The 288,358-nt window shown below is 39.6% G+C and overlaps 6 protein-coding genes across 19 annotated transcripts; 2 read left to right on the forward strand and 4 right to left on the reverse strand.

The window, feature by feature from the left end:
- Positions 1-392: 392 nt before the first annotated feature.
- Positions 393-15,511, reverse strand: bcl2l11 (BCL2 like 11). The gene is made up of 4 exons (XM_086093438.1): positions 15,268-15,511; positions 13,524-13,960; positions 10,993-11,114; positions 393-3,798 (listed from the first exon to the last, which is right to left on the reverse strand). The coding sequence occupies exons 1-4, from the start codon at positions 15,273-15,275 to the stop codon at positions 3,637-3,639; spliced, it is 729 nt and encodes a 242-aa protein (XP_085949564.1). The 5' UTR covers positions 15,276-15,511; the 3' UTR covers positions 393-3,636.
- An 11,577-nt stretch (positions 15,512-27,088) lies between these two features.
- On the forward strand, positions 27,089-49,121 carry arhgef33 (Rho guanine nucleotide exchange factor (GEF) 33). 2 transcript variants are annotated; one of them, XM_086093436.1, is made up of 18 exons: positions 27,089-27,351; positions 30,238-30,420; positions 35,189-35,238; positions 36,898-37,062; positions 38,381-38,493; positions 39,023-39,162; positions 39,222-39,317; positions 39,385-39,511; positions 39,803-39,935; positions 40,693-40,800; positions 41,080-41,172; positions 42,361-42,509; positions 42,580-42,660; positions 44,632-44,813; positions 46,463-46,890; positions 46,959-47,129; positions 48,406-48,527; positions 48,603-49,121. In XM_086093436.1, exons 2-18 carry the CDS (start codon positions 30,360-30,362, stop codon positions 48,682-48,684), a joined length of 2,301 nt encoding a protein of 766 aa, XP_085949562.1. In that variant the 5' UTR covers positions 27,089-27,351; positions 30,238-30,359; the 3' UTR covers positions 48,685-49,121. The 2 variants fall into 2 exon arrangements, with proteins under 2 accessions (XP_085949562.1, XP_085949563.1); XM_086093437.1 differs by having other exon boundaries at positions 39,026-39,162.
- Positions 49,122-49,413: 292 nt separating this feature from the next.
- LOC147164165 (mitogen-activated protein kinase kinase kinase kinase 3-like) lies at positions 49,414-91,070 on the reverse strand. Of its 7 annotated transcripts, XM_086093434.1 has the most exons (35): positions 90,826-91,070; positions 78,651-78,708; positions 78,454-78,544; positions 77,594-77,658; positions 77,456-77,511; positions 77,327-77,374; positions 74,874-74,916; positions 74,680-74,752; positions 74,390-74,521; positions 73,967-74,029; positions 73,806-73,887; positions 72,906-73,022; positions 72,227-72,301; positions 70,919-70,997; positions 70,777-70,835; positions 67,780-67,842; positions 65,234-65,286; positions 64,955-64,993; positions 64,070-64,144; positions 62,354-62,405; positions 60,515-60,884; positions 59,334-59,440; positions 59,149-59,190; positions 58,977-59,061; positions 56,970-57,049; positions 56,791-56,851; positions 56,595-56,712; positions 56,325-56,383; positions 56,083-56,186; positions 55,798-55,975; positions 55,049-55,117; positions 54,881-54,973; positions 54,749-54,819; positions 54,613-54,668; positions 49,414-52,088 (listed from the first exon to the last, which is right to left on the reverse strand). In XM_086093434.1, exons 1-35 carry the CDS (start codon positions 90,922-90,924, stop codon positions 52,001-52,003), a joined length of 3,003 nt encoding a protein of 1,000 aa, XP_085949560.1. In that variant the 5' UTR covers positions 90,925-91,070; the 3' UTR covers positions 49,414-52,000. The 7 variants fall into 7 exon arrangements, with proteins under 7 accessions (XP_085949560.1, XP_085949559.1, XP_085949555.1 ...); XM_086093433.1 differs by lacking the exon at positions 72,227-72,301 and having other exon boundaries at positions 60,692-60,884; XM_086093429.1 differs by lacking the exon at positions 72,227-72,301.
- A 1,859-nt stretch (positions 91,071-92,929) lies between these two features.
- thumpd2 (THUMP domain containing 2) lies at positions 92,930-98,073 on the reverse strand. 2 transcript variants are annotated; one of them, XM_086093179.1, is made up of 11 exons: positions 97,874-98,073; positions 96,339-96,477; positions 96,005-96,265; positions 95,383-95,489; positions 94,836-94,913; positions 94,688-94,740; positions 94,514-94,601; positions 94,267-94,338; positions 94,047-94,161; positions 93,859-93,979; positions 92,930-93,792 (listed from the first exon to the last, which is right to left on the reverse strand). In XM_086093179.1, exons 1-11 carry the CDS (start codon positions 97,982-97,984, stop codon positions 93,510-93,512), a joined length of 1,428 nt encoding a protein of 475 aa, XP_085949305.1. In that variant the 5' UTR covers positions 97,985-98,073; the 3' UTR covers positions 92,930-93,509. The 2 variants fall into 2 exon arrangements, with proteins under 2 accessions (XP_085949305.1, XP_085949304.1); XM_086093178.1 differs by having other exon boundaries at positions 93,859-94,003.
- A 4,159-nt stretch (positions 98,074-102,232) lies between these two features.
- Positions 102,233-128,592, forward strand: LOC147164167 (uncharacterized). 5 transcript variants are annotated; one of them, XM_086093731.1, is made up of 8 exons: positions 102,233-102,353; positions 105,387-105,596; positions 106,612-106,797; positions 106,866-107,032; positions 108,007-108,156; positions 110,200-110,363; positions 111,571-111,835; positions 112,425-113,842. In XM_086093731.1, exons 1-8 carry the CDS (start codon positions 102,336-102,338, stop codon positions 112,474-112,476), a joined length of 1,212 nt encoding a protein of 403 aa, XP_085949857.1. In that variant the 5' UTR covers positions 102,233-102,335; the 3' UTR covers positions 112,477-113,842. The 5 variants fall into 5 exon arrangements, with proteins under 5 accessions (XP_085949857.1, XP_085949854.1, XP_085949853.1 ...); XM_086093728.1 differs by having other exon boundaries at positions 111,571-111,779; XM_086093727.1 differs by lacking the exons at positions 102,233-102,353; positions 112,425-113,842 and adding exons at positions 103,219-103,387; positions 126,901-128,592.
- A 389-nt stretch (positions 128,593-128,981) lies between these two features.
- slc8a1b (solute carrier family 8 member 1b) lies at positions 128,982-243,315 on the reverse strand. Of its 2 annotated transcripts, none has more exons than XM_086093823.1 (11): positions 242,970-243,315; positions 231,002-231,895; positions 226,768-226,932; positions 224,155-224,945; positions 154,283-154,395; positions 149,406-149,566; positions 147,540-147,639; positions 143,517-143,702; positions 143,344-143,433; positions 135,738-135,841; positions 128,982-134,680 (listed from the first exon to the last, which is right to left on the reverse strand). In XM_086093823.1, exons 1-11 carry the CDS (start codon positions 243,219-243,221, stop codon positions 134,408-134,410), a joined length of 3,129 nt encoding a protein of 1,042 aa, XP_085949949.1. In that variant the 5' UTR covers positions 243,222-243,315; the 3' UTR covers positions 128,982-134,407. The 2 variants fall into 2 exon arrangements, with proteins under 2 accessions (XP_085949949.1, XP_085949950.1); XM_086093824.1 differs by lacking the exon at positions 154,283-154,395 and adding an exon at positions 154,559-154,665.
- Between the last annotated feature and the right edge of the window lie 45,043 nt (positions 243,316-288,358).

Consider the following 288,358-nt stretch of genomic DNA (forward strand, 5'->3'; position numbering starts at 1 on the left):
AAGCGCTTGGAATCAGGCGAGCCTTGGCCACATTATGCACAGTTGAAACATTAACACTGCTTGAATGAAAGAAAATAAAACTGTACCGTCACTTAAGTAATAATTACATTCATTCAATATACATTAAATACATGTATTGAAAATATTAAATGAAAATCATACTCCAGTAAATGTTCAAAACATATTTCAAAGACATTAAAGAACATCTAAAAGCATTTGAGTTTTTTTGTGGAAATATATTGAATATTATTGGGGGGACTAGTGCAAAGACAATTTAGTATGGATCGGATCGGTATCGAATCGGTAATGAAAAAAGTGGATCAAAGCATCCCTAATTAGTGTGTTAACCAACAAGAGCTTATCATATCAATAAGTCACGCTGAAGGTTTCATGTAGAAAGATGAAAAAAAACTTTATTTACAAAAGGCAATTTGACAAAACAATTACAATAACTTCAGTGTGTCATAACAGTATAAACATACAAAATAAAATAAGACGCATGCTGCTGCTACAGTCGCACTGGGTCATTCAGAGTCACTCGCTCACTTAGTTCCCCTTGTTATTTGCAGTCCCATTTAAGAGATGTCTCAAATCTCCCAATACAGTCATTCACGCTGAACGCAACACAAAATACAAAAAGACTCCAGCTGTGTTGGTTTGCAAATTGCGCAAAACCCTAAATGTCACACACAAGACGGCTCATTTGTCGCTGTGCTTTTTGCTCCCTGCTGTAGGCCTAAGCTTCGTTCGTTAGTTGTACGTGAGGTCTTACGTTTTCACAGGGCACCACATGCCGTCACATTCTGGAAAGAGTGAAGTGTATGTGGTGTTTGCTAGTCAGCCTGGAGGTTGCATTGGAAAATGCGTACTTTTTAAAATAAAAAACAAAAATCAGTTTAACATTTGCAAGTGCATGATTGGGCAGGTGTGGTTCAGGAAGGGGCATAACAATGACTTAATTCATTATTAAGAATTCTGTGGATTGTTAGCTTGTAACTTGGAATTGTTGAGCAAAACTGTATTTTATATGAATTATGATTGAAAGTACAACAGTAACATTTCTCACGGAACAGCTCATGACAACGGACCTTGGAGGTGTGCTTCGGGAAGAGGCATAACAATCACTCTATTGATCGTTCTGTCGTTTGGGAGTAACTTGGAAGTATTGCACAAAAAATGGCCTTTGCATAAATTACAATACATTTCTTATGAAATATTGCATGACTACCGACTGAGGAGGTGTGGCTTAGGATGGGGCGTAACAATCTCTTAATTGATCATTAAAACAATCGCTTAAATGATTGCCAAGAATCTTTTTTTCTTTTTTTGCTTGTAAGTTCAAAGAGTTCCCGATAAATAAGTCATAACATTTCTCGTTTTAATTAGTTTTAATGTCTTCTCATAAATGAAACATTACTCTGGACAAACAAGTTGTGGCTTAGAGAGGGGCATAACAATCACTTAATTGAGCATTGTAAATTCTGTTGATTGTTCACTGGTAACGTGCATGGGTTACACTAAAAATGTCTTTTAGTACAAACTTCAAATACATCGGAACATTTCTCATGGAATAACGCATAACTGTTGACAGAGGTGTGGCTCAGGGTGGGCATAGCAATCGCTTAATTGATCATTAAGAATTTTTTCAATTGTTTGCTCTTAAATTACCTAATAAAAGTTTGGATCGCTGCTTTGAATTTGTACTTTGAATTTGAAAAACGGGAAACAAAGCATTGTGAATGTGAAGAAGTGTTTCACAAGTTTAGTTAATTTCTTATGTACAGGTACATGAAATGTATAATCTTGTCCTCTTTCCTTCCAGCGAATGTTTCTACTCGACCCTGCTTAACCCGACGTCGGCCCAAGTCACAACATCGTGAATAACGTCACTAAGTTCAGGGACGGTGGTGAAAGTCAAGTAAGCTGCGATGCAATGCGTGTTGACACAACTGTGCAAACATTCCCCACGTACGCCGCACAAACACGCTCAGATGAGTTGTAAAAACTCGCGTGGGAGGGACAGCAACCGTTAGGAAACCATGACTAAGCATTATTATCCCTAATTATCAGAAATATTATTTACTACTTGAAATTATTTGAGTAACAAAAATAAGTTGGGTTTTATATTCTGCAATGACAACTTTAGCTTGAATTGGCATGCACAGAACGAGAGCGGCAGGTGTATTTCAGATGGCACTAAGTTGGAAAGTTGTTCCTGTGAGTATTGTTGCTGCTCCGTGTGTGTAAAGTAGCAGTTGTTCGAAGATTTATAATTATTGGAGCATCTATGCTAATTTCATTTAGCTTGTCTATGGCGTTTTGCATTATGCTAGCTTTCTTTTTGTTATGGCGAATAATTCTTTTTTTTTTTTAGGTTTCAGTAACTTGAACTTGGAGTGACAGCAAAAAACAATTATGTTCAAGTTGTGTTTTAATAGATTTAAATGTCTTTAAAGCATGTGGAAGGGGTTAAACTATAAACGTGCTTTTTTTACAAGGTCTCGAAATTCACTGACCAATTCCAGTAATGTATTTGTAGCATACTAGCAAGTGTGTTAGCTAACCATTCATTTCCTGCTCAGAAATCTCTCTGTCTGTCTTTTGTGTTTGAAAGATCGGCGGGCAAGCACAGACTTGTGAATCACTGCGCTAATAAACGGATGCAGACGGATACCTGACAGATGATGATGATGATGATACTGGACGTCCACAGGCTGAAACCAAGAACCGAGAAGAAAAGTGATTACTTAGTAAGCAGTCTAGGATCAAAACGTGACAAAAAGTGGTCGATTAATTTGGTTCTAGTAGTTACACCAACAATGGCGTCTCTTAGAGATGATCACGTTTTGCATAGGGGATAAGATTTGTATTTGTAGGTTCGTATTTACACGCTAAGGAAAACCTTGTTTGTTCCAACATTGTAAGATTTACTTTCTTTTTTTTTAATTAAGAGGTTCCAGGGAGTGGACCAACTCAGTTGGCATGTTAAAGGGTTACATTTTCGAACTCAGGACACCCCCAGGAATTAAGTTTGGAAATGGCTGTTGTGTAAAAGGTTTGTAAAAGTCTGCCCTAGAAGTTCGTTAAAACACCAATAATGTGTATTTGGTTGGCACATAAATACAGATTATCATGTGGATTAGAAATGTCATATTTGGCAAAGTAAGAGGAGGTGCAACGTATTCAAACATGGGTATAAAAAACAAAGGAGAAACGTAGTCGAAACCGCGGCTTTTGAGCTGTGACAAGGAGTTTTCAAGATCCCTTTCATCTTGGGAATTCATGGACCCACACATCATTTAACAACCCTGCAGAGTTGACTCAGTTACCTTTCTGTACAACAACAACATCTTAAAACAAGTAAACGTAAAGGAATTAGCAGGAGAATGTACAAGGCACGCTTGAATTTCCAAAGGTGTCATCTTCCGGGGGCGGGGCTGGGGGCTTGTTTGCATTCTGGATGGGAGTGCAAATTCCCAACTCTTTGGTTTCACGGCAAAGGCTCAGAGATAAGGGGAAAAAGTGGAAATACGGACGTTTTTAGAGTTCCTTAAAGTATCCAATTCCTGAAATAAGAAGAAGACTTGTCGGATGCTACGTCTGCTGGGTTTACTTATTTCCTCCCCCGTCCATGAGCTAACCCTTAGGGTGGTCCGGCTGGCCGTTGGAGTCTCCACCTAAGTACCATACGATCATGAAGAGTAGGACGCCTGCGCAGATCAGGAAGGCGGGTTCCTGGTGGTTGTGCAGCACCGGCAGCTGGTTCTGTCGGGCGGCTGGCCCTCTGCGTGCCACTCCCTGGTTAAACACAAGATAATAATGTCACAATAGAGAATGAAACTTTTGTACAAATTTCATGTGCATAAGAAAAGCTGAAGCTAAGATGAAGGGCTGGAATTAAACGGACTTGTTGAAATGTAGCGTGTGAGATTTGGAATTTAATTGTGAAAATCTGGGAATATGAATTGTTCCTAAAATGTCCTGAATGAGCTGAGATTTTTTAAGTAAAGATCGGCAACTTTTGTTAAATGTGGAATGGTTGGAATTCTGGGAAAAGTGGGAATTTCGGAATACGCATAGTAGCTCCAATATCCTGAATTTTGAGAATATGTTGAAGTTGGTTTGGCTCAGTGGAAGGAGTCGAATGACCAAAAATGGTGGTAGGCTATAATTATAAAAATAAAGTTTTTTTGGTTAAATAAATAAATAAAAATAATGTGTGAATGCTCTTTACCCATCAATCACACAATAAATCCCAGACTCATTGCTATAAATAAAAACACAGAAAACTAAAGGATACAAATATAGAAAGACCCAATTAGCAGATCTTGAAATAGCGCCTCATGATGATGTCCCTCCCTGGAGGATACTTGTGTTAAATGTTAGGAATTCAATTTACCTTGGAGATGGTTGCTATGTACCACCAAATTACTAATTTTACTAATTTTTCAACAGATGCTTCTTTGTTTTATGACAGAAGAGATGACTTGTTGCTTGTTTGTGTAGATTTTGCCCCACAATCAACATGCTAATCTTAGCCTCCTAGACAACAGGTGTTGATAAATGCAACATTTGTTGCATTTGTTGTTGACAAAATAGGCAGTCCCCCGCTATTCAGAATTTTTTATTTAGATCAAAATTGTTGTTAGAAATCTAATTAATTATACATAACAGCGACTGCTGCGTAATTGTTTCTGCTGGTGACTGATGATTTTCGCAAGAAGCTCCTTGCTAATCTTAGCTTCCTTGTTAGCTAAATTACTCGGCTGACTAGGCAGCTTTTCAAATTTTAGGTTAGAATTGGTGCTAGAAAGCAAGTTAATTATAGATTGTGGAGATTACAGCATTATTATTGTTTCTGCTGGCACCATGCTAATCTTGGCTTCTTAGATAACAGGTGTTGTTTGTTAGCTACATTAGCTGTGTCACAATCTAGGCCATTTGTTGTTAGGTTACAAGTGCTGATTTAAAAACAAAAAGCGAGTTAATCATGACACGGTGCTGATTACAACACAATTCTTATTGTTTCTGCTGGCAAAAAGTGACTTGCTAATGTTAGCTTCCTAGCTTCCTTGTAAGCTGTGTGGAAAGCGAGTTCATCATATATTGTGCAATTGTTGATTCTGTGCAGACGCTACTTGCTAATCTTAGCTTTCCAGCTAAGCTGGAGTTGATGACTATAGTAGTTTGAGGAAAATATGCTGTTATTTTTTTAATGTTCGGTTAAACTTGGAATGGCTCATGTAAATGTGGCCAATTTAGCATGTTGCTAAACTGATGATGGGTTCCAATGGAAGCGGCAACTCAACCTGCTCCACTATGTTTACATCTACAGGAAACAGGCAGGTAAGTATAGTTGTCAACATCCTTTTTTTTTTTAAGACTCCAGGTGTCATGTCCTACATAGAATATTACAAGCCTCACTCTCTACTTTGTGGGTATCCAAATCATCCCTCGTCAAACTCCAATCTCCAACAAAAAAACAAAAAAAAAGTGGGGCACTGTTCTTAGGTTTTTGGACATTTGTAAGTTAGCAATTCAACACTGTCCAATGAAAAGCAATGGACATTTGTAAGTTAGCAATTCAACACTGTCCAATGAAAAGCAAGTATATTACAATTTTGTCTGTTTTGTTTTTGTGTTTTCTATTTATGTAATAAATATCAAATAACTTTTTTTATTCAAATATTTGTAAGATCGCTGTTCAAAGAAAAGCATTTATCTCCAAAATTGGTGAGTTAATTTTTTAATTAAAAAAAAAAAAAGCTGTTTAAAAAGACTTTTTATTTTTAAGGTAGTAAATCATCCCTGTCCAAAAAAAGAGTGCATGGAGAAATTTTGTATTTTGTATTCCTGCCTTAAAAGATCTCACATTTTGAGACATTACATAATCATGATTTAATAGTTTGTAACAATATCACAATGCAACATTGTGTTTCTATTCCACTAAATCTTTCATTAGATATTAAAACATCTATATCATCAACAGAATGTGGAAAACCGAGCCACATTCTTTCGCCTGTACACACCACACATCTCCCACTCAGCTTCCATAACACGCTTGGCACTGGCTGTGACCATAGCAGGTGTTTTGGTTTCGCCTGATTTTCTTTCTTCTCTTCATCCCTTCAGTCAACAACCTCACGATTTGGCCCACATCCACATGGCCATTCATTCCTCACTCCTGCATCGGCAGAAGGGAAATCCTCTCTCTAAAACCACCAGCAGGAGTCGAGAAAGGTGGGTCAAGAGTCACGCAGACCTGGGAAGGTACAGGCCAAACAGGCAAGTCTCGCAGTTCATTACATTCTCAGATTTATTAATAACTAAATCAATTGGACAAAAAATATTTCCATTGGACGAGGATTTTATTAACCAACTGACTGCCACATGTATTGTGTTCCAGTCAAGTTAGCTTTTGTCGCAATATTCAAGTTCTGCCTCCTTAGCTCACTTAAATACATGTTTTAAGATGAACACCTTGCAGTCTGTCTGAAACGTATTATTTACTGGCGTAGGAAATTGGAGTTTATTTGCATTGGCAGGAGCACGTCCTGTCTTGGCCTCACGCCTTTTGGGTAAAGCCAGGCCCGGATGGATTGTAAAATACCAGCAAGAGCCGGAGTGGCACTAGATCGAGCCATAGAGGGGGGATATCCAAAGCTGGGTTAGAAAATTAAGCCATAGCCCACACAGTGCGATAATGCCAGGACAGGAAACAGGTGAGGGGGAAAGACTGGTTTTCCCGGTTATGAATCATATCGTCTTGTAATTCTTCATGTGACCTGAGTTGCACACATACAGGCCAGACCAAGAGGCTTTTCCAGCTTTTCCTGTACACCATCCCTGTGACCTGACTGCAAATATGTGACACCCAAGAGACCAGTCAGTCGTTTCAGGATGTCGAGATAAGAAGTGAGGATTGAGACGGCAACAATTAACCGGTATTAAAAGAGTCACGAAATATACAAATCTGTTTAAATAAAAGTTGTCTTGACTGGTCTGGTGATATTGTGGACCACCAAAGTAAGACATTATAAAAACCTGGGAGTAACATAAGTGCTGCAGAATTTATCTTATTATTGGAATTTGATTGGATGCACAACTTTTATGGCCCATTAACCTCTACGGTATCGTAAACAACTGTTTGGCGATCCAGCCAATTTTCTATTGGATCTCTACAGATTAGACCACAACCTGTAATCATGACATCGAGCCATGTCTGTCAGTCATTCGGCAGTATTGCTGATGGCTAACATCTGTTGCTTTTATTGCACAGAGCGTGTTCACAAGCTTCAAATTGCAGAGCATTTTGTTGTGCCTTGGGGGAGGGATGCAATCAATTATTGCGCCATTGTGTCCACAGATAACTGCAGAAAACTGCAGGAATCGATAAAGCAAACATAAAGAGTGAGCTTGGTCGCCCCATTGGTGTGTAGTTTTCCCTCCCTACTACTCATAGTAAACAGTACATTCACCTCTAGAAACATTGATTCCAGCTTTATTTTTTATTACTTTCCTTTCTGTTGTTATTGATCTGTGTCTGTTTGTTAGAAACATTGCAATGAGCCGTTACAAAACAGCTCATATGATTTTGTTTTCTTGTCGCAGCTTACTATGCTGCCTCCCAAAAATAGCTCAGTGAACAGGGCTACACTTAAAAGGCGTGCGCGCGCGCACACACACACAGGAAAGAGAAACTGGCTCAGGCTTTGTTATCGTTACCCTAATAGCATAGTTGCCTTAGTCATATTTTAACCTTTTGAAAGCAAGAGAAAACACAACAAATTCTACAAACAAGAAGAGTCCAGTAGCCTCAAGTCAACCTTTGTGGATTACCATGACCTGGATGACTGAGAATCTATTTAGACATTTAAAAAATATATATTTAAACCTCAGTTTTTAGCAAGCATATTGCTTCTTTTTTTTTTGCTTCTTTTTTTTATTGATATTGTGACAGCAAGTTAAGTTATGTTATTTCATTGTCTGTCTTCTGATTTTCAGATTTGGAGCACCTTTAAAAGATTTTTTTCTTTTTTCAATAATTTTTTGGGGGGACCAAGAATGAATGGTGCGCCACATCACTTTTAACTAGTTCGTGGACAAGGACAGCAAGGAAACAGGAGTCCGAAACATTTAGAGGGGCTAGCCTAGTTAGCACGCAGGCTAGCAAAATTAGCACATCAGTATGTCTATATAAATTGGAGGTACTTTGATTTATAGGCAATTTAATGTGAATTTTACTGGTTTATTTGAGTTCTACCATGGGTAGTTTTTGTTAGAAATGTTTTAATGTTACAATTGAGAGGTGCTAGGCTAGCGAAGTTAGCACACGGGTTAGTGAAATTAGCATGTCAGTATCTTTAATGTCTCTAAATTGGAGGCATTGGTACTTTATGAGGAAATTCAAAGTGAATTTTACTGGCTGGAAAAAATGCACACAATTTTAAACACAAAATAATGGAAATAAATAAGAACATAAAGAAATAAAATAAATATAATAATATTAAAATAAAAGCATTTACATGAAGATATATATAAATCAATCATAAATCAAAAGGGGAAAAAAATGAGTACACAAAAAACACCCCCCTTTTATCTTTGACACGCCAACAACGCGCAGCCGTTGACACCCGAAGGGTGCGCAATGTTCCTCCAAGTTATTTTTGTCCGCAAGCACTCCCACTGAAAGACGACACAGTGTGTAATAGCCTCTGCTGAAGTGTGTGTGTGTGTTTTGGCAGGATAATTAGACCTTGTGCCTTTTCTCACTGAGAGCCCTTTAACCACAAAGCTGAGTAATAATGTATCTACACTGTCACGGATACCGGCCACTGACACACACACATGGACACCAGACAGCGTTTACTGATGTCTAAAACACAATGCAATAAATCCAACACACACATCGGACAGACGTGCAGATGACTCATGTGATGATGCGTTCAAGGATACTACAGTATTTTTACATGTATAGAAAGTTTGTGTTGATTTTCAATGTGCACAAATTAGCTGTAATTAGTGTACCGGTAGTCATGCAGGTGGCCAGCGAGGGGAAGCTTGGATGAGGTGTCAAATCTGTACTGTCCCATTCCCAAATTAAGGAATATTACGGCGTGACTCACAACCACCGCTTTGTGTGAGTGAGTTCAACTAGAATAAAATGATAGCTCCAGTTCCGGGGGAGTGGGGGATTTGGGGCCAGGTTTCTCTGAACTTCAGCTTTTTGAATTGGATATACCGGTACTGCAGCAAAAACTTGTCGTGTGTTTCTTCTGTCATAGATGGATGAAGTGTCATTGATGTTTTTAGATCATAATAATTGAGACAACTCAATGTGTTACTTTTGCACTGTTATCAGTGTTGTTTGTTTCCTAAAAAGAAGACAAACTACAGTACTGGTTTCCACTTTACTAAAAAGAAAATATTTATAGTAGATGATGAAGAGGAGGGGCCCCAGGAAAGATCTGTGGGGAGCACCTGAAGTGACACAAGGGATGAATTTGAAGGACTTGTGTGCGAGACGAGAACCAGTGCATTGTTTTATTTTGTTTAAAAAAATGCTTAGCTTTAAATATATATATATATACATATTTTATTTAAGCTATTATAAGTTTAATAAATTACAGTTGCTCACATTGTTGGTTTGCTAAAAAAAAAAAAAAAAGACAAACTATTGATGTTAAAATAAAAAAGTTAAATCTTTTACCTGATATTAAATTCCATTTATAAGCATTGTTTGTTATATAATGGGGCTCTCCTTGCCCACATGCAAGGGCATTACAATCCCTTAATTGCGTTTTGTGATGAAATACTCTAAAGTGACACCTGGCACGAGAACAGGGAACCAGCCTCCGCCTTCCTCTTTTTTCTCGGTCTGCCCATTGTTCTAATAAAACACGTGTGCACACTTTCGGAATAATTCTGTGCTCAAGTTCACGGGGAGGCTCATGCTATTAAGACACACACACACACATGCACACACCTTCTTCTCTTTCTAACTTCCCCAGTCATGTGAATAAGTGTTGAGTCACGGCAGCTACTTATCACGTTATCGCACTCTTCTCCAGTCTACCGCCGGTTTCCTCTGCGGCTTTTTAATCATGGACAAGCGAGGGCAGAGTTGTCAACAATCTGAACGCATCTAAATGCTGCGTTTAATCGTTAAAATCCACTTTTATGTGCATGTTTAAGGGCCGGCGGGCGCAGGCAAATGCAGTAATTGACTCACAGTAAAGAAGGGGGAGTTACTAAGCTGCGTTAATGACGGGCTTTCCGTCTCAGAAAGACTCAACACAAGGTGGCTCGCGAGCAGAGTTTTGGAACACTCTGATGAGATTAAACAGAGTCGAAGCCGCGAGGAATAGAAACGGTGATGATGCAACATGCAGAAATAATGCCAAACCAAAACGGGAGCCATGCGTAAAATACACTCGCTCTGCCTTGGATCAAATTTAAAACACGCCAAGCAGCAAGCCTTGACGAGATGATGTGTAACATTATGGTAAAATGAACTTCAGTATGAAAATATCATTTTGTAATTTTAAAGGAATTTTACATTGCTGTTTTTTCAATCGTGGCTTTGTTGTAGCCTATACTCTGTATGCATTGCTGCTCCAGTTTCAGTTAAAGTAGCAGTTGTTTCAAAGATTATTATTATCGTAATATCTATGCTAGCTTTGCATTAAGCTAGCAGACTTTCATTAGACACAATGTTATGGTTTGGTAAAACGTTTTGTTGTTTAAATATGCAGTCAAACAACGGACAAGTGAACATGTGATATTATACGATGTCACCCATTTCGTGATAGTCGCAGAATGAGAACATACAGCAAGAAATACTTTAAAATGTTTGCTTTAACAAGTTTATCTGTTTTAGGTTTCCTCTATCCCAAGTGGGCCTTGAACATTTGCAGGGCAATAAATGGGGGTTCACTGTTCTTTCAAAGGCAAATGTAAATAGACGACTTAAGGTACGTGATTCAGACTGACCCTCAGTATGTAGTCATTGTAGTCATCTCCGATGCGTCGAAGCTCCTGTCCGATCTCCACCCCCTGCATGTCCCCCACTGCGTGTCCAATCCCGGCGAGTGAGGGCCTGGTATAAGAAAGTTCTGGAAGCAAAAAACAAAACACTTCAACCTTATTGTGGTCATAAAAGCGCTCGCAAAATACAAGTATTATCGTGATAGCTCGACCAATTAGCCCCGCGCCATCCCGCCTTGACGCTGCCATTTATCAAAAGTGGAGAAGACAGATGGGGCCTGGCCAGTAATTACACGACTGGAGTGAAGCATCAGCTCAGTAAATCAAAACAAGCAGGGGAAGATCCGACTTGCTGGAAGGAAGTTGTCGCTCTTGGATGTACCAAACGGATCCTAACCCGGTCACAGATAAGCTTCGTGATCGAGACAACCCACTGCCCCATCCTGAGAATTGCTGTGGGGGGGGGGGGGGGGGGGGGGGGGGGGCGTGTGTGTGTGTGTGCACTATGAGATGGATGCTGCTGAATGAAAAAAGTGCTGAATGACCCATGTCTGCGCCTCACAAAAGACCAGCATGACTATTTTGAATGCCACACACACACACACACACACACACAAATATAAAGCATGCTAAAGCCCACAGGTCTTAATGAAGCATGTTTAGACTCCTACTATCTGTCCTGTACTGATAAAAGTGGAAGAAAACAACAGAATTGCTGAGAATTTGGCTCTAAAACTGCATAACTTTAAGAGATACAAATGCTGTATTGACAATTCTGGCTTTGTGAAAGATAAGAACTCAGCTGAGTACAAATTGCAGTCAAGACCAAACTATACTTTGTTGAGTGGTAGTAAATTCCCCAATTTGGAGAATAGCAGCAAGTTTTGGACTCACATTGCTGTGGTAGTCATAACGATGTCATCAACGCTAAATACAAAAAGCAGCTCCTGATAGGTCTATATTTTCTAACAGAAGTTAAGTAAACCCTGTAGGTGGCAGCATTGTGTATTCCTATTCCTCTAACTACCTAACCAAATTATTGGCAGACAGACAGAAATCTAACACAATGTTTCCCATTATCCCGTATGTTTCCCATCCTGCGAGGCCAAATTAGGTCACCAAAATATTAGATTTGAGGACAAAATAGGACTCTAGGCAGCGTGAACTCATTGTTTTTTATGTGCTAGAACAAACAGGGGAGGGGATTAACGCTGCCCGTTACTGCCCGCTTTGTCCCACGACGCGGCCCGTTTGTTACCAAAACAAGCATCAGAACATTGTGGTGGCTAAAAGTGGGAGACAAATCAAAGTAGCACTTATTTAATGAAAAAGGAGCGCTTTGGTGTCCCGTGGCTGGAGGTGATGATGTTTTTGAGTCAAAAATAAAAGGCACGTAGTGGAAAGAAAGCTAATAATTTGATGCTGAAAGCGCCTTTTGTATTAGATTACAGACGGGGCATCATAATATGAAATTTTGTTCTGGGAAAAATACATGCCCTATTTTATAAAAGATGGCAGAGAGCTCATGTTGGTTAAAAATTATAAAGCAGACAGAGTGACTTAACCCCATGTAATACAGTTCCGTTCACAATAACAGACATTTTCTCTGTAGGTATTGTTAAACATCACAGAAAGAATCTATTTAGCCATGTTTACAATTACACCAACGTCTACAGTCAACGAACTGTTTTTTAAAATCTGATTTCTGCCTAGCAACAAGTGACCAAGAAAAATAATCCAACTAATTCTGTTCGATTCCAAATCACAAGTTTTCGGGAAAAACTATGTAGACTGTGTGGATTTCTTGGTCACTCTCCCTGTCCGTTTTTTTTTTAAACAAACTTTGTATTGAGTGCAATCAAGAGATTCTGCCTATAGCATCAAGTGATTGTGCAAACATGCCAGGAAATATAACCTAACCAGTCCAAGTTTTAGAACTAGCGAGAATTTTAATCGCACTTGTAAATTTTACAACCAAACTGCTTTTTTATTTGACTTTGAGTGAACTCTGCTTAGCAACAAGTGTCCGACAAACCAGAAAAATAATCTGAACAATTAGGTGCCTCTGCACTATAGCTAAAACTTTATTTAAAAGTGTGTCAAATAAACCACATGGACTACTTGATGTTGTTTTGTTGGACTGTTGCGTCATGATACTTCTTGTTTTATTTTTCCCTTTACTGTAGGTCCGTCTGCTTCTTGTCAACTTTCCCTGTCCTTTGTTGGAAGTGAGTTGATGATTTAACATCTTTAACCGAGAGAGAGATAGAGGAATCCATTGTGACTCATACATTGTAGTTTCATGTTTTAGTTAAATATCACCGCATGCACCAGCTGCTTTTGCACGAGTTAATACAGTATCACTATGAGATGCACGACGAGCTATTTCCAGTGGCCAAATGCAGACTGGTGACCTTCAATGTGTGTCATTCTTTCAAAGCTGCAGCTGCACTCGCACGAGAGATTGTTTACACACCAAAGTCTACTCACGTGACCACACTCGCTTTTCGTGTCCGTGCGTGTGCATGTGTGCTCACCGCGCAGCAAGCGCCTTCTCCCGTAACGCGCCAACTCGGGGACGCGCACCAGGGCGTGTTGCAGGACCTGAGCCGCGGGGCTGGGCGTCTGCGTAGAGGCGGAGGCGTGCGGCGAAAGCGGTGAGCCTGGAAGAGAGTCGCCCTCCCCGGATAAGTATCCGCTGGACGAGCGTCGGTACGGGAAATGGAAGATGGTTCTGGTTTCGAATACGGCGCGGGGCTCCGGGGAGAGGAGGGGGGAGAAGCTGCTCCGGCGTCGGGACGGCGAGCGCGGCGCGCCCGCTGCGGGTGCGCCTCCTCCGGCGGCTGCTAGTTCGCCGCCTCCCTCGGTGTCCAGTCGGCAGACGCCGGAGCCTTGCTGCTCTCTGCGCCTCTTGTTTAGCTCCGGCCGCGGACGTCCTTCGCTCGCTTCTGTGGTCACTGCGGTCCCATGAGCTCTGCGGGGGTGAACGCAACGGCACCGTCAACCTGAACCATTCGACTGCGTCTTTTCCTTTTCCCGCGGCGGCGTGTCTTTTTCGCATCGAATCGGATTATTTTACCGCCGAACGGAAACGGGCGCATTACTATAGTCGCGCTCCACCTCGTCCGAACCCGCGCCGGTGAAAAGTTTTAATAGGATTTTTTTTTTCTGTGTCAAAAGGAAGCAAACTTTAAAACTGCGTCACACGCCAACATGGTCAAGGAAAAAAAGTCGCTTTTATTATAGCAGCCACTTTGTTATCTTATATCTTGTAGGCTTATTGTCACATTGTAACATGTCGACTCTTTTGGTGAATTATTTTCACGTAAAAAGTAAATGATATATTGATATATTATCGGATACGTGTGTGTGTGTGTGGGGGGGGGGGGGGCATCTCTTCCTGTTTGTCCAGACTGAAGCGACTTCCTCGGTGCGCAGCCACAATGACTCTCCCGGGTGCCGACACATTATTCAACAGCCGTTAATTTTTTTATTTTATTTTTTATTTCATTCGAGTTATTTTTGGACTTTCCGCAAAATACAGCCAACATGGCGCAATAATAACAATGTGGAAACATGACATTAACATTGATTTAGTCACTTTTCATATTTTGATTGGTTCTGCATGACTTTATTACTATTATACCGTGCACGCGAGGCATGCGCGCCCTCAGCAGGCAAATGCGCGCATTGGCATCGTCTCCTCCTCCTCCGGTTTATGCACCGAACACCAGCGTCAACCTGTTAGCTCCCTCGGAGTTTTTTTTTTTTTATAAGTTATTATTATTAGTCCGAAAAACATGCAGGTGAACCAGTCTGCGCTGATCTATGATATCACACCACGAAAGAAAAAAACGAGGGCGGGGCGGGGGGGGGGGCGCAAACCCCGTGAACTCTAGGAGATGAGGCCCTTGCACTGTTAAAAACATCAACTTTTGAGGGGGTTTTTTTTTGTTTAAATATGGCGCTTTTCATTTCGTGAAGAACTTGAACGCACCATTTAGGGACGCTGTTTCAGCTAGCGGATACAAATAATAATAATAAAACAAATTAAGGACTTTTTTTAGAGGAGTATATTAAAAATACGCCTTATATGGATTCATTTGAAATATATAAAGGGCCTGATTGAGCAATTATGTTTGTAAATGTGCTGTCTCGCCTCGACGCGGCGTGACAGTTGACTCGCGCCGGTAAGCCCCGAGGCAATCGTGACTTTGTAAAAGTTACAAAAGTCAATAATTATGAGAAAATAAGCACCGTTCGGACCCGGGTCAAACTCACCTGTGCATGTCAATGGTGACACATGACGACCGCCTCAGCGAACACGATTTAAAATAATGTGTTTAAGTGAATAACATGAATAACGACAAAGAGTCCGAGTGAAATAGTTCCCGGGGGAAAGTCCAAATAAATCCTCGTAGTTGTGCTGAACAATCCGCGTTGAGGAATGTGTGAGAGGAGGTAAACAAAGTCCAGCCGAGTGTCTTTTGTGTGAGGTTTCCTTCCTGTGTTGTGCTTGGTCCCCACTGGCCTGCAGTCTCCTCTCCAGTGTGTGCACCGGCTTTTATCCAACCTGGTGGGTGGGCGGGGCCTGAGTCTGACTCCCATAGGCGCTACTCTGTTGCCCCCTAATGGTCAAATGTAGTAAGACAGCTCGAGGAGCTTTGTTCCTTTTTCAGTTTCACTTTTTTTCTTAAAAAAAAGTAAGTAAACGACACATTGCATTAGTGCGTTTATTAAAAAAATATTCTTGGTAATAAAATGGGACTTATGGTGCATCAAAAAATAACGTAGGTTGTTATTTTATAGGAAAATACATCATTTATGTATTGCTCACATTTCTTTTATTTATTTTTCAAATAATTAAAATTGTGTAGTTAGAATCTTCCTGCCATTGCTGATGGTCCGGATTCGAATCAGGCCTTGCATGTCTATTGCAATAATTCTCAATGACCTTTAAACAATACAACTGAGACTTTAGTTGATCAAATGGGGAAGAAAGTCGTCAATATTTTTTTTAGTCACGTCACTATTGACTCTGCTGACAATGTTGATTCACATGACTCACAAACTCATTTTATGTTCAACTTAAGTTTGTCTCTCAAAAGCCACCATGCTCCAATGTGGAACCCAGAGCTGTTAGTTAGCCTGAAATATATGTATTTATTTATGTGTTTTTTCGACAGGCACACATGCGACTTCAGCTCAGTGAGCATCTTAAGATGTAACCAATATTAGACCATATTAGGTAATAGCTTGCTGAGCTCATCAGAAAGTTTGGCTTTGTGTGTAAAAAGCTGGAAACTTTGTCAATATTAGCATGGAGTAAGCTGAAACAACGCTTGATTGGGTTCAGTTCATGTGAAGAGACTCACCTCACAGGCACACGTCCATCACACACAAAAGTGCAATTAAGTCTTAATGAAGTCTAAGGGTTCATTTTATTGTATTGTTACCATAATAAAAAAATTGCCTAAATCATTTGTAACATACTGTCGCAATATCAATAAAAAAATAAAATAATAATAATAATAATGAATTGGATTTATATAGCACTTTTCTAGACACTCAAAGACACTTTACAACGGAATGGATACATTATTCATGCAATCACACATTCACACTGTGCTGGCGGTAAGCTACTTTAGTAGCCAAAGCTGCCCTGGGGCAAGCTGACGGAAGCGTGGCTGCCAGTGTGCTCCTACCACCAGCAAGCATTCGCACCTTCCAAAAACCAGTGTGAGTACAATAACAATAACAATAACAATAACAATAACAACAATAATAATAATAATAATTTGTTGATTATTGTGGGTGATCCAGGTCCTGGTAATTGTCAAAGTTTGAATCATGGCAACTGGATTCATCTTGTTAATTTAATTTGTTGTGTTTTAAACAAATCTTCCAAAAATGCCTTTGGTGATTATGCTATTAAGCTAATGAAATGTTACTTAAAATGCCGCCTGTACCGTTAATGAAGGTTTTTGTGATGAGCCCTTTGAATGGGTTTAACAATAGAAACACATTGTAAGTTGGCAAACGCACACAAACATGTACACGTATACACACACGCACAAAGTGCAGACAGACAAAAGGCTGACAGTATCAATACAATTTACATGTGATCAATACTGATTAATTCCTCAGTGTGGGAACCTTTCTCTGTAACGTTTCTAGTTCTCTTTGTATGTGTTCAAATATTTCATACAGGGACTTCTGGTGAATTTACTTGGGAATATACTTTAATCAACAATCAATCATTCAAAAGTCTATATTGTGTGCTGTGTCTCATGTAAATCTTTGCTTGTCATTGTAGGTTTTATTATTGAATTTTTTTTGGTGCACTCACACACATATATGGTCTCACAGGCGGGAAGCAAACTCACGCCAACCTGCACCGAAGGCAAGTGACGGTAACCACTCTACCACCCGGAGCCCTTTCTTGTCATTGTAGTCCTTGGGCCAAAGCCCAAAATATGACGTAACGGTACCACCAGGGTGGGTTTTGGCTCATGGTCAAGACACTTATCCGTGCTTGATAATATTTTGTTTGGTATAATTTTAAAGGGCACATTCTAAGCTTTAATTTAAGACCATTTGTGAAGATCTTTATCAAATATATAGGTAATTGGAGCTATTCAAACTTTCAAAAACACAATTTTTTTCACATTTTCCACCTAAACTATACCCTTTATTTAAGCGCCGTGGCATCAAGGAACATGATAGACAGAAAATACAACAGCTGAAATATTCACCAGAGTCCAAGGATTAAGAAAATGTGTAACTTATTTTTATGGCATTGTTGGACATGATTACAGACCTTAAAATGAGAAGGAGCCTTTTGACTAAAAACGAGGCTTGACTCCATGCAGGCTATTGGGGTGAAAACTATACCCATTATTTATGCCCTGTGGCATCAAGGTACATTAAATACAAAAAAGATTGAAAAAAAACAGAATACTCACAGGATTACAAGGATTCAGGAAATGTGTACTAATGTCATTCAACGTCATTGTTAAACATGATTTCAGGCCTAAAATAAGAAGAATTTTGACAGAACTCTGAGTCTTTTGACTTTCTTTTGTGGCTCCCAACCTTACACCCAACAGAGGAATGACCATTTGAAGAAGCCCTGTGAAGCATCAACAACTTTTAACTTGACATCTGTCCAGCAACATTCAAATACAAGGGAGAGTCCCTATCCAGCCTGTTTTCCCTGTTTCCCTTTTCAAACACACCTGAATGAAATGATCAATTTGTCATCAAGCTTTTCAAAGCCTCAATACAATCCTGTTGATCTCATTCACTGCCATAAATTCATAAAATAAAACAAAGATTGTTAAAAATCAGGGGCGACAGGCAATTACAATTTTCAATTGTAATTAATCGCATGACTTCACTAGTTAACTCACGATTAATCTGTTCAAATGAACAATAAAAAAATCTAGGTTTTCATACTCTTGTTAACAAAAGTGGGAAAAAATGTTAAACTAATATAAATAATTCAAATTAATTTTTGACGTTTATAGTCGTCAATGGCAGTGAATGAATAAAAAAATACATATATTATTAAAAATTTGGGGCAACAGGCAATTATATTTTTTAATTGTAATTAATCGCATGACTTCACTAGTTAACTCACGATTAATCACAAATTGTATATCTATTCTAGATGTACAATTTAAAAAATCTAGGTTTTCATACTCTTGTTAATAAAAGCGGAAAAAAATGTTAAACTAATAGAAATAGTTCAAATGAATTTTTGACGTTTATAGTCGTCAATGGCAGTGAATGAGTTATTAGATTCAGGTGTGTTGGAGTAGGGAGACATCGGGAAAAAAAGGCTGGATAGGGGCTCTCATGGACTTGACTTGGTACTAGAGAACCCCATCATGGAACTGTTCCGGGTCTCCCTGCACTCCCTCCCTCCGTACTTCCGTATGCATGGTACTTCATCTATCTGGATTTTATACCTCTCTATGAGAGAAAATGTTGGGTTCGATATGAGCTTCCAGAGAAGGCATTTGGAAGCTACAGCTATCATATATCCCCTTGGTGTTTTGCTTTTGTCAAGCTAAACTGTGCTCGGTGCCTATCCTGCCCTAATTCTATGCCTAGATGTTGTAACTGCCTGCAGAACACACTGAAGTACTTTCCTAACGAGCCTTGTTGCATGCTTGTATCACTCAAAGTACTGTTTATCAGAAATAGAACCAAAGTCTCTGAATCATTTAGTGTTACTGTTGCTGAATGACATGCATGCGTTCACGAGCAGCCATTCTGTAAGGCCAGCCAGGCTCGACTTTGAGTCCCCCGCAGATGCTTCTCACTCTATCTCTAAGGGAGAGTCCCAAAGCACAGGCAGGCTTAATATAGCTTTTCATCCATCCATCCATCCATTTTCTAAACAATTTATCATGTCAATTTATTTTGGTAAAATAGTCAGTCTTATAAATAAATATATGAAAAATTATCTCATCGAACATTAATCCTCCCAAAAATTTGAGGAATTATTATTTTTATTTTTTTATAAAGTAAAGTTTTTCTTTTAAATTTAAAAGTAATTTAAAAAAAAAGGTTTTAGTAAAGTTTTTTTTAAAGTGCTATAAAAATACAATACTAGGAAAAAATAGAAACACATTTTGAAAGAAAAATACTTTTTTTAATACAATTAATGCAACAACAATATGGTAAAATGCAGTGATTTTTATAAAAGAAAATTATTATATATTGAACTTTTTCTGAGAAAAAATAAAGAATTTTTTTTAAGTACATAGAAAATCTAGATTTTTTCAAATGGAATTATGAAATGTAAATTATTTAATGCAATGCAAATAATAATGCACTAAAGCAAATTTAAAAAAAATCTTGGAAAAAAAACCAACACATTTTTACAAATTCAACTTTCTAATACAATGAATTAAAAAATACACTTCACAATATTCCCCCGCACAATTAAGATCTTACAATGTTTTCTTGATGAATTCAAAATAAATAAATAAATAAAACACTCAGAAAAAATAATTTTGTTGGGAATTTTCTTTTTTTTAATGTAACTAATAATAAAATGTAAGATGTAATATTTGGCTTAGTCTTAAATATAAAACGTTCTCACTACGTTGCAAGTAATTTCCCAAAAAACAATTGGGTTTGAAAAATGTTTTTGGGGGAGAATAACATCAGATATTTTTCAATAATGCGTACCCTATGGAGAGTTCATCTGTACATTTTGTATGCTAAACTAGCACAGTAGCACTACTACACTACACTACACGTGTTGTAACATTCTCAACAGTAGAAGTGTTTAACGTGTAAACTTACTGTTACGGTGAACTTGCGCAACCTCTGTGTCAAATAAGGCTAATTAAGGACATATATGTGTGTGTGTGTGCGCGAGCAAAAGCATTTAAGAGCTAATAGTAAAAGCAACCCGCCACTAATGGAACCTCAATTGGTTCCCAAGCAGTCATCCATGGCCCCCACTCTTTCGTCACCCCTTACTGGACAATAGCAGCCACCTGGACTAATAGTGTGTGTGCACATGTGTGCTTGGTAATATTGACTGGCTGCAACTGGAGAGGTCGGGACACAATAGCGCTGTAACTCTGAAGACTTAAGACCATGCTGTGAGAGGTCGCAGCTATGTGACACACACACACACATCCTTAATGAGCCCTTTTACGTGGAGGTTGCGCAAGTTCACCATAAAAGTGTTAACGCAAAACTTAAATGTATTTACATATGAGCTGAACACCACTGGGCAAATTTACAACAATCTTTTTTTGTACCGTATTGTGTAAAAATGTAATGTTGGATGTGTGCCTTTAAGGGGTGTGGCTTAGGGAGTGTCATCATGAGCTAAAGCGGGTTGGTGTGAGAGTCTTGCCATGAGTTGTGGCCTACAGCAGAATGGTTGACCTCAGACTGGGGTGAGGGTTTATTTTTCCAACAGTTGAATGTTTCTAAGCACACAGGCGAGATATGGAAGGTGTGGTTTCAGGTCCTTGAGTGGCTCGGCCACAGACCAGAAACGACAGGTCAAAGCTGAAAATATCCTTATCTAACCTCTTTTGCAGTACCTGCAAATGTGGCTGTTCAAAATAGAGTCGATTCACTATTAACAACATCGAAAGTGCCTCTAATTCTTTCAAAATAAAGTTGTGATATTCTAGTATGCTTTCCCTGACATGTTTTGCTTTCTGGCAAAAGACTGAAGGTTTTGTAGAAACACTGACTGGAATTTGGAACTGTTCACAATACCCTTTAGATACAGCTTCTGTCTCAGCACCCTCCCACATAGATGAAGATGGGAGATCTATCTATCTATCTATCACAAAAATGTCAAGAAAAGCCGACAAGAACATCATAAATTGATTTGGAGTTCTTTAGAGGCACTTAAAAAGGTGGCTGGCAGTTGTGTGTGAGTTCCAATTGGTTAACTAACACTACTCTTCTTTATTTTTTTTAATTCTCATGTCTTTTCTTTAGTTTCAACTTACACGTAAAGCATTTACTGCTTTACTGTGTGTCTAGCTGTGTGTTTGCACATGTGTTCTCCGCTTGTTGACAAGATTTGCGGTGGTGTGCCAGTACAGTTGCTCTCACTTGGCTGTGATTAAACAGCAGCGGCAGAGTACTGATACCACACACACAATTGTACACACCAAAGACCAACAACTCATTATAGCACTTTAAACCAAACAAAAATCCCGAAAAGCTTGTTTTTAACTTCCTCACTAACCATTTTAATTAATATTTTGTAAATGTTCTTTTTTTCCTCTCTTGTAAAAAAAACACCTTTAAAATAATAGTAATAAAAAAGTAAAAAATAAACATAACAATGCATTTATTACAGTTTTTCTCTAAAAGTTTGGCACATTTCTTGAAACTGAGATGACATTTTTAAAATACCATGGGTAAATCCCGAAACTACCTTACAATTGGTTTCAACTGAATGCCATTTCTCATTGCTTACATCAAATTGCCAACGTCTTAGTACGTCTCAATTGCATCAGGGGATCTGTGCAAATTGTTGTGTACATTTAGCCTACAGTTAGCACAATGTGCCCACATTTAGCACATTTTCCAAATGGATAGATCTTGCTGATCAAAGTGGATTAGTTGTTTTTCAGTCTAATTAATGGCTGTCCTCTCCAAAACATGTCAGCAGGATTTCAGTGTGTAAGTCATAATATGCAAAATCATCTGTTCAATTGTCAAAATTAGTCAAGCATACCACAGGGGATCAGTGTAGAGTACGATTGAGACATTCACGCCATTTTTCCTCCCTGCATTGCAAGGTAAAATTTCCACTGCGACGTGGATGAAAACCTTTGGCCAAACAGAGCGTATGGACGGCCAAGAGGGGGTAGGTGACGATAGTGAGTCAGTAAATTCTGTAGAGTAAATTTGACTCTATTTTGATTAATTTGACTCTATTTTGAGTGGGACCAAATTGACTCAGTTTAATAAACTGCTCTTGTAAAATAATTTTTTCCCCTCAGTTTTATATATAATTGTATTTTGTTAGCGGCACCTCTGCTGTTGTGACAAAACATCTAATGATTTGGACTTGTGGTGCTCACAGAATGCCAAAGGGACGATGCATTTTGGGGGCACTGTCTACTTGTATGACATAGAAATTTGATTTTGACACATAGGTGAGCTGTTTTGGGAGAGATATGACCTTTTACAGATGATCCAAGGAGTTGTGCAAAATCATCCAAGTTATTTTTGGCAAAATAACTAAGTAAATGCAGATGAGCCAAAGCAATTGAGAAGGATCTTTGCAGTTGTAACAGTACCAACTCTTTGTTTGGAAAAGGAACTTGGAGTGAAGCATGTGTGAGCAGTTTTGGGATAGATATGTGCTTTTGCTAATGAACTGGTTGTGCACAAATGTAAGTCTGTTTGGTCAAATAAGCTTGCAGTTTTGAAAATGTCATCTCAGTTTCAAGAAATGTGCCAAACCTATGGAGAAAAACTGTAAAAAACAAAACAAAACTGATGTTTGCACAAAACAACACAGCTGTTTGTGTGTAGTGAAATGTCACAGCACAAACAAAAAAAAGTCTCAAGCATGCGCTCAGATTGAAATGACAAAGCCTGCTGACATTTTTTCACCAATTTGACATTTACTTTCAACTGTGTGTGCGCGTGTGTGCTGGGGTGTGTGCGTGTGCGTGTGTGTGTGCGTGTGTTGCACATTCACACACGCACATGCAGCAGGGTGATATTTTGGTACAGCAGGATGCAGAGATTCAGATAAAAGAGGCAAAAGGGGGAGGCAGGTGCAGACGGTGTTTCCCCACTCCAAGATCCACATAACGTGACAACAGAAATCATACATGTACAAACGTATACAATGTTTACTCCACATACATGATGGGAAAAGTTGCATAATAATATTTAATCACACTGACACCCAAGTATGTTTGGCAAGCATTTTATGGTAGAAAAATATTGTATAAAAAGCATAAACATCCATAATTTGATAAAATGTAAATAATTAAACAGTGTGTGTGCATCATAATTTTTCTGCCTTATCCAACAGAGGGACTATGCTGTAATATAATTTTTAAAAATTGCAGAGCATAAAGAATTTATGCCTGTGGTTTATGTTCTGATTGCATGTGTTGCTATCGTTTATGTTCAAATGTTAGTTGTTTAAAAGCTGATAATTACTGCAACATTGATGCTAGTTTCCTTAGCCTGTCTGCATCGTGTGTTAGCATTAAGCTAGCGAACGTCCCAAAAACAAAGTTTTGTGGTTTGGCTTAACACACAAAGTGTAGCATTCTCTGTTTTATGTTTAGTTTCTCACTCAACTTCAACTGTGAGTGGCAATAAACAGCTTGAAGCTGCATTTTTCTTTTAAGAATATGTACTGTATATATTATAAAAACATTTAATTACAGTAATTACAGTGTTTATAAGCATCTATTGCTCCATGTGCAATCTGAGAACCGGATTTGTTTACATGAGAAAAAAAAGTTGATAAACAAAAATCATTAAATTCACATCTCTGTAGATTAAAATTTACATATAAAGAAAAAATTCCAATGTTTGTGTTCATCATTGGGGTCATTTGAGCCATGCTTTGTCTGGTCCCTCACCTAGGACCTGTTTGCCATGGGTGGCCCTACCAGGGGCATGAAGCCCCGGACAACATAGCTCCTAGGCTCATTGGGACACGCAAACCCCTCCACCACGATAAGGTGATGACTCACGGAGGGTATCCCCCTCTGGAGCTAGGCCTGGAGGTGGGGCTCAAAGGCGAGCGTCTGGTGGGGCCCGGCCGGGCACACCCCGAAAAGGCAACGTGGGTCCTCCTTCCCATGGGCTCACCACCAGTGGAAGGAGCCAAAGGGGTCGGGTGCGCAGTGAGTTGGGTGGCAGCCAAAGGCGGGGGCCTTGGCGGTCCAATCCCCGGCTACTGAAGCTAGCTCTGGGGACATGGAATGTCACCTCTCTGACAGGGAAGGAGCCCGAGCTGGTGTGCGAGGCTGAGAAGTTCCGACTAGATATTGTCGGACTCGCCTCCACACATGGCTTGGGTACTGGTACCAATCCTCTCGAGAGGGGCTGGACCCTCTTCCACTCTGGTGTTGCCCACGGTGAGAGGCGCAGAGCAGGTGTGGGCATACTCATTGCCCCCCTGCTAGGTGCCTGTACGTTGGGGTTTACCCCGGTGAATGAGAGGGTAGCCTCCCTCCGCCTTGGGGACGGGTCCTGACTGTTGTTTGTGCTTATGCACCGAACAGCAGATCAGAGTACCCACCCTTTCTGGAGTCCTTGGAGGGTGTGCTGGAGAGCGCTCCCACTGGGGACTCCCTCGTTCTGCTGGGGGACTTCAACGCTCACGTGGGTAATGACAGTGAGACCTGGAGGGGCGTGATTGGAACAGCCCCCCGATCAAAACCAGAGCGGTGTTTTGTTATTGGACTTGCCACGGACTGACCATAACGAACACCATGTTTAAGCACAAGGGTGTCCATATGTGCACTTGGCACCAGGACACCCTAGGCCGCATTTCAATGATCGACTTTGTAGTCGTGTCATCGGATTTGCGGCCGTATGTGTTGGACACTCGGGTTAAGAGAGGGGCGGAACTGATCATCACCTGGTGGTGTGTTGGCTCCGATGGCGGGGTAAGATGCTGGTCCGACCAGGCAGACCCAAACGTATTGTGAGGGTCTGCTGGGAAAGTCTGTCAGAATCCCCTGTCAGAAAGAGTTTCAACACACACCTCCGGCAGAACTTCTCCCTTGTCCCAGGGGAGGCGGGGGACATTGAGTCCGAGTGGACCATGTTCCGCGCTTCCATTGTTGAGGCGGCCAATCGGAGCTGTGGCCGTAAGGTGGTTGGTGCCTGTTGTGGCGGCAATCCTCGAACCCGCTGGTGGACACCAGCGGTAAGGGATGCCGTCAAGCTGAAGAAGGAGTCCTTTTGGGCCTTTTTGGCCTGTGGGACTCCGGAGGCTGCTGACAGTTACCGGCTGGCCAAACGGAATGCGGCTTCGGCGGTCGCTGAGGCAAAAACTCGGACATGGGAGGAGTTCGGTGAGGCCATGGAAAACGACTTCCGGACGGCTTCGAGGAAATTCTGGTCCACCATCCGGCGTCTCAGGAGAGGAAAGCAGTGCACCATTAACACTGTGTATAGTGGAGATGGGGTGCTGTTGACCTTGACTCAGGACGTCGTGAATCGGTGGGGAGAATACTTCGAAGACCTCCTCAATTCCACCGACACGCCTTCCTTTGAGGAAGCAGGGTCTGGGGACTCTGAGGTGGGCTCCCCTATCTCTGGGGTCGAAGTCACTGAGGTGGTTGGAAAACTTCTCGGTGGCAGGGCCTCGGGGGTGGATGAGATCCGCCCGGAGTTCCTAAAGGCTCTGGATGTTGTGGGGCTGTTGTGGTTGACACGTCTCTTTAACATCGCGTGGACATCAGGGACAGTGCCTCTGGATTGGCACACCGGGGTGGCGGTTCCCCTTTTTAAAAAGGGGGACCGGAGGGTGTGTTCCAACTTTAGAGGGATCACATTCCTCAGCCTCCCAGGTAAGGTCTATTCAGGGGTGCTCGAGAGGAGGGTCCGTCTGGAAGTCGAATCTCGGATTCAGGAGGAGCAGTGTGGTTTTCGTCACGGCCGTGGAACAGTGGACCAGCTCTACACCCTCAGCAGGGTCCTCGAGGGTGCGTGGGAGTTCGCCCAACCAGTCCACATGTGCTTTGTGGACTTGGAGAAGGCGTTTGAACGTGTCCCTCGGGGAGTCCTGTGGGTGGTGCTTCGGGAGTATGGGGTACCGAGCCCCCTGATACGGGCTATTCGGTCCCTGTACGACCGATGTCAGAGTTTGTTCCGCATTGCCGGCAGTAAGTCAAATTTGTTTCCTGTGAGGGTTGGACTCCGCCAAGGTTGCCCTTTGTCACCGATTCTGTTCATAACTTTTATGGACAGAATTTCTAGGCGTAGCCGAAGCGTTGAGGGGGTCCGGTTTGGTGGCCTCAACATTGCATCTCTGCTTTTTGCAGATGATGTGGGGCTATTGGCTTCTTCAAGCCGTGATCTCCAGCTCTCACTGGAGCGGTTCGCAGCTGAGTGTGATCCAGTTGGGATGAGGATCAGCACCTCCAAATCCGAGACCATGGTCCTCAGTCGGAAAAGGGTGGAGTGCCCTCTGCGGGTCGGGGATGAGATCCTGCCCCAAGTGGAGGAGTTCAAGTATCTTGGGGTCTTATACACGAGTGAGGGTAGGTTAGAGCGGGAGATCGACAGGCGGATCGGTGCAGCGTCTGCAGTGATGCGGACGCTGTATCGGTCCGTTGTGGTGAAGAAGGAGCGGAGCCAAAAGGCAAAGCTCTCGATTTACCGGTTGATCTACGTTCCTGCCCTCACCTATGGTCACGAGCTGTGGGTCGAGACCGAAAGAACAAGATCCCGGATACAAGCGGCCGAAATGAGTTTCCTCCGCAGGGTAGCTCTCCCTTAGAGATAGGGTGAGAAGGTCGGTCATCCGGGAGTGACTCAGCATCGAGCCGCTATTCCTCCGCGTTGAGAGGAACCAGTTGAGGTGGCTCGGGCATCTGGTTCGGATGCCTCCTGGACGCCTCCCTTGGGAGGTGTTCCGGGCATGTCCTACCGGCGGGAGGCCCCGGGGACGACCCAGGACACGCTGGAGAGACTACGTCTCTCGGCTGGCCTGGGAACGCCTTGAGATCCCGTCGGAGGAGCTGGCTGAAGTGGCTGGGGAGAGGGAAGTCAGGGCTTCCCTGCTAAAGCTGCTGCCCCCGCGAACCGACCCCAGATAAGCGGAATTGAAGACAGAAAAGAACGGAAAAAATTCCATCACCCAAACATAAAAAGGTAAATTAAAAAAACGGAAGGTTGATGCCTAATGGAATGCATACAGTAAACGCACACCATTTTTACAAGGGGCGGCAAAAGCAAAGTTCTCTACATCAACGTATCCGAAGAAGCTCACAGGGGGCAAAACACACAAATGCATGATGTCAAACGAACACAAAATATACCACAGTATACTCTAATATTTCTAAAGTGTTTAATGTTATGTTAAGTTATGGGAACATTACATATATTCACTAGATTAATTTTGTGTAATCTTACCAACAATATTTATGTGTGTGCGTGTGTTGTTGTTGTGCAGGGGTGTGAGGGAAGACTGGAAAGGTTACGGTCTGAAGGGTGTGAAAGGTCGTGTGGTTTTGACATATTTCATATTCTAGACGTGGAGAAAAGAAATTTGGCGGTTTGCTTGTCAGCCACAAAACAAAAGACGCAGAAAATATGTAATTGTGCCACTACAAAGATAACAATGCACATTAGGATTCACAGTATGTTACTTTTTTTGTCTTAGTAACAAAAAATGACATGCACATTATAAAATTTTAATTATTTGTGCTAATTTTCAGGTCTTTTTTCACATGTTTTGATGTGCATCTCCTTCCACATAATTCATCCAATTCACCTCATTCCGATTTCAACATATTCCTAAAATGTACGTCATGGGAGCTTGTATTTTTCTCAACCCAAATATGAATCGTATTCCTAAAATTAAAAATTTTACACTCAAGTTTCCTGCATAGATTTTTTTTTTGTCATTCATTCCAATGGCACAGTCAACATTACACAGTTACATCGTTCCAATTTGAAATTTAAATCATTCAACATATTCAATTCAGCTTGGGAATGATTTTTAATTTGCCAAAAATCCCATTGACCAAAAAATTTAACATTTTTACTATTACAATACATGCAAAAAATTCCCTATTTTTCCAAATAAAATCAAATAAATCTTTATTCATTTTTAATGGCACATTCAACAGATTCATGTTATTCCTATTAAAAATTCAAAAAGTTCCACTCATTCAATTCACATTGATTTTCAACATACCAAAAAAATTCCGTGCCCCACAAAAAATACACAGATACACACAATAAAAAAATAAAAAAATCAGGATCATTTTACACCATTCTATATATTTTAATATCATTGCATATTTTCCAATATAATTCCACATTTATATATCTTTTCATTCAGTAAAGCCTTAAAAAGACAAATTGTCCAACATTCCCACACATATGTCCATACCAAATATTTATTAATTATACGCATTTTTCTGTCTAAACTGCATTCATATCCTGCACAAAAGGCAAAATGTCAATGCAATAATAAAAATTGTCCTGTAGTGTAACATCGTGCACAGGAAGCTGCATGCCAACATGCCTTTCCTCCCATCATATGTTTGCCATGCCACAGGTGTTCATGTGCGTGTTTATTTAATGTGATCACGCACACACATGCCACACATGTACAGACTGTTTGCACCTGTGTAGCAAAGGATGCAGATGCGGTGTGGAGCAAACACACAGTGCAAATGTGAGAGGGTGGTGGTAGTGTGACCTCATCATATAGCGCCAGTGGAAGATAACATGCAAACACATTTCACGCTTCGTTTTTTTTTTTTTTTTTTCCCGACATACGTGGGGATGCCAACAGTAGAGGAAACACTCAGCCTTCCTCCTACACACATACACAGCGTGGAAAGATGTATTACACAATGGTGACCATCAGAAGTCCTCACATATTCAAATAAGGAGGAAAGAAAAAGGATGGAATAAAGGGACGAAAAGGAAGGAAGGAAAGAAGAAGGGAACAAGGCCAAGTGGGTTCTATTTCGTCCTTCACGACCGCCAGATGGCGGTGCTCCAAGCACTGAATGTTCCCTTCGCGCATGCGCAGATAACATTCAGTGCTTGGAGCACCGCCATCTGGTGGTTGTCCGGGACTCATAGAACCGTAGTTACGGTCGTAACTTTCGTTTTAAGGAAATAAATGGGAGGACAGAGGGAGGAATGAAGAAAAGGAGCATACAATGATGACACGAGGGGGAGAGAAGATAGAAGGAAGCAAAATGGAAGGAAGAAGTGAAAAGAAGTCTTCTGTGTTTACTTCCTGCTTATGTAATGTCAGCATGTCAGCATGTTTGAATGCAACACACGCACATAAACATGTACATAATCACAATATTTCAGTTTATCCTTCTTCTTTTTTTTGTTTTACTTGTACAGAAGTAGTTGAATTATTACTTCTACTTTCACTAGAATTTTTTTTTCTGCAAGTATTAGTGATCTGTATATCCTTTAGACAGCTAAATAAATAAAACAAATAACAACAAAATCAATGGTTTCTAAACTGTAAGTCTCCACCAAATGGTTCAGATGTCATTTACACAACATGAAATAGTGACAACAGTGGTGACTTGCGATACAAGGCTTGTAATTAAAATCATCTTTCCCCATTAAAATTAATGGAATTGCTAATAATCCGTCCCAGCCTCCCAAAACACCAACACATTTTTTTTGTAATAACACCACCAACACACGATGACACTTTCCATTATGTGTTAGCATTAAGTTAGCTGACAAACTGTGAGTGGCAATAAACAGTTTGAAGATGCTTTAAAAAAAAAAAAAAAAAAAAGAAGAGATTAAAACAAATAGAAACAAAAACCATGACAAAAATTTAAATATTTCCTTTAAAAATAAACAAACAAAACATTTCTAATGTGTTATGCTGATTGATGGAGCAAAAGTGTCACCTCTGAGCAGCAAACTTTGGCGATTTGGTGTACAGTGTGAGGCTGTGACGTCTGTCTGCACGGCCTCAACTCAAACAAGGACCCGTTTGTGTGCACAAGACAAATCACAGGACTCGCATGCTGTTTGCAGGGGAGGGACATGAATGCAGGCCCACCACTTAATCATCATCATCATCTTCTTCATGTTCTTCTCGTTCTTCACAAGAAGTGTCAACACGAGCATCCATTGGACGCCACCACAAGGATTAAAACATGGAGGACAGTCCACGAAGAGCTCAGGATCACACGGAAGATGTGTCGCCACACATAAAATGTAAGAAATAACTATTTTGAGGCAAGTCATTTTGAAAAGGGGGAAAAGAGGAGTTGAATCTGCAGTAAGGTATATCACAATACAGTCTTTGATTGAGATGTAGAATATGGACCTTGAGACAAAAAGTGCATTTGTAAAACTGTCAGGTGCATGTTATGATAAAAAAAAGCATTTAAAAAATAATTATAACAAGCTGAAATAATCAATTAATCAAGGCACGTCACAATATTATTGTTCATTTTTCAGTTTAGTAAACACAATTGTTGTGCTTAAAATATGAAATAAAATTGCCCAAAAGCATGCAACAAAAGTGTGAGGACAGGTCTCAGAGAGTGACGTGCAGTGAGGACCACTGATAATAATAATAATAATAACAAATTATCGTTATTAAAATTACTATTATAATTACATTAATTAATTATTTCCTTAATAATAATAACAATAATTTTAATAACGATAATTTGTTATTATTATTATTATTATTATTATTATTATTATACAGTGTTCTTGTGTTTTCCGCTGGGTTTAGATTCCAATAAAAGGAAATCCGCAGAGTAGTTAGCTTTATGTTTTAAATTTATTCTAAATGTTGTAAGGTTCTAAAACCCCTCTCCACACAGTTTACACCCTTTTCTCATTGAGGCATTTACATTTTCTCACATTTCTCTCTTGTTTAAACATTCTCAATGCTCAAACCATCATAAATTTTATAAAAGAAGTAGTAGATTACTGTAAAAAAAAAAGCATGCAAATTTGTACAAAAAAAATCTGCGTGAACCGCGTTATAGTGAGGGAACACTGTATACAGAACTTGTACGTACATGTATAAAAATAAATTTTTGTTATTATTGTTATAATAATAATAATAATAATAATAATAATAAATTACAATAATAATAATAATAAATTACAATAATAATAATAATAACAATTAGTTATTAGTTTTTCTTATTATTATTATTATATACAGAACCTGTATGCGTACTTCACTTCTTCCCCATGCATTCGAACAGGAAATATGCACATTCACCTATTTTCATGATGAAATCAGTGAAAATTTTTCGATTTAAAAGAAAATCGTAAGGCATGGACTATAGAACTAAAATGGAACATAATTTAATGTAATCATGAGTTATCATGGAGGTGAAGGGACAACAGAAAGCAGCACTGCCTCATTTGTTTAACCTGACTGCAAGTCCCTTATCTCAGAATCAGTGCTCATTAATACAAGTTCAGTGAAAGCGTTTAAATGCTAAATGATACCAAGTAGATCACCATGCAACACAGAAGTGAAGCACTTCTCACAAACAGTGCTGATATAACTAAATACAAATTCACAAGAAAGCCAAATTTTTAAGCATTTATCAATCATTCCCAAATAGACTGTCATGCAACACAGTTGTGAAGTAGAGCTCAGAATGTATATAACAAAAATCTAAGTTCCTAGGAAAGCAAAACTTTCCCAAATAGGCAGCTGAGACAAGGAAATTCACAGGAATGCAGCAATTCGCAGGAAAATAGCACATTTAAAAATTTAAACGGTAAATGTACGAAAATACTCTATACCATACAACACAGATGTAAACCACTGCCCAGAAACAGTGTTTTAACAACTAAACACAAGTTCAAACATTCTCTGAAAAGTATTTCATTATCTTTAAATAATGATTTTTTTTCAAGAAAAAGGCCATCCTAATAGTATTTAGTTGATATGATCTCATATTTTTTTGATGTTTAATAATTTAATGGAAATCGCAGGGTTCCCAATGAACAATTTCCTAACATGAAACTGCAAATTGTCTGTTGTTCAAAAAGTCAAATTTTGACTTAAGTGATGGTGATATAATGAAAAGTCAAATGTTCTGCTTTTTGTGCCTTTCGTTTAATGGCATTGTACTTTAGACTAGTCCACCTCGCATTTTACAACATGAATAAATTATATATTGTACACAAATTGCTTTTATTACTTAGAAGGTGAGGGAATAGGGTTTAATCTATCCATTACTCTTTGACAATCGTCTCTCTTTCTCTTCCATGGTGTATATTTCAGTGATACTGTAAATTGCTGGAATGTTTTGTTTTCTAGTGTAATCACTCCTTGGCACCCTTTTAGCAACAGTGTGTCCCTTCTTGTGCGTCTGTTCACATGACAGCAAAGTTACATTTCTGTGCCTTCAGTCCAGGCTCGTGTGTTTATTGTCAATGCTGAGCGTGTATTTCACACAGCGCCGCTCACCTTTGACATTCAAGGGACAAAGCGAGGCTGTTGTGAGGATAATGTCACGTTGCATGTCGCAAAACACATTAATTGTGCACAAATGGCACTTTCCCGACTCATGAATATGTATGAATGACGCATGAAGAAGAATGACGTGTACTTCCAAGTATGCATCTATTATTTTTATGAGAGTGAACCCCCCCAACATCCAACCCCACCCCATGTTCGCAGATCGGCCAATTTCACAGATATTTTTTTAGACCATTCGCTCTGAAAAAAAATTTGGGTCAAAAATAACCCAAATTGGTACAAAAAGGGACCGACCCAACTTTTTTGTGGTATTTAATTAACCCAAAAAGTGGGGTCAAACAAAAAACCCACAAACATCCCGCCCAAAATGGGTTGCTTTGAGGGTTGATAATTTAATTAGACCCAAGCTGTTGGGTTAAATAGCTCAAAAAGTTGGTTTGAATCATTTTTGACACAATTCAATTAGGTTATTCAATTAACTAAAAAGTTGAGCCAAATGAATATCGCACAAACAACCTAAAAAAAATTGGGTCGCTTCGTGGGTTATCAATTAAATTTGGCCCAGCTTTTTTGCATTTAATAACCCGAAAAGCTGGGTCAGCTCATTTTTGACCCAATTCAATTGGATTATTTAATCAACCCAAAAAGTTAATAATAATAATTTCACCCAACTTTTTACAAAACTATTAACCCAATTATAATAACCCGTTTTGGGGTTGTTTTGTCGGTTATTCGTTTGCCCCAATTTTTTGGGTTAAATAACTAAAAAAGACCCAATTTGGGTTATTTTTGACCCAACTGTTTTTAGAGTGTATCCTCCGATTTTCACTCTGATCAGACCAAAGCCATGTCTAATACAGTTGTAATGTGTTTTTTAATAATGAAAATAGCATTCTATCATAAAAAAATCTATTGCTTAAGGGGTTATAACAACTACATCAATGCTTTCCTTAGCCTGTCTATGACATTTTGCATTGAGTTTAGCATCAAGCTAGCTAGTTACAGAATAAACTTTTTTTTTTTGAAGAATTGTTCACCATCTGCCAAAATTCAGCTTGTTGTGAAGTTGAGTGGAGTACAGTGCCTCTGCCACGAGGCACCATTTCATTAAAATATTATAGTTTGGCGCCCTCTGGTGGAATCTTTGTGTCAATCACCCATGTTGAACTGAAGGGAAGAGCCTCATCTAGTCAAGCCATAGCATTGTCTAATAGAAACAAATGTGCTTTACTGCTATTTTGTGGCTACTACAAAATTCAATCAAAATACAAAAACGTTTGTAAAGTATTTGCTATTGACCTTTTGCACGTGACGTCACAGCCCTCTTGGGAACGCCCCCTACGGGACACTGGACGGCAAAAGAGCCATTTGCCTGTAATGTAACCATTGAATCTCGTACAGCGTAAAGCCCTTTATCTAATCGATTATCTTATAAAATGGTCATATCTTTCTTTGCGGTCGGTTGTACAGACAGACAAAAGAGTAAACTAAATGTTGCTTTTTATCGCATACCTACTAATGAAGACAAAAGACGTTGATTGATACCAGCAATCAAAAGAAAAGACTGGCAGCTCACAAAGTATTCACAGATTTGCAGCGATCATTTTTTGCGAGGTTAGTAAATAAATGTTGTAATTAGTAGACAAATGTTTATACATTTTACTAGTAAGCGTACACTCTAACAAAGATTGTAACAGAGGTGTCGAATTGCGTGTTTCAAATCACATTAACGAGCCAGATAGTTAGCGTCCACTCCAACTGCACGAACACACAGCTTAGTTTTAAAATGCACTTTCTTCAAATCTATTAAGTGCATTTGACTGTTTAATAATGGGGGATTTCGTCTTTGTGCTTGGAGTTTTTCACTCTGGAGCCGGAGTCATATTCATGAAAATACCGCATAGCTTGCCACTACGATAGTCATTAGTTTCATGCTAGTAAGCGTAGTCACATAACATCATCACAGCGTTTCATTATAGAATGGACTATTTAAAAATAAGTCAGTTAGCATGATAAGCAAGTTTTACCTTTGCATTACAAGGTATATTGTCCCCCGGTGTGAGCGTAGCATCTCGTCCCAGAGACTCAGCCAGCGACAAGCTTTTGAATCAGCCCCGGTGTAAGGAGAAGAGACGGCATTGACTACATAATGTTATAGGTGGTGCACTGCGGCAAAGTTGGCAATTTGTGTTACTTGATAAAAACAGCAGGCAACAGAAGGTAAGGGGCTGTTTTCAAACTAGCGATCTCCAACTTAAATAAATATTGCGCCCTTTGAGTCCCGACTTTGACTGACAGGCGAACTTTGGTTGAAGTAATAGATTCCATGGCTCTATGGGCAATAATAACTTTTAATTTGTAAAATAACAGTCGCTTAGTCGCTCAGGGTCACGTTCACTTCCATTCAACAATAATTTCCTTCCGCCGTCCATCATAGAGCAGTCACGCGATCACGTGATGTCGTGCAAATGGTCAATAGTGAGTGGCTTCGGAACTGTTTAATGTGTTTTATCTATCCAGATAAAGAAGAAGACAAAAGTGTGCAGGATGCTAACATGGAGGTAGCTCAGGTAAGAGTCTCTGAATTATGCTGCTAACTGTTTACATTAATTTTATGTTAAAAAGCTTGATATAATCAACTCACAACTAGAATTCTATTAAAATACACCAGTTTAGCATGAAACTTAATTAAGCAATCAGTGGGTGGACTTCAGTCCTGAGTTTCCGTCTCAATCTTAAAGGGGAAGTCAATCTTAAATATTTATTGGCTACAATATGTTATATGTGACCTCGCTAATCTAAACATGACATTGTGATTCATATTAATTTGTGGAATATAAGTTATGAAGAAAAAGCCAGACGTTTTTATCCATCTCAGGGAGCAGACATTTTTCCACTTGCTGTCAACTGAAGATTACATCACAGTTGCTCAGAGCTGAGGCAATGACCAATCACAGCTCACCTGTTTTCTGAAGCTGAGCTATGATTGGTTGTTACTTGCGCCCTGAGCAACTGTGATGTCATCTTCAGTCCACAGCAAGTGGCAAAATGGCTGCCTTTTGATATTGCAATATTAACCAGAATACCATATTTACATTGTTTAGACTAGTGGGGCTGCTTAGAACATCCTTTTGTCAAAGTTTTTTTTTTAGGTTGACTTCCCCTTTAAAGGCCCTCAGTACGAAAACAGTTTTAATGCAGCAGTCTGATGTAAAACTACAATAATAAACACACTGTTGAGAGTGCCAGTCAAAACTAAGCAGGAATTTGAATGTCCTAATGTTCAGACAACATAAAGTTCAATACACGTGTTCGGTTTCTTGCCTGGGTCACGTTGACTTTTCTCTTTGCTCGCTCTTTCTGTCCACCATCTTTTCATCTCTGTGTGGGTCATGTGAGAGGCATCAGGCGGGAGGCATGTGTTCTTTCTTTTCTTTTTTTCACCCAAAGCTATCAGTTTGATGTCTGGTGCACCTGAAAGCTCAAACATTAGTTGTGTGTTCATGCTATACAGTAGTTACAATGCATGATGCATCAATAATTGTCTTGCAAATTTGACACACCACAGAAAGGAGTGTTGTTAACAATCTTGCCAAACACAAATGATTCAAATAATTGTCAAGAATATAAATGAAGCATGAAAATGGTGTTGGGGGGAGGAGGGGGGGGGGGCACCTTTATCTCAACGCTTTGAAACACTGTGTGCATGCCGAAAACAAAATAAAATAAATCCATTTAAAGCCTCTGGTAGCTGGAATATATCCCACCAGGTCATCTCGGAGCTGTACCATTCCGCGACAATGAGGCACTCTAAAGAGGCCATGCCAGTGCAAAGCACTTGTCATACACAGGCTGTCATGTCAGATGATAAACATTTTTTTTTGTGTTTTACCTTGCCGTTTCACCTTTTCTCTGTAAAACACTCACAGCTAACAAGGTTCTCTAAACGCTAGTATAAATTCCGGTCTACATGTGGCTGTCAAGTCAGACTTTAAAAATATATAAATAAATCAATTAAATAAACTCCCCTTCCTCACTATTCTGTCATTCACTACGTGATGTGCGCACACTCAAGGGCAACAATGAGGCACTCTAAAGTAGCCACGCCAGCTTACTATATGAAGGCCAAGATATATAGTGGGGGAGAGCCAGATTCCAAAGTGCTTCACGTGGCATCCACTAACCAACTATAAAAAGTGTAACCAATCAATGACATTTTAACCACACAGCTGCAGGGTCTGGTGGCGGAGCTACGTGAGGGGCTCCACGTCTCCCTGGCGGAGCTGTGCGAGCTGCGCCAGAAGGACCTACGGCTGGAGGAGAGTCTGCAGGCCCACCAGACCGACGTGGATGATAAGATTATGGGCCTCAAGAACTTGCTCAACACTTTCAAGGTGCTGGAAACATTATGAAGCGACCACCCCTGACCCAATACACACACACATGAATGTATTCCTGAATGATGGTGGTGGAAAGCATCAGCAGCCTATAATGAGGAACATCTGACTGAATGGAGGCAGCATAGTAATGTAATATATTAGACAGAAAGACAGCTATTTTAGACATTAAAATACAGAACCTCGACTCTCCCTGACTAACAGTGCCTACCTACTTGTATATCTCTTTTTAACCAATTAATCTACCTACTTATCCCTAACTTTAGTCTACTTTCTGACCGACTTGCCTACCTACAAAGCTCTTTTTATTGTCTACCTGTCTACTCTACACAACTCCTCTACCTTCCTACTTACCTATACCAACTTTCCTACCTGCCTACCGAGCACCAACTCCTATCTATCATTCCACTTACCAATCAACCAACAACCTAACTAGCTCCTACTTACCTCATCCTGATTTCTGTCTACCTCCCTCCCTCCCAACACACCAACCAACCTTGCCCTAACTTTAGTTTACCTTCTACGGGGGCGGCGTGGTTCAGTGGTCGAGCGGTCATATCGCAAACCAGTATGGAGGACCAAAACTGCCAAAATTAAAAATGAATAAATGACTAGATAAATAACTAAATGACTAAAAGTGAAAATAAAAACGGATATAAAAAATATAATTAAAAGATCAAATCCAAAAAGTGAATAAACATGGAAATAAAAACAAACAAGATTAAAAAATAAAAATCATAATAAATACATAAAAATAATTAAATATCAACCAATAAGTAAAAACGCTCTGCTCTCACATTTATTTATTTCATGTTGCAGACGCTCTGCCAGGACGAAATGTTATTCAAATGAGGGGGTGGTCCTGAGCGTGTCTAGGGTTGTACTCCACCGTTGCAAACTGCCTTTCATTGGTCGAGTGAGCGGGTTGGCGGCTTGCATGGAAAGCTCCAGCAATGGACTTGTCCACAATCTTGTCCACTGTCACCACAACTTGCAACTTGAGTTGCTCGACAAGTCAACAAGTCATAAACCAGAAGTTGTGGGTTCGATCCCATGCCATTGTGACCACGTCGAAGTATCTTTGAGCAAGAGACTGAACCCCCAGTTGCTCCTGATGCTGCAACACCAGTAGGTGAATGAGTAGTCGAATGTTAAGTGCTTTCAGGGCCATGTAAGGTGGAAAAGCGCTATATAAATCAAGTACCAGTACGATTTACAATACATATTGTACTAGCTCTAAACCTGTTCAACCTCTACCTACAGTACACACCTCAAGCTCCATAACCCAAAACGATCTACCTGTTTCCATTTGCAGGAGGAGCTGAGCGCTTCCTTCTTCCACATCCAGGATGTGTCCAACAGACAACAGGAGCTGATCAAGCAGCTAGAACAGTTGCAGCCAGAGACCCCCATCACCGTCCCACACAGGTAGCCCTAAAATTGTAATGCTCATTAACTCATTCAGACTCGAAGACAAGGGAATATGTTTTTTAATACTTTGTCCTTCACTACCAAAAATGTATTTATACATTTCTTTTTAAATGTTTTTTTCATGCTAGAGCTTCTGACATGAAGAGGTGGCTTAAAGCAATGGTAGTTATTACAAAAAACGACCAGTAGAGTATAAGAGATCAGCCAGGGCTATGTTGCAACAAGCTCTTTTTGACAGTGTTTTCACCAGGAATGTGAATATTGATGAAACTTAGCTGTATTCTAATGCTGATGACTGCAAAAACGGAAACATATATATATTTTTTTAATTCCTGATGGAAGAAGAGACTCTAATCTTTATTTTGGTAAGTTACATGTTTTTATAGCAATAGAACACAATATTCTGTGGGCTTTGCAAAATCAGTCAAAATCCAGTATAACAGAGAAGGGGGTTGCTTCAGTGAAAATGGCTGGGAGTGAATAAGTTAATACTATGAGACACACATATTTCTGATTGGTCCAAAAGCAGGAAGGGCTCCAAGTCGGATGTTCTGAGCGCATCTGAGGATGAGCGCATCTGTGCACCCGGCCAATCAGAGCTCAGCATCATCCAGCGCTACTTTGGCGAGTCGCCGCAGTCGCAGAGGAGCGTCACGTCGACGCAGAGTGAGCAACTAAATTGTGCTTAACTTTAACAAAATGAAAACAAATGAAATGTGTTGTAGCATCCACCTCGGAGCAGCAGTCCAGAAGTCCGGCGTTGGGGGACAGCAGGAATGGTAGAGAGGACACGCAAACGCCCGACAGCCTCAATGAAAACAGTAAGAAAACTCAACTACACTTCCATTAGGTAAACACAAGGATAATGATGGACCCTTATTTTTGCAGGTTTGCGACAGAAGGCCGCCTTGGAGCTGCTGGAGTCCGAGAGGATCTACGTGTCCCACTTGTCTCTGCTGCTGAAGGCCAACATCTCCTTCAACGGCTCGGAAGCGCTCGTTGCAAAGGACAAACGGTGAAAAGACGACTTAATTATCAGTTCGCACACCTCCGTGTGCACCCGTGATCTAAATTCAACGTTTACAGCGATTGGAAGGCAGGAAATGGACAAATCTAATAACATACTGTAGCTTGCTAATGTAATTGCTCTTAAACCTCCATGCACATGTTTACAAAAAGCACAATAGAGGCTTTTTTTGTGCTAATGATTGCATCGGTTTGCATCGCTTTTTACAAAAGCTGATCACGTGTGCGCAACCAAAATCCCCTAACTTGATGATGTCGTGCCTTCCCTGGGCGGCAACAGTCCATTTCCCAGCTCTCTGAGGTTCCTGATCCAGCAGCACCTGGACCTGCTGCACACCCTGCAGGAGCGTGTCCTCAGGTGTCAGTGGCAAGGCATCATGGGAGATATCTTCATGAGGCTCACCAGCAAAGAGGTAGTGTCACGGCTAATTGGAATGTGGGCACAAATTAACACTACACTGGCCTTTTTATTTTTGGGCCTAATCTGTTATTTATTTAATTCTTTCAATTACAGAATACTTAAGTACGGTCAGTAATATATATAAAATTACTGTACATAAAACAATCGAATAAATAAATGTTCTTACATAATTTTGGGGGTGCTGAAAATTAATCTGACCTTAGTTTTTTCTCTAAACTGTAGTTTTCTTTTCTTTTAGTTTTTTTTGTCAAACTATGACAATCTAATAATATTAACAATTCTATGCAAAAAAACTGAAAAGTTAAACTGGTATTGGGTGAAAATATATATATTTTTAATCTGTACAATACCACTAATAAGAACATCAAATGCGCCAATTGCATGTGAAGAAAAACATACAGCAAACAAAACAAAACTGGTGGCAGATTTGAAATCAGAGAGCAAAAATGGTCTAGAATAAGTTAAAATAAAAACTCATGCAACAGAAAAAATAAAATAAAAAATGTTGGCCAGTAATCATCATGAGCAACATTACCAAATGGATGTGAATGCGAGGAGGTCAAAATTCAGCCATCACATCTTCTCCATTTCTAATCAATCACAATTCCTGACCAGCAAAAAATAAAGAAATACATTCCAGCACAGTCATGAAACAATCCCCCTCGTTGTCCCCAAAACAACTCGCTGGCCCACTTGCCAACACTGTACACTGCGTACGTGACTTGAATGTGAACTGTTTCCCTCCCCAGAGTGACTTCCTGGACTTGTACGTGTCCTACCTGAAGGAGCTGCCCGATTGCCTGGCTGTGGTCAGCATGATGGCCTCCAATGCCGTCAAATCTTCCGCCTTCCTGGAGGTAAAACACACTCAGGCCCTGAATGGTAAAATCAATGGACAAGTCTTGGGACATACTTCCTATCATGGTTGAGCTACACACCACAGAATCCTTATTTCTTTCCTAATTTTCACATTTTAAAGGAAAACAAAACAGGCTTACTCAAATGTATCTATCCAATTATTTTCACATTTTTGTTGCTCAAGAGTTGGTGACAGTATGTCCGTATGTCCTCTCTATATATATTTCTGATTGGTCAACCTGAACCATTTGCTGTGATTGGTTGTCTCCTTCTCCAAGAGTGACATCATGGGTGATGATTCCAAACCCTCCCTGCACATGTTGCTCCTCCAACCGGTGCAGAGGATTCCGGAATATTTGCAGCTGCTGCAGGTGACACACAGAACAGACAAAAACACACTTGTCACCTCTTTTCCATTCATTTTTTAATTATCTCATTAATTCCATCCAGCCACATTCTGTAGTATTTGACCTTGTTTGGGTGGAGAGTGAACTAGAGCCTATCCCAGCTAACTTTGGGTGGAAGGCTGGGTAGTTGTTACACTCTGGATTGGTCCTGGGCTCCAGGTGGCTTGTTTGTGTGAGTGAGTGAGTGCAAAAAACAAAAAAAACTATTAGTTTAGGATTAGTCCTAACTTTTTCAATTTATTTATTGTAAATAATATACATTTAAATTACATTCACACATTTTATTTGATCAAATAATTTCTTCATTAGAAATAACAAAAAAAAGAATAGTTTAATAAAATAAATTATTTTATTTGACCCTTTTAATTTTTCCAAATATAATTGGTTCACTTATGAATCAATTGTAAAAAATAAATACAATTAAAAATTAAAAATGCCAATTAAATTATGCATACATTGTCATATATTTAATTGGTTAAAATAAATAATTCAATTAATTACAAAAAATAATTTTTTTTAAATAAGAATTAACATTTTATTAAAAACATTTTACTCACACAGGACGGATGGCATTGGACATTTTAATTTATTTTATTTATTAATTGATTAGTATAACTTAAGTAAAACTATATACTTTAAATATTTGGTTAATTAAATCAATTGTAAAAAGTACATTTAAATGTATTACTTTATTAAAAGAAAGCATTTTATAAAAGACAATATTTGTACATTTTATTTAACAATTGCTGATTATAATTTGAGTAATTATAAAACAAAATCAAAAATTAGAATGAAATATTTTAGCATTAAAATTCTGCCCAAATTTGTTCAATTTCACCCTCCCCCACCCCCCCAAAAAACTGATACCATTGCTTATTGCTTATGTTATTATTTTTTATATTGTATATAAATTATTAGACAATCTAAAATGTGAAAGTTTCAAAAGCTTAAAAATTTGTTCAATTAAAAATAAATCCTTAAAAATAATAGTTTTGGAGATTCCGCCTGACAGCAATTGTTTACATGAACAAATTACATTTTTATCTAATTTTCTTTATTATTTTTGTCAATTGCTTAGAAGAGACTAGTTAGCTTAGCATGATTGGAAACAGACACAGGTGGTTCGCTTCTGTGTCATGCGTTTGTGTTTAGGCCTTGCTGAGGCAGACAGAGGCCTCACACCCAGACTACTATCTGCTGCTGGTGTGCATCCAGCAGTTCCACTGCTTCTCCAGTCAGCAGCACCTCCTCCTCCATCGCAGCCAGGAGCTCCTGATGCACCACCGCCAGGAGGTCAAGAGGTCAGCACAAATATACAACTACTAAGCGTAACGTAAGGAAATATAGACGTATGTGCGTGTCTCCTATCAGCCGGTCATCCATGAAGCAGCTTCTGAGGACCATGGAAGGTGGTCTTCAAGGATCGCCTTACCCTCACAGCAGCACCGTTTTGTAAGTGCAGCGACAATATTTCCGTTTCAGGCCACTAGATGGCAAGAAAAGATTTATCAAGTTAGCTTAGCGTAGCCAGTAATGAAACGATTGTAGAAAAGGAAGACAAAGACTAGTCCTGACTTAAAGGTCCCATTGTATGAAAATGCACTTTAGTGGGGTTTTCTATCAATAATATGCATCCCCGGCTTGTCTACAATACAACCAGGTATGAAAAAAGTCCATCCGTGACTTCTTTAGCTTTCTCCTCCTTTCTAAAATGTGTGCTTCAAACGGGCAGATTAAATTTCCGTGACTTAGTGACGTCAAAAAGACACGTAAGAGCACTCGACCCAGCCCCCTCGGGTTAGCAGCACCACCTCTGGTAAAGGTTTGTCACGCCCACTGAAATTTGAAAAGCTGGCTGCGTCTTTCTTTTTCTCTCCCTGCTCACAAATGCTCTGTGGAGAGGGGAAACATTGATCAGGAAAAAGTGGTTGCTTCCTTCGTTCCAAGTCTTTGAGAAGACAGTGGATTACTTTTATGTTTAAAGGACGTGTACCGATATCATTTCTCAAAGGACTGTTTTGTTAGTGAAAGCCTGTTCAGAGCTGGATTAGCAACACGTTTAAACATAATGAATTGGTCCCAACAGTGTGACACGACTGCAAACGGGAAAGATGTAAGTTTAACATTTTTGATTTAGCTTTCCTTCCTATCCTTTCTAATAAGAGATGTTCACCTTCTACCATATTACTAGTCTATTTTTAGTGCCTAAAGTGGGAGCTACATTTGTCGTGTGGAAGTTGTTTGGGTACAAGAAGTCAGATATAATAAAGCAGCCGGTGGTTAGATAATATGATGCGGTTGCGTATTGTTTTGTCAAGATACAATCCACGGTGGTTAATTTGACGTGACTGGCAACTTGCCACCAAGTTGACATGACTTTGTGATGCTAACTGGCCGCTAAGTGGTCTCGACGAGACGGCTTGCACGTTGCGACCGCGCAGTGGCCTAAATGTGCACATTTGTGTTATTCATAACCGCTTGTAAATGTCTACAAGCATTCACGGCAAATGTGAGACATTCACGGCAAAATAACATTCGCGGGAGATTTGCCCGTTACGGCAAAATAACCATTGCCTAAACAATCACAAACTAACACTACAACATAGTCTCTGTAGTAACGTTATGCTGCTATTTATTTTGGTAAAACGTTATGCCACTTTTCTACATATTAAAATAGTTGTCAAATGTGTAAAAGACGTGTCTGTATTTTTCTTTTCTTCTGCTCCCATGGCTAGTCGTTTCCATTCACAACATTAGCACGTGGCTACCATGACTGAAATCACTGCCCCTTCGAGAGAGAAGTGAAGTGAAGCCTAGTGCAGCTATTTACATAAAAGTGACACACCCCTAAAACAGGCTGTTTTGAACAGAGCGTTTTTTTGGCTGATTTAGGGACAGCAAAAACATTAGATCCAAAGTCAATTTTGACAAATTCATGTCACAAACATATCTTTTACACATTTGAGAACTGTTTTAGCATATTGAAAAGTTGAATAATATGAGACCTTTAAAGTCAAGTCGAAGACTTAGTAAGTAGTAATGCTAATCAAAACTAGCAGGGAGGGGACAAAATACATTTTCGTTAGTTTTGGCTTTTTAAGTATTTTGGATTGTCATTTTTACATTTTAGTTTTGGTTACTTTGTTAGCTTTTGTTAACTACAGTAACAAAGGTTTTCTATAAATGATATATTTACCTTTCGTCCAACAGCAGCAGCCATAATGAAAACAAAATATTAGCAATTTTGGGTCCAAACCATCATATCATCGTCCTGTTAAGTTAAGCTAGTTCTCATAGCATACAAATGAAGTCCACTAACTTGTTTAGTCACGTGACGTTCCACATGAAGCATTTTTTTTTATATTCTATGGGAAAAACAAATGCAAAGGTTCTTCTTCTTTGGGGGCCATTTAACGTGGACAGTGAGCACACTAAACTGGCCAAACACAGCAAGCAACGTCTCCTGGAGCAGATACAGTCCAGCCATCGCTTCCACGAGCGGGATCGCATGCAGGAGCCTGAATCCAACTGCTACGATCCCGAGTGGCCGCCTCAGCTGCATTACTACAACCCCGACGTGGACTCGCGCAAACACAAACCCACAGGTAAAATTCACACTTCGCAAGGTTTTTGTGCTATTTTTTATTTATTTATTTATTATAGTTTTTGAGCATGTGACCGAGGAAACTTTTATTCTATGGGTAAGTTCTATTAATCCTGTTGATTTCTATTGTGCAAGGTAGAAGTTATAAACTCTTTGACTGCCAAGCATTTTCAGAAAAGAGGATGTGTGGGTGCCAGCTGATTTAAGCATTTTGACTGATCTTTCAAGGTCCACAGAAAGATTGAACTCTCATCTTTCATCAGAAAAAAAAAGTTTGTTTCTACCTTATTCCGTTCTTCAGTAATCAACAATAGAAAATAGGTTAGTTTCATCCAAATGCTCTGTTTTGGACCAAAATACGGAGAAATCAAGCTTTTAGTGAAACGATATTATTTCATGCACTCTAGTGCATTTGACACCTTTTTTTTCCACGAATGATGCCACAAACATCTAAACAGTGCTTTGCTTCTGTAAAACACAACCACCAACAATGAAAAAGTGTTTTTTGATAGCAAAATACGTATATTTACATTCAACAGTGTAACAATTTGACAAAACAATTTGGCAAACTATTTACAAATGTGTGCAACTGTGGTACTATTTACAATTGTGTGGATGTTTCAACTACAGTTTTTCTTTTTGTGAGGTATATTGTGTAAAACTCCCCTGCGTGCAAGGGGACGCAGCAGGATTTGCAGCACAGATTAGCAGTAGCAGGTATATACTGCAGTGTGTGTTTGGCCATGTTGTCATCAAGTCTACTCTCAGGATCATGATACGGTGACCTGGTGTTACGTCTGGCTTCCTCATGCCCTTCGGTTCCTATACCGGGTGGTAAGAGATGTTCTGATCCATCTTATCCACTCCATTCATGGTGGCATCGTAGTCCAGAACCAGTGTCTTCTCCGTGATCAGACTGTACCCACTCCTCCGATGAATATGCATTGGACTCGGGGTACTCTTCATCGTCCGATTGAACGTCCGCCTGTGCAGAAGTGCTCGTTTTCCGCCGTTTTCGGCTTTACGACGCGATCGAAGCCGCCGCGTCAACGCTTCCAACTTCGGCGTCAACCTCGGAGTCACCATCATCATCATCATCATCATCATCATCATCATCATCATCAATGTGCTCTTTAGCATTGGTCAATGCTTTTCGTCTTTGAAAAAAATGCTCAAGCGTGAGCTGCTTGCAACCGGTCGCCATTTTCGCTTCTTCAGCCATTCTCCCCTCAACACTCTAGCTCCGCCTCACGTCTTCTACTGACGCCTACCCGATCTTGTCCAAAGAGTCATCGCTGCCATCTTGTGCCCAAAAATAGGCATTATACTAACTCAACCTGCTTGATACTTTCAGCACAGCTTGCCAAGGCTTTCCTCCACCCATTTAAAAAAGACAAAAGAAAAAAACATAGTGAACGTCTTTTAACGTCTTTGGCAGCACTCATTTGGATTTTACTAAACGTTATTAAACGTTTTTGGCGGTCAAAGAGTTAAGGACCAAAAATTTATTTTTTACATATTTTTTTATTTTCAATGTGCGAGGTGGTGAAAAATTGATTAGCTAGCATCGAACTTGAACTAACTTGTTAACTTAACCCTGTTATTTATTTTTACAAATTTGAATTACTTGACCAACCTTTTGGCTTCCAGGTCTAGGCAGCATCCCTGAAACCGAAGCATCCGAGCGCCCCGGTCAACATCATCTACCTTCCAGACCCTCGGAGTTCCGCCAGGTCCAGCCGGGTTCAGCTCTGGCCGACGCCTTAGGGGAGTTCCTTCTTCCTCCGGACCCGCCCGGGATGGAGTGTCTCTACGAGGAGGAAAGAAGTTCCCTCCATGACGCGTCCGCGTTCGACGGCTACTCCTCGGCCTCGTCCGACTCCTCCATCAACATCGCCTTTGTCAAGTGTCCCAAAGCTCCCGTGACTCCATCGCGCCACGCGCCGACAAGCCGGGATATCTTTGGCAACGGTTACAACAAACTTCCCAACCGAGGGTGCATCTCCCCGGACGAGGCTGTGCTGATGCGCCACGCTCACCAACGCCCCCTTCAACCCAGCCAGCGCAAAAAAAGCAAGGTGAGCTCATCTCGTACTAAAGTTGTAGGATTCTAGGCAGATCATTGACTTGTTTGCTGCCTTTGCAGTCGCTGAACGGCCTGCAGATGGACAGCACGGTGATGGACGGTGGCCATGCCAAGCTAGAGCGGCAGGGCAGCAGAGGGTGCGCCACGCCGTCTCGCAAGATCCACAGCTCGCCGGGGAGCAGGAAGGACGGCGAGAAGCCGACTGACGACCTTCACGGGCTGCTCGGCATGGTGGGTCAATGCACAGACGGGGGCATGATAAATCGCCACAAAATCATTTTGTTGACATCATGAGTTTTACGTTTCAATAAGGCTTTGTTGTGTCATTTGTATGTCTTAATGCAATGTTACTGTAATGGATTGTATGAAAGGCGGCAGCAGCATAAATTGAAATTCATTTGGAAGAGTGCAAAGTCTCAGATTGATTTGGAATTTAAAAATAATTAGCTTGTTGTACATGTTGTACAAAGCTACTTTGCCCCTACCTGTTAATTTAGTTTGCCGCCTAAATGGGTTGCGGTACTCCTCGAGGTCCGGAGTCCTGCAAGTTTGAGATGTTTCCGCCTACCAACACACCTGATACTTAAGATCAGGATTGTTGTCAGGCGTGCTGATGAGCTAATTATTATTATGAAATCGATCCATGTATTTATTTTTTTTAAACCCTCCCTAGCAAAAAAAAAAAAAGTGCATAGATAAAAAAAGAAAAGAAAGAGCGCTTGAGGACAAACCCATTTAGTCTATTCCAAACGTCATTTCCCATGAACCACAAAGAGTATGCTAGTTAACAAACTGAAAATCTCAGAAACGGCAGGATTTTCTTGCCCACATTTTTTTCTCTCCACGGAATCTCTACTTTTCCTTACTTGAGTCATGGTGGAACTATTCCACTGCTCTACAGTAACAATGTTCAAAATGTCCGTGGGAAAGCAGCGTGACCTGCAAAAATAACCTTCATGTCAGTTATGTTTAACTCATTCACTCCCAGCCATTTTCACTGAAGCAACCTCCTTCGCTCCCGGATGTTTTATGGGATTTTGATTGATTTTGGCCCACAGAACATTATGTTCTATTGCTATAAAAACATGGAACCTACCTAAAGAAAGATTAGTCTCTCCTTTTATCAGGAAAAAAAAGTATATTTGTATCCGTTTCCATTTTGCAGCAATTAGCATTAGAATATAGCTAAGTTTCATCATTCACAAATTGTTGCAAACACTGGCGAAAAGAGCTTTTTGCTTTTTACATGGCTCTGGTTGATCTCTTATATTCTACTCGTTGTTTTTTGTAATAACTACCATTGCTTTGAGCGACCTATTCAGGTCAGAGGCTGCATCAAAGCCTTCTGTATGCTCTAGCACAAACAAAAACAAAAAAACATTAAAAAAGTATAAATGTTTTTGGAACCATGGCACTATTTAAAATAGAAAGTTTTTGGGAGCAAATTAGTTAATTGAGACAAGAAAGTAAACACACTCCCCCCTCTTTGCACTCGCCCCTCTGTCAGGACACCGCCTTGCAGTCATGGGGGGCGGAGGAGAACCACCACCACACGCCCTTCAGCGAAAGGAACCGCAAGCAGGACAAGGGAGGCTTTAGGAGCTCCTTCAAGAAACTCTTCAAGAAGAAGTAAGAAGAGTGATGCTGTATGTTTTAGTCTAATAAAAAGTAGGGCGTTCAATTATTAAGCCAGCTTTCTAACAGGGGCGGCGACGACAAGAAGGAGAAGGCGGCAGAGAAAGGTCAAGAAAATCAACAAGCGGACGTCAGAGGCACTGCAGTGTGATCACACACATGCAGTTGTAGCTACACACAAGTAAAGCATAAAGCACAATCTTATACACAATATGCTTTGAATAACCACCACATCTAAATAAAACCGAACAGGTGGTAGAACTACGCTCGGTAGGGATAGGCACAGAGCCCTGCCGCAAATAATGTAAATTTGCATGCAATTGACACTGTCTGCGAAGTAGGATGATTGCAACAAGATGGTGACAAAGAACTTTAGTTTTTTTCCCCCAGCAACCAGCTAAGTTTTAAACAGAAGGTACAGACAGGTAACGCTAACTTGCCAAAGTGTCCATTTTTTTACAACCATTAGGAGGATTCACAAATGTAAATGCTTTAGCTTCTATCTGGACATATTATTATCATACTGTAAACATTTCTATGGTTGAAATGATCTGTTTGAAGTTCCAAATAAACTGATGTTAAGTGTAATTTTATTACAAACAAATGCAACATATTTCCTCACTTGGCACATAGTGAATTATTGTTTCAGTATAAACTAACAATGGCCCAAACAATAAGGATTTTTTTAGTCTGATGCTACCAATATTTGGCAGAAAAAAATATATATATATATATAATCACTAAAATAAATAACTTTTTGGTCCCTTTATGCCTACTGATGTAATGTGTAAAAAAAAAAAGAAAGAAGAAGCTTATATCAGACAAAACCTGTTGAGCCCTAAAACGAACCAACAAAATGACCAGTTGAAACATCGAGGAGTCACATCCTTCTTTTTTTAATGTGTTAACCTCTCATCCTCATAAATCTTGTTACACTGCTCAAAACAAAATATAGGCAATTGTACAGTATGTAAAACAAACCCAATTTTATTTTACACTATATACATGTCATAACGTGCACATTGCATCGTGAAAAACAAACGCGTGTGACGTAAATATAAACAAAAGCGTCAGAACAGAAAAGAGTCAGACATATGTGTGTTTGTGTCAGTGTTCACATTAAATATTCTGGGTGGTAAAATAACAAACATTTTTTTTTGTAACAGGAGATGAATTAAACACATTTCGGTGGAATGTCTCAATCACGCTGTCAAATGCGACGTTACAAATCCACAACGTCGTAAGGCAGACTGAATTTAAATTGACACGAGTCAAATCCGCATTTTAACATCCACGTTGAATTGAATATAAGGGGAAAAAAATATGTTAAAAAAACAAAAACCTAGTCGACATGCAAGAGGAGTGACATTTGTGGGGTCTTGATTCAGTTTTGAACAATATAATTCAGTTCTCTTCTGGTAGACATTTCACAGCTTAATTAAAAGAAAAATAACAGAAAAAAAGCTTGTATACTACTTTTTTGGAACGCCGCATTTCCTCAAATAATGGCCTCCCTTCTCAGTGCCCGTTTAATCGCAAGGTGAAAGTGGCTAATATTACTGTTACTGGCTGTGGCATCTATACAGCTGACGTCTGTAAATGATGTTTCAGTGGCTGACTGAGGCACATTATATATCACTATACTGTAATACATATTTTATTTAAGTAAACCGTTATAGGGAAAAATGTTGCAAAATATATAATAATATACAATTATTATAAATTGTGTAATTTGCTCCCCTATTGACTCCTAGTACTCTCTGCAGTTGAGTAAATAAATGCTCTTGGCCACTATAAGAGGAAATACACAATTTATTATACTGTTAAATAGTTTCATAAAATTGTTTATTTTGGAACTTCTATTTATTTATATGTAAGATTAAAATTTGTTTGAAGCAAAATTTGGGTACTTTAATTGAAATAAAATTATTGAACAAATGAGGAAATACAAATATGTAAAATTAAAAAAATTAAATATATATATATATTTTTTATATTTGACTATTCTTTGAGATAACTGGATTTATCATTAGTGTCATTTAAATCTGTGGAAAGGAGTGCTCTACTACAAAGGTTTTCTAAAAATAAAAAAACTGACATGGTGGGAAATGCCAAATTGCTTATAGGAGAAACTCTTCAAAAAGCCTCTAATGTAGAAACTAGTCTGAAAACTTCACGTTGATATTGGTTACTAGTTTAAATTATGACTTATCTTGCAATTCCGAATCAATTTTGAGGACTTTATTACGAACGGAAACTCTACGTGAGAACACTTAACTTTAGCTTCAATTAGCCAACAATAGCATAGCTCAGTGTCAATGGTGTCAATGTTAATGGGAACCTTGGTCTCAAGCTGGCGTTGCCAATGAGACATTTTAAAGAGACAAAGAAAGAGAACCCAGCGACTAAAGTTCAACGTGATCACTGAAGGAAGATTTTAACATAAACCAAAAGCGCCTTTTAGTTTAGCATTATATTTGACACATATATGATCAAAACTTCAGTCGTTTTTCACTGAGAAAACTCTTTTGACGTTTGTGTTGCTTGCTAAGGAAAAGATGTGTGTGTACACACATTTCTAACACACACACACACACGCACACACACACTCGCGCAAATGACATCATATATCTTTCACAAACACCTTTTTCTCTGTGCAAATGTTTAACACCAGTGGTTCAAATAAAAAAAAAAAAAAACATAAAAAGCCGTACGATCAGAACTGCATAAAAAAAAAAATATTTAAAATAAAAAAGTGTGCAGAAAGTCATCATATTGTGTCTGCATTTCTAGAAAGGCGAGCACGAGCAGACTTTGCGAGTTAGTTCCCGCTTCCTTGTCACATATATCAGAACCAGGAAGTGAGTCGCCACTCCCCCTCGTCTGTCCGTCTTTCCGCCATCTGACTGTTTGTTTGTTTGTGCCGAGCAACTACGCACACGCCTAACTACACACGAGCAGTTTTAGTGTTCATATCTTTCCAAAAATACTACATTTATATGTACATCAATTAAATAGACATCAGTTAAGCACTTATGTGGCTGTTGTTGCTAAGCGGAGGCGGCCCAAAGCCTTCTCATTTTTTTTTTTTTTTTACACACAAAAAACAGGAGGGTCGTCGTCCTGCTGGCGGATTAACATCATGCCACAATAAATAAAAGTGAGGGGGAGGGGTTAAGATAAGGGGGCGGGGTCTCTGTGCAAGATGGCCACAGTAGTAGCACAATGTGTACGACTAAGTAGTACAAGTGGTGTGGAGGTCCGACCTCGTGAGAGGGCATGGGCATCATGAGCACGATTTTTTCTTACATAGTCATCTGCCCTTGAACGCACCATGGGGCCTCTCTGACACTGTCAAAGGGGGATGTGGGAGTGTTGCAGGGGTGAGGGGGGAGCGGCGGCGCACTCTCCTTTGCTAGTTGCTTGGCTCTTAATGCGGGGTGTTAGCATGTGTGTGAGTGTATGTGTCAGTAGCTGTTTTCGTGGCCCGCCAGGATGTAAAGGTTGCTGTGGGCCGTCGGGTTGTCGGTCGGCCGACTCTCCAGCACCACCACCCTTAAAATCATAAATACACACACAAGCATTATCATGTATTATTAATATGAAGCAAGGATTTACCTAAAAAAAAACATGTTGAGGGAGCCCTGTGACCACAAAGGACAACATATAACCGCAATAATAAGACTATTATAGATATAGTCGAACTTGCCTCCACGCACAGATTTGGGTTCTGGTACCAATCCTCTCAAGAGGGGTTGGACTCTCTTCCATTCTGGAGTTGCCCACGGTGAGAGGCGCAAAGCAGGTGTGAGCATACTTATGCCCCCCGGCTAGGCGCCTGTACATTGGGGTTTACCCTGGTGGACGAGAGGGTAGCCTCTCTCCACCTTCGGGTGGGGGGACGGGTCCTGACTGTTGTTTGTGCTTATGCACCGAACAGCAGCTCAGAGTACCCTTTACTCCCTCGTTCTGCTGGGGGACTTCAACGCTCACATGGGCAATGACAGTGAGACCAGGAGGGGCATGATTGGGTGGAACGCCCCCCCCTGACCAGAACCAGAGCGGTGTTTTGTTATTGGACCTCTGTGCTCGCCACCGACTGTCCATAATGAACACCATGTTCAAACAGGAGCGGTTCGCAGCCAAGTGTGAAGTGGTTGGGATGAAGATTAGCACGTCCAAATCCGAGACCATGGTCCTCAGTCGGAAAAGGGTGGAGTGCCCTCTCAGGGTTGGGGATAATATCCTGCCCCAAGTAGAGGAGTTTAAGTATCTTGGGGTCTTCTTCACGAGTGATGGTAGGTTGGAGCGGGAGATCGACAGGCGGATCGGTGCAGCGTGTATCAGTTCGTCGTGGTGAAGAAAGAGCTGAGTCGAAAGGCAAAGCTCTCGATTTACATTCCTACCCTCACATATGGTCACGAGCAAGATCCCGAATACAAGTGGCCAAAATGAGTTTCCTCCGCAGTGTGTCTGGACTCTCCCTTAGAGATAGGGTAAGAAGCTCGGTCATCCGGGAGGGACTCAGTGTCGAGCCACTATTCCTCCGCGTTGAGAGGAACCAGTTGAGGTGGCTTGGGCATCTGGTTCGGTTGCCTCTTGGACGCCTCCCTGGAGAGGTGTTGCGGGCATGTCCCACCGGCGAGAGGCCCAAGGACGACCTAGGACACGCTGGAGAGACTATGTCTCTCAGCTGGCCTGGGAACGCCTTGGGATCCCGTCGGAGGAGCTGGTTGAAGTGGCTGGGGAGAGGGAAGTCTGGGCTTCTCTGCTAAAGCTGCTGCCCAAGCGACCCTACCCCGTTTAGCGGTAGATGATGGATAGATGGAAGAAAACTATTAGGACATGTCCAACCCAGGCCAAATTTTATCTCAACAACACTAAATGAAAAAAATAAATAATAATCTGTCCACATTTGCAATTATACAAAGGCAGGTGGTATGATAACCACAAATGGAGGCCCTTTAAGCCATTTAGAAGCAGGGCCCTGGTGGTCATTTTGCTATCAATTGAAAATGACATCACAGGTCTGCTCTGGTCATAGGTAACAACCAATCACAGCTCATCTTGCGACTGTCACATGACCAAACTCAGAAAACAGGTGAGCCATAATTGGTCGTTACTTGAGCCCTGAACAACTGTGATTTTCAGTCAACAGCAAGTGGCAAAAAGGCCGCAAAGATGGCAAAATTATTATTATTATTTTTTTTTTTAACACATTTTTATTTATTATTATTAAGAATAACATGTTTAGACTAGTGGGGGTGCATATAACATGTTATTGGTAAGACAATTATGGGGTTGACTTCCCCTTTAAGTGTGTGGCAGTTTTATGCTTGAGTGTTAAGCTAAAAATAAGTAAAGCAACAGACAAAAGTAATTATTAAAACAATATTTAAAAATAAAAACCTAAATTAATTTCAAAGGAAAAAAACAACTGTATTTGGCCTGATAAAAATGCAAAAAATTTACATGCAGGCTGTAAAGTTCAAACAAAAGCAGCCGTTGGGACTGTAAGACCATTTTAGCCAATCAGAAAGTTGAAGAGTATAGAAATACTTGACTAACAAAACAACATAAAACATTTTAAATAAATAAAAGAATAATAAAATAAATGGCAGTTCCTGACATAGATACAAATTTAGAAAAAGGAGATGTGAATTATTTGTTCTCCCCCCCAATGAAATGTTTTGAAAAATGCCTGTGTTTGCATGGACATGGCCTAATTGCTTTGATTTTCCAAAGATAAGATGATGTCATCAAACAATGACACTAATATAGAAGTGTGCCGACACCAAAATAAAACTGGATGCTGATCTCCTCAAAATATCTGTAAAAATCAACGTCTTGATGATCTATTATACTTTGGTGTCTTCACCCCCAAAAACGCCCACTTCCTCTCAAACAGTCCAAAAAGTTCAATGAACAGCTCACGTCACCAGTGATACCTCGGCAGAGTGACACCTCTGTCATGTGGATCTCTGTGGTCGTCTCGTCTTTTTGTGAGAAGGCATCAGAAAATGGTAACGCCCAACTGTGTGTGTAGTGTACGTGTGTAAGCGCTCATGTGTGTGCTAACCTGTCTGATCCCAGTAGTCTGAAGATTCGCGTACTGTCCGAAATCTCCTGCGTGATCTGAGGAATTGCACAACGTTTCAAGAAGTGACATACAAAAATATGATAGTGTGGGTTCTGCCACAAGAAACGTGTCTCACCTCGTTGGTCTTGAAACTCCGCCCCTGCATGCCATGCCTCCAGAAGGCCAGCACGCTATCCTGGAGACAAACTGGGAAGAAAAAACAACAATGGCAGTGGTACCTTTGATATAGGGAGCTATGCTTTCCTACCTGTGGACTCGATCTGGAAGTTGAAGGTGAGCTCGGCCGACAACTTCCTGCTGGATTTCAGTCGGCCCTGGAGGTTGACGATCTTGATACACCCTGATGAAGACAAACGAGAAATGAGAAGACTTTGTTGGTTCTGGAGGTGTTCCAGGAGACCTCCAGGTGACTCACGGTCGAGGCAGACGAGGATAGTGTCCCTCTCCAGTTGCGTGACGTGGATCACGCACGTCTGAGGCGTGTCTGCCGAGACAAAGAACACATTTGGAGAATACCGAGCAAAATCACACAAAATCAATAACTGATTCATCTTCAACGAGATTTTTAAAAGTGTGCAACAGAGCCTAATTTAAACATTCACCAGTATATGCGTTGAGCACATTTTTGCCATCCAAATACATTTCTCTACTATTTTATGCTTTAAGTGGAAGTCAACCGTAAACATTTCTTGACAATAATATGTGACCTCACTTGTCTAAACATAACATTCTGATTAATATTACATTTGTGGAATATGAGTTATGAAGCAAAATCCAGCCGTTTTTATTCATCTCAGGGGGCGGCCATTTTGCCACTTGATGTCAACAAAAGATGACATCAATTGTTGCTCAGGGCTCAGGCAACGACCAATCAGAGCTTACCTGTTTTCTAAAGCTTCGCTGTGATTGGATGTTATCTGAGACCTTAGCAACATTGATGTCATCTACAGTCGACAGCCAGGGGCAAAATGGCTGCCCCTCTGAGACGGATAAAAACGGCTGGACTTTGCTGCTTAACTCGTATTCCACAAATGTAATATTAATCAGAATGTCATGTTTAGACGAGTGAGACGACATAGAACATATTATTGTCAAGAATTTTTTGGGGGGTTGACTCCCCCTTTAACAGAGGTAAATTCTAGCGGTGATTGTGTGCGTTCTCACCCGTCTCCGTGAACCAGGAGGAGGTAGCGTTGGGGTTTGGGTTGACTGTGCCGAAGCGGACCACTTGGTTGAGCTCGCTCCCTTTACTGACAGCCACGCAGATGAGAGGGTATGTCTGTTCTGGGACCACCAACATCTCAAACACCTCCAGCGGGCACGGCAGAGGGAAGTCGATGGTCTGTTTTGCACGCCCCCCCCAAAAAAACAAAAAACAAAACAATGAGTTTTAATTAACAGAACAGATAATTGTGATGAAAAAAAAGATGAGAAAATTGACAGAGTGACCTTGATGAGCATGAACTTCTGCATTGATTCCACCCACTCCAGCAGCATTACATGGGACTGGAAGGCCCCACAGAGGTACTTGTGGCCTGTATACGGGTTGCGCACTGCACACAAAACAGCAATATTAAGATACATGTCGCACTATGCTACAAATAACAACATTGCACTTTTAAAATATTCATTGTCCTATTCATTCACAACATTATACATGTTAGAGACTTCAGGGTAATCAAAAGACTTACCCACGCAACACTTTTGGCACCCTTTAGTGTCTGGAATTTTAGTGGAAACAGCAAACTTCCTGAAAAAAATAAAATAAATAAAAGATAAAGAAAAAAGAAAATACAATACTGTAGATACAACTCAAAAAGGGACTGATTTCATTGTAGTATTTTTTAAAATTATTATTTATTGCGGTAGAGAGGTTGATCCCAATTTAACAACCAGTCAAAAAACAGACCAGTTAGTTTATGTCTTTAATTATTGGCATATATAATATATGGACCCTTTACCTGGGTATCATCTTATCAGGAAGCTTGTGTGTAGGAATGGCTACTGGTAACTTCTGCAGTTGTCTGGCCTGGTCGAAGAGTCCCGGCAGACCGTGAGAGTACAGCTGGGAAGCTTTGCCTGCAAATGCAAAAAGTACCATTAAAATTGTTATTTACAGCAAGTCAACTGCCGCATGACAAATGCGAAATGACTTACCGGATACTGACAGAAGATTATTGTTCATGACGTACAACCACGTGCACCGGCGAGGGAAGAGCTACAAAAGACACAAAAGGATGCAGCATGTTGTTATCAGAAATACATCTTGTGATTCCACATGAGTGTATTTACCACACAAATAAACACACTGCACTAATAGGAAGTGTATGACTCACCTGTTCCATTGTGGTCTCATGCAGCTCATTAAGGTTCAGTGTGTAAATTCCCTCTTCTGCGCCAAATATCAAATACTGATCTAAAACACCACACAACAACACAAGCTGTGTATTGGACAAACATAACAGCATTATTTGTCTGTTAGGCTTGGCTGAAGATCCGTGACTGTCAAGCCACAGCTGAACTATACTATCTGGAACACGATAATGGCAAAGTAAAAAAGGTAAGCAGAGCTGCAAGGAGTTTTGTTGGATATTGATTGGTCAGTAAAGTTGTCGACGCGGTGACGCCGGCCAGATATTTTTGTTTATTGCAACAAGCATAGTGTATGAAATGCTAGTTCCACAAATAAAAATACTTTTGAGATATATGAGCAATCCATTTTTGTCCCACACTCGGCTCCACTTTTAAAAGTTGAAGCCACTATCCTCGTCGGAGTAGATTTTTTTTCTTCCTTCTACTCCTTTTGAAGATGTAATGTGTGCAAAATGATGTCATTTATTTCCACTTTTTGGTTCATCTATTATTATTGTTATGATGTTAAACCCATCACAACATTTTCATTTTCTTCATGTGACCAAAAGCATTTGAGATATAACATCCATGCTAAGTTATCAATAAAGCACTTATCACAGGCCACATCAAATGGCAAATGATCTTTTAATTGACATAAAATTATTAAATCAAATTTCTCACTGTGGTAATATGAACTCATTTAAGCAAGAAAATACCACAAAGAACAATAAAATAACCAATCTTTGGCTGATGCCTCAGAAGGTGGGTTGTAAGCTTAATGTGATATTCAAAGTTGAGGCTGATGTCATCTGTGGAGAGGTCAAACTTCCTAAAGTTTTAAAGGGTTCAAATCTCAAACGATGGCCTTGTCTACTGCTGGAATCGACTTTCCACTTATATTTTACAGTTCCTGAAAATTTCAGGTTAATATATTTTTTCCTAAGGTACTGGTTGCTATGGACATTTGAAAGATGCAAGTACCAAAAGTTTAAACCCTTGTTTTGGTTTTTAAAACCTAGTTTTCTCAAAACTCAAATTTTGAGGTATGTCCATACAGGTGCTTATCAAAAAATTTGAATATCCTCAAAAAGTTGAATAATTTCCGCAATTCCATTCAAAAAGTCAAACTTTCATAGATTATAGATTCAGAGCTCACAACTGAAGTGATTTTAAGTATTTATTTATGTTTACATTATTTGGGCTTCCATCTCATAAAACCCATGAAAACAAACAACCCATGTCCAAAAAATTAAAATAATATGAAGAAATCCCCATGCATACTTCCAAGTGTTTTGCATGGGGTAAAAAGATGGATGAATGGATGGTATTTTCAAAACAGTATGTCAATCTTCAATAGTTGTATTCCCTTTCCCTTAACCACTGCCTCGATGCGCTGTGGCATTGCCTGGGGGGGCTTGGAAGCCCAGGATTTCTTGATGCTGGCTGTCAGCTCTTTGTTTTTGGGTCTGGTGGCCCTCCTTTTCCTCTTGATAGTACTGTATTACAAGAGGAAAACAAGGTCCACAATACAGTACTATCAAGAGGAAAATGAGGGCCACCTGACCCAAAAACAAAGAGCTGACAGCAAGCATAAAAAAAGCCTGGGCCTCCAGGCAATGCCACGGCACATGAAAGCAGTGATTAAGGTAAAGGGAATGCAACCAACTAATGAGAAGATTGACATATCGTTTTGTAAATAAACCCCCCCCCCATGCAAAAGGAATCTATAATCTATGAAAGTTCAACTTTTTGAATGGAATTATGGAAATCATTCAACTTTTTGAGGATATTCTATTTTTTTTTTACGAGCACCTGTATATCATTTTAAAGGGAATTAAGTGTAGAATTTGAATATATGAATATCTCAATTTAGATTTATTTTTTTGGCACAAGGGCCCTTTTGCCGGTCACATATTTTTCATTTATATTTATATAAAGCCATCAATCAAAAAAATACAAAATCTCTCCTTTAGGTCCTATGTTTCTGTTACCTCTGGTGTCTGGGTTGATCCAGGAAGTGGCACAATGGATCTTGAGAGGGCAGCCGTTGAACACCTTGGAGAAACACGCACCCATCTGCAAACACAGGCGGAGGAGAAGTGATTAAAAACGAATAATCTTAAAGATGAATTATTTTTAAAAAAAGTTCAAGGAGACACTTACATGGACTTTGGGTGTCGGTGGGAGCCCGTTGCTACTTGGCATCTACATAGATCGACACACAAACACACAAAATGGTTAACATACAGTTTTAAAACAAAAATAAAGATTATATTTTCTTATTAGGTAATTTTTTATGCTCTAAATATTCTGAGACTCGTAGTGGTCAGCCTAGTTTGACAAATTACCGGAACATCTTTCTTGTCCTTCCGTATGGGAACACTAGGGGGCATAGTGGACTGTTGTCTGTCTGCAGGACTGCTGCGCTCGCCGTTGTGTGAGTTCAGGCCATTCCCTGCAGATATACAACGCACTGAAGGTCAGTTTGGGTGAAGCTGAAGGAGATCATGTATCATTGGACTCACGGGACTGACGACAGAGCGCGAAAATTGACTACAAGGCGGGTGAGGGACGGTGGCAGGGAGGGAAGAGGGGAGCAGGCTAGCATGATAAATGTAGCCATGAATTCATCTTTACAGTTCTCTCCTCTTCCTTCATCCTCATTGGAAGGGCTAGTATGCTGCTGTTAAATGATTGACAGTACTCAGCATCCAATCAGGTGGTTAACAATTAGTGTCAGGACATAGATAGCAAAAAGCTGATGGGTAAAAATAACTAAAAACATGAGCTGTGTTCAGAATCATTCCGCAATCTTGAATCGTTATATTTCAAATGAAAAACAGCTTTGGAAGACCATTCAGGTGAATTATTTATTTTTCACCTTTGTACAATTATGATGTACCAGATCAATGCCAACATGTGGGTTTTCCATATTAAATATTGTACAAATAAATATATTTTAAGCTAAAATTGATAGTAATAAAGCACTTCTCACTGTGTTGTGACTTGTTGTGGCTTTTTCTGTGCTGGCATCATGGTTGATTTTCTTGTTTATACATTTTCACTGCTTTAAAACTCATGGAATACACTAAGGCTGCTATGAATGGGATAATTTATATTCATTTACTAGAGATGGGAATTGATAAAACATTTTTTTTTAGCATTTCTGATTCCAAAATCAATATTGCTTATCAAATCGATTACTCACCTTATTGATTCTTATTCGGTGAGGGAATACAATAATAGGTTTATTTGCTTAAATTTGGATATCTTCAACTAAGCATATCGATAAGTGGAATCATCCACAAAGCAAACAATTCCTAGGAATCAAATTTCAGGGTTTCTTTTTGAGAACTGGTTTTCATGTCCATCCCTACTCACTAATATAGTGGATAGGGAGTGATTCCGAACATAGCCCAGGAGACGTTAAAAGTGTTGATATTAATGGACTCATGGGACAGATAAATAAGTAGGAGAGGACAACTGGAGGGGCGGGGCAAAAGGATGCTATCAAGCTACTGGCTCTTACTCTCGTCCTCATTCTCTTTTTCCTGCTCCACTTTCACCTCCTTCAGCACCTCCCACGCCTCCTCCAGCTCCTCCTCTGTGTGAGGCGTGTGGAGCCATTCCCAGAAATGCCTAAAGCTCCCATCATCCTCCGGGGCAGACGTGTCCGCGTCCGAGCGCTCGCTCGCGGTCTCGTTACCTAGGCTGCTGCGGCGGTGAGGCGGCAGCCTCGGGGGCGGCGGCCGCGGGGGCACGTTGGTGGCGGACTTGGCCGGGCTGGGCGTCTGCGGGACCGGACAGCGCTTGATGGTCCCGCCTCCGCAGCCGTCGTCGTACCCGCTGTGCGACTGGCTGTCGTCCTGTTTGGGCTGCGGCGAGCTGATGGACTTGGGCTGGGCGAGACAAAGAGTCATATTTTTGTTCCAGGCAGACAAGAACAAATTGGTGCCTTGACGACTTTTTGCTTTGAATTGTGAGCACAATTTTGAAATAATTAATAGCAAAGTGGCAGTGTGCTCAACTTAACTTACTTGACAACAAGCAGCAGTTTGGTAGATGGTAAATAATTCTTTAAAAAAAGTGGTTTCAAACTGTTTGTTGCCACTACTAGTTCAAGTTTATTGGGAAATATAAAACTAAGAATTATATGATGACATAACTGATGAAAGTCCACTAGCTTAACGCTGTAAAGAATATTGCCCGTCACCCTCAATTTTTCCATTTTATGTGCCTTTTTAAACATTTCCCCCTGTGGAATGTGTGTGCGTGTTTTAACTCTGTGTTTTCAGTTCAAAAGGACTCTTTGAGTTTCCCTCCAGCAGGTACTGGACTTCGTTTTATAACCCCCAGGAAACGCATATCACAGCTCCGACAGACCTGAAATCCTGTCTGATAAGCAGTCCCCAGACCCTCTTTTATGGTCTGGCCTATCCACAGGAATTAGCCATGTGTTTTTTTGGGGGGAAACAATGCCCCTTGGAAGTTGTATGGTACACAACAGTGCCCTCCAACGGTCACTATCGGTTATCCTCAAGAATCCTGCCGCTCCTAATTAATCTGAAGTCTACATAATTTGGGACATACACGGACTCTATGTACTTGACTGACATCAAGGAGCTCCTGTTGTTTATCTTTGTACACAAACTGTATGTCTATCTCAAACTAATGATGTGTGTAATGTCTGTAGCCACCTAAATTGAGCTAATTAGTAAGCTTAGCGGATTCAATAACTTTATGATCGCGGTAATTTTTGAAATGTGTTCAGAATGATAAATGAAGCATCTGGCTTGTCAATTCTGATCCAAAAAATTATCAAATACTATCCCAAAAGCTTGGTCTCAGTCGACCAAGTCTGCTTCATGCGCACGGAAGGGGCGTGACTCAGTCTTCTCTTATGAAAGCAAAGAACTCCTTGATTAATTAAAGTAGCAACTTCAGATTATGAATACTTGATAATAGGATTTTTATCGTTTATTCTGCTCCTACAAACAAGCAAAGTTAACATGGTGCCCCAGAGGTTGCTGAGGAAATTACAACTCCCTTCAGTACCGTCTAAATTTCTCATAAGCCATTACGGCAACCTAAATAATCGCTACAACGCTAACCTTAGACAGGCTAACGAAACTAGCATCTGAATGTCAGTTATAACCCTTTAAGCAATGAATATTAACGCAAACAACATTTAGACATAACACTCACAAGCACATATTCTTTATCCTCTGTGAAGAATGACAAATATTATGGCATATATCTGTTGAATTCTTCACATTTTATTCATGTCATTACTTATTTTCCCTATATTAATGGCTTTAGAGGTCCCACTGTAACAAAGAGACACTTTCACCAGAGGTCTGACACCTACCTTGGGCGGAAGCGGGGGTGGGACCTTTGGTCTCAGGATAGTGTTCATCTTACTATACAGTGAGAAAATGGAGAGAGAGTGACTGACTTTGCATGGCAAGACAGCTCAGAATAGTGAATCACATTTTTAGTAGGCATTACTACGACAGTTGCAACACCTTAACTGCCGTAGTTTGCATCTACAAATGCAACAATACTATTTTATGTTGACTACTCAAAAATCAATTAAAGGGGACATATTATTAACAATTGGGTCTTTAATTGCTTAGTATACAAATAGCCAAGTCTCTGGAGTGCATTCCCACCCACCAAGTGTTAAATTACACAACCATGTACATTTGGCAGCTACTTATTTTTTAGATAGACTAGGAAAAGTTTTACCATTTTCAAGCACATTACACAAAAGCAATATTATGTGGAAGCAAAAGGTTAAGCAAAGCTGTAGTGTTAGTGGAGATCAGCAATAGCTTCTGAGCAGCATATTAATTGTTTATCAAAGTTATCACTATGGGGGGGGGTAAGAGAGTATTTGTGTTTGGTGATTTGTCTGCTTCAAAGGGCAAAGTGCTGCCTTCTTCAGGGAAAATACAAACAATTCTTGCTATGCTCGTCTTTATGAGGGCTTGCTTCTTCTTCTTTTTTTTCATTCTATGCATTTTGACCAAAAATGTCAGACAGGAAATGCTTAAAATGTTGAAAGCATTGCTAAAATATGTCTCCTTTAATGATTATTTGACACGGCTAAACCACGGTGTCTAGGCTACACACAAAAAGCACGCAAATCAAGCAATCTGGTGTGAAGTCTCTGGGAACTGTAGTGCCAACAATGAGGTTTTTACATAGAGAGGCGCTAGCGAGTCAATTGGAAGGGGCCGTTATGTCTCCATCAACACTACAATGACAGAGATTTGACACCATTCTGCTTCATAAGAGTGCAAATGTATTACAACTAGCTTGTTAATGAGAGATCCAGAACTGATATGAACACGCAAATGAAAATGGACAGCAGCTGGATAATGAATAAAATACAGAAATGAGCACGAGGCACATGATTGAACCTGTAAACAAAGTGCCTTGCCCATGCACCCAACATGTCAATCTCACTTTCTGTCCATGAAATGGTTATTATCCAGCTAAATAAAGCAAAGCGCAGAAAACTTAACCCTTTCCACCTTTGCTTTTACACAGTAAGGGAAGAAACCGCATGTCAATGAATACTGGAAAAAGATGCAGCGAGCAGCATTGGCATGTAAGCAAACACAAACAAGGAAGCACAGAGATGGCAAAGGGTGCTAGAGGTGGACAAAGAAGCATCAACAATCACCAAAGCTACACTCAGACCCTAAACTGGAATCCAGTCTTTAGTGTTATTATGAGCATCCTGTTAGGGCTGTAAGTGTAATGTTAAATTTTTGTTGTTGTTTTAAAGCAGCAAAAACATGCTAAAATACTGGCTTCCAGGTGAGTTTTAGGGTTATGGCAATTAATAGTTGAGATGAAAAGCTGTCAAGATGCAGACGCACACACAAACACAGGTGGCAAAAGGGGCATGATGGTGCGGTGAGCAGCATAGAAATGCGTGGATGAAACTGTAGTGCAAACAGGAAGCCTTCCTCCTCCTTCTTCCGCTCCTCATCTTCGTTTTGATGCGGGCAAGGGAGGGAAACGAGGACGGAGAGGCCTCCCGTTCTAGGACTGCATGGGAGGGGAAACTTACTGAGTGTGAGTTTCATCATCATCTGCACCATCATCATCCTCATCCTCATCATCCCCTAAGTGTGCCACATGGCCCCTGGGAGCGGAGGTGGAGATAGGAGGGGGCGGGAGGGGAGATTTCGGGGATTTGAGGTAGGAAAGATGAGGGGAGGAAGGATGCAAGCAAAAGGTGGTATAGGAGATGACAGCAGGAGGAGGAGGAGGAGGAGGAGGAGGAGGAGGTGGAAGATGAGGAAGAAAGGTAAGGGGTGGAGGAATTAGAGCTGTGTGAATCTTTATCCACAAATAAACCGCTAACCCTTCAAACAACTTCCTACAAACAGAAAAATAAAGACAATGAAGCCAAATTTCCTGTACTATACAGTTAAAAAGATGGGAAATGTGAGTCTAAAAAAAACTTGAGTTCCACTCATCAGGAAATTTGATTTCCTTCTTGCGTAGCGTATACATGTGAAATCACCAGATTATCAACATAAATGGTACACTCATAACTACAAACAGAATCAAGAATGAATGTGTAGCAACAGATTGCCGCGTAGAAAACAAAGCAAAAAGAATCCCTGCAGATTTGAGAGTCTTTGAATAAAAACTACAACCATGTGCGCGGAGTGTCAGTATCAGTTTGTGCAAGCCATGCTATGCAGAAAAGCGGCTCCTAAGCGCAAAATTTCAACTCCCTGATATTAAAGCGCCAAGCGAAAACCCAGCAGAGGGCAAAACCCCAACAGACCGGAAACAGCAAGGAGTCGTTAGTGGTGCGGGATCAGACCCGATTAATCGCGGGTTAACGGTGATTGGCTGATGTGGTGGTTAGAACGCCAATAAAAATCGAAAGGTGCCGAGTCAGGACGCACGCGAGAGTGAAGGAGGAGGAGGTCGGACTCACCTCTGCTGCAGCTCCTCCTCGACCGATTTGAGAAGACTCCTGTTTTGAGAAGAACAAGTGGAGAGGACGTTATTATTAACAGGGAGCAGGCAGGAAAGTAAATAAAGATAATTTAATGTGCTCTATCTTGGCCTGACAGTTACCCGTCCTGTTCTGACAGAGCAAATATGAAAGTGGCTTCTATTTGCAATTATATGACTCAAAGATGATACAATTAGGAACACTAAAAGGGAAGAATTATGCGCAAAGGCAATGAAAGACAAAGTGAAGAGGACTTACTTGTTCCCTCCGAGCAGACAAGGCGAATCGTGACTATACTCCAACTGCAAGTCCTAAAAAAAGACACAATTGCATCACTATTGGGACATCATATACAAATGGCTGGCAATGCACTTGAATTCACAATGAAATTATGACTAATAAGACTGAAGCACTGTTGTCGAATGACAGCGGAGCTTCAACTATGGCAGCAAAGTGTTTCAAAAGTACAAGTTCATGACCTTTTCAGGCACATGGTGTATTTGTCTTCTGCTTGTGTTCACATTGTGGCCTTACAAGCGCAGCTGTAATGAGGCTAATCACAAAAAAGGACAGTTGAAAATGTGCTAATAAAGTGAATATCTGCTTTTCTGCTTTTTCCAAGTGTTAATGGTATCAGGTGGCTAGCAAGTTAATTGTAATTTCTGCCATCTAATAAAATAGCATTTAATTATTCTTTCTGCCACTATACGTCTCAGGCATCAGCAGTTAAACAAAGACTCATAATTTGCCATAAATAAATAATTTCTGGTGAAATTGGATAGTTTCCCCAAGCACAGTGGTTAGGCATTACTGACTTTAAGGGGGAGTTTACAATTCTCGCCCCCCCGAAAAAAAATTAATACATAAATAAATAACTTTGTTATTTTCTAAAACTGTCTGTATAAACCTAACTGTAGTGCGTAATTAAAATGTTAAAAAAATATATATATATACAAATATATCTCTCACTGGCCCCATTTTGTACCTCAAATTAGATTTTTAAGGGGGAAAAAAGACAATCAATCAAAGCAGAACGTGTGTAAATCCTCTGCCATGTACTGGGGGAGATACCCGCTCATTTGCTTTCTTGGGCTTCAGGAGCTTTGCTAAAATTATTGCAGATTATCCACCGAAGCAACAAAAAAGCTAAAAGAAGGAATTGAATGGAACTTGTGACAAAACAGGAATGGAAATGGAAGCTGCCTTTAAGTGGTGGAGGGGCCACAGGCAGCTGTAAATATTCAGAAATTAGCAACTTTTCTGCTCAACAGGTAAACACCTTTTTGATAGTGTTATCATTACACCATTACAAATACGTTATGCTACCAATAAAACAGCAATGGCTTGTTTACAGTTCACATTACATTAAGTGCATGTCTCATTAGAAGTATATGATAGGAGTGGGTTTGCTCAGAGACTTGATTAGTTAATTGAAGCTACAGTCAAATCTTACTAGCAGTTTTAAAAGTATCCACTTTTAAATCATGACAACACCACAAGCTTCAATCCAGGAGTAAAAAAAAAAAGAACAGCGTGTAGGATGACTACTGACATCTAGTGGTCATGTTGCAATTAAGAAACCCCAATGTGACCTCGCTTGTTTATAACCGTATGAAATTTGCCCAAAGCCGGCCAGCCACACCAAAATTGTTGTGACTCCCTATGGTAAGCCATCAACATCAACATCAACATCAACATCAACCACTTCTTCAGAAAACATGTTTGGAATTTCTGTGCAGTCAAGCATGATTGACGCACCACAAGGATGCAAAGAAAACAAAACAACCAAAAACAACTCCGCGGCAGGCGGATTGCAGTGGTGGTAGCCAAAAAGCTTTGTAACTTTGCACCACTCTCGTTGATGGCGTCCACATCTTTCCGCCATCGCGATCCCAACGGGAGGAATTTCCTCTCGCTCTAGCATGTTATCCACAGTGACAGAAAAACAAACGTAATTATAAGATGTCTGCCCTCATCATTGTCTTCTGCACGCCCTAATGTGGTCATCATGGCCGCCGCTGCGGCCTGTTTGGCGCCACCCAAGCCGCTAAACCATTTTGCATTCCTGTGTGAATTCTACACGCTAAACCTTTCATACCCCAACCCCCCCAACGTAACTAGGCCGTCCAATGCATAGGATCGACCTGAACTTGATGAGTTTGTCTACCAAAAACCACCAAGTAAGGCCACAATGTGTAAGCAGCCATGTGTCAGGGCGGGGAGAAAAATACATCTTCAAAGGAAAAAGTAGCATAGTAAAATCAGAAAGGGTGAAAAAACGCATAAGAGAAGCGTAGAAGCGACAATGGTTTTCTTCATCTACCATACGTGAAAGGTTAGATCACCACAAACAAAGCAGAAGTGTACAAAAAATAGAGAGAGACATTTTGCAAAGAGGAAAATTCTATTTTTCCCCCTCAGTGTGCCTTGGAGCAAGGCACTGGATTTCAAGTAAATCACATACATGTAAACCATCTTTTCAGCAATTGTTCTGTTTGAGTGCTTTCACGTGATTGTACAAACTTCTGAAGGAAGAAAAAAAAAAGGATGACAGCAACAGTTAATGAGGCTGGAAACAAAGAGCAGTTTACAGATGAGCAGAAGTGCAACAGGACACCAATCACCCGAAATGAACACACAAAAAGAAAGAGGCGGAGATTAGGAACGGCGGAGAAACACGGAAGAAAGAGAGGAAGAGGTTAGTGATGATCAAAACAATGAAAATAAATAACAAAAAAAGAAAGGGGTTGGAGGAGGGGATGGGTGGAGCGATAGAAAAGAAGAGAGACGAGAGAGAGTACTACCAGATTAGATCTCGCGGTATAGTAGAGCTCCTCAACACAGTCCAGATAGGGCTCAGAATCACACTGGTCAGCAAGACAAAGCGAGAGAGACCTCAAGTTAATACATCAACCTTGGACGATGGAGGGAAAGGGGGGGGGGGGGGGGTTGTGGCATTGATGCAAAACAGAAGATGATGTATGGGGACCGAAGGGGAAACAAAATGGATGAAGGCCAAATTGGGTTCTGGAGAGAGGATACAATCGTGAGGGGACAGAGATGAATCCAGGAATTACCTGCTGCAGATTAATTTGAAACAAACACATACCATATTTCCTATATAGTGGCATTTATTTACTCAACGGCAGAGGAACAGGAATCATTTAGGCCTAAATGGTAAATTAGGATTATTAAATTATTTGAATGAATAATTTCCTAATATCTTCCCACAAATACATAAGGCTACATAAAGCAGTTCAACATCAGATTTTTGTAATCGACGCTAAGGTGGGAACAGTCAACGTCGAATAACCGATGACATCATTTATATTATTTCACTTGTCAATTTGATATCCGTCCCACTGTTGGCCTCTAAATACTAGGGCTGTTTAAAAAAAATATATATATTAAAAAATAAAATAATCAATCTTGAATCGATTTTCCTTTTTGAGCCCAATATCGAATCATAAAACCATTAATCGATTATTTAAATATCTCTTTTTTCCCATAAATTGTTAAGAAAATAGAATTTTAAAGGACGTTTTTTGTATCTTACTGTTTTCTTACTGTTCATGTGAATTTAAAAGTATTTTCTTACATTTATGGAAGACAATTCAGAATATTTTTAGTTTATATTAACAGTTATTGAATTAGAAATATGAAAATATCTAAAATATAATATGCAAATATAATTACAATATAAAAATCGAATCCTTGCGATGTCAATATTTGTGCAACACTTAAGTGATTATAACACGTGTTACTTTCATTAATAAACTAAATCATTTGACCAGTTACTGCATCAGCCAAATTTATTTTATTGTTAAAAATGTAATATTTTTGGAGTTTTTATCATGGCCTGGACAGTTTGGATTGAACTGAAGTGAATGGAACCGGAAACATCGAATTGAACTGACATTAGAATTGATACCCAGTCCTACCAAATACAAGATCAGTCTCATCACCATACGCATCTAGGTATGCTTTCTTCCATCCCCAGTTACAGTCATCCCACTCCCTGACCTGCTCACAAGTAGGGTTGCAAAATTCCTTGAATTTTGTTTAAAAAAAATTATTAATTAATTAAAGGTTGGCCCTCAAAAAGGAACTTTTGCATTCATAAATCATGTTTCCAAATAATCAAAATCCTGTACATACTGGCACTATAAATATTTATATATATATATATATATATATATATAAATATATATATAAATATAAATATATATATATAAATATATATATATATAAATATAAATATATATATATATAAATATAAATATATATATATATATATATATATATATAAATATAAATATATATATATATATATATATAAATATAAATATATATATATATATATATAAATATAAATATATATATATATATATATATATATATATAAATATATATATATATAAATATAAATATATATATATATATATATATATAAATATATATATATATATATATATATAAATATATAAATATATATATATATATATATATATATATATATATAAATATATATATATATATATATAAATATATATATATATATAAATATATATATATATATATATATAAATATATATATATATATATAAATATATATATATATATATATATATAAATATATATATATATATATATATATATATATATATATATAAATATATATATATATATATAAATATATATATATATATATATATAAATATATATAAATATATATATATATATATATATAAATATATATATATATATATATATATAAATATAAATATATATAAATATATATATATATAAATATATATATATATATATATAAATATATATATATATATATATTGTAGATTACAATACAACATGCCAGACATCATCTTCTGTAAACATCAGCTTTACAGATACCACGTCTGCTGTGGTAATGATGTCTTGTAAAACACATGCTGATATCAGTTCTAACAAAAAGTATTACAACCAACTAACAACACCACCTGTTAAAAAGAAGGCGTCAATTTGAGCAGAGCACCAAGATTTGAGGAAATATGGTACAGGCTACCTTCAAGAAACTTGAAAATATCTCCAGTCATGTTTCCATGCAATCCTTAAGGTAAAAGTGGCGTGTAGAGAAATCCTCCGGAGGGTCAGCTATGATTTCAATAAGGCAATGTTTAATTAATGACAAAAATGCTACACATTGACGCTGTAGTCATGAGTATCACATGGGTGAGCAACAGCTAAGATGGAGGACCATAATGAATTAACTGGATGAGATGGTGAGATGGTACACAGTAATTGTTACAATAATGACCTTCAGTGGTTATTTCAAACTGATTTAAAAACAAAAACACACACGTGTCCTTTGAATGTGTGAAAAAAAAAATCTACAAGACCAGAAGTGAGGACAGGAGGTGGCAGTGATGGTGCATGATACCAGGACCAGCCGTTCGTCCGATTTCAAATTCTCCTTCTACAAAATCTATCGCTAAACATTTGCACCCCTACCACCAATAATGTGTTTAAAAAGTTCACAAAACCAATTTCACGCCTATCGTCAAATAGCCCAGACTTCCTCCAAGGCACATTTTGGAACCACTGTCTGTCCTTTCAATCCCAAACAACACCAGAACTACTCCACGATTATCACTACCTGTAGGTAAAACTACACCTTCTTTAAGCTGGTAAAAATCTGTACACGCTTATTAAATAGGAGCCAACAGTTCTTTTGGGCTCAGACTGGCCATTCTTGTGCAGTGAAGTGGCATAATTGTAGATATCGAAACACTTTGTAAACTCACCGGTTCGTGATGGGGCTCAGTCTCCTTCCTCAGCGGTGGGTCAAACTTCACCTGACCGACTGGGAAATAACAATAGATGATGGTGGTCAACATTGAAACATTATCATTATGTATACGCTCATTAACTTGTGCACAAACTCACAGTTGATCTCAGAGAGCGTTTTTCCTTCTCGGGTGCTTCTGCTGGTGGAGCGAATTCGATGAGGGACGGACACCGGAGACTGTGAGACACACACACGAAAAAGGGACGCACACAGTCAAATAAAGCACCGCGGCGGTTTTGCAGGCCACTCGAGAAGATTACACAAGGTGAAAAACAAAACATAATCTGTTTGCTATTTCCTCTGGGAGGCGGGTTTGATGACACAGCAAAAACAGCCAGCTGCACGCAGCAACAAGGTCAACAGAATCAAATCAAACAAATGCTCCCACCACTTCAGAAGGTTCACATCTACTGACACAGCAAGATGAAGTGCAGGACGTTAAAGGCGCTAGATAACTTAAATATCTTGCAATCAATGATTTGTATAAACCATGTGGAGATGTCAAAACATTTAACATTAGACCTAAAATAATCTTGTTGTCGTTTAACTTTGGAAAGAAAAGCAAAAGGCATCAATCACGCAGTTCCTTCATGACAACACAGCAAATTCACACCATGCGTTCGAAAAACATAAATTAACTAGTGTTGTTCCGATACCAATACTGGTATCGGCAGAGGCCAATGGCAGGACAGCTTTTTCATTTTGAGAAAAAAAAACCCCTTAGGTATCGGTATGGCATTGGCATCGGCCGATACTGCAAAGTTGGGTATCGGAATCGGTATCGGGGGCCAAAAAACGGTATCGGAACAACACTAAAATTAACATTCCCCAAACAAAATGACTGCAGAATGAGGTGTCCAAAAATCTCAAGAGTACTTCTCATGCACTTCACTCTAAAATTGCCTTAATCTAAAGCATATTTCCTCAAGCAATGTGCTGTACTAGGCACCATGTCCCAATTAATTAGATAGAAATCGGTGTTACCTACACAAAAAAAAAAAAAAATGTTGTTGTAACAGAGCACAAATCTGGTCTGTAAAGCTGAAGCTCTACTATATAAAATAATGTGTTTGTATTAAAATACACACAGGTGCATCTCAAATTCGAATATCATAAAAATGTATTTCAGTAATTACCTCATTATATACTGTAGATTCATTAAACATACACCCTTTTCAACAATATTGTAATTCATCGAAAGGATTATTTGTGAAACCTGTGTTAAGTAAATAAATACCACCAGCCACTATATGAAGAAATACGCTATTACGAGCCAACTAGCTGTAGGCATCGGTATGGATTTCATGATTTCTACGACAACATCAATGGCACATACACTTCAATCCAAGTCACACGCTTTGTTAAGACAAAACATCACTGCAGACACCGCAGCATCGAGGTGGTACCTTCCGACGGACGGGAAAGCGGTGCGCGCGCCGAGCGCCAGGGCTTACGGCTAGGAAGTGACCCCTGTACTTAAACTGTGGAGGAGGAGGGAGAGGAGGGTAGAGGATGGTGGGAAGGCAGACAAGAACAGAAGAGAGAAGACGAGAGGAAAGGGAAGAAGGAGAGGAGGAAGCGCTGCAAGATGGAGACGGAGAAAAGAGGAGAACATTTATAAGGCAGTGCAATGGAGGAGGAGGAGGAATGTGGGAAGTTAAGGCTGCTGGGAGAAATTGTTGACGTGGGGAATTTGACAAATGGAAAACAGATGAGACACAATTTGGGGAGGAAGGAAAAGAGGCAACATCCAGTAAAAAGGTCATTACTGCCGCCATGTTGTCATGAATGAATAGGGCTGCAAAGGGTTGTAAAATTTTCTGTAAACATCTGCTAAACTTCCATGAGAAGTAAAACGAGAATTGTGGAAATATTACATTTTATCATAGAAGACAAAAATATTAAAAAATATATATAAAATATAATCATAAATGGATGACTAGATTGACTACAAGATTTAAATATTTTATTGAACCAAACCATTTCCATTTTCCATGGAAAGCACCCCCCCAAAAAAAACCAAGATGTAATTTAATTTAATTGCTGCAACCTTAGGGATAAATAAAATAGAAGGTCTAAGATTACCTCCGGTTCGGGGTCGTCGTCATCAAAGTCGTTGTAGTTGTTGTGGTCTGGGTTTTTGGCTCGGTCCAACAGCTCTTTAGCCAGTGTCCTGCTCAGGGGCTGAGACACGAACGGGTGCTGCAAAGGCAGGAAGTGAGGCTTTCAAAATTGTTGGCTTTTACCAGAACATAAACAGCAAATGAAATTTTTAGAGCCACTTAATCTGCTGTCTGAACAAACATGTGGATGTTGGCTATCTACCATTAGAACAGAAATTCCTCAGTACAGTAATTTCTGGACTACAAGGTGCACCTAACTATAAGCCGCGCTAGCTAAATTTGGGGAATACTCGAGTTTGTTACACATATCAGCCGCACCCGACTGTAAGCCGCGGGTGTTTTAATGTTACCACACTGGATTCCTGCTACTTTCTTTTCCATAATGAGGACACAAATTCTTCCCTACTGTTTTTGGGCTCACTTGGTTTGTTTTGCTCTGCCTGACGCTCTTGCGCTTCCTTTATAGTGCCCCCAATTGTGATCTGATGGATAAGCCGTATCTTTTGATTAGCTGAGGGTCGAATGCAAGTGAAAAAAGTAGCGGTTTATAGTCCAGAAATTACTGTAATCGGAGTCAAGTGAAAACCATATTTTGAGATACATTCTCATTAAAGCATTGACGGTGAGTGTGGAGGCATATATACAAAACGCCATTGTCAGATGCTTTGTTGCTAATCCACAGGTAACATAGGGAAATAAATTGCACGTTCAATGAATGGATGCGACAGCCCACGCACGGTGATGAAACGTGTAACAGAGCAGCAAGTGGGGGCAGTTTAATGGATAGATTCTATCATTTGCTTTCCATTCATTCATGTAAAAATATAACACAGAAAATAGTGTGCATCTTTGACTTTCTCACCTGTAGCAGTTTCTCGGCTGTGGGCCTCTTCTTTGGGTTCTTGGTTAGGGCTACTTTTACAAAATGGTGAAAGTTGTCCGTCCTGTGGTCCGAAATATGGTTCAGATTATAAACCACAAATCTTGTTGTGCCATTTAGTGGATTTAGGAATTTTGCCTTACCACTTCATCTTGTCTTTCAATTTAGGTGGCTGGAAATTACTCTTAGTCATTAAGAAAAGAGCCCTGCGCAGGGAGAAGAAATGAAGATGAGAAAGGATCTTGTGTAATTCATGGCATTGTAAACATTTATCAGCATTCTATATTCCAGATTTAAAGGCATGAGTATGGCTTTCACTTCCGCAGCTACTACTTGTGGAAGAGGGAACCCATAACAACAGAAAAACTAAGGATTTTATGCCACTTGTGGCGGTCGCACTTCCTCACCAAGAATTAGCCACTTTTGGCAGCTCACAAAAAGTCGGAAGGTACCCAACAAATTATAAGCATTTAAAAAGTACTTTGCATAAGCTGTTCCCTTTAAAATTTATTAAAATTTGTGTCAGTTTGGTATAACGATCAACATCCACTAGACTGCTCACTTACCTCATGGGATGCAGCTCAAACATGGGTGGCTGCAGCTCGGCCAGCTCTATTGCGGTAATGCCCACGGCCCAGATATCACACAGCTGGTTGTAGCCTCCTTTCCTCTCTACTGCTGCCACCTCTGGAGCCATCCTGTTGCAAAGGAGAGAGAAACACATGCTCCTATTCTTTAAGCTTTTTAAAAAAAGGGCTGTATCTTCAAGTAATCAATCAAATTCTTTCATCCTGCTGTCCGAGAGGATAGATTGCCGCAGTTTCACATGCAGCAAAAATCGGCTTCAATAACTCACCAGTAAGGTGTTCCAATGAATGACTTCCTCTTGGCCAGAGTTGCTGTGATCTGCGCTGATACACCAAAGTCAGCTGTTAAGAAAAAAATGAACAGCGGATGAGATGAAGATGAGGTGGAGTGAAAACAATACAGAAATAACCAGATCTCAAGGGAAGGAAAAAGAACAAACGGAGAACGGTTGGTTCGTCTCACCTAGTTTGACGTAGCCGTTGTCTGTCAAGAGGATGTTGGCGCCCTGTTGGAGACGAACATGTTTCACGCATCAGGACACATTACAACACAGCGCATGTCGACTCAAATTAAACACAGCACGGTCTGTATGCCTAGCTTGAATTTTGACTTGGTTCGGCTGCTTTTGTGCATTACACACACAGAACTACACGAGAGTGCAGTCAGTTTGTTTACAGGCATTACAAAACTATTGCAATAATCATTTGAAAACAACATTTTTGCATCGCCTCTGTGGTTTACTGCGACAGCAATTAATTCACAAGAAGAAAGGAAGCCTGTTTGGGGGGAGGGTGGGGTGGTAGGGTGTCAAGGAAATCCATCCATGCTAAATCAGTTTCAAGAAGTCATTATTATACAACATACGGATGGAAGGAAAATGTATTTAAAAAGTGGCAGTACAAATATAGAACTTCTCTTTTAGACTGGGACATGATGTATGTAGTCACCCTAAAAGCCAAGACACACCAATCCGACGTTGGGAGTCGGACAGCGTTGAGCCGACAGCATGTGCCGTCTGATCAGTGTATAAATTACTGTCGTAAAGTTGGATTAAGTTGGAATACGTCGGGGGGGCGTTTTTTCAGCAAATTCGACATGTTGAATCGGCGTCGGGAAATTTGACCACTGTGATTAGCTGTTAGCTAACGAATCAGCGCACGGGGCAAGAAGAGGAAGGGACGAACGCGGATAAACAGTACTGATGGAAAGCCTGGACCATTTTTTCCTCCCGCTCATTTTGCGCATCGTCACCCTGCTGTATCCTCCGCATTTGAACGTACAATGTCTGTCTGGACAATAGATGACTACGTCTCTTTGGTTCAAGAGAGACCAGCATTTTATGATATTACCGTTAAAGGGTATGCCGACAAAAGGTATAAAAGCCAAACTATTAGCATTTATGGTTGGTGTATGGTTTTATTGAACATATAAACGTAAAGAAAACACAAAACACATTACAAGTATAAAATATAAGTTGAAGTCAAAAAGAAAAACAAAAATAGGAAGAAAGAAAAAAGTTTATATGTTCAAAAGGGGTAGGGGGAAGTTAAAAACGTATCTATTCATTTTATGTTGATACAATGATAAGGTTAATGTATTTCAACAAAAGATAATGTATAAACCTAGTCATATATACAAGTACACTTTAACATACGCACATTTGCCAGCAATATATGTACATAAAATTTATAAGCATATACCATAATACATTTATGAATTATATCCTCATACTCACATATACGATTTTCATTACACTCATACCGATACATCCAAGGAAATTACAGCATATATACAATTTTAACAGCTCATGTCTGATTTAAGTATTTTTTAAACTTTGCTTTTAAACAATTTTTAAAATTGTTTAAAAGCAAACTATGGCATGACATGGGGACACGACTGAATATAGCAGGTAAGATTTACTTTTACACTTGAGAAGTATAGCGACCGTTTGTAATTACTAAATATAATAATTTTTTCACGTTAGCTGGCTAACGACATGGTTATAACAATACCCCCAAAACACGCTCGGTTTCCAATTGCCTTTAGGAATAATGACTACCGCCGCCAATGGTATGGAGGGGAATTACTTCTTGCGCATGCGCTGAAGGTATGTAATAGTCGGGGTCGGTGCAGTGTGTATTTACGTCATTTTTCTACGCGACGTGCCGACGTCTGGGTCACATTTGGCCGACGTCGGATTGGTGTATCTAGGCCTTGAAAGAAAAGTTGCAATAGGCAGTAACTAGGAGATGGCTGCAATCTGATCCTCCAACACAGACCGATTGGATAAGTATTATGAACACGATTGAAAGTATGGAGCGAATCACCTCTTTAAACCAAAACATTTTAAAATTTCTTCTGTTTTGGGAAAAATGGATTGTTTATAAATTTAAAAAAAGTGACTCTTGAACCATTGCTGTATAAAAAGACATGTAATTACTGTATTTTATTTTTCTGTAATGTGAAATTGATGACCAAATGTATGTTTGTTGTTTTGTTATACTTGAAAGTTACCCTAAAAAAAGTTTTTGTTTTTTAAAGTAGCAAATGAGTGTGAAGACTATCTTCAAGAAGCAAATTAGTGTACCTGTTTAATCAAGCATTCTTTATATATGTATTTATACAATAACAATCATTTTGAGGACCATTTTTGTACAAGTGGGCAAATGTGGAGTGTTGAAATACTAAATAGAATGTTAACGCATGTATGAGCCGTAAAGAGTTGTAAAGTGGACTCCCCAAACTAGTTTGGGCTCATTTCCTTTACTTGTTGGGACTTCACTTTATTAAAACATCATTGTTGACTCTCTAAGTCCAAAGATGAATGCATATGATATGCATAAATAGAAGCAAACCAACACAACATTCAGTTAAATTATCACATTTAAAAAATTGGTTGTTTCCCCAAAACTCACCTTGATGTCTCTGTGCATTTTGCTTTTATTGTGAAGGTAGTATAAACCCTGCAAATAGACAATCACCCAACAGCTGTTATAGCTATGAAAAACACAACAATGATCAAAGTATATGCAGCATACACTTACCTGTAGAGTCTCCCGAGACATGTAGGCTATTTGAGACTCTAACAAAGGCCCGGTTACTGAAAAAAGAAAAGAGCGAAAGGTCAGAAAGTAGAGGACCAGACGTTACTAACACGTAAACAATCAGAATGTGTGTGTCACCATGATAGATGTCCTGTAGAGAACCTCCTCCGCAGTACTCCATGCTGATCCATAACTTGTCTCGCCTGCTCACTCACACACACACACACACACACACACTTTAGGTACACCTGCATAATGTAACTAACAAGAGCTGAATTACAAATTCCACCCTTGCCAATATGCGCCCCTGTCCCCTCCCAATGGACAAAACTTGTTTTTTCTCATGCATTCCAATAACAAGCAAATGAACATGAGGCAAGTTGTGGAACCTAGCAGTGAAGATTATGCCTTACATTACATAATCCCTTCAGGTACTTCACACACAAAAATGGCATGCATAATTAAACAACTAAACAGAGTGCCAACATTTTTACAAATGCATTTTATAAAATATTGCTAATGTTGTTTTTTCCAGTTTAGTAACTTTTTCTGGGTAAACATGTACATACTGTACAAACAACCCTTCACACACACACACATTTACACCTATGGAAACGATCGAGTCTTCCATGAACTTATTTAGCAACTTTATGGAAAGTGGGAGGAAGTAATAGTAAGGGAAAACCCAGATTCAAACATGAATCTCCTGACTGTGACGGAAGCAGACGTCCTAAACCAACCTGCCAAACTTACTATTCCATTCATCCATTTTCTTTACTGCTTGTCCTCTTTATAATCAAGGGTGAGCTAGTGCCTATCCCAGCTGACTATAGGCATAAGACGGGGAGCACTCAGGACTGGTCTCCAGTCAGTGAAACCCAGGACTTTGAAGTGCCACTAGCAGTGTTTTAGCAGTGGTGTACAACTACGTTACGTTCCGCAAGCTCATTATCCATAACCACACACAAACGTCAGTAAAACATGCAAAGTTTTCTTACCGGAGATAGCTGCCAAAGTAGGCCACGATATTGGAGTGTTTACAATCCTTCATCATCAGAATCTCCTGCTGGACCACGGCAAAGTCCTCCCCTGGAGAGAACACAGTGACATCACATTGACTGACAGATTGGAAACACAGTAGGCTGATGAAGGGATAAAGGGAGATGGCCAGAAATTATGGAGGGAAGGTGCTCACCTGGCTCCAGTTTGATGACTTTGATAGCCGCCAGCTCTCCTGTGTTTACATTTCGAGCCTGTGGAATGCAGAAGAAGGGAGGTTAGCAATCAAAAGGCTCTAAAACATACAGAGTACGAAACGCATGGTAGACAGCCAAAAAGTATCCCACTGTGCAACCACCAATTGTTTATGATACTGTATGTATGAAGTGAGTCTTTTACATGACATTGACTCAACATAGAATGTATGGACAGGAAATTAAGCTGTATTCCCCAAAACCGGGAATTATTTGGTAAACAATATTAGCAGAACAGCAAGGAGGCAGATTTTCTATAAATAGTGAGACGTGTTTACATCTGGCCACAGTGCTCGTGAAGGAAAGAGGAGTTCCTCTGTGAAACAAGACAAGAATAAAAGATTATCCGAGGAGAGGAAATGTGAATCACCCACTTCACTCGGGGCAGAAGCACAGCCGCATAAGAATGCGTGAAAGTGAATGGGTTTAATAGCAGTGTGGGTTTTTCCCCCGTTACATAATAAATGAGGGCCTTTGGATTGGAAAGCAGCATTGATAAGAGTGGCCATATATAACCCATGGAATATAATTATTAGGGGTGTGCCCAAAAAATAAATAAATCGATTGTCATAAGAATCGCGATTCTCATTTAGTGTGATTCAGAATCGATTTTTAATGTCCCAAAATCGATTTTATTTAAATTATTTTATAGCGTCTTCCCTTTGTTTGTGTGTGACTTTATTGGGAGCGCTGTTCATGTTGTACCCGATTTGGCCACTTAGGGGCAGTGTGGTTCCACGCGGTCTGATACACTGTTAAGTTGTAGCCACAGAGAGTAGAAGGAAAAAGTCACGATCAAGTTATTCCAATAAAATATGTTATTTTTGCAGCGTGGAGACGTTTTTTTGAGTGATAAAAGTGCCGCGAGTAGCGCACTAATTAGCATTAGTGAGTCAGACTGGAGTAGATCATTACGATTCCTTGAACATCTATAAATTTAAGCAAAAATCATTGTCAATCAAAAATCGATTTTGAATCGAATCACACACCCAAAAAAATCGGAATCGAATCGTGAGACATTCAAAGATTCCCACCCCTAATAATTATTCTTACGATATACAGTATTTTTCCGGTACTTTTCACACTCTTTCTCAAGCGTCCCTAACAAGCCGCTGCTCACACTGCGGGGTCAAAACAGAGTACGACTTCTGGTACCAATGAGAATTAGAGGCAGAGCTACTAGGCCCGAAACTAACAATTCAAAATCAATTTCCAGTAGCTTGCGTATTCTTACATGAGGCACATGCAGCAGATACTTCGCCAAAGACAAATAAGTAATTTCATTTTACTTAATTGACGGGCAGACACTCCAACTACATATTTTGACTTCAAAGTAGGGCTGGGCAATATATAGGAAAAATATCGATTACAATATTGACCAATGCATATTGCAAAGACGTGCAATAAGTTTCAAATGGAATTGTATGCTTTTGACCAGTCAGAGGCAAACTTAAATATGCATCACCATCCTCATTTGAATAACATTTCATGACGCATTTCATGACGCATTTCATGCTGACAACTGCAGCATGAAATAAATAAATATGAGAGCAGAGCGCTGTTATTTATTGACAATTTTATTCTATTTAGATATTTATTTTAGTATTTATTTCAACATTTATTTTTAATCTTTTTTATTTATTTTTTTACTTTTATTTATTTATTTATTTATTTATTTTGCATTCTTGGTCTTCCATATGTTACCTCATGTCAGTGATGGTGGACAACACATTGCATTTTATCTTCCTTCTTATGTGTAAAATACTCCCAAACTTAGAACATTCTCCATTCTCCCCGACTCCTTCCTCAGGTCTCACGACCATCGCATCATGTTATTTCTACACAAAGTAGAACATATGTCTGTGTATAAAAAAAGATACCTGTGAATATTTTGCTTCCCCCTAATTATATAATCAAATTATTCAAGTTATTTGATTAATCGTTGCAGCCCTAGCCTCAATTACAATCTCCAATTTTCTCCAAAAGATCCTCCGCAAGCGTGGGAAACAAATTAGACACACCTGACTTAGCCCAAAACAGTACACTTTAAAGTTAGCGTGATAACACTTCGACCTTGAAGACAAGACACCAACATCCAACATTGCAGCGCTGTACAGTTCTGAAAACACACACCCTCATCGGAACTGCAGCCTCCCTGCATATTTAGTCAACAGATTGTAAACAACAGACCGTGACATTTCACACAGTGATCCGCTCACTTGATTATTAGAGTGAAACCTTCTAATAAAAGTGACCTAAGGCGGCAACAATACGAGGACACACTTTTGAATAAACCACTCGAAATGTCAACACGAGGATATTTTTCCGACACTAGCGCACCGCAACCGCGATGACAAAAAACACTTGTAGTTTAGTCTAGCAGGAATGCGAGGAGCTGTGCCTTCTATTGAGGCCACAAGTGGAGAACAGGGGAATGATTGACAGTACACAATACAACAACGCAGCACAAAACCACGTAACAAAGCCGTGGCAGGAGGGAGGCGACACAAAGAGACATCCAGAGGCGAGAAAGGAGACACACAGCACAGCAGTGTGTTCGTTCGGTCTGCCGACGGACGAGAGTGATGACTCATAAGTGCTCAGTGGCACCGCTAAAGGCAACAACACACACTTGAATGAGTTCAATTGATTGTTTGCATGCTTGATAAAAATCACTTTTACTGTTACAAGCAACTATAAATGAAAAATATGATGCCATTTTAGTTTGAGTTCACTCTCTCCAACACTTGGAATGCCGTTATTATGGCCCAACCGATTAATCGGGTGCCGATTATAATCGACCGATTATTGCCCTTCAAACATCTGCCAAAATCGGCCAAATGGCCGATTATTTTCCCCTTAAAACTTTATCATCGAGGAAAAATGAAATTTCAGACGCTGTGAAAGTACCCTGAATGCACCATTTTGCTTACGTAGCATTAGCAACTAGCAAGTGTGTAGCATATGTTATTCTGGTTAATCTGTTGTCCCTAAGCGTCCTTTAAAAGGAACCCCAACTGTCATGACAAGTTTGCTCTATAAAACTATGAGATTCATTTTTCAAAAATACTTTCCAGTTTAATACATTTGTAGAAATATGTTGTTGTTTTTTGTCTTAACACACATTTCCACATTATATTTTTCCAGCCCAATTATGTACTATACAGTTCAGCAGTTGTAAACAAGTAAGAATGGTTTTATTATTGTCACATAAATCTATACAATAACTTCATGAGAGTTGTTGATAAGGTCATACGATGGATTTGTCATTCAAAGCAGAGTAAATCTGAATAGCAAAAGTTAGGAATGGGGCGGGGGGATACTTTTATGCATTATATATTAATTTTTTTTAAATAATCAGCTGATTAATCGGTAATCTGTATTTTTTTCTGCCAAAAATCGGTATCAGCATAGGTCTAAAAAAATGCATATCGGTCAGGGCCAAAGCGTTATAAAGTTGAGTATTTTGAAACACAGTCTCTCATTCAAATAATCACACACGCAGGAACAATGGCGGTCTGACAATACAGGATTCTTAAATCTCTTGGTATTGTATGTGAATTCCAAATCATTGAATAGTATCCTTCCTAAATTGTCGACCCTTATTCCAGGAAAATAAATGGAAATCTATCTACCAACAATTACAGGGAAGAGATGCCTTTAAAGTTGCACAACGCACCCAAGACATCTGCTCAGTTAGCTTCAAAACTCTGCGAACTCAAGTCAAGTCAAGATTATTTATATAGCCCTTAATCACACAAGTGTCTCAAAGGGCTTTACAGGCCCACAGTTGACAAATATCAACGACATCCCCTAATCGAACCACAAGCGTGCAAGAAAAAACAAACAAAAAAACAACAACTGACAAAAAATGAGAAACCTTGAGAAGGGACCGCAAATGTGGTAATCCCCCTTCTAGGATGATCACGCTGCAATGGATGCCGAATGGGCAAAAATTTACATAGTTTGGGATACTAAACATGATTAACTAGAATAGTGCGAAAGTCCATTGAAGAAATTGAAGCACAGCAAGAAGACGTCAGGGAAGTGGGTCCTCATCCAAATCTAGCCTGGTTGGTCGGAGCAGCTATCTCCATGGCGGCAACTTCAAGGTGATGGTCCGGATCGCATCCCGGTCAACCAGCACAGAACCCGTAGTGCAGCATCCAAATCGGTCATTAACACCTAACTCTCTCTCTCCTAACTCCTCTTACAATGAAACCGAGGTTTCCGTGATTAAAGCCAAATTTTACCAAAAATCAGCAATATTTTCCCTAGAAAAGAATGTAACTGCAATTAATCTGTTCCAGATTCCCAAAAATATTAACAAAAAAAGTACATTTCAGAGTTAATATAAATTAGAAAAAAAATTGAAATAAATGACTATTAAAAAGAATGAACACTGTTGCCTTTCTTTAAGACTCCTGATAGTGTATAAAACATACTGTTCTGAGGAAATTAGAAGGAGGAGATGTTGCTTGGAAGAAGAACCCACCATTTTCGTACTTTGCCATGAGTTCTGGTATGACTGGCTGGTATGGACCATTTACAACGACATGGAAAGCAAGCAGATTTACAAAAACAGGAACAAACTTTTGGCTTTTCACTTGTTATCAAAGTATAGTAAGACGTGAGAGTTTTATTGTTAAAAAAGTTAAATTATTAACATTTTACTGAAACAATTATTGTACAGTTAAAGAAAAAATGTGTGTGTGTGTGTGTGTGGGTGGGTCATATATCAAAGAAAACCCCAGAAGTTACCCAATTTTGGATTTAGCATGTAGCTTTTGAGCTCTTTCATTTGAATAGGCCTGAAGAAGCTTTCAGTCAAATTCAAGCAACAAGATTTTTGCACTTGTATGACAGTTCAACATGTTAACATGTTACTAAACACAGTGCCTATGAGGAGAAATAGGAAAACAAAACAAAAATGACTTTTCCCATGTAGCATTCAGTGTGCAGCTTGTGGAGCCTTCTACTTGCATAGCGCTAGAGCAACTTTGCTCACACCCGTCATTAGCACCTTGGCCACAGTGCGCGCATGTAAAATAGTCGGCACAGTTTTGTACCCGTGTGGCATTTCGCCCTCTTGAGAATAAGACCAAATGCCCACTTGGCATTTTGCAGGTGAATGCAGTCAGATTTATGCTCGTGGTCAATGTAGTGTGAGATTATCCCACAGCATGAGAATGGTCAAGTGAGGTGAACTAATTTACATAAGGTTAAAGTTCATGATGAGGTCAACCACAAGCAGGTCAAAGAAAATGCCGGATCATACACTAAATGAACAAATGCTCAATTCAAATTAGTAAGATTGATTTGATTTATGAACAAATTGAGTTATGAGTAGAGTCTCGGAATGAAAAATGTGTAAATCACAGTCGCACTGCAAGCCTTCTGCCAGGCCGTCTTCCTCTGTTGGCGCGGTGCTAAACAATAGGACATGAGGGCCCTCGCACACACATAAACACTTACGCATACACATAAAAGAAGCCAGGGTTGTTGCATTCCTGCACCACGGTCGTCCAGATGTCTCACTAACACATAACAAGGCCTTGTGAGAGGAGATTGCTACTATAAGCACATTATAACTGCTACCTGCTTCAGCCTCGCATTAAATCCAGCCGGACGTACACACACACTACAGTTGAATGATTTGAAAAATAATCTAATTGCGATGTGATTGCGATTTAATAAGCAATTATTTTTTTCAAGGTCACATCTATTTTTTTTCTTAACACGGGCAAAAATTTAATATGTATTACAATAAACAATATTAGCTTTGTGATACATGAATGGTTGGTCTTATAGGTTAGGCTTAGGCTAAATAAAGGCAAATGAAACTTTTTTTATTATTTTCTTGAGTAAGAGTCTTTGAGAACTTTACAAAATTGCTCGAAACAAGTATGGCGTAAACAGTCAGACACAAGGTCAAATTACAACATAATGCAAGCAATGCTGTGGCTTTATCACTTTAACTTGGGGCTGGGAGATATGGCCAAAAAATAAAATGTTGATTTTCTTCAGTCATTCAGGACGATTACGATTTTAATCCAATAAACCTAACATACAATTAATTAAAGGTTTAATTGATTCAAGGATCATTCCTGTGCAAAAATATTCAGACAACAATAATGTATCCTGATTCTAAATTAGTTTTAACAAACCTAACATTCATAGTTTGTGCTTAATTGCCACAATTAAGTTGTTGGTTTATTAGTGTAAACATTTTGTAAACCACCTATCCAGCATTTTGCCACTTGTGGAAAATTACAACTCACAATAACATCTGGATGTAACAGAATATAAGAACAACAGCTTTTATTAATCCAGAAGACAAAATTCGATTTCACGATTTAGCAAATTTTCAACAATTTGATTTAATGTGTAGCCTTGCTTCAACATTTCATGATATGCAAATGTAGACAGTGGACTGCATTTACGCACTTTTTTTTGCCTTGAGATTTTTACCAAAATATTGTATGTATCGTTTGTGTAATCATATTTGGTATCTAACTAAATAAACAACCAACAGACCTACCAATCGCAAAAAAAATACAAATTGAATTATGTTTTTGACCAAGGCACAAACATTTCCTCAGTAACCAGCCAAGCTCTCACAAAAATCAACCTATTAGCTGTTGGATAGCTTGAATGCATTGTTAGCATAACTCACACTGTGCTGTGGTTAAAGGCGACAGCTGTCGTGGAAAATGGGAACTGACTGAGACTTAAACTCCCATCTTTCAACGCTATGGCCTATTATGCTCTGATCTTTGACTCATACGTATTCTAACACTGCAAATAAGCGCGTCAAATAACTTTTCAGGTGGCGTGTGTGCTGGTCATGAACCCAGTGTCTGATTGTCTACTGACTGTCTACTTCCTCAATCCAAAGCTACACTCATCGTCACCTTGCGAAAACAGGAACATCATCCTATTCTAACATCGGACTCAGCGTCACATCTTGTCTGATGATAAATACTTGAGAGGCGCAGCTATTTTGGCCTAGCCATCAGGTACACGAGTATTGATGAAGGATTGTGAGCAGCAAAGCAAGAGTGTCATTAGTTAGTCGATTGTGTTACGAATCAAGCACAACAAACCAGTCAGATCGGAACAACCTCAGCATGCAGTCTGCAGAGCTGATTGCAGGAATTCCTAGAAATACAAAGACGTCCGTCCCCTTTTTCTAAATTGACTGGAAAGCAGAACATACTCACATTCAAGAGGTGGAGCTTGTGAACTTATTGCTACTTTTTGAGGTAATACTAAGGATGCTCCAATCCCATACGTGGATAGGGTATTGGCCATGATATTGGGAAAAAAATGGATCTGGTATCTGTCAAAATGGTCCCGATCCACACCCCGATCCACAGAGGCTTATCTCCAGGGCGCGCGCACGTTCACGTCTCCAATGACGAGGTGAAACAGGGAATGGTTAGGTAATAGGGGTGTGAATTGCCTAACACCTGGCGATTCGATTCGTATCACGATTCATAGGTCACGGTTCGATACCGATTAATCCCGATACGAATCTATAACTTGATTATTGTGATTTTTTTTTTTTTTTACTCAAGTTTATAAAATACTAATCAGTAAACTTGTACATGTACACTGTAAGATTTGTATGAAAATGTATTTATTTATCTGAAAATTCAGGCTTATAACTGAGCCACTGCATTTAACAAACAGGTTGCAGTCTGTTTCATGTTTGAACAGCACTGAAATAAAATATTAAGGCTTAATGTTCCATTGATATAACATTCTTCCATGCTTAATGCGTGAATCCTAACCCAAAGTAAGACGTTTTGTTGAATATTCCCATAAAAAATGTATTTTTAAAAATCGATTCGGCATATCGAATCGATTGGAGAACTGCACGCTGTAATATCGCGATATATTGCCAAATCTATTTTTTTCTAACACCCCTATTAGGTAATATATCACCGCCGGCCAAGCGGGGACCTCCGCTCTTTCTCTTGCGAAGGTCCACCGCCGCACGAACGGGGCCTGCCTCGCAGCTTCCGCGAGCGACGAGCCGGCAGGCTCCGTGGAAGGAGGGCCGTGTGGGAAGCAGCAACAGAGTTTGCCGAGGCAGGCGAGACAAAGAATAATGTAATTATTTATGCCTGTTGTAATGGTATTTTGTATATTAAGGTGGCATTTGCGGATAATCTATTTTCTTAAACTGGAGAGAAAAAAAAGCATGTAGTCCAGTGTTTCCCACACCATGTTAATACATGGGCGGGCCACCCAAGTAAATTGGCCACCACCCAAGAAGTTTTCCAGAAAATTTATTTAAAATATATTTAAAAAGAAAAAAAAAACGTGTCGCGACAGGATATATATACTGCATGTAACGTTAGTTCGCCGTCACTCACTTGTAGATCGTGAGGCTAGAGGAGACGTAGTAACAGGACTGAGACCCATCTCCCGTCCAACCCGCCTCGCATCCCCACCGCCGGAGTCCACCCACCCAAATAGATTTTAAATCTGTGGAAAAACACTGAAGCCTATCAATATTTCATTGTGTGCAGACATGAAGACATGTAGACAGAAGCAAGTGGCGCAGGAGAGCCTTTGGCCACATCGAACTCATTCTGTAAACAGAAGCGCTTGGAACCAGCCCTGGCCACATTATGCACAGTTGAACTTGAAACCTTAACACTGCCTAAATGTAAGAAAAATAAAAGTGTACTTAGGTAACCGCCACTAAAGTAATGATTACATTCATTCAATATATGTATTAAAAATAATTATAAAAATATTTATTAAAGAACATCTAAAAGCATTTGAGTTTTGGGGGAAATATATTAATTGCAAAGACAATTTAGTATGGATCTAAATCGGCGTCGGCAGATACTAAACCCAAGGTATCGGTATCGAATCGGTAAAGAAAAAAGTGAATCGGAGCATCCCTAGGTAATACTGCAAAATTCAAAAGCCAGAAAGATTGTACAATGTTGAAAATTGAGGAAAAAAATTGCTGCACAAGTATTTGCTCAGGTTAAAAGTGGTTGGTATGGCAATGACATGATCAATGCAAGGTGCAAGCTACACAAGGCGCTAACAAAACAGCCACTTTGTTAGGACTTAACAGCCCCAGATATGAGGGAAAAGATCACCCGGTATCACCATGCCTCCAGGAATGAGACACAAATTCCAAGCGTCTGAGAACAAAATGCTAATTCTCACTCAGCATATACGTAATTGAGTGCCTCCGTTGCACAAATTAGAGACGATCTTGTGTCAGGAGGCTTGTCTTGCTCTTTCGGCACTGGTGCTCCTCTGGTGCAATGCAACAAACAGGAGCAGAAGAAAACACAGCAGTCGGCTTCACACGTTGCTTCCTGCTCAAACATTCCGATCCGTGTCGCAGATTTTTACACAATGGTGGAGCCAAATATAGGCATCAATAGCCAGAAACCCGCCTACTGCTTACACAGACGTCCTAGTGATGCAGAGGGATTTTGCGTTTGAACTTCATACAAGTGTCAACGGGCTCACCTGTTTCCTGGGTTTGGTCATATGACATTTGCAAGGCGAGCCCGTGCGCATTGTGACGGCAATTCCAGTAGACAGCAGATGGCAGTACAGGACAAATGGCAACCCCTTACATGGATAAGAACGGGTGGATTTTTCAGCCTAATTAGAATACTGTGTATAAACTAGTGGGGGCACATAGAGCATATTTTTGCAAAGAAAGTTTTTCACTTGAATAGTGAACGCCCAAAGACAACAATTAATAATTGTTTAGACAGTAACTGCGTTCAATACGTATGATGAACTATTGCACGATAACAGGTCCAGTGGGGAGAATAACAAGTTTGCCAGAGCCCGAGTGGCTGCAACAAGCCAAGATAAAGTGCCTAAAATTAGAAACACACATGATCTACTCCAACAGGGGAGGCATGCAAGATGCGAAGCAATAAAGAAAGTTGCAAAAATTAACAAACTAAAATGCTATCCTACAAAAAGCCCTAGAAATCTTGTGGTGGCACAGTGTCGACCACAACAAAAGCGTCCTGGAAGTGCACCAAACGTCATCAAACAGTATGAGTGTTTAATGTTTCACAGAGCTGAACTGTGCCAACTTTGTAGTTAAATGGCTAGCGGAATGTAATTTTAAAACAAACAATTGCATACCTGACAGCTGACACTTTATTAGGAATGCCTTCGCAATCCAAATTGTGTATTATTGTGGCTGGAGGCATGCACAACTAACTGCACTGTGTGACAACTAGAGCTCTTCCTACTATTTTGTCATAAACAATGCTCAACATACAAAAATAAATATGACTGCAGTGGTGCCTTGAGATACGAGTGACCTGATTTACAAGTTTTTCAAGATACAAGCCGTTATTCGGATGATTTTCTGCTTGATTTGCAAGTGTAAAAAAAAATAACAACTCATATGTATATGTATATATATATTAGAGCTGTCAAACGATAATATTTTTTAATCAGATTAATCACATCTTAGAATTTTGATTAATCACGATTAATCGCTTAACAAAAAAGGCTTTTTTATCAACATTTTTTCTCGCCAAATTTGAAGAGCACCAGGTTATGTGTTAATTCTTTTGACATTCAATGTTATGAGGACATCTTCATTTTTGTTCCACTGCACACGCTCATCCTCCTCTTTTTCTAATCAGTAAATTACTTGCATAATTTAAAATGGAAAAAAAATAACCCCAATATTTTGACATGAACAAATATTCTAAATGTGATATATATAGAACGTGTCACGACCAGATATACCGCATGTAGCATTAGTTCGCCGTCACTCAATTGTAAATCATGAGGTTAGAGGAGACGCAAGTAGCATGGGTAACTTTTTGAGCATCTCACAGTCATATATTAATCTTCTGCAAGGAGCTGACATAAGCTGGGAGGACCTGAAATGTCCACGTACAGAGGCCAAGGTGACCAAATCTGTTTAATTATTTTTTTAAATTATGTCAGTACTGTATGTTTTTATGAAGTACAATATTTATAAAGTGCTATTTTTTCCTCATTAAAAAAACACTTAACAAAATGTGTTGCTGTGTTCCGTAGGGGAGGCTAAAACAGATTAATGACATTTGCATTCATTTAAACTGGGAAAGCTGATTTGAGATTCGAGTTATCTATTTAAATTGTAGAGGCGAACCATGTAAGAGGACTAACCAAATGAAAAATTTGTAAGGCATTCTTCAATTATTCTCAAATATTGTGCATGATAACACTTTGTCAACAATAGCAATTGCAGCATAACAACTCCGAAAGTTGACATTATTTAATTTGATTTATGTGTCATGACATAATCAAAACCATCATATCCCGGGGTCTGCGTCCACAGGCACAGTAGGGCCTTGACTGATTGTTGACAACAAAGATAACGGACACAAATCACAATAATTGAAACCGCCGACCTATTAATGGAGTCGTTTACTTCTGTAATAACCCTAATAGAATAATTTTGCGGTGCTACAAGCTGAAAGCGAGTAGATGTTGGTAATGTTGTTGTTATCATAGCTTAGTGTTGAGTTAGCTTCTTGGGGGCTCGCGACACCTGGACGGTCCAACTAACGTTATTTTACCGGCAGTTGTGCTAAAAGGTGAACCGGCTGGTGCATCCCAGTGAATATTTGAGGAACTAAATGAACGCTCGCTGTGATTTTGTGACAACGTTTCCCCCTACGAAGCAACCGGGTTAGCATCGCGATGCTAAAACAAATCGATTGAATCCATTTTCGGACAGCTCGCTTTGCACATATCCGATATCCTCTGCTGTTTTCGTCAGACGCATTTTAACAAATCCAAGCTTTAGAATAGTTGCAGAAGCTGAAATTCCAATGAAAATTAGTGAATTTAATAAGATAGCGTGTGACAACCACATCTAGGCTCTAAAGCAGCGGGGCTAGCATTAGCTCAATTTGACGCACTTTTTAACGGCCCGCAGCTTCAAGTAGTAACAGTGACCATGTTTGGCCTTCACAAATGAGTGACGTGATTGCTAAAAACACAATGTTATTCACTTTAAAAGAAGCGCCCAACACATATGGCTGTCCGATTATGGAACCCAGGTTTTACAGTGCTTCTTCACCCACTCTCGCTGCAGCTTTTTACCTTGTACACATCTCCGTAGGTGCCGCTTCCTATCCTCTGGATCAGCTCGAAATCCTCCTGCGGATTGCGACGGGACAGGTCGACGCTGGCGTTCATCATGGCCAAGTGCCGCTCAGGGCGCCGGACGACGCGCGCGGTTGACGAACACCGACGATGTTATGTGCGAATGGGGATAATTGTCAGAGAGAGAAAAAAACATACGGCGTCAGAAAATAGCAGCCCGAGCCCACTCCTGCTCCAACATGGCGGCCACTGCGCAAGGAGCATGCGCAGTAGACATGACCTCCTCTCACAGTCATCAACACATACAAAATTCAACATTTTAATCTATGCAACAAAAATATAAGATTATGTACAACAAAACTGCATTTCTAACAATTTTACACTAAATTCTCATTCCTTTATTTCCTCCATAAATAGAGTGCTTCTTTGATTCATGTAAGTATATTTTATTCATGTAGCACTTTTCACATACCTAAAATTCTGCCGTATGTAGAAAATACAGAATCACAGCATTTCATAATCACTTCGCACAATCTCCCACATCAGTGATTCTCTGTGGTACATGGGCTAAGGCATCCTCCAGTGGTACACAAATAAATCACTGCCAAAGTACAGTTCTGTCGTATTTAACTTTTAAGTTCAACTCAATTTGTTTTACAGCATTTACTGTATCTAGGTTTTTATTTAACGTGTGTAATACACTTTTATCAAAAAAATGAATAAATAAAGATTTCTATTTTCATACATTTAAAGGGAAACTCAAGTAAAAAAAAATAATCTTTACAATAATATGTTCTGTGCACCACCACTAATCTAAACGCGACATTCTTGTTAATATTCCGTTTGTGGAATATGAATTAGGCAACAATCCACCTGTCTATCCATCTCAGACGGCAGTCATTTTGCCATTTGCTGTTGCCTGAAAATGTCATCACAGTACCTAAAGGCTCAGGTAACGACCAAATCACAGCTCACCTGTTTTCTGGGTATGGTCAAGTGACATTTTACAAGCTGAGCCAAAATGACTGACTTCCTGTTTCCATTTTTAACATTGCAAAGTTAATTTTGGGAGACCCCTAAAATGCAGGAATAAACAAAAAATCTGCAAGTTTTCATTCATGTTGGGCTGACTAAATTGTCATCGACATAATTGGGTGGATGAGAGGCGTAATCAAAGATGCTGCTGTACTCAGTTGTTTGTGTGTGCTGGCATCAAAAATCACAAGTGATTGGCTTAAGAAGAAGTGAATGGAAGGCTGTAAGTAAGTAAGCCCAGTGTGGCCGTGTTTGGCCCTTTTACAGTTTAACTAGGCTAAGCGGGGCTGAACGCTGGCAGATGGCAGCATTGTGATTCAGCTGATGGGGGTCAGTGTGTGAGCACTGCAGCGCAACAAAAGTCCACTCTTGAAAGTGGCGCGGTCCCTGAATAAAATGGCCCGTGGTTTCTTTTAGGTCAGTGCCCCATATACTGTACTAGGAAGGAAGTTACCCAATCAAATGCACACTGCATGTACATGACAATTGCTAGCTACAGGAGAACACAAACATGATCCAGATTTACAAAGATGCAAAATAGTACATTTCCAGTAATATTTGAAAATGTGTAAAGTTTGGAATGTAGTGGCTCCTAGAAAGTGACCTAGTATGTCCATCATAACAGGACAAAATCGTAAGGGATTTGTATTTTTTATATACATGGTGGACCATGTTTTGGACTTAAACGTACATTTAAAATGCAGACAGTAAAGTGATTAGTGAATTGGGGATGAGGTGAATGATTGAAACTCAGCGAATGCATTGGGAACCATTCACTCTTTTCCTGCTGCCTAATCACAATGTAGGGATTTTTATATATAGTGGACTATATATAACAGTCAAATGACAAATAGATTTCAAACAATCTTCAGGCACGGTGTCATCATCGTTGTCACATAATCAAATAACAGTTTTCACTGTGTTAAATACTATAGAGGTGGGTGGAGTAGGCAAAATGTTTTACACAAGAGTGCTGTTTAGAATATGAATTCAAGTCATCCTCCAAATAATGACAAGAATAAGTACCAAGTGAAAAAAAACGAGATTCAAGTAATGAGTAACTGTATAGTAACTTCTGAGTTTTTTTGTTTTTTTTTAATCATAGCATAATGCCAAATACACAAAAAATAAAATACAAAATGTCCAACAAAAAGTCAAATACTGCCCAAAAATGACACTTTTAAATAAAACTAAATACATCTTAAAATTAATTGGATGGGAAAGAACTTCCATGCGGAGTTCTTGTAGGCTGAAATATTAACATTTTTAGGCAGACACAGATAACAGCACATGATCCTGTGGTTCTTTTTTCATAGTCCAGCCATCCATTTTCAAGAGTGGGCTGGCCTATCTGTAAGGCCAATATATATTTCTGCCATGTTTCATATAAAAGAGTCACTTCAAAATATTTCCTTCTGTGTGGAGCAGCGAAGCAAAGACCATTTGTGGTCATGTGACTGGCTGACACTATTTGATTGGTCACATGGAGTGAAACATCACTAATAGATGCATTTAAACAGAGTCACGTCTGGCTCGATTTTCAGTCATCCAGGTCATGGTACCGGGTAATCTGAAAAGGTTAAATCAAGGCAACTGCTTTTGTCTATTTAATATAACTCTAGCAGAAAATGCCGAACACTGATAAATTAAACATGTGTTTTTATATATTTATGTAGAAGTCCATCTATGGTGCCTAAGCTGAGTCTCAGAGTGGTCTGGTGCTTTAGAGAGGAGAGAGGGGGGCATGGCTTGGTCATTAGCCCCATTGAAGGCTCATTTCTCTGGGTAGGAATTGATGTGACATCCTGGGCTCCTTGCTGGTTTGCATATTCTTGTGTTCCCGTTTGAGGCTGCGTGAGGATTTTTTTCAAGATACACGACAGCTGAGGACTGAGGAGGAGCACCAAGCTTCCACCAACACAGAGGACTCTGCAAACACAGCACGGTTAAATTGCAGGTTTTGTTACCAATCAGCCGGTCTCAGGTTCAACAGACCTCTCCATCTCGGCGAGGATGAGCGGCAGACTGGCGGCCATGTCGGTTTTGGTGCCAAACTTCCTGCCGAATGGAAGGTCACAGACCACCGCATCCACGCTCTCACTTGGTAGAGGCATATCTGACAGAGGACGCCGTTGGAATTCTTTGAGAATCACATTGCTGATAATTTTGACCAGATAACTTACTAGTAGAAGAAGCTTTTAGGAGGTGCATCCTGTCTCCCAGCTTTGCAAATTCAACATTCTCACTGGCCTTGTGCAGCTGTCTGTCATCAACATCCAAACCCAGGAAACAAGCAAGCTGAAATTCCAATTCAGAGAGAAAACACATACCGGTACATATTATTATATTCTTTTAATTACAACTGTATACCATGTATGTTTTAATAAAGTGATAATTAGTGACCTTGTGTTCCTGTGCTGCCTCTATTAAGATGGTTCCCACGCCGCACATTGGATCGAGAACAAGGAAACCTGACTGGGAAACATAGCACACACCATGATGAAATAACATTTATAATAAAGTAAAAATAAAGTATAATACCAAATAACATATTTAAAAATCATCATTCATTCAAATAAATACAAAATAAGTGAATGTTTAATTAAATACTAAAGTAGCACAATGCCAGGCTGTAATAATACCTAAATACCTGAATTTGAGCCAGATCAGCCATAGCCCAGGACACTGTGGACCTCAGTCCTGTCGTTTTGATGTAGCACCGATTAGCAAGCGGTAACCTGAAGGAAACAAACAACACTTAAAATCTAAACATTCATCAATGCATTCAAGGTCTCTTTTTGGTGTCAATTCAGCGAGTGCTAACCTGGTGAGCGGTATCCCAAGTAGGTAATGGTCATCCCTCAAGTACACGGTAATCTGCGAGTCAAAAATAGGCAGCTCTAACCATTATACAAATAAATACAACACAACTGGAATAATGATAATTATTTAAAAAAAATAAACTTGTTTACCTCAATCTGTGGGTTCCTCAAATCAACCTTCCAGCCCAACTTCTCACTCAGACTGGCTCCCAACACTTTACTCACCTCCTTTTGATATAAAAAAGCAGGAAATATGATACAAAATTAATAATTTAATACATTTACATAACTTGTTATAATATTTGAATAAATTCCTTAGTAGGAGTTTGCCAAAGTAAAAGCTCCGTGTTTCACCAAAAATGTCTTCTTTAAACCAAAATGGCCAACTTCCATTTTCGTTCCACCTGTTATTATAGACATGACATGTCCAACTAAATTCATGTGACTTAATGAAAACGGTGTTGTGGGTATTTTTTTTTCTTCTTACTTTCCAAAACATAAATTTTCACCTGGACACACACTTGTAACTTAGAATTGGTTTGCTTTCGTGAGGTCCCTTTAGATTCACAATGAGGTTTTAGCTCTGGGACTCTGGCAGGGCCATTCCAAAATCTGTCTGCTAGTGAGGCCATCCTATGGCATTTGTACAGTGATTATATTAATGTTTTTGACTTGGAAAAAAATGACATGACCATACCAGAATGCTAAGGTGGCGGGACAGTGACCCAGAACACTTGCAGCTGATCCGGAAGGAAAGTGGGACAGAAGAATGCTGGTTAGCCTGTCGTGGTGTTTTATCTTGGTCTGAATATAAAAGTAAAAATAAAATGAAATGAAAATGTCAGACTCTAACATGCTACAAGGCCTTTTTTATACTAACTAAAAAAAAGAGATACACTTTTGATGTATCGGTACATATAATACAAATAAATAAATACTTTTTTTTTTATTGACATTTTTACAGGACAATTTGACCCACAGTATAAAATCGAACTAAACTAACTAATAGTAAAATAATAATAATAATAAATTTAAGGTAAAACTTTCTTTTTACATAAAAAAAAAGAAAAAAGATATTGACAGGTCAAATTGACCCGTAACATGACAGTAAGGTTAATTATATATATAATATTTAATTTTTTTTAACTGACATGGTATATTAAATATTAGATATTGTCCTAGCTGTGAAACAAGGGCAAAATTAGGGAAGAAATGTCAAAAATGTTGATGGCTCAACACACACAGGGTCACACTGACCCGTGCACATTTTTGGACTACCCAAGAAACAGGAAGGTTACCAAATCATTCTGCATAATTACCATGTTTTTCCGCAGTAAAGTCATCTCCCGTGTTGACATACTCATCTCCACAGTCCAACTTTCTCCTTTTCTTCATAATTTGGAAATCACTTCCAATTTCTTCCCCACAAGCCTCCTCTTCAACCTTCCTCTGGTCTTCACCCTCCCTCTCCTTCTCCTTGTCTGCTACCACCCCCTGCAGGCGCCTCCATGTCATTTCAGCGCTAGTCCACTGTTGCAGGTCACCAATCAGAGTGGACCTCAGCACAGAAGCAACTTTGCCTGTGAACACAGAGTATAGAAAACTATCAAATCAAGCATTATCAAGCGTGCAATTTTAATTTGTGGTGGCTACCTGGGTTGGCGTGAGCAGGCAGCTTGAGAGGTGAGTCTCGCTTCATCAACAAGAAGAGTCTTTCAACGGACTTCAGCTGTTTCACTCGGTTGATATGCACGGAGGAGCTGAACAACACTTTACCCTGCAACTGCTCAATCTGCAAAACAATGATGAGTGGGACAACGATAAAGCAGTCATAATAAAAATATTTTTTCATAATCCATCCATTTTCTTAACCACTTGTCCTCACAAGGGTTGCGGGGGCGCTGGAGCCTATCCCAGCTGGCTTCGAGGGTTAGGGTTACGTTTTTTCATAATTTACTACAAAATGAAAATGCAATACAGAATGTAATTATGATTTTGTTTCTTTCCTTATTTATGCTATATTAAAAATAATATATTTTTTTAATCGTTTACAAATTAAGAAAAATAAACTTTTAGCATAGGAGTCGCGCCACTTTTTTTGGTTGCTTTTTTTTTATCAATTCAAACTCCAACATCCAAATCAAACTGAGCACACAAACCCGAACGGTGCTGTCAAACAAGACATAAGAAAAAGAAAACACACAAAACAAAGCAAAACAAAGCAAAACAAATCAAAGCAAAAACAAACAAAAAAACAAAAGGTCTAATCAGACATTTTTCAAGTTATTAAATACCGACAAGGCTTGCTTCATCTTAACCCTCCTCAATGTCCTTCCAACCCCTTCAATTTCCTTACAATAAATCTAAAACAAAGGTCGACATTTATTAAATCTACATCTGTGAATAAACTGTTTTGCCATTATTATCAAAGTATTGAGCATAATTTCCCTTTTTCTGTCTTATATTACAATCCCAAACTATACTTGATATATATTCTTGAAATCCAGTGTTAGTGAATCATTGTCTCCGAAATCAAGCGCTGAAATGCTTCCCAAAATATCTTTGTGTACACACATTCAAAAAACAAATGTTCCAAAGTCTCTATATCACAGCCAGAAAAGGCACAGCATAAAATCCCCACAAGGATAAACATAATTTATCACCTTGAAATGTGTTTCTTTAGCCTTCGATATGGGTAGACTGAGTAAGGTTCTAATTCTAACACTAATTTCTTCAGCATATTCTTAAAAAAAAAAAAAAAAAATCATTTTATAGGCAATAAAAATATTTTGGATGTAAGGTCACCACGTAAAATGATTAGTACATTTTTTAAATCTATAAAATTAACCTCGTCAATAAAGAGTGATGGGATCGTAGGTGTTCTTAGGTCATAAAGTAACATTCCTTTCACTATGTTTACCATAGCTTGTGGTATAGCGTGTATTACCCCTGAATATTGTTGTTTCGTACATCTTAAATCACATTTTGTGACAAAATCCTCAAATCTAAGAAATCCTCTTCTTATATCCATTAAGTGCAAGATTGACCAAATACCTTTCTCTACCCAATAATGATCAAACAAAGATTTTATTTTCACTAGAACACATCTATTATTCCAGATAGGAACAGAATGTGGAGTAAAGTTATGATTATAAATCAGTTTCCAATACAAAGGAGTCGCCACTCACGTCGTGAGCCGCCAGTTTCCGCGTCACCTCGTTGATCACAAACTGGTCCATCCCGTAACCGGCCGTGCAAAAGTAGCGAATTAGACTCGCTTCGTTGCTTATGTTGACCATTGTGCTCACTGTAAAGTCTTATTTAAAAACAAAACAAAACGATAAAAGGCAGGCAAAAGTTCGGCCATGATACACCGACATGTTATGGATTATTTATATCGGAAGCGGAAATATGTCATCAAGATGCACTACATTTTATGCTCCAGCAGGAGTCTCTTTTGGACAACACGAAGAATTTCCATGTTATATATATATATATATATAAAGTACTGTACAGTATGAATGTCTCCAATTTTCTCTTTCATTTCTTATTTACATTACTTTATTCATCAGCTTTCAAACTAACCTTTACCCACTAAGAGACTGACTTTTTTTTTGGCGCCTTGACTTATAAGTAGCCTATAATTCGTTCTGTGTGCACTTTCTATACTTTTATTGCATTTGTTATAGCTTTCGCGTAATGTGTTTGACGTATGTTAATATGTTGTTTAAATGAAATATAGTATTGGTTTAAAAACAACGCACCACATATTCTTGCTCTTTCATTGATTGGTCTGACAATGTGCCTCAACGAGAAATTATGAAAAACATTGGATAGATTTTGTTCAGAGATAAATTCATTTTTGTATTGGTTCAATAAAGTGTGAGCACTCATAAACACACAGACACACACAAGCCTCAACCTAATTTCAAGCCATTTCACTGTAGTGACTTGACTAAAAGGGGCTGATGCACAGGCACACTCATGAATGTGGCCTTTTTAAATGGCATTTCCTCTTTAGGCCTCGCTTTAGGACTAAAGTGACCCAGGGGACAGTTAAAAATGTCAAGGGATCTAAATGGCAGGTCAGATCGCCCTGCTTTCACCCATTTTAAATTATGTTGTATTATATTATAATCTGGATGGATGATGTTGAACTCAGTTTTGAGGCTCTTGTAACAAATCACAGCTCTGGCCTACTTTGACGTCCTCCCACATATCAAAAACATGCATGTAAGGTTAACTGAAAACACAAAATTCTCCCAAAAATGTCCTTAATCTGATTAAAAATGTAAGCGTTTGACAGCTATATATATATATATATATATATATATATATATATATATATATATATATATATATATATATATATATATATATTAGAGCTGTCAAACAATTACATTTTTAAATCAGATTAATCACATCTTAGAATTTTGATTAATCACGATTAATCGCTTAACAAAAAAGGCTTTTTTATCAAAAAACTTTCCCGCCAAATTTGAAGAGCACCAGGTTATGTGTTAATTCTTTTGACATTTAATGTTATGAGGACGTCTTCATTTTTGATCCACTGCACACGCTCATTTAATTACTTGCATAATTTAAATTTAAAAATAACCCCAATATTTTGACATGAACAAATATTCTAAATGTGATACGCAAATATTTATTAAATGCTTTACTTTAATGCATGTAATTATGTTTATTGCTCAAACACAAGCTGTGCTATCTTAAACGTAGCCATCCGCTGTCACGCTAAAGGATAATTTATGGTCAAAATTAATAGTGCGATTAATCTGCGTTAATTCATGATTAATGCAAATTTTTTTGTGATTAATTAATTTGTTAACGCTTTAACTTTGACAGCACTATTATATATATATATATATATATATATATATATATATATATATATATATAAATTATGAATATTACATTATAAGACTCAGCCTTACCTGACCCTGAAGCAATGGGGCAGATTGCTGGGTCACCACCACTTCAGATTGGATGCTTGTTTGGCGTAATGAAATGTATCGACGTGCCTCAAAACAACATCATACGTTGTATTAAACAATTGATTAAAAATCAATACAAGCGTGTGGGTCACTGAGTTTAGAAAATGTCAGTGGAGTTTTTACAGTTCTTGATGACTCATTATATAATAGATTTTTTTCCCCTTTCTTTTTTGGCCATGAGAAAAAAAAAACCATCTGACTGCAAATTCTCAGCACTGTATTATTAAATTAGAAAAAGGCATCAAATGCTTAGTGTATGCTTTTGGTTTTGTGGTATTATTTATAACCCTTTAAGTAACAGCTTTTTGAAAACAAAGATAATATAACAATACTCAAAGGCATACTGTATATTCTTTACCTTTGTGATGACCGACCAATATTACTACGGCTTCCTAAGAAGTGACCGTTACATATATTTGTACGTCTGTATTATACTGCCCCCAAATGACCATGGTGAGTTATTTTTTTTGCTCACGCCATCTATTGTGGGCAGAGCATGGCGTCAAAATGTGATCAGTATTTTTGATGGCTTGGAAAGATTAAAAAAAAAAAGCACCAGTTTCACCTGTCAACATAACATTGGGTGGACATAACAGTACGCATGAAAAAGTCTCAATGACCCATGGCTAAAATTAAAGAGGAGGTCAGCCATTTTAAAGAAACCATTTTGGGAAAATTTCAGAGATTGTATTGCGACAACTCTTGGTGGGAAATTTGCTGAAATGGGCCCCAATGAACTCTGTGCATGCACCATTTTCGCATTTGGGGTATAATAGCGTGCTAACTTTTTGTCGCTACACTAACATATAGCGATAATAAAATATCTTACTAAATTAAAATGTACTCATAATTTTGCACTGTTACTCCATACATTATTTTCTGTTAACCCTGGCACGGATGAAGCAAGTTTAGCGCTAAGAAATAAGTCAATTATGTCAGCCAGTGACACGGCATCCATTTTGTGTGTCCACTTAGCAGCAGCGGGGCTAATTATGCCAAATGGCAGCGGCAGAAAAGCAGAATTGATATTGGCGTTCTGCACGGGCACGTCACATATCACAGTCCGCTGAAAGCTGTTGCGTGGGCAACGTCACAAAGAAAAGCTGAGCAGTAAGAGAGTCATTCATCTTGTTTTAAATGTACATGCAGAAAGGCTTTCAGGGTCGTTATAATCACCATCCATCTCACAGGCGCACATGACAAGTTTTAAGACCCTTAATGTGACTCTGAAAGGCAGCAAAATTATAATGCAACCTGCCAAGTTTCCATAATTTCACACGAGATGGATATGAGGGCCATTTTTTAATCGAATTGCTTGATTTCACAAAGGAAAATTGTTCTATTTTTCTTGCTATACATCGAAAAGTTGAGACATGATTTCAAACTGATGAAATTAACACTGTTATGTATGTTTCTCAGGAACTGCAAAAATGTTACTCAAAAGTGTCATAGACACAAAAAAAATCCTAATAAACATTTTTTTTTCCTGCTGGGTTACAGGGTTTCTTCTATATCTCTATATTGGAGCTTCTGAGAAGTGACACATCTTTGTGTGTATGTGTTTGGCCGTGTTTCGTCTGCTGCATACACCAAATGCAGAGATCTGCACACTAATTGACAAGTTTATTAGGTGTAATGTATGAAGTGCTACCTGCTTGCGTAAAAATTCATGCAATTCATTGTCTGTCTGGCTTTGAGACCAATTTAGATTTTTCTTTAAAGCTACTGAACGTAGAATATTCCATTTCAAATCGCTACTGCCACCTGCTGACGAAAAATGAAACTGCACATACCGTTCTTCACATACACACCACGCACATTACGTCACATCCGCAGACAGGGCGCGGGAAATTCTAACCCGAACCCAGTCTGAAAACTATTGGCCAGAGGAACAGCTAAGGTGTTAATCTACTAATTAGAAGGCATTTCAGTCATAAATGGTCAAATAAAAAGCTTATTGTAAATATATGTATTTTTGGGGAAAAACTTCCATATTGCAACTTTAATCAAGAAGACCTCAATTGTTTACAATCAGTGTCTGTGTTTGTGTGTGGGAAAAAAATATGAAACTCACAAGGACCATTTAAGACAATTTAAGAGGTCGGTTTGAGGCTAAAACCTTGTTTTCTCGTCTTAATCTTTTCCCAAATGTTCCGACTTGGCTCACCTCATGAGCAAGAATTGGGATTAACGTGTCTGGCCTCCACTTTATCATTTTCCTTCTGCACAATCTTACTTTCCCTTTTCTCCCTTTTCTCCCTCATGGTATTTTTATTAGCTTCCTCACAAAGGGCTCCTTTCATCTTCAAATGCAAAATAGACCTTTGCAGAAAAGGAAGGTGGAGTCTTGAGTATATGAATGAGTGCATCTATTTGGTGAGAGATGACTGCACATGTATGTGTGTAAGACATAAGATCTTTGAAATTTTCATCACTCCTAGAGGAGTGTGAATTGGGTCAGTAGTGAGTCAGCAACAGCACACACACAAAAACACACCTCAATACTCGCAAGTGAATGAAGGAGAAGCATTGTTCGAAAGCTGTGCATGACGACATGGAGAAGGAGTGGAAACATATCTTTGCCCAAAAAGAATAATTTGCGCCTGTTGGCTGGTGCCAGGTATATAATTTGGAGATGCACTTGGAGGAAATTGTAATTATTTGCATAGTAAGTGATTTTAATCAATGTTGTGACACGAGTGCCATTATTTTCTTTGCTGTCCTTGCAGAAACTATCGAATATTTGGGTCCCAATAAGTGTTTGGACTGAGAAAAGTAAAAGCCTACCTGTCTCAAAAGAGCGGCAAATTTTGTTCTTTGACGCAGTTAAGTGCTATTAAGCAAAAACAACCATATTCTTGTCAGATAAAAACTCTTCAATATTTCAGTTACAATAAGTAATTGGACTGAGAAATGTAATAGCACACCCATTTCAAAATAACTGTCCATTTTGTCCTTTGATAAGTGCAAATTAGCTAAAAAATGGAAATGCAGTTAAGTGCTATTAAGCAAAAACAACCATACTGTATTCTTGTCACAAACAAAAAAAGAAGAAAAAAATATGGAGGTAAATATGGTGCAAAAGTAACTTGTACCTGTAAAAAAAATGTTTTAGTTGTATTAAAAAAACATTTGTACCTGTAGAAAAAAGTATAAATTTGTATCTGTAAAAGTCGTTATTGGTACATGTAAAAAAAAAAAGTGTACCTGTAAAAGTCGTGATTTGTACCTGTAGAAATTACAACTTGTAGTTAAAGAAGTCGCCACTAGGAGTCACATGTGTTTTTTCTGCTGCTGTCCAATCACTTGACTTTTGCACCAAGTCTCTCGCTACAGATGGTGCAAAACTGATTCATACTTGTAGAGCTCCGTGATTTGTACTCATAGAGAAGAGGGCGGGCTCTGGAGGATTTGGGCGTGGTAAAGCTCAACCTCAATGGTTCAGCAAACGACAGTGGGTTGATCTCAAATGACGCCACGTTTCTATCATTAATATGCACAAGTCCGAAATTCCAAACAAACAGAGTAGCCACACCAGTTTACATGTCATTTTGGAAGAAGAGGACGTCTTAGGTGTGACAATTTCAACATGTTTCAATATACAAACACCGTGTGGAACAGCTTAAACGTTGGTTGACATGCAAGAGCACTCAAAGTGGGCAGAAAGAAAGAAGTTGTAGTATGAAGGTAAGATTTATTGTACAATCATAGCTCGTAATCCGGTGCTAGCTGGCTGTTGTTAATTGTCACGAAAACTGAAGACATTGAAGTCAAGATTTTCATTTAAAGATTTGAAGCCTACCTTTGGACTGTGACTTTCTGTCCTGAATGTATTTCCTTTTACCTGGGCCTACAAGCACAAATCAGTGTTTGCACCTTCTGTAGCGAGAGATTTGGTGCAAAAGTGACTGGACAGCAGCAGAAAAAACACTTGTGACTCCTAGTGGCGACTTCTTTGACTACAAGTTGTCATTTCTATAGGTACAAATCACGACTTTTACAGATACAAATTTACACTTTTTTGTACAGGTAAAAAATTTTTGTACAGGTACAAATCACAACTTTCACAGATATTTTTTTTTTACAGGTACAATTGTTTTGTTTTTTACAGATACAATTTTTTTTTACATATACATTTTTTTTTACAGGTACAAATCACGACTTTTACAGATACAAATTTATACTTTTTTTTAACAGGTACTTTTTTTTTTAATACAACTAAAACCATTTTTTTTTACAGGTACAAGTTACTTTTGCACCATATTTACCTACATAAAAAAAAATCCAATATTTTAGTTGCAATAAGTAGTTGGACTGAGAAAAGTAAACGCGTACCTGTCTCAAAAGAGCGGCACATTTTGTCCTTTGAGTACAAATTTGATTAAAACTCACGCACGCGCGCACACCCACACACGCACACCCACGCACACCCACACACGCACACCCACGCACGCACACCCACGCACACGCACACGCACACACACACACACACACACACACACACACACACACACACACACACACACACACACACACACACACACACACACACTTTATAGGTGCTATTTAGCAAATTACAAAACAAAAAAAAATCCATCATTTCAGATCTAACAAGTGTTTCCACTAAGAAAAGTAATAGCACATACGCCCGGAAAGTGCACAATTCATTCATTGATTGAGTACATATTTGTTGACAAATAGACAAGCTATTACATGCCTGTTAAGCAAAAATAGCCAATTTCCCTTTTTGAAATTGACTGTATGCAGAGGTAATGTTGCTAACCAAAAATGCCAAGAAAACACATGCATTAAGGACTTATAATAAATAGTCAGTACATTACAGATAACCATAACAATCCCCAGATACCATGCTGAAAACTGAGCAATATAATCCTGATCATCTCGCCGAAAAAAGGTTATATTTTTGTTTTGGTAAACATTTTGACTGAGGACAGTAATAACTTGCTTGTCTAAATAAGGATGCCAATTTTGCACTCGGAGTGCAAATTATTAAGAAATGGGTGTCCTATTAATTGCTGGTAACGGTAGAAAAATAAGCATAGGCTTGAAAAACACCCTGGCGGCTGTAATTCGAGCTGCAGCCGAGAGGCGTATCACTCAACCGAGCCCTTGTCCCAGATAACAAAGAACATCTCCAACACTACCTAAATTCCCACACCCCTTTGCCCCATATTTAATCTAGTAAGGGAAGACAAAAACACTACCATCAAGGCCTCTCTCTGTCCCATTCAGCTAAATAAAAAGCCCTTGGCCTATTTGTCAGTGTGTAGCTATTACTTTCAATCCCATGGTGCGGTTCTTCTGCTCCTTTAGCATAAAGAGGATTAGTTTAAATTGCATCCACTTAAAGATAGCACTTGAAGAAAAGTGTATAAAAACTACTTTACTCTTTAAAGATTTGACATCCAAAGGGGTCAGCAGGCTTTCGGGGGTCAGTGGCTTGAAAGAGCCCTCTTTCCCTGCATGCCAACAGGTCCTGCTCCACTTGGCTAGGGGGAGGTCTACATTTACAGCTCAGCAAAGTACTACTGCAGTCTTGTCTTAGAAGAAGTCTACTGCAGCAGGAAGTGGACGTGGGAAAGGAAGCAAGGAACAGACCGGCTAAAACAACACACACAAGAGCTCAAATGTGACAGTAATGCTGCATTATTTTGTGAATTGTTAGCTTAGCATCTTAGCTGCTAAAGACGTCAACATGGGCCAGCTGCTGTCATCAGAAGAGGAGCTCGCGGGGGTGAAACATGCCTATGGTAACCTTCTGTACCGGACCATGCTAGAGGGTGGAGCTGTACCAAACCTTGGAGTAGTGCACCCCCTGCTGTTAACCAATCACAACGAAGACCCTGGGGCCCGCTTCCAGGCGCAACTGCTGCAGGTTAATGCCATGTTATATCACAGCGCCATCAAAACCATGTAAATATTCCCCTGACTGTTTGTGGGCAATGATTAGACGTTTAATAACTGCTGTGAGGCAATGTTGTGACATCAATGCTGTTTATTTTTTATGTACTCACACAAACGACCAGTATTTTGTGTATTAAGAGCTTGGACCGAGACAAACAAACAAACAAACAAACAAACAAACAAAAAAACAAAAAAACAAAAAAACAAACAACAACAAAAAAACAACGACAACAAAACCCCCCAGAATATTCTTACCTTTATTTAGTGGAAATTTGATAGGCAGACATCCTACTATTTTCTGTTAAGTACAACAAATTGGTGAAGAAGGCGGGCTCTGTTCTGGGCTCCAGTCTCGAGACGGTAGAGGTGGTAGGCAACAGGAGAATGGTGACAAAGCTATCATCTATCCGGGATAATGCCTGTGCGGGACTGTTCGAGCCATGGAGAGCAACATTAGTGCTAGGCTTCTTCACCCACGTTGTAACAAGGAAAGGTAATGAAGGTCCTTCCTACCCACTGTTGTTAGACTTTACAATCAGCTGTACTCTTGGTAGACCATTGATGTGGTGTGATGTGATGTTTTAATTTCAAAATTAACAAATGTGATGATAATGCCATCTACTTGCACTACTGTGTTTCTCTGTTTGTATTTAACTATAGGCTACATAAGTATTTTTTGTGATACATATTATTTATATATGATGTGTAATGATGTGTATTGCTGCTGGTAACGCTGTGAATTTCTCCAATGTCAGGTCAAGTCACGTCATCTTTATTTACATGTGTTGTATGACCCTTTAAGCACTGGATATTTCAATAAAAACAGTCAGCCAGACAGCTAATATAACAATATTCACAGCTTACAGGCATATATTATTTATACCCTGAAAAAAAACAACGCTGCAGCTCAATAAGCAGTTGTCGCCGTCTTCTTGTTGCTTTGCATGTCAATTAATCATACCATGAACATTTTTGCCTTGTCCCAGCTGCAGAGCGACATTGACAACAGGGCCCCCTCCTATCTAAAGGATCTGATTGGACGACTGTCATCATTCTCAGACGAGCCCCATTTGGCCGGGCTGCTGGGACTGGCCGTTACCATGGTAATGGACCTGATTATCATGTTTTCGTCTGGGGCGAAAAAGAAGGCGACCGGTTCATCGTCAGGCCAGGTTAACGCTTGTTGTGATATATGATCATGGAACACTTTGTATGGAAGTAAAATGACAATCTCTATTAGAGAGTGCGGGAGCTCCAAGAAGTAATGGAGGAGTACTTGAAACGCTGCAGGATCAACCTGGCTGATAAAACCCGACTCATCCAGGACTCTATGAGAATGGAGGCACAGCTCAGCCTTGCACTGACCCAGCTGAAGATCTGCCTGGTGGGCGGAGACTGCGACTCACAGTGAGTCACAATTTATGATGGTATCACACTCTTTACGTCAGTAGAAGTACCAATGAAAAACGAAAGTAGAAGGTCTGATTCAATTCTTTCCTTCAAGTAAAAGTCAAAAAGTTAGACTCTAAAATGTAGCTACTTAACGACTCTGCAAAGTGAATTTAAATGTTTGTTTCCAATTACTTTTTAGACATGTTTGAAGATAACTGTTGCTTATGGATGGTGTTATTATAACAGAATCACTTCATGTCGGCTTCCTGGTTTCTCATTCTGCTTTCTTCTTGATTGGCTGCACTCCGTTTTATGCCAAAATCCATGACCTTGGAGTCATTAGCCAACCCGTTTCGAAAACTTTTAAATGCTCAACTCAGCTTTATTTATAAGGCATCAGTTTTTGCCATAGTACTATAATCTAATAAACATACATCAAGTCAGAAATGTTACATTATTGATTAGCGGAATGGCAGCAGATTCCCACTATACTAACTGCTATCTAGCCTTGATGCTAATGTTAGGCAAAGTGTTGCTTTGGTTAAAATAAGCCAAGCAGTCTACTCTCCTGGGTCATTAAATGAATGTGGCTCAGTTTTATTTCTGCTTTTCTTTGCTCAGTTAATTGGTGAGAGATGTTTGAATTGTGTAGTGGGAAAAATAACCAGACTACCAAACTACCTGTTTGGTGGATTAGCAACCAGTGCCACACATGTATACACTCTTGCTTTCCTGTGCCTTTCCCCGCGGTGAACATTTTTATAGCTTTATAAGACCACGACAAGTCAACAGTGCTGGCCTTTCTTCATCATAGAGAGTCATCTATGGAGGTTGAGGTTGACAAAAAGCAACAAGCCTATTTTGTCAAATAAGAAAAGTGCACTGTTTTTAAATAAGCAGTAAAAATAAAGAGTTGTCCGAAATGCAATTACTTTGATACTTCCCGCTACTGGTTCCTGTTGTACTTGTGCACTTTGGACCTTCTCCAGGTCTTTTAGGTTCTGGGCTAGCGGAGCAGCATTCCACACCCAAATGTTGATTCATCTGGCTGTCCAGGAGGGGCGGGAGGAGCCTTTGTCAGCGAGGGCCGTGCTGGAGCAATACAAGGAGGACCTGGCACAGATTGTATCCATTTACAGGTAAAACAGCCTGAGAATATCAATATATGGGCTAACCTATTGGGATATGGTAATTTAGTAACAAGTACAGATTTTCTTCATTTTTAGTGGTACAATTTATTATTTTCTGCTTATTTTTCTGTGTTTTCCACTTAATAGTACGTCTGTTTCTTTACGAATTTGCATTCAATCAAAGATAAATTGTGCCATTCTTTTGATACAGGCGTCTGATTACTTTTCTCAGTCCAAACACTTTTTAGGTCAAAGAGGTTATGGAAAAAACTGCGATGAGGACATGGCATTGCCTTGAATAATTTACTAACCTAAAAATTTGAATCAATGCCAAAAAAACAATCCATAAAAGGATCACCACCAAATTATACATTAAAATAGCATATGTTTCTTGCGAGACAATTGGCACTTACGGTAAAAGCATGTCTCGTTTTCAACAAATTTACTTTTCTAGTCCAAACACTGGGGGCTACAACAGAAACAGAAACAGAAACCAGGGCCATGTTGGAAAAAAAGCTCTTTTACTCACATTTCTAAATGGATTTGTGAATAATGATGACATTTAGCTATATTCTAATGCTAACTGCTGCAAAACGGAAACAGATAAAAGTATAAAAAATGTATCTGATGAAAGAAGAGACTCTAATCTTTCTTTTGGCAGGTTCCATGTTTTTATAGCAATAGAAAACAATATTCTGTGAGCCTTGCAATATCAGTCAAAATCCAGTAAAACAGCCGGGAGTGAAGGGGATTGTTTCAGTGAAAATGGCTGGGAGTGAATGAGTTAACAGAATGCCTATTTTCCAACAAATTTGCACAAAGGTGCAGCTCTTTGACACCCGTGCACTATTACTTTTCTCAATTTATACAATGAAAATAGTGAATGTTTTCTATGGAGAGAATAAAATACAGACCTTTATCAGAACTTAATATAGCATTTCTGTTTAGCAAAAAATGTATGCTTAATCAAAGGACAAAAAATTGCTCTTTTAAGACGGTGTGCTATTACTTTTCTCAGCTTAAACACTCATTGGTGCCAAAACAATATATATTTTTTTTAACGTGGAGACGAGAAGATCAATCATGACAGAGACCTTTAAAAGCATTTAATAGCTAGTCTGTTCGTCAATGAATTAGCACTCAAAGGATAAGATAAGAAGCAAATTTGATCCGGGTGCACTATTACTTTTCTCAGTCCTAACATTTATTGGTGTGAAAATAGTGGAAGATTTTTGTGAAGACAGGAAAATATAAAAAACTTTAACGCACTTAATAGCATGTCTGTTTCTCAACGAACTAACATGCAATCAAAGGACAAAATATGCAGCTCTTTGGAAACGGGTGTGCTATTATTTATCCAAGTCTACACACTGTGACTTGTTTAATTTTTCGACTACTCACATTGTGAAGTTTGCGTGCATATTAAAAATAAATATAGACGAATGTGTCATATTGCGAATAAATACCACATAAAAAAATAAATCACCTAAAGATGAGCCACGATTGCAAAGTGTCTGGATTGCCTTGAAGTCAGACAGGAAGCGTCTGCGTAAAAAAATAAAAGCTATTTTAAATGAGACGTCAGACAACCATTAAGCAACTCATCACTGTCATTCTCGGTTGAATAAAGACTATTATGGAAAGCTGTTTGATCATTTATTAAGATCCTCGACATCCAGCTTATGTTGTCCTGACTACTTAGACAATTCAGATCACTAGCCTTTCTAGTGATGTTTTTCAAATCCTTGTGCCACTTTTGGTTTACTAGTAAAATATCGAAGAAATTTTCCAACGGCTTTCCATAGAAAGTGTTGAGTGGTATACGGGCTCTCTCTAGTGGTACATGAAAGAATGACAGAATTAAATGTTGAACATCGCATCATGTTACATTGGCTTAAACTTTTTAAAATCCATTACAGTACATTTGTTAAGTACACATCAGCTGTATTTATCTTTCAAGTACAATACATTTTTTGAGGTGATAGTGTGGAAAAAAAGAGACCGATTGGACTGTACAATTTTTCCTGTCATGTTTCAATGTGGCTTTTGTAGGTGTTATAAGTGCAATACGGTGTGTGTGGTGAAATGTCGAGGAGGTCAGCCCGCATTGTCATGTGAGCTGCAGGACGAAGGATCCATGACGGGGCTGACGGTGAGCGACAGGGAGATGGGAAAGAGCGTCAGTGTCACTCTCGCTGCCCTGGAGGCAGAGATAGGTAACCTTTTTTTGCTCAGAACAATTAATTAGATTAATATTTATTAGCATTAATAATAATATTAATAATAGGGGTGTCAAACTTTGCTTTAATTTGAGTTAATTTAAAGTTCCTTTCATGCCACAAATATTTTTAACGGGCAATTAATAATTGCCCCTTACTTGGAAAGCCTGTACTGGGGGAATTCCAGTCACAACGCAGCAAACACATCCACCTCAAAATATAGCAGTAATAAATTCAATAACAATGCATATATTTGTGGAGACTGGGGTCAAGTTGTATTTTACAATTTTAAAAATGTGCAAAATTTTACAAGTTACTCCATGTTAAAGATTAGATAGCTCTGAGAAGAAAAATGCACTGAGCTGTCACCAACGTCGTACAAATGCAATAACGCCATCAAGTGGCAGAAAATGACCTCAACACATCAATATCACACTCGTTTTTTTGTTTACAGTTCAGTACATCCTTTTAATTTTAAACTCAATTTTATGAATTATTATGAAATTACTGTATCAATGACTAAAATATGCAGCCATTAGTGGAACATTTAATAATTTATTGTGTATTTTATTGTACATTTAGAACAGATATAAAATTTGTGATTAATCGTGAGTTAACTATTGAAGTCATGCAATTGCTTGACACCCCTAATTAATAATAGTAAGGATGGTATTTCGGAGCAAATGTGTTCTGTTGGAAAAAATAAAGTTTTAATCAAGTAATTTATAAGTTTTTGTATTAATATTTACATTGATTTTTCTTTTTTATGTTTTAGCATACATACAAGAAATACATACCGGTAATATATTTTAAATTTATATCGACACTAGAAGACTAGAATAATGGTTCTCTAACTTTCAAATAATGTACATGTCTATGTATTAATAATGAATATTTTATAATATACATATTTAATGAAAAATAAGTAAAATTGTTCATATTAATGGAAAGCAAAAACCCAAGAAAATATTAACCCACTACAACCCATCCCAAGTTACTGATGCAATACCTTTTCCAGCCTGGGGAAACTCACACTATTCACGTTCCACCAGTCTGTGGCGGAAAATTAAAACATGTTATTTTCTAGTTCACAAAAGTCCTCCACCAAACTTCACTTTCTCTGAATTTAGCTTGAACATTTTAGTCGGCAAACAAGTGGGCTCTCACAGAACTTAAACATCATTTGCTGACCTCCATGTTGCAGCGACGCTGTTTTCGCTCAACCCGGACCTGATCACCTCGGATCAGTACGCCCAGCCGTATGTGGAGCGGCTGTTTGCCGAGCATGGACCCGTGGAAGAGTTAAGGAACTACTTCGCCATGGCCAGCGACAAGCTGAGAACGCTGAGAACTGGACCACTGGGGTGTCTGATCCGGACTGCCAAAGAGATGGGACGATGTGAAAGAGAGACGGTACAAATACAGGATAAGATGGAGAAACGGGATGATGTCAATGATGAAGAGTTGAAGTTGAGTATTGTGGAGACCCAAAATATGTAAAAGAAAAAAAAAAGCTAATTTACTTTGACTTAAATTGAGAGTTTAATTTATTCCATTCAAATGATAATATAATAAACTTATAGCATATCTTAGAGTATTTTCTGTTCACATCTTTTCGTCATACATAAAACACTGTATTTATCGCCAATAGTGACATTTCCAGTATCCGAGTGAAGTCAACGTGACATCGTGTGACATTTGCAGGCAGAGCTTGCCTTAAGTGTCAGTTTGAAACACGCGAACATGGCTTCTGCTGTCAAAGCAAGTGTGTGTGTCGATTTAGCCGAGTGTGTGTCGAAGTGGAAGATGAGGAGGAAGTCACAGGATGTCAGAACGCATCCAAAGATGGCAAATGGCGGCTTGCTGTACGGTACAAGTGGGCCCTATAGCTCAGCACTCCACCAATGAGTCACACCTCACGGCTCCAATTACTGCTCCGCTAATGTCGCTTGATTGCTGTTATTACTCTCTTCTTCCTCATTTCCGTGCAGGATGGCAGATTACGACGTTCACATTGGTAAACATAGATAGATGGACGGCTGTTTCTTTTCTTCTCAGGTGGTTGTTGCGGGAGCGTCGCCGCGGCAACGAGGAAAAAGCGGCGCTCTAACTCGACAAGGGTTCGCACCACCGCCCACGGGCCTCTCAGCGGAGATCAAAGTTGTTAATGTAGGAGAGAGACATAGTAGGGGAGAGGGATAAGGAAATGGATGGATGATAAAGGCGGTAGGGAGTAGGCAATAGATTGATCGAGGAAAGAAATAGGAAGTAGAATGTAGTAGATAGATGGCTGGGAGGAGGATTTGGTAGGAAGGATCTGTGGTATTAGTGGTAAGTGATAGTGGTAGTGGTGGTAAGGTGGTACTCTCCGGTTTCATCTAGAACCGCTTCAAACAACAAAAGACGTACATATAAATGAAGAAGATTTTGTTTGCTATGATTGTTCTTTTATGTCATGTTTTTGGAAACTGGGCTGATATACTGTGAATTGACAAGAAAAGCATACTTTACCATACACTGGGGAAAAAAAGCACACTTTTAATGAACTTAAGAAACATTTATAGAATTTCCACATAATTATCAGAATCCTCTTTAGTACGAGAACATAGAATTTGTCTCCTGTAGAATGAGCCCCTCAAGTATTTCAGAACAAGCAACAATAAAACAAAAAGAACAATTAGAACGAGACACATAAGTACAGCGAGTCTTTATGTAAGGTGTTATTTTTGTATTCTCTGACCCGTGCACAGGCTGTGCCACCTTGTTGTGCAGACATTTTGCTACTCCACAGAGTTTTATAGTTCAGTGATGGCAGCACATTGTTGAGTCCTCCATTAATTCAGCTAAAGAGGTCCCAAAAACACGTTGAAGGGATTAGTCGACTTCAAACGTTAAACATCTGTGGAGTAGTGAAGTCAACCAATTGACGAATCGGCTAATCGGTTAAACTCCTCGGAGATGGATGGTCGGTAGAAGGAGAGGATAAGAAAGTAGGTGACAAATGGAAGGAGTATGCTGGAAGAGGAAGGCTATTACAGATTGAAAACGAGACACTTTGTAGGAGGTAGATTGTTGGAGGTATAGAAACTGGGTGATTGACTGAAGAAGATAGGAAATAAAAGGATATAGAAGATAGTTGGTAGGAAGGAGGTAGGAAGTATCTTGGTAGGAAGTAGGATGTAGATCAGATAGTTGGATGTAAGATATAGCAGCTACAGGATGTAAAAATTTTCAGGAGTTTTCTTGAGGAACGTGCAAGCAGAGTAACAATGACACACAAAATTCAATGGGGAAAAAATTATCACTCATTTCCACCATCACTCTAAAAGAAGTAGATGTGATTGTGCATTCTCAATTGTGGTGAAAATGTCAGCGGTGCGCGAGGTCCAAGACTTCGCTATTGATTTAGAAGCCTGCATGCTCAACTCATTTCACTTTAGCAGAATTAACTTGCAGTCACTTGGAACAGGCTCTAAAGAGACACATCAATCAGACTGAACACACGATTTGTCCAACGCTCATTGTTCCCGTCACCGACAAGTTCAAACAGTGAAAGATTAAATTCTCCTTTTATTTTCACCTCACTGCTATTTGTGTTTCACCACATGTAATCATCTAAAATGGTTGAAATGCCATAATTTATGTGCAATAGCAACACACACGCTGGATGTGGGGCAGAGTTCGGGCTCTGGTATTTGCCTGACATTTCATTCTAATCTGCTTGTGTGTGTGTATGTGTTCATGTGAGAAACAGCTGCTTTGTACATGGCACTCACGCACGCACGCACGCACGCACGCACGCACGCACGCACGCACGCACGCACACACACACACACACACACACACACACACACACACACTTTTCCTCTGTTGGATGATGTTTAAACCACGTTGGACACAGTATTTGGGTCTATAATCATGCCTAAAATACACAAATATTTGCTGGGTGCATAGATTTTGCGGCTAAATGCCAGAGGATCCTCCCTGCCTTTGTCAGTATCTATCAATCTGAGTCGGAGGACTACAGCTCGAGTTCTTGTAGTTAGTTGTCCCTCAGCTCAATTAACAGGCAAATTGCATCATCACACACTGTAAAAGCAAAGTACAAATTGAAAGAACATCAGTTCCAATCCACATCAAATTGACATGTGGAGCATCTCCCTGTAGACCGGAGGTGGTGGTGGTGCTGGTGGTGGGGGTGTTTCTATTAAAAAGTCTGCTCACAGGTCTGACACATATTGTGATTTCAGGCTTGTTCTGAAAGGAGAATAAAGATCGACTGGAGAGACGAGGAAATGTGTTGTGAGCCAGACATTCTCGTCTAGACATTAGAGTGACACATAAGGTGGTTTTGTCTTCCTCTTACCTCCACGTAGAGCAGGCGTCACAAAGTGTATGGAGAAACTGTCGTAACTGTTCGTCAGAAAGCTCCTGCAGAGAACGGAGGAAGAAACACTCAGCAGTATGTGAAGTTGTCGGTCCAGCCAGGGCATTGTTTTTATTATGTTAGCACTAGATACCCATTTTATATAGCCTGTGGCATAGCAACATTCCCTAGGGGCCCAAGCAAGAAGGGATTGGCTGCCCCGGCGGCCATTCTTAGTACTATAAATATTGTTTCAGTTTAAAATTGCACATCTGCATCTTCAGTAAACAATCATTTAAAAAAAACAAAATGCCTTACTATATATACATGGTCCTTAAAAAAACGGCTTAATATAAATGTAAAAAAAAAAAGCCTTACTATACGTGGTCGTATGATTTTGTTATTTAACACCTTACTATACATGTCCATTTAAAAAAAACGCCTTACTGCCACTGTCATAAAACCCCAAAAAACGCCCCATGGTTGTTAAAAAAACAACAACTTACTATACATGGTCGTTAAAAAAGAAAAACGCCTTCATATAAATGGTTATTTAAAAAAAATCCCGCCTTCCTATTCGTGGTCTTAAAAAAAGAAGCCTTACTATATACATGGTCTTTAAAAGATTACGCCTTAATATAAATGGTCGCCTTACTATATGTTGTCATTAAAAAAAACACCTCCTTATTAAATAAATGCCTTACTATACGTGGCCGTTTAAAAAAAAAAAACGCCTTACGATGGTCGTTTTTTTTGTTTTTGTTTTTTAACGCCTTACATGGCCATTAAAAAAAAAACACCTTACTATACACGGTCATTAAAAAAAAAGCCTTACATGGTCGTTAAAAAAGAAAAACGCCTTAACCCGTGGCCGTTATTTGTCCATTTTCTGGCTTTTTTCTGTTTTTCTGTTTTTTATCAAAGAAAAAGCATTTTAAAAAAATACACGAGGGACCTGACATTTGACCAGGATTGTTTAAAAATGTAGAAGTTCAAATTGGCGCCATGCTGTAATTTATAATTATTACCAAACAGGAGGGAGAGATTCACACAAATTGTTGTAATAATGCCAGATTTTGGCTCATTGACTCCCATTATAAATCACAGTTTTTGATATGCCGTAAACCTGATGTGTTATAATGCATTTTCCGTGATTACTGATGCAATCGCTTCTTTGACGAGTCATAAACATGAAAATAGAGGAATTTGTGTGTTGAGAGTGTTAACACAAAAATCCACTAGGTGGCGCCAAAGGCTAATAAATGAATACAAAATGCATGCATACATTTTTTTTATTGTTATGACTTATGGACTTGTTTGAGCCTCTAACTATGTCATATGAAATATTCAAATTATTATTTTATTTTATATATATATACAGCATAGTTAGTCTTGCTATTAGCATAATACTGCTATTGTTGTCCATAGGGGGCATTAAAAAAATAAAAAAAAATAAAAAATTATATATGTGTAGATAGGTCTGATGCCACTGAACATTTTGAGCGGTTGAAAGTGAAAAAAATATTCATAAATGACTAAGTTATCTCACTTCAAAGGAAATGCCTGATTTTGGCAAAATTACAAGAGTTTTGTGCTATTCATTTAAAAAAAAAAAATGCCTTAAAGGGCTCATATTATTCAATTTTTCAACATATTAAAATAGTTCTCAAATGTATAAGACATGTCTGTGATATGCATTCGTCAAAATTGACTTTGGATCTAATAATTTTGCTGTCCCTAAATCAGCCAAAAAACGCTCTGTTCAAAATAGCCTGTTTTAGGGATGCAGAAGAAAAGAAAAATACAGACATGTCTTACACATTTAAGAACTATTTGAATATGTGGAAAAGTGGCATAATGTATTACCATAAGAAAAAGTAGCATAACGTTACTACAGAGACTATGTTGTAGCGTTAGTTTGTGATTGTTTAGGCAATGGTTATATTGCCATTACCGGCAAATCTCCCGCGAACGTTATTTTGCCGTGAATGTCTCCGATTTGCCGTGAATGCTTGTAGACATTTACAAGCGGTTATAAATAAAACAAATGTGCACATTTAGGCCACTGCGCAGTCGCAACGTGCAAGCCGTCTCATTGAGACCACTTAGCGGCAAATTAATCACTGTGGATTGTATCTTGACAAAACAATACGCAACCGCTTCATATTATCCACCCACCATCTGCTTTATCATATCTGACTTGTAACCAAACAACTTCCACACGACAAATGTAGCTCCCACTTTAGGCACTAAAAATACACCAGTAATATGGTAGAAGGTGCACATCTTTTATTAGAAAGGATAGGAAGGAAGGCTAAATAAAAAATGTTAAACTTACATCTTTCGTGTCACACTTTTTCCTGATCAATGTTTCCCCTCTCCACAGCATTTGCGAGCAGGGAGAGAAAAAGAAAGGCGCAGCCAGCTTCTCGAATTTCAGTGGGCGTGACAAACCTTTACCAGAGGTGGTGCCACTAAACAGAGGGGGCTGGGTCGAGTGCACTTCCGTGTCTTTTTGACGTCACTAAGTCACGGAAGTGTAATCTGCCTGTTTAAAGCACACATTTTAGAAAGGAGGAGAAAGCTAAAGAAGTCGCGGACGGACTTTGTTCATACTTGGTTGAATTGTAGACAGGCCCGGGATGCATATTATTGATAGAAAACCCCACTAAAGTGCATTTACATACAATGGGACCTTTAATATGTACATGGTCGTTTTTTGTTGTTGTTGTTGTTTTTTAAACGCCTTACTATACGTGGTCGTAAAAACAAAAAGCCTTACTATGTACATGGTCGTTATTATTATTATTTTTTTTTAACGCCTTAACGCCATGGCCATTAAAAAAAAAACGGCCTACTATACAGAGTCATTAAAAAAACAAAAAACAAAAAACAAAAAAAAAACGCTTTACTATACATGGTCGTTTAAAAAAAAAAGCACTACCATACATGGTCGTTTGAAAAAACGTCTTACTGTACATGGTCGTTAAAAAAGAAAAATGCCTTAATATAAATGGTTGTCTAAAAAAATCCCCGCCTTACTATACGTGGTCGTTAAAAAAGAAAAATGCCTTAATATAAATGGTTGTCTAAAAAAATCCCCGCCTTACTATACGTGGTCGTTAAAAAAAACTTTACTATAGACGTGGTCTTTAAAAAAAACGTCTTACTATATGTGGTCATTAAAAAAAACTCCTTAATATAAATGGTCGTTAAAAAGAACGCCTTACTATACACGGTCATGATCCTCCCACCTCCACCTTACTATACATGGTCTTCAAAAAAAATTGCCTTACTATTTTTACTATTTTGTTTTTTTTAAGGAAAAAAACACCTGACTTGGGGAATTTGAGACCGTCATTTGTCATTGCTGCACTGCTAATGTGAAGGATATGTGTTTGCGTCAAATCTGTTGGCCTTCTGGAGGCCCCTGCTCGCTAAAGGGCCCCAAGCAATTGCCTGCCTTGCCCGTTGGCAAGCTACACCTCTGAATATAGCACAGCATCCCTTTTCCCATCACAGGCTTTGCCATGTAACAGCGTGCAACCTCACCAGCTGCTGCTGCAGCACATGCGAGGATCCCCCCCAAAAAAGGAGATTTATTTTATTTTATATATTACTCCCTTCCAGTGGCATCAGCGTGCCAGCCGGCAGAAATCAGGCAGCTGCTCCCGACGCAGGAAGCGGGATTAGATGGTGGCGGCGGCACACGATGCGCAAAGACCAAAGAGACAGGTGAAGGTCAAGCATCTGGCGAGCCACAGACGGGTTTATCTGTAATGGCTTTTTTATGACTTTTAATGTGGAGGCAAAGAAAGACTTGAAAAGTCACTGCCACACTTGGATGCAATGTCTGTTTAGGTGTCGCAAACTGGCATCTGCAGTTGAGTAGCTACTGCAGAAGTAGTTGATGGATACAGCAGGCCGTGAGACCATGCCAGTGAGTCTCACATACGTCTTTACTACAAAAGGAAGACAAGCTTTGTTAAATTTTTAGGTTTGTGAATGTGTAACTAACTGCCTTGCTTAAGCAGTTTCCATGTGTGTGCCCTTGCTGCATGGCCATGAGACAATGCTCGTATGGATTGTGTTTGGTTTGCTAATGTTAGTTTGTTTATAGAATGATGCCTTGTTTTTTTCCTAACCTATTATATCATGTATTTGAGTGAAGGTGTTTCCTTTGTGTGTGTGGTCCTCGAGGCACGGCCATAAGACCATGCCAATGTGTTTGGTTTGTGGTATGACTGACTAACATTGTTTTCAAGTCACTTCTCACTAGTTGGTTTAACTAATGAATGAAGTGTCATTTTGCAAACCGCTTATATTTACAGAGATGTATATTTGAGGGGAGGTGTTTTTTGTAGGTGAACATATATGGTACAATAAAAGTGAACTGAGACAAATCACCAGCATTTTTTGAGAATCAAAATTTTCAAGATTAAAGCTGTAACTTTACAAGAATAAATTCAGATACGAGTCAAAACACATACACAATAGTAAAAAATGTTTTTTTGCAGTATATGTGGACAAAGCTTATAAATGCCGTAGAATTGAATGTTAAACTAATATCATAGACAATATAATGGAATGTCTTACTATTAAAATACATATCAATAATGCACCTAATGTTATGATAAGTTGTGTCTATAAGACACCAGGATCTTCACTTGACATATTCAATGAAAAACTAGCAGATATGCTCAGTTACACAAATGATAAAAAAACACGAATAATATGTGGTGACTTTAATAATGATTTATTAAATTAAAACGGACATCAGGAAACTGATTTTATAAATACAATGTAAAGTAACAGTCTTTTCCATCCATCCATCCATCCATCCATTTTCTTAACCACTCACTAGGGTCGCGGGGTGCTGGAGCCTATCCCAGCTAGCTTCGGGCAGTAGGCGGGGTACACCCTGAACTGGTTGCCAGAACAGGGCACACAGAGACGAACAACCATTCACACTTACAATCACACCTAGGGACAATTTTAGAGTGTTCAATTAACCTGCCATGCATGTCTTCGGAATGTGGGAGGAAACCGGAGTACCCGGAGAAAACCCACACAGGCACAGGGAGAACATGCAAACTCCACCCAGGAAAGCCAAAGCCCGGACTCAATCTCACTTCCTCTGCACTGGGAGGCGGACGTGTTAACCAGTCAGCCACCGTCCCACCCAGTCTTTTCAGACTTTCTGTTTTTTCAGTCTTTTTTCAGTCTTTTCCCTGTAATTATAAAACCTAGCAGAATAACACTTGATACAGCCAGTCTAATTGATTATATATTTATGAATAAAATTGACCATAAAATAGAGAGTGGACTTCTTATAAATGATATAAGTGATCATCTTCCTGTAATCTTACAAAACTATTTTGATTTAAAAAAAAGCAAAGCTAACAACTCAACACAACATTCCTTAGCTGCCATTAAAGAGGACCTAGAAAATCATAACTGATCTGATGTTTATGCATATGAACACTTTGCATATAACGCTTTTCAGTCTATCGTTAGCACTTACGATACGATACGATAAACATTGTCCATTAATTAAAGTCACAGGAAGTATAAAGACCTAAATAACCCATGGATGACAAAGGGGATATAGAATGCATGTAAAAAGAAAAATAGTTTATATAATAAAAATATAAAATTGATAACTGTTGATGCTAAATATAAGACCTATAAAAATAAATTAGTAAATATTTTAAGAACAAGTAAGAAAGATTATTATCATATGCTATTGGAGCAGAATAGAAGCAACACATATGAAATATGGAAATATTAAATCATGTAATTAAAAATAATATTTAAAAAATCCAGAATATTTAAAAAAAGATAAAACTATTGCTATTGATGAAATTACAGAAATAGCTAATGAATTTATTGAGTTCTTTGTCAATGTTGGTAATGATCTACTGAAAGCAATTCCTGAGCCAAAAAATAAATATGAAGTAGATAAATATATTAAAAATAACTCCTACACTATGTTTCTTAATGCAGTAAATGAAACTGAAGTTTTAAATGTTGTAAAAACACTAAAAAATAAAAAGTCTACTGATTGTTTTAATATCGATATGACATTAGTCAAAAGCATCGTCGAACATGTTGTACAGCCATTCACATATATCTGTAATTTGTCATTTAGAGCTGGTATCTTTCCATCAAAAATGAAAACCGCTTAAGTAATTCCTATTTATAAAAACGGAGATAGACCTCTATTCACTAACTATAGACCAATATCACTTTTGCCACAGTTTTCAAAACATTTTAGAGAAACTTTTTTCACATAGACTGGACACTTTGATCAAGAAACATAAGCTCTTAAGTGAAAATCAATATGGATTTAGAGAAAAATTATCAACCTTTATGGAATTTGTAGAAGCTATAAATACAAGTATAGATAATAAAGAATTTACTATTGGGATTTTTATAGATTGAAAAAAAGCATTTGACACTATAGATCCATAGTATATTATTGAATAAATTAGAGAGATACGGCACAAGAGGCTTAGCATAAAACTGGATTAAAAATTACCTAGATAACAGATATCAGTATTTGCAGTTCAACAACATACAATCAAAACAATTGATGATCTCTCATGGCATTCCCCAAGGGTCAGTACTTGGCCCTAAGTTATTTATATCATATATAAACAATATCTGCTGTGTCTCCAAAATACCTAAAAGTGTTTTGTTTGCTGATGACACAACTTTCTATTGCTCTGGAGAAAATCTGAAAGAGCTTCTGATTACGGTGGAAAATGAATTAAAAGCATAAAAAAATTGGTTTGACACCAACAAATTATTCTCTAAATTTAAACAAAACAAGGTTTATAATTTTTGGCACGAGACAGGTCAAGCACCAAGTCACAAATAGAGTAGATTCTAATGAAATAGAAAGAGTGTAGAAAATAAATTTATTGGTGTGGTTATCGATGAAAGATTAAGCTGGAAGTCCCACATAGACAATATTAAAAGGAAAGTGTCCAAAATTATAGGGATCCTTTAACAAACAAAGGATGTTTTGAATAAGAAGTCATGTACATTATATTGCTCATTATTATTACCATATCTAACCTATTGTGTGCAAATATGGGCAAATGCTTACAAAACAAATACTTAACCTCTTTTCAAATTACAAAAAAGAAAAATAAGAATTATTAACCAATCAAAATATATAGAACCAACACATTCACTATTTATCGAATTAAACACAATGACATTTTATGATCTAATTGAGTTTAAAATTGCTCAAATAATTTACAAGGTACACAACTGTCATGTCTGGGAAGATCTGGTTTTGGTTGAGGGTCCCGATTGGTCCTGAGTGGGTTCCAGCCCTTCCGGGTTGACCAATCCGGGCCCTCAGCCACTTATGCCTGGCCCCAGGTGTGGCTAGTGTTAAGTTATTAACATTGTTTTTCAGTTTCAATTTATATTTTAGCCATTTTGGATTTAGTTATAGCTGTGTAGCTCAATGAATGGGATTGTCTATTGTATCCTTATCTGTCTCACTCTCCTGAGAAAAGAAGGGAGTGTATGTAGCCTGGTCTCGGTCGGAGACAGGCTGATTTATTATTGTTTTTCTCTAATCTGATTTATACCTATGGGAACTTGCAGAAGGGAGGAGAGAGGGATTTTCTGGTATTTACTGAGTTGTAAACAAATGTACTGTGGGCTAAGGGAGGAGACTTTTCGTATTCACCCACTTTTCAATAAATAATGATGTGCCGGAGTAGAGGACACACAATCTGAACATCCACTGTTTGAGAGAGTTCAATTGTTGTCATCAGAGGCTTCTGTTTTAATGATACCTTTGCAAAGGGACTTCTTCACCAGAATCTCACCATTCAGTTAATTGAACACGAAAAGAGTACAATACTTAATATTGTCTACTCTAACAAATGGTGATCCCCGACGCTGAATTATAACGAATGGTGACCTCCTCCGCTGAATTCTAACGGATGGTGGTATTCTGACGTAGAGCAAGCTGCGGCGTTCACGGACGGGCGGAACTTCTAGGCCTAAATAAATAAAGTACGGTAAGTGGAGACTTTTATCCACGTAGGGAGGTTCTGTCTGTTTGGGTCCGCTGCAACTGGTTTTTCGTCTTCCAAATTGTCTAAATTTTAAATGAGATCTGTGTGAACAAGTTGTAGTTTGATGTCGTTATAGAGTTGGGATAATTCCTACGATATTGAACTAAACACGTCGTGGGGTGGTGCATTTTTAAGTGACGTAAATGCAGACCGGAAGAGATAAAGCTTTTTTTACACGGGATGAAGTAGTGAATTAATTTGTTAATTTGTTTTGTTTCGTCACGCTACGAAGAATCCTTAGACCATAATATATATTGAATAAAAGGGTTACCGGATGACGTAAGAAGTCTTTCTTTTTACTAAGGATCGCGAAGATTATGGTATGCGCTCTGTTTTTTAAGCAGTTTGGCCGATTGGGGGACTAGTATCATATTTGCTCATGACTCTTGGTGAGAACGTCCATTTACACGTAATATGTTTTTTGAAAAAAATGCCTGTTTGAAATTGAACAGTATTGAGGGGTCCAGGTTGATTACAGCGATGATTGGATTTTGTATCACTGTATTTGCAATCGAGAGATTACGTGAATTTTATTTTATTATTTGGCGCTCCTACGATTGTAGTTTTGGGGTCAGGATTACCGTATGAATTCCTTTTGTTCTACGGTTTAATTCGATAGCGCGTGACAAGTTATTTTGAAAATGAGCGCCTTGCAAAAATTTTGCAATATATGGAGAACAGTTTAGCTCAGAGGGATTGGATAAACGCTGTGTATAAACGAGAGGTCACGTGATTCTTATGTGTGTCTGTTGTGTGGCCATATGTGTTAACCTATTGAACTATTATACTAAAAGTGAGACGTCACTGTATTGATAAATATTAATACTACTTGCGTAGAATAGAAACCGAAAGTAAAAAATAGCCTATAAACAAAATGGAGGCGATTTCGACCCGGATACAGAATGGTTTGTCCTGAATGCGCTTCCGTTTTATAGTCGGGACTTGTACTTGTGAGTCGCAGCCGTGCGGAAAAATAAAAACGTCGATATAAAATGAAAAAACAAACTATGGATCGATTGTATGAAAAGCTTTCGCTGGACAAAATGGTGCGTCAGACTTTTGTATTTTCTTTGTTGGTAATGATGTAGTGGCTGAATTTGATGCTAAAATGACTCCAGCATTTGTGGAGCAGTTTACGGGTGATTTGTTCGAAGTTAACCCGTTTATTGAAATCACCGTACAAAACTGCGGTTCAAATGCCATAAGATTTGTAGACAACGAATTGGTAGAATAAAACCGTTTATTATTTTCTATTGATTAAAGAGTGTGTGCGTATGTATTTGAGTGTGTGACCTAGCTTCTAAAAGGTGGGGGCTATTATTGTGATTGTGAGTGAAAAATGTGCATATGGGGATTTTGTTTGTTTTTCTTCAATATTTTTAACTGAGTTTGGTGTTGTTTTTGTGTGAGATGAGACTATTGTGATAGTGGCGTTTGTTTTATTAATGGGAATGTGGTAAAATAGGTTTTGCGATGTATAATGTTAAGATCCCCCCCCCCCCCCCCGTTTCTAGGTTAGAAGAAAAGGAGGGGGCTGTGGGTTAGAGCATAATGTGTCCTCGTAATGGGACTTTTTCTTTGTCAAAATGGTAAGAGAGGAATGATAAACAATAAAAAATAAGTAATAGTATTTGAAAGATATTGTTGAGTTTTTGTAGAAGAATATTAAATTAGTGTTTTATTTTTTATTTTATTTTTTTTAGTGACTGAGCCAATAGTCTTTACACTTTAATGATTGATGAAGGTGGTTAATTTGTTAACTTTCCTTTTCGGGACAAATGAATAAAGAATAATGATAAAATAATGGTATTTTGTTTGAGCTATGTTGAGTTGACATAATTATGCCTACATCTGTACAGCTGTGGCTAGAAGTAAGATAGTTGAATAAGAAGTTATAAATGTTTTTGAAATTGACATAATGATAATGATTTTTAATATTTGTTTTTTCTCTGAGTGTGTCATTTCAGAAACTGATGTTTGAGTTCCAAGGCAGATGAGGGTTTGATGGCCTTCACTGATTACAAACTGCGAACGGGATGCGCCCCAGTGCTGATACGTTGTATTTGCAAGTATTGCTAGTAGCTATTTTGAAGGGGTATTTAAAAAAAAAAAAAAGGCTGTTTTTTTACGAAACATTTTTGAGAAAGCAGGAAGTGAACTGTCTTGCTGTGATCCCATTTCCTCAGTCTGGCATTGTAGTGCATTGGATCGGCCGGGTGCATTCGTTGGTCGAGGTGAGCGCCTGGAAGGACCGAAAATGTGTCATCGGGCCCCCACAGACAGCGTCTGAATGGATGTGGCAGAGATCAAAGGTCAAAAGCCGCAGAGCAACAGTCTTCTCCTCCTGTGCCTAAAAAAACATGATGCTCAACTTCCACAATGCCCAGTGACTGTGTACAAGCCTCATTACAGAGATGTTTCCTCTAATCGCTGATGCCTGAACTTTGTCTGACACAGCCCCGCCCTGAACATTGACTTTTGAAAGCTGGTGGTCTGACTTGGATGCGACCCTTCAATCAGTGAAATGCTGCACGGTATATGCAAGGCATTCTTAATGTGTTGAATGGGGAACTGTGATCTATAGCAAGATATTTCTGGAAATTGAAAACGACATATGTAAATTTGAAATGAGGGATTGAGAAAATTTATTTCATTCTATAGCCTACTAAATTTTTGCCTATATTTTTGGGAGAATCAGTTTCTGAATTGGTACAATGGGAATTTTATTAATATGATATGATACGATACACTTTTATTTTCCCCGTGAGGATTATTATTATTTTTTTTTTTTGGGACTTCGTCCAGCTGCAGCTACAGTATGGAATAAATAATAGAATAAAATGAGTAGTAATAAGTAAAAGGCTAACTAAGAAGTTTTCACAGTGGTATATATTATCTAAGTATAGGTTTTATATACATAATATTGAACCATGCATCTTATCGTACTGAGTTGATGCTATTTAATAAATAATAGCGAGTTTGATGGTTAATTTTAGATTATTTTTTTTTTTTCACAGCACTGTGATTTACAAATCCCAGATATATTTTGTGTGCTGTGTTTTTTACGAGCCCCACTAATATGTAAAATAGGTGACTTTGATTAGCAGTTTGAGAATAATTTTAGTTTGCTTAAATCTAGGAGAATTAGAGTAATATGGTTACCTCTATTTTTATGGCCCCAAAGTCATCATATGTTAGTGTCTTACATTGTATCTGCTTGTGCTCATTTTTATTGTAGTGTTTTGTAGTTTTTTTGTTTACCTCATAGCCTGATTTAGAGGGTTGTGTTATTTACGGCGTCTTTTGAGTTATGAGGTCTCTATTTTATCCTCCCTTTATCTTGACGTGTTTGAAAAAATCAGTGGATCTTTGTCAAATGAGGGAGTTTATGTTTAAGAAATTAACCAATGTAGACGAATTAGTAGATTAAAAAATGAAAAGGTTTTGAAGTGATAATCCACAGTTTGAATATGAAGAAATCTACCAGAGGAAATCGAGAGCAAAGTAAGTCTGGAGCAAGCAAAGACAATAATGCATATTCGCCGGATGAAGGTAATTATATTATATTATATCTTTTATTTTAGAAAAATGTAATGTTTGGAGCCCAGTGTTTGCAAAAGAGTATAGATAATATGAATATATGTGAGTTTTTTCCAGCATGCCACGATTCGATCGGTCGTGGGATTCTGGGAAGAGAATATATGATATGCTAGTAAAATGATTCCTTTCAGGATGGTGAAAGGCAAAGTTATGCAAATTTAGAACAAATTTAGTCGAGGTAAAAAATTACCTATTATTGAACAAAACCTATTTGAAAAATAAATATTTACAAGCTCTGTCTTATATTAATGAATGAGCGAATGTCATTCAACTCAATCAAAGGCTGGGCTCTATTTTAATGTCACAAAAATAGATATTTTCCTGTTCCAACAGCACAGGACCTACGGATCTTAACCAAATAACATTTACTAATCCCAACTAACAAAAACTATCAGGGTTTTTCCTCCAAATAAAATTTATGTGAGTTTATGAGAAACTAAAAATGAAAAGTTTCTGCACTCAGGAGAACGGCCCCAGGGGGTCGGAGAGGAAATCTTGTGCAGTTCGCTGCACAGAAAGAAGGATGGAGACGACATTCCACATCTGGTCTACAAGGCTTCCGGAGACGTGCCAGGCTCAGCTATCTCATCAACTGATGATCATCAATCTTATCACCTCCGACCTGGGAGCCACGTCAGCTGACCCAGTGTTCGGTTCTGGAGCGGCCGTTTCGACATCATTCGACATCGTTTTGACATCATTCAACGGATCAAGTCAAGTGCCTTTTCCTGGGCAATCATCACGAGAATCACATTTGCAGGCAATCTATTCTGGGGTTCTGCAAAAAGCTGACAACGTCATCTTCTCATTCAACAAAGAACTTAATCACGAGATGGCTTCAAAGAACACACATTCGTCTGCCGATACATTGCGACACTTTTTAATGAACAACATTTTATGTTAAGCCTCACATATGCTATGCTTATTCCACTAAAAATCTTTTAAATGTATCAAATTGTTTTTTAATGTCATATGATTGCTAAACTACCTCCTCTCCTGCTAAAGGGATGTTTTAATGATAATTATTTCCACCACACAACCATTGAAAAAAATGTTTTAATGTGTTGAGCTCTCATGAGCTCAAATGAGGGAATGTTAAGTTATTAACATTGTTTTTCAGTTTCAATTTATATTTTAGCCGTTTTGGATTTAGTTATAGCTGTGTAGCTCAATGAATGGGATTGTTTATTGTATCCTTATCTGTCTCACTCTCCTGAGAAAAGAAGGGAGTGTATGTAGCCTGGTCTCGGTCGGAGACAGGCTGATTTATTATTGTTTTTCTCTAATCTGATTTATACCTATGGGAACTTGCAGAAGGGAGGAGAGAGGGATTTTCTGGTATTTACTGAGTTGTAAACAAATGTACTGTGGGCTAAGGGAGGAGACTTTTCGTATTCACCCACTTTTCAATAAATAATGATGTGCCGGAGTAGAGGACACACAATCTGAACATCCACTGTTTGAGAGAGTTCAATTGTTGTCATCAGAGGCTTCTGTTTTAATGATACCTTTGCAAAGGGACTTCTTCACCAGAATCTCACCATTCAGTTAATTGGTACTGTCATGTCTGGGAAGATCTGGTTTTGGTTGAGGGTCCCGATTGGTCCTGAGTGGGTTCCAGCCCTTCCGGGTTGACCAATCCGGGCCCTCAGCCACTTATGCCTGGCCCCAGGTGTGGCTAGTTACCCAATCAGTGTGAGTGTATTTAATTCCCGGGTGGTGATCAGTCAGCGTGGGATCATTGCCGCTTGTCACGGTCACCCCCGGAGTTCTGGCTGTCATTTTGATTTTGTATCTTTTCAGTTTGTTGTTTAGTTAGCATTAACCAGTACCCTGGTTAGTGTTTTCTGTAAAATAAAGCACGCCAGTTTCGCACTCCTGCTGTGGTTCTCCTGCCTCCCTGCATTTTGGGTCCTCCACTTCACACGCCGACAGACACCACGCCGCTCCGTGACCATACCGTGACAACAACAACCTACTTTGCCACAATATTCAGAAATCAGAGACAGTGACTATGATTTGAGGGGTATAAGTGTCTATAAAAAATTAAAAACACGAACAAATATTAAGCGAAGGTGTGTTACAATTATAGGTGTAAATTTGTGGAATAATTTTGAAATTAACCTGAAAAGGTGTGAATCACTGATTGTGTTTAAAAGGACGTATAAAAACAAAGTACAACAGCAATATTTAAATCAGGTAAAAGTCAGTACAAATGTAAAAAATAGAGTGCAATTAAAAATGTATGTGTAAGCCTTTGTGCTGATTTATATATCTGTAAAAATGTTTGCTTATCAACTAAATGTTGGCACATCTATGCGCGTATAAGTGCAGCTGTTTACGTGTTTGTGTTTGTTTTTCTTTTGTAAGGGGGTAGGACTCGATACGTTTTTTACTACTTCCGACTCCCTTTTGAACATGTAAGCTGTGCTTAATGATGATTATGTATGTAAAAACAACAACTTTTCTTTTAAATCTTATTTTAATAGTTGCTGGTTTATATGTTCAATAAAACAAACAAAACAAAAAATACCAAACTCCTGGTGTCTCTGAAACAGGGTATCCCAAACTTTATTTTATTGAATTTTTAATCAGAAGTACCATGGAGAGCAGTCACAGTTAGTGGCAACACACACACGCGCACGAATGCGCGCACACAAATAACTTCCCCGTTGGTCTCTGACAAATAATATTAAGAATCATTCAACAAAAAACACGTTTACACACAAAGAGGACAGAAGCCAAAACAAAGTCCCTATTTGACCAAACATAATTAAAGTAGCAAACTGCACCCTGTGAGAAAAAAGTGGATGGAGCAAAGCATGATGGGAATGACAGCAAGTTGGTGGAGTGGAGTGAACAGAAATAATGGAGGAAAAGCCAGTCTGAAATGCCACGCGTGGAATTCAAAGAAAGGTGAAAAAACAAGCAACGTCCCCCCAAAGGCAATAAACTCGACTATAAGTCTTTTATGACTGCAATGACTTTCTTTCCCTCAAATAAATATTTCTCTTAAGGGGTAGCAATGATGGCCACCTGCGCTTATTATTATTTTTAATAACATTGTACAGTATATACACAATAGAATTTCTTTCATGGCAAAATAAGCTTTCACGTTAAGTATCAGCCATCTTTCTCATTCAACAACAGCAGATATAGCCTTTTCCCACTCCATAAAAAAAAAACTGAAATGTATGAAGCAGTATTAGGAACACTTTGAAAAGAGCAAACAAATTACACAAAATTGAGAATAAAGTAGATATTTGAGAAAAAAAGGTCAGATATTTTTTGAGAAAATACCAATGCACATGTTAAAAGCTGTTTTTTCTTGTTTTTCCAACTATGTTCAAATGACCTAGGTAACTCTGCCAATCTATTTGATATAAAATGTAATATTTTCAAGATTTAAGTTTTTAAGCAATTTTAAAATAACTTTTTTTTAAATAATTTTTTTTCCCTTCACGAACATGACTTAATTTTTGAAAATATACAACTTATATCCCTTGTGTGTAATTTTTTTTTCTGTAGAGTGTGGCCCTAATACTTCTTAGTTGTAATGTGCAACTTACTCCAAAAACGATTCAAATAAAGAAAATGAAGAGAAATTCTTAATCTGTACAGCATTCAGAACATTTTATCATTGCTGTTGTTGTTTTTTTGTTTGTTTTTAATTGGGATAATGGGATACGATTCTCTATAACTCTACTATGTACACACACGTTAGCATTCATGCACTGTGTCCACAAGTAGCACGTTGACATTCCCGAAAAACATGAAGACAGATGCAGATAGTCAAACTGGTTGCTGCCTTGAGTTTTCTGGTAGTGAAAAAGACAAAAGCAATCGAGGACAGAGAAGACACCAGGACGATACACACATATATGCTCGCTGACCCACAAATCAACGAAATATGGCTGTAACTTCATTTTCCATCCCCCTCCGCTTCCTGTTTCGTAACATTTCATGCTATTGTCCTGATTCTGGTTTCTGTTCGTCCATTCGTCCATTGCTCAAGGAAGTTCACCAGGAGGTAAATGGCGTCATTTTGTAGTTGTTTTTTACATTAGGAACAAGGTGGTTGTTTACATTGTAAGCAATTTCAACAAAAGAAAGGAAAACAAACATTTTAGCAGTAGCTGTTTCTCAGAAGCCACAAAGTCAGTGCAATTTTTTTTCCTTCATTGAAAAACAAAAACAAAAAAACTGTGTCCACTTCAATTCTGTTAGCATCACTGCTATCTTGGACTAATGATACATTCGAGAACACTGGGAAACTTTAAAAGTTCCTGTGACCTTCATTTTGACACACAGAGACGACTTATCAACGGCTGTTTTATGATTATCAGCATAATGTTCTTCTTTGCCATCCTTAAAAAATAGAAAGAAAAAGCCAATCACCTTGCTATGGTTAATTATTTTAGAGTGACATCATGGACATTATTGCTGTAGCCAAATTACGTACTACATTTCATATTTCCTAACTAGTATTATTTTGTGACATTTCAAAAAACTAAAAGCCAAAGAAAAAGCACAAATCCATCACTAGACATTCAATAATTGTTTCTATGGTTAGCATGCACTCACTAAAAAACAAAGAAAAGCAAAACTAAAAAGGTGAGTGATTTAAACTCTTACGAAACAGCAGCAAATCTTGTGTGACTTCCTTTTTTCCAGCTAGCTTGTATCATTATCTCATTGTGGTTGTCAGACATGTTTTTTTGTTTTTGTTTTAACTGTAGCGCTTTCATTTGACATGACCCAAATTCCCAGTGATCTTGAATGCAGCATTATCTCCGGTAGAGTATCTGTCCAAACATATTTCAGCTTGAAGAAGTGTCATACGACAATAGCAAAATCAGCTCATTCCCCATTAAAAGACAAAGGATAGCTACCTAATTTGATGCAAACACCAATGAGTATGTGACTACAAGCTTTTCATTCCTGCGCTCAAATAAATTGGGCAAGTGTGTACATTTTCAGTAAGTCCAACCACATGAAGCTGCTACCAAAGCTAACAGTTGAAGTTACTCAAAAAGTGACAGCCTCCACTAATAAGCACAACTTTTTACAGTGTATAAACCTTCAGCTCCATGCCAGTGAACAGACAAATACATATAGAAATTTTCAACGTGGTTAGGTTCTCACAAGCTCTTAAGAAGGTGAATACATTTGTGTTTGTGTGTGTGTGTGTGTGTGTGTGTGTTTTAAGAAAATAACCCCTCGGCTAGAAAAACCCTTGTACAGTTACTTGGACAGCAAATATTCGCATAGAAATATTTCCCTTTGACAAAACAGGGGTAAACTGCCACTCGAAGGCCTTCAAGGGGAAAAAAGTCGTGCATCATGCAACAGTCGGCCGTATATTATTATCATTATCATATTATCATTATCATTATGGTGTGTGAATTCAGTCATTCAGGGAGAAGCGCACTATCCAGAGTCATGATTTTAAGATAATTACTCCAAACTCGTCCGGTCCACAGTCTTGCTCACCTCCAGTTTCACACAAGGGCAGTTTAAATTGATTTAAAATGGATTTGCCTTTTGAACTACATAAATGCAAATTAAGATATGTCAAGTAAAAAATATATTAGGCCTAGTATGAAAGTTCTGGCCAACAGTACTGATCATAAATAACTTTGAAAATTTTTGACAAATCAAACCAAAACCCAAATCGTAAGACTTTGGCATCATTAGTTTCTGCCACAAGATTGATTACAAATATTTTCATTCACCTTTTAGAGACCCTGAAAAGCAATTACAGAGATTTGTATCTAAATACACGTTTGAAGGTAATTGCTGAAAACATGCAAAGACAGAATCATATAGGACTCAGTTGTGAAGATCTAGAGTTAAACTGTTTTTCCACCATTTCAGTTTTTTGGGCATGGCTAAAACGTAAAGGCATGACTCGCCCTTTCCCCGACATGTGGCGCCAAATGTGGGGCTACCTACAATAGGTACACGTAATCAATAATATACCGAGTTGAAAGTCCTACAAAATACAAGGGCGACTTTATTGAAGTTTTTATTCCTATACAACTGTGAAACTCTACTCACTAATAAATTTAATTTCTGACGACCCAGGAAAATTACTTTTTTTGCCATAGCGTTGAAAGAGGCATGCCACAAAGAAGAAAAATAACTTACAACAGCGGTTAGACAGTAGGATTGCAATGTACGGTTAGCTATATCCAGAAAATGCATCTTCTCCTTTTATAACCCGCTGGCATGGCAACTTTAGAGTGCCTTGTTGCTGGCTGTGAGTGTGCATATGTCACACAGGGAAAGACGGAAGAGTGAGGACGGGGATAACATTTCTTTAAAGTGGCTGCCTCGTAGTTGCTGTGTGGAAGTGCCCTGCAATGACCCGGTAGGATATATTCCTGTCACCAGGAGGGTTTAAGTGGACATGTAGGCAAAAGAAAGATACTACGCAAAGTAGCATCCATTTTTCAGGACTAGTAATGGCATTTGATTGACAGCTGATCTATCCCACAATACTTGAGATTTTTTGCAACATTTTGATACCTCATTTCCTATATTTGGTAAGTTAATACAAAAAAAAATCATTAAAATTTGTCAGGGTTGTTAAGTTTTCTCAGTGGTGTGTCAGATTTACTCGACACATTTTCACTTTACAGGGATTTTTAAAGAGACATATTATGCCTTTCACCCCACAAAACAGCTCCCAGGTCTCTGAATACATTTTTTCTCAGTCAAAATACCCCAAGAATCCAGAATCACAGAACACTTTTCATCCACTTTCAACAGCTGGAAATCAGAAGGTTTTGCGAGGGCTGTCCCATCTCATGCAACATCAATTTGACATATTGTTGTCAGGTTTAACTGTGTACCGTAAAGACAAAACTACAAGCAAGGTGACAAGTTAAGGTTGAGGATTAGTGATCTTAAATGTAGATCAGCCCTTAAGGATTTGGAATGGTCCACCGATATAGTTCAAGAGTTTTGTGGGGGTGTGGTTTAAGACACAGAAAATGTGAAATGAAACTAAATGGGAGCGAGGCATCAGAAAATGAGGTTTCACTGAGGGTGGTACCTTATTTTTTTATATATTTTTTACATCTACATTGGTGGAAAACAAACATAACATTTATCTATATTTATATATTTATATATATATATATATATATATTCACTCATAATACTCTAACAGTTTTAAACGGTACGGCGGCCAGTTTGTCTGATCAGACGAGGCCTTATTAAAGGTATAAGCACGAGTTTTCATAACCGCCTTCTACAGTATAAAGCAACAGAAAAGACGTCCAGGAGAGTGCAACCGGGAAAAACATTCGCTGTGAGCCGCAAAAAAAACAACTCGCATGTAAGCGTGGCTTTATTTACATCTCGTGGATGACGACTCAGCGTTTCTACAGGCCAATGAAAAAAAAATGGATTGAATACTTAACAAAAGCATTTTCAGTCTCGCGGAAAAACAAAGAGGCGAGTTTTTGTTTATGTTGTTTGTTTTCACAGTACTTGACTACTCAGTACTTGAGTCCCTAAGCAGCAGTGATGACACACACACGCAGGCACGCAGGCACGCAGGCACGCAGGCACGCACGCACGCACGCACACACACACACACACACACTGGCTCTCCTGTGGTCGTTTTGTCAGTATCGTCCGCTCATGCATGGACTCACAAACACAACGAATCAGTCTTGGTTGCACCACTTTAAAATTCTACCAGGTGTGCGAGATCTACGGACGCCAAATTTAAGACCGTTTTTTAGTGGCTTTTGTTTTAAGTCAAGAAATGCATTCAAATAGTTCTTATGATTCCATGTCCACATTTCCTTCATTTGTGTTTTTAGATGCACTGGTGCATCCTTCACTCCTTCATCCATTCACTCGTCAGTCAATCCGCAAAAAGGGAGGGAATGATAGACTGAGCGGGCTACCTTTACTTCCCCAATAAATCCCCTCCTGGATCAGATTTCACCATCCTAGAAGCCCTGAATGTGGCAGTAGGCCTCCAGTGAGGAGAAGAGGATGTAGAGGAGCCAGAGACTGATGAACAGCATGGTGGTCAGGGCTTTGGCAGTCCGCGGCCCGCCCAGCTCGCCGCCGATCTCGGGCCGCCGCCGGTACATCAGCATGGCGACGCAGATGAAGGCAAAGATGGTGAACAGCGTGACGGAGAAGGCCAGCTTGCCAGGGTCCACGCGGAAGGTGTTGCCGTTGCTCTGGTGGTAGATGGCGGCGATGGACCATGCCACCTGTTACACAACAAAAACCATTAGAATCTAGTTCTTCAAAAAGAACAGACAGAATGGTCGTGAAACAACACCGGAGAATAGGATGGCCAAAATCGTGATTGTATTGGTTGCTCAATAAAAAAAAAAAATGCTACAGCATGGTGCGAATAAGAAACCTGGTCGACTGTAGTAAAACAGGGTTAACGCAACTAAACTTGACAGCTAGCGTACCAATACTTGAAGGGGGTCTGTTGTTCGGCAGTACGCATATATATCTCTGGCATCTCATGGTTCTTTTCAAGTTGTCCCAATCTACTGTGTTTGGTCCATTAAGGCAAGTTAGCGTGTATTGTACTTTTGTCGCATTCAAGCACAGCGGGTCCCTGTGTGGTGGTTAACGGGCCCTGCAAAATACCACATGTTGTGTCCCACATTTACACTTACACTCACTGCCTACAACTCTCCAGAAGATAAGCCATGTGTTTAATTTAGCTACAATACACACTTTGCTTTAATTGTGTCAAAGCTTACTATGTTTCTTCCGCCAATTATTTTGACATTCATCTACTTCCACATAATTCATCCGATTCACATCATTTCAATTTCAACATATTCCAAAAAATCACGCCTTGCGGGCTATTATTTTTCTCATTCCAAAAATGTATAGTTTTCCCAACGTTATTCCATATCATTCAACATCATTCCGCATGCATCCATATATTTGGATTCAGCATTTCAGCATTCATATACAATTTCTCCAGAATTTGCAAGTGTCTAAGCGGTTCAGATAATGGATGGATGGATGGATAGTTTTTAATTTTATTCCAGCATCTATATTACATTTTTGCGATATTTTAAGGGTCTCAGACACAAAAATCCATTCAGTAGTTTAGCAAAAGCTAAATAAAAACTGTCCTATCCTTACATTGTTTAACAACTCTGGCCATTGTCATTTTGTTGTAGTAGCTTGTTGCGATAATGCTAGAGTGGCTTCAATTACCAGATACAAATTCCTCGAGTGTTTTTAACATATTTGGCCAATGAAGTTGATTCTCTGTTCATCAAACAAGGTACTCACCCCAATGCCTAGGAACACATTGACAGCATTAGAGCCTGTCACGTTGCCAATGGAGGCGTCGGCATACTGATCTTGGATGGCCGCCACCTTGCTGGCAAAAGTGTCTGTGAGGGAAACACACACAAGGCATCAAGCACTAAGATTCTGATGGGAGAGTGCACATTAATGGTCAGAATATTCAGATAACTCTATACATAAAAGACACGGAAATATGTCGTAATTTGCTTATCACTAGTTTTTACCCGTATTCCTCCATGGATAAAAATAAATACAGAATATTCAGACATCATATTAAGTTATCATATGCGATACATGTAACATAGTTGCAGAGATATCATACATTATAATAAGACACACAAGTAAGGACCATCCATACAGAGCCTACCCGACTCAAATGACATGACACTTTCATTGTCCATAAAATCTACTTGAAAGCTTTTGTCACATTTATTTTGCCTGAAAATAAAATAACCAAACTGGGAAATTGACCGTTACGTCACATCACAGGCCAATCAAATTAACAAAATGTATTAGACTGAATTCATATTCAAAAAGTTGAAAATTGGTTGCAGGTGGCATTAGTGTTTCATGTTGGACATTGGTGGCAGGAATAATAAATCTTCAACATGAATGATTTTGTGGACACGTACCCATTTATTTCATTGTAAATTAAAACATGTCCACAGTCTCCACATATACATTTCATCATATTTATTATTGCTACATTGTGTTATAGTGACACCTTTGTCCAGTACAACGTTGTATGCCTTTATTTAGTTACGTTTTATATTGATTCACGTTCTCATTGGTGATACAGCTTTCCTGGAAACAAGCCAGAAATAACACCAATGATGTTACATGAACAATCTTCAGGAGTTGCTGAATAAAATACACCTGTTGTCAAAAGTCCAAGTGACAAACCGGGTATACACTGGGCTCTTGGCTCTCAAAGGGTGTGGGAGTGCCCATGCAGTGAGCTGTAGCAACATAGCTCGGTGCTAACTGCTAACCGGTCGCTTACCAATGATGTTTTAATTTAATTAATGCTTCTGGAAATCAGATTTAATACCTTTTATGTAATTTAATTACTTTCAATGCTTTTTAATGACCAGTGGAAATCCTGAAGAAAATGTCCAACTTGTTCAACAACTCTGTGAACTGTCTCAACATTTTCCCTGAGAGAAAGTTGTACTCCAAAACATCAGCAAGCAGGCAGTCACAGGTCAGCAACTCCTCTTCCTTAGTGACTCTTTCACAAATTCGCAAATGAAGGCTATTAAGGAGAGGAAGAGTGCAAAGAAGAAGTGATGCTTTTCCTTGAAACGTCAGCCAAAACGGATGATGGTGAGAAGAAAGAAAGAAAAAAAGAGGATGATGCGAGCACCCAAAGGAGTTGGAGGTGCAGAAGGGTTGAGAGGCAATGGGCCAAAGAAAAAAGGCCTGCAAAGATAAATCTCCCAACTCGCCATAAAGCTTCAAGGACCTTCTGCTCCCTCTCTCTCGTGTGTGTGCACTCGTGTGTGTATGCACACCACCTGCCTCCATTTTGAGGTGTCACTTCCTTCAAAGTCCTGTGTGTGCATCGCATCCCATCTTTTGCACCAATGTTCAGCGACGAGCGTGGTTCCCCAGCGTCATGATGCCAATCAAAACACCGCCCTTTCTCCTGAAGAGAAGCTGCCCTTAGGGAGTGACGCTTCGCTAACAACAATCTGCTAAATTTACTTCATTTCCTTCTCCCCTCAGGAGGAAGGACGATTGAAGAGAGTTTCTTCAACAAGTTCCTTCCCTCTGGGGCACGATCAACCGCAGCCCCATGAGTAAAGACTCCCAACAATACATCTTTTCAGATTTTATTCTTGAGCTTCAGAGGATTTTTGGGACGTTATGACAGTAAATTACAATACCTCAACAAGCAGCCAGATTATCAAATGCTTCAATGTGGACAGTTTCAACTTCTGCTACAGAACTCTACTGAATTGTTTGTAGCTGTGGTTCCCAATTTTTTGGGTGCCTTTAGAAGTCATACTGTATCGAAATCAAACTAATCAAAAAAAACAAAGAAGTTGGTAACACATTGAATGACATTTAAAATGTAACAGTGAAGTCTTAAGATTTTAAGATAAAAAAAATAAATATAAAATAAAATAAAATAAAAATATTGAATAATATATCGTCATTGTAGGGTGGAATCCTCGCATCTACAAAATCACTAATGGAGTCAAAGTTGGTATTATATCTTATACTAATTCACATCGCTTAAAAAAATGCTGATTTACTATGCTGTGATTAATTAAAACTGTAGCATACAGCAGCCATGCTAACTGTCTACATTAAAGTCTGAGGTCACACGTGCCCCTCGACAAGGCAAAAAGTCTTTAATACTGTCAAGTTTGAGGGTTTTTGCATTGACATTGGAAAAGGAACTTAAAAAAATTATTCAATTTCAAAAAATGAAAAGGCAAAAAAGGTGGCAAAAAAAAACAATATCAAAGTAACACAGGTATACAAAACACCGCTACAAAGCAGAGAGAAAACTTGACATGACGTGAGACACAACAACAATGAACTAACAGAGACTGAACAAACCAGGGAACTAAGGCCCCGCCCCGTCCACACGGAAGCGCCTTCATTCCTCAAAAGAATCTTGTACACACAGAAACATTTCAAGACATGCGAGTGTCCAAAAGAAGACGCTGAGGACGTTTAACGGCTGTAATGTATATACCAAGTCTGGAGTGGCGCTTTAGCGCAGCCACAGGGAGTTAACGGAAACCAAGACGACGAACCACTGATCTAAATAGCCGATAGGCCAAGACATTTTAAGCCACGAGGCCACCATATTACTCCTCCCAATAAACGGTTCTCGGCATATGATCCTATACATTTACAGTATTAAAATATAAAGACATAAAGACATATACTGTATATATATATATATATATATATAAATTAGCGATGCACGATAATGCTATTTTCAACCGATACCGATAAACCAATAATTTAGGAAGTGCCGATGTCGATAACCGATAAGTAAGTCGATAATTGTTTGCAAAATGAATTTGAATACAATTATACTTTCAAGTCCTAACATGTACAAATACATTGAAACGTGTAAAGAACCATGAATCAGCATTTTATTTATATATCTGCTTCAAAGACAACCAGTTACTCATTTTGAGTTTGCCAAAACAAAACAGTCATGTTTTAAAAATGCAACACAGAAAAGAAAGCCCACACTACCGCCTGCCATGTCGCCATGATGCATCTTCTGTGAACACAAGGTCGTGCGCATTATGACATCACAAATATGCAACACTACCAAAGGAGAGGGGAGGGGTTGAGGAGTTGGGCAAAACTTGAGCTACAGCCACAATAGATGGACCAACGTGGCATGTCTATTATTATCAGCGGATTTCTTTATTATCTGGTTTATCTGTATGACGTAAAATTGGTTGCTAATTGCCAATAATTATCGGCAGCTTTCTTTATTATCTGTTTTATCTGTTTGACGTCAAATTGGTCCATAATTGCCGATAATTATCGGCCACTGATATTATCGTGCATCCCTAATATAAATAAATAAATATATATGTGTCTATATTTACTAGCCTACGAGCTGTACATGTCTAATCTGTACATATACGGTAGTCTGCTAACGAGATGGAAGGAGTAAGATGGCCGCCCTGTCGCTTCTACGGCTTGCACGGGCGTGTATGGGCTATCGGCTATCCAGTAGTATATACAGATCAGTGAGACGAACACATGAGAAGTGACAATGGCGGGTGATTCCAGTACAACAACATCACACAAAATATTTTGCTGTAAAAGCTAAGGAGGTTGTGCAAAACGTCTACAACGTGGCTATCCGCCGTTGTTGACAGACTGGCGGTTCGCGCGCAGTCACGTGAGAAATGGAGCATACGTCATCAAACTGGAGGAGTATGCTACATATGGTGTCCACATTGGAACGTATGGAGCACGTTTTGAAATCTTTCCACTCTGGAGCCCGGTTCCAAAAGTGATCGGTTTCAAGCTCGCACACACAAACACATTAATGACACAATGAAAGACACCTGGACAATACTTGAGCGGCTGGAAGGTGCTGATTGGCTGATGAGAACGGGTGGATATGCTTTGATTACCAAATGAGCAGACAACACATGAACATGGGACACATGAAAATTGGACAAAACATGAAACAAAACAAAATGAAAGGAAATCATACATCATGACAAATATGTAAAAAAACAAAAAAACAAATTGTGGTTACATCATCCTCCTCAACTGTTTTTCAAAGGTCTTGGAGAGGCCATAGTAAATATTATTGTGTTGTGGTAGAAAAGGTTGGAAAACTATGTTAAAGAACCTGAATGGATGAGAAAATGAAAGATTGGTACCGGATGGTCTCTTGTCATATTCATGACAGGTGTTTTCATTTTAATACAGTCTTGTAGCGGAACTTGAAAGATTCCGCATTAAAGCACTTTAAGAGGAATTTACTGTAATTTGTCCAATAGCACAAATGTTGTATGTTGCTCATTTAGCTCAGATGAGGTTCATTTGTGTCATCTTGCGATCTGAAAGTGTCTGAAACTAAAAATGTTCATGAATGTCTTGAGTGGCCCAAAGCGTTTTTCCTTTTTTTTTGGCAACTTGAAAAGGTCAAAGTGAATCAACGTAATGGACTCTGCCATCCACGCTTCACTTCCAATCTACGCTGCGCTGGCTAGAAATGATTGGATATGTTGCTAAGCGTAGTATCAAGCGGCTTGAGTACATACTATTTTGTCAACACTTCCTGCTGTTTAAATGAGTTTCACTTGGCAGTGAAAACAAATTAAACTTGTGAAATGATGCATCTTAGGTGTTTACAACCATAGTTTTTACTTCCTTGCAAGCAGTTACCTGCATATTGTTTTCTTTGTGAGTGTGTTGGTGGGGGTAACTGTGATAAACGAGGTTAATCGTCACGGAAACCGCAGAGCTAGATGGGATTTATGAACTGCAAAAGCCAAATAACTGCAGGTCTGTTTTGTGGCAGCTCTGTGTGTGTGCTAATAAGGCTAAAAGGTGAGAAGGGCTGCTTGCTTTGCCTCCATTTTGTGCATCGCGCTGTACGTGTCTCTCTCATTCATCATCATGTTAATGCTTTGTAAGGCCGCCTGATCCTGACATGACAAATAGCCGCATGGTAATAACACACTGTGGTGGTGGTGGTGTGTAATCACCGCTTCACAGTTGTTTGTCCACATGTATGATGCTTGGGAAGGATTGTCTGTGTGTGTGTGTGTATTAAAACCTGTGTTAAACAGTATAGCTTGGGGGTTGTCTGTTGAAGCCAGCTTCTGTTTCCACGTTTCACATTCCGATGCAGCCTATTTCCTAAATCAGTACATTTGTGAAATTCAGGAGCCATTAATACTTTTGAGGAGGTTTGCCAATATATGGATGCGCTAACTTCTGTTTCCACAAGTTTGATTTTGATTTCCATTGTGGCCCATTGAGACATTAAAACTACTGTACTTTCCTTGATAAACTGAGAAGATATATGTTTAATATTTTCTCAAAAGCAGATTTTCTGTCACTTGGATCAATAAATCTGAAAAAATTACGTTTACTTTTAAAAGGTAATTTTTCTTATTTCTACCACAGCATATTAGCAAACTCCCTTGATTGACAAATTAGGTAAACTCATCGTCAAGTCATGACTTTTTTCAGGTCAATGTTTAACGCATTTGTTCCCCAAAACGTATAAATACGTTCTATTTTAAATGTTTTAAGTGTCCTAAATACATATTTATAAGTTTTTTATGTTTTTTTTATGCTAGCGCATACAGAAGGCTTTGATGCAGCCTCTCAACTGCAGAGAATGGTTGAGGAAATGGTAGTTATTACAAAAACGGCCAGCAGGTGGTAGCAGATCAAGAGATCAACTAGGGCCGTGTTAAAAAAAAGCTCATTTACCACAGTTCTGAACAAATTTGTGAATAATGATGAAACTTAGCTATACTCTAATACTTATTGCTGCAAAACGGAAACAGATAGAAATATATATATTTTTTTCCTGATGAAGAGCGTAAAAGAACACAATATTCTGTGGGCCTTGCAAAATCAGTCAAAATCCAGTAAAATAGCCAGGGGCGAAGGGGGTTGCTTCAGTGAAAATGGCTGGGAGTGAATGAGTTAAATAGGCACTTTTTCCCCTGTTTTAATTCTCACCACAGCCCATTCAAGGGGATAATAGGTAACGACCAATCATGGCTCACCTGTTTTCTGGGTTTGGTCAGCAAACTGAACCATGATTGGTCTTTACCGACTTCCTCAGCACAGGTGATGTAATCTTCAGTCAACAGCAATCGGGAAAAAAATTGTTTTTAAAGGTATTAATTGTATGCTAAAAATAATGAAGTTATCAAATTAATTCTGGACAAAATATTATCTTTTTACTGCTGAAAAAGGCTCGAGTCAAGTATCCCTTTAAGCCGCTTGGTTTAACTTCCATGCGTACAGTAGAGGTCTTCAGTTCTTCAAGAATCAAAGGCATGGCGCCATCTTTGTGATAAAAATTGATTCAATGTATTTATGGAACTCCAATTACGAACATATATCTCCATATTTAGTGCATCTTTGTTCCTTTCATGGTCATATAACCATTCTTCAACCCCAGCCTCCCTACTTCATCCCCCCCCGAGTGACTGATTGTTTTTAAGAGGCTGCTTTAGTAATAAATCATTTACTGCGGCGTCATTGCAGCATGGCCTTGCTTTTTTCTTCCCCCAGTCGAAAATGTGCAGAAAGGAAATGGGAGGAATAAATCTCTTGCACGAAATGGCCGCGCTGAATTGCAAATGTTATGCAATACAACACAAATCTCCTAAATGAGAGACCCTGAGGGGGTTTTGTGCTCGTAAAGGCCTCGTGAAAGGCAAAATGGGAAGAACATCCAATAGTTGGAAAAAGCGTCAACTCCCACTCTGTCGTGGGTCATCACGGATTTTTAAGCGAACATTTTTTAATGGGATTTTACAGTATAAAGGCAAGTATTAATTGTGCGCCTTTAAGTGTAGTACCACAACATATAGTGCAGTACTGAGCTCTACTGAAAAATATGTAGCATAATGAAGTACAAGAAGAAGAGGCAGAGAAGGTCCCAAAGAAGTTTCAGCAAGTCATTATCTAAGATCTATGCTAATTCACATTAGCACGTCTATAGCATTTTGCATATATGTTAGCATTATGCTAGCTGATATATTTGGGAATGTAATTATATGGTTTGCTTGAACTTAGTGGTATTTAAATGTATAATTTTAAAATATTTTTTGTTTAATGTGTCAGTTTTGTGAGTTTATTGAGACACAAGCCATTATTGGGCTAATTGACACGTTTTGCAAATAATGAATTTTTTTTCTAATTCTTGAGCTTTTCATTGCCACTCTCAGTTGAAGCTTACTTTAGGATTAAACATACTTGTAGAACACAAATAATTACCTGTGTATTTAAAACAGCTGCATAACTTTGCCATAAAATCTGCGAGTTTCATGCTAACACATAATGGGAATTGCCCCAGACAGGTTAACAAATAGCATCAGTCATTGTAGCTCACCTGGTACCGACGTTCCCAACGCAACAAAGACCACCGCTGTGACCGAGTCCTTCAGGCCCACAGTGCAGCCAAAGTGACACGCCAGGTCGCCTGTAACCACACATTCACGTGGAAGTGTAACATTTGGACACACGCTCAGTATACACACACATATACATGCCGCGGTGTCGTACCTATGACGGCGGTGAGCAGCCCGATCATGCAGATGGACACGACGAAGCACGCCCAGCCGTTCCAGTACTCGGTGGGCGGCACGAAGGCAAACAGGACCTTCCAGAAGACGGTGAGGAAGTGCATGACGTAGTCGAAGCATGACGGCAGCTTCTCCTCGCCGCACTCGTCATCATCGTCATCCTCGCCTGGACGCATGCAGAAAAGATAGAGAAAAGTTGAAGGAGACAAATATTCTATAAATACGAGGTATAATAATGTTTTCATTTGAAGAAAATAAAAAAACACAAGAAATATATGGGTAATGCAAATAATAATTTAAGGTTTAATGAGATTAAATACAATTACATCAACAGAAATAAAATCACGGAACATACTGTTACTTAACTTCCTCCACCTACACCACGTTGTTCCTTTGCTTTAGACAGCAAAATCATTGAGACTTTTATGTGGTTAAAAATAAATGTTTCCTTTTTCAAAGGGTCAGCACACGGTGGCTAATCTGCTCATTAAGTATGTATTAAACGGCCAGTAGAAGGTCAGCCCCCCCCTCTGTGTGTTAATTATAAGGGTGCGCCTGTCCACTGGGAAGCACCAAAATAGAGTGGAATATGATCTGATTGGCTAGAATTTATTAAAAAGGTTGATTTGAATGTGTGATGATCTTAATTACTGCGCACACTTCACTAAATATACTCTATTATTTTATAATGCTTTACATTTATTTTCACATGCCTTTTTAAGCGCATCTCAAACTTGTAGCAATGTTTATTTATATATATTTTTTTTTCAGCGTGTAATCCCCTGATATTATATTCAGTATCTGCTAATCTGAAATTCTGATTGTTTTCCGAGATGGCTTGGCAGCTCCAATTTAAAGCACAAACGCGAGCTGCATCTGTATGACAGCAGCCCTCTACTGCGCGTGTGTGTGTGTGTGTGTGTGTGTGCGTCTGACTTGTGCTGACATGCTCATGTTTATATTCATGTGACGCCACTCCTGTCAGCTATCCTCTAACACACAATGCGCACATACATACACAATCCCCAGATAAATACTGTAGGTACCATTAATCTGATTGTTTCTAGTAAACAAAGCAGCTATTCATCAGTAAGAGCAGTCAGTCAATCAATCATGCCGCAAAAACAACTGACATCATGCGTCAGTCATATTTGTACAAAAAAAGGAAAATTTTGGACCAACCATATATTTGGTGGCACCACTTACTGTATATGATGGGTGGCAGGGTTGAATAATACTTCTGTCCTACCGAAAGGCTCATCACCGACTGATTGGAAACCCTTCAACATCTCCTTTGTGTGAACACGTGTGACACCCACTCATTTAACTGATTGGACACCATTCATCAATCAAGTCACAGAGACGTGAATATTGTAACTATAGTGGACGTGGACAAAAGTAAATACTAAATTAACTAGACATAGTGCAATTTCTGCAGAAATTGCGTGGGAATGCTGAAAAGCTGAATGCTAAGATTTGAAAGCATGTGCTTATAAAGTAAATTGAAAGATGAATTACTAAAATGTGGTCCAAGCGGGGTTTGACCCAGGTGCTCCATGGTGGAAGGCAATTGCTCTAAACACTGAGCGACTTGTTTGAAACCATGGCTAATGGTGTATTTATTTTGAAAAGTGTCCATCTGATGCTGAAAACTATCATGCATTTAATCATTATATATATATCCTGGGAGGCGTGAATTTTTGAAGCAAGTTGAAATTTGAACGGTGTAAATCGGAAGTATTATGTGGGAGTTGTTACGCAGCAAAAAAGTGTCGAGAATAAAAATCACAATAACATACGTGGGAATGCTTCATTCCCACAATTCAACACTTGGTTGATTCATTGATTAAATGAACAAGACTGGAATCGTAGTAGCATGATATTTCGATAAATGAGAGGTCGAAGAACACATCCCTGAGGATGGGATCTTTTCTTCTCTTTCATCTACAGGTGATGGGCAGATCATCTCAATCTATTCGACTATTCCACAAAGTCTTCCATCAATTACCAAATGCAACCTCAGAGAGGAGGGCCCTGGTCCGGCCCGGCCGTGATGCCTTGGCTGAGTTCGACACACTTTAACCGTCCCGGAAAAGGTAATTAACCTCCCACATTGCACTTAAAGCAGCGAATGAGGTGCGGAATCCACAGGAGGGGAGGAACTCACAGAGTCTCAACGACAACAACCTTAAAGCCAATTGGCTTTAGGTTTGAAAGGCTTGGAGAAGCAATTAGGTGTCACTTATATGTGGATTTAAGAGAGCGGACCTCAAACAAGGACAACAATCCTTAACACGTCTCAGGCAACAGTCCAGTCCTGTAGGTGGCGGCAATTCTCACTACTGTAGCTCCATCTGTAGGATCTTGAGGGTAACTTTTGGCTCCAATACAAGCAAACCAAAATGGCGTAAAAGCGTAGAAAATACTCCTCTAAAAAATATATACAGTATATAAAGTGGTTGCCAAATGCCACACAACAGCGCCATCTGCTGGACCTGGAGTGTCACTGCATGACTTGGCTCCAATTCAAGTGGACTGTAACGTCCAAACAAACTACTTACTTGATTTGTTAACTAACTAACTAACTAAATAAATAGGTATTAAAATTTTTTATATCAGCACACGTTTTGGTGACTGAAGTGATATTTTAAAGTAAAGGGTAAAAGTAAACCATTGCGTAATGTCATACTTATTTGAATTCAATAAGACTTTATGATGTCAATTTGAAATATACGTACATCGATTTAGATTTATATATTGCTTGTTAGTAGGGCTGGCTGGGTTAAAAAAAATATCGAATCGGTTTTCCTTTTCGAGCCTGATATTGATTCATAAAACCATAAATCGATTATTAAAAAAAAAATCCTATAAATTCATAAGAAAATTGAATTTTAACGGCCACATTTTTTAGTATCTTACTGTTTTCTTGAAATGTAATGTTCACATTAATTAAAAAAAATGTCTTTACATTTATGAAATACCTGACTTAGTGCACTTGTTAGACAATTGAGTGATACTAATTATTGATATTGATATCATTGGTAGGCAATTCAGAATCTTTTTAATTTATATTTACAATTATCTAATTTGGATTATGAAAATTTTTCACCTCATTCTTGCTGATGTCAATATTTGTGTAGCACTTAAATGTTTATAACACATATTACGTATAATACCCATATTACTTTGATTAATTTATCGTTTAACCGGTGACTGCCTTTGCAAAATTTAATTTGTAATTTAATGTTTGTTGAATGTCTATCATGTCCTCGATATTTAAGAATAATTGATGACAATTGATGTTCCTTAGTTAATCAATATTGGATTGAAGTGAAGTGAACCGAATTGAATCAAAAAAATAAATAAAAATAAAAATCTAACTGAACTTGAAATCAAATAGATTGAGGAAATTAGAATCGATACACAGAAAAAAAATAATAGAAAAAATAAATAAATAAATAAAGAGCAATGATGATGACATTTCCGAATGAACAATACTGAGCTCTTTATAGAAAGAAAAAAATAAAAAAATAAATAAAAAAAGAATCGATACACAGCCCTACTTATTAGTGACTACAACAAAACAATGAGAACAAGCAACATTTGAAGCTTTTGTGTTGGGTCCGATCATATGCATGTATAGAAACACATCAATTATATGTAAATGCACCAGAAGCACCTCCAAGGCTCAATCATCATCACATTAGATGATTGCTTGGCCAGGGTTCTTTGAATTCTCTACTGGTTGCCAGGCAACAACATCCTAAGCACACTTGAGGTAGTGTCACCTATCAAAGTAGACAGATGGCCTGACCTTTACATACATGTACAAACATCAGCCTTTTTCCAAGCTGTTGCTTTCAACATTATGGAGCCCTACAAAAAGACAGTCTGTCAATCAACAGCCAATTCAAATGCACTTGACAATCATTGGTGTATTATTTAAAAAAAGAGGCAGAAAATGGGTAGGTATGAATACATATAACATCTTAGCGAGTCGTACCTGCGCTCACTGTGATGGCCTCTATGAACTGGTCTCTCCAGCTGTTAGTCCCCACCAGCAGAGCCAGATTGGTCTTCTTTATAAGTTTGTCCACTGTATTCTGATAAAGATGAAAAAAATTAATATTTTCTTCATTCTGTGGTAGGAGATTGGGTGAATGTGTGTTGATCTTTCCAAAGTGAAAGTTGGCGTATATAACAAACTCTTAAAAAAATAAAATAAATCCCTTGTGTTGTTTCCTTTGCTATAAATTGTCTCTTTTTTAAAAAATTGGAATTTGCTGTACAGTATTTCATGCGGCATTCACATTATTATCTAATCACATGTATTAATTTATTGCACACAGACTCCCAATTGTCATGACAACTTGAATTTAGACAAAGTTAATTTCTTAAAAGTTGCTCCTGAATGAATTTTCACTTCTCCTTGTCCCTTTTCTGCTATAATTGGCAGCAGATCCCCAAAGTTTCATGTGTGCCTTTTTTATTGGACTTTGGTGCAATATAATTTATGCCACAAGTCATAACAGCAAGAACACAAAAAAAAACCACCTCTGTTTGCATGTATGTGTGTGTTCCTCTGTGTGTGTGCAAAGCTCTATCTTCCCCCCTCCATGATCCATTCAACACAATTAGCAACCCGGTTCTCCCTTTAAAGTGCAAAGAAAGGAGGAGGATAACAGTCCCGTCGCTCGCTTAATTAGCACTGTGTGTGTATGTGTGTGGAAGACTACAATCTCGGTCCTTCATAAATGTTCTTCAAATGAGCCTAAATTGGAAGTAGAGATTGGAAGACACGAAAAATGCAAGAATTTTGCTTCCCTTTTTGTATTCGAGTTTGTGGCAATTCAGAAAGAAATGTAAATCAAAATAAGAGATGCAGTTCCACCCCAGTCCTGTGAGTGGCAGTAATAGATAGATGTGGGTGGTGTGATATGGTAATAGAGCGTGTGATTCATGGTGGATGTGTGGGTGCACTATTTGGCAGGTGAATAAGGTCAGCAATCATGGCTGTTATTCGTGTGTCTTTCCTGCTTTCTGTCTATCTGTCTGACAAACACACACACACACGCACACACGCACACACGCACACACACACCATGATTATGTGTACACTTGTCTAAAGAGTACGTGGGAGTAGAGCAATTATTTCCCATATACATCCTCAAGCTTTGTGACATTTTGTGTGATTGTGGAATGTGTATGTGTGTGTGTGTTGTGTATTGTCTTAAATGCAACAATCACAAAGCACTTTATGCCAGAAGCAAAAAAGTCCCTGGCATCACAAGATTGGAACAAACAACCTCATCTCACCACTTCATGGAGCGCACTGGCGTCATTGTTGCGTGTTGCCATGGCAATTGCTTTTTCTGTTAGTTTAGCACTCTTTTTTGCCAAACATATTCACATAACCCATGGGTAGGCAAATTCGGTTCTAGAGAGCCGCAGTCCTGCATGTTTTTGATGTCTCCCTCCTCGAACACAGCTGAGAGGCTCCTGCAGAACGTAATTATGAGCTGATGATTTGACACACCTGTGTTGGAGGCAGGAGACACCGAAAACATGCAGGACTGCGGCTCTCTAGGACCGAACTTGCCTATCCCTGAGTTAACCACATCATGTTCTAGGCATGGCTTCTTTTTTCTTTTTTTTTTCTTTTTTTTATATAATTGTCATAATTCCGTATTTTTAACAATGTAAAAACAAAATGTTTGTTTCCTTAAATGACAAAAAGAGGAATTTGTATAAGGTTAGCAATGCCCCTGCTTGTTATTTGGGTCATGGTGTCAATTATAGCGGCGGCTACTATTTAAGGAAGTACGGTAAATATTCCGACCGTGCTCATTGATGACTTAGTCATCCTTACCTTGAACTCGTAGGACTCCTCAATGACCACCTCCAGTTTGACGTGATCTCCCAGCATGGGTCGACCCATCTCGGCGATGCGCCTCTCCTCCTCGTCCTTCCCTGTCAGAGCCTCTTCTTCCTCTGCAATCTCCTCCTCCTTTTGCTCCTGCTGCTTCTCCTCTGCACAAACACATCGCAGTATATACAGTATATATTTTAAGTGTGGCGTCTATTTGGAGAGGGGCTACTGCGCTAATGAGCTAACATATGCTAAAAATTGAGTAATGCTGTCAATGCTAAAAATACAGTTATATTTGTGACATCGTGTTATGTCAAACGTTACGTACCAACCCCATAACAATTGCCCAAGTAACAAGTTTTAAACATTTTAATAGGATGAAAGATAATTGGCTAGTCACTAGCAAGTTAATGAGCTAGCATTCTGTGAGGACAACAAACAAAACTTTATTTGTTTTTGTTGTGTTTAACAATACACAAGTAGTAGGTAACAGGTAAAAGGTTGACAATAATGTAGTGATTAAGCTAAATAAAAACAAACAAACAAAACGTTTTAAAACATTTTAACATGATCAAAGCAAATAAAGCTAGTGGTTAGATTGTTGAGAAGTGTGAACTGTAACAATCAAGTCAAACACATTTTGAAACATTTTAAGAAGTGTAATCGTAAAGTCGCTAGCAAAGAAGTTAGAAAACTTGCTTTCTCTGAAAACAAAGAAAACTGAATCCCCAAGTTATTTTAACTTAATAATGTCTTGTCTAATTAACAACATATACAAGTAGTGAGTAACCGATTGACAATATATTATGAATTAATGCCAGTCCCCCACCCCCTCTGTTCAGTTGTTAGCATAGCAGTTAGCAAGCTAGCTTTCTGCGAGGCATCGAAAAATGAATCTTTATCTTTGATTTCACATTACATGAATATCATTTTGTTGCTTTATATCTTAAATAATACAAGAAGTGGGTAGCAACAACGTCATAATATTTCAATATATTTATTAATTCATCTAGCTAATTGTTTTTATTTGGGTAGGGGCTAATGCCTAACATTTGCTTGTGATCGAATGCCTTTACAAAAATGTTCAACATTCTCATGTAATGTGAAATGCAACAACCCTGAAACAAGTATTATAAAGTAGCACATTTACACAATGTTTTAATAGGATATTTAAAAAAAAAACAATGTTTTGCGGCTAGCATGGAAATTAGTAAGTGAGCTAAGTAGCTTCACCTGATGCTGTTTCAAATGTTCAATTAACTTAATTTAGTTGTGTTTAATGAACAAAATACAAATAGTAACCTATGTAACTGCTTGACAACAAAGTAGTAATTAAAGTCAAAGCGCTGGTGGCCATGGTGACAATCGGGCCCTCTCGGTTATGCTGCGCCACTGTCGCCGCCCGTTTAAGCTAACAACGCAGACTTAACATGTCCACAAACGCTCATAGCGACCAAATGAATGACACGAGATGGCTGCGAGAACCGCAGGAGGTGGACTATCACTTGTTTTTTTGTCTCTTGTCGTGGTGCAAGAGAATTGATGGAATTACGCCTGAATCCTGAAGAGCTGAGGATGAACTAAGATGCTGTGGAATTATTGTTGAGATGAAGAATTTGAGAATAGGAGAAAAAAAAAAGATAAATTAAAAAAATTATTAGGATAATGTGAAAGAAGTGTGTATTCTCACAATTAGAATATGCTAACATTGAGGTTATGCAACACAACATGGACACACTCACACAGACACACACAGGAGTCAAGGAAAAAGGAGGGTGAGAGGACATTGCTGTCAGACAAAATCTGTCACGTATATTCCCACTGAGATCCGCTGTGTGCATGTGTGCGAGTGAGTGTTGTGTGTGGGTCTTGACCCATGTGTTTTGGGCTGTTTCCCCCTCTCAGGGCTGTTCCTTCCTCACACGCTGCACGTTCAGCCTGCTGTGAACTCGCCTCTCGCCTCTTGCACTCCCTAGGCTTTAAAATATATATATTTTTTAATAATACAAAATAAATGTGTAATATCACGAGGCCATCTGCAAACCTCTCTCTCGCTCACACACACGTCGGATGTGTGTGACCTCACCTGCGAGTTGAGAATAAAATGAAACTAGACATTCGTGTTGAGTCAGCTTTCTTGTGAAGGCACACATTGGTTACAAAAGTCCTCAAATATCATTCACACTTGTATAATTAGATGAAGTGCATGTTCTACTTTTGATATCGGTTACACCTCCTAATTTGTACAAATGCCAGCCAAAACTCAAAACAAGACATTAGGGGTGTGCCAAAAAATCGATTCTCATAAGAATTGCGATTCTCATTTAGTACGATTCAGAATCTATTTTAAATGTCCCAAAATCGATTTTATTTAAATTATTTTATACTGTCTTGCCTTTGTCTGTGTGTGCCTTTATTTGGAGCGCTGTTCATGCTGTACCCGGTTTGGCCACTGAGGGGCAGTGTGGTTCCACGCGGTCTAATACACTGTTAAGTTGTAGCCACATTAGAGAGTAGAAGGAAAAAGTCACGATAAATTTGTTGCAATAAGTTTTTTTTCCAGCGTGGAGTCGTTCTTTTGAGTGATAAAAGTGCCGCGAGTAGCGCGCTAATTAGCATTAGCGAGTAAGACTGGAGTAGATCATTACAATTCCTTGCACATCTATAGATTGAAGCAAAAATCATTGTCAATCAAATCATTTTGAATCAAAAATCGTTCCTAATCGAAAATCGATTCTGAATTGAATCGCAGGCCCAAAAATCTAAATTGAATCGAATCGTGAGACATTCAAAGATTCCCACCTCTAATAGACATGTTATTAGTAGCTTGAATAATCAACAGCAGTTATATTGGCTCTCATTAGATGGTGAAACTACTAATGTCTAACGCAGTGCCTGATGAGAACGATGAAACGAGGGCCTCATCTGATGACTTTTCCGATGACACACAAGTACACTCGCATGCGGACATGGAGGTCATAAAAATGTGTGCAGGACCAATCAAGAGCCCAGTGGAGACATAAAACACGAGCATTAAATACCCACAAAGCACTGCAGCGCGCAAAGTGGGTATGCGTGTGTGTATCCAGGAGGTGTGCTTCATTTCCTTGCTGTGATTCTGTCAGAGCCAAAACTCAAGGTATGATCTATAAACACACGCCTGGTCAACACAAAGCAGTGATAGCACTGTTGTGCGTGTGTGTTTGTGTGTGTCATATCATATGGACTTGCTTTAATGAGTGTACACTGTCGAGTTATAGGTGGAGTAAAGACATAAAATTTCCCCTCCGGACATCAAGTGGAAAATATGTTCAATCTATCTAAGACACCAGCACTTACACATTCAATGACTATTTTGTAATTTTGGACAAAATAAATAAATAAATAAAAATCATATTTTTTTCAAGTGCTTTGATTTGGCTTTGCATGGCTGTGAAGGTGCATGGCGCCGTAAAGTCGAAACGACTTGACGTAACTCGAGGACTCCCTGTAGTTCTGCCACTGATGATTATTTATGATGTTTCACATTGCTACCTATATTTGAAATGGATTAACAGACTGGTCCCTCTAAATCATAGGTGTCAAACTCCGGTCTTCGAGGGTCGCAGCCCTGCAGGTTTTGGAGGTTTCCAATCAGCAGGATCGTTATCATGCTTATGCAGAGCTTGCTGATGAGCTGATCATATATCAGCTGTGTTGGAGAAGGGAAACATCCAAAACCTGCAGGACTCCGGCCCTCGAGGACCGGAGTTTGACACCTATGCTCTAAATTGTGGGCCAGTCTCTTGGGGTGAAAAATAATTCAAATGCACTGCATCTGCCCCAAAAGAGGCCGGCCCACTGGGCATCTTCCCTGAATGGCAGATGGCTAGTCCAGCCCTGCTACTTCCTGATATCATTACTGTCTGATGATAAAAAAAAATAAAAAAAATACCCATAGGCAACTACCTAGTTAGGGTGAATGAAGCACAGGTTTTATGGCTCTGTGTGTTTTTTTCTCTCACCCTCTATGCCCATTCCACCTGTGAACACTTTACAAATGTCACATGAGAAAGCTCTGACATTTTAAACCCTTGCAGCAGATTCACATCACATACAAGGCGCCCTGAAAGGCCCTGAGTGGCGGGAAAAAGAAGAAAAAGAAAGCCAGGAGGAGGAGGTGCAGGAAGATGAGAGGACAGGTGTGATTCCCACTCAAGCAAATCTCCGAAGGGAAGGACAGGAGGAAAAGTAGAGAATTTAAAAAAAATTAAATATATATATATATATATATATATATAAATAAAAAAAAATAAATAAATAAAAAAAAAATATATATATATATATATTTTTTTTTTTAAAGAGAGAGAAGCAAGAGAAGTGCTTAACCTCAATCAAAACGCCTGGCAAAATGAACGCCACACAGTAGAACTACTGCATATGATTTTTCCCAGCCAATCAGCAATGAAAGGTCACGCTAATCATGGAAAAGGTTACCAGTACTTCATTACAAAAAAGCATGATGAATCACAATTCGATTTTGTTAGACATTAAAACTGCTTTGCTAGTGTTTATTGCCCCCTGTGACTAATTACTGAATCTTTATGACAAAAGTGTGGTACGTATCTATTAAAGTGTATACATTTGGTCCTGATTTAGATTGAGGTGCTAGATTTGGGCCTTTGTACTTTAAATTTGATGATAAAACATACTACAGAGGTTTTTATTAACAGTATAAAGATTTTAAATTAGTTGTTGTCAAATTATATATATATATATATATATATATTATTTTTTTTTAACTAACGAGTATAAAGAGGGTGGCCAGTTGATTGAGGGTCGTGGAGCGAGTTCTCCTTGCAGCAGGGAATGGAGAAGGGGGGGGGGGGGGCTCACACCTGTCCAATCTGTCCCGTTGCCTCTCCTCCACTGGGGGGCTTGGAGTAGAATGTAGAAGGAGGACTGCTTATTGTACTCCTCTCGGTCTAAGATCATAACCGTTATGCTCTTCCTGTATGGGACACCCACACACACACATAAAAGGGGGTGGTAAATGCATGCATGGTATAAAACCAAACAACAAGACATAAATGAATGCACAAAACACACACACACAAATGAGGAGGAGATGTGGTGCACAAAGCGGCGATTCGCTCAATGAGGTTCCTGCCGACCTTTGGAGTCGTCGCTTTCCACCAGGCGAGGTTCTCCAATCTCTACGTAGAAGGTTTTGTTCTTCTCATACTCCTCGTCGTCAATTATTTTCACGTTGATGATTTTACTGAAGAAGAGGAGGTAGGATGGAAAGGAAGAAGAGAAGGGGGGAAAAGAGAAGCAAAGAGAAAAGTGAGGAAAAGGCTGGAAAATTAAGAAGAAACAGGAAGTTTTGGATTTCCCACCATACAGTTCATATCTATTTGGCAAAAGTATATTTCAGGTGTAATAAATCAACTTTGTGATGGTTTTCAAATACTAAAATAAGTTCACATTAGTTGACATTAAACATTTTGTAGTGGCACAATCGACAGAAACTAGCCAAGAATGTTTAAAATTTCAATTCATTTTAGGTCTGTTTGATTATTCACCGACCAAATTTATATTGGAATATTTACAAAATTCAGCCCTCAAAGCCGGTTCGACTGAGCAACATGAAATTTGGTAGGCATGTCTGTCAGGAGTAGCCGCACAAAAATGTCTCAAGAAGCCATATCCAAAAAGACATTGCAAGTATGCCATTTTGCCTTCAAAAGGACAATTTTGCCCACTTCTAGTTGTCCTTTAAAGACAAACTCCTACTGGAATATGTATTTAGATATCTGGTAGACATGTCTGCTGGCAAAAGACACGGGAAATTAGCTAGTTTGGTTTGAAGCAGTTCTACAACAATTTTGGCCTTTTTTGGGACATCTTTGAAAGACAAAATTGTCCGAGTAGAGTTTTTTTTTCTTTCTGATTGCTACCAAATTTGAACCATGTATACCAGAAGGATCAGGTGATCATCTTGCAAAAAACATGTTGATTGTTAAATAATACCAACAGAGTCTGTGTTTCGCCAAACATGTGAACTAATCTTGGATTAAACTTTGCCTTTTTACATATGGGAAATCACTTTTTCTCCACAAGTAATTCAGCCAAAAATATCCATAGCCATGTTGTATGAGTGTTAAAATCACTTTAATAATGTGGTCCAATAGAGAGTAGGACACATTTGTTTTGCAAGGTCACGATTCAGCCTCAGGTGGACCTTAATGAGATTAAATGGGAACCCAAGGCCACAAAACCACTCGGAACGATAATGTTCCTCAAGGCTGGTTTGTTTTTGTAACAATATTACGTCCCACCAAGTTATAATGGGATTTGTTTGGCTGAATTAGCAATGGACCGACTAGTGGTGGCACATTTTGGACAAAGGACTTCAAGATCACATGAAAAAAGTGTGCAGAAAGGATAGTTGAAGAAAGAAGAAGATGAAGAAAGCAGGAGCAACTTCATTTAAACACTCATCAGTTTTCCAATTTTCAAAAACACTCATCAAGCCCCTATTCAACTACAACAACACTGGGTCGATAAACCTCGTCGATCGAGTACTTTTCATTAAGATGTATGTGTGCTTGTTTATCTGTGTTCCTCCATCTGGACCAAAAACCCCAGATCCAAATCCACTACAAGGACAGCTTGTAATCTGGCCTGTAGGGCGACACAACATCAAAACACTCACAGATGCACACATAGTGGAAATAAGTCATTAAAAAACCCTTCTGGTTACAGCAAATGACAATGTTTCTTATCTGTGTGCTATGAAACATGCACAGATTAAATTAGAATGCACCCAAAGCGGGCACACATTGTAGATTTGTATATGTGATAGTGAAATTTAAGCATACAAAAGAGTGCATTAAAACAAGGTGTGTAGTTCAGTGTGTAGTTCACGTAACATTTTAAAGGCATTTTAATGGATTTAATCGTCATGGCGGCGGAAGACGTGTATCAGCCCTCTCATTATCTCACTACGCACACGCAGGTTGATCTATCTCCCACTTGATCCAAACAAAGCAGAGTTTAATCCTGTAAATTACTAACATACACACACAAAACAGAGGGGATTAACCTGTTAGAGGGGGTCACGCTCATTTGTAATTGTCTCATAAGAGCAGATGGAGAACAGTTCTCAACCTTCTGGACTAGAGAAGAAGCCAAACACCAACAGACTGCTGCGCTCACAGCAGTTGGAGAAATGATGGAGGGGATGATGGGTGGATGGATGGTGAACAGGTGAGAGATTAAGGAGAGTGAATGGAGCAAGGCTAGAAAAGAGAGGGATAGCAGATTTTGGAAGGATGGAGTAGATATTATGGAGGGTAGATGGATGGGTTATAATGGAGGTAGGATCGATCGTAGAAGGATGGAGGACTTACTGTAAAAGGATAGATGAGGGATAAAGGACAGTTTGTGGACAGATGGGAGAAGGGATGGCAAATGGAGTAGAGTTGAACGATAAGAACGACAGAGAAGGGGTGGAGGGAAGATGTGGAGGCAGAGATGGGAAATGGAGGACATTTTGTGAAGATATGGAGGAGCAATGGGCAACATACGTGAAGGACATTTTCTGCAATTATAGTAGAGGACAAGAGGACATTTGGAAGGTATACTGTAAAAACAGTTGGGACAAAAATAACCCAAATTGGTTCAAAAAGAGACCGACTCAACTTTGTGGGTTATTCATTGAACTCTAAAAGTACCCAAAAGTTTCTCGGTTGTTTTTTGGGTTATTCATTGAACCCAAAAAGTACGATCATATGAATACCCCCACCCAAAAAATCTATTTTTGGTGTATAAAACAATCCATTTTTAGAGTTGGTTTCTGGGTTATTTATTGGAGCAAAACATTTGGGTTATTTATTTGACCCAACTTTTGGGGAAATTTCATTATTCATTTGACCCAACTTTTGGGGTTAAATGAACAACCCATTATAACAAAGTTGTGTCAGTACCTTTTGACCCAATATGGGTTATTATGGATCAAAATGGTTTTAGAATGTCCACTCAAAAATAAAATATATTTATAAAAAGTAACCCAATTATCGGTCAAAAAGGCAATGGCTGCTACTTGGGTCCACTTGACCAAGGTTTTTGGGTTTTGTTGTACAAAAAAAATATATATATGATAATTTTGCACAAACTAAAATTAATAATATATATTTTTTATATGGGCCAAATTGACCCAACACTCTTGAAAAAGCTGGGTCAAAAATTAGACCAACCACCTACATGGGTTGATTTGACCCTAATTTCTGTGTTGTTTTATACAAAGCAACCCATTTTTTGTACACAACAACCCCCACAATTGGGTTGCTTTGATACAAATCAACCCAGAGTTGGGTCAACTTGACCCAAGTACAAGCTCAGTCAATTTGACCTTTATTTTTGTTGTTGAATTTTGATCAATTCTTTTTTTTCTTTTCTTTTTTTTGTACCCACCAATTTTAAGGATGAAGTAGCAGTTTGTTTCTTTTTGAACAGTAACTGGGTTCTTTTAGACACATTTGTTTTCAGAGTGAATAATAAGGGAGTGAGAATTGTTGTCTTTTTTTAGGTAGAGAGGTGAAGCAGAGGACATTTTGTGAAGGTTTAGAGGAAATATAGAGATGGGATGGAGGCATTCTGTAACGTGTAAAGAAGGGGTAGAAAGGGAATTGAGACCATTTAGTGAGGGTAACGGAGGAGGCATGTCGGAATGCACTTAATGAAGCATATTCAAACTATTATGCAAATTTACTACCTTAATTAATTGCCCTCTGAGTGGCTCTTTATTTTGAATCATTAGGATCCATCACAACCACACCACCTCATAGTTGTCAATACATCAACTAACTAAAATGAAACTGCACGTGTGACTCCAGTCCTGTAGATGGCTGTAATGAGAATTACAAAGTGGCTACCATTGCGCCATCTGCTGGATCTGATGGGTCACTGCCCCACTTGTCCTCAATTAAGAATACAAATCAGAATCTGAACCAAAATGAAAGTGTGTGAAATTGTCGTTTTAAATGTAGCCCTGTTAACCAAACCTCTCGTGTGGCACTAATGGCGGTAACACGTGCCGGAATCCAGTGAGGTCATGTGGAAAATGGTCCAATCGGGTCGTCGTCCATATTAGTTACACAGCAGGAAATCGATGAGGGGGTGGCGGGCTATGCTTTTTTCCCCGAATTCGAGAATGGTGACTTGTCTGTTGAAGCTGGCAGACATCGCAAATGACCACAAACACACACACACACACACACACACACACACACGCACACGCACACACACATTTCCAGACGGCCCACACGCACACATTAATCATGGCGCGAAATGCACAAAAAAAACCAAAGATGAGGCACATATTCTGTACGTGACCCACACGCTGGCTTGCGTGATGCGTTGTCATGACGACGTGATATTTGGTCACCAACAGGGGCGGCGAAGATTGTTTCCAGACTGTTGTGTGTGCGTGCGTGGAACACACTCACACTAACTTGTAGTGCTATGTGCGTATAATATTTGACAGTAGCCTACATTGTTTGCATTAAGCTGTGTCTAAGCGCCTGTATCCAATCATGTGATGATGTATACGGTGAGGATAATGTAAACAAATGACTCTCTGCTGCCGTGTATGTGCACGTGTGTGTGTCTGAAGCCATTTACACATTCATTCGATATCCTTGACATCAAGCTTAAGGTCCATGAACAAATATGCTCTTTGTCCTCACCTCGTAAGACATTTTAGCGCATTAGTAGAACAACTGACTTACAAGTAAGTTATTGTTGTTTATTTACATTACTACTGTCACTTTTGGTCTGCTAGAACACAATTAAACCTTACTAAAATCTTATTAATTAACTGCTGAACTAGTTACACTAGGCCCAACTAGTATATGGCACAAACTAGTAGACTCCTGGGGCCTCATGTATGAAGGGTGCGTACACACAAAAACGTGGCGTACGCATCTTTCCACTTTCACGTTCAGATGTATCAAGAGTGAAATGAGCGCGGGAATGTGCGGTGCTTCACGGCAACTCCTTGGCTGGCGTACGCTTTTCTTGCTTTGTAGCCGTTTGCGAGTCGTAGAGGTGATGCTGGGCAGTTGCAAGAGGTGGACTTTTTGCCAGGTGGTCGCTGTAAAAATATATGTAATATATTTCGATATCATTTTACACCACGCGAGGGGGCGGTGGATGGCTGCATCCATGTACCGAAGACGAAATCGTCGTCATGGGGGTGTACGGCGGATGACATGTGCCTAGGTTGTTGTTGGTAGCATAGGTTTTCCGATCACAAATTGATCAATGTCAAAATGATGCCCCTTAAACAAGCGCATTCAACATGCCCTCTATTTATCCGTGGCGGACATGCCACCGAATATTGTCACTGTGGGGGTAGGGCCGGTTGTGCGCCTGGTGCGCGTGTTCCAAGTTTAAACCTCCACGATCAAAATCAGATCGACACTCCTTAAACTCGTCATTCTTCCGGTATCAGCGGTGGCAGAGTGTTGTATTAAATTATTGTATTAAATTTAACTTAAAGCCTCCACGATCACAATTTGATGCCCCTACTCCAAAGGCACTTTCATCACGTAGGGTGTTATTGACTTCCGAAAACAGCCTGCCAAAAATCATAGTTTTTTGGGCCTCTACTTTGTGTACAAGTGTCTCCAGCTCACATCGTTTTTTTTCATTTGTGCCTCATGCTTTATAATGTGATTATCTTATAATGCATCGGACTTATTCCCACTCGCAAGCCCTGTTCATACGAATTTGCATATTTATGTACAGGTGTGGAAAGGGTCGGGTACTCTAACATTTCCGCATTGATTGAGATGTATGAAAGGAATGTGCTTGGATTCGTACGTACGCACAGATTTGTACATCTGGATTTTTTTATGCGTGCAACGTTTTCTGGAAATGGATGTACAACATGTTTTAGTATGAAAGCCACGCAAGTCTTAGTACATGAGGTCCCTGGACTTTACTAGCTGGACCAAAATGTTCACAAGCAGCTTTCTCTCACTAGTTAGCTACTAGTATTAGTTAGTCTACTGTTGTGCCCTTGCCATTTTACTTGAGACATCATGAAATCCTACTACTAGATACATCTATCATTTCACTAGTAGTACGAGTAACGCAGTAGTAGTTGTGCACACATCAACTAGTGTACAGTTTTGCCTAACTAGTACTTTCAATGTCCTATTAGTAGTGATGGACAAATGAAGCTTCATGAAATCTTTTAGTCCTCTAGATGGCACACTTGGTTTAAAAAAGCAGTGAAAATGTCATTGCAGTAGCCTTTATCTTTAAACCAAGAGAGCACCATCTAGAGGAGTAAAAATATTGCAAGTGCTTCTTGAAGCTTTATTTTCCCATCACTACGTATTAGTAAGCCAAAGTTGTTCTACTAGTGTGCAGAAACGACCTACTATGATGAGAAAATAATGTTTCTAGTAAGACATTATTGATCTACTAGTGCACCCTAGGCATTTCACTTAAGTGTACTAGTACATGGACCTTAAGATGAATGTCAAGTACATATGATATCCATCTTAAGGTCCATGTACTAGTAAACTCTTTGTCCTCACTTGTAGGACAACTTTGGCATACTAGTAAGACTACATGCTACTAGTGAGCACAACTGAGGAAAACTGTGCACTAGTTTAGCAACATTATAAACCTTTACTAGTTGCAGTAATATCTAGTGCTTCACTACTAGCACTAGTAATGTACATATGTCAACCAGTGCAAACTTTTGCCTCACTAGTAACTTATAGTAATACTACTAGTAAGCCAAACTTGTCCTACGAGTGAGGACAAAGTAAAGGAGTTTAACTTTGACTGTCTTACTAGGTCCCCCCTTCGACTACGGTAAAACATTTCTGCACACCAGTGGAACAACTTTGGCATACTAGTAGGAAAATTACATGTCACTAGTGGAGAAAATCTACTAGTGGACATTTTGGTGCTACTAAATGGTACTTCATTTATATCGCGCTTTTCCACCATACAAGGCCCTCAAAACTGGGGGTTCAGTATCTTGCTCAAGGATACTTCGACGTGGTCACAACGGCATGGGATCGAACCCACAACCTCAGGGTTGCGAGAAAGGCCACTCTACCACTGAGCCTCACCGCCCCACTAGTAGGGTCCAGGAACCTACTAGTGTGTGTCTACTAGTTGAGCCTCATAGCGTTACTATTGAAGAAGAATTGATTACCAGCAGGTCAAAAGTGGCACTAGTAGTGGAAAAAAGTAACTTTTAACAATTAGTTCCCTTTATTTCCTGTTGGGAATTAGAATGGATTTAGAGGTCCCACCTTAATTTGATTCCCAGTGGGTGATCCTCCCTTCTCCACACAGGATTGAAGACACACACACACACACACACACACACACACACACACACACACACACACACACACACACACACACACACACACACACACACACACACACACACACACACACACACACACACACACACACACACACACACTGCGGGGGAATTTGGGCTTGAAAAGGTGCACACGCCGGGCGTGTTTACATCCCTGACAAATGGCCTCCATCTGCCTCTTCGAAAGCAGCTGAGACATATCACTTCTCCTCCCTCACATCCCTTTTCACACATTAGCACCTTGTGGGTATTTATAGCAGTACGTGTTGTTATTGTATAGGTAGGAAGTTTTAAAAAAAAAAGCACTGTGGGTGTATTAGTGGCACTAAATGTCTAAAATTTTACTTTTTTATATATTAATTGCATTCAGTGTGGATTAATTCTATAGTATCCGTGATAATATTACTCTATGTGCATTGATGTTTAGTATGGATGTAATAACAATGTAAACCAGACATATCAATTGTGTATGCACTGCACATACAGTATATTGTTTGTAAATGAACCACATTAAGTATGTATTAATTGCAATGTGAGTGTATTAAATGCACTGGAGTTTCAAAACTTGTATGTATGAAGAATAACACCATTAAATATGTATTAACTGCATTTTAAAGCACTGTAAGTGCATAAAATATGCTGTATTGTTATTTGATGTAGACCGCATTGTGTATGAATTGTCTTGTTTACAGATTGGAGTAATGTCAACATGTGAAATTGTTTTCTTTTTGTGAAAAATGTATGCCGCACATGAATGTAAACAGTTTTCCTAGCACAGAGTCATACAGGAAGTTGTAAAGCACAATATTATTATGATTATTCTAAAATTTCACGACAAAACCCGCCCCTACATGACATATTTGGATCGGAAAAAGCAAGTTTGGGAAAACTGGGTTTTATTTTAGGTCTGAGTGTGTGTGTGTGTGTGTGCGTGCGTGCGTGTGTGTGTGTGTGTGTGTGCGTGCGTGCGTGCGTGTGCGTGCGTGCGTGTGTTCTCAGGCTGCAAGCCACTTTGTTTGCGCAGAACAGATTTGTTGTGGGTGGACTTGTGAACAAAACGAGTGTACTGTAGTGTACATGCAGGTTGTATGCACTCTTGATTGTTTGCGTCAACTATATTATGAACGTTTTTTTTTTTAACATGACTTTCATAATTTGTAAACACATGCGGTATAAACTCTGTAACTTCCACTAGCAACCAAGCTAAACTTGGCTCCTCCCCCGACAAACAAATATGTTAAGTCTCTCTGTCGAGTATCACTTCAACACTTGGTTGATATCGCTGACTACTTTCACATTAGCCATGGCTTCTGCACCATCTTGTAGCATCTTCAAGCATTATACAATGATTTTTCAGAAAATTGGTTCCAAAATCTATCTAGCTAAAACAAATATATATATAATAATAATAATTTAAAAAATTGGTTCCACAAAAAACAAAAATCGAATAAGTAAATTCACAAAGTGGTTTTACAGGCTTACAATGTCGTTAGCCGCAGAAGCTAACCACAACAACATCCTGACGGCGGTGGGCTCACACACTCACACGCACACAAAACACAATGTGGTCGTTATCGAGGCTAATAAGGAGCATGTGAGCTCACACAAACATTCACACCTGGGACATGCCGCTACAGTTGAACTTCCAAATTAATTAAGGCGCACACTTGCTACCTTACCCCTTGACGCGCCGCCGTGCTTGTCTCTTGTGTCCGCAGCTGTACAGCGGAGCTGATTTAAACATGGCAGCTGCACAACTTCACACATGACTTAATTTAGATTATTTTGAAGACAATGTGCTGTGGGAATCTTTTTGTGTTTACTGTTATGAAACTTGAAGAGATGTCTTTTTCTTGTAACAAAGAGGAGCGATATTATTAGGGATTGGCGTTATGGCCTTAAAACACAATCTCTGATTTTTTCCCCCCACAAAGGTCTGTTTTACAATTTTTATAAATTTTTCGCTTTTGCTTAGAGAAAAAGCAAATGACAATCACATTATTCAACACAAGTTTAGATTTTTTTTTTGGGGGGGGGGGGCACACACATTTCTATATTGTATTATATTTAATTTGAACCACTCACCAATAATAATAATAATAATAATTATTATAATAATAATAAAATGAAAGGTAAGTAAAACTTTGGGGATGGAACGGTTTAATTACATTTTCCATTCATTTCAATGAGAAATATTACCTTGACATATGAACATTTCAGGTTACAAACAGATTCACGGAAGCAGTTATTTTCATAACCCAAGGTTTCCATTGTATATTTTTTCCGCAACAATTCTCTCTGATTTCAGGCAATTTCAACGTTGGAGGTCCTTCAAGGTACATAAAAGCCTTTTTAGCACAGTGCTTTCCATTTTGCGCATTGTTTTCCTCAGCTCACACTCGCATTGTGATGCCTGTTAAATCGCATTTACGGGACTGGTTGTCTTTATTGGACAGCACAATGAAGAATAGATGATGAAGCCGTAAACAGATGCTCTTCATTTTGTACTTCTGTGTGTGTGTGGGGGGGGGGGGGGGGTGTCTTCAAGTCCCTCTTTGTGTTTTTGCAACAATTTTGTTCAGTTCAACTTGATAGGGAGTTTCCCCCTGATGGCTTCTCTATCTTTGTCCCTATCTGAAGTATGGCTTGCTAACCAAATAAGGCCCTTTGGAACATCCCGGGGAATCCCTTACACGCACACGCACACACACACATCGGAAACGTCAGTGGTACGCTTGTAAATCTTGATTGGAAACACAAGTGTGTGTGCGCCGTATAACATGATGATAGCGGTGTCCTTATTAGGTAACCTCACTTTTGTGTGTGGGTTTTGGTGAATGCATGTGTGTGTGTGTGTGGGGGGGGGGGGGGTAAATAGCAATTTGTCCAGATGTCGAGCACCTCTGGGTCCTCACCACAGTGCTGACGTGACATCTGGTTGTTGCGTAATTAAGTCACATAGTTAATATTTAATTGGACAACAATTTAATAGTATTTAGTATTGAGCAAGTCGAAAAAGCTTAATAGATTTTTTTTCAGGATTTTGTTGTTGTTGTTGCTTTCACTAACAACCATGACTGCACGGTATAAAAGCACAATCTGTATTTTGCTAAGAAAAATAGTAGTATGTTATGTAGTATGTTAGATAAAGTAAAGTAGTTAACATTAAATACAACATAAAGAATTAACTATTTTGTATATCACGATTTCATGTTTCGATTTTTTTTTTCTTCTCCCTATAAAGAGCTCAGTATTGTTCATTCGGAAATGTCATCATCATTGCTCTTTATTTTTTATTTATTTTATATATATATATATATATATATATATATATATACATATATATATATATATATATATTATATATATTTTTTTTGTATGTGGGTGAGAATGTGTATGTGTATGTGCGTGCGTGCGTGCGTGCATTTGTTAGCTCACCAAAAACCTATTAGAAAAAATCCCATACCGTTCACCTAAACCGAACACCGCCGTCAGGAGACCCGAGGGGACCAAAGAAAACCAAGGAAGGTGAAATCCAGCACCGACCAGACACCACCCACCGGGCCACCCATCAGAATTTTTCCCCAACCCAAGAAACATCTAAATTCCAACAAATCCCCAAAAAAATAAAAAATCAGGGAGACCTCAAGAGAGACTGAGGAAAGGAAGGAAGGACAGACGAAGCCGAGTGAGATCCACAGACACCAGCCTCCACCGATTCAATGACCTTCGATTTAATTTAATGTGAGGCACTTTCTGGTGTATGTGCCTTGGCCAGCTTGGGGCAGTACAATATATACAAACGTAAACAGCTGTTTAGTAACCCAACTTAACGCAGAGGATAAACAATAGATATGAGTGAATGTTGTTATATTGTCTGTCGAAAGATGCTAGTTTCCGTAGTACGTCTATGCATTGCATTGTGTATGTAGGATTGTGTGTTAGCATTAAGCTAGCAGACTTTTGTTTTGAAAAATTATGATTTGAATTATGATTTGGCCCCCCGCGACCCTTGTGAGGACAAGCGGTACAGAAAATGGATGGATGGATGGATAGATTATGATTTGGCTGTAGAATATTTGCTTCTGGAGTTCGCTTCATTTTTTTTCACTTTTGTGGTTGCATCACTCATACAAAAAAGTTTTGAATATTTCACAAGAAGCTCAAGTGAGCTGAGATGGTGCTTTGAGACTGTTTGTTAAGACTTTTTCCATTATAGGAGACAGTTTTCTTAATTTAATTAATCCAGTCAAGGGTGATGAGAGCAGTGCACATACACTTCCCATGTAACCCATGTTTTAATTGCAATTAGGCCAGCAAACATGCTGTAGGTGAGCGGAGGAGGAGAGCGGTGACAGATGGCAAGGGTGTGGAACAAAGTCATGTTTTAATGTTTTCATACAAGCTAACCGCTAATGAGCGTGCACCAAAACAACAAGAGGCCACGTGCTTGTGTGTGTGTGTGTGTGTGTATCTTCTTATCTAACTGGTGTTAGAACTCCAGACGTATGTAACCTGGGTACCCAACACAAAACAAATCCTTTTGCAGCTCAGTTGCACCCCTGGAAAGTTTTTCCAATCAACGTGAAATTTCGCATACATGTTTAAAAGGGTTGTGCCAAAAAAAATAGATTCTCATAAGAATTTCGATTTTCATTTAGTACGTTTCAGAATTGACATAAAATGTCCCAAAATTGTCTTTATTTAAATTATTTTATACTGTCTTGCCCTTGTTTGTGTGTGCCTTTATTGGGAGCGATGTTCATGTTGTATACGATTTGGCCACTTAGGCCCAGTGTGGTTCCGCATGTTCTAATACACTGTTACGTTGTAGCCTTATTAAAGAGTAGAAGGAAAAAGTCACTATTAAGTTATGCCAATAAAAGTTGCTTTTTTGCAGTGTAGGAAGAGCATATGCCGGTGAGTAATGTAAGATGCTACTCTGTATACATTATTGAAGCGTTTTGTATGAATAGCCGCTCTTTTAAGTGATACAAGTGCTGCGAGTAGCGCGCTAATTAGCATTAGCTAATAGACTGGAGTAGTTCATGATGATTCTTTGCACATCTGAAATCATTGTCAATCAAATCATTTTTCAATCAAAAATCGCTCTGAATCGAAAATCAATTCTGAATTGAATCGCAGACCCAAAAATCTGAATTGAATCGTGAGACCGTCAAAGACTCCCACCCCTAATGTCTACCATGGCAGGTCGCACACAAAAGTCTGAAGAACCCATGTCCAAAATTGAGCAGGAAGTAGGCCAGTTTGGCTTAAAGCAGATATTTTGGGTGAATTGCACAGCTCGTACTTTGACGAACTACTATAGGAAAGGTGGCACACTCAACAGAATTTGCTAAGTACGTTTTCAACGGGCAGGTTTCGAAGAAAGTCTAGTCAGATTGTCTGGGAAATTCTAGTGATCCGAGTTGATGTCAGCGTTGCATCACTTTGGATTTGAAATCAGCGCAGCTGAGGAGAAGATAAAGATTAGGGGATGAATTTTGGCTTGGCACGTCGATTATGATGGAGGGAAATGCCACGAAGTTGGAAGTAGGACAAGTTTTGGCACCTCACAATCGAACAGACAGTACAGTATACCGTTTGGTATGAACTAAATAAGTAATAGAAAGTATCTGCAAAAAAATACAGTTTAGGCTGAACAAGGTCACAAAAGCAACCATTTGAACCTCATTATTGAAACGTTCGGCAATCAATATGATATATGTCAACATTAAACATGCACACAAAAAACAAAAAACAAAAAACAAAGTTCTTATCTCAGGCAGACGTGGGCGAGATGATGGGGGATACAAGAGCAGCAACACGGACCAATTTGGCCTCCCTTGACGTAATCGCTCCGGAAACGCCGCGTCAAGAGATGTCGAAATTACATCAATATCAAGTGGATCGCCTAACGATCAACCAGGATGTTATGTACACCACCTCGCTCTGTCAACGACAGAGACAAGTGCCTTGAGTTGAAAGCATAAAAAAATATAAAATCTCTTGCTGAGATGAGCGATTTAAATGCATGTGCACTTTTGGCACTTGGTCAAACTTGAAGATGAAGATTATTAGACTGTAAAAGAGGCAAGACTGAGCACAAGCTGATGCATACAAGGTTTTCTGGCTTGGAAGAGCTAAACAAACAGAGATAACTCTCTTCATACACACGCATTGAGAAAACGCTCTGGCTGTGGTTTCCCTGGAGACGCAATCGAGTTACGCTGCCCGAGGCGACAGATGGAGCCTGCGGTTAGCGCGCCACAGACGGACGCGGTGCGCAATCACATCTAGGAATGGAATCCAATAGAAGAGAAGAAAGAGATAGCATTTTCCAGCAGCTATCCTAAAACAACTTTGACATGAAGATGTTGTGATAGGACCAAAGAACAATTGGTCCAAGCATTTTCTTATACATTTTGGATTGCTTGCACAGAAAGTAAGCGCATGACTTGACTTTGTTCTATCTTTACACGATTTACAGCGGCAGAGGTCGAAAGAGTACAGAAATATTCTGCTCAAGTAAAACTATATGAGATAATGGAAAGAGGAAACATAAACTCAACTTAAAATTTGTCACTTAATCAATGAATCATTTTACGAGAAAAAAAAATTACGAGATTTGTTCACAAATAGAATTGCAATTTACATGTGAAAGTCAATATTTTTACACTAAGTGGTAATGTTATGAAAACACCAATACAAAGTTGCAATTTCATGAGAATAATCATATGGTTTGATCATGTGAGAAAAAAATTGTCATACTTCTTTTTTTTAAAGGAAAATTTGGGAATATTTTTAGAATAAATTCATAATTGTTCAAGAAAAAGTTGCAATTGTTCAAGCAAAAGCAGTCTGATTCTTATGAATTAAATAAAGAAAAGTCAGAATGCCTGTGTCTGTAATTTTATGTGATAAAAGATCACAAGTTTATGAGAATACATTTGGTTGTATTTTTTGGAGGAATTAAAGTCATCATCAATCCAAAACTTAAGTTGGGTTTTTAAATGAAAATAAATAAATAAAAATAAAAATAAGTTCAAATTTTACAAGCGATAAACACACATTTTTTGCAACAACAAAAAAAGTCATACTGTACGCTTATGGGAACAAAGTGGTAATTCCCGGAGTAAGTCAGATTCTTGCAATTATGATTACGATTAGTAAACTTTTTTTAAGAGTAGAGTTGAACACTTTTGGAAAGAAATTGCATTTTTCATTAAGATAAAGTCAGATTTTTTTCTTAAAATAAACAATCGGAATGTTTAAAAAAACAAAGTAGTAATGCTACAAATAAAAAGTCACATTCTTCTAAGAAAAAGTTGGAATCTTTTGAGAATTATGTACTAATTACAAGAGAAACCACTCTGATTCTTACAAATATGATAAAAAAATTGTTTTAAGTGTGTGTGTGGGGGGTGGACTGTATTATCAGAATAAAGATGGAATCTCGGGAATAAAGTGCAGTTTTTCAAGAATAAATCAGTATATTCTTGAGAAAACAATCTGATTCTTTTAATTTTTAAACACAAAATAAAAATAAATCATAGGATTTTTATTGGAATTAAGTCAATCAAAAAACCAACAAGGCTTGAATATTATAAAAATCGATCCTCAACGCAGTCAATGCAAATGAGTCTTATGTTCAACAAACTATTGAAAAAGAAGAGAAAAAAAGTGTGCGCCTTTAAACTGCAGTTTAAGATGACTCTCAGGTTTGCGATGCTAGCAGAGGTTGCCGAGGTTAAGATGAGGTGAATTGTTCTTGAGTCAAATTTCTGCTCCGTCTCCGCGGGGCAACTTTGTCTTCAAGGTTCAACAAGGTCAGCGATGAGACGTTGATTGACTTGCATCACCTGTTCCTGTTCCTGCGTGCTACCATTCACTCATGCATGCTCAGCAGCACTTCACGCTCGACAAAAGACGAATGAAAAGTGAATTCTGGCTTGCGCTTGAGCCGCCAACGGGCCATTCTTTCCCTCGGCTGCCAGAGATAATAGATGAGCTTCTCTATTGATCAGAAATGGTCTTTCTCCTTTTATTGATCGCTCACAGGCGGGAAGAGTCTGTGCTCCATCAAATGGGGCGTCTTCAAAATGAGGTTGACGGGGATTAGCTGATTTTCATTACCAGTGAGGACTCCTTGTGCATCCACATTACTGCAGTGTGCAGGACAACCCAACCCAGAAGGAACCAGTGGATTTTCTTCCTAAAGAAATTACACACAAGAGCTGAAGACAGCGTTTTTTTTATTGAACATCACAAAGAAATTATGTTAATGTTGGATCAACTTCATGTTTTAAATGCGGCATGGAACAGATTACACATTATGTTATTGAGTGAAACCAACCAATAAAGACATTTAGCCCCTAAAAAAATTACTGTCGACTTTACATATTTTTCAAACATTAGTATTAGGCAGACACATTACGAGAATAATGTAATGCTGTAAACATTATTTTAATATCACAAAAGGAAAGCCAGAATATTTTTAAAATAATATTTGCGTAAAAGGATGAAATTGTACGAGAATATAGTCGTCAGTTGGAATATTGGTACAAATTTGTCTGAATTTTCATCTTGCGAGAATTATGCTGTAATTTCATGAAAGAAAAAAAAGGACAACTTGGCCTATATGGAATACTACAGTTTCCAATTCAATAATTAGAGAGAGACCGATATGTTTTTCTTTCAGGGCCGATACGGATGCCGATTATTAGTAGTCAAGGAGCCATTAATCGATATTTGGAGATGATATACATTTTCCGTAAAAAGTAGGTAAAAATTATTGGTATCAAAAAAAAAAAAATGCCAATCTTGACTTTGTTGTAATGTCTTAAAACATGTTTATTTAACAATTTTTCAGACTTTTCAAACTGTTCAAGGAGCTCCCAAGGTTATTAGTATGTCTTTAAAAGTTAAATGGAAACTTAAACAAGTCAATACTAGGTGAGGGACCAGACAAAGCATGGCTCAAAGGACCCCAATGATGAATATAAACTTTGGATTTTCGTTTCCCTTGCCCGGACGCGGGTCACCGGGGCCCCCCTCTGGAGCTAGCTGGAGGTGGGGCTCGAAGGCGAGCGTCTGGTGGCCGGGCCTGCACCCATGGGGCCCGGCCGGGCACAGCCCGAAAAGGCAACGTGGGTCCCCCTTCCCATGGGCTCACCACCGGTAGAAGGGGCCAAAGGGGTCGGGTGCGCAGTGAGTTGGGTGGCAGCCAAAGGCGGGGGCCTTGGCGGTCCGACCCTCGGCTACTGAAGCTAGTTCTGGGGACATGGAATGTCACCTCTCTGACAGGGAAGGAGCCCGAGCTGATGTGCGAGGCTGAGAAGTTCCGACTAGATATAGTCGGACTCACCTCCACACACGGCTTGGGTTCTGGTACCAATCCTCTCGAGAGGGGCTGGACCCTCTTCCACTCTGGAGTTGCCCACGGTGAGAGGCGCAGAGCAGGTGTGGGCATACTCATTGCCCCCCAGCTGGGCGCCTGTGCGTTGGGGTTTACCCCGGTGAACGAGAGGGTAGCCTCCCTCCGCCTACGGGTGGGGGGACGGGTCCTGACTGTTGTCTGTGCTTATGCACCGAACAACAGCTCAGAGTACCCACCCTTTCTGGAGTCCTTGGAGGGTGTGCTGGAGAGCGCTCCCCCCGGGGACTCCCTCGTTCTGCTGGGGGACTTCAACGCTCATGTGGGTAATGACAGTGAGACCTGGAGGGGCGTGATTGGGAGGAACGGCCCCCCCGATCGAAACCCGAACGGTGTTTTGTTGTTGGACTTCTGTGCTCGTCATGGACTGACCATAACGAACACCATGTTCAAGCACAAGGGTGTCCATATGTGCACTTGGCACCAGGACACCCTAGGCCGCAGTTCGATGATCGACTTTGTAGTCGTGTCATCGGATTTGCGGCCGTATGTGTTGGACACTCGGGTTAAGAGAGGGGCGGAGCTGCCAACTGATCACCACCTGGTGGTGTGTTGGCTCCGATGGCGGGGTAAGATGCTGGTCCGACCAGGCAGGCCCAAACGTATTGTGAGGGTCTGCTGGAAACGTCTGGCAGAATCCCCTGTCAGAAAGAGTTTCAACGCCCACCTCCGGCAGAGCTTCTCCGTTGTCCCGGGGGAGGCGGGGGACGTTGAGTCCGAATGGACCATGTTCCGTGCTTCCATTGTTGAAGCGGCCGATCGGAGCTGTGGCCGTGAGGTGGTTGGTGCCTGTCGGGGCGGCAATCCTCGAACCCGCTGGTGGACACCAGCGGTAAGGGATGCCGTCAAGCTGAAGAAGGAGTCCTATTGGGCCTTTTTGGCCTGTGGGACTCCGGAGGCTGCTGAAGGGGACCGGCTGGCCAAGCGGAATGCGGCTTCGGTGGTCGCTGAGGCAAAAACTCGGACATGGGAGGAGTTCGGTGAGGCCATGGAGAACGACTTCCGGACGGCTTTGAGGAAATTCTGGTCCACCATCCGTCGTCTCAGGAGAGGAAAGCAGTGCGCCGTTAACACTGTGTATAGTGGAGATGGGGTGCTGTTGACCTCGACTTGGGACGTCGTGAATCGGTGGGGAGAATACTTCGAAGACCTCCTCAATTCCACCAACACGCCTTCCTTTGAGGAAGCAGGGTCTGGGGACTCTGAGGTGGGCCCCCCTATCTCTGGGGTCGAAGTCACTGAAGTGGTTGGAAAGCTTCTCGGTGGCAGGGCCTCGGGGGTGGATGAGGTTCGCCCGGAGTTCCTAAAGGCTCTGGATGTAGTGGGGCTGTCGTGGTTGACACGTCTCTACAACATCGCGTGGACATCAGGGACAGTGCCTCTGGATTGGCACACCGGGGTGGTGGTTCCTCTTTTTAAGAAGGGGGACCGGAGGGTGTGTTCCAACTTTAGAGGGATCACACTCCTCAGCCTCCCAGGTAAGGTCTATTCGGGGGTGCTGCAGAGGAGGATCCATCGGGAAGTTGAATCTCGGATTCAGGAGGAGCAGTGTGGTTTTCGTCCCGGCCGTGGAACAGTGGACCAGCTCTACACCCTCAGCAGGATCCTTGAGGGTGCGTAGGAGTTCGCCCAACCAGTCCACATGTGCTTTGTGGACTTGGAGAAGGCGTTTGACCGTGTCCCTCGGGGAGTCCTGTGGGGGGTGCTTCGGGAGTATGGGGTACCGGGCCCCCTGATACGGGCTATTCGGTCCCTGTACGACCGATGTCAGAGTTTGGTCCGCATTGCCGGCAGTAAGTCGAATCCGTTTCCTGTGAGGGTCGGACTCCGCCAAGGTTGCCCTTTGTCACCGATTCTGTTCGTAATTTTTATGGACAGAATTTCTAGGCGCAGCCGGAGTGTCGAGGGGGTCCGGTTTGGTGGCCTCAACATTGCATCTCTGCTTTTTGCAGATGATGTGGTGCTGTTGGCTTCTTCAAGCCGTGATCTCCAGCGGTTTGCAGCCGAGTGTGAAGCGGTTGGGATGAGGATCAGCACCTCCAAATCCGAGACCATGGTCCTCAGTCGGAAAAGGGTGGAGTGCCCTCTGCGGGTCGGGGATGAGGTCCTGCCCCAAGTGGAGGAATTCAAGTATCTTAGAGGGTAGGTTAGAGCGGGAGATCGACAGACGGATCGGTGCAGCGTCTGCAGTGATGCGGACGCTGTATCGGTCCGTTGTGGTGAAGAAGGAGCTGAGCCGAAAGGCAAAGCTCTCGATTTACCGGTCGATCTACGTTCCTGCCCTCACCTATGGTCACGAGCTGTGGGTCGTGACCGAAAGAACAAGATTCCGGATACAAGCGGCCGAAATGAGTTTCCTCCGCAGGGTAGCCGGGCTCTCCCTTAGAGATAGGGTGAGAAGCTCGGTCATTCGGGAGGGACTCAGCGTCGAGCCGCTACTCCTCCACGTTGAGAGGAACCAGTTGAGGTGGCTGGGGCATCTGGTTCGGATGCCTCCTGGGCGCCTCCCTGGGGAGGTGTTCCGGGCATGTCCTACCGGCAGGAGGCCCCGGGGACGACCCAGGACACGCTGGAGAGACTACGTCTCACGGCTGGCTTGGGAACGCCTTGGGATCCCATCGGAGGAGCTGGCTGAAGTGGCTAGGGAGAGAGAAGTCTGGGCTTCCCTGCTAAAGCTGCTGCCCCCGCGACCCGACCCCGGATAAGCGGAATTGAAGACGGAACGGAACGGAACGGAATACTATAGCTCTCTATAGTTTTCTAAAGTATTTTTTTTCCAAAATTTAAAAATACTTAAAATCTTAAACTTTCCCATTTATTTGTTTTAATGTCAAACAAAAACAAATGGTTCAGACGGATCCCAGAGTCAGAATCATCTCTTGTAAAGTAAACTGAAAATTTAAATAAAGTTCCCTGAGATTGAAATGGTTTTCGATTGACCTTTTATCGACTGTCAGATTTTTTTATTTTTTAAAAAAAGGAAAATACTAATATTTGTCCCCAAAAAATCAGTCAGGCCGATTACCGGTCTGTTTCTGTCATTAACTCTTTGACCGCCAAAAAACGTTTAATAACGTTTAGTAAAATCCAAATGAGTGCCGCCAAAGACGTTAAAAGACGTTCACTATGTTTTTTTTGTTGTTTTTTTTGAAAACGGGTGGAGGAAAGCCTTGGCAAGCTGTGCTGAAAGTATCAAGCAGGTCGAGTTAGTATAATGACTATTTTTGGGCACTAGATGGCAGCGATGACTCTCTTTGGACAAGATCGGGTAGGAGTCAGTAGAAGACGTGAGGCGGAGCTAGAGTGTTGAGGGGAGAATGGCTGAGGAAGCGAAAATGGCGACCGGTTGCAAGCAGCTCACGCTTGAGCATTTTTTTCAAAGACGAAAAACATCGACCAATGCTAAAGAGCACATTGATGATGATGATGGTGACTTCGAGGTTGACGCCGAAGTTGGAAGCGTTGACGCGGCGGCTTCGATCGCGTCGTAAAGCCTCACCGGCTAGCGATGCTAACGCCGGAAAACGAGCACTTCTGCACAGGCGGACGATGAAGAGTACCCCGAGTCCAATGCATATTCATCGGAGGAGTGGGTACAGTCTGATCACGGAGAAGACACTCGTTCTGGACTACGATGCCACCATGAATGGAGTGGATAAGATGGATCAGAACATCTCTTACCACCCGGTATAGGAACTGAAGGACGTGAGGAAGCCAGACGTAACACCAGGTCACCGTATCATGATCCTGAGAGTAGACTTGATGACAACATGGCCAAACACACACTGCAGTATATACCTGCTACTCCCCGGAAAAAAAGGCCGGCAAGAAAGTGCACGCGAAGGGGCAATCGCAGTGAAACTAATCTGTGGTGCAAATCCTGCTGCGTCCCCTTGCACGCAGGGGAGTTTTACACAATATACCTCACAAAAAGAAAAACTGTGTAGTTGAAACATCCACGCAATTGTAAATAGTACCACAGTTGCACACATTTGTAAATAGTTTGCCAAATTGTTTTGTCAAATTTTTACACTGTTGAATGTAAATAAACGTATTTTGCTATCAAAAAACACTTTTTCATTGTTGGTGGTAGTGTTTTACAGAAGTAAAGCACTGTTTAGGTGTTTGTGGCATCATTCATGGAAAAAAAAAGGTGTCAAATTCACTAGAGTGCATGAAATAATATTGTTTCACAAAAAGCTTGATTTCTCCGTATTTTGGTCCAAAACAGAGCAAACTAACCTATTTTCTATTGTTGATTACTGAAAAACGGAATAAGGTAGAAACAAACTTTTTTTTTTCTGATGAAAGATGAGAGTTCAATCTTTCATTTGGTAGTATCTGTATTTCCATAGTCCAAACACAAACTTTTCTGTGGACCTTGAAAGATCAGTCAAAATGCTTAAATCAGCTGGCACCCACATATCTTTTCTGAAAATGCTTGGCAGTCAAAGAGTTAATACACAAAAGTTTAAAACGGCATTGTGTGTATTAGAGTTTTGCAAAATTTATCAGCACAATAAAAACAAAAAAACAAAGTCATGAATCTGTATTCCAAGATGTTTTCCAAATCATTCTAAATAATTTGTATTTGAACTCCCTGTAAAACAAACACACTAGACTCCACAATCCATAACTTTCCAAACATTGCCCCGACGCTGTCAGCTAGGCGCCACACCAGAATACCATACAGTAACAGTAATAGTGAACATCCTCATTACGTGACAGTATGGGATGCCGCTTGTGGCATATCTTCAGCTCCCTTCTCCCTGATTTCAACAGACACCTGTCAATCAATCCGACGTGGATGGAGACGAGGTGGCCCTAATCAGAGCTGTGCAATGTACCTTGTACCGCTTGACATATTGATGACATCATGCTAAGAAAACACTGCGAGTCACGCCACTTCCTGAGTGGATACATGAGGCAGGACACAAACAACTATCATGTCAAACATCTAATTGCTTTGAGCAATTTATGAATGAATGAATTAATTAATTAATGAATGAAGCAGTGGCAATGGAAGACCTTGATTGAGAAGACCCAATTTGTAGTTTTTGACTCCAGAAAGGTGGTATTCCTTTTACTGTAAAAAAAAAGAAAAAGAGGTGTATCTGAATGGCGACTGAGGTCTGTTCAAGGATGTAAACGGATGGATGGATCGATGCACATTTTGGTCATCTTTGTCTAAAACGCCTTATTTCCGCCACTTAAGTTTGAAAGTGAGCTCCAAACTTTTGCTCCAGTGGCTCGGGTGACCTGAGAGAAACTCACCATTTGAAAAAAAACCATCAGTTTATTTGTTTTGCCTCTATTTTTACCGACGGACCGCGGGTGGTGGCAGCTGTCCCAACACAGCTGGAAATTTGACTTGGGGAGTGTGCAGGTGTGTTACATCCACCTTTCTGTTTGTGTGCGTGCAACCGGGTGAGCAATGGTTTCATCTTTGTTTTCGTTTCATTAGCTCCTCCAAAATTATCTCGCCCCATCTGCTCACAGACCTCAAGTTCCCCTCCCATCACTACCGCCACGCTACCTCTCATTTTTCACCAGATTCCCTGACACGACCCCCCTGGCGCTCGTCCCTGACACGCAAAGGTGCGCTAAATCGCTGCAAAGTCATCGAAAAAAAAGAAAAGATACAGAAAAATCATCCTGGTTGTCCGCCCAGGGCTAATTCAAAGTGCAGCGGCTGACTTGCTGAGTCATGGTTGGCCATATATTGCCCTTTCCTTGTGAAATAAATTAAATATAAAAGCATGTGGTAAAAGATGACAACATCAACATTTTGGAATCTTTTGAAATAGAACATGACACTCGTCCATAACCCATTTGAATTATGTTGCTAAACAAAACAGCAGCGACTATTGAGGCATGTCTTGTAAATGTACAGAATTAAAGATAATTTACAGGCTGCCACATGTAAACACTACAGATGATCAAATCTTGGTGAAGCAGCATGTGGCTCATTATTGAAGATTAGTTTTAACCACCGCCTTCACGTTCTACATAAATATAAAGTAAACCCTTCTCCATCACAGTTTCCAGGTCGAACATCCGTATTTGCATGTAGGTATCATTGTTGTCCACTAGGGGTTGCCATCCTCACATTCCACCCTATAATATTTATGAGTCTTGAGTGTGTGGGGATTTAAAAGCCAGGGCCTGGCATCGATGAGTGACGTGGGAGTCAACAAATGGGAGTATGGAGTAGGCTGGCTGTTAATTGGCTAAATATCAGCCAGTCTGTGTGTTAAACACAGATGTGGCATCAGCATCTCCTGCATGAACGTGCAAGTATTTGGATGTCGATGTTCATTATACACAATTTATTTGTCTTTGTCTTACCGTTTTTGATGTATTTTTCCACAAGGGTTTATTTTAAATTCAAATTTAGCTTGACATATATTATTATATACCAGTTATATTGTTTAGTAATTGCATTAATAAACACCATTCCTAATTTGCTACTGAGCATATAAACAACCCTGCACACTATTTGCGGAAATATGCTAGGTATAAATGAAGTACTTTATTTGCTGAAGGAGACACAAACAAATTAGTATCATCAACATTCTTTAGTAACATTTATTGATCTTTCGGTTATATGTTTTAATTTGGAGTTCCACTTTTTATTTCCTGCCGGAGCAAAAGTCTGTTCTCGCAGAATCCCCCAATAAAGCCCGCAGACAGGTTTAGGAATAGAAAGTAACAAACATAAAGGATGATGCAGGCTGATATTTCCCTCAGGAGGAAGCCAAGCAGAGTTAGGGGAAGTCGAATTTCTTCAAAACAATGCTGCTAAAAATCACTTGTGTGGATTCAAGATTTAGTTTTCTACAGTGAGATTGATATTATCATCAATGTTACTATCATTATAATTATTAGGGTCTAAGCATGCTGTGCTCAGATATTTCATTCTATGAAAATAAATTTGCCGCTTTGCGTTTTTTTTTCCAACAGAAAACTCAATAAACATCAGCTTGTGGCGGCCACAAATGTTTAAAAAAAAAAAGAATTTAATTGGTAGGCATTTCTATAATGAGTTGACCCACAAAAAAAGTCTTAAGAAGCCATACCCAAAGAGATAGAAAAAGTCTGCCATGTTGGTTGGAAGCACCCATTTAGGGTCATTTTTGGCCATTTCCAGGGGTTCTTCAAAGACAAACATGTCATAGAGATTTTGTCCATTGACATGGCTACCAAATTTGAACCAAGTATACTAGACAGATGGATGACACAAAATTGCTAAAATGTTGAATTTTTTCATAGTATGTAGACAGAACATGGTAGTGAAGGTTGATGACATAAAACTAAAAAAATATTATAACTCAACCAAAATAACATTTTGAAAATGTTGCCCCCAAAGCCAGTATCACTTAGAAACAAGGCATTTGGTAGTCATGTCTATTATGAGTAAACCCTTAAAAAAGCCAGCCATTTTGGTTTAAGCGGTTATTATAAGATCACTCAATATTTACAAGGGTCCTTCAAAGAAATACTGGAACATGTTCGAGAGATTTGGTCGAATTGCTACCAAATTTGAACTATGTGTACGAGACAGGTGGTCCTTCATACTCTGTATATTTCCTCCAGACATCATTTAACAACTTCCACTGCCTTTTTGTAATTTTCGCTGACTACCTTTTAATAGTTTTTCAAACCCTGATGACAGCCTGTGTTTTGTATTTTCCTCATGAATAATTCATTAGTTTCAGGCAATCTATGCAAGTGTACCATCTGATGCAGATCCAAATCAGAATCTCATCATTATCTGAAAAATCTTTGATGAGCGTATTACCTTTGATTTGTGACACTGTCAACCAAAAAAATAGAAAATAAAATAACTAAATTAGAAGGCAAATCCATTCAAGGCTGACAAATAAATTGAATGAGAACCAATTGACGTGCTGATTTCAAACTGAGTTACATGCATAATGATCGGAATTCTGCTGTGCAATAGCGTGAACAAACAGGTGGTCTCCCAGCGGGGCGGACAGCTCTGCAAAGGTCTCCACTGCCAGGACACCGACAAGTGCGGGTGTTAGAAGATTAGCATGGCAAAAGATGCTGCTAATTGGCTGGAAAATCACATTCTAGGAGCAAATTGTCAACGACGTGCTATGTGGCGACGGAATGTGTGAAATATGTCTTGGTTGTAAAGTTCATAGGGTGTAGTACAATATGCAAATACTGTAAAGGTCATGGCGAAAGTATTAGTCAAGGAATCAAAAGGTTAACTTCCCTGAAAATATGAACACTGAAAAAAATAGTACAGTCGGTGTTTCAGTGCTAGTCTATAGCAGCTAGCTGCCATCCGTATCTTGATTCTGAATGTCCGTCCAAGTACGAGAATGTAGAAATCCGAGAGCACCATTGAAACCAAGATCAATTGCCATTGGTCTTGTAGCATCCAGTAAGTCCAGACATGATGTCATTGATCGGTCACCAATAAAGCCAGGGCAGTTTGGTGTCACATTAGACACCATTGATCGCCTCTCAAACCTGCAGCTCGCTTGGCTTGACCGCCACACAGTTTTTTTTCCAGGCCCTGGAGCTTATTCAGCAAGCAGCTATGTGACACGTAGATATATTTAAAAGATAATAGTGCCTTGCTTGCATTTGCACCGGGATAGATACTGTTGATGGGGCTTGCTCTGCAATAAATGTAATGAAACACGTTGACCTTCACAAGACGTTTAACAAGCCTCGTACGGATAACAATGCAGCAGTTAGATTATTAGTACAATTTAAATGGTGCTTTCCCTCATTGAGATATTTTAACTGCTTTATTTAGAAATGTTAAAACAGCTCCCAGATGTCTTAGTAACATGCTGAGTGCGGTTTTCATTAGTGAGCATCAAGACGAAGCAAGGAGGTTGCAAAAAAGTAAGCGATACTTAAAAACAAACAAAAACAAACTAACAAAGGAAGACCATACTGCATCATAGAGGGCTTTAATGCAGATTCCTTTAATTCTGTAGCCAAACCACTGAGACTGTCGTTTCGCTCTTCTTCAAGATCATCATAAAAACAGCTAATGCTTTAAGGCTGACTCTTTCAATTTCCCATCGCTTTAACTACCTTCAACTGGAAAATACAAACAGATTTCAGCACTTCAACAAGATCGTTACAAAACCGGGACATCCAGCATAATCACTTGCCTTAATGCAGTCATTTTCAATCTTGACACTTCAACATTTTGAACAGGAATGACAAACAACCTCAATTGCAGTTTATGCAGCACTTTCTCAAGGCTGTTACGGATATTACTCAGAAAGACTACTAGCGACTCTTATAATATCTCAACAGTCAGAATCGTCATAAAAACGAGACCGTCCAGCATCACAAATTGATTTTAACATTCACTCTTTCAATATTTTGACACTTCACCATTTTTTAACAAGGACTGACAAATGACTTAGAATGCCTGTAAAGTAACGCTTCATCAACATTGTCACAAAACAAGACAGAGACAGTACAGCATTGTTGATTGCTTTAAAAGCTTTATTGCAGAATTTTTCCATTACTGTCCTTTTCACCATTTTAACACGAATGACCAATGACAGTAACACTTGGTAAGGTTTATAAAATAACAACAACAGGAACATCCAACACCATGCTTTAATGCACACTCTTTCAAGTTCTCACCCCCCCCCCCCCCCCCCATTTTGAACAGGAACGACAAACCAAACAGCACTTTGTCAGGATGTAGCTTGGCTGCAGAGTCCCAAAATTAAACAGAGGTTTAATTTCACACCCGACAGCGCTCGCATTGCACACAAATAGCGAGCACCTCTGTTGCACCACACTCGTAAATTGTAGCGGTAAATACTGCCGACGATGTTGAAGTGTCTTGGGGTGGAGGCGAAGTTAAAAAGTCAGAGGACGTGGCAGCAAAGGGTTAGGCAGCTAGTACGAACCTTTCGTGTTAAACTGACACCGAAAGGCGATCTATCCTTTTGAAGTCAATAAAATGTGAATACAGCGCAAATACTCTGCGACAAACCAAGATGATGATTTTCCCCATCGTGATCCAGACAGGTTGCAACCTTTTACAGACAGCCGTCTCTATTTACTCCAGCTTTCAGTGACATTTACACAGCTCCAGTTCAGATTGCTGCAGGCTAAAGTTGCTAACTGCCAAGATATACTATACACTAACACAGGCGCCACGCTGCGCTAGCTGCAATTAGAAGACTACTGAAGTCAATGCAAATGGAACCCAAATGCAAATTATATGCACTACCGAACAAAGTTAGAGGCTCATCTCGCATTAAAAAAAGCATTGTGCTTTAATTCACATTCTTTCTATTTGAATTTTACCATTGTAAACAGGGATGAGGAATTTCAAACCTAATTGACAATTTTTACAGATACAGCCAAATTTGACATTGACATAATAATGAGCTATATTTTTCTCTATTTTTTGTAATAGGCACAGTGCATTTTTAGCATTAATATATTATATGGATTATCCCCTAGACTGACATGAATATTTTACCATTTTGAACAGAACTTGGGAATTTCAAACCTAACGCATAAATGTGGAGCCTTACTTATTTTTCTCCAGTTTTTGGTAAATTTGTAATTTTTTTTGTAATAAGATGTCATGGAGCTCACCCCCTTGGAGTTGACTTACAAGCATGAATTTCAAACAAACTCTTTATACACAATTTGTTTTTGAGAAGTCAGGAGTTTATTCAGCATAACATTCAACCACTAAAACTAATTTAGGAATGCACGTAAGTGACTATAAACGGACTATTGTGGAATCTCAATCAAATAAAACAATTGGAGGAACCTTAGTGATCCTAATGTGAGATGTTTCGTAAATGCTTTTCAATCCAATTTATGTAAGACCACAACCCACGGTACATAACTTAATAACATATTTCTTACCACTGTAACCATGTTGGAATGGGCTTTAAAAAAGATTCAACCCTAAGACACCAGTGGATTGTGCACAATCGATTGGTTATTAATTATGACTGGAGGCAACAGAGGCAAAATGGAGTGTGCCACTTAGCTCCAAGCATTTGATGCAGTCTCAAATCGTTGGTGACAACAAATTTATGACATGCATAAACAGGAGTCTAGAAGTCAGAGAAAGGTTCTTCCTTCCAATGTAACTAAAGAAAAAAAAGATAATTAATTTTCATTAAAAAAAAAAACACTACAAAACAAATCAGCTAATCCTTGAATCTCAATTGAAACTGAAGCAAAAATACAAAATAGCATTAGTATGGTGAATGACGCTGATTACATCCACACACCCAAGTACTTATCAGCCTCCTACATTGAAATAAACACGTTTCTTGTCCAACATGTCTATTGGCTTACACTGAATTATAAACAGTGACTTTTAATGTCATATGGAAGAAAAAGCTTGATTCCACTAGAATCTTGTTGACTCTACCACTGTGGCCGCCTACGCACCGCCCTCGAATACTGCATCTCACACACACACACACGCACCCCCCCCCCCCCCCCCCACGCGCACGCACACACGCACGCACACACCCACACACACAGATGGATAAAGGGAAACTGCTGGAGAGCAAAAGAACAGCGCGGACAGATTTAGACGGGATAAAGACAGTCAGTCTGTTATCGTGATGGACGAATAAATGAAATCACCGGCTTGCTTTATTGATCGCCTAACAGGACGCCGGGCTGAAGTGCGTCCGCCTGATAGCCGCTTGAAAGTGACTCCCATACAAACTGCTTTCCTGACGAGCAGACAGGCTGATGAAATAGTTAGCTTGTAGCTTTGTGGTTTCTTTAGGTTGTACAGTTTGGAGAACTGCTAAAATGTAGTTAGATAACTGATGAAAACATGTTTAGTAATGCAAGAAAAGTATGTCCTGTGATGACTCATCTTAAGGACATTCCACTCTTTAGCCTAGCCTGTGCAAATTTAGCAATTAGCACTGCCACATTTTTGGACGGCATCTTGTTTATTTTACATAAACTCTCGTTTGTATTGGATAATATTGTAAAACAACACCTCTGGCTCTGCAATGCAATTTCCTTTCTCTGCTTCCTATTCAATATGCGGCGCTAATACTTTAGCGACAATTATTTTTCGCACAGCAGCTTTCCTTGAAATTATTATGTCTGTCATTTACATATTTGCACACTGCTATGTTACACTCCTACTCCACTCAATGCTCCTCTTACTACATTTGAATGTTTTCATTCTCTTTTTTCTTCTTCTCTCAAAGGTTATTTTCAACCCCAATCTGTCGTGACGGATTCTGCTCTGGTTTTCCCTTAGAGAATGCTGTCGGTGAAGGAAAGTGTCTTGATGGCTTCCTTGAAACTCTTTGTACTTGCATGAAAAGTGGGATATCTGTCAGTGTATTTTACATGCACTGATTGCAGAAACCATAGTAAAGAAATGACCATAGGAAATGATTTATACTTTAAGGACAAAATTTGGCTCTGTAGTGCAACCACTTTTACTTAGCAACATGAAACTTGGTGGACTATCATGAATAGACCAGCAATAGATAAAATAAAGTCTCAAGAAGTCAGAAAATACCAGGAAGTCATTCATGTCATTGGCTAGGGCTATTTCTAGAGGTCTTCAAAGACAAACATATCCATGTGGAATTTTTGACAAATTCCAAGACAAACATATCCAAAATAATTTCAGAAGAAAATTCAGCCCCAGAAACCAGTTTCTCTTCGCAACATGAAATTTGGTAGGCATCTTTAGTGTACCACCAAAAACATCTCAAAAGGCCATGTTGTAAAACACCCAGGAAGTCTGCCATTTTGGTTTGAGGCAAATTTAGGGCTACCAAAGTCCTTTCAGACAAATGGGTGATGGCAACCAGCAAGAAAGTTTTCTTGATTTGTTGGGGCATTTTTTTTGTCATTGTGTGTGGGTGAAGTTTGATGATGAAACTTTATATCTACAGTAGACACGTTGACAAATTCAAGCCAAATGTCAAAAGCAAGACCATTAAACTGTGTGAACACAAACAGATCTCAAGAAGCTACACGTTCATTTCCAAAATAGAACACAAGTGGGTCAGATTACTTATTTTGTCTCAGGCAGGATACACTCTGCTCTCTACAAATTTAAAGACATTTTCTTTTTGTACATAAAACATAAAATGCAAATAAATTGAGTTGCAAACGTGATAGAACCTGGGGGCACCTATTGCTCTTCACTATGCTTGTTAAGTGTCCACATATCAGATACAGTAAAATAAAAAACAACAATAATAACTTGACTTTTTGAGTCATAATAAAATGCCTTGAGTTTTTTTTTTTAGGATAACAAAATGTAAGTGTTTCCATAGAAGATAGTGAAGCATGCGGGATTGAGAAAAGTCCCACTAGAAAATAAAGCCTTGAACATGGCAACGAACCTTGTAAGTGTGTGTGCACAAAAGTGTGTGCTTACTCCTTTTCCACTCATTTATAAATGACCAAGTGTGTGTCCCCTCACACTTATGCGCACAAAGACATAAAAAGGACTAAAAATACCAACCTTGTGCATGTGTGAGTGTGTGTGTGCTGCAGTCCACATCTGTCATGTTAAAGCTAAAAGTTAGCCTAAACATGGAAACTTTTTACTTCCCTGCGTGTCTGTGTGTGGCGTATGGAAACACTTACACACATACACACATAGACAAATACACGCGCACACTGTGGTTTGAACAAATGGAAAGATGGTAGCCACATAGCTTCACAGTGAAGTGATGCGGCAGGCAGCCTTGTGTGTGTTTAACTGCAACTGCTTGTAGGCATATTGGATTATAGTGGGTGTGTGTGTCTGTATTGTGTGTGTGGTGATATAATATTAATGCTCCCTGATGGAGTGTTGCACCGCTTCCTCATCAAGTGAAGTGAGTGAGGAAACAAGACTCTTTAACACAGAGCATAACAAAACACTCATAGCGTGAGTGTACAATTGGCGGGAATTGCAAAAATAACGCTCTATTAAATAAAATGTAGGTGGTATATATAAACACTTTGTATTCTTAAACTCATCTGTTCAATGTAATGACAAAGTGAAGCTACAGCCCCATGTTTACCTTCTGAAAGTGTCATTTGCGTAGTTGTGGTAGAACATGTTGTAGCTGCATATTAGCTGAAGCATGTAGAGATTAGGGCTGAGGAAAGAAGTCGACCAAGTCGACTTTAAAAATAGGTCGACTGAAAATGTCTGACTCGAAGCTCCGCCAGAACCATATTTGCGCTGTCCATGTTTCTACATGGACCTTTTTCACACACGCAGTGGACACGAAGTTATTGAGACATCGACATCACCACTCGTTACTCATGGACTATTGTTGATGCAACGTTTGTAAGTAACTTTTAAGACACTAGTACATGATGTGTAATGATGTGTGAACTAAATGGTAATGTTTGTTTACCGTCAATGGGAATTGCTAGCACGGTAATGCTAATCGCGATTGCGTTTAGCATAGGCTAATTTTGTTGGTGTTTAATAATGCTCATGCACAGAAGATAATAAATAATTACTAGTTATATTACTCAATTCACATAGCTATGTGTGAATTAAATGGTGGCTAGTGTTTATCTTAAATGGAAATCGCTAGCGCGCTAATGCTATTATTTGATGGAATAACCAATAGGATAATCCATTTGAAAAATATTTGATAGTAACAGCCCTGGTAGAGATTGAACAATTGGTGTCGCAAGACTGACCCCTGTGGAACACCACAGGTCGTAGCCATATGGTCAGTTACAAGACATTAAACAAAGTACATCCATTGCTTAAAATACTTGAACCAGTTTGGAACAGTAGCAGCTTCCCATCCAGTGTTCTAACTTCTAATAAGATCACATAATTGATTATGTTCAAGGCAAGTAAATTGAGATGAGATTATTATTATTTTATTACATATACAGTACTTTTTCAAATCATTTTGTTTGGTGCGATCTTTCTATAAAAAAATGTGCCTTCATTAAAGATTGAGAAACACTCCACTACGCCACCATACTACTGTTATTTTCACTTTTTTTTGTAATTAATTATCTCATTGTAAATGGCAGTGATTAATGAAACAATACAATAACAAATTACATTTTGCAACACTGGTGATTATTACTCGACAGTGAAGTCCTAACAGGCTTGGATAGGAGGACTGTCAGGACTGTCAGGTGTGTTGCTTATCAAGCAACAACAGCATTTTGCCAGCGGGCTTGCACCTTGTGTATGTACTGTAGATAATGCTGTTTCAACCTCCAAGCGGTAAAGCGCCGTGCGACTCTACTGGTGTGATAGCGCGACACTTCTAGCACTCGTACTGCTTGCTGCATTGGTGTCTGCGATGTACACTCGGTGAGTTCCCTAGAGCGAAATAATGCCTGTGTGTGTATGTGTGTGTGTGTGTGGCGGTGAGAGCTTGAAGTCATGGAAAAAATGCAGCCAGTTTACACTGCTCCTCTAAACAATGAGGAATTGACAGCGAGAGTGTGTCTCTGTGCACGTGTGTCTGTGTGTGGGAAAGGGGCTGAAGTGCAAAAAGAAAAGAAAAAAATATGCAAGGAGAAACTTTTTATTAGCTCCGTCTACCCTTTCTTGCCTGGAAAAAAATTGCAAATTTGTGTGCTTGCGTGTTTGTCTGTGCATTAGTCAGCAGAATCACAGTCAAAAGAAGCCCAAGTGGCATTTGACCATTTTCCATGCATGCAACATCACTTGCAGCGCAGACCAGGTAACATCTGCAAATGTCTTCGGAAATCGGAAAATCAGATGGCACTGAACGCATCGCGACACTGGCCAATCAGAGGGAAGCGTGTTAAATGTTGAATGGAAGACACAAGATACAGCCTTTCCCATAAAGGCAAAACTAATGTCTAATCATACAAATGCAGACACGAGGAGAAATAATCGAAACTAAAGCAGTGATCCTTGAAATGATCATTTAAAGTTGATGCTGCATTCCCACTTTAGTTAGCAGAGGCACAAAATCATAGTAAGTTAGCAATAACTATCTGCTTCAGACGCCTACTTTCAATTGGGTCTCATTTGGGCAAATTTCCAAGTCGGCGATTGGCAATATACACATGAGCCACAAAATGGCTGCTTCAAACCAAAACGGCTGACTTCCTGTTCGATTTTGGCCATGGGTCCTTGAGACTTTTTCATGCATCCTGTTATGATAGAAGTGTCCACAAAATCTGTTGTCGATCTAACTCCATCGAGGAGACTAAAGTATGTTTTAGGTATTATAATAATGTCACACAGAGGTTTGGAACCAGAATTGTATTTTTATTTAAATTAGAGCCAGATTAGACACCTTCTTTGGTGTTTTCTTCACTTTGTCTGAAATAATGCATGAATCTTACAGTAAAATTAGTAGGCAGGGCGAGGTTCGTGTACATATAGCTTTCCTAGCAAAATAGTTAGATAGGGGGTGCTGTTTCAGGCAGCCCACTCCCTGGAAATTCACTCCCCTTTCATAAATTATGTTGTTTGTCCCAGGACTTCATGCTTTTCAATGTGCAATGATTGAAATAGAATGAGTAAGCAGGCCGAGTTTCATGTACATAGTGCTTTCCTAGCAAGGGTTATCTAGGGGGTGCTTTTTCAGGCAGCCCACTGCCTTGAAATGCACCCCACCCCTCATATTCTGTTGTGTTTGTCCCATGACTACATACTTTTCAATGTGAAAAGATGGTACTACTGTAATGACCAGTCTTTCAGAAGTGCCAGATGATTGGTCTTGTCGCCAAAGGTGGTGGCCATGGGCCAAGGAAGGACCAAGTACATTTTGGAAAGAGGGTTTTTGATTATTGTCAGAATTGTTGTCATTTTCCTGATTTTCTCTGGGGTTAAAGCATGGATTTGACTGACAATAATCAGTGATGCTATCTAGAATGGCTGGCTGTTGATCTGAATAAGGATGGCTTGGCCTTGGCAGAGGTCTATAGACAATTTACTTTCACTGTGATCAGTGCGTGTCTTGACAATGTCCATTATTTTTCATGAAACGGCAATTTTCTCAGCTACAAAATGAGACGCAACATATTGGGGCATGGTTTCAGGAAGTATCCAGTGCATCTTAATAAAAAATAAAATAAAATCTATCTTGACCATTTTCACATTCTTTTTAATTGTCATTTTCCTAAATTTCTTAGTGGATAAAACATGAACCTTATTGTGTCTGGCAGATGTCCATTACTTTCCACAAAATGATTTTTCTCAGCTACAAAATGAGATGCAATGCATTGTGGGACAGTGAGGCATCCAGATCTCTTATCAAGAACTTTTCAGAAGTGTGTCAGGTGACAACACCAATCAGATCCAACTGTTTAAAAAAAAAAAAATGGACATGCTTGTTCGCGTCCAAGCCCACCGCCACTCTGGACTGCAACACATGGCAAATCACACTGCCAGGCCTGCTGGCCAATTAGAAGTGGGTTGCCTTGGTTACCGGCACACACACTGGCACTCTCACTTCTCACCTCCGACAGCTTCCGCCTACTCAAGCGATGGAATGGATGAACAAAATGCAAGATTGTACACTGGAGTCAAGATTTTTTATTCCAACGTTTTCATGTCGCATTTTTAAGTGAGTTTGTTTTAACGCCGCGTCCCCTCTCTTGATAGAGCTAATGCAATCAAAGTGAGCTTATTCATCTCGCAGTGATTGGAGGCAAGGGCCGAAGACAAGAGCATCACGCACACACCAACAGTTGCCTCCAAGAAGCGATCAATGAAATGCATCTGAAAGTGACAGCACATTTCTCTCAGGAAGGAGGAAGGGGAGGGGAACCAGAGTTATGTTCCCAATGAGACCAGAAGCAGCAGGAGGAGGAGGTGTTGTCGGGATTGGGGGAGTTAAGGCAGACAAGCGGCAAGGATTGAGCCAAGGTAGCAGCCTGAGCAATTGTGGAATTGAGGATAGAAGGAGAAACACAGGGAATCAAGCAGATGGCAGATAATGAAATTTAAGCCAAGTGTGGAACAAAATGGGGGCAGGAGGCCCATGAATCAAAGCAATGCACACCTTCATAGCTGTTCCACTCTTGCGTATCGGTGAATTTTGCATGACATCTGTGCATTATTTAGTGAGAAAATTAAGCAAAGTGTCGAAAAATGCTGGCAAAGAGAAAATCCTGGTTCAGGGTTTACATGGCAGGTTTAAGGCAGCCAATGGGAGACTTTGTATGGCATGCAATAATTCACAAATGCATTGCAACAGCACCCAATGTAAGGTTATCAGCAGGCACATGCATACATAACCACTAGGTGGCACTCAAGCACCTGTCCTTTTGACATGAACGGGGGAAAAAATGCCCGTTTTTTCCGCAGCCCAGTTTTCTTCTGTGCGCCCCTCCCTTTCCTGTTTTAGTAGTTGTATTATTGACTATGTTGACTGTGTTATTAGAAACAAATACAGTACATCAGTTAAATATATACTCTCAATCACCGGACTTGAACCCAATAGAGTATGCATTTTACCTCGTGAAGAGGACACTGAAGGGAGAAACCCCCCAAAACAAAAAAGAACTGAAAGAGGTGGCAGTAAAGGCCTGGAAAAACATTTCAAATGAAGAATGGGTCTGCTTGATGCAGTTATTGCAAGTAAGGGTTATGCCACCAAATATTCATTGTTATTCACTTACAGTTCATTTAATGATGTCCGTTCCAATATTTTTGCTCACTTGAAAAGTGGGTGGCTTTAAACAAAAGATGCTCTGTCTTGAGTTGTTGAACACAACTGGATGTAAATACCATGAAATAAAAGTGTGAATTTTTAACTTTTGTCTCATATTCATCTATTAATTTGAAGCCCAAATGTTATTAGTATACAACAAAAACAAAGGAATTTAACATTGCCGTTCCAATACTTTTGGAGGGGAATGTACTGTGGTAAAACAAAAGAAAAATGCAGAGAACTGACGTATTAAAGCACTTCACGCAGCTGAGTGGTCTCTGAAAGTTTATTTTTGCTATGCATTTTGCTTTCACTAAATACACCCAGAAGGAATGGTTGAGATGGGCTTTAATGTGGGCTCTTTCAATTTCAATGAATTTGAGTACGCTTGACCTTCTTTATTTGGAATGTCAAACAAATAGCCAAATGGTTGTTGGCCCTTCCGTATACTTTGATCTTCTTATGAAAAGTAAAAATGTTGGACATTTCCTGAGGTCCTTCAAAAACAAACTCTTCCTAGAGATTTCATTCGATTGCTCTCAAAATCAAACATTTTACACAAGATAGCTCCACAAAGCTCACTCGCGAGAAATGTGATTTATTTGTTTATTTATTTTTGCCATTTCGAGAGGCTGCAACACGGCAGCCAAGTTTGATGACTCGTCAAAAAACACAAAAGTCTAATAACTCAGCGCCACAAGGTCAGAGTTGGACCAAACATCTTGTGTGTGATGAAGGTCCCGCCCTGAAGAGATTTATAACACCAAGGGCAAATATGCTCCCATACCTGGGAAAGAGCTATAGGCTTGTTTATTGCCTTGAATTTTTAGTGCTTATCTGTCATTTTACAATTATTTTCCCTTACATGTATCACAGTCATAGCTGTTTAGATCTCATAATATTTCAAACTGGGTTTGGTGCATTGCCTTAAGGGTCGTAGCACCGTAACATAGATGCTACCTATCATTAGCATAAATCTTGTGGGCTTCCTTCACTATTTGCCAAAGGAAATTGGAACGTGATCTAAGTTGAGTGCTCGTATCTCAAGTCTACTCACAAATCAAAGCAAAAAAAATTATATAGTTCCGCGACAGACAAAAAAATAAATAAATGAGCGTTTTCATTGTGGCATCGCCATGTTAAGAGGAAATATAAGGATACAGTTGCATCATCAGTTCGACAACGCATCAGACGCCAACAACAAAAACAATGTATTGCTTCATTTAGCCTCCGGGCCTTTTCAGGTTCTTCTTATCGGCCGCTTAGGTGAAATTGCAACCTGTCTATCAAACAAAACAAGAAGCTGGAATGCTTCTCTTCTTCAAGTGGAAAAGAAACGGAAAGTATAGCAAATGTTGGACTCGGGTGACGTGTGACGGCGCAAGGAGGTCCCGCTACACCGCCTCCGCCGCCATCTTTAATTCATCTGATAATTTATATTTCATACCGACTCGCGGGTGAGCGAGCGTGTTTTGATGTGTGGGAAGGGGCTTCACTCTTTGTTGGACACGGAAGCATTTTATTGGAGCTGCACACCTTACTGGATGAGGCTTCCACAAAATACACACATATGGGGAAAGGATGGTAAGAAAAATAAATTGAATGTTACAGAGATATTATCCCCAAAAAATCTTATATCCAAAAATATTTGTTTAAATTCTGTTAAATGTATTCATTTTAATAACATAAAGCATATCTTTATATGATAAACATACAGGAGATACAAAAAAGTCTCAATTATCGATTTCATAACACAGATATCGATCAATATCAATACCAATGTCGGTCACTTATAATACTGCCTATGAAAATTAATCTAACAGCTATTGCGAGCCTACGGTACGCCGTGGGGGGAATGGATGTTAGCCACTAGCCGCTAACAGCCGTTGCGAGTCAGCACATCCGTCATTAGCTGGATAAGCGGATCTGACCGATGTGTAACTTGTCAATCCTAAAGATTTACCAACTTTGTTTGATTTTGTCAGCAAATAAAGTGGAAAAGGAAAGCTGACAGATGTCACATTCTGACGACTTCACACATGTAATGACGTAAATATAGCGGCAGTTTTTTAAATGCATTTCTTAGAATTAGTACTTTGTAGAACATCAGATAAAGAGGATATGCACATTTAAAAAATAAGGAAGTTTTGACATCTTGGTTTGAGTTCCCCTTTAATAATTTGTGGCGAACGTGTTGTGCCTTGTGCTCACCCTTAACATACATTTGAAACTTCTGTCTGATCTTAAAAAAACAACAACACATAAATAAGGTGAGGTCGCTTGGCGTCCCGGCACCCTCCAAATTGACTTGGGCTCAGACAGACACAAGTGGAATCTAGTAAAAAAAATTCACTGAGGTCATCTCTGAACTGACACTCGGAATGCCATCAGTCACACATAACCTGTCATCATTACTTCTTTGCTCCTTTGCTGTCCTTCATCTTCTTTTCAACATCCTGACATCCTTTTTCTGTCCCGCTTTTCAGGGTGCCATGCTTACATACTTACATACTGTATTTCTAATAAATTGTACTCCACATTGAAATAATCTAAATAAGATTTACAGTACAGAACTACAGCATTGAAATTTTAGGATCAACATAAATTGCACTTTGACCTTTACAGATGAACTTAATTTGAACTTCTCTAAAATTAAAATGTTTCACTACTTATTGCACAACTTAATTTTCTCTAACAAGGAGCAAAAATCCAAAGAACTCTCTAACCTCATTCCCTGACGCCCATGCCACTCACCAGATTATCCATAAAATGATGATGATGGTAATGATGATGAAGGGCCGAGTGGTGTTTAAGATGCGTGTTGCTCTGATGTTTGAGCCTATGTATCATGTGCGGAATCCTTCCTCGCTCCCTCTGCACACCTTAATCACTATCGATCGTTCCATTCCTCCCCGCCTTCCTCCCGCTCCTCTTGACTCCTCATCCTCTTTTCATTTCCTGTTTCCCGCCTATCACCGACTCGTGATCGCCTTGATTTCTCGCTTTTTATTGCGCGCCGGGCTCACTGTCTTTTTCTCTGCGCATGACCAATCGTCTCAGTCGTCACCTTGTGTTCTATTTTGGTGATCAGATCTTGTTTTCGTCTCTCTCTTTCTGACTCTGGCGATGACTAAAAACCTCGCAGCATTATTTCTTCACTGCTTCAAAAAGAGGAATGGTGTCTGCAGATCCTTATAAGTTTACACTCAAAGATTTTATTACATTTGTATTTCCACAGAAATATAAAAAATTACACCTAATCCTTCAATGTGTCTTGAAAATGACAATTTCTATGAGCTAAGAAGCCGTTTCAAGAGGGCCTTTGTGTCTTGTCCTCAAAACAGAATCTTTTGGGTTCAGTGTTTTCCTCCAAGTGGAGAATAACACATTAGATCAGTGACAGTATTATTGTTGCCTGCAGATCATCACTTAATCCTCGAGTAAACCTCTGTGACTGTTACGTCAGAGGAAAAAACACTGTGTTAACGTTGTTTCTTGGAGAAGATTAAGAAAGTTCACATCTGGCAGACAGAGAGAGAAAAATAAAAGGATAAGGGGAAAGGTGACGTTAGATAAAATGCAACCACTGCGTCACACTGTTGATTTTGCAAGCAATATACATACAGGCAATTCTGAGAAATGATCCGTTGTCTTGCTTTCGACTCTTAACCTGTCGGACCCATCTGCTCCTGGGAGAGCTACTCCAGTCTGAGCCGAGTTTTAACGATCAAGCGTAAGGACATTCTGGCCCTAGAGTCCACTGTCATACTTTGTATGATTGAAATCAGTGCTACAAATACAAACCCAACGAGTAAAGGTTATTGTTAGGATAAGAGTGGGACATTGTAGAGTCAACTTTTGTGTTTTATGGCAAGTCATCAAAAATGTTTTGCTTTTTCCACCTGCAATGACCCACACATCATAATTTTGTATTGTTATTTATCATTTGGTAACACTTCGACAAACTTTCTCATACTGGTTTACAGTATCTTTGAAGGACACTCTGGAAATAGCTAAAGTATCACTAAGATGGCAACTTGAAACCAGAATATAAGACTTAATTTGTCTTTTCGAGCTTCTTGAGACTTTTTGGTGAGTCTATTCATGAGAGACACGCCTACTAAGTTTCATGCGTCCAAGTGAAATTGGCTTCGGGGTCTGACTTTTCAAAAATAGCCGAGTATGCGCTATCTAGTTATTCAAGTTAGCATCCTTCATCTTTCTAGTATAACATAGGTCAAAATTTGAAGCAATCTGACAAAATCTATGAATCAAGTTTGTCTTTGAAGGACTGCTGGAAAATGGCTATGCTAGCCATAAAAATGTAACTTCAAACCAAAATTGCTGCAGTGTACTGTGCTGATAAATAAATTACAGAATGCTAGGAAATGTTCAAGAAATAAGTAAATGACTTCCTATGAAGACAAACTTAATTAAACGACAAATTAACGAACCAACATCGAGGAATTTTAAGGGCTGAATGGAAGGATTACTATAAAAACAAGTGTGTACAAATACTAACATCTGGATGAACATCTGCCTTTGATCCAGACTAAAAAGCCAAAACAAAATCTCAAAGTGGTTGAGGTTCAACATCACCTAATCATGTTGTGTTGTTTTGCTCAATACAAATACATTTTGTGACATGAAAACTGGTCAAGGAGAAGATCTGGCCTATACAAACAAGCACTCTACGTCAGTCCGGGTTATTTATGTGCGTCTGTCTTTGTGTCTCTTTACTTGCCTAACAGACACACACGCGTGCACACACACACATTCTGGGGATATGCGGTCTTTCAAGCTATTCAATTACACAAATTGCTTCGCTTCGGCCACGCTCTGTTAGTTTCTGCTACGGGGTAATGGCACATGTTTGCAAACATGTCACATACGCATCCACGCAAGTACAAACACACACCCCCCCCCACACACACACATACACGTACAGCCACTCTTCAGAGTTTGTCTGTTGTCCCATGTCAAGTTGCAAGCATAGCCGTTTCTTCCTATGGGCCAAGTAGGCGGCTGCCTAGGGCCCCCAAGCCACCAGGGTGCCCCCAAGCTCAGGACGATTAAAATTTCCTGTCTTTATCTGTCTCTAATATTTGTTTATTACATCCCTTTTATGCTTAAAAAATGAAAATAGGAAATAAATAAAATAAACTGTGATGATAAGCCATAGCGTCTACATCACTAACTGTGTGAGAATGATTGACAGCTATCCATTAGCGAGAGTACTAAACAAAACAGACACCGTAATGGCATCAAAAAGAAGTTATCTCAGTGGAGCGGAAAAATGGAAAAAGAAAAGTGAAGAAGAAAACCGGTCAAAAGATTAAGGTAAGGCACTTGTTGGCGATAGATAGTTGGAGGCGAAACTCAATTTTATTTTATTTTTAGCAAGTTTGTTTGTTTTGCTAGCCAGCTCGCTAGCCTCGGGCATTTATTTTATTATTTATAGATGTTAACCTTCCCTTGGCCAGGCCCAAGTTCAACTAGTATAATATGTAAATTATTATAGAAAATGCTTAAAAGTGACAAATTGGTAATTGGGTACAAGCTTTAAAGAGACACTGTACAGCACAATTGTTAATATAAAAATAAATACATTTTAATATTCTGTATTACTGCAATATTACTGTAATTAAAAAATAGGAATATTCACTCATGGTCTATTTGCTTGATAACCTAAGGAGCTTTGTCTTTCCAGGAGTAATTCTAAAATATTTTGGCGCTCCAGATATTGAGCCAGAGGGATTTTCGGAACTTCCTGACCAGGAAGCCACAAGACCATCACAATCCTCAAGATCTCCTGACCAGGATGCAGCAAGGTCATCTTCATTTACATATTTACATTGTCAGCTGCCTGTTTTTGGTAACCCAGTGGATCCTGTCAATAAGTGTGAGACTGTGATGTTAAATAAAGATTTTTTTTTAAATTAGTTTGTTTTCCTTGTTGCACTTTAAAATAGTTTTTGTTGTGTTTACTTTTATTTAAATTAAACATTTTTCTAAACACTCAAAAGCTGCTTTATTTATTGACGTAAAGAGGACTGTCAACTTAAGATGTTTAATTTTAACTGTAGTCTGTTTTGCTCATCAAATGTAATAGATTGTGGTATCTTAGGAGACTATAGTGCCTGACTCCTGCATGTTTTCGAGGTTTCCCACGTTCAACTAACCTGGCAATAGCCAGATTGATATTGTGATTAACTCAAGGGAGTTCTCCACAATATCAATCTGGGACTGCTCAGCGTTGATTTGCTCAGGAAAGGTGGGACATTCTGTACAATACTTTGAGCTGAATGGACGATGCGGCAATATGCACATTTGTTATGACCAATCACGGCCACAGATGAAAATGTCATCTTCATTCTCGTCGAAGGAGGGGGGGAGCACAAACATCTTTACCTTACCAGATAAAAATGCACGAAGCTCCTCTCGCTGTTCAACATTCAACAAGGAAACAGAACAGAATTAATTCCAGTGTCCATTCGTCCATGTTAGGTTTGTTTATTTGCCCCGGCGTCGGCACTGGCTTTCTGGTTTTGTCACAGCTGAGCTGCATATCACGCCCCCAAACTCAGTGTTGCTCTGTGATTGGTCCGAACCAGTGGAAATCAACAGGCTCGGTACAAGATGTATTCTCGGGAGTTTGTGAACTCACAAATACCGCAAGAATTCATCTTGCAGAGCAAGGTTAACATTCAACACAGCTGATTAATATTTAAGCTCATCAGCAAGCTCTCCAGGAAACTGATAATGATCCCCATCATTGAATCAGGTGTGTTGGAGTAGAGAAATCTCAAAAGCATGCAGGACTCAGGCCCTCGAGAATCGGATCTTGACACGCGATCTAAAGGGTTATAAATCTCTTCATTATAGTTTTGCAAACTAGGGGCCCCCAAACAGCATCTTGCCTAGGGCCCTCATGAAGCTAGAAACGGCCCTGGTTGCAAGAAAAATGCAGACTCAGCAGATTATGTCTTCTTTGGAGCAGTGCAGTTTTGTATCATGGGAGAAAATGATTCAATTTTACAGCCTTGAAGTGTTGGTTCGTAGTTTTTTTTTATAAGAACATGTGCAATATTTAATAATCACAACCAAAATGGTCATAGTTATCAGCATTACTAGACACTTAAAAGAAAATGGCTGGGTTGTTTTCCTTACCCACTCACAGGCTGTGGATTTTGATCAGATTGGGTTACCTTTACCCAAGATTTGGGTTAATTATTTTCACCCCGCAGATTGGGTTGAATAATTTACTCATCCACAACATAAATTCATAAATCAGTTTAAGTGTTTATCATTTGTGCCGTTTCATCCCTACATATACAGACACTGCTAACTACTGCCCTGGCATGCACTACAGCCTCATAAATAACCATACATCAAAGATCAGTTACCATGTGTATTATTCAAAGAAATGGAAAAATACTTGGCGAGACATTCGTCACGGCAACAATCTAGTGAGTGGCCTTCCATTTTCTTTTGTCAAAAGACACACACCGAGCTAATCAAAACTTCTCGACATGATTACAATACATTTGAGCATTACGGCGACTTGAAGCCGAAGGGTCTTTTGTAAAGTTTCACTCTCCCACCAGGGGAGGCTGAATTATAATGTCAGAGCCCGGGGTAATGTCGCAGACGTCTCCCCTGGCAACGCCGGCCAACGCAAACGTATTCTTTAGTGCTTTTGTTCGCCTTTCCAGTCGCCGACAAATCCTCCATCTTTGTCGGAAATGTTTGCATTCGCAGCAGGGCTCACACATGCCTGAGTAATTTATTGACAAGGAAATAAAACTTTAGAATTCACCCTTATTTCCAGAGAAAAGGGAAAACGGAACATCACTCTCAGCTCGCTGCTTTGATACATATCAAAAGTTCTTTTCAGGGAGATAAAAACCAGAGTAGTGAGAAGACTTCTTTCAAATGTCAGGAAGATTAGAAGGATCGCAAGGAAGGTCCGCTGATGCTGATTCAACGAGAAAAAAAGAGTGAAGATGAGATGTTTTAGGAAGGAAGGTCACCATAAAGAGACATAGATGAAGAAATGACATTCTCAAGAATAAGTCACAGGTAATATCCTCTTTGGTGATGCTTTTTTTGGAGTACAAGGCAGAGGAGCAAATAGAGTGAGAGACAAATGTAAAGTAGGATAAAAATAGCCTCTGACATCAGGTAGAACAATCAACAGAAAATTCGGTAGACATGTCTAATATAATTGGGTGCATCAAAAATCTCAAGGACCCATGCTGTAAATGGAACAGGAAGTTCACCATTTTAGTTTGAAGCAACCATTTGCGCTGAATTTCTTCAACTACTTTGAGAAACATCCTGCTAGAGGTTAATCTTTTATTCACTGAAAGTGCTTCGGCAATTTCCGCTTTGTAACATTTCGGCCCTTCTGTGGATACATTTGCTGATTTTGTTTTGTGTCTCCCTTCAGCTGTGGCGCCATCCACCACTTGTACTTGGCTGGATATATATTCTTCATGTTAACCCTTTGTCATTGCAAAGAGATTTGTTTGTTTTTTCATGTTGTACATGTACAATTGGTTAATTAGATTCTGTAATATTGCTCATTTGTTGTTGAGTCTCCATTGGAGCCCAAGGTTCAGTGATTCCGCCCTTCATGACAAGTGATGGTAATTGGGTTTGTTGTCTCCAATACAAAGCAAATGATGGTGTGATCTAAAAGGTCTTGTAGCAGCTCGTAAAGATACTTGATATAAACACTGCATCACAAAATGCTTTCATTGTTTGGCTACATACTCTTTTCACTTGGGCGTAGTGTTGCAGCTTTTTTGATCACACAGCTGTCATTGATGTGACATGTCGCAGTCGCCCTTTGACAGAACTCACTCAGTTCACTCACTTTCGCTTTCCCTTCATAGCCTTGAGCGTGCACTTAGAAGTGGGCCTTGGTTTCAGCAGGCGGCGCTTTATGTAAGTCGGTGTCGGGAGATGATAAGCACTGATAATGCAGAGATGGAGCAGAGAGGGGAAAACAATAGCCGTAGGGAGGGAAAGAGAACTGGTAAAAGACAAGGGCATCCATTTAAAAGAAAATGCAACATTAAAATGTCTTTGGTCAACACCAGCTGCTTCTTTTTGCCTTTGATTGGATTCTACAAGTGCTTACAGGTCTACTGGAGCGCCGATGAGCTTTTTGGCTACTTTACTGACTGCATATGGGCCCTCACAAACCTTTTTTTAGTGGTAAATCTTTCAAATGATTATCAAACATTGACACCATACTCTTGAAAAATAGGAGTATAAAAATGCTCGGCAACTCAGCATCTACCATAAGTCTTGGTATACTTGTTTCCAATTGGGGTTCAGATCGGTGAATTTTTGATTTGAGTTTTTTGCTTCACACCAAAATGGGCAAATTCCTGCTCAGTTACAAGCATCGGTCTTCCCAACTTTAGTGACAAGTTCTTGAAATAATTATCAAACTTTGACACCATCCTCCACCCAATTTAGTGGCACCCATCTGTCTAAATGCTCATGGGTATTCTCATTCATTCAGCTAATTTTTTTCTCAGGACATTGAATCAATCACAACTGGACTGCTAGGGTTGTCAAGAAGGCTTCATCACTTTATGCAACAAGGTTTGGTTAGAACTGACACGCTATCGGTCAAGAATACCTACTCCTGATTGGGGATTGTTTGGGTGAGTTCATCAAAGCTCTGGAATTCACCTAAAATGGATGATTCAAACCAAAATGGCTGACTTCCTAGTCAATTAAGGGCATGGATCCTTGAGACTTCTTCATGCGTCCTGGCCTATGTATGACCCAATGGTGTGTCTATCAGTGAAACTGGTGTTGGGCAGATGGCTAGTTAGTGAGTATTGGGTGTTAAAAATCATATATTTTTGAGCAAAAGTTGTGGGTTTGCAGGCATGTTGAAGCCCCCCAAAAGCGATTAATTCATCAGAAGAAGAAGACCGTAATCCAAGTACCCTAATAATAAGCAGGTCGCTTTAAGAATGGAAACTGTGTGTGTGTTATTAATAAGTACGCTGATATCTCCTAAGTAGGTCAGACATTGTAGAAATGGCCTTCTTAAGATTATTAATTTATTTTTGTCACAAGAGTAGGCTACTGTGCTCATGACGGGAGGGTGAGACACTTAAGCAGCTTTAACACCTTCCCTCATTAAGCGTAGCCGTTAGCAGCTACATAGCGGCGTGTGTTTGTGTACTGCTAAAACGCTATGCACTTTGAGAATTAGCTCGCTGGAGGTCAAAGCACAATAGACAGAGGAGCAAGTATGCTTTCACGCCAAGATAACGTATTACCGCTGATTCATATTAATTTCCCAAAGATGTACTTAAACTCTGACATGGAGCCGCCCACCCTGCTTTAACACTCATCAGACCAAAGCGCTTATATAAGGCTAGACCAACCACAGTATAAAAAAACGTGATCGATTTTTTACATCGAACCTGATTTAATCCCAGACTGAAATTTTTCACTGTCGGATGAACGATGGCTTATCCATTAATAGATCGTGGCAAGTTAGATAAATTGTGTGGAATTGCAACTCAGTTACTGTAGGTAGACTTAGGTGAAACAAAAAGGCAGTTACAACCTGAAAGGTAGAAGTTATGTGCCACTAAGAAAATGGATTATGTCACAGATACTCTAAAGTATGATATTTCTCTGTTTTATATCCAGGGTACGCAGACATGGCCGCAGGTATAGATTCTATTATTACCCGCCTGAACCAGGACAGTGCAAGTAGGGAATGGAAGCAGGCCAGAATCCGCTGGGAAACACATCGCCCAGCCTTCCTTTTTTTAAACCCCCCAAACCACCCCACTGGGAATATCAACGGGGGCCGACCGGCGGGAATAGAAACGAGAGGTCTGCTAGCCCTCTGAGAAAGTCTGTGACCTCACCACATGCCAGAGAAGGAACGCTTCAACTTCACTCATCCGCTTTTGGAGTTTTGCACGGGGCGGGACGCTATCAAATTTAGTTATTTGAAAAGGGTGACATATTAGGGACACCTCTTAGTGATGTTTGAACAGGACAAGGATACAGAATTGGATGGAAAATCTGAGGGCCAAAAGGTGTTGGTTTTTGGCTCAACCTGTACGGGGCACCTATGTTAGTGTCTAGTATATGTGGTAATTAGACATTTTTGATTGAAGGACTCCTGGAAATGGCCTACAGGATCCAAAATGGCCAGTCTAATCAGAATTGCAAACTCCTTGTATCTATTCGGGCAAGGTTTCTAGAGACTTTTTTGTGTCTACTCATGATAGACATAGACACCAAATTTCAAACTGTTAATGTAACTGGCTTGAGGGACTGAATTTTCAAAATAGTCCAGTCGAAAAATGTATCTTTGAATGGCCTCTAAAAATGGTTAAAATGGTAGCTTCAAGCAAAAACGTAAACTTCCTGTGTCTTTTGGGGTATGGCTTCTTGGGACTTATATTTTACGTGTTGACTTATGATAAACACGACTATCAACTGTCATACTCATAAGTAAAATGGACTTGAGGGGCTGACTTTTTCCAAATCTTCCAACAGGAATTCATCTTTGAAGGATTCCTGTAGCTCACCAAAAGGAGTCAAAAATGGCTGCATCATTGCAGACTTTCCATGCATTTTTGGGCAGTGCTTCTTGAGACTTTTTTGGGACTCAACTTGTGATCACCATGCGTACCAAATTTCATAATGCTCTGTGAAACTGGCTTGAGTGGCTCAATTTTCAAACTAATCTAGGTGGAAAATTGCTCTTTGGTCATGGAAATGGTTAAAATGGCAGACTTTCTGAGTCTTACTGAGTATGGCTTTTTGAGAATTTTGTATGCCTTTACTCATGATAGACATGCCTACCAAATCTCATGTTGCTAAGTGAAACTGACTGCAGGGGCTGCATTTTTGTTGTTGCTTTTTCTGCCTTCAAACCGCTTGCTCAGGCATAAATGAAAAAGTGCAGCAGAAACCTGTCACCCTTCTTGAATATGAGTATGTGTGTGTGTATGGGGGTATGTGTTATGACAGATGTCCTTCCATGCTGCTTCCCAGCAGAGGAACGAGCTTAAAGTTCACTGGGAAACGCCTATTGACATTCAACCTCTGACAGGAGACAAAGTGCTGGTGAGACAATAAAAAGGCTGAGTCATGTGACTGGACCGGAGAGGTCATGTGACCACGTATGGCGGCAAAATATTATTCTGGCCTGACTTTATCCAGCTCTCTTTTGGTTGCTGAATCAATTTCAGCTCCATCAAGAAGTAGCCTCCATACAACAATATTCCAAATGATATTCATACAGACCAAAAGTTCAATTTACATTGCTAGAAGGTAGCGAAATATCTTCGTGGGTCACCATTTGAAATTTTCATCAGGGTGGACCCGCAGGGGAGAAGTAATGATGCACCTACAGTACCTGCCTTGTGTGCTTAATGTAATAGCCTGCATTGTGAGCTGAGCCAAACTCATCGAGTGGCCACCCAAGAGACCCGGCTGCGACCTCCTGACCGCTTTTATGAAGAAGAAAAAATGGCGGCGGTATGTCCCGGGAAGCAAACTCATTAAGACCGAGTAATGACTTATCCTGGGCTGGAGCATGTTCGAAATGGAAGGTGAAAGAAGTCAGACTGCAAAATGACGTATGGGCCAAGCTGGAATAAAGCCTATAAAAGTGAGCATCCACCTCCACGGCCCTGCTTTCCCTTATCAGCCAGCAAATCAGGATGTGGGGATTAAGCGCTGGTTTAAAAAGCACCTTGGAAAAATGTAGTGAAGAATTATCATGCAGTCACACACAGGCCTTCCTTTTAATAGGGTAAACAGGGAAATTGATGACTTGCCATCGTATGTGTGTGTGCGTGCACAGTGAGTAATGTGTAATGGTGTGCCCAGCCTGCTGCCTTCTCCGATAACCAATAATGGAGGAAGGTCTAATCGATAACAAACATATACACACACACACAGTGGTTTTCAAGATGCGAGACAAAGACACAAATTATTGTTGTATCATTAAAAATAATGTATCATAACATTACCATGATTTTCTCATAAAGACATTCATGACATTGTTTCTTGAAACTAGGCAATATTTTCATTGGCAGTTACGTTTAATTGGCGTTAAAATAACAAGGGGGTCCTTGGAAAAAACTCTCCCATCTAAGTTTGGGAAACCCTATACAGTATATTCACACGCACATACACACGCATACCAGTGCAACTTCCTTTTTTTTTTTTATATATATTCGCGAATGGAAACATTCCTGCGAGAGTCCCCGGAGACCAAGTGAGAGTTCAAGGGCGGGAAAGGGGTGAAGAGAGTTGAGGGAAATGGAAGTCTGTGCAGCTTGGCTCGGGGGCAGACTGCAGACCCTTTCGCACTGCCCCTAAAGCTAACCTTTTGCCCAGGTTGCTATTCTGTGTAAAAGGTACCAAATTGGAACGATGAAGGCCAGCCACAAATTTCCCAGATTTTAATTTAGTAGCGGAGGCGTGACAGATGGGAAACGGGACGACGTGTCAACTGCGTGAAAGAGAATACAGACAGCCAGAACAAGCTGGGTATGATGTTTAACATTCGACTATCATCAGCATTTAATTATCGGATTGCAGGAAGCTTACTTGAAGTCACAAGACATGGATACACCAATTCTGCAGAAACTGTGTGAAAGGTTGCTTCTTCCTGTTTCACTGTTTTTGTGAGAAAGCCACCAACATGAAATAGGGGCAGCTTGAAGTCCCAGAGACTTTACTTTGTCACTAACAGAAATGTGTATGTCCAATAATGTAATCATGTAAGTAGTAAGTAAGTAGTATTACTTTAGATGAGTGTGAATTGTGTGGTCATCGGGGTCTTTTTGTGTGTGTTTTTAAAATGTATTTATTTAATTTTATTTTACTTATTGTATTTTACTAAATTTAGTATTTAGTATTTAGAGTACTCAATGGAAAAATACTCAAGTACTGAGTAACTGAAGAGTAACTTCTGATTCCACAGGAAATGGTCTTCAATTAATTTTCCACAAGCAGGCAGAGATCACATAGAAAACAAGACATTTCTTCGAATGGTGTTCTTGTAGGTTGAAATGTCAACATTTTTAGTCAGACACAAATGAAAGCACATAGCATAGCTGTTCTTTTTTCACATTCTGTGAGTTAAACAGAACATAGATGTAAATTAGTCACTTTGAAAATTATTATTCTGTGTAGGGCCACAGAGACGTCATGGTCATGTGACTTCATGGCTCTATTTGGTGAAATTGAGTCGTTAATGGTGCCAACAAGGTGTCCCTTGTTAAGTAACTGATTAAGAGGTGTCTTTTTTATGATTTGATTAAAGTGAAGTATGTAACTTATTGAAAATACTTGTAAAACTATCTCCAATTAACCAGGATTCATCTTTAATTCATCTTTAATTGGACAGACACAAGCGAGATTACTTTTGAGAATGACAATTTAGAGTGGTTCTGGTCAGTAATTTTTTGCTTTTACATTCCAATTACATCTCAAGTTTGTTACCACTTAAAAAAAAAAATTACCCCACCATTTAAAACTGCTTCCAGGTGTCTAAAACCTGCCACAATGCGAACAACATGGCTGAACGTGAATGAATTGGACTATCGTGAAAAAAATTACAGTTGGCGACTCTGCGACGCCACAACAGAAAAACTGCGACCCTGTATCTGTTTTTGAGGCTGCACACACAATAAACAGTACAATATTATGTTTTTAAAAACCACAAAAACATGGTGCAACTGTCAAGGAATAAGCAGATTGTTATAAGCAAGGAAATGGTGAGAATAAAGGAGATATTTTGAGAAGCCAGCAAATGTTGAACGCCTAATTCACTAACAACAGAAACTCTCCACGTTTAATTTTTCTTACCATTAGTCCAGACAATTTCTAAATATATCACAAAAATGAGCATGTCTTTTGTTTCCATGATGACCGAGGAGGGAATGAGGGGGTTTGGAAAGTGAAGTCCAGAGTGTGGAAAAAAAGTTATGCTTCTAAACAGACAGTAAAAGCATTTTCACTCATGGAGGCAGCACTTCATACCCAGACATTCATGGTACCGCTAACACTAATCAGCGCATCCAGTGAACTCAATGCAGCTCTGCTTAGTTTTTGGCGTTGACATGATAGCGTTTCACACAGTGTAATCTGGCTGGCCATGGCTTGAAAATGGCGACTTTTTCCCCAGCCTAGATCCCAAGTCATGATTCAGTGTTATGTAAATTAGCCAAATTTAGAAGACTTACTTGGTTGTTTAATTTCACACTCGATTTGTTGTCAGGCACTCCAGACACAAATGTAGATGAGCAATGGCCGTCCCTGTTGGTGACCAAGTGGGACTTGATAGCTGCTTGAGGCTAAGAGCGCTCTTGAGTGCGAGGTGTCTAAGAAGAGCTCACTTAACATGACTGACCTCCACTCACAATGGCTGCTATTGATCTCCTAGAAATTCCCACACACACTGAGCACGCCCTATGCGTGTTTGTGCTTGTTTATGTGCGTCGTGGGTGTGCGTGCATGCAGCGTGTATGAAAAAATGACAATTGAATATGTGGCTAACTCTTGTGCTGCAGGGACACTTTTGGTTTTAAAATGGAAACATGGTCAAAGTCATTTGTTGATGAGTACATATAAAGTGTTTATAGTTGCTTTAATGACAGCTAATTACACAGTATTCACCAACATGGTGCCTCGGGCTCCCAAGATCACATGGGTAGTCTGTAGGACCAGACGGTCACCCCATGAGATTGAGATTTCTTCATGAGAAGACTCATGATATATATATATATATATATATATAAATTGATTATTGCGAAATTTATAAATTTTTTACTAAAATTTAGAAAATACTAATAAGTAAACTTGTACATGTGCACTGTAAGATTTGTATGAAACTGCATTTATTTATCTGAAAATTCATGCTTATAACTGAGCCACTGCATTTAACAAATATAAATGTACAAAATTGAATATCAATAATTATTAATTGAATATCATTCATTATTATTCATAACATATGATTATTGGAGGGATGTTCGATACCAACTTTTTTTGAGACAGGTACCAATACCGATACTCAAAATTTCAGTACTCACCGTGTATGTGCTGATACCATTAGTACTTATGATGCATAAACATTGTTTTAAAAACAATGACAGATTTTTTTTTTTAATGACATATATCCCAACTATAGCGCATTTCCTTAAAATTGCTTTAAATTAATGGCAATGATATTTTTTCAATTTGCTCATAAAACTCATTTTGCATAGAGTACACAATAAAATGAACTTCAAAAAATTTATAAATAAGATGAAACAAATAAATAAGATAAAACAAATAATCCAGTGGCCAAAATATGTGGTTGTACAACTGCTTTTAAAGGAATACCGTGAAGTGCAAATAATTCAATTCAATACAATAGTGTTTCAAGTAATTTAGTAATATCTACCATGTTAAAAAATCCCCAAGCTGTTTAGTATGTGAAATTTAATTATATCTTGTTTTGAAATCCATGCTTTTAATTTGGAAGGCTGCTCTTTATTTCTTTTTCCTGTTCCACGTTCTCCGTGCAGTGCAGTAGTCAATGACGATATACAATATACAAAGATCTTTCTGCACTTCAGAGCTAATTAAATTGTTGAGTACAACTGAAGACTTATGTGCTCTCTTACTGGAGCCCCTCGTGGCAGTCAATAAATGCAAAATAACCATTTCAGCCTTTAGTTCCTGACCGAAAAAATGGCCACAAGTGCCGGGGCCGATAACGGTATCGATTACCGTCGCGAGCACCGATACCATGAAATGTGACCTGGTATCGGTACCCACCCATCCCCAATTAATAGTATTTCGAGCAAATTTGTTATTTCAGAGTCGTGTATCAAACTGCGATCCCTTGGCATTAATCAGTACCCAAGAAATAGCTCTTGTTTTCAAAAAGGTTGGTGACCCCTGTTGTAAATGGTCAGTGTGGCGTCAGTAGCCACCAAGTGGGAAGTGTGTGCTTAAGAGCTCCATGCAGCACCCGTCCAGTCATAAGCAAGAGAAAAGCTTTGCGAGGCTGCTCGCTCATCACAGCTTTAATTACATATTCTTCTCCCACCGTCGCTGCCTCCTTCCTCCTCCTCTTGGCTCCAGTTTACAGCCAGACGTTTGTCACTTTGCCATCTTCCTCGCGGCTTCTTCTCCCTCTCTCGCTTTCCCTCTGGGTGAAGCAATGGAAACAAGACTGTGGCTCTTTCCATTTCCCCTCCACTCCCACTCTCCTTAGCCTCTTCCTTCCACGTTTAATGCAGAACTGACAAATGAGCGAGCTGAGGTAAAAGGAGTGGACTGGAGAGCGTGTGTGCGTGTGCGTGTGCGTGTGCGTGTGTGTGTGCGTGTGCGTGTGTGTGTGTGTGTGTGTGTGTGTGTGTGTGTGTGTGTGTGTGTGTGTGTGTGTGTGTGGGGGGGGGGGGGTGTGTGTGTGTGTGTGTGTGTGTGTGTGTGTGTGCAGGGATAACAAGTGGACCATAAGAGACTCAGTGGGGACCAGACGAGTGAGGGCAGTGGAAGAAGGTACTGGAAGGGGAGCGCTTAGTCCCTTTATTATGCCGACCACATACAATGGTAGCCCGACTTGGACCAACAGACTCCGGAGTTAACAGACAAAAAAATAGTGTCCAGTCCACTTAAAATGTCCCTTTGTAAAGTGGTTGTCAAAGTCTGTTTGTTGTAGAATTGGCTAAAATTGGCCACAGCACCACAAACAGAGTTCACATTCCAGGTTATGCCACTGTTGTCACAGATATATAGGAAGACTCAGAGTAGGCTAACAGACATGCCTGGTGGCATGTCATGTAGCGGCCATGTTGGCAGGGGCGACGGTTCTATCAATGTAAAGGGAAAGCATAGAAATTAGCTTAGTGTTGCTGTAGGCACGCTGCTCAATGACTGTTAATTTTGTTAAGTTAAAATATGTTAAGTTAAAATCCTTGTCATTTTTCATCATTTTAACTAAACACACAAAAAAGTTAAATTATTATTTTTATAGTTTAGATTTGTATTTAAATTTATGGTGAATTTATTTCTAATTTTAAAATGTATTTATTTTAATCTATTAATTCATAAAAAATAACACAATAACTTCTCATTTTAAAAACACTAATACATTTGTTTTATGTTTAAGGTAAATTATTTTATATCATCATATTTTCATGTTTTGACAGACAGACAAAAAAAAGCTACATGCCATTGCTATTCAAATGCATGTTATCATCAATTACCTTTTTGTATTATGTTCAAATGTTTGTTGTAATCAATTAAGTTTTTTACATTAGAATTTTTTTTCTTCATATTTTTAAACACATACACAGCACCAATAACTGTTATTGCAGTTATTGCAATCAAATTTGGACCTCAGTGTTTGTATGTGTGATGTCCGTACTTGCTGCTGATCGTTTCCCCACAGGTGTGCTGCGAAACACTTAATGAATCACAACCAGAGCTGGTAGACGCTTTCACCCAACAGCGGGGTGGCGAACGCACACTGATTGTCCTCTGTGTGTGCGTGTTCTAGCGTGAACAATACCCTTTGTGTTATTGCACATTTTCTCTGGAAAGAGTGTTTTAACAAAGATGTGGTTGTTTGATTGTAACCATTACAAATGTATTCTGACCAACGAGCTAACCACTGACTCAATATTGTTTCGCACTCATGGGTACATTCGATACGGTACAGAGATGTTGCGAGTTAAAACTCTGAAAAACAGTAAGAGGCCAGAACTGTACTTGCTACATATTCTAGTCACATGTCTACTATTCGGCAAACAAACACAGTGAAGCTCGGCATCTAACCAGCAGACGTCATGTTGAGCAACTTGCTTATAACAGTACAGTACTCAATAAAAGAATAACAAATAGTTATAGATAGCTATTTACAGCATTATAATTCATAATTTTTTAATTGGTAATGTTACACTTGGCTGTATTGGTTGTTTCATAAAAAGCAGACATTACTATTAATGTTTCACTTTCTTAAAAATAAAAGATTGATGCTATTATATATTGTCAAATTGCACTTAATTGCTTAGTTTAGCTCCTGAAAAAAAGACAAACTATTGTTGTTGTCCTGCCAGAAAAACATTAAGCTGTTATGTATTATTAATTTCACTTTTCTACATTATTCATTTGCTAAAAATAAGACAGTTTCCTAAAAAGAATTTTTTTTAACTGTTGTGCAGTATTACCATTTACCTTTCTTCCTTTTTTGCCCCCCCCCCCACAAAAAAAAAACAAACTACTGATGTTGCACTTTACCAAAAAGACAACAGTCAAACTTTAATATATTATTAAATTACTTTCATGACAAACTGTATAACTCTTTAAAAAGAAAAGATTAGCGCTGTTATGATTTACTAAATTACACTTGGCTGTGTCCTTCAAAAAAAAAAAAAAAAAAAAAAAGCTACTGATGTACTTTAAAGAGAAAATATTCAGTTTTATATTATCAAATTGCACTATTTCTAATTGAGAATCATAGATTTATTGGAGAATTTACTAGTTGCACTTGGAAATTTTTCTATTTTCAAATGTGTGAAATTATTCCTTTTTCATATCGCAGAAGTTAGATTTTTTATTTTGGAGCCATACTGTCCCATCTACTGCGAATCAAACTGTGACCTTTAAACCCAGGTGTACGCCGCCCACAGCATGTGCGCGCTAACCTTTTAACATCATTAGGCTTCTTTCATCTCTTTGTGGACGCTTGTGCTTTCATTGTAATTTCCTCCCACTCGCTAGCAATCTGGACTAATATTACGGCCGAGACGCCCACGGTAGGGAAAAAAAAAATCCCGTTCTGATTGAAGGGAGACCAAGACCAACTGGTGCTTTAATATTTGACTAAAACGCTTCGGGGGCTCACTTGTAATATGGCGTCTTACTTTCATGCACTTGTAAGATGTGTCGGAGCCGTTGTGTAGGGCTCCCACACGGACGTTGTATGCGCTATATTGGTGGCGTATGCCAAGAGACTATAAGGCAAACATTAAAATTAGATTCATTTCACGCACCAGCTGTCCGGCTTTGATGTGCTAGCGATACCGCCACACGAGCTTTTGTACTGGAGGGGAAACAAAACAGATGTTAGGCACCTAAAATCAGGAATTATTGAAGTCGGATAAACAATAACATGAAAATGGCATTGGTGGTGGGAAATGGCAAATAGAAATTTGATTTGAGCCATTAATGCAAGTAACAAGCTTGGCTGCTAGCCGCTTGATGGGTAGCTGAAGAAGCTATCATAGAGGTCTACACCTTGTCCAACAGCACAAACTGTGACAGTAGCTAAGAGAGAGTCATTTAAAATTGTTCTCAACTGCGCACAAATTGTACAACTTTTGGGAAATTTGAGCATCAATGTACAGCTGTAATCCCCATTTTATAGTGTAATGTATTAATTTGCATATTATATAAATACAAGATGAACACTGGATTTAAAAACTAAATTTGATATTTTTTTAACTACCAGTACTTTTAAATAGCTACTTAAAATGTGTTTTATTTTTTAAGTTTAAAAACACACATATAAAGCAATAACAGGTATTTGATAGTGTTTTTATTATGTATTTATTTTCTATATTTTGTTGGAAAAATATTTCAAAATAAAAAACAAATTTTTGTTGTTGATTTATTTTAAAATAATTTATTTTAATTAAATTTAAAAACAAAATTTAAAGCAACGTTTTAAAATATATTTATCTTTTGACTTGATTTTGTTTTTGCCATTAAAAAAATGTTGTTTTTAAAATAATTTTGGGAATCCCCCATTCCAAGCAATAGCAATAGTAATATTTTTAATGCTTTTATATCAAGAGTATTTTTAATGTATTTTTTATAATAAATGTTTATTTATTGTTTAATTTGTTTTAAAAGATATGTCTCTTTTATTACATTATTTTTATTTATTATTTTAAAGAGAAATGCCCTTTACAGTGAATATATATATTTTATATATAAATTTAGGCAAACATGTAATTATATTAATATCATATTACCGGTAATAATTTTTAAATCGGTTTTCATCTTATTGCTCTTTTATTATGCTTTTATATATATATATATATATATTTTTTTTTTTTATCACAGATTCCAAGCAATAATAAGATTTTTTTATTTGTATTAAAATTATTATGTTAGTTTTATTTTCTTTCTATTAAATTATTATTATGTTTGTTTTATTTTCATTCTATTAAAAAGCAGCAATTATCTTCACACAGTGTTAGACTACACTACTACAATAATAATTATTATAATATAAAAATTATATGATAATTAAAAAAAATATGTTGAATGTAAAAACCAAGCATTACAATAATTTTTATTTATATAGTCTGATTTATTTTAAAACATATGCAAAATAGGGTATGGCCTATTGTATATAATTATTTAAATTATTTTCATTAACAATACTTCACAAAATGTGACACCCAGTGCCTTATTGTCTATTAAAAGCGGACTTGCATGCACATAAAAGAAAATATTGAAATATTGTTCAAAGAGACGACGAGGCAATGAGCGCAGAGCCGTGAAAGGCGTCGAGTATCCCTGAGAGAAAGTTAGCGGGTGGTTGAAGGAACGTCTTGTGGAAGACGATTTACGAGAGGGGAGGAAGAGGAAGAACGGCCCCAGGCTTTTCTCTTTAGCTTCCTCCTCTTCATCATCATGGGAGTCGGTTAGAAAAAAGATGATAGCCTACATCCACTACTGGCTTAACTGTGTGCATGTGTAACTTAGAGTATACAGTGGTGAAAAACTAGCAATATAGAGACCGGTCAGGCTAAATTATAAACCTTCAACACATACAGAGCATACAAAAATAATTAATTAAAACACTAGATTTTCCAATAAACCAATTTTGTCTCATTAAAGTCAATTTTTGTGTCATTAAAGGAGTCATTGTGTGAAAGTGCAAACAGTTGCAACAGTATTTTTTTTGTGTAAAAGCCACATGCAAATAAATGCTATGTATGGCCCGAATGTTTGCAACTCTTATGGATCTCCACGTGAAAAAGGCCCACCGTTGTTAAACTATCCCACTTTGCTGATTTCTGCATATAAGGCCCAGGCAAATAAATTATGGTTTTATGGCCATGATGTGCACATTTTTCTGGATCTCTGTATGTAAGAGGCTATTTTGTCAAAACAAAGTTATCTAGCCTTGCTATGTTCTGCCTAAAAGAATCATGCAAGTAAATGCCGGGTGTACAACTTGGATACGCTGATATCTGTGTGAAATAGGCTTCCCGTGTGAAATTGCATACAGTTGTGAGAATTTCCACTTTGCTGTATTCTGCATAAAAGGCACAGGGGACCAAACTCCAGGTGTGATGTGCCAATTTCTCTGTGTGAAAGAGGCTATTGCTTGAAAACAAACAAGATTGTCCTAACATATCTCTTTGCTATGTTCTGTGTAAAAGGTGCAGGCATACGGTATGAATACTGGCTGCTTGGCTTGCATGCTCCCTGTGTGAAAGAGGCTGAAGTTACATGAATAACCTTTTTTTGTTCAGTGCTGTTTTCAAAGCAAACACTTCCAGTTTTTGTGAACTTTTACTTTAGAAAGGGGAAGCTGTCACCAGTTGGCTTAGCTCACTGTAGCTTCTGGCCTGAGTCTATGGGATTTCCTTCTTGTTTTTTGTGTGTGTTTTTTTGCTGACTTTTCAACACACACGCACATGCCATGTCTTATCATACAATGACTTTAACAGTCCTATCGTGATACTCAGGTCCAGGGTGATATTTTAGGGGTTTTGGTCCGAGTCATAGGAAGCTTGGCACCGGCAGTGGACAGATCGTGTTGTTCTTGAGTGTGTGTGCTTGTGAAAGGAGCGAGAAGAGTATTTATTCCACAATGGCTCTTGTTAAATGAGCTACATGCTATTATGTTGTTAAAGCAATGTTGGGATGAAACTGATGAAACTCAAAACATATTTTCATCGTTTCATCTTTTCAAGTCATCTTTCCCCATTGAAACAAATGAAGATGCAATTAATCCATTGCAGCCTCTTTCAAAAACCAATTGGCTTCACAATTGCTTGTTTTTACTCATAAATAGCTGTATGGTTTAATGTTGGTTACACCGCTAACTAGTATGTATGCATACATAGAATATCTTAGCTCAAGTGTGATTGGTTTCAAATCTCTAAGCCTGGGATTGTGCACGCTGGAGCTTCTGCTATATTAGTTCACACTGCAGCAAGCATGTGTGTGTGTGTGTTTGTGCGTTTGTGTGTGTAAGATCTATAAAGCCAGTTCCGGTCTTCACCTCTGATCCACAGCAGTTATCTGGGTCGCTAAGCGGCACAAATCAGCTTCTCCTCTGAGTTATCGGCACTTTTTTCGACATCCTTACCCGCTGTACGTCCTCATCTACAGGAAAATGCCAGATCCATGTTGAAGGAGCTGCAAATAGCCATCTTTGCTCTCTAAATGTCAAGTTCATCTACACAGCCAAGCTGCATGCAAATCATCCGACTCTTAAAGGACGGAAACCTTATCGACGTTATTACCTCAGCATGCTGATTAGTCGCGAGTTTTCCGCAGCTTAGAAGAGACATAAATTAAAAAGTTGCTGATTTATTAAAGAAAAAGTCAAAAAAAAGTGTTCCTATTGCTCCTAAAGTAAAAACTAACACTTCCAGAATGTGTTTGGGCAAATTGGCACAATGTTTTTTTTTGGACATACCCATGAACTGTACACTTTTTAACTTAGGCGCTGTGGCTTTGTCCTAATATCATACTCCACAGTCTCCACTTGGCTGCAGTAGCCCAGTTTGCCACTGCCCTCAGTCTTCTCTTGGTTAAACAGCCACATGTATAGTCTTGCCAGAAGAACGAAAGTTGTTGCTTATTGCACATGTTCGAAAGAATATGTCCAAACATGCTGCTTGTCCACAAAAAAAATACACATTTTACTGTGTTTTATCCAAGAAAAGACTGAGGGCAGCAGAAAACCGTGATGCTACAGCCAAGTAGAGACTGTGGAGTTTTTGCTGCATTGACGACCCCATCACTTAAGAAATTACATGAACAGAGAAGAAAATGGGTCTTGGCATTACGGCTGTTTTATCTGTGAAGAAACTAAAGGCAGCAGGAATCTGGACCACTGCAGCCAAGTAGAAAATGTTAAGTATTATATTAAATACACCATGCCTTGACGCTAATAAATGAAAGCAATGAGAGGATGAGGCTCCCTTTAAATTTATTCTCTGCATGTGGCAATTTTTAGGAAGAGACTGAGTCCAAATGGAAACCTGGCCACTAGAGCTAAGTGCAGACTGTGCAGTATTTGTCATACTTAACACACTTTGCTGTAATGCTAATAAATGATAACAACAAAGGAGAACAAACAATAATGGAGTAGAACAACAATCTCCCCGGTATTTACTTCTCGTCATTTTATCTGAGAGGACACTAAGGGCAACAGAAACTGGCCACTGTAGCCAAGCGGAGAATACAGATTATTGGATGAAATGAACACACTACTCATAACACTAATAAACGATAACAATGGAGGTGAACAAGGTTCTTCTTAACTTCTTGGCAAGCAGCATTTGTTTTGTTTTTAAACAAGAGGAGACTAAGGGCAGCCACTGCAATTTAGTGGAGACTGTGGAGAATTTGCTGTATAAAACATACCAGCCATACTGCTAACAATCAACAGCAATAAAGGAGAACAAGGCTCTCCTTAATTTACAGTACTTGGCAACTACTCCAGAGTCTCCACTTGGCTGCAGTGGCCTGTTTTTCTATGGGCATTCGGTGTCCCTTCATCTCCATCCCCCAACTCCTAATTGACGAATTAATAAATGACGGACCATGTTTTTTATAGCCCAATTACCATCATTGGCAATGTTCTGCTTGGAGTGCTTATTCGATTCCGACTGCTGACAAGGAGGTCTGAGCAAAGTGACATAAAGTGCTTGTTTTACAAAGAGAACGCTCCCTCGTGAATATTCTCCACTTTGCCAAATGCATGTAAATATAGTCCGCCACAAATGAGCGCAATCTGGAGTGTGCTTTCATCTCACTGAACAATCTGTGCTTTTATTTTATGTCACAAGGAGCACATCTGTACTGCAGTCTCTTTCTGGTCATGTCCTTATTTGGACAAGCTCCTCTCGTGTTGTTCATCGCCCACAAACTATGCATGCTATGCTAATGTGCTGTAAACACACAATGGCCGCACAGTAGCAAAGAAACCAGGAATATGTTCAGGTGTATCAACACATTAAAAACGAGCTACTATAGCTAGTGTCCAGCAACTATGACTGCAGAATTTTTGTTGGTTCTGTTGGATCTCTTGTTTAAGAGAAGAAAGATTGGAGCGAGTTGAGGCGGAGGACAGAGCTGGAGCTGAAGAAGAATATAAGGAGCTTATTTTTAAGAACGAAGCGAGTGACTCGCTCTCCAATTGCAATGAATACAATGGCGAACAAAAGGCAGGAGGTAGCAGTAGTGGCCAGAAAAGATGTGACATCACACTAACAGAGCTGGCAATTAAGCAACATTTATATTCAGAATTAAGGCTACATAAAACATGATCATCATTATGTTTGTTTTAATTCGAATGGTAAATGCAACTTCATTTAAATAGCGCTTTTCCACCTTACAAGGCCCTCAAAGCGCATTACATTCAACTACACATTCACCTACTGATGACGCAGCCCACAAATGGCTTTTTTAATCCTAAACAGAACACCAAGCCACTAACCATTTTAATCCTAAATTACGTCAAACCCTAAAATTGTATCCTAACATCACAATGAACCGCCTAATTCAGACCCCATCCATAACTCACTCCAACCACTATGCCCATCCCCTATTCCTAACTTCTAACTCCAAATCCCTAAACCTAACCTATAATCATAACCCTAACAATGACTCACTCTAACCCCTACCCTTTATCGCTAACTCCTCTAAACCTACCCTACTCCTACCCCTAATTCTAACCATAACACTGACTTGGAAAATGGAATCCCTGACCCTTACCCCTAATCCTGGATCTAACCATTATCATAACCCATAATCCTAATTGCTAATTCTAACTGTAAACCCAACTCCAAGGCCCCATTAATCCTAACTTCTCATTTTAACCCCTAATCCTAGCCCATCTGTTAATTTTTTTTATTATTACACCTAACCCTTATTCTCAGGTCACAATGCGTTGCAAAGACGTTTGCCAGACTTCACCAACAGTTTTAAAAGTCGCAAACCATTTTACTTGTCGCCAAGAAATTTTGAAAAAACATTAAAACTGTTGGTGAACATCTGGCAATGTTTTAGCAACAGTTTATGACCTTGAACGAACCCTGACAAAAAACAATATTCGCTACATGTGCACACCTTCGCGAGCCTTCACTGCTCCGTGAGATTCGGGCTTAATCATCATTGTAATCCCTATTTACTGTTCTGTAGTGTTCAATGAATGATTGAAAAGTGCATTGGCAACTGTTGCTGTCATTTCTCACATGTGAGGGCATTAAAAATAAACAATAAAAAACAAAAAAATTATGAACTGCAGTCCACAGCATAGCTTGAGAACACGTTAGTCCCCTTTTGGGTAGCTCTAACTGCATCACATTCAAAGCAGTTTAAAAAAATAGCTACACAAAATCCATCCATCCATCCATTGCTTTTCTTTACCGCTTATTCATCACAAGGTTCCCGTTGGTACTGGAGCCTATCCCAGCCGGCTTCGGGCAGTAGGCGGGGTACACTCTAAACTAGTTGCCAGCCAATCGCAGACAAAATACAGTGTAGAATAAAAAAACATAATAATACCACATTGTTGTCAGTGAGTGGTTTTCGCTCCTGCGCTTGTTAGTCTTTTCTGCTCTGCATTCATCCTTTTCTGTCTCTCTGCATTGATTACTCTGTCGCACCTCTTTTTGCAACCCTTTTTTCCCCGTCCATTGATTTCACAGAGGCCCTCCTCTGTGTCAGTGCAGTACAATAAGCAGCATGGAATAAGAGCGAGAAAGAGAGGCTCAGCAGAGTGTGAAAATGCTCGCAACTTCTTACTACAAGTTGGCCGCACAATGCTGCCGCTATTAGCACCGTTACCCGCGGCAACACTGCGCTAAAAGACGGCATGCAGCAGGATGGTATAAAAAAAAAACATCACACAAGATGTGTTCATTTAGACCAGTTGAGTAAGTGAAGTGAAGACCAACACCCAGAATAAAAGAATACCATTAGTGCTAGACTTTTACTTACACTTTTACAAGTTGTGTTTAGAGTAAAAACTGGTTTTACCAGAGTTGGAACGGAGTTAGAACAGGTCTGTGAAGTTTACTACTTCACATTCACTTCCAGTTGTGTCGAAAGCATTTGTTTCTGACATCATGGAGTGTCTTGTCTTGGGATGTTGTATCATATTGGTGGTATTATTCCACTTCAACGATTTTGGTGTAGAGGGCACCAGCAGGAGTCTAATGTTACGACTCGGGTGTGCGAATTGCTATATACGAGCCTTGGAAATCACCTAAAATGCCTGCTTCAAATCAAAACGACTTTTTCGTGTGTCTTGTTGTGAGTGACACGCCGACCTAATTGGTGAAACTGGACCTGGGGGCAATTTTTTTTCTAAAATTCCAGTGTGTGCCGCTGATACACTTTTAAGGAGGTTTTGACTAGACTAGATACACACGCTTGCAAATATTTGCAAGTTTTGTCTTGTCAAAAATAATAGAGAAAAACGATAGCATCTGAATTTAAGCCACTAAAATTATTGTTTAACTTTGACGTCATTAAATTCTAGCAAGTTGGACCAAGTGATGAGATCTGCACAATGGAAACTTTCGCAAGTGTGACAATAGATTCTAATTTACTTCCTAGAGTCTACGCAGACGTCTTATATTAACATAGGATTTCCTACATGATGATGATGATGACGAACTTGCCAATCCCTGCGCTAACCCGCAACATTTGACAGCCACTGTAGTGCCCCAGTGACCAAAATAAAAAGGGACAAAAGACTGAGATTGGTTCCCAGCAGTTGCCAGCCCCCCAAAAAATAACCACTAGGGTGACACAATTAGCCTCGACGTCATCATCCATTAAAGCCGCATAGCCTAAACAGGCGAGCTAGCCAGGGAATTCCACCAGCTTTTTATTACTTTGTTTAAAGTTGTACAAGGGTGCTATCACTTTGAATTCAGTGCTCTAATCCAGGGGTGGCCAAACACGGCCTGTCCCAACATTTGATCTGGACCCTGTACAATTATAAAAACAAAAGGGGAAAAGCTGAATGGAGGATGTGGTATAATAAGCCTAACAGTATTAACACAACACAGTGGTACTTGGAGAACTAATTGTTTTTAAGTATCTATGTATCGCTGAGTCAAGATGGTGTAACAAACTCATAAATAACTATTTGACAAGTTTTTGGATTTCTAATGTCTAATGCCTGTTCCCTCCATGCTTTATTTTTTAAGTCGTAATTTTTATGTTATGTTCTTTTATTTCGGTGCACTTCCGGCAGTTCAGGAAGTATTTATGTTGCTTTATTTGTTTTATTGTGATTTTTTTTTTTTTTACTTGTAAAATGATTTTTTGGTGTTAATTTCCATTGAAGTTAAGCTAATGATAACTTCTCATTAGTGGTTGTTTAATGCTACTTGCTTTCTGTTTTGGATAACTTTTTCTTAACTTTATCTATGACTGAAAGTTGTTTTGAAGGTGTATTTGACAACTTTAAGGACATTTATGTTAATTATTTGTTTGTTTATGGTATAGCTCTTACGTTGTGTCAAAAAACTTCATGGAACACCAGTATACTTCACCATTGTGTGGCTGGGTTTGCTACAGATGGCTAATAGGAAAGTAGTAATTTGCATTTTTATAGGTACCGTAGCTAAGGGGCGAAATGCATGCCAGTGTCCTTCACTTTTCAGTGCTTGTGCGAAAAATTTCTCTAAGCAATAACAAAAAATCTTTACTATTGCTTTAAAATCCTCAAAATAAGTACACACATACCCACATACAGTACGCACACTTGTGTAGCTGGTGAACATGCGTCTTTTGAGACAACCTGTGCTGCTTACTGGAGTGTAAAGTCACAGTGCGTTGTGTGAGTGTGTGTGTGTGTGGGGGTGTGTGTGTGTAGGAGGTAGCCTCATTTGAATCCGCACCTCGTTTCTCCTGCCTGTTTATGGAAATTGCATAAATGGCGTGGAGGAATGTGTGTGTCTAGAATCAAGTGTATTTTTCTAGCTCACGAGGTCAAAAATTCACTCGCAACAAACACGACATGCGTGCTTGAAAGTTGGTCACATCTGTGTATGCAATTATTAGCGTGGAGCTATTAGAGATGTCATTAACCAACAAGCTGGCAGTCCTCATCAGAGTGTCTAATTTCGAAAATAATCGCTGAGCCACTTCCAATACCAATTCCATCTGGACCAAGTTTTATAGAAATAGAAGCTGAAGTGTGCCGCAAGGTGCTCTCGGTAAAAAGCTTCCATCAGGAAATGCCAGGTGTGGTAGTAAGGCTGCAGCGTGAAGATTACACATTCACTTCAAGATGTCCACTTAAAGCCGGTCAAAACGGGCAATAAGATGTATGAGGAATCCATTTTATACAGCGCTTGCCCTCATTTGGGTTGCTTTTGGGTGAGCTGCAGCCAATCCCAGCTAACTTTGTGCGAGAGGCAGGATACACACTGGACTGGTCGCCAATCAGTATACATGCAAATTAGGGGTCTGCATCTCTCCAATATGGTCCTCTCTCCTACCCAGTCATGCTACTTTCCATAAAAGTGCAAAGGAGAGGTCGATAAAGTCAAGCTCCCTTGCCCCATCCATCTATTATTCACCCTGTCTCACACACTCAATTGAAACCAACGCCCTGACTCCCACTTGTTTTATCATAGCAAGCAAATCAGGTTAAAGTCAAACTGAAGGTATTTCTATTCAAGTCGGCTTTTGTTTAGAATAGTCCAGGTTTCTTTTTTATTTACGTGTCCCCGTACTCTTCCTGAGAGCGACGAAGTAGAATTGATGCCACGTAAAGGCCGTGGCTGCTGGAGACACTCAAAAGTACACAAAAGCACCAGGGAGTTGGAGAGAATGACAACATACTAAAGTGCTTAATGAAGGTATTTTAATTGCTGTGTAAGGACTTTGCTGGCACTTTTAACAGACATGCCAACATTGGCCACGTGGGAGTAAATAAGGCAGTTGAAAAAGAACAACAATTAACAAACTTTGGCCCACTTCGACCATAGACGTTTGTTCCTTGTTTAGTATTGCCATAGCCATTCATGATATTGGCCACCTTGCACAATGGAAATAAACAGCCACTAAAAATAACTTTTAAAAAAACATCTGCAAAGACACTCAGTGACACCCTGGCAAAGTAAATGTGTCAAATTTTTCAATTTTTCCTTCCATTTTATTTATGATTGATGACACTCATTTTACACAGCAAAAATAAGCAGAAGCAAATGATTTTTTTGGGTCACGAGCAGAGCAAAGTAGTACAAATTTACTACACTGTGACCATTCCTTGGTCGGTATTCATTTATTAATATCCACCAACTTTTACAATAGCAATAAACAGAACCACTAGAAATAATCAAAAAAGTCTGAAATGTTGCAGTAACTCATCTGTAAGACTGTGGAATCATGAGAAACAGTGCAAGCAGGGGTCTTAAACAGATAATCACCGAGACAACACTCCAATCATGGACCGGTCGAAATGCTCATAGGCGTTCTGCGTGTTGGCCATGAAGCAGCGAATGGTCGCCATGGCAAAAAGGTCCATCGGTTAAAAGCTATGAACTTTATTGCAGTCTAATAAAGCCCCGACGGGCGAGAGAGTGGGGGTTTTACAGCAAACGCTGATTTACGACGCTGACTCTCCCACCATGCAACATAGGATGCCTGAATGGGCATTTAAAGAAAGCATGTTGTGTTTTATGGCAAAAAAACAACACAAACACGTTTTCTCTTTACTGTTGATACTTATAAATGTCAGCTTCTGTGTGTGTCCAGGCTCAAATGAAGCTTTCAGAAAAATACAATATAATAATCTTTCCCCGGTTCAGGATGGAGAAAAACACCCTTGTAATCAGGCAGTTTCAGTTTGTGTGTCAATAGCACAAGTTAGTGCAACAGTGACACTAGTGCCTTGCAATTTGGTCAATTAAAAATAATCCACAGTCATACAAAAACGAAGTCCACAGGATGCTTGGTCACTCATGGGCATTAGCAAGCACAATGTGCGTCTTATGATTGATGAGGTTGCTCCTCTCACTAGTTGTTTATTATGCACAATGGGAAAAAAAGCTGAATGAATAAAAATAGTCCATAAAGTCAAAACAAATTCCAGTAGATGTCACACACGAGCATGTGCGCATACATTGTAGTGTAAGTCACATGTGAATCATGAAATCATACTTCTAACTAATTCTTGCACAATAGAAATCAACAGAACGACTACGAATAATCCAAAATCATAAAAATCCACATCATGATTTCATGACCGCCACCTTGCACAATAGAAATAAATATAATGACTAGAAATGATCCATACAGTCAAAAAGTCCTGGAAACACATGCGCGCGTGTATGTAAATGTGTCATATAATTATGGCAATGTGATTCCTTGCTATTTATTCATGATTACCACCAACTTGGACAAATGAAATAAACAGAATGTTGGAAAAATTGTACAATTAGTTATCACATGAATAAGCACTTTACTATTTGCTGCAATGAAGAATTGCTTCTGCTCGCAGTAAAAAATGCTTTGCTCTGCTCCTACATAGCCTATTAAGGTAGTCGTATCTAACAGCTGATTAACAGGAGATGACTCATGATGACTACAAGAACATCCAACCCAGCGGAATGAATTGAGCCAGTCCGCTAAGATGCCCTGTTATCTGTTAAGAAATGATTGCAAACTTGACCACACGTACTCAGCACTTACATGCACACACACATAGGCAAACAAGTACACTGTGTTCCAACTATGCTGCCTCCCCACGCACCCCCCTGTAGAGTTGGAACACCCATGTAACCAGGGACCGACCTAAAGAAATAAAAAAAGAGGGCTCGGCAGAGTGTTCTTCAGAGAGGTAGGAGGTTGTAACTGAGGCACACCTCTGCCCGTTCTCCTCACTAGCTTGTGAAAAGGTACAAGTTGTCTTCTCTCTTTCATTGTATTGTGTTTTTTATGAATGTCAGCTTATTGAACCTGACACAAAGCAACTAGAAATCATCAACAGAGTCAAAAAAGGCCACTGCAGCCTCAGTCATATGCACACGTATGTAGATGTATTTTACAATTACTGTAATTTGATCGTTCTTTACCATTTATGATGATCACCACCTTGCACAATAGAAATATACAAAATGACTTGACATAGAAATAAACGTTTGTCCCAATTCATAACGGCTAGTTTTTGTTAAGCATCCAGAGTCCGACTGTTAATGATTGCCCCTGCAATGCTCCCCGCTCGAGTCATCTGGAAAACAGCGGTCAGCCTTTGGTGTGCGTCAAGTTGACGAGCTTATCGATCGGCTGCGTTGTTCTCAGGGCAATCTGCGCCGTGTGATTTATCGTTAAATGCTTCTGCTTTTAATTCCTCGCTGCTTAAGATTCCAGCAACAAATAACCCACTTTTCCAACATCTTCACCCCCGTGCCACGCAGCGGATGGAACCTGCTGAGCGTGCAGAGCGGGAGGGAGGCTGGCAATCGATAGCAACCCTGAGCAGATTAAAACAGCGTCCCAGTGGATTCCGAAAAGCACTGATGGGTGTAAGTCACATACAGTATGTGAGTCACAAGTCTCAAGTCTTGACTTTCAAGTTTCAAGGTAGTCAGAAGTTACTGTGGCAAAAATCAAGGAAATCAAGTTGACTCTAGACTAAATTTAATGTCCTTACTCGGGGTAAGAAAGACAAGTCATACTCTCTTGCTTAGTCACAATATGAATGAATGAATGAATGAATGAATGAATGAATGATTTTGAGTCTTTGGTCCTCGATCCCAGTGAATTTCACCAACCTCATTGTTTTGTCCCACTATTACACAGGTCCCATCCCGGCGACCCATACGTGTGTGTAAATCACACAGTTGCCATAGCGATTCATACGATAAACCAATTAACTCTTTGACCGCCAAAAACGTTTAATAACGTTTAGTAAAATCCAAATGAGTGCCGCCAAAGACGTTCACTATGTTTTTTTGTTTTTTTTGGGGAAACGGGTGGAGGAAAGCCTTGGCAAGCTGTGCTGAAAGTATCAAGCAGATCGAGTTAGTATATTGACTATTTTTGGGCACTAGATGGCAGCGATGACTCTCTTTGGACAAGATCGGGTAGGAGTCAGTAGAAGACGTGAGGCGGAGCTAGAGTGTTGAGGGGAGAATGGCTGAGGAAGCGAAAATGGCGACCGGTTGCAAGCAGCTCACGCTTGAGCATTTTTTTCAAAGACGAAAAGCATCGACCAATGCTAAAGAGCACATTGATGATGATGATGGTGACTCCGAGGTTGACGCCGAAGTTGGAAGCGTTGACGCCGAAGTTGGAAGCGTTGACGCGGCGGCTTCGATCATGTTGTAAAACCTCACCGGCTAGCGATGCTAACGGCGGAAAACGTGGTGCACAACCGAGCACTTCTGTACAGCAATTAGCATTGTTGAGTTGAGTGAACCTTCATTGTGACCACATCGAACCTCGCTTTCTTGTCAACAACACAAATTAATGTGGTTACTCACAAAATCTCGTTTTTTCAATTAACGGCGGAAAGTCCACCGATGGCTGAGGCTTTCCTTGGCCACACTACGGTACCATAATTTTACTTTCACTTCAATTGAGCGGCTTGCTAGCAACACAAAGCAACAACAACAGCAAACAAACCAAGCGCCAATTCATAACTTGGGATACTTTCAGTTGGGGCACTCTTAAGTCAAGGTTCCACTCTTTTCGTACTTTGTTCCTTTCCACCCTTGGCCCAAAGCCCTAAAACTAGCAACTCAAGTCAGACTCCAGTTAGCTATGTGACACAAAGCCCCATCTCTGCCCTCAGCAGACTAAAACAGCATCCTGATGGAAACCAAAGCACAAAGGAGAGTGGACAGATTGATATAAATGAAGAAGGTTGGTCGGTGTCAGAGTTTAGCGAACCATCGTTGTGACCACATCACACCTCGCTTCCTCATCAATAGCATACACAATAGTGTGTTTACTCACAAGATCTCGTCGTTCTGGAACTCCAGCACACCGTGCGCATCCTCAAAGTCCTCGCCGCCGCCCCGCGCCGTCCCCTCCACCGTCTTGTAGGGCAGCGTGACCACGCCGCGGGCGCCCGACGTCCTCAGCACTTTCACCTCCATGGTGCCCACGCTCTCACTTACGTGGAACACGGGTTCCTCGAATGTGAAGATGCCGGCGTGGTCGTCATCGAAGATGGTGACGGTGGCCGTGGCCGGCAGGCCCAGGCAGGCCACCGAGTCCAAATGGTTGGCCGACTCGTCCTCCGTGGGCTCCTCGCCTTCTGAGGTCAAGACTTTCACGTTGGACAGGTGGATGAGGAAGTTCTCGTCCTCCTCGAAGATGTCGTCGTCGATGATTCCCACGCGGATCTCCTTGACCGTCTCGCCAGGTTTGAACACCACCACGCCCTCGGTGAACTCGTAGTCCGAGCCGGCGTTGGCCGTGCCGTCCTCTGTCCGGTACTCCACGGAAATGGTTTTGGCCAGGTCGCCGCCGCGCCGCATGACGTTAACTGCCACCGTGCCACAGTTCTCCAGGCACTGGTAGCTGGGGGGTTCGAAGAACACCTTGGAGATGGGGTCATTATCGCCGGCGTCGGAGCGCACCTCGTGCATGCTGACGGCCTTGCGCGCCTGGTCGGCGGCGTGTTTTTTCAAGATGTTGCCTGCGCCCGTCATCAGTCGGGTGGCCTGGCAGCGGTAGAAAGCGCGACTTTTCTGCTGCTGGCTCAAGACCTGGTAATTTGCCAGCTCTATTAGCTGCTCCACCTGGATACACACAACAAGACGTCTTTTAATATTTTTGGAGTCTTTGGATTTTTGGGCTAGAGTCATCACGACTCCACGAGTCTTCAGTTAAGCTAAGATGCAAGAGCATGGAAGATGAGAAGAAGCAGGACTACTCAGAAGCCCTGGGAAAAATTTGCAAACCTTCACCAAGAAATCAAATGCATGCTGCTTATCAGAAGTTAACGTTTATCTTAGCATCCAAGGAATCTCAATGAAGCTGCTTTGATTTCGGGTTTGATATGATAGCGTTTCAGTCAGTGTAGTCGGCATTGTGATGATGTATTCATTCAGCATAATTCTGAAGGGCTTTCTCACAGACACATCATGAAATACTAGGGTGACAACAAAAAATGTACTTGGTTGTTTAATTTCACACTTGATTGGTGAGCAGGCACTCCAGAGACGCAACGATTTGTAAACAAGCTATTAAAAAGTCAATTTTCCACAATAAATAGCCTGTAAGATACGCCACACGATACATTGTGCTTTCTGAAGCAGTATCGTATGGCTTAAAAAGTTTGCGAAAGGCTGTTCTGCAAAAAGATAAGATCATTCAGATTCTTCCCTTCCCGCCGTCCTTGTATTCCACTCTGGCATGTCAAGCCAGATCATAAAAGTATCTGGTATAGCAAAGGTATTATGTCAGCAGATAAGATCTAAAACAGAGCTGGTGATCTTAAATCATCCAAAGAAGACGACCTCACAAATGCACTTGTACTGGAAACAAGACTATCTTGGGACACGGATGCGCTCTAAAAGAAGAACGCGGCCGGAGTGAGGAAGACACCATAAAGCTGAGGAGCTGAAAACTCAAAATAATACATCGGATGCTCTGCTAAGAAAGCCGTGTAATGCCTCACAAAACCTTGCATGATCTGTTTATAGTGTTATTCTTAGTGCGCCTAAATGTCGGAATTCGTCAACGCGGCTTAACGTTACCGCTTGTTCATTCGTACGAGTTAATTGTGACTCTTATTCAGGCGGACAAGCTTGGAAACTGAAAGGTGGCACACTTTGTGGTTATTTTTTTCTTCTGAATATAATTCTAACTTTGAAACTTCCCAGAAATTTGCAAATGTAATGCTAAATGCTAACATTTATAACCAAAGAAGTTTCTGATAGGTCTGACTTTACATATTGTCAACACACAGAATTTCCAAAAATACTCCATTGTCAAGCAATATACAGAAGCACTGTCAATGTCAAGGTAAGCATAGCTGTAGTGCTAGCATTGATTATCATTAGCTTACCATGTTACTAGTGATTAGCCGCTCATAGTGCTGTTTGTGTTGTGCCTCATACACAAATCCGCAACACTAATTGAAGTGCTGCCTTCACCATGTGAAAATAATTTAATATTTAAAGGCGTTCACTGGTGGTGATTTTGTGTGTGCCATTCATTTTGTGTGTGCCACTCATTTTCAGTCTGGATACAGAGGGTTAAATTCGGCCAGGAGGGAGTCTCAGGCTCTCCAGAGGTTTCCAACACCGCAAGAAGTCACTAAAGTTTGACAAATGGGTGTAAAATCACAATTAAAGCAGTCAAGCCCAAAATATACAAACAAATATTTTGCCAAAAGGGTACTCCCATTAAAAAGTTAATTGCTGGGTTTTCTCGTGATAATGAGCAACATTGTCCTTTCGACATCTAATACTTTTTGGTCCTCAATCGAACAGAACAAAGAGCCTTGTCAGAACCTTGACAAACTAGTTCTACCGTCCTGTGCGTGCATCATCAATTACTGTTGAAATGGCGCAAACAGGCACAAAAAGGCCTCAGGATGAATAAAAGTCTCCTCACCTCTTTGTCAGGATGCTTCTGTTTGAGCTCCTTGAGAATCTTGGCCATGTCTCTGCGGGTCTCCTCCTCGTCCAAGTCCTTCTCGTCAATATCCAAACCCAGCGGGCCATCCAGGAAGTCCACGCCGTGAGAGTTGAGCATTTTGCCGTCCATCTCGATGTCCACCTTGAGACGGAGGAGGCGAGCCGTTAGCTCCCACGTGGCAGCTCCCACGTGGCAGGGCAACCAGCATTACAAAATTGTGCTCATTGGACATGTTTGATTTTTAAAAGGGACACAAGAGTCAGGCAGGTCATTTGTAGATTAAGGAGGAAATGTTTAAATGTGTAACTTGTAAAGATAAGTAAAAAATATTTTCATTATAAAATAATTCTTCTCATGTACTAATTTAATTTTCATAGGAATGTAATTATAAATAATTGGCCAATTATTTAATAAAATGTATATAATTTGTGCGCAAAATGTAAAAAAGTATAACCTTGTTTTATTATTATTAAGAGTTAGAGAATTTAAATTAACTACCCATTCAGAGTACAGCATACAATTTAATAATAAACTAACTTATGTAATAAATAAATAAAATGTTGAATATATATCAAATATTTTCATAATAGTATGATAATACTTAAATAATTTAAAAAATGATTGTTTTAATTGTACTATTAGTAATTATTTAATTATAAGCATTACCCAATTGTTTATCCAAATACATTTAAAAATTGTTCAAATGTTGGTAAAATAGACTTTTAATATTACTTCATTAGATTTTTAATAATAAAATAATTGTCATGTTTTAATTTGATTATTTAGTAGGCCGGAATACAAAATTTGGCAGACCCTCTGTGGCCTGTGGGCCTTTGCCCACTCCTGATTTACATGAACACACACACGTACACACACAAACATTATTTATTCATGAAGACCACATCCCACTTATTGTCTTTGAGTGAGGTCGTCCTACAGCTGTTGAACTCGAATCTTTTTTAGTTGATGTGATGCAGATGCAAATTCAGCTCACTTTTAAAGTTGAATTGTGTTTAACGTGCTAAAAATCTCAAAACCAGTGCTACTGGTTTCCACGCACGTAACTGCCAGCAGATAATTTTATCAGGCAGAAACAAGTCCATCATCTGATTTTTATTTCATTTTGTAGCCGTCTGGGCTCTTGAGGTTGTACAGGCGTTGATTGAAAATGACTTTTCCTTTGGCACTTGAGGCAAATTGTCAATTTAACACTGTAGGAATTTGCATATGATCACCCTCCAAGGCTGCGGGTTGGTTTCACGCCCTTGTGTTTGTACTACAACACTATTATGAGCCTAGCCTTAAAGAAATAAAGAAAACTCTTTGAATGAAAACTGCATTCTTGTTTTGATGAAAACAGCTTATTGACTTTTTTTATATGAACTTCCATGAAAGAGAAACCCCCATTTTTAAACCACAAAACAACATAATGACCCTGCTTTCACGAGCAACATTCCCTTCAAATTGAATATTTGCTGACAAATATGTGCAACACAAAAAAAATTTAAGTCCCTATTTTACTGCCTTAATGGTCAGCATTTTTCTTCATTCAGGAATGGAAGATGACGTTGACCTGGCAATTAGACGCCTTAAAGGGACAGTGTGTAAAAGTAACGTAATTAGTGATTACTAGACCTACGATTATATCACCACTAGATGGTGCTAAGTATTACATAATATCCCTATAAGGTCATATTTGAACGGTAAACTTTTACACTGCCTTAAAAGTCAACATTTTGCGGGGTAAAAAGGTCAAACGGGTAGTTTCAGGAGCCGGAACAGGGATATGTCCCTTTTACAGCACCTTAAAAGTTTCCATTTTCTCGCCATTCTGGAATGGGGAAAGTAAAGCGACCTGGCTATTATCCACCTTCAGTTAGTTTCAGAACAACAACAGAGTGTCACGGTGGGGTGGAGGACCCGAATGCAGGGAGGCAGGAGAACCACGGCAGGGAAGCATGTACTACTAAACATAATTTATTTTAACAAAAACACTACCAGGGGTACTGGGTGAACAAAACCAATAAAGATCTGAAAAGACCAAAAATCTAAGTAACAACAAAACACCAGTGGTGACAGCGACAATGATCCAACCCAGACAGAGGGGAGACAGGAGACTATATACACACCCAAACACACACTAACGACTCAACAAGACACACCTGGGGCAAGACTCAAGTGGCTGAAGGCACGGATTGGTTGACACGAGGAAGGGCAGGATTACACTCAACAAGACCAAGGGAGACACACAACCAAAAACAGAAACCAAACATGACAGTACCCCTCCCTCAAGGAACGGATCCCAGACGTCCCAAACAAAAGTCAAACATGGCAGTGAGGCCAGGAAGAGGGCACAGGCATAGAGTCCAGGGGCTGCAGCGGCACAGGCGTAGAGGCCAGGGGCTGCAGCGGCACAGGCGAAGAGGCCAGGGGCTGCAGCGGCACAGGCGAAGAGGCCAGGGGCTGCAGCGGCACAGGCGAAGAGGCCAGGGGCTGCAGCGGCACAGGCGAAGAGGCCAGGGGCTGCAGCGGCATGACGTGCGCCGCCGGAACAGGAACTAGTGGCGGGCGCAGCACGTGCGCCGCCGGAACGGGAACTGGTGGGGGCGCAGCACGTGCGCCGCCGGAACGGGAACTGGTGGCGGGCGCAGCACGTGCGCCGCCGGAAACTGGAACTGGTGGCGGGCGCAGCACGTGCGCCGCCGGAACGGGAACTGGTGGCGGGCGCAGCACGTACGCCGCCGGAAACTGGAACTGGTGGCGGGCGCAGCACGTGCGCCGCCGGAAACGGTAACTGGTGGCGGGCGCAGCACGTGCGCCGCCAGAACGGGAACTGGTGGCGGGCGCAGCACGTGCGCCGCCGGAACGGGAACTGGTGGCGGGTGCAGCACGTGCGCCTCCGGGAACTGGAACTGGTGGCGGGCGCAGCACGTGCGCCGCCGGAAACTGGAACTGGTGGCGGGCGCAGCACGTGCGCCGCCGGAAACTGGAACTGGTACCTGCCTCTTGCTCTGCAAGGTCCATTTTTGGTTGGATCATTCTGTCACGGTTGTGGAGTGAAGGACCCAAATGCAGGGAGGCAGGAGAACCACGGCAGGGATGCATGTTATACTGAAAACTATTTATTTAACAAAAAACACTAACAGGTGTACTGGGTGAACAAAACCAACAAAGATCTGAAAAGACCAAAAATCAAAGTAACAACAAAACACCAGTGGTGACAGCGACAATGATCCAACCCAGACAGAGGGAGACAGGAGACTATATACACACAAACACACACTAACGACACAACAAGACACACCTGGGGCAAGACACAAGTGGCTGAAGGCACGGATTGGTTGACACGAGGAAGGGCAGGATTACACTCAACAAGACCAAGGGAGACACACAACCAAAAACAGAAACCAAACATGACACAGAGGTATGTCGCTTTTGAAAATGCCCTAAAACGTAGTCCTTTTTTTTTTGTCGACCTGGCAATCTTCCGTCAGTAGTAGTATCAGAGGCAACGAAAGTAATTCCGCAAATCTGGAATAAGAGTGTGAAGTTTAACACCCTCATGTCACATGTAATTATCTGATTGCCAGATGCCGTATTGCAGTGGCAAAGCACACAATGTTGCATCAATATCACCACAAGTTAAATGGCATCTCGGCGCACAAGTACATCTTGGAGGTTCAATAACATATTTGCTAGAAGGGTTCAGAATACGTCGGAAGCTACCAATTTGGTAACCCTAAATTTAAATGTCGGAAGGTGGAAATATTGTGAGTCGACTTCAACCTTCTATCAACAGGAAAGTCAACCGTGAAAAGTCGTCTTACATGGCCAGTCAGAGGGTTTCAAATAAGTCAGAAACGGGCAAACTAGCAGGTCTACTCTATCCTCTCATCTAGTATCGGAGCCATCTTACGTGGCGAATGTGAAAGGAGCATATGCTTCTTCTTGTCTTTCCTGCCTTTTATGGTTTTCCTTTTGTTTACAGTTTCCCATGTGTAACGTCATTTTTAATGGAAGCAAGTGGGTTGAAATGTGACATCTGTGACAAACATTACTGATAGAAAAGACGACCCAACTAAAGGTTGCCTGGAGATGATGAAGACAATGCTGACCAGTAAAATAAAGCAGAGCTAGACTTTCAAGATAAGCCTCTGAAGTCCATATGTGTAAGAGAAGCTTTGAAGATGATGGCGAGTGCCGAGTATACCTTAGATGGAAGCGGCCGGTCGCCCTCGGTCTCGATGATCATGCCACGCTGCTTGCCCGTCCTGTAGCGCTTGTACACGTACTTATAGAAGAGCAGGCGACGGTCGGCCACCCAGGCAAACATCACGCAGATGGGGAAGAAGAAGAAAGTGAGCATGGCTTCCCACACCTGCACGACGCCGGGCGAGATGACTGACAGGATCAGGTAAAGCCAAATATAAGCAAAGATGCTCCAGGAGGCGGTGACGAAGAACACCCGCAAGTGCTTGACCTTCCTGGTCTCGCCGTCAGGCACCACCCACACGCAAATCCCGATGATGACGAACATGTTGAAGGCGGCCGAGCCCACGATGGTGGAGGGGCCCAGGGTGCCGGCGTCAAATCCGTGGCCAACCACCTCGATGACGGACAGCAGGATCTCTGGAGCCGAGGAGCCCAGAGCCATGAGGGTGAGGTTGGACACGGTCTCATTCCAGATGCGCACTGTGGTGGTGCTGGTCTCTCCATTGGGTTTCTTGATTGTGATCTCCTTCTCCTGGGAAGTGATCACCTCGATAGACGCCATGAAGCGATCGGCGATGATGGATACGCCCAGGAACATGTACGCGAGAGCTACAAAGTACACAGTCGCCCGGGCCACTTTGTCACCAAACGATGGGTTCATGGGTTCCCATACGGGCAGCATGACGCCAGGTGTGCATTCTTCCGCCTTGCTGCACTCCGTCTTATTGGTGGAAACCGCCGACACTGAACTGCCCAAGCTCGGCTCGGGAAGAGCGCCAGCTAGCAAAGGCTGAAGCCTGACTAGCAGAACGAGGGCGATGACTGACAGCCTCAGGGCCATGTTGACGTCCGAATCAGAGACGTGAGGGGACGATTGATGAGGATGTTGGACCTTTAGGAAAGGACACAGAAGAAACAAGACTTTGTTAATACTTTGCAAGAATGAAAAATTACAAGGATTGAATACTTATTTAGGGTCTAACCATAACCCTAAAACTGAACGTCAAACGCCGAGCCTAACCACCTAACACTTATTCCCAGCCCTAATCCTAACTGCAACCTATAACACTTAGTATCTAAACCTAACACAAACTCCTACGTGAACGCTAATTTCAAACACCCAACATCTATGCTAACCCTAACATCCAAGACAAACCCTAATCTAACTCTAACACCTTACCTTAACAGCCTAACCCTAACAAAAAAAAAAAAAAACAGCCAAACACCTAACCCGTAACACAAAGACCTAACCTAGGCTAAGCTAAACCCAAACACATAGCATCTGATCTAACCCTAACAGAAACTCTTACCTGAACACAAAAACATTTATAGCCTCTTACTGTATTTAAAGGGCAAGTCAACCCCACAAAAATTCTTGACAATAATATGTTATACCTGACCTCACCAGTCTAAACATGACATTTTGATTATTACGTTTGTCTAATATGTGTTAAGCAGCCAAATCCAGCTATTTTTATCTATCTCAGCTTCAGAAAACAAGTGAGCTGTGATTGGTCGTTGCTCGAGCCCTGAGCAACATTGATGTCATCTTCAGTCGACAGCAATTGACAAAATGGATGCCCACTGAGATGGACAAAAACAGCTGGATTTTTCTTCATAATTCATATTACACAAATGTAATATTAATAAGAATGTCATGTTTAGACTAGTGAGGTCACATAAAACATATTATTGTCTAGAAACGTTTAAGGTTGACTTCCACTTTAAAGAAATGTATATCAAGTGTTGATTGTAAGTAACTGCACTTTTCCTCAGTTATCATTTTTGTAACTGTATCATTTCCCTTAAATGGGTTTCTTCTGGCTTCTATTTAGCGGTTATAGGAAGACCTGTTGCATTAAAATGATTATGAACAGAGCGACATACAATTCAATTAATTTATTCATAAAACAGCCTTGAATATACGTACAAAGTAGTTGTGTTTTTGAGTTTGATGTATATTTGTTTAGCTTCCTCTAGATGCAGGCTCTTCCTCTTCAATATTAATGTGGTTATTATACTGAAGTTCATTGGGAGGCAGAAGCACAAGTTTAAACATCAAAAGGTATCTTGCAAGTGTTTGCATTGCTTTAAGGGCAGGAAGTTCAAACAACTCTACCAAAGATAAACTTGCATTTCCAACATTCAACAATATGCTTTTTCCGCACTCAGCCCACTCCAAAGTCAGCAGGACGTCTGTCCCGCGTTCCCTGATAACCGTCTCTGGCTGGCTTGTGGTAACAAGGTTTGCCGAGTAAATGAGGTTACAGCGTAAACATGTTTGGCCGACGGTGATGCTGGGTTCTAAATTGTGTTTTCAATCTGGCTGGCAAGATAACAAACCCTACCGTACAAGTCAGGAATTTACAAGCGCTAAGCAAACATCCACTGTTTACACCACGGTGGATTGGTGGTAACATGTGGCACGGGAGACTGTTCTTACTTTCAAATCACAATTTTTAGGCAGAGGAATAACAATCAAGTGGACATACCCATTGTATTTATTTTTTTTAAACAATATGGTTGAGACCCTCTTTAAAGCATACCCGTTGAAATACTTAATAGTCAACGGTTAGATTTCAGATGGCGCATGTAAACAAGGGGTGGGAATCATTGACTGTCTCATGATTCGATTCAATACCAATTTTTGGGTCTGTGATTCGATTCCCATTCAAATTTTGATTCTGAACAATTCTTGATTCAAAAAGATTTGTTTTACTTGTTTTACTATTTTCGGCTTCAATTCATAGATGTGCATAGAATCGTCATGATCTACTCTAGCCTGACTCACTAACGCTAATTTGTACGCTACTCGCGGCACTTTTATCACTCAGAAGAACGGCTATTCATACAAAAGGCTTCAGGAATATCAGGAGTAGCATCTTAACATTACTCACCGGCATATGCTCTTCCTACACTAGTACACTGCAAAAAAACAACTTTTATTGGCATTACTTGATCGTGACTTCTGTTCTCTAATGTGGCTACAACTTAACAGTGTATCAGAATGCACGGAACCACACTGCCCCTAAGCGGCCTAATCGTGTACAACATGAACAAACAAAGGCAAGCCAGTAGAAAAATATTTAAATAAAATCGATTTTGGGACATTTAAAATCGATTCTGAATCATACTAAATGAGAATCGCGATTCTTATGAGAATTGATATTTTGGCACACCCCTAATGTAGACAAACATCCACCGCCGTGAATGATTTAACATTGACGACCATCTGCACCAATTGTGTTCTGAGCAGATTGGGTTGGAAAATCACATATAAGACACCCCACGCCAGACGATAATCACTCGTGAAAATCTTCAGAGACATCTGATACTCTGCTCAAAGTTGGCCCAATTTTCAATACAAGAAGAATTCCCAACGTGCCTTCCAAGTGAGTGCTTAGGTGTCCACTTGTGAAAGGAATGAGACATATAGCAATGAGTGACAGTATATCACTTGAGGAGTCCATCCCTGACAGAACAAAATTTGGTCATTTTCAACCCTAATAATTATGTTTAAAGCTCAGCGGTGTGCCACTAAAGCAGCCAATTGCTCTTCAGCTCTTTGCTTCGTGGAGGGAAAGAAAAGAAAAAAAGAATAGTCCCTTAAGTGAAGAAAAGGAATGGAAAAATCCCAAAATGGCTGAATTATTTATCATCTCAAATGCCACACAAAACCTGGTGTGACCGCACACGTCGAGGAGCTGCTGCCGGATCAAGACGGGAAAACATCGCTTTAAGGGAGCTTGCGGGATTGACGCTTCATTAAATGGACGACCTACGCATCATATGGGCATATCCAACAAACAATGAGATTAATGCATGTATTTATGAAAATAAGCTCTTGGCGAGTTAAAGGGTTGCTAGTATGGATTGGCACAACTAGACTGATGAATTAGGCGGAATTAGGATTATTTGCACTGTGAAAACATTGCACAATTATGCACTGATTACAGCTAAAATGTTGGAAGACTGTGTTCAAAACCAAGGGACTATTGTCGATCATGTGGCAGCAAATAAAGCAAGAAAGTGCTGATGCAGTCATTGATATTTGGTTGTTTATTTTTTGCCGCGCTACAATGTAACCGTTAATTATACCGCAAATGAAAGACGCCCTCTGTGTCGGGCTTTGTTGTTAATCGCGTCCTTAAAAGATTTAAAAACATGTCTGTGCAAATTATCTTGTTAGAGAACTAGAGATCTGCAAGTCCACATGATTTGTATGACTTGCATTTAACAGATGTAGCTAAAGAATTTACCGCTAAGCTTTGTTTAGCGTTATTTTTCTCATAGGACAAAGGAAATAATCCCTCCAAGTGTGGCCATCATCAAACATCAACAAAAATCTTGTTTCCTAGCCGTAGCTGGCCTCATTTTATTTCTTGAGACAGCAACCCAGATGAGAGTGAATCAACAAGGCCAAGTACTGCGCTCCATTTTGCCAGACATGATTAATCAACAGTCTTAACGATCACTGAATCGATTATTATGCTCATCCCTCTTTCTCAGCCCAAATTCAATTACAAAACCTTCATGTTGAGCCAATACATATCTCTCATCCATGATCACACTGTGTCTCTTTTGTTTCCGCCGCGCAATAACGAGCATGGTATTGAGCGCCAGGCAGAGTGAGATGTTAAAAATAAATAAAAAATAATCCCACCAAACTATAACTCATCACAGGGAAAATGTCGTAATTGCAGCTAACTGTGGTCATCCGTTATCAGCCATTACTACCTCTGTAACTATGGCAATTAAACAATAAGCGAATTCTTGTTATAGCTGTCTTTGTGAGTGTCTGCACTTCATCTCAGTCACTCATAATGGAAATAAATGACAATTGTTGATGCCCAGTTGATTGTAAAAGTCCACCACACGTTTCTATTTGTCATACTTAAAATTAAATCAACAAGCCGTGTTTACACCTTTTCAACAAATCCTTATAGAACAAAAAAGCGACATACTTTTGGAAGGACATTAGATCTTAATATGGAGCCTCTTTTTTTCATTTTAAGCACCACTTTTATTATTTGCATATTGTAAACCAATTTTTTAGCATACCATAACATCAATTATTAGCACTTGAGATGATGTTGAAGATGAGTCCCTAACAGAGCAAAAAGCTAATAAATTACAAGCTTCCAATCGATAAACAAAGGGAATAAAAGTGTGCATTAGCAGGTCGCAGTATCAAGTGCGCGAGTGGGTAACGCCGGAGAGCTATGGCCCGCTGAACGCTAGCAGCTGCATTGATTTCTAATTGAAATATCACGTTCCATAATATCCCCTCGTGAGCCGCCATCAAAAAGGCTGGGCTGGCGTTCAAAAGGGAACTCAGTAGGAAAAAATAAGCTCATGCAGAAAAAGAGCCAAACATGAGGTGCATGCTTGCCTCGCTACGCTTCTGAGGTTCTCAAGTTTGACACGGTGGCCTCAAAATTTGCCACAATGCCACAATTTAAAAGTTGAGATTTGAAATCAGATACAACTGGACCCGAATTTGAGTCTGTCAAAAAACGTATTTGGTTACTTTAAATCTAAAGACATATTAGTGAAGAAATATGATAGTTATGAATATGCAATGTTTTTATCACTATTAACAGTATATCGACGTTATGGAAATTGCTGCATGTTAGAGTTAGGGGGGGGGGGGGTTGGGGATCACCTTAGGCAGTTAGTCAAGACGCAAACATGTCATTACAAACTTAAAAGTTAGCCAACAGAACCTTTCTTCCTTCAGGCAGCCACAACAATAACAAAACAACCCATTGAGTTATGAAGAAACCAAAAACCATGCGCCGCATCCTGGCCAGCTGTTCCCCGCTCTGCCCCCATACTGTCATCCTCCCCTGACTTCTGCATAGCGGCACCCCGGAGGAGCGCAGCTAAGTGACGGCAAAAAAAAAAAAAAAAGGATGGACGAGACAAACATATTACGTGTGATGAATCAGTCCTTTCTTGGGGGGGTCATCAGAATGAAGCGGATACAGCCAAGCGAATTCTACTTGCAGACAGAAAATTAAACATTGGAAGCCGAGGCACGAGAAATATTTGGCAGGATTCAAAATGAAAGTAAACAGCAAGGAAAGACTAATACAATTAAAACAAAGATCAATGTAGCAGAGTAGGATACATTCGAAAAACAAGATTAATGGTGCGTATCATGAGAACAATGTTCGTCTTTATCTCTGCCTTTATGTCCATTCAAGAGAGGACAACAGTAGGGTATTTCATTTTGGAAATCCAAAAGGGGCACCCGTGGTGTCTTATTTCATGACAAGAACATTTGTCAGCTCGCTGTTTGGGCTTTACGCACGCCTGCGGTTACATCCGTCATTAATCATCTTTTCTTTTATAGCCGCCGCTTCCGAAAACGATCACAGAACGGTCAGCAACTAGGAGGGTAAACACATGCTAAAAATAGAGGACAGACATCAATGTAACCATTAATCGGTTCAAGGTCCAGTCATAGCTGCAAAGGTTGTTCTGTAATACCCCACTGACATACCTGAACTTTTTTTTTGGGCCCTGATTGGATGACGGCCCGTTGCGTTTGAGAACTTTACAAGATGGAGATGGAGTCCTTACATTCTTATTCCTGACTTGAAAGTTGAAAGTAGATCATTGTCTAGTCACAATTAGTGCACTTTTCTTCTATTTTACCCTTGATGCATGACTTTTACAGTTTCAGGAATATCTCTTTAGACCTGGAAACTCTTTGCCAATTTTTGACCGGGTTAGTTCGTTTTGGAACTGATAAAACTATTACGTTAGAGTCCAATACGCACCGGAGTTTCAATTTGGGGACATTCCTGTACCTTTGAAATGTAGAATAGGTACAAATACTTAACTTCAAGTCTAATAAATAGTAAAGAAAATGTGAGTTCTACTTCAGCACCATTTCTGACTGTGCTCATTTGTTTTGGACCTACTGCACCACAAGGTACTGCACATGAGTGTAGATACAGTGAGTGTATATTCCTGGATCTGAAAAAGATGACACTACTTAACTTGGAATTAGAGCTGTCAAAATTAATCGATTAATCGACAAGTAATAGTAAACAATTTTATTATTGAGTAATCTTTTGGAGCAATTTTATAATTCAAAATTGCCCAAATCCTCTGATTTCAGCATATCAAAAGTAATTGTTCACTGATTTCTGTAGTCCTACCATGAAAGAAAATTGATTATTTCCTATGTTTAATCAAAATAAGACATTTGTAAACATCTGTTTTTACTTTGAAAAACAATGACTAAACCAGTAACATAGTACAACTTTAATCCTCCTTTTTTAATCACTATACGAATACGAAGTACAAAAAAACCCACCAATCACTCGTTAGTAAACAGTAAGCAGAGGAAAAAATTATTCTTTAATACACTAATGCAAAATTAAAAATAATCCGATTAGTCAGTTAATCGATTAAATAATCCATAGATTAATCGATTATTTAAAAAAAGTTTGATAGACAGCCTGACTTGGAGTCCAGTAATTTTTCCAAAGAGTATTCCAGTAGATTGTACCTCAAAGGACCAAAATGGATACCATTCTTATCACAATTTCTGATGTGTTTTAGTTAATTTTGGTCAGGTTACAAGGGTACAAACCCTTTCTTTGGAGTTCAATAAGTACCGTACATTAGTTTAGGCACACTTTGTGAAGACTCTTGTATCTTTTGTTTGAAAATTAGTCCAAAAAGTGTTACTGTAGATTACCTTTCGGTACAAAACTGGATGAACTTCCATTTACTGGATTTGTTATTTTAGACCTGAAGCAGAGGTACAAGCCATTACTATCGAGTCTATTGGGTACAGTGCATGAGTGTAAAGAATTTGAATGTGAAAATGTGCCAGTACTCAAATTGGAGTCCAATAAATAGCCCTCAGTACATCAGTTTAGATTGTATTACCTTGAGAGACACCATTGGTCGCCCTTCTCTGCACCCATTTCTGACTGTGTTCATTCGTTTTGGTACAAAGTTATACACCATTACCATGGAGTCTTATAATAAACATGATAAGATACATGAGTGTAGATTGTATGTTGAAGGACAAAAATTGACACAAAAACCCGATTGTACAACTATTTCTGACAGTGTAGCGCTTTGTTTTATGCATGAAAATAGTGTAATGATGCACATTGTTGCATTTGAGTCACATGTTAATCACAGTTTGTGAGGAAGCTAATTCCATCAACACGCCATACATTTGCCAGGCTATTGCTCTAGCGTGCTAATTCCTCACATGTAAGTTTGTTTGGATCCATCCCTTATTTAGCCGCAAACATGCATGGCCGTAGTGTGTGCGTAGAACTACATCATCGACCGGCTTAAAGGGAAACGGGAGGATAATTGCACATACAGATGTCAAATGATGAATGTCTTTGATTATTTGCACATGTATGTTATCGTGGTGCAAAAGCCTGATAAATAAGAGTCGCTTGAAACATGAATATTCAGTCTTAATGACAATGTGCATGCGTCATGCGAAAGCTGCAACATACTCCCCATGGGTTGTGGTACACCGTTATTCATTCCCACAACAAAGATTGTCTAAGAAGATTAAAATGCAAGCATAAAAAACAAAAATGATAGCGTTTTGGATTCTGACCGCAGCTATGCGGGACAACAGTGGCTGTGTTAGTCAGAAGAACCGGTATACTGGATTCTGTGTGTTTACACTGAACATCTCTTTTTGTTGCGTGAACTATATGAACTCATTCACTCCCAACCATTCACTGAAGCAACCCCCTTCGCTCCCGGCTGTTTTACCGGATTTTGACTGATTTTGCAAGGCGCATATTTATATCTGTTTCTGTTTTGCAGCAATTAGCATTTGAATATAGCTAAGTTTCATCACTATTGACAAATCTGTTTAAAACAGTGGGGGAAAGAGCTTTTTGCAACATGGCCCTGGCTGATCTCTTATACTCTGCTGCCACCTGCTGGCCATTTTTTGTAATAACTATTATTGCTTTCATGTCAGAAGCTGTATCAAAGCCTTTTGTATACTATAGCATAATTTCTTCTTTTTTTTAAATTAAATGTATGAATGGGAGCATGGTGATATTTAAAGTAGAACGTATTTGTACGTTTTTTGGATGAAATTAGTTTAAAAACACCGAATCACGACTATGAGAAGTAAAAGTAACAAACTTTTTAGCCCAAACCATCTACTGCTTCTATGGGGCGCTGCACCAATTGCCCCTTTTGATCAAATTACCAGTTGTGGCACAGTCTGAAGTTCAAAAGCATGAAATGTAGAGTCATTGGACCATTGCTCCAAATTCGAATTAAAACAAATACTTGTACCCGAATTAAGGTCCATACGCTTGTTTCTATGAAGGGTTCATAGGGCTCAATCAAAACTGCCCCACTGGCCAATAACAATAATGCATACATGGGAATCAGCCTGTAAGAAAATGTTTTCGCAATTCAATTATTTGTCTCTAAGAAGTAAAAATGACTACGAGTACAGGTGGCGCTGCCCCTCATATAGACATCAAATCACCATTGTTCTTTTTGAGCCTCAATTTAAAGTTTAAATTACACTCTTAAAACATGAAGTCATCAGACCAATGTTCCACATATGAATGAAATTCAGATTAAGACAATTTGTGCGCCAATCAGGGCCAATCCATTTGTCCATAGAGCTCAGCCACAAGGGCCCCTCGGGTCAATGAAAAATGGCATAGGCTACTCGGGAAATATTGTGGGACCAAGCAAGAAATTGAGTAGTACAAGTATCAGTAATATTCAATGAAGCACTACGGCTCTCACGGAGCACTGCCCCTATTGTCATAGAATCATCATTGATTTTGTTGAAACACAAGTAAAAAATTGCAAAGCTCTTTTAAACATGGGCTCGATGGGGGAAAATATTCCCCCAATCAGGACCCATTTACTTGTTACTAGACAGAGTTCATGGGGCTGAATCGTACCTGCTCCATAGGCCACTGAAAAATGGCTGGGCGCCATCTACTGGTTCGTAAATACAGTACCGACATCCAATCAGCAAGTACTGTGGAACTTCAGTTTAGGAATAATGATTTTTGGACAATTCAATTTGTGCACAAAATTTTCCAAGAAAATTTTAATCAGTTCTTGCACTATTTTCAGTTTGCAAGTTGTCTTTTTAACACATACTTGCGAGATACCTTGTGGGGTAGGTATTGTGCAATGGAATAGCTATTCTTAAAAGAATAAAATATTTTAAACCAAATGTTCTTTACTGGTTCTCATGGGGCAGTACTCCACTTGCCCCACAGTATTAACTGACATTGAATCACCATTGTTCTTGTTCACAGGGATTAAAGTTCAAAACAATCATTGGAACAATGTTTCAAATCCATATAAAGCTTGATGAAATCAAACAGTTTGCTCATTGAACTGTTTGTGCCACCATCAGGACCAATCCATTTGTTGCTCGGGTTTCAAACAGTTTGAAATGCTCGACCATAACTGTTCCATGGGACAAAAAACATGTCCAGACAACTTGGGGAAAATTTTTGAGAAAAATGCACATATTTCATAATTGAATTACAACTCTTAGAAATTTTTAATTTTAACCCTGGTGGCATCAACTAGTTCATGGGATCTTCGTTGTTCCTGTTGAAAACCAATGTAAAGTTCAAAGGACATCTTCAAACAAGGAGTCATCTGACCAATGTTCTACATGCCAATGCAATTCAGATTAAAACAAGATTATTTCATTGCTCCTTTTCAACTGTTTTAATATATTTTCCAGACTTTCCTTTCAAAAATCAGTTAGTCATCTTCCGGCCTACACGGAAGCCAACAAGTCTTCCCGGCGTCTCGCTTAGCCGCTTCATTTGTTTCCATTTTTAGCTATGAGTTCACACTGATCGGCGATGATGAACGACCAACGCATTCAATCGCCGCATCGATTTCAGCTACACAGGTGCTAGTACTGTATTCCTCCTGCAGGGTGGATAAGTACCTGTCAGCCAATTTTCTCTACAGTCAAGTATTTTCCATATCAGATAATACAATATTTATTTGAGAAAGTCACTTAATCTGTGAAACAAATCTTCACTGTTTCACTTATTTTCCCGGCTTAATCAGTTATCCATTGACACCTGCAATCTCTGACCTTTTTTTCTGTGTTTACTGTAAACAACGGGGTCCTCTTAAAACACCTTTATGCACTGCATGGTGGAGGCGCTCAAAGCTGTTCTGTGTTGAAGCAAACACGCTCACATTTGTCATTTGCAGCATCTCACTCTATCATAATCATTTTAGCAGCCTATACGCTAACCATTAGAGGATATTTATGACTGGGGGGGCTTAATTGTGATAACCTCACTCGTTTTTGGCATCATGCATGTACATTGAAGACTGCAGTTTATTCTCATCTGGATGCAGCCATTTCAAGATGATTAATTTATAGAGGGGTGACATTTTGTATTTACTTTGTTTGAGTTAAATCTGCTCTGCAGTCTAATTCCATAATAGACAGACATCAAGCTTGGGGTGAAGCCAGGCGGGAAAACGCCTGGAAAGTCTTCCGGTGATGGGTCCGCATCCTAGTAGTAGGAGTGAATCTCATAAATGTACCTTTTTTCCTAAAGAGAAGGGATTCATTTAGTATTTTTAAATGAAAAAAAATCACTCAAATGTAATTGAGTGCATCGGTCCATTCACATTTAGAGTGAGGGTCTAATTTAGAGCCCAACTTGCACGGTAAAAGTCTATTTAAAAAAGGGGGTGAGAGGGGCGCAAGGACGTGCTCGGCGTGGTAATTTTCACTCGTGCACAAAGGAAGCGAATGAAAAGCCGGTAGAAAAAAAGGACCCTGGAGCGTATTGAATGAGGTGTCGGGATACCGGCAGTGCACGAGCCCATTGGTGTGTGTGTGGGGTGGGGGGTGTATTGTCCTCCATGTGCTCCATTTCTGTTTCAAATCGGCCCGAAAAAAAAGAGTGTATGCAGGTAAAAGTTCCTACCTTCCGTGAGAGCTGTGATCCGAGAGGAGGTGATCCGAGTGGAGGTGAGCCGATTGGAGCTCCTCTTATAACCACCGAGGCGGCGGACGGAGGAGGGGATAGTGGTGGTGGTGGTGGAGGGGAGGCAGACCAGTCCGGATTCCCATGTACACGGGCACTTTTGTCTTCTTCTTGCTGCTGCTTCCTCGTTTGTTTGTTTGTTTGTTTGTTTATCTGTTGTTGGTGGCGGGAGTGTGGTCGGCGTGTTTCCATGGAGCGCCTCCGGAGCGACCTGAATGACCGCGGCGGAGCCTCATCAGCAGAGCCCGCATGTGTGGTTGGGTTGGGACCGGAGTGGAGAGAGGCTCGTCTTCCTCATTCTTCTTCCTACACTTACCCCCACCCTCTCTCTCTCTCTCTCTCTCTCTCTCTCTCTCTCTCTCTCTCTCTCTCTCTCTCTCTCTCTCTCTCTCTCTCTCTCTCTCTCTCTATCTGTGCGTAAGTGAAGTGAGCACTCCTTTTTTCCTTCACACGCCTTTTTTCTTCTTACTTTCCTGCAATGTCTTGATAACAGCTGAGGTTACATGTGTCTACATGACAATCGGGACATAGCACACCTGCTTGTGCCATTAGTCGGTATTAGAATGCTTTGTTGGCACTTAAGGTGCAAATTGTTGCAAGTTAATCATATGTAAGGAAAACTAGGGAGGGATATAGACTAGTAAAAACCTGATCAAAATTGCTACTTTATAAGAATTAAAGGATGCTATTCCACATGACATGTTAAAAATAAAAAGATGTAATGTGCATTCCAGACCAGCAGTTGGCGATGTGTTCCATATTTTGTTGTCAAAAGTATGCAGGTAGCATACCAAAATAACCACATGTGTAATGGCAAGAGTATATGTGCATGACAAAACAAGTAAAAACTGAAAATAAATGCAATGGGATGTCACGCAATGGAATGGCGCTAATGGATTGGTGAAACAATGGGGGGTGAGGGGTGGAATACAGAATACAAGTAGGCTATATTATGCTAATGACTTAAAACTGGGTGATGTACTACCTTTAAGAATCCAATATGAAAATACAATGTGATGTGCATGTCAGGCCAGTAGTTAGCAATGTGATCATTTTTGTTGTAAAAAAAGAAAAAAGAAAATAAAAACAAACAGTATTCAGTTGAAACCAACATAATCAACCTAGTGTTGTTTATGTAAACAACGATAACACTACAAATACAGGAAAATCGGAGTAGTAATGTGCTTGCCAGGCCATTAGTTGGCGATGTGATCATTTATGTTGTTAATTTAAAAAAAACAATGGATACCAACATAATCAACCCAGTGGTGTTAATGTAAAAAACTAAAGCTAAAAAACAATAATAACACTATGAATATAAGATAAATTAAGGTAGAAACTAAATAAAAACTACAAATAAAATAAAACAACTAAAAAATATATTGTAATGTGCATGCCAAGCCAGTAGTTGGCAATGTGATCCACCATTTTAGTTGGCAATGTGATCCACCATTTTAGTTGTCAAGTATCAGTGCTTGTTATTCATAGGCTGAATAACCTTAATGTTTCTTTTTCAAAATCTTACAATTTGAACTATTTTGGCATATTTCCAATAGTAAAAAAAAAAAGTGTGCGCTATACCAAAATAGCAAATGTAGTTTTAAAATCTTGGAGTTTGAATATTTATTTTTAGAATTTCTATTATTAATAATTTGTGAATAATACAAAATAACTAACCTGTATTGTCCGACGCTTAAGTAATAGCGCATTTACAGGCACCCATATTATGTGGTTAAAATACTACACTTTCAACTCTTTATTATTTGAATTTCTATTATCAAAAGCATGTGGTTGGTATGTTAATAACCACCATTTATCGCAGTGGATATGTTGCAGACTGACATGCAATACAGAGAGACCTTTTTTTTTTGTCAATAGCTTTGCAGTAAAGTGCAGTTATTTATACACCACATTGTTAAAAGTCTGCAAAATATAACAAAGTAACCCACCTTTTGACCTTAAAATACTACTTACACTATGTACAGTAACTTCGTTTTTGGAAAGCACTAGTTTGTCTTAACAAACATGTAACCAAAAAGTGTGGCGGTTTTGTGGGGGCTGGAATTGAATAGTGGCATGTAATTTAACTTCACGAGGGAACATTGATTTGCAATACAAATACACTGTATATAAGAGCTTGACAAGATAAATAAATGTTCGCTATCCAGTATACGCCAAACATCATCTTCACATTGATTTCAAGTGACCACAACATTCTCACATCAGCTTCAGTTACCATCAGTGGGTCCACGACGCCTTCAGGGATACCTCGAGATGCTAGCGCCTGCGTGATTATGGTAATAAGCTGCCATCGCCATTTCCAAATGGGCCCATTTGCGCTGGAGTCTGAACGCCATTGTGTGAAATATGGCGGAGATCTAGCGGAAGGACGAGAATTCAACACAAGCTAGCAATTACACACGCACCAGAAGACGGCATTTCGTTAATACCCGGAAGCGCACACACGTTAAAGTACTATTTTAATATCCAAATGTTGTCTCCAGAGAGAGAAGGGAAATGGTGTTTTGTTGTAAAACCTCTAGGAAAACAAAGTGGTGACAATTCCCTGAAAATGCACACCATTTTGCAACTTTGGAATGTCATTTTTGTGCAAATTGCTAGTGAATGCTGAAGAAAGAGAATTAAGAGAAATTTAGTAAATGTAGAATGTGAGTTGACAAACAAAAATGAATTATAGTCATGATATAATGAGAAACGCTCAAATCTGGTGCATTGTTTCTATTGAGAATTGCTGAAATCAAATGTTAACCGTAGTTATGGAAACATACAACAAAAAAGCATTGCCATTATACAATTCTCTTTTTTTCTCTCCCCCCTCGCCCCTTCTCCTTCCCAATTTCGCATGTCAATATCAACATGGAAAATATTTTTTACATTGCTCAAATTTCCCACATTTTTCAGAATTTTGTATTTTCCATGTTAAAATTTAAAAAATAATGCAGGAATTTTATTTTTTCCTTACATAATCTTTCCAGATTTATAAATTGATTTAAAACAGTCCAACTTCAAAGTGCTCGGCTCATATGTGACATATTGGATAGTATTTTTCACATACTGAAAATGTCCGCATTTTTCAGTGTTCAAAATAAACATAATCTTCAAATGAATGCACAGTTTGCAATTTTCCTTCCACATTTGTCAACAACTTAAACCAGAATGATGTGGGGATTTGAACAACATAAAAAAATAGTCCATTACAAGGCCTGAATTGAATGAACGATTTGAATTTGGAATAGTTTGTCACAATTGTAAATATTTCAGCATTAGTTTGTCAAATTTGTCTTGGAAGCTGTGAAATACTGAAAAAAGTGGAAATTTGGTGAATGTGAAAAAATATTCCACAGATGTGCTAAATAGAATGGCTTGAATTGGTTGAGAAATTTGGAAAGATTAGGCAGTAAGAACAATTGTGAAACATCTCCATTTATTTGAGGATTTTGTCATGGAAAATGTGAAATACTGAATGTGAAAAAAACTTTATAATATGCAACAAATTAAAATTTTTAAGAGAAAATTGAATGAGTAGAGAAATATGGAAGGAAGTGTTGCATTTGTGAATGTCTCCATTCATTATAGTGAAGTCATAGATAGTCTTCCCTCTTTGCACCCTCCCCCAGGGTAGATTATTTAAAGGGAGGCATTTGCCTGTTACCATAGCCTCAATGAGCCCTGTTTTTGTTAGCAATATACACATGCACTGAAAATTCATTCAGACATTCAGGATCTTGCCATAGATTCACCGGCTGCGGGTGAGTTCTGCCTTATGTCATCACGAATTTTGCACAGAGATGAGTAAATATTTTACCACATTTGCACTAGAACGTGCGCAAACACACGCACACACACGCACATGCACCCCCCCCCCCCCCCCCCCCACACACACACACGAGTTACGTAGAGTACGTCTGTCTGAGTAATGTGGCCAGTGGGGACACGTACAAACACAAAGCTGACTCACTTGGCATATATATCTTTCTATGACACTCCATTTTCTTTGTTTTTCTGTAGAGCGAGCCTGTTAAAGCAAACATGACAAAAAAAATCATCAGAGATTGTAGTCATCAGCTCCTCTCAGCAGTGCAGCAGTGTAGAGTTAGCATGTCCCTTTCAGACAGAACTCGCCAAAAAAATTAATTTCCTGTTTGTATTGAGCCGTTGCGGCTTCACCCATTCAGATAAACTAAAGTGATAAAATAAAGAGTGATAAACTTCACACACACAAATTTGCACTTGGCTTTAACCATCATCTCGCATCAGTAACTAAATGGAGCGTGAGCTGCTACCTCAGTCTTTATTAAGTGTATTTCTACACTTGCATTTGGTTAAACCACACAAATATCACATGAAGGCTGTTTCTTCTGAAATCTAATATAGCTGTACCAAAAATTGCATCCAGTGGAATCTACGGATTCACATGACCGATCACATGACATGCTCAACTTGCCGTGCTAACGTATCGCATGCCACTCTCCCTCTCTTTCGGTTCCTCTCTTTTTCACCTGCAGCCACTCCTGTCTTATTGGGGGCAGCCGAAAATAAAGGAACTATTTCAGGGAAAGGGAGGGATGGGAGGCCGAGCCCAAAAAAAAGCCCAGGGCTCTTCTCTTTCTCCTTCGCCTCCCCTCCACCCCTTCCACTCCTTCCACTCCTCTTCCTCTCCTCCCTAGCAGATTTAACATGGCACTGCTAAATGAAACAGAGCAAGATGGCACATATCGGCGTGTGAAACACAATACAGGAACATGAAAGCAAAATATGCTAAATGTGTGATTTAAAATAAATAAATAAATCTTGTTTATATTTATGTTGCATGTAATTCAGTTCTCACGCAGGGATGGAAATAGAAAGAGAGGACAGAGAAATAATAGCATCAGAAAGACAAGCGGCGGATAAGTGAGAAGACAAGGCAGCAGCGTTCACAACGCCTCGGGAGGACGAGTGATAAATAAGCCAAAACCTTATTAAACATATTACAATTGTATTTTCACATGTAAAGGAAAGGAACACACTACTGATGTCTCAACATGTAATAATTATTAGGTGGTAAAAAAAAAAATAATAATAATAATTTGCCTTTGAATTGTTTAGTTTATTATTCTTTTGACAAATTAATTGCCTCTTTGGGGCCCTCAAAATTCGAGAAAACGTCACAATTTTTATAAACTGTGAATTGTGTTACTTTATTGCACAATGTTTAAAAATGTTAATAATAAAAATTAAACTAAAACGAAGCATTTTCTAAAACGTTTAACCAACACATCCGCTCTAAGAACTAATTAAAACTAACTTTAAAAACAATAGTTGAAACAAAATAAAAATAAACTATAATCCAAAATCCACAAGTATTATTTCCCTGTCCCAATCAAGACCTCATAAAACTCACTCAATTTTCCCCCTTAGAAAGTTAGAAAAATTAGCCCCCAGTACCAGTTTTATCAATCGGCATGGAAATGAATGATCACAGGTGGGCATTCTATCAGTATAGCCTACTAAAGAACTGTGCGTCTGTCCGTCACTGACATGGCATGCATTTAGAATTAGCTAAAGTCATAACACAACCACCGGTCATCAGACTGACTAGCGATTCAATTTCTTATAAATAGTTGCTGGTGAGAATTTATTGTACATTTGATTTTCAGCAAAATTGTCGTGTCCCAATTTTTTATTCTGAAAATATGGTCACCCTATCCAAAATACAGATTGAAGTTTTTGCTGTGTATTAACAATACTTTTGCTATGATTGGTGTCCTGTCTTACTTGTAAGGTTTTGTTTGCACCTGTACTCGTCATCCTGTTCCCTTGTGTCATCCAATCATCTCCCACAGCCACTTGTGTCTTGTCCAGGTGTCTCTCGTTGTCTTTTCAGTTGGCTTGTGTTTAGTTCCCTGGTTTCGTTCAGTCTTGGTTGGATCATTGTTGCTGTCACCACTCTAGCGTTTTGTTGTTACTTTGAGTTTTGTCTTCTCCGAAATTTGTTGGTTTTGTTTATTTAGAGTTTTACCCAGTACCCTTGTTAGTGTTTTTGTTAAATAAATTGTGCTCAGTATAATATGCATCCCTGCCGGGGTTCTCCTGCCTCCCTGCATTTGGGTCCTCCACCTCCAGCCTTGACAGAATAATCCAACCAGAAACGGACCTAGCAGAGCAAGAGGCAAGTACCAGTCCCTGTTCCGACGGCGCACGTCCAATGGCCGCCTCCAGTTCTCGTTCAGGCGGCGCACGTGCTGCGGCCGCTACCAGTTCCAGTTTCCGGCGGCGCACGTGCTGCGCCCGCCACCAGTTCCAGTTTCCGGCGGCGCACGTGCTGTTAGTGTTTTTGTTAAATAAATTGTGCTCAGTATTGGCATCCATGCCGTGTTTCTCCTGCCTCCCTGCATTTGGGTCCTCCACCCCCAGCCGTGAAAAACTTTTGATATTTTGATTATAGTTTGCACCATAGAGTCCTACTGCACTGCAGCATACTGAGAGCAGTTGCTAATATCAACTAAATTTAGCAAGGAATGAGATAAATGAAAGGAAAATGTGCAGTTTAAATAGCATACCAAATGGCGCCAGCCAACAAAGGCTGGCCATAAGTCAAAATATGTCAGCTGTTTATTTACGCTGGGAAGCGAGAGAAGGTATTAGAGGAACTGATGGAGCTTGGGAGAAATATGATGCTGAGGCAAAGAAGAAGAAAAAAACCAAAGAGGAAGAACACAGAGGCAATAACACATCCATATATCTGTGCTTGAAGGATAAAACGCTGCTTTTAATGTAATTGTAGCCGCCACGGAACAGACACATCTTTACTCTCAGAAGGAGACAGCTGGAAAATAACTTCAAATCTGATGACTGTTGTATCCACTTTATCTGCTTTCTTCACATTTTTGCTTCTTTTCCACCTTTTGCTCTTCTATTCTTTTACACGCTTCATCATTTTCTTGAGTACTGGGTTAACTAAATGGTTGTCCCTCATGAAATTAAATTGAACAGCAAAATCGGAAGCCTTAAGAGAGTTTGGGGCAAAGGCTCGGCTTGTAGGAATTACAAACCCACTTCCAAAAAAGTTGGGACATTATACAAATTGTGAATAAAAACTGAATGTAGTTGAGTGGAAGTGCCAAATTGTAATATTTTATCCAGAATAGAACATAGAGAACAGGTCAAAAGTTTAAACTGAGAAAATGCATCATTTTAAGGGAAAAGTATGTTGATTTTAAATTCCATGGTCTCAACAAATCTCAAAAAAGTTGGGACAAGGCCATTTTCACCACTGTGAGGCATCCCCTCTTCTTCTTACAACAGTCTGCAAATGTCTAGGGATTGAGGAGACAAGTTTCTCAAGTTCAGAAATAGGAATGCTGTCCCATTCTTGTCCAACACGCGTCTCTCTAACTGTTCAACTGTCTTGGGCTTTCTTTGTTGCACATTCCCCTTTATGAGGAGCCAAATGTGCTCTATAAGTTAAAGAAGTGGACTGCAGGCTGGCCATTTCAATACCCGGATCCGTTTCCTACGCAGCCATGATGTTGTAATTGGTGCTGCATGTGGTCTAGCATTATCGTGTTGAGATTTAAATAACACCTGGCCCAGAGAAATACCTGCACTTCTTGGTCTGCTTTAGAAATGGCTTCTTCTTTGTACTCTACTATCTTTCTGCGCAACATTGGAGGAATTGGTGATTCTCTACCCATCTTCGCTTCTGAGAGACACTGCCACTCCGAGAAGCTCTTTTTATACTCTAATCAAGTTGCCAATGGACCTCATTAGTGGTAACTGGTCTTTTAGCTGTTTTTTTGTGTAATTGTGTAATTTTCCAGCCTCTTATTTGCTACCTGTCCCAATTTTTTGGGGGGATTTGTAGGCACCATGAAATTAACAATCCACATATTTTCCCCCTAAATGTATACATTTTCTCAGTTTAAACTTTTGACCTGTCATCTATGTTCTATTTTGAACAAATTATTGAAATTTGGCACTTTCACATAATTGCATTCAGTTTTTATTCATAATTTGTATAGTGTCCCAACTTTTTTAGAATTGGGTTTGTATTTGAACTGTCTTTGTTATTGTGTGACTAATTTCTACACCATGTACAGCACTTTGAATGCAGCAATAGTTAAAAAGCTCTATAAAGTTGTGTTGAGTTGATTTAACATTATGGCTTCCCCAATACAGTATAGCAAAAATAAAATATATATATTTTTACTACGCATTTGCCCATTTCTTTCTGAGTACAATATGCAAATATTCGTTTTCTTTATTAATAAATAAATACTTAACTGTTATCCTTAAATCATTTTTTTTTATCTATTATGTATTTATTTATTTTTATTGTAATTTATTATTTTGTTTGTAATCATGTATATATTCAAACTTGGGTTCATATTTCTAAGCGAGAGCAACAAAGATGACATCACTTCGAAACGCGAAAGACCCACCATCATTGATATTCCACATAGTTCATGTTTTTCTACACTTTCCATTTTTTGGCCCCTTTTCGAAGTCTTTGGAGCTTTTTGTTCATTAGCAGCAGCTGCAAACACGCTTGACATTTACGCCAAGTGCTAATCACAGAGGACATGTCCTTATGATGTTTCCGCTTAATCACACACACACACACACACACACACACACACACACACACACACACACACACACACACACACACACACTCAAAGATACACACACGAGACAGACCCTGAGTCACCTGTGGACATAAAAAGCCTGCAGTAGAACAGAGTTGAGGGCAATCTGTGCAAACTGGACATGTCACACTATAATATGAAAGTGTGTGCGTGCGTGTTTTTCAATGAATAACAAGAAACAGTCGTATAAGTAATCACATGATACATCTACATGAGTGATCACCAACAACTGGTCTGCGGACCACCATTTGGTACGGGGTGACAGAAAATTTTGATTTTTTTTGTTTTTTGTAGCAGAGCATCCCAATCAGGAATATATGCAACCCAAGAAGCAAAACATCTCATATAATTGTACAATTCCTGTGTCGATTTTTTTAAATTTTCGTAGCGGCGCATTTGCATCAAAATAAATCCGTCCAAGAACATTTGTCACATTTCATTTCTTGTCACATACGCTCAAGTGTGCACGGGAGATCAAATGCTTTCAATTGACATCATCTTACTGCGAGGAAAAATGATCTGAATATTACATAATTTTTGGGCAGTTTGAGCTAATCTTCTCCAACAGAGTTATGCTTCAGGCTTCCCTGGCGTCAAAAAGTGTGTCTGGTTGCTGTGCATGTCGCAGCCTGGTGCCGCATCCCGGGGATTTAATCAAGTTAAAGGCTGCCAGGCGTATTTGCGCTGCACTTTGGTGCGACATTTCTCAAATCAGGCGGCAGATTTATCACAGGGGAGGTGTGTCGCTGCCTCCAGTCCCTCACTAGAGATTTAGTGAAAGCCAGGAGACACACTGTGAAATGATAACTAAAAAGGGGAGTAGTAGAAAGAAGATCTGTCTCAAAGCGCAGATACTGTTCATTTTTGATGGGCTACTAGTGAGGATCAGCGATACGGGTAATGAATGCAAGAATGTGTGCAAACACTTGACTTTTTTGACCGTGGATTTTTTTTCTAGCGGAATAAGTGTTCACAATAATTATAGGATAAGAGTCCATTGCACGACAACACGTGCTATATCTTTTTTCGGGCTGTTTATTTGGCGATTATCAAAACTGGCTTGTGGTGCAATTGTATTACAGTGTTGTGATACAATTTACGTGACTTGTGAGTTTGTTTGTTTTTTGCGATATCAGCCGTCTTTCTCTATAGTGGCAGTGAACTCAATTCAACTGGCATTACATCAAGCAGCATTTTGACAAACACAATCAAACAAAGAGGTTTCAAGATGTTTATCTCCCCAAGTTGAAGTTTACTTTCAAACTAAACATAAACCAAGATAATTACTCCTTGTGTATGAAGACAACCACATAGTTTAGCCTTTCAGTCTGCTAGCTTAATGCTAACACTATTCACAGTCATATTTTTGTCCTCTCTCTACATAGAATGACTAATAATAAACTCAACTCTCAAGGCGCCACTATATTTACAGGACACACGTGCCCGAGTGTGCAATGGGCTTTCTTGACAACATCGATTATTTTGAAATATTTGAATTGTGCATGGTGGTAGTTGTCATGAATAACATTCCTCGTATGTAATGTTTCCGAGTTTTATTTTTTTATTCTAAATATTGTTCTGTATTTGGCTGAATAAATAACATAAATCAAACAACTGAGCCTTAGCACCTCAAAACTTCAGATTCACCAGGGTTTGCATTTATTGGGTAATTGGCTATTACATTGTAAAGAGCATTACTGCCCCCTTCAGGAATTGAGTGGAACAGTATTGACAGAAACTTACGACGCTGATTTCTTGTTGTTTCTTAAATTAAAAATAACTTATGATCTCATCCTTGGCTAAGTCCTGCTCCATTCTAGTCATCTATGATTTTTTTATAGAGCCTATAGAGCCTTGGGATCATCTTAAATAAATGAATGTGCAAACCATATTACGAGCGCCGCGCCCAGGTCCGCCAAAAGAGACATTTTCCCAATTTCATCCCATTCATCCGCCACCGCACCTGCTCGCTTTGCCGAGGACAAGGTCGGACGCCCACTGTCAACCGAGCGCGCGCGGTAAATCACACGGGAATAAACAGCCTTAGCCCAACAAAAGCGGGGATAGAGTCACCTTCCTGGCCGGGACTTTTACAGGCCAAGTGAGTCATCGCGCATGAAAGGATTGCAAAGTCTCAAAAGTGGAAAAAAACATTAGATTTTGCCTCATGGTTAAAAGGAAGGGATGCGTTTCATTTTGATGGAGGGGTAAAACTATACATAACGGCACACTTCAATTAAGAATAAGTCTACAATGTAGTTTTGCCTGCAACTGTCAATTCAGTTCATGTTAATTATTCAAAAAGCAAGTGGCTAATCTGCTACACATGAGTGACTTCACTTAATTGAATTATGTTGGCATCGCCCCATTGGTTGTATTAGTAGTGCTTTGTTATTGCGTGCTTTCATTTTTAATGGTGGGTGATGTCACTGTCTCCACCACTCACGGGGGAAACATGGGCACAACATTAAGTAAACGTTTGGCCGAGTTGTGTTTGATGGTGAGTCATCAAACTTAGCTGCTGGGCTCCGACCACAGGTAATTGCTAAAATGAAAACTTTTCACAATTTGATGTGACTAGCCTATCTCTCGAGTATTTGTGGTTCAAATTTGGTAGCAAAATGTCAAAGACAAATTTGTCATAAAGGACAGCTGGAAATGGTCAAAATCTTCCTAAAATGGCCACTTGAAACCAAAATGGGAGACAAACACTTCCTGTGTATTTTCGGCATGGCTTGTTGAGACTTTTTTGTGGGTCTGCTCATGATAGACATGCCTACCAAATTTCATGTTGCTAAGTGAAACTGGCTTTGAGGACTGAATTTCCAAAATAATGGAAATGTCCCATTGATAATGTTTATTTTTGTAGTTTTAGCTTGCGTTGGTATAGAGTTTCATTACACCATACTAAGAGTTTCTTACAGTTTTACTTTTTGAAGAAGCTAAATAGGCTAACCCAAAACGGCCTAATTAACTCCTATACACATTTGTTCCGTTTTTAGTGAGTCGACCTCCTTTTAAAGGCTATTAAAAGGAGAAACATGAATGAGAAAGGCACTCATAAAGATGAGAGTTCTGACTTTATGGCAGATAAAAAGCGGGCTTCTCTGTGTGGAAAACACGGCAGGAAAGTCAAATGCAACAATAAATCTTGTAGATAATTGTGACACCACCTGTCCCTTTATCGGTTTTGGCCATTTTTAGCAACTTTTTTCCAAATATATATTCATGGAAGTATACGTTGAATGAAAAGATCCTAAACTACAGGATGAGCTTAATCCAGGGAACAGTATAGCAACTTTTTTGCAGCTTCTGGAAATAACTAATACAAGATGTTGGACTGCATCTATGGGAAAATTGGATGCATCCAATTGTCCAAAATGTCTTTAAAGGACAACCCATTAATTAGCTAAGTGGTCGAGTCCAACTTCAGATGGATTAATTTATTGATTACAAGATGCATCTAAATACTTTTGTCTAGTAAGTAAGTGAGTTTTCTGAACAAAAATGTCTGTCTGTTAACTTTGCTTTCCTTGCCTGATGTATTTTCACTCAGTGTGTGCGTGTGTTCCATCTTGTCACCTTTACCTTGATGGCAAATCCAAGCCTCACTTTCAGTATTTATTTCGAGATAATGAGCCTCTGTGTACACACTTGGTTGCAAAACGCACACACGTGCGCGAACACGCCTGTGATAACAAGCTACACCTTCTTACTGTCACGTTCACTTAGATGTCTCATTGGTGTAGCATCCGCAATCTGTGGATGTTTGTGTTTGCGACTTTTGACTGTCTTGGCTCTCTGCTTGCTCTTGCTTCTGGCACACTGTTAAAAGCAGAGGGGACATCGTAATAGTTTGTGGACACCATGCATATTGCCTCTTTCAGATATTAACTCTCTTTGAGAGTGGCCATAGTGCATTGTCCATTTATGTTTAAGTGAAGGAGGTGGAGGTTGATTTGAGTCCTCTCTTGGAAACAAAGCATTTCAATGATAATACGATAGAAGGATAATTGTATGATGTTCAACCACCACATTAGACAGTAGAAAGTTGGAATTCACTCAGAATCTGAGCAACATTTTTGTTCACCTAAACCGAACACCGCCGTCAGGAGACCCGAGGAAGGACCAAAGAAAAGAAAGGAAAGTGAAATCCAGCACCGACCAGACACCACCCACCGGGCCACCAACCAGAGTCCTTCACCAACCCCAGAAACATCTAAATTCCAACAAATCAGGGAGACCTCAAGAGACCAAAGGAGAGACTGAGGAAAGAAAGGAAGGAAAGACGAAGCAGAGTGAGATCCACAGACACCAGCCTCCACCGATTCAATGACCTGAGGGAGAAGCAGATTGTGTCTGAGTTTCGATAGATGCTGGTGTGGTGGATCTGGCATGCATGAAAATCTCCACCAAAGAGGGGGGCCGTGGACCCCTGCCAGGACAGAGCAAGCACAACACCTCAGGGCCCCCCAGGCCGCGGCAGCGCCAAAGGACGACCCCCGGGCCCAGCCGGGGCCACCGGCCGGAGAGCAAACCCAGGAGCAGGAGCGCCCCCCACCCCAACACGGCCCGCGCCGCCAACCCAACGCAGCAGGACGGGGCACTGCAGGCCCGCCAGGCACCCCACCGGTCCACAGCACCCCTACCCCCACGACCCACCGCGCGGCGGGGACACGGACAGGGGACCGCAGCACTGCTCTATACTGCGGTCTGCCCCAACCGATGTCACCCCACCCCAACACCCCCCCTCCCCCACACACAGTTGTGTGGTGCATTAAAATTGGAGGGGAGTTGTAGGGCGAAGACGGTGTTACCACCCTACCCCCCCCCACCCCCCCCCCCCCCCCCCCCAAAGTGTGTTATGTGACCTACATGTCTATAAAGGTGTATTGTGCAAAACTAGTGCAGTGAGTTAAGAGGAGCGACCAGCGGGGCCCCCCCAACCAGGCGGGGGCAGGAGACGCACCCGCCCACCAAACCCCCACCCACCCCACCGGGACCCCGGTCGGCATATGGGACCAGCCCGGCGGGGCGATAAGGCTCGCCCCCCGGATACTGGGGCCCGCCCGAGGTGCCAGGAGGTCCACCGGAGCACAACACCAAACCCACCCACCCTCCCGGCCCCCGGAGCGCCGAGACCCGGGCCACGGATGGAGCCCCCGGGAGGGGAAGGAAGGCGAACAGGGGAGGGGGAAGGGACGGGGGAAGGAGACGACAAGAAGGGCAAGGGGCAGCGGCAGGGCCGCAGAGGGAGGGGGAGAGGAGGAGGAAGGGTGACGAGGGAGAAGGGACAGGGAGGCGGAGGACGGGCGGGGAGAGGCGAGGAGGGAGAGGCAGCAAGGGGGAGGAGGGGGAGGGGAAGGGAACCACGGGGCGGCCCACAGGCCCCGAACCGCGTCGCCTGGCCCAGAGCGACGGCCACCAGGGAGAGCCCCGCAACGCAGCACCCCCCAAGAGACCCAGGGAACGGCAAAGACGCAGCTGCCACCCAGGAGCCAACAGAGGGGCAGACCCGCCCACGCCCAGCCAGGGGGGGACAGCACCTATAGAATTAACCCACTGGCATGCAGTGAATCCGAATATTAACCCTTAGTGCCCATTGGAGGTGAATCTGCTCAATCCTGTTGGCAGCAACTGGGTTCCTGACTATAAAAACACAACCATTAGTTACAAATTGCCAAATACAGAAACATCAATGTAAGTTATCGCGATGCGGTGGCTCTCGCTAACAGGCAGAATTAAGTAACCAGATTTAGGTTAAAATATTCTATATACGTAGACCATGTTTCTATAATTTTTGATATTTGGTTTTTATTTGAGGCAGATATTTTTTCCATTAAAATGTGATTTATGAGGAGGTTAGACCATTGGTCGATATTCAGAGTTTGTTTATTTTTCCAGTTAACAAGAATTGTTTTTTTTGCGATAGTAAGGGCTACAAGTGTAGATTGAAATTGTTTATGTGGTAAGTCAGATTTTGTTAAGTCACCTAGTAAACACAAGTTTGGAGATAAAGGTATCCTACAGTCCAAGATAGCGGAAAGTTTTTCTAAGACTTTAGTCCAGAAATACATAACCGGAGTACATAACCATAAAGCATGAAAATAAGTGTCTGTAGTGTTTTGTAAACACTGGAGACAAATGTCGGGGTCTGAGAGTCCCATTTTCTTCATCATATATTGAGTAATGTATGTTCTATGAATAATTTTATATTGGATAAATTGTAAATTTGTGTGTTTTGTCATTTTAAAAACGTTTTCACAAACTTGAATCCAAAAGTCAGATTCCGGAGCTATAGACAAGTATTTTTCCCATTTCGAGATGGGTAAAGACGTTTTATCAGTATATGAAATATATTTTTGAGAGTTTTTTTGTTGTTGTCGGAGAAAGCTTGGTAATATCTTTAGCTAAAACAGGCGGTTGGAGCGTACTCCGAAGTGTTGGAATTTGTTTCTTTATCATATTTTTAACTTGCAGATAATGTAAAAAAATATATATTTTGTATTTTTGGAGCAAGGATGTATATGATATAAACATATTATCTGAGAAGAGATGGTGGAGATGTGTAATTCCTTTCTGCTCCCACACACCTAAATAAAACGATTGGTTGTTAAGTTGAAAGTCGGGGTTATGCCAAAGGGGAGAAAGCCCACAGGGCTCTTCTTGGGCTTTTGTAATTTCTAGTGCCTTCCACCAGGCAGTCAGGGTGGCGGAAATCATTGGGTTTTTAAAACAATTATGTCGCTTAATCGATGTTGTATTAAAGAGTAAATCTAGAAGTCTGAGGTTATTACAATCCTTCTGTTCTAGTTCCAGCCAACAGTTAGTATTTCTGTTGGGTTGTGCCCATAAAATGATATATTGTAGCTGGTTAGCTATATAACTATATAAAATTTGGTGCCTCTAGACCTCCTTTGGATTTATTTTTCTGAAGAGTAGATAGACTAATCTTTGCTTTTTTATTTATTCCAGTAACATTTTGTAACGGCTGAGTCCAACAACTGGAACCAGTTAGCCGTAGGTTTAAATGGAATCATTGAGAATTTTATTTTTATTTTGGGTAAAACTTTCATTTTAATAGTGGCTATTCGTCCTATTAGAGAAATGGGAAGATTATTCCAGCGCTTCAAGTCACTATAAATGCTATCCAGAAGTGGAGTAAAGTTTAAATGAATTAAATCAGTTAATTTAGGTGAGATTTGTATGCCTACGTATTTTAAATTACCTATAGGAAATGAGTAGTGTGGGTCCTGGCTTGCAGGGTTCCATTAATTTTCTGTAATAGGTAGAAGTGTTGATTTTGTCCAGTTAATAGAATAATCTGATAACTGTGAGAATTTAGTTATTAAGTTAAATACTTCCCCTAACGAATTAGCAGGCTTTTCTAAATAAAGTAAAATATCATCGGCATATAGATAAATGTTATGTTCTGTTACCCCAGAGTGAATTCCTTGAATCCTTCTTTCCTGGCGTATGGCTAATGCAAGCGGTTCAATAAATATTGCAAATAATAAAGGGGACAGTGGGCATCCCTGTCTTGTGCCTCTCTGTAGAGTAAAACTCTGAGATATAATCCCATTAGTAGTAATTGTAGCTTTAGGAGAATCATATAATACTGACACCCAGTGAATAAATGACTTCCCAAAGCCAAATTTATTTAAAACAGCAAAGAGGAAGGACCAGTTAACTTTGTCTAAAGCTTTTTCTGCATCCAATGATATAATAACTGCCTTTTTATCATGCCGCTGTGACTGAGCAACATTTCTGAGTAAAATCTATCCTCTTAGAATTTATATTTTATTATTTTTAAGCATTACTATGTTATATAAAACTGTGTTTTGCATGTTAAACTATGCTAAAATTTGACTTGTTCAGTATTTCAAACTTAACTGTGAATCAGATTCCCATTATTTATCAGGAGAAAAGTCACAGTCCATATTTAAACCCTACAGAGCATGTATTTTGCTCAAAAGGCAGGAAGTAACTCTTATTACCTCTGAAGTATTTCAGGGTTTTTTCCGGTTTCGTCTTGAGCAGGTAAAAGTCATGTTCTATCAGGTTTAAGTCTAGAGTGTGACTTTCCCATGAGTTTGTATAATGTAAAGCATGGAATCCAGTTTTATGATGTCTTTGAATTTGAGCCGATGTTCTCAAGAAAACCTGCTATAAATATACTTTCACCCCATTCTACTCATTTTTTTGTTTCAAAAACGTAGCAGTTACTTGTATGACTTTGCTTTGTGCTACTGAAATATGAGCTGAAACATGACCAGTGCAGTATTTCAAACTTACAATAGTGGATGTTAAAGGGATACTTGACTCATTGAGACATTTTCAACAGTAAGAAGATAATATTTTGTCTATAATTAATTCAATAACTTCATTATTTTTCATGTCCAATTAATACATTTAAAATCAAAATTTTCCACTTGCTGTTGACTGAAAATGACATCACATGCGCTGAGGAAACAAGTAACGACCAATCATGGCTCTGTTTATTGACCAAAACCAGAAAACAGATTAGCCTTGACTGGTCGTTACCTATTTCCTCAGCACAGGTGATGTCATCTTCAGTCTGGCAAAATTTGTTTTTAAAGGTATTAATTGTTCATGAAAAACAATGAAGTTGTTAAACTAATTCTGGACAAAATATTTTACTGCCGAAAATGGCTCAATGAGTTAAGTAGGCTATCCCTTTAATGGATTTCCATCGTTTCCCATGGTAAAAGTTATCATTTAATCTAAAATCCACTGCCCTTACACCAGACTTAAACTCCATAGAACATGCATTTTACATACTAAAGGAGTGACTGAAAGGAGTAAAAGTTTGGCCACTTGGGACACTTGGTGGAGTTATTGTATGCTAAGATTTTGCAACTGAAGTCTTCTTAGTCACTTTAATTTGTTGAAGTCCGTTTAAATATTTTTGCTGAACAAAATATTGTAAATGTGTTTCTTGACATACAGAACAAATTAAACTTGTATCTTAAGGTACACCTTAATCCATTTATGTTTCTTATTATTTGAATTGTGTATTGTTGAGCTCTTGTCTCATAAAGGAATGAACCACACTGTTCCATTACTTTTGAAACAATGTTTATTTTCAGCATACAACTGAGCCTCAATTCTGTAAATTAAGGAATATGAAGATAGTAAAATATTGTTAAGTTAAAACAGTAAATATAAAATAAAAATCACAGTTTTAATTAAATGTACTTTGATGGGTTTTTATCAGCGAGCTTTTCAAAGGTCTCTCACATCCGCGCAGTTTTTTTGCCCCCTTCCTGCTTTGGCATTTTCTCATTTCCATCTTAATACCGAGTACAGCATGTTGCTTTCCTTTCATTTCCCGTCTTTTCCTCCCTGGCACTCGCTCCCGAGGAAATTGCTTGAATCTGTTTCCTCTGACTCCCCGTTCTCACCAAATTGATTTAACAATGCCACATTGGGCCGTTTTGTCATGCAAATGCAGATGTTGACAGGGTGAACGAGGTTCAAATGTTAGTAAAAAAAAATAAAAAAAAATTAATAAATTAAAAAAAAACGGGCTCATTGCTGGAAATAATTACGGAGCAATATTTGGTGTATTTAACCCGACAATTTGCACCGCCTTGACAAAGATAACAATGCTCACGTTTGATTGACATTGTTGAACACATGATTATTAGTGATGTAGTTTGCAGTAGTCTTTTGAAGAGCAGCTTTTTCTAACATTTTGGTTAGCTAAGCGAAAAAGAGCATTATTACAAGGTGTCTGCCGTGAAACTAGAAATGAAAATTACAAAATGACCATTAAAAGGTACTGGATAGTATTAAAGGGGACAAAAGGCAAAATTTACTTTTTAATGGCTCGTATTAAACTAGTTGGGTCTCTGGAGTGCCTGTCAAGTGTGAAATAAAAAAATTCTGTAAATCTTTTGTGAGCAAATGTGTCTGTGAGTGAGCCTTTCTGGCTAACTATGGCACAACAGTGGGGCTAATTTACATATTAACTACCACCAATTACATGATCAGCTAGGCTGGGTGAAGATCCAGAGCCACTTTTAAGCGACAGCTATCGAACTACAGTGTCTGAAACGCTCAAATGCTCAAATAGTCTGTGTGACATTAGTATATAATTTCAAATACAATAGGTAAGCAAAGCTGCATAAATGTTTTCCTGTTTGTTTTGAAAGTTTGTGTAAATACTAGGTGTGTCAAAATATGTGCGTTAATTTTGAGTTAATTTAAAGTTTCTTAAACGCCAAAACATTTTTCAATGCGCGATTAATGACCTCTTACTTGGAAAGCCTGCACTAGGGGAATTACAGTCGCAACGCAGCACACACGTCCACATCCAAATTTGGCAGTAATAATTTAATAATGAATTATAATAATACATATATTTGTGGAGACTGGGGTGAAGTTGTATTTTACAATTTAAAAAATGTGCAGAGTTTTTCACAAATTACTTCATGTTAAAGATTAGTTCTTAATATGAAAAGAAAAATGCACAGCTGTCGCCATCTTATAAATGCAATTATGCCATCTAGTGGCAGAAAAATGACCTCAATACAAGCAGCCGTTTGTGTGTACAATAAAGAAGGTAAGATCACAACCATCATCTGCTGTTAACATATTTAACTCTTTGACTGCCAGACGTTTTCAGAAAAGGGATGCTGTGAGTGCCAGCCGATTTAAGCATTTTGACTGATCTTTCAAGGTCCACAGAATTTTTTGTTTGGACTATGGAAACACGCATACTACCAAATGAAAGATTGAACTCTCATCTTTCATCAGAAAAAAAAAGTTTGTTTCTACCTTATTCCGTTCATCAGTAATCAACAATAGAAAATGGTTAGTTTCATCCAAATGCGCTTGTTTTGGACCAAAATACGGAGAAATCAAGCTTTTAGTGAAACGATATTATTTCATGCACTCTCGTGAATTTTACACTTCTTTTTGTCCATGAATGATGCCACAAACACCTAAATAGTGCTTTACTTCTATAAAACACTACCACCAAGAATGAAAAATAGTTTTTTGATAGCAAAATAAGTTTATTTACATTCAACAGTGTAACAATTTGACAACAATTTGGCAAACTATTTACAAATGTGTGCAACTGTGGTACTATTTACAATTATGTGGATGTTTCAACGACAGTTTTTCTTTTTGTGTAACACTCCCCTGCGTGCAAGGAGACGCAACATGATTTGCACAACAGATTAGTTTCACTGCGATTGCCCCTTCGCATGCACTTTCTTGCCGGCCGTTTTTTCCGGGGAATAGCAAATATATACTGCAGTGTGTGTTGCCATCAAGTCTACTATCAGGATCATGTTACGGTTACGTTACGGTGGTGTTACGTGTGGCTTCCTCATGTCCTTCATGTTCTGATCCATCTTATCCACTCCATTCATGGTGGCATCGTAGTCCAGAACCAGTGTCTTCTCCGTGATCAGACTGTACCCGCTCCTCCGATGAATATGCATTGGACTCGGGGTACTCTCCATCGTCCGATCGTCCGCCTGTGTTCGGTTATGCTCCGCGTTTTCCGGCGTTAGCCTCGCTAGCCAGTGAGGCTTACTACGTATTCATAGCGGCCGCATCAATGCTTCCAACTTCGGCGTCAACGCTTCCAACTTCGCCGTCAACGCTTCCAACTTCGGCGTCAACCTCGGGAGTCATCATCATCAATGCATTGATCGATGCTTTTCGACTACTCTTCATCGTCCGCCTGTATTCGGTTGTGCTCTGCGTTTTCCGGCGTTAGCCTCGCTAGCCGGTGAGGCTTACTACGTGATCATAACGGTCGCGTCAAGGCTTCCAACTTTGGCGTCAAGCTCGAAGTCACCATCATCATCATCATCATCGTTGACATCAATGCGCTTTTTAGTATTGATCGATGCTTTCCGTCTTTGAAAAAAATGCTCAAGCGTGAGCTGCTTGCAACCGGTCGCCATTGTTGCTTCATCAGCCATTGTTGCATCATCAGCCATTGTCCCCTCAACACTCTAGCTCCGCCTCACGTCTTCTACTGACGCCCACCCAATCTTGTCCAAAGAGAGTCATCGCTGCCATCTAGGGGCCAAAACGAGTCATTATACTAACTAGATCCGCTTGATACTTTCAGCACAGCTGCCCAAGGCTTTCCTCTATTCTTTTCCAAAAAAAAACAAAAAAAAAACATAGTGAACGTCTTAACGTCCTCGGCGCCCCTCCGTAGGTTTTTACTAAACGTTATATAACGTTTATGGCGGTCAAAGAGTTAAGAAACGTTACAGTGCTGTATAAAGAAAAAATTGCAAATAGCGCCTGGAAACAAAGTAAATCAGTCCAACTGCGGACGCCTCGGATGTCCGGATTTCACGGTGCAATGCGCTTGGCCTCATGGGAAATGTGGTTCTTTCAAGGGAAAACAATACCGCTTTTGTCCAAAGATGCCGCCATAATCAATAAAAACCAAATGCTCATTTGTGCTACTTTAACAAGTGTATGAAAATTTTTATTACACATTTAGAACAGATATAAAATTCGCGATTAATTGTGGGTTAACTATAGAAGTCATGCGATGAATTACTATTAAAATTTTTAATCGCATGACCCCTAGTAAATACACTGAATGAATTGATGAGTCAATCCAGAGAGACTTACAGATGTTGTAAGTGGCCTAATCATAATTCCAATAATAAGTGTGACACTTCGTATTCGCCTTCCTTGTCTGCTTCCATCACTCACGGGCAGGATCATGATGAGCAATCGTGGCTCGCTCGGCGACTCTTTGCTGAGTAATTTCTCCCGTCACGAGTAATCTCTTGGGGCGACGCCGTTGACAACTTTGTCTCTGAGCGGGTTCGGCCATCCGCACTTTGGAAGCGTTAATGAAGCTGATGTTTGGCTGTGAGCTACAAAGGGAGATTAATAACGCAATTACTTTGGAGTGGTCAAAATGGCAAGTTGACAAATATTTGTATAATAGCCTACAGTGCGACATGACCAACCAAATTCTGTGAGGTTTTTCTTGAGAATTTAAAAAATGTTATGTACAAAAGAATCGAATCTGGAGATCCGTTCTTTTTTATTGACTGCAACGCTTTGAATTTGAATGGCCAACTGGTCACCATTACGATCACTGATAAAGAAGATTTACAAGCCTCTCTGGGGGCATATGGGGATCTAAATAATGTAAGCTTGAGTCATGTTTTATAACACGTCAGGACCGGGATGGATTTATGCTTGCAAAAGTTGCAGCTCGTCTTTGTGTTACTGCTGGCTGAAGATTGAGTGAACTGTCACCGTGCGACTCGTTCTTCCCACTTTTGCTCCTCATGATGCAGTCTGGGGTTCCAATGTTCCTGATGAATATAAACATTCAACCATAGGAGCTAAAATTGTTAACTCGTTATTACGCCAAATTGGCGTAGGGAAATTGGCTCTCCGTTTGGAAACTGTTGATTATAGGTTTGAGTGTTTTATGAATATGACTCTTGCTATTTTCCAAAGTTACAATACCGAAATTTATGCCATGCGTACTATGTTGTTACAACATCAATTGGCCCTCGATTTACTCACGGCCTCCACAGGTGGTGTGTGTGTCCTCATCAACCAGACTTATTGCACACGAAATTCACCAGTCTATCGAACTTCAATTGGAAGCTTTACGGAATCTTCAAGCAGCGATGTCTCGGGATAAGAAATAATCTTTTTCTCCTTTTGACTGGTTTTCCGTCTGGTTGAAATTTTTGATCCCTGTTGCTCTGGTGTTACTTGTTATCTTGTGTTGCCTCGGATGCGTTATTCCTCTTTTGCAAGCTTCATTGTTGCATGCTTTTGCTTCTTGTTCTACTGATAAGATGATGATGTCCAAACTTTCCACACAACCCTTGCTTAATGTTGTGACAGCCATCTGCGACGATGACGCCGCTGGTACCTTTCTTTAATTTTGTTAATTTCATGTGTCGGACTCTTTCAAGTCCGAAAGGGGGATTGAAGTGTGACTTCTGCCCAGCTTTAGTCATGACTGTATAACTTCCTCATTTCCTCAGTTGAGCTGTGTTCTGTGGCCGGATGTGTCCTTGAGTGTTATCGCGTATCTCTGCACGTCCGGTTAACTTTGTTGAACTGTTTACTGGAAACTTTGCGGTACCGCCCTTCAAGATAGTATACAAATGTTGTAAGTCCTCTGTAACTTCGCACTTGTGAGATGCTACAGCCATTGTCTGTAACTTATTTGTGCCCGGAATATTCTGTAGAAATAAAAGCTTTGAAGGAACTGTTCATCGTCTCCAGCCTGTATTCAGATAACCAACATTCTCACTACCCGAAAGGAAACGAACACGCGGAGGAAAAAACTCATCCTCCAACAATACCTAAGTATCTAAATAAGTATCTGAGTATCTAACAATCTAAGAATTTATCTAAGTATTAAATAAGTATCTAAGTAGGTATATAAGTGTCTAATTTAGAATGTGAGTATAAGCATAAGTATATAAGTAAGTATGAGTATAAAAAAATCTTAAGTATCAATCCAAGTATTTAGATAAGTAAGTACCAATGTATCTGATTAGTAAGTACTGTATATAAGCATCTAAGTAAGTATTTACTGTAAGTACCTCAATTTGTAGATATCTACGTAGTGTATCTAAGTATAGTAATGTCCAGAGAGGACTCACAAAGTGAACTCTAGCTATTTGTGACAAATAATAGGCAGCCCATCCAAATGCTTATAATTACCGATATGAATAGTTTAAACCCTAAATACAATCATCTGGTGGAAAATACTAGCAACTCCTCTGCTAACATGGCACTATTGAAGGAGGTGGCAGTACATTTGGGCGTTATGAATCACAATCGGCATCTGTTCACTGTACAGCCCTTGTATTGGACATCATTATACAGTCAGTGGTACCGTGACATATGATGAATTCAACACAGGAGTCCAGGTGCCACCGTACTTTAAGATCATGGCTGCTTATGCGTATGCTACATGTCGCATGTTGTCTTCTTGGTAGCAGTGAGCAGTGGTTTGTTGTCATAACAAGCGTAAACGAATTAATCTGCTTGACTGGCTTGCTTATGTGCCTCCGTGGCACACCATGTTGTGAGTGCGTACGTGTGTATGCACAAACACGTGGGCATACTTCCTTTTTAGTGATAAACGCAGAATGTTTGCATTTCAAACAGTGAATTTTCTCAACGATAATTATAGATGTGCATGCAACCCAGTTAATATTCACTTGATGTAAAAAAGGGAAGAAATTAAGTAAAAATTAGGGCAAAGCATGCGCACCAATTGTCTAATTGGTTGAAACAAACAGATAACCTTGTTGATTGCATACTCAAAAAAAAGTCTTACAGCAATTACACGCTCGTGCATCTTTTATTTCACCTGTAAAAATTGATGATTCACTTTCCTCCGCATTTAAAATTCCACACAATTATTCCTCCTCTCATTATTCCGATCATCCTCTTCTTGTTTCCTTCCAACCGAAAGCCTCTCTGCTGTTGACAGACACAGCTGGAAGTGAAGTGTCACACACACAAATACACACTTGACGCACGCACGCACACGCACGCACACACACACCCACACACACACAACACACACACATAACAAGGATGGCACGACAGCTCCGTGGTGTCGCACACTACATCTTGTCTAAAAGGAAGCCATGGGGAGCGCCACATAGATGCCAACTGTCGTCCTGCAAGTGGATACACATTAGCGCTTATATGGCGTATTGGCATCTGTTAACAGAGCAGACATCAGCTCTGTGCTCTATACGATAGCATGTGTGTGGAAGACATTTGAATATTTTCCAAACTTAAATAATGGGATGCAGTGTGCTTGTTTGGTTATGTCAGATAAAATCGCTAGGATGAGTTTTGGGGTCGATCATTACACTTTATGCCATTCTACAGCTGTGAGCGGTAATGAAAATTTCACTTCAACACTACATAATTTTGCATCATCCCTCAGTCTAGTATATGTGGTGAAAATTTTGTAGCAGTTGGACACAATTTCTAGGACAAGTGTATTTATTAAAAAATAGCCAGGATTATCTTGAGGGGCTGAATTTTCAAAATACAAAAAGTTTGTCTTTATTGGAACCCTGGAAATGGCCAACATTACTTAAAATAATATACAGTAGTAACTTTGAATCTGGAAGACTTTTTGTGTACTTGCAGACATTAGACTTTTTTGTGGGTCTAATCATAACCATAAACATGGCTACCAAATTTCATGTTGCTGAGTGACAAAATATGTCAGTTTTGAACCAAAAATGACAGAAATCTTGTTTTTCAAGTCATGGCTTCTTGAGACTTTTTTATGGGTCTACTTATGGTATACACGTCTATCAAATTTAATGATAGTAAATGAAACTCACTTCAGGGGCTGAATTTTCCAAATATTACTCTTGAAAAAGTGTATTTGCAGGATCCCAGGAAATGGCCAACATGACCATAAAAGGTCAAATTTCAATAAAAACAGTGGACTTTTTTTCTTTTCTTTTTTTATATTACAATGAGAATAGGTTTTTTGTATGTGAGGGGGGGCAAAGGACCGTTGGAAATGGCTGACTTACTTTCAACCAAAATGGAAGACTTCCTGTGTCCATTCAGAGATGAGTTCTTGAGACTTTTAGCTCTACACATGTCCACCAAATCTTCTTCAACTATGTGAAATTGCCATCAGGCTAAATTTTTAAATTGCTATTGCTATAGGACAAGTTAAAATGGCCACTTGAAATGAAAATGTCGATTTCCTGTGACTTTTTGGCAATGGTTTCCTAAGACTTTTTTGTGGGTTTCCTCATGAGACACAGGTCTACCAAGTTACAATTCAAAGTTGAATTAATCATAGTTCATGAATTGTGTATGCGTGCGCCCCTGCTTTGTCTGATGGACCATTTCAAGGCCGGGCAGACCTGGTGCCTAATTATTTTGAGGGTTGTTTAACCTTTCAAAAAAGGTTGGTTGCTTTGTCTGCAACCACCACAATGTGACAGAGACAAGAAAGAATATAGGTGACGCTGGAACACTATGAGCTCCATAAGTAAAATCATTTGCCACTTCTTCATTTTCTTTCAATCTTTTTTCCCATGTTTTGTTCAGTTTCTATGTTCAGAGGAAGTAAAATTTTTCCCAAGGAGTCAAATCCGAAAAAAGGAAGTGTGTAGTAACATTGAAATAGGAGAGTACAAGGGGTGGACACTACCAAGATTATAATAGTTTGGGATTTTTTTTCGGAGGGTGGATTAGTCATCATTTTATTATTTTATTTCATTTTACTTCATTTTTTCAGCTATCAGTTACATGTCATTAATTGAATGGGTTTACTGGTTGTTGTTTTTTTACATAGATTTTTATTTTTGGAAAATTATTAATTTATGTTTTATTAATTCAGTGCTACTTTTACCAACTTGCAAGTTGAAGTCGTCCCGTGACCAAGTTCATAACACAATTTACTTGACATTAAATATTTTTTTCTCTCCATTGAAATTAATTAAAATATTCATCTGTTCCAGTCCCTCCAAAAACATAATTTAACATTTAAAATTTGTTTGTATGTACATATATATATATTTAATGTAACATATATACAAAAAAATATAATTCCCCGATTTTAAATGTTAGGGAAAAAAAACTAAACAAAAACACAATACAGTTCTTTTTGAAAAAGGAAAAAAATTAAATAAATTAAATAAAAAAAATATATTTCTTATATTGTGTTCAATTAAAACCAAGGACAATGTGGCTGTAATCACAGTATAGTTTATTTTAATTATTTTTGTGAACAGACTATTGTCTCGTTTTAAAATCTCATTTTATTAAAACATTTTCCAATTCAAGTTTTCATTATTATTTGATTCGTTTTTCTTGACCATAGTAACCTTGGAGAACATGCAGCTCTTTGACAGCAACTGCAAGCAAAGCCCGAAGTACTTGAGCACTGACGGCCAGTGACAGCTTTGACTTGCCGTATACAAGACCCGGATACATCCTCACGCACATACAGTCAAGTGATTGGGGTCAGTGACAGGGGGCAAATGGAGCCCTCGTCCCTCTGTCCTATACCTTCTTCCCTCAAGGCGCAGTGATCCAGTGACAAAGACCCCTCAGAGACCGCAAGTCTGCCGGACGCTGACATCTGACTGTTGACAGCGTGTCCCGAAGGCACAAACACTGACAACAACAAGCAACTCTCCTTCTTCCTCCTTGGCTTTGTTGTTGCCTTTTCTTGGTACATAGTTTCACCCCAAAAAGACTTCAGTGGCGCCATATGGAATGTCTGAAATCATTAGCACCTGACGCCACCTGTCGTGAAATTGGGTTGGACTTGGCTAGCACAACAGGACACACGAAAAAGTCTCAAGCACCCATGCCTGAAATTGAAAAGGTAGTCTTCCATTTTCGAGTGAAGAAGCCATTTTGGCGTTAAAGTTTGGATTAGGAGTGTCACTATTGATTACTTTTAGAATTGATTATTGAAACGATTAATCAATTAATCTGATTCATTAGAATTTTGCATTTAAGTCTATTACAAAAGCATTTCCCCCCCTGATTACTGTTTATTAACCAGTAATTGGTGTTTAGTACTTCATATCTGTATAGTGATGAAAAAGGGGATTGATGTTGTACTATGTTACCGATTCTGTCATTGTTTTCCAAAGTTAAAAACAGATATTTGCAAATGTCTTATTTTGATTAAAGACGTGAATGACTACCAAAATAAGTGAAAACTGTTTATATGCTGAAATCAGAGGATTTGGACAATTTTTAATTTAAAAAAATGGCTCCAAATGAAATACTTGATTATTAAAATAGTTGTCGATTCATTTTATAATCGATTACTTGTCCATTAATCGATTAATTTTGACAGCTCTAGTTTGGATCGTCTTGAGGATTTTCCAAAACAGAAAAATGAAACCCTAATACTAATTGTACCTGTCGACAGGAAATTTTGTGGACATTTCTATCATGACACAACGCATGAAAAAGTCTCAAGGACCAATGCTGGACCAATTTGACAGGACGTCTTCCATTTTGGCTTGAAGAAGCCATTTTGGCATGAAAGTTGGATCATCTTGAAGATTTTCGGAAACGTAGAAACATGTAGCATTAGTTTCAATGGTCAACACAAAATTGTGTAGGCGTCATTTAAAACAGAAAGCTAGCTAGCACCTGAAAGTAAAAACCTTGCCGCAGTTTGGCTTTAGTCCCAGGTGCTAGCTAGTTTTCTAGACCTGGATTTGCCACCTCTGCAGAACACATGAAACAGCCTCAAGCACCCATGCCTGACATTGAAAAGGAAGTCTGTTATTTTGTCTTGAAGTAGCCATTTTAGTGTTAAAATTGGATCAATTGCCAATTTTTGTAAAGTTAGAAACATTCTGCCCCCTATACCTGTCTCACTAATGGATACAAAATTGGATAGACATCTTTATCATAAGAGGACGTACGAAACAGTCTCAAGGAGTCATACCTGAAATTAAACATGAAGTCTGTCATTTTGGCTTGAAGCAGCCATTTTGGTGTTATTTTCATGATTTGAGGATTCTAGGAATATTTTAAAAATTTTGCTCCAGTAAAACAGTTTCACCATTCAACACAAAATTAGGTGGACATGTCTGTCATAACAGGGTGCGCAAAAAAAGAAAAGTCTCAAGGACTCATGCCCAGAATCTAACAAGTCTGACAATTTGTCCTGAGCCAGCAATTTGGGCATTTAAGTTGGGTCATTTTGAGGATTGTTGGAAAGCTTAAACAAAATTTACCCCAGACACCAGTTTTACTGGTCGATACGAAATTGAGTACACAAAAATGTTTCAAGCACCCATGCCTGAAATGGAACAGGAAGTCTGCCATTTTGTCTTAATAAAAGCTTATTACACTCACGGGGTGGTTCATACTCAACACTGCGTGAATGAGACGCAATTACAAGCAATAAAAAAGTCTGATTTCTAAAATATGTCCCCTTTAAATACATTACATACCAATGAACATCCAAACACTTCCCATTCTATACTATTAATTTGAGATTTTACTCACTTTGAATAATTTATCTGATATTGGCTTTAATGTGGCTTTTGGGTGAAATTGTCCAGATTCACATTAACAAGAGACGGCACAGGAAGGCGCCTTTTAATGAAAAATCGAACCGTTGTGCATCACTCTCATTTTGTGGCTGGAATAAGCAACCTTCTCTTCTACTCTTAACATTAATACTGTATCATGAATTATGAATGAGGCCTACTTTTAGACAAGGGCACTCAAACTTCTATTGATGTAATATGATTAGAGTCCCGGGCGCATTAAAACAAACGCATTGATATATGCCGGACAGCAGTTTAAAGGCAGCACATCAGATAATTAGACGGCGTCCACGGCAGATAAACTCGTAAAGGCTTTTTACAAGACTCACGTTCCCTGTAAGATAACAACTTCATCTCTTTGACATTCATTCCATGTCGTGCAATTTTTAAAACACCCACGCAAGCAAATTTATCTGTGTTGTGACGTTTTGTCAGACTGACAGCTTTCATTTACAAATATATCCAAAGTGACAAGGAGCGAAATTAAGACATTAAGTGAGAATGATGCAGCCTGTGAATTTCTCCCCCAGAAGTGCTTTTCTTATCAGATACTTTTTTTGTTTCAAAGGATTGTTCTTATCTATTCCTGGATTGCTCCTCACATGTTATGTGACAGCAACGGACAACAATAAAACAAGTCCGGCTGCATTTACTAACGCTTGTTTTGTTTTTCCCCCACTGTTTGTCACTTACCAAGAAAATAATAGTAATTACCTCCGCCAAGGTGGTTTTGTTCTCATTGTTATTAGACAATGTAAACATGAAACATTAATTGTGGGCCGATTCATGTTCAGCTTGTTTCCTTTTTTTAACCATTGTAATAAAATTTCCAGAGGGTGTATTTTTGTCAGATTTTGTTATTTCTAGCTTCATCTCTGACTTTAAATGTCAATAATATGCTAATTGCACAAAACTATACCTTTAGACTTTATTGTGACAATTTTTGGTTGATTTCATTTTTTTATATATATTTTCTTATTTTTTATTTTATTTATTTATTTATTTTTATTAAGTTATCTCTCAACATACTGCACGTTGTCAAGAAAGCTGCCTCTAAACATAATGCATTATTATTATTATTATTATTATTATTATTATAAGTTATTTGTCTATTTTAGGGATTTAAACTTAGCTGTTTTTTAAATAAATAAAACTAAATAAAAATTTAACAATAAACTGAAAAAAAATCACATTTCATATTCTTTGTCATTGACATTGTCATCGTGTTGAAAGCCAATATATGTATTCAACATTAATGTGGAACCAACACACAACACAAAAAACACTTGGTCAGATCGGCTAATATTATGGACCCCTGAAGTAGATAATTGCTGTCACCATGGCAACGACAGAGATGCTTTTGTGTTAATCACCAGCCAGTGTGTCATCAACATAATTTTTGAAGCTGTTGCCTGAACCTCCATGTTCTTGCTTTTAATCAGTGGCTTGATTTCTGTGCTTCTGCAAACAGCCTCACAGATAACCACAATCATCCAATATTAACGCTTGTTGGTTTGTCCAGAAGCGCTGCTGCTGCTCACTAAGTGTAGTCAGTCGACTGGTTGTTCTCAGTGCTCGTCGCTGAAGAGGTCTGAGCCAACAATAGCAGTTATCTGAGCCTTTATTTATGAAAGGGGGATTTGCTGGACTTATGTTTAAGTAGCTGGCACGGCAGCCGACAAACCGTCTCACTAATGCCTTCCTCGCTACCGGCGCGCTGCCTCAGAAGCACACGAATAATAATTTAAAAAAGCATGCTCAGGCAAACAGATCAGCCGGCTTTTTCGACGGCTGTCTTTATTTTCTTTACATTATGGACAGTAAAGCTTTTACAAGAAGAAGTCTTAAAAGTTTGAATTTGACGCCCTCATCGTTCCCCCTGGTGGTTTCATACTCACTCATATTGTAAACATTTCTCCTTGAAGATTAATTTTTGTTTTTTGATTGAACAGACTGGAATTGTAGCCTGAGGTGCAGCTGGGACTGATCTGGTGGAGTCTCTGTCAAAGAAGGCTAACATGAACACATGGCCAAAATTTTCTCAGATAACCGGACAGGTTAAAAAAGAAAAGTAATTTTCACGCTGCATTACTGGTTTTGAAGTGTGACGGGAAAATTTAGGATTGTTTATCCAATCACACTCAGATTCCAATCATGGCCTAACCAGTCAGAACTTGTCAAACTCACGATTCATGTAATATAACTTGGTATGGTATGGTATGCAATAATAAATAAATAAATACAAGAGGATGCAATTGTGTTTGGTGGTTAGTTGCAAGAGTTCTATGAGACCCTAAAGCCATCTGTGATTTGTGAATGGATGAACCAGGGTGGGGCCAATGGAAGGAGGAAGATGATTGGAGGATTCCTACTGAAAGAAGGGTGTTTGAGAGAAAGACTAATTCTTTGCCGACATTAACCATTTATTTTTATAATAAAGAGATTATTGATCGATCACAACCGAATATTGTCTGGATATTCCCAATTACGTGTTTGATTAATTTGCTGATGATTGTTGGGAGAATTAAAGGATGATTGTCAGTTAACTTTGCAGGACCCCACTACCTGTGGTTTTCAGAAGGTGCCCATGTTGCTGTCAAAACGTGATTGGTGATTAATCGACCTCAAGCTATAAATTACTCTTCACTCTCTGGTGTTGCACTTGGCAGCTACCACATCCATTACAAGTCTGATTCTACGTCAGAAGCTTGCATTTCGTGGTAGACTCATTTACTAGTGTTCTCTGGCTTTATCAGTAGTCAGATTTGCATCCAATTGTTTCAAAATTTTAAAGCAGATTTACTGAAAATGCGCAAAATGGACATGCGACTTATGCCCGTTTCCATCTGTTCTTCTTTTGCAAATATTGAGAGGGGACTCCACCGCTGTAGGTGGCGGTATACATCATAAAGATGTGATCCACCAGTAATTTAAAAGAAGACGACGACCAGGAGGCGACTGCGCCGTGCGATGACATCGTATGAGTTTGCTTTTGTAATTCTTGATAAAACGTAGCATTTCTTTGCTGTTTTCCATCTAAAATAGCATTAATATTCGCTTCTTAAATTAATTCCAAAAATATGTCTGTTTTTGTCCTCCCCCCAGCCATACATTACTTTATAGTCCGACATTGCTTTGATACTACGAACGTATGTGTGACATAATATCCGGTCAAAACGTGCAACGTGTATCCCGTCTTGCTAGCGGTTATTCGCAAAACCTGTTTCTATAGCCAAAATTTGCATTTTCCTTTTTTCGATACGCTTCAAAATCCACTCTCTCGAAGCGTAAAAACTTTTTGGAGAATTTTCAGCCCTTTTTTGAATTTCTAGCTTTTCATTCAGTTTTATTTTCACATTTCTTGAAAATTCTAATGCAAATGGGTGGATGGAAACCCAACTAATGTTTAAAGGGAAAGTCAACCTCCCCCAAAATTCTTGACAATAATATGTTCTATGCAGCCCCACTAGTCTTAATACGGTATTTTGGTTAATATTGCGTTAGTGAAATATGAGTTAAGCAGCAAAATCCAGCAGTTTTTATCAATATCAGAAGGCGGCCATTTTGCTATTTGCTGTTGAGTGTAAATGACATCACAGTTGTGTTGGAAATGCACTCTTTGCCTTCCGCGTGTTCGTTTTCTTTCGGGTAGTGAGAATGTTGGTTATCCGAATGCAGACTGGAGATCGTGAACAGGTCCTTCGAAGGATTTATTTTACAGAATATTCCGGACAGACAAATGGCTGCTTCTCATCACAAGTGTGTAGATTGCTGACAATTGCAATATTCTTATACTAGCAAGAAGGGCGGTACCACCAAACCCCTCCCCCCTCCCCTTTCTCCCCACCCCTGCCCACAGCCAAGACATACTTTTACAGCATTCAATACACATTGACAGATGGCCTTTTGATGTGGAAATATAGTAGGTCTCAGACCTGACGTCACCTAGCATAAGATAAGACTTACAAAGAAATCATTTTAACACATTTGCTTCAACCCCAGACAAATGGCTCATTGGTGTGGGAATAGAGGAAGCTCTTCAGACATTCCGTCACCTGGAGACATTATTCAAACACTCACCAAGCTTTACTGAGGAAATTAAAACAGTTATGACTAAATCTAAACAGTTATAACTAAATCAAAACAGTTATAACTAAATCTGGGCAGAAGACCCTCAACAGTTGCCACAACTTTTGACATCACAGTCTCAGGTCAGGTAACAACCAATCACAGCTCAGCTTCAGAAAACCGGTGAGCTGTGATTGGTTGTTGCCTGAGCACTGAGTAACTGTGATTTGTAGCAATTGTTTTCTCACGTCAGAAGCTTTACTTCCTGCTCTGGAGTCTCCTTGTCACTGTGTCACTTGTATCCCATTACCTAAACCGTTGTCATCATGAAGTCATTTAATGCAGACTCTTGATTTCAGTGAGCTTTAGAACAGGAATGAGGAATTTGACTTGACAAAGTAAATTTTCCCTTTTTATAAATGAATTGTGGCTAAAGCAAGCCATCTAGCAGTAGGCTCATGCTATGGAATGTTATGATCAATTATCAATGTTAATCTTTCTCTAACCTCCTCTGCTGTATAGACAAAACTGCCAAATAAGTGACTGCTGGCCTTCAATAGTCGATGACAGGTAGGGCGCTTCGCCGCATCTTCGGGTCAGAACAGCATCAGTGAAAATCATTACGGCCGCAAATAGCTTACTCCACAATAATAAGATGAGTGTCCAGATGAATAATTCAATGCACCGTGTGGTCATTCAGCGTTAAATCTTGTGTACAAACACTCTTGAGTATCTCACACTCAGCAGGATCCAACATTCCCTGGCAGAGGGCTTAGCATTGCATGCTTAGTCACAGGACAAATCTGGTGATAAGCGTGTGGTTGTAGTGTTTAATCCTACACATCGCAATTTAGGGAACGCAACAAAAACACAGCGCTTACATGACGGAGCACCGCGGGTACGCCTTTTGTTTGTCGTGTAGCAAAAAAAAAAAAAAACAGGGCTTGAATCATCTTGCTCGCTTTCGTCGGGAACGTTCTTATGTGACGCCTCATTCTGATGTGGGTGGGCTCAGAAGTGGATGCTGAAAATAAGACATATGCATAACTATATTTACAGTATGCTTATAGAATATTAACATAACAACATAATTCCTGTAGTATTCTGCACAGATCACATGTCCACTAGTGATGACGTATACAAGATGCGCCATTGTAGACATGGAAATGATGATGAATAAAGTTGGCACGTTCACGCCAGTGTGAGACGGATGGACTGGGATTCGTCTAACCTGCCTGATGCATGGAGAAAGTTGCGTCAGCATGTGGAGCTAACCTACGTAACGCCAAAAGCAAACCGCATTTTTGCACGATGCAAGTTTTACAAAAAGACGCAAGGTGAAAGTGAAAGTTTTGACCAGTTTGTGACGGAGCTAAGATTGCTAGTAAAAGACTGTAACTACCCCAACAGTGACGAGATGGTCTGCGGCATACGCTCGCCAAAATACCTCACGCTCGAGAACGCCATTGATATTGCACGTTCTCATGAGTTGTCGCAGCAGCAACTTAAAACGATGATTTCCCCTGCTACAAACAAGGCTAGCCAGTCCGTGCATGCAGTTAATAGAGGAACAGATAAAGCAGAACACAGGTGCCGTGGATGCAAAACGGCCAACGCAGCAGAAGGCGGGACTAGCCAGAGCAAAGAGTGTGATGCATGTGGGCGAGGACAGAGCCGCACAGAGGACTATCCAGCAAAAGGACGACAATGCAATAAATGCAAGAAATTCAACCATTTTGCCAGTGTATGTAGAACAAATACGCAGCACAAACAAGCAACCTCTAAGTCGAGGAAAGTACACACTGTTTCTGACGATGTAGAGCAGTCGCCACCTGAGCTGTTTATTGACAGTATAACAAAAAAAAAACAAGAACACAGCAAGGGAGAAGGCAAAACAAGACATAAATTGAAGTTCAAAGTTGGCACAGGCGCCCAGGCCAATGTAATACCAGCAAACACATTTCCCAGCATATTTGGAAATGTGGTGTTAGGTGCAACAGACAGTAACATATCAGGATATGGAGGACATAGACTTGAAGTTAAAGGAGCTTGCAGGCTCAGATGCAGATACAAAAAAAAAGTAAGCATGTTTGACATGTTTGAAAATGCACCAGCTATCTTAGAGCATGTTTAGATTTAGGCATAGATAAGCTGGTCCACATAATCACAACAGAGCCAGAATCACCGAAGAGTTTGCAGATGTGTTCGAAGGAATTGGGCAGTTTCCTGGTGAATATGTCCTCCACCTCGAACCTTTAGCCACACCAGTGTTGTGCCCACCTCGGCGCATCCCATACGCTCTTCGTGGAAGGCTCAAAGAGGAGCTGGATGAAATGGAAAATAATTGACATTATTGAAAAGGGTGACATAAACAACTGAGTGGGTAAATGCATTAGTAGCATTGGAAAAACAAAAACTGGAAGACTCAGGGTGTACCTCGATCCCCACCCCCTGAACCAAGCCATCCAGAGACCATACTATCGACTTCCCACTCTGGACGACATCACACCAAGGCTGGCTGGAGGACAATATTTCAGTGTGCTGGACGCCAGATCCAGCTACTAGATAATTAAATTAAGCCACAAATCATCAATGCTCACTATCGGTTCAAACGACTTTATTTTGGAATAATATCTGCACAGAACGAGTTCCAAAGAAGGGAGGATGAAGTATATGAGGGGCTCCAGGGCGTCGCGTGGATGATATCCTGGTGTACGGCCGCACTAAGGAGGAGCATGACACAGACTTGCGCACCATGTTGGAAAGAACGAGAGAAAGAGGAATCAAGCTGAATGCAGACAAAAGCACCATCTGGGTGTCGGAGGTGAGCTATTTTGGCCACAGGTTGACACGGGAGAGGTATCCGACCTGACCCCAGCAAGATCCAGGCCATCAAAGAAACGGTTCCCCCACGTAACAAGGCCAAACTGGAGACCATATTGGGCATGGTCACCTACTTCTCCAGGTATGCCCCCAGACTCTCCGATGCAACAACCCCCCTCAGACAGCTGTTAAAAGAGAACCACAAGTTTGCATGGAACTCTAATCACGACGCAGCCTTCCAGCATGTGAAAGAACTTCTGACGCAGGACCCAGGCCCTGTGCTCACCTACTTCGACCACACCAAAGAGGTAAAGCTGCAGGTCAATGCATCCAAATGCGGATTGGGAGCTGTATTGCTCCAAGAAGAGAAACCAGTCGCATATGCATCTAAGGCACTAAATGGGACTGAGGAAAACTACACTCAGATTGAAAAAGAGCTTTATACAGTACTCTTTGGATGCAAAAGGTTTCATCAATACCTGTATGGTCGTCAGGTGGTTGTGGAATCAGACCAGAAACCGCTAGAGTCAATCATGTGGAAGCTTCTGGCAGCAGCTCCACCGCGACTCCAATGCATGATTCTACAACTTCAGCGATATGACATCGTAATTACACATAAACCTGGAAAACAGATACCAGTTGCAGATACACTGTCCATGGAAGCCTGTTGAATGCAATGAGAGTTCAATGAGTGAAGGGATGGACTTACAAATACACACTGTGGTCAGCAATGCACCAACCAGTAAGTGACAACAAAATCGCAGAGATCAGAGCCACAGCCCAGGATGAGCAACCCTCCATGTTGAAGACAGTCATCATTTCAGGATGGCCTGAGTCCCACAAGAAATGTCCACCTCTGATTGCAGCATACTGGAACCACAGGGACATGACATGACATTTCGGAGACAAATTGTATCCTGTTGAAGGAAGAAAAAATGATTGTACCTCACTCGCTCAGAGCAGAAATGCTTTCACGCTTTCACACGGGACACTTAGGGATTGAAAAATCTAAGCAGCGAGCGAGAGATGTACTATTCTGGCCAGGGATGGGTAAGGAAATAGAGGCGCTGATAGAAGCATGCAGCATTTGCCAGGAACGACGCAACTCCATCCAAAAGAAGCCGATGATTCCACATCCAGATTCTGAGACGCAACAGGCATCATCTCCAGAAAAGTGTAAACAACACCGACAAAGAAGCACCCATTTGTGACTCGGATTATGAGGGTACTGACTGTAATTTTAGAAGAAAGTCCTGTGGGTCAACCGACCCCCAAGGAACCCTCACCTTACATTACCACTAGATTAGGCCGCACCGCAAAGCCGAGAATCATCACTGATCTATAAAAAATAAATAAAAAAGTTTGGCAAGATTGCTTGTGTGTGATTGTTATGCTACCAGTAAGATAATGCTTAAGTTGTTATTGGAGGGAAAAAAACCAATATTTATTTGACATATAATCGTCCATTTGGTGATCACAATGATTATACCACATATACTTGCATGATTCTATTTTGATGTATATTGTTATGTTGTTATTTGCAGTTTTGTTCATCAAACGAAACAAGATGTAGTATTCTGCACAGATCACATGTCCACTAGTGTTGACGTATACAATATGCGCCATTGTAGACAAGTAAATGATGATGAATAAAGTTGGCACGTTCACGCCAGTGTGAGACCAAAGCAGAGCTTGTCTTTATCATAGCCATGAATATTACAATTCCGGTGGAAGCCAGGATGACGTGGTGGTTACAAATAAATTTTCCACTGCCAATGGAGAACTGTAACGGCAAAAATTTAACATAAAAAATGTATATGCCACAGAAAAATGTGTTAACAATGGTGCCAAACTTGAAAATGGTGAAAAGATGAAGCATATTCCTTCAGCTATCACTATCAATCCTGGAAAAACAGTAGCTACTTCGTCTAGTATTCTAGCTTTCTTATGCCTTCACACCACTACATGCATGTTTAAGTCGTGAAAGCTGGAATGAATCCCACCGGGTTGTCTCAGGGATTTTCCACACCGCAACAACGAGGCGTTCTAAAGCAGCCGCCGGGCTGGTCAAAAGTTGCGGTCCACACACTGGCTGTCATGTCATACTGTTTTTTAAATTTAATTATTTGTTCCTTGCTCTTCCGACTTTCTCTGCATGCACTCGTGGCCGACAATGAGGCGCTCTAAAGCAGGCTATCAGAAGATGAGATGCGTTTCCTGTTTTTGGGGACAACTGTATTTCACGATTGAAGGTATACAAGTTGACATTTAGTTTGGTGGGGATAATTCCACACTGTGTGTCACTGGGCCCAATTTTAGCCACACCCAAAAAAGTCAGGAAACACTTCAGAATATCCCTACAAATTTTCAGCAATTATTTTCAAAAATGTATAATGTATGTATGGGGTTGTGGGTGTGTGTGTGTGTGTGTGTGTGTGTGTGTGTGTGTGTGTGTGTGTGTGTGTGTGTGTGTGTGTGTGTGTGTGTGTGTGTGTGTGTGTGTGTGTGTGTGTGTGTGTGTGTGTGTGTACTCATTAGTTCACCTAAAACCTATTAAAGATCTCATACCGTTCACCTAAACCGAATACTTCATAATCCAGCTAGAGTCATGAGAATGTCAGGAGACCCGAGGAAGGATCAAAGAAAAGAAAGGAACGTGAAATACAGCACCGACCAGACATTACCTATTACCCACTGGGTTACCAACCAGAGTCTTTCACCAACCCCAGAAACATCTAAATTCCAACAAATTAGGGAGACCTCAAGAGACCAAAGGAGAGACTGAGGAAAGGAAGGAAGGATAGATGAAGCAGAGTGAGATCCACAGACATCAGCCTTCACCGATTTAACGACCAGAGGAAGAAGCAGATTGTGTTTGAATTTCGATAGATGCTGGTGTGGTGGATCTGGCATGCATGCCATGGGACAACCCCCGGGCCCCGCAGGGGCCACCGGCCGGAGAGCAAACCCAGGAGCCCGGAGCGCCCCAACCCAATGCAACAGGACGGGGCACGGCAGGTCCGCCAGGCACCCCCCGCCCCCGCCCCATCCACCACCGCTACCCCACCCCGAGACACCTGCCCACCCCCACCACCACCACCACCACCACCACCACCCCCCAGTTGTGTGGTGCATTAAAATTGGAGGGGAGTTATAGGGCAAAGACAGTGCCCCCCCCCCCCCCCCAAATGTGTCTATAAACAAAGTGTATTGTGCAAAACTAGTGCAGTGAGTTAAGAGGAGAGACCATCGGGGCCCTTCCCAACTGGGCGGGGCCAGGAGGCCCACCCGCCCACCAAAACACCACCCACCCCACCGGGACCCCGGCGTGCATATGGGACCAGCCCGGCGGGACGATAGGGCTCGCCCCCAGGATACTGGGGCCCGCCAAAGGTGCCAGAGGGCCCACCGGAGCGGGGCAGGCACAACACCCCCATCCACCCGCCCGGCTCCCGTAGCCCAGAGGCCATGGATGACTTTTTGTCAGTTTCACTTTCATATCACCAACAATGTTTTATAAATCCCTACAGCAGCCAGCTGCATCTCGTCAGGTCAGCGGTAGACACAAAGCATCCTGGCACCTATTGTGCAAACATTCTGAATTGGCCAGAGAACAAGAAATTTGACTTGGCAAGGTTTCTCAAAACAAAAAATGGCTATAGCCTCACAAATCCCATCACTGTATTAAAACTAATGTATTTTATATGACCTTTACCTATATCTTTTACACAAAAACTTCAGACAAAGAAGAAATATTTTGACATAGAACAATCACACCTTGCCTTAATTTTAGATATTCACTCTTGCTTAGATTTCAGTTTTTGCAGTCTGAATTCAAAATGCAAACATGACCTTAGCCAAAATCTGCTTGAATATTCTAAGACAGCGGCAACCTCCCTTCCGCCTTTGTAGACTCTGCATTTATCATCGTCATTTTGATTTCCTCCTTGAACAAAAGTGCAGTTTTCCTGGAAACAATGCTCTTTTGTTGTACGGCGGCGTGCTATTTGGCAAAAGCCAAGAAGCCAGTGGACTGCTTCTTGGCCAGGTAAAGCATCCTGCGGGCATCTGGCCATGTCACGTAAACGACGCATGGCCAACAACCTTTCGTGGAGTTGCCAGGAATGTTTGTGTTACTTAGAAGAGTCCAGCCAGACAACTTGCTCATTTGTAGCTGTCTGGCTAAGCTAATATGTCACGCTTGTCCAATTAAAGTTGGACAAGATACTCTTTCCCCTCATTTATGAAAGTGAAAGAGACTCCCAAAGTGAGTTTACATGTCTTGGTTACTGTCAACGGTGTGACAGCCTCAGCACGACTACTCAGCATTATTGGGAATTCAGTCCTGGACTATCGCTGACTTGGGTTCACTTCAGAAGGTTCCCGAGAGTTCAGATTTGCACAAAAATAATCTCACCTTCCGGCCACCCTACCTGAGGCTATTATCGCCAGAAGAATCTGCCGATTACGATCTCCCACATTAGCATTTTGCCTTCATAAAACCCTCATGCTGCGCCGCTTTTATGTGCAGACAGAGCAGAGCTGATGGTTATCTTGCGTTTCACTTTTTTGGGTGTCTACTACTTGCTTTTCATTTTATTCCTGCAGACGACTTTCTCACTCGGGTGGTGATTCACATCCAAAAAGTCAAACACAGAGACATCCATTGCTTAGTATCCATATTTCTCTGTATATGTGACACTTTATATAGGGTGCTGCTCTACAGCCTCTTGAATGCAATCATACGAGCTTGGCAGGGAAAAAGTCGTTAGACGGTTAAACGTTTATTTGGGATACTGATGAATGGGAGATGGTAAAAGCAAAGGCTTGATACCTCAATTTTGCAATCACCGCCAAACTCACGCTGGCTTTTTTTTGTCTGCCTCTCTTGTCTCTCTTGACCTTCCACGTTATCCTTCTCCTATTTGTCTCCAGTCCGCCTTTCATTCAGCAGGAACTAAAAATAGCCACAGTCGCTAGCTGGCTGGCTTCATCTTGCTTCATCTGGCTTGTGTTCGCCGTTGCCCGTGACTGTAAGCACGGCCGATTGAAGCGGCCTTTTGATTCTTTTTCTGCACCCTCAGCAAACATCACCAAATCCCTACAGGCTGACGTGTGTTTCAATGTGTGTGTTTGTGTGTTTATGACCGATACAAGGTAGATAGTAGAGACGGTAACTACTTGTCAGCTTTGGAAAAAAGACAAATTGAAATAAAAGACATAGAGAAAGACCTGGTGTGATAGTGGTTAGCACGTTTGCCTCAAAGTTTTGGGGTTCTGGGTTTGAATCTAAGGCAGTTTGTGATGTTCTGTCTCAGTTTTTTGACTAAGCTTGTAACTTAATGTACTCTTATTAAACACATTTTCCCCATTGAAATGAACTGAAATACTATCAATCTGCTCCTGACCTCCACAATTAATAAAGCAAAGTAGCACTGTATTGTATAAAAGGGGTATAAAAGGGGTGTGGCCTGAGTGTCAACAGGAGCTGGAGTTAGGTTTTGGGCATGAGTTGTGACCTACAGCTGCTCCTTGTGAGTGTTCTCATTTTGTAACTGTGTGTTTAACCCCTTCAATTGTTGTGTTTCAGTTTAGTAGGGGTTAGGGTTTTGTTTTATTTTGTTGGGTTTGTTGCGTTTGTCTTGTGTTCCTGTGTGTTTCCCCTGAGTCGTTATGTCTGATTACATCCACCTGTGTGTCTTTCCCCTTCACAGTGTGTTTGACCAATCAGTGCCCTCACCCTAGTGTCACGTTTTGGTTTTGTATGGGTTAGAGTTTTGTTTATTTTAGTGTGTTTGTTGTGTCTTTCTGTGATTGGTGTTTGTGTTGTGTTTCTGAGTGTGTCTCGTTATGTCTGATTACGTCCACCTGTGTGCCTGTTCCCTTCCCAGTGTGTTTGACCAATCAGTGCCCTCTTCCTATTATGATTCCCAGGTGTTTCTCATTAGTGTTAGTGTATTTAGTCTGTTGTCTTTGTCCAGTCAGTGTGGGATCATTGTTTATGTCAGGTGTTGATGGCAGAGCCTTTCGTTTGTTTTTCGGCCCCAGTCAAGCCTTGTGACAGTAAGTCACCCTTTATCTCTGTCACCATTAGTCATCTTTCTCTCAGTCCAGTAGTCCACGTCGTAGTTAAGTCTTCATCACTTCACCCTCGTCACCGTCCAGTCGCCCTCGTTTCCTTCAAGTCTCCTATTCTACAAAGTTGTCCACGTCTCTTTCTTGTCTCCATGTTGTACAATGTTCAGCCAAGCTTCCCAAGTTCCGCCAAGCTTTCCAAATGCTGCCTAGTTGCCCACGTTCAAGCCAGCCCTGGTCACAGTCAAGCCAGCCCCCTTCCGTCATATCACCCAGTCTTCTCTCGCTCAGTCCAGTCATGGCTACCTGTCTGCCTCCCATGTCCTCCAGTCACGTCTTCCTCGTCCTCTTACCTGTCCCCACTTGTTTCAATAAAGTTTATCCTTTAGTTCACAATTCCTGTCTCCTTGATGTGTCTCCCCGCCTTTGGGTCCACCCTCTCCTACGTACCCCGTATCATGACATCAATAAATGTCGAAAGGGCTCTCCTTGCCCACATGTGAGGGCATTATGGAGTTGGAATTGCTCTATTATGCTTTCACTCAACTCATCGAGGTACGCTGCCATATACTTTCCAAGAATGAATTAATGAATATTAATAACACCACATTCAAAGATAGCACAGTGAAGGCATTTTCCTGATAGGAAATAATGGAAATTGAACATTAAACATAAAAAGAACCTGAGCACCATAAAAACGTCTAGCTTGACTTTGATAACAAGTGACGTTGGGGTTTTACTGCATTCAATGTAAGTCCACGGACTTAGATAAAAACTCTTATTGAGGCAGCTTCTTCTTTTGGAATGAGGTTGCCAAAAAAAAAGCCAAATAAAAACTCATTCCATGTTGACGTCTTATTTTCAGACACATATTCCAATTTATATAACGTTTGGGTTGATCTTCCACTGCTTTACTGTTCATAGTGTCAATCGATTACTGGTAGGATGTCACATTTTGATACACTTCAAGATGAAGTCGGGACTTCCATCTTGGCAGTTCCAATAAAGACGTATGGATTAGTATTTATACAGTTGACTACATTTAGCCTTCTGGAGAAAACCGCTGTCGACGAGGCTGATTTGCAGAAATAGAAACAGCACAGGATTATCTCCCAGTCCGCTGCTTCCATTAAGGATTTTTGTTAGCGCTCTGCCGGTTGTAATTCGCAAGTAATTATCTTCAAACCTTCAGGGATTATTGGCCTACATCCAAGCAAAGGCTTGATTCAATTGAACAGCTAGCCAACACACAACACAAGCTACAATCGGTTAGTACGTAAAACCTCAAATCGAGAGCACTAATGATTCTGAACGACGTGATTAGGATTTGTGCACTGCGCAATTTTGGTTGTTGTTGGGAATAATGGTCACGAACGTGAACACTTTTCATTTTCTACTTATATGTTTCTTATAGCACAATAGCAAAAACATTTTGGCTAGCAATTGCCATGAAAACCACTGGGAATTACTTTTTTACAGTGATTCACCAAATTATGTACATAATACTTAGTTAACGCTCTTTTGAGTCATTATGACCTTGCCATAGAAATTCGCTTTAAAACATCAATTTCCAAAGGCTAAAATTAGTTTTACATGACATTGTTTTTTTATGTAATGTTTATTTCCATCCATCCATTTCCTTAACCGCTTGTCCTCACAAGGGTCGCGAGGGGGGGGGGCTTGGAGCCTACCCCAGATGGCTTTGGGCAGTAAGCGGGACACACCGTGAACTGGTTGCCAGCCAATCGCAGGTAATGTTTATTTATTTTATTTTTTACCTGGACCTTTTTTGAGTCTGTAATAGTTTTTTTTATTCTATTGCCAGCTGGCCAGTCAAAAATAGCAGTAGTGACTTGACTAGCAAATTTCTATCCAAACAAATGACATCCGACTTCACAATCATTTTTATTCTTCTGCTGAGGTGTCCAAAGGCATTCTGCAACAGTGTGACAAATGATTGGTTAATAAGTGTATTACTGAAGATTTTCCAAGATCTAGAATTTTGATTATCACATTTTTGACTTTTTTGTAGTATTTTTATGACCTCTGCACAGTGTGATTTTCACATTTCATTGTGACTTGCAGTGGTCTTAGATACTACAGTTTATTTTTATTTTGTCAGTGTTCTCATCACCTTTCAGCTGGAATAGAAAAACATCATTTGAGGAGTGGTCTGTCTGGAATTCTGCAGTATCGACAAGGCGCAACCTATCTTTAAACCCTGACAAATAATCAACATAGTATAAATTTTCATGGACTGATTATGTGCATCACCAGGTTGACTCTGAGACAAGGGGTCCATTTCACAAAGCAGGTTTAGTGAGAACCGTGAGTCAGTAAACCGTGAAATGTGGGAAACTTTGCGTCTTCCGTTTCAGAAAGGGAGGTAACTGGAACCAGAGAAAAAAGGGTAACTCTAGCCTGTTTCATAAAAAGAGGTCATTTAAGCTCTTGGTCAGTTACCGTAGTAACAGAGTCCATGAACCTAACTTGGCCGGTAGCAGGTTTTTCACAATGAACCTTGAGTTTTTCCCTGTACATCGAGTTTTTCCTTTCAGCCACACGCGACATTTGTTTTCCTTATTCAGTCAGTCCGCTGTGGCAAGTTTACATAAATACGCCTATAGTCTATAGCATAAAGTCCTTTTGTCACGAACATGGCATGTCCTTTTGACAATGAGATTGTTATTAGACCGCGCATAGATATGCTGGCATTTCTTATCTTTTTGAGCGGTACCGTTTCACATCACAGTCCATCACTTACATACACAATTTAATCTGTCCTTACATTTGCAGCATTACCTGCCGTCGTCATGCGCTCACATCACAACATATATTGTGTGTTGCGCTATGTTTTTTTCTTATATTTATTTTCTAAATATTTCATCTTACGTCAAGTGCGCTTCTCCCCTGCAGGATTGCACCTAAATAAAATAAATTAATGAGCTACCTTTCAAGCAGGTTTCCCCTGTAATATTATTGTGATTGCAAAGGACTACATTTAAATTCACGCATTGACTCAAGCAGCAACGTTCTCCCACGCCGTCTTCCCTTGCACTTCTTTTCTTTTTTCTTTTTTTGGAGAGAGAGCTCAGTATTGTTCATTCGGTAATTTTACCGATTCGACATGTCATCATCATTGCTCTCTCTTTTTTTCCTTTAAAAAAAAAAATATACATTTTATTTTTATTTTGTATGTGCGTGAGTATGTGTATGTGCGTGTGTATGTGTGTGGGTGTGCGTGCGTGCGCGTGTGCACTCATTAGTTCACCTAAAACCTAAATCCCATACCAAAAATCTAAACATTAATTTTTCCATGCAACATTTGTTCCCCTGTACTTTTGCTGACCTGGAAATTCATAAAATCAAGTTTCAAACTTACAAAGTAACCCTGACAATAATAAAGTTTTCCATCTGAAGCCAGCATTTTTCAGGTGCAACTTGAAGAAACTGAGCGCAGTTATTCGCATGCATCAGCTTGCTTGACATTTTTTTCGCAGTCAATAAAGTCCTGGCTTGTTGTCCAATAATAATCTTTGTTAATAAATGCAGCAAAGCTGTCAAATGTGTTGATGGTGAAACATAAAGGCACAGCAGACCACGCGAATAATTCAATAGCATCAATGTAATA

The sequence above is a fragment of the Leptonotus elevatus genome, chromosome 13 (genome assembly GCF_054856555.1).
Source record: "Leptonotus elevatus isolate MCC_2025b chromosome 13, RoL_Lele_1.0, whole genome shotgun sequence".
Classification (NCBI taxonomy): Eukaryota; Metazoa; Chordata; class Actinopteri; order Syngnathiformes; family Syngnathidae; genus Leptonotus; species Leptonotus elevatus.

Coding starts and splice junctions, on each gene's coding strand:
- slc8a1b (XM_086093823.1), bottom strand. CDS start 243,221: ATGGAAACACGCCGACCACACTCCCGCCACCAACAACAGATAAACAAA. Junction 231,896..242,969: donor GATCACAGCTCTCACGGAAG/GTAGGAACTTTT, acceptor CCTTTCCTAAAG/GTCCAACATCCTCATCAATC. Junction 134,681..135,737: donor ATGTGTTCCTAGGCATTGGG/GTGAGTACCTTG, acceptor GTTGTGTAACAG/GTGGCATGGTCCATCGCCGC.
- LOC147164165 (XM_086093434.1), bottom strand. CDS start 90,924: ATGATGAACGCCAGCGTCGACCTGTCCCGTCGCAATCCGCAGGAGGAT. Junction 74,917..77,326: donor AAATGCACAGAGACATCAAG/GTGAGTTTTGGG, acceptor CGTCTCCAACAG/GGCGCCAACATCCTCTTGAC. Junction 70,998..72,226: donor GCTTTCCCGTCCGTCGGAAG/GTACCACCTCGA, acceptor TGTGTCTCACAG/TCTCCGGTGTCCGTCCCTCA.
- arhgef33 (XM_086093436.1), top strand. CDS start 30,360: ATGGAGGACAGTCCACGAAGAGCTCAGGATCACACGGAAGATGTGTCG. Junction 37,063..38,380: donor ACTTGCTCAACACTTTCAAG/GTGCTGGAAACA, acceptor TTCCATTTGCAG/GAGGAGCTGAGCGCTTCCTT. Junction 40,801..41,079: donor AATCTTCCGCCTTCCTGGAG/GTAAAACACACT, acceptor TCCTTCTCCAAG/AGTGACATCATGGGTGATGA.
- thumpd2 (XM_086093178.1), bottom strand. CDS start 97,984: ATGGTCAACATAAGCAACGAAGCGAGTCTAATTCGCTACTTTTGCACG. Junction 94,602..94,687: donor CTTGGGATACCGCTCACCAG/GTTAGCACTCGC, acceptor TGTTTCCTTCAG/GTTACCGCTTGCTAATCGGT. Junction 94,339..94,513: donor CTGATCTGGCTCAAATTCAG/GTATTTAGGTAT, acceptor TATGTTTCCCAG/TCAGGTTTCCTTGTTCTCGA.
- LOC147164167 (XM_086093727.1), top strand. Junction 105,597..106,611: donor TCCAGGCGCAACTGCTGCAG/GTTAATGCCATG, acceptor GCCTTGTCCCAG/CTGCAGAGCGACATTGACAA. Junction 111,836..126,900: donor GTCAATGATGAAGAGTTGAA/GTTGAGTATTGT, acceptor TTCTGCACTCAG/GAGAACGGCCCCAGGGGGTC.
- bcl2l11 (XM_086093438.1), bottom strand. Junction 11,115..13,523: donor GAGAAGGCGCTTGCTGCGCG/GTGAGCACACAT, acceptor TTTTGCTTCCAG/AACTTTCTTATACCAGGCCC. Junction 3,799..10,992: donor ACAATGACTACATACTGAGG/GTCAGTCTGAAT, acceptor GTGTTTAACCAG/GGAGTGGCACGCAGAGGGCC.